The 288,358-nt window shown below is 45.2% G+C and overlaps 5 protein-coding genes across 9 annotated transcripts in view; 3 read left to right on the plus strand and 2 right to left on the minus strand.

Annotated features, from left to right (window-relative positions):
• Window positions 1-9,979: 9,979 nt before the first annotated feature.
• LOC130297932 (oocyte zinc finger protein XlCOF8.4-like) lies at window positions 9,980-180,727 on the plus strand. Its single transcript, XM_056550779.1, is given in 14 exon segments — window positions 9,980-10,089; window positions 11,064-11,183; window positions 132,047-132,173; window positions 132,271-132,362; window positions 132,473-132,596; window positions 136,415-136,506; window positions 136,625-136,748; window positions 137,455-138,559; window positions 138,561-138,832; window positions 164,425-164,459; window positions 171,371-171,497; window positions 171,595-171,686; window positions 171,802-171,925; window positions 179,293-180,727. Coding segments are annotated over 14 exon segments (3,480 nt in total). The 5' UTR covers window positions 9,980-10,011; the 3' UTR covers window positions 180,261-180,727.
• On the plus strand, window positions 19,366-24,047 carry LOC130297939 (oocyte zinc finger protein XlCOF6.1-like). Its single transcript, XM_056550794.1, has 3 exons — window positions 19,366-19,542; window positions 19,672-19,780; window positions 22,523-24,047. Exons 2-3 carry the CDS (start codon window positions 19,717-19,719, stop codon window positions 23,656-23,658), a joined length of 1,200 nt encoding a protein of 399 aa, XP_056406769.1. The 5' UTR covers window positions 19,366-19,542; window positions 19,672-19,716; the 3' UTR covers window positions 23,659-24,047.
• Window positions 51,806-61,668, minus strand: LOC130297937 (zinc finger protein OZF-like). Of its 3 annotated transcripts, XM_056550790.1 has the most exons (6): window positions 61,442-61,668; window positions 58,305-58,484; window positions 56,256-56,382; window positions 56,067-56,158; window positions 55,829-55,937; window positions 51,806-53,991 (listed from the first exon to the last, which is right to left on the minus strand). In XM_056550790.1, the coding sequence occupies exons 1-6, from the start codon at window positions 61,517-61,519 to the stop codon at window positions 52,922-52,924; spliced, it is 1,656 nt and encodes a 551-aa protein (XP_056406765.1). In that variant the 5' UTR covers window positions 61,520-61,668; the 3' UTR covers window positions 51,806-52,921. The 3 variants fall into 3 exon arrangements, with proteins under 3 accessions (XP_056406765.1, XP_056406766.1, XP_056406767.1); XM_056550791.1 differs by lacking the exon at window positions 58,305-58,484; XM_056550792.1 differs by lacking the exons at window positions 55,829-55,937; window positions 56,067-56,158.
• LOC130297938 (oocyte zinc finger protein XlCOF8.4-like) lies at window positions 114,394-126,125 on the minus strand. Its single transcript, XM_056550793.1, has 5 exons — window positions 125,928-126,125; window positions 125,250-125,369; window positions 123,300-123,479; window positions 119,380-119,506; window positions 114,394-115,418 (listed from the first exon to the last, which is right to left on the minus strand). The coding sequence occupies exons 1-5, from the start codon at window positions 126,090-126,092 to the stop codon at window positions 114,613-114,615; spliced, it is 1,398 nt and encodes a 465-aa protein (XP_056406768.1). The 5' UTR covers window positions 126,093-126,125; the 3' UTR covers window positions 114,394-114,612.
• A 103,353-nt stretch (window positions 180,728-284,080) lies between the features above and the next one.
• LOC130297935 (zinc finger protein OZF-like) overlaps window positions 284,081-288,358 on the plus strand; it is an 18,985-nt gene continuing 14,707 nt past the window's right edge. The window contains exons 1-2 of one of the 3 annotated variants that reach the window (XM_056550783.1): window positions 284,081-284,250; window positions 284,429-284,540. In XM_056550783.1, the coding sequence (XP_056406758.1) occupies window positions 284,083-284,250; window positions 284,429-284,540 (280 nt within the window). In that variant the 5' untranslated portion in view covers window positions 284,081-284,082. The remainder of the gene's footprint in view (window positions 284,251-284,428; window positions 284,541-288,358) is intronic. The other 2 variants (XM_056550784.1, XM_056550785.1) reach the window with 2 other exon arrangements.

Genomic DNA, 288,358 nt, shown 5'->3' on the forward strand with positions numbered 1-288,358 from the left:
GACAACTATGCTGCCTAATCTGGGGGACAACTATGCTGCCTAATCTGGGGGACAACTATGCTGCCTAATCTGGGGGACAACTATGCTGCCTAATCTGGGGGAAAAGTATGCTAAACTAGGGGACAACTATGCTCCTAATCTGGGGGACAACTATGCTCCTAATCTGGAGGACAACTATGCTCCTAATCTGGAGGACATCTATGCTCCTAATCTGGAGGACAACTATGCTCCTAATCTGGAGGACAACTATGCTCCTAATCTGGAGGACAACTATGCTCCTAATCTGGAGGACAACTATGCTGCCTAATCTGGGGGACAACTATGCTGCCTAATCTGGGGGACAACTATGCTCCTAATCTGGGGGACAACTATGCTGCCTAATCTGGGGGACAACTATGCTCCTAATCTGGGGGACAACTATACTGATCTGGGGGTACAACTATGCTCCTAATCTGGGGGACAACTATGCTCCTAATCTGGGGGACAACTATGCTCCTAATCTGGGGGACAACTATGGTCCTAATCTGGGGGAAAAGTATGCTAAACTAGGGGACAACTATGCTCCTAATCTGGGGGACAACTATGCTCCTAATCTGGGGGACAACTATGCTCCTAATCTGGGGGACAACTATGCTCCTAATCTGGGGGACAACTATGCTGCCTAATCTGGGGGACAACTATGCTGCCTAATCTGGGGGACAACTATGCTGCCTAATCTGGGGGACAACTATGCTGCCTAATCTGGGGGAAAAGTATGCTAAACTAGGGGACAACTATGCTCCTAATCTGGGGGACAACTATGCTCCTAATCTGGCAGGACAACTATGCTCCTAATCTGGAGGACAACTATGCTCCTAATCTGGAGGACAACTATGCTCCTAATCTGGAGGACAACTATGCTCCTAATCTGGAGGACAACTATGCTCCTAATCTGGAGGACAACTATGCTCCTAATCTGGAGGACAACTATGCTCCTAATCTGGAGGACAACTATGCTCCTAATCTGGAGGACAACTATGCTCCTAATCTGGAGGACAACTATGCTCCTAATCTGGAGGACAACTATGCTCCTAATCTGGAGGACAACTATGCTGCCTAATCTGGGGGACATCTATGCTCCTAATCTGGGGGACAACTATGCTCCTAATCTGGGGAACAACTATGCTCCTAATCTGGGGGACAACTATGCTCCTAATCTGGGGGACAACTATGCTCCTAATCTGGGGGACAACTATGCTCCTAATCTGGGGGACAACTATGCTCCTAATCTGGGGGAAAAGTATGCTCCTAATCTGGGGGACAACTATGCTCCTAATCTGGGGAACAAATATGCTCCTAATCTGGGGAACAACTATGCTCCTAATCTGGGGGACAACTATGCTCCTAATCTGGAGGACAACTATGCTCCTAATCTGGAGGACAACTATGCTCCTAATCTGGAGGACAACTATGCTCCTAATCTGGGGAACAACTATGCTCCTAATCTGGGGAACAACTATGCTCCTAATCTGGGGAACAACTATGCTCCTAATCTGGGGGACAACTATGCTCCTAATCTGGGGGACAACTATGCTGCTAATCTGGGGGACAACTATGGTCCTAATCTGGGCGAAAAGTATGCTCCTAATCTGGGGGACAACTATGCTCCTAATCTGGGGAACAACTATGCTCCTAATCTGGGGGACAACTATGCTCCTAATCTGGGGGACAACTATGCTCCTAATCTGGGGGACAACTATGCTCCTAATCTGGGGGACAACTATGCTCCTAATCTGGGGGACAACTATGCTCCTAATCTGGGGGACAACTATGCTGCCTAATCTGGGGGACAACTATGCTCCTAATCTGGGGGACAACTATACTGATCTGGGGGTACAACTATGCTCCTAATCTGGGGGACAACTATGCTCCTAATCTGGGGGACAACTATGGTCCTAATCTGGGGGAAAAGTATGCTAAACTAGGGGACAACTATGCTCCTAATCTGGGGGACAACTATGCTCCTAATCTGGGGGACAACTATGCTCCTAATCTGGGGGACAACTATGCTCCTAATCTGGGGGACAACTATGCTCCTAATCTGGGGGACAACTATGCTCCTAATCTGGGGGACAACTATGCTCCTAATCTGGGGGACAACTATGCTGCCTAATCTGGGGGACAACTATGCTGCCTAATCTGGGGGAAAAGTATGCTAAACTAGGGGACAACTATGCTCCTAATCTGGGGGACAACTATGCTCCTAATCTGGAGGACAACTATGCTCCTAATCTGGAGGACAACTATGCTCCTAATCTGGAGGACAACTATGCTCCTAATCTGGAGGACAACTATGCTCCTAATCTGGAGGACAACTATGCTCCTAATCTGGAAGACAACTATGCTCCTAATCTGGAGGACAACTATGCTCCTAATCTGGAGGACAACTATGCTCCTAATCTGGAGGACAACTATGCTCCTAATCTGGAGGACAACTATGCTGCCTAATCTGGGGGACATCTATGGTCCTAATCTGGGGGACAACTATGCTCCTAATCTGGGGAACAACTATGCTCCTAATCTGGGGGACAACTATGCTCCTAATCTGGGGGACAACTATGCTCCTAATCTGGGGGACAACTATGGTCCTAATCTGGGGGAAAAGTATGCTCCTAATCTGGGGGACAACTATGCTCCTAATCTGGGGAACAACTATGCTCCTAATCTGGGGAACAACTATGCTCCTAATCTGGGGGACAACTATGCTCCTAATCTGGAGGACAACTATGCTCCTAATCTGGAGGACAACTATGCTCCTAATCTGGAGGACAACTATGCTCCTAATCTGGGGGACAACTATGCTCCTAATCTGGGGGACAACTATGCTCCTAATCTGGGGGACAACTATGCTGCCTAATCTGGGGGACAACTATGCTCCTAATCTGGGGGAAAAGTATGCTAAACTAGGGGACAACTATGCTCCTAATCTGGGGGACAACTACCCGGCCCTCCACAATATTTTTGTTTGTTTCTCATGTGGCCCCATGGGATAAATAATTGCCCACCCCATTCCTCCTCAGCCCCGGACATTCCTTAACCTGGAGCCGCCCGGGGAAAGGAGAAAGTGAAGACAAGAGACTGGTGAGACCTCTCTGCAAAATTGTGTATTTAATGCAGTGTTTCCCAACCAGGGTGCCTCCAGTTGTTGCAAAACTATTACTCCCAGCATGCCCAGACAGCCTTTGGCTGTCCGGGCATGCTGGGAGTTGTAGTTTTGCAATAGCTGGAGGCACCCTGGTTGGGAAACACTGATTTAATGTTTTAATGTGTGAAACTATCTGCTGCGCTCTGTATCTAATCCTGTCATGTGTGATACTGTCTGCTGAGCCTGTATATCCAAATCTGTCATGTGGGATATGAGCCTGTGTATCTAATCCTGTCATGTGTGATACTGTGAGCTGAGCCTCTGTATCTAATCCTGTCATGTGTGATACTGTCTGCTGAGCCTGTATATCCAAATCTGTCATGTGGGATATGAGCCTGTGTATCTAATCCTGTCATGTGCGATACTGTCTGCTGAGCCTGTATATCCAAATCTGTCATGTGGGATATGAGCCTGTGTATCTAATCCTGTCATGTGTGATACTGTGAGCTGAGCCTGTGTATCTAATCCTGTCATGTGTGATACTGTCTGCTGAGCCTGTATATCCAAATCTGTCATGTGGGATATGAGCCTGTGTATCTAATCCTGTCATGTGCGATACTGTCTGCTGAGCCTGTATATCCAAATCTGTCATGTGGGATATGAGCCTGTGTATCTAATCCTGTCATGTGTGATACTGTGAGCTGAGCCTGTGTATCTAATCCTGTCATGTGTGATACTGTCTGCTGAGCCTGTATATCCAAATCTGTCATGTGGGATATGAGCCTGTGTATCTAATCCTGTCATGTGCGATACTGTCTGCTGAGCCTGTGTATCTAATCCTGTCATGTGTGATACTGTGAGCTGAGCCTGTGTATCTAATCCTGTCATGTGTGATACTGTCTGCTGAGCCTGTATATCCAAATCTGTCATGTGGGATACTATCTGCTGAGCCTGTGTATCTAATCCTGTCATGTGGGATACTATCTGCTGAGCCTGTGTATCTAATCCTGTCATGTGGGATACTATCTGCTGAGCCTGTGTATCTAATCCTGTCATGTGGGATACTATCTGCTGAGCCTGTGCATCTAATCCTGTCATGTGGGATACTGTCTGATTAGCCTGTGTATCTAATCCTGTCATGTGTGATACTGTCTGCTGAGCCTGTGTATCTAATCCTGTCATGTGTGATACTGTCTGATTAGCCTGTGTATCTAATCCTGTCATGTGGTATACTGTCTGATTAGCCTGTGTATCTAATCCTGTCATGTGTGATACTATCTGCTGAGCCTGTGTATCTAATCCTGTCATGTGGGATACTATCTGCTGAGCCTGTGTATCTAATCCTGTCATGTGGGATACTATCTGCTGAGCCTGTGCATCTAATCCTGTCATGTGGGATACTGTCTGATTAGCCTGTGTATCTAATCCTGTCATGTGGGATACTATCTGCTGAGCCTGTGTATCTAATCCTGTCATGTGGGATACTGTCTGCTGAGCCTGTGTATCTAATCCTGTCATGTGGGATACTGTCTGCTGAGCCTGTGTATCTAATCCTGTCATGTGTGATACTGTCTGCTGAGCCTGGGTATCTAAATCTGTCATGTGTGATACTGTCTGCTGAGCCTGTATCTAAATCTGTCATGTGTGATACTGTCTGATTAGCCTGTGTATCTAATCCTGTCATGTGTGATACTGTCTGCTGAGCCTGTGTATCTAATCCTGTCATGTGTGATACTGTCTGCTGAGCCTGTGTATCTAATCCTGTCATGTGTGATACTGTCTGCTGAGCCTGTGTATCTAATCCTGTCATGTGTGATACTGTCTGATTAGCCTGTGTATCTAATCCTGTCATGTGTGATACTGTCTGCTGAGCCTGTGTATCTAATCCTGTCATGTGTGATACTGTCTGATTAGCCTGTGTATCTAATCCTGTCATGTGTGATACTGTCTGCTGAGCCTGTGTATCTAATCCTGTCATGTGTGATACTGTCTGCTGAGCCTGTGTATCTAATCCTGTCATGTGTGATACTGTCTGCTGAGCCTGTGTATCTAATCCTGTCATGTGTGATACTGTCTGCTGAGCCTGTGTATCTAATCCTGTCATGTGTGATACTGTCTGCTGAGCCTGTGTATCTAATCCTGTCATGTGTGATACTGTCTGATTAGCCTGTGTATCTAATCCTGTCATGTGTGATACTGTCTGCTGAGCCTGTGTATCTAATCCTGTCATGTGTGATACTGTCTGATTAGCCTGTGTATCTAATCCTGTCATGTGTGATACTGTCTGATTAGCCTGTGTATCTAATCCTGTCATGTGTGATACTGTCTGCTGAGCATGTGTATCTAATCCTGTCATGTGTGATACTGTCTGCTGAGCCTGTGTATCTAATCCTGTCATGTGTGATACTGTCTGATTAGCCTGTGTATCTAATCCTGTCATGTGTGATACTGTCTGCTGAGCATGTGTATCTAATCCTGTCATGTGTGATACTGTCTGCTGAGCCTGTGTATCTAATCCTGTCATGTGTGATATTGTCTGATTAGCCTGTGTATCTAATCCTGTCATGTGTGATACTGTCTGATTAGCCTGTGTATCTAATCCTGTCATGTGTGATACTGTCTGCTGAGCATGTGTATCTAATCCTGTCATGTGTGATACTGTCTGCTGAGCCTGTGTATCTAATCCTGTCATGTGTGATACTGTCTGATTAGCCTGTGTATCTAATCCTGTCATGTGTGATACTGTCTGATTAGCCTGTGTATCTAATCCTGTCATGTGTGATACTGTCTGCTGAGCCTGTGTATCTAATCCTGTCATGTGTGATACTGTCTGATTAGCCTGTGTATCTAATCCTGTCATGTGTGATACTGTCTGATTAGCCTGTGTATCTAATCCTGTCATGTGGGATACTATCTGCTGAGCCTGTGTATCTAATCCTGTCATGTGTGATACTGTCTGATTAGCCTGTGTATCTAATCCTGTCATGTGTGATACTGTCTGCTGAGCCTGTGTATCTAATCCTGTCATGTGTGATACTGTCTGCTGAGCCTGTGTATCTAATCCTGTCATGTGTGATACTGTCTGCTGAGCCTGTGTATCTAATCCTGTCATGTGTGATACTGTCTGCTGAGCCTGTGTATCTAATCCTGTCATGTGTGATACTGTCTGCTGAGCCTGTGTATCTAATCCTGTCATGTGTGATACTGTCTGATTAGCCTGTGTATCTAATCCTGTCATGTGTGATACTGTCTGCTGAGCCTGTGTATCTAATCCTGTCATGTGTGATACTGTCTGATTAGCCTGTGTATCTAATCCTGTCATGTGTGATACTGTCTGATTAGCCTGTGTATCTAATCCTGTCATGTGTGATACTGTCTGCTGAGCATGTGTATCTAATCCTGTCATGTGTGATACTGTCTGCTGAGCCTGTGTATCTAATCCTGTCATGTGTGATACTGTCTGATTAGCCTGTGTATCTAATCCTGTCATGTGTGATACTGTCTGCTGAGCATGTGTATCTAATCCTGTCATGTGTGATACTGTCTGCTGAGCCTGTGTATCTAATCCTGTCATGTGTGATATTGTCTGATTAGCCTGTGTATCTAATCCTGTCATGTGTGATACTGTCTGATTAGCCTGTGTATCTAATCCTGTCATGTGTGATACTGTCTGCTGAGCATGTGTATCTAATCCTGTCATGTGTGATACTGTCTGCTGAGCCTGTGTATCTAATCCTGTCATGTGTGATACTGTCTGATTAGCCTGTGTATCTAATCCTGTCATGTGTGATACTGTCTGATTAGCCTGTGTATCTAATCCTGTCATGTGTGATACTGTCTGCTGAGCCTGTGTATCTAATCCTGTCATGTGTGATACTGTCTGATTAGCCTGTGTATCTAATCCTGTCATGTGTGATACTGTCTGATTAGCCTGTGTATCTAATCCTGTCATGTGGGATACTATCTGCTGAGCCTGTGTATCTAATCCTGTCATGTGTGATACTGTCTGATTAGCCTGTGTATCTAATCCTGTCATGTGTGATACTGTCTGCTGAGCCTGTGTATCTAATCCTGTCATGTGTGATACTGTCTGCTGAGCCTGTGTATCTAATCCTGTCATGTGTGATACTGTCTGCTGAGCCTGTGTATCTAATCCTGTCATGTGTGATACTGTCTGCTGAGCCTGTGTATCTAATCCTGTCATGTGTGATACTGTCTGCTGAGCCTGTGTATCTAATCCTGTCATGTGTGATACTGTCTGATTAGCCTGTGTATCTAATCCTGTCATGTGTGATACTGTCTGCTGAGCCTGTGTATCTAATCCTGTCATGTGTGATACTGTCTGATTAGCCTGTGTATCTAATCCTGTCATGTGTGATACTGTCTGATTAGCCTGTGTATCTAATCCTGTCATGTGTGATACTGTCTGCTGAGCATGTGTATCTAATCCTGTCATGTGTGATACTGTCTGCTGAGCCTGTGTATCTAATCCTGTCATGTGTGATACTGTCTGATTAGCCTGTGTATCTAATCCTGTCATGTGTGATACTGTCTGCTGAGCATGTGTATCTAATCCTGTCATGTGTGATACTGTCTGCTGAGCCTGTGTATCTAATCCTGTCATGTGTGATATTGTCTGATTAGCCTGTGTATCTAATCCTGTCATGTGTGATACTGTCTGATTAGCCTGTGTATCTAATCCTGTCATGTGTGATACTGTCTGCTGAGCATGTGTATCTAATCCTGTCATGTGTGATACTGTCTGCTGAGCCTGTGTATCTAATCCTGTCATGTGTGATACTGTCTGATTAGCCTGTGTATCTAATCCTGTCATGTGTGATACTGTCTGATTAGCCTGTGTATCTAATCCTGTCATGTGTGATACTGTCTGCTGAGCCTGTGTATCTAATCCTGTCATGTGTGATACTGTCTGATTAGCCTGTGTATCTAATCCTGTCATGTGTGATACTGTCTGATTAGCCTGTGTATCTAATCCTGTCATGTGGGATACTATCTGCTGAGCCTGTGTATCTAATCCTGTCATGTGTGATACTGTCTGCTGAGCCTGTGTATCTAATCCTGTCATGTGGGATACTGTCTGATTAGCCTGTGTATCTAATCCTGTCATGTGTGATACTGTCTGATTAGCCTGTGTATCTAATCCTGTCATGTGTGATACTGTCTGCTGAGCCTGTGTATCTAATCCTGTCATGTGTGATACTGTCTGATTAGCCTGTGTATCTAATCCTGTCATGTGTGATACTGTCTGATTAGCCTGTGTATCTAATCCTGTCATGTGGGATACTATCTGCTGAGCCTGTGTATCTAATCCTGTCATGTGTGATACTGTCTGATTAGCCTGTGTATCTAATCCTGTCATGTGTGATACTGTGAGCTGAGCCTGTGTATCTAATCCTGTCATGTGTGATACTGTCTGATTAGCCTGTGTATCTAATCCTGTCATGTGTGATACTGTCTGCTGAGCCTGTGTATCTAATCCTGTCATGTGTGATACTGTCTGATTAGCCTGTTTATCTGACGTTGCGCAGGGGGACGTCACTCGTCATCACAGAGAGCCGCGTTGCTGTCGCGCACCAACACTACCGCCGCCGCTGGTATAAATAGGGTTTTGGTAGGAATTCTCTAAATGTACATTTTTTGTGCGATATAGGAAAATTCCCCCCACATATATATTGTATCCATCCCATCCCCCATGCCATTTCTTAAACCCCCCTCCCATCCCCCATGCCATTTCTAAAACCCCCCTCCCATCCCCCGTGCCATTTCTTAAACCCCCCTCCCATCCCCCGTGCCATTTCTTAAACCCCCCTCCCATCCCCCGTGCCATTTCTTAAACCCCCCTCCCATCCCCCGTGCCATTTCTTAAACCCCCCTCCCATCCCCCATGCCATTTCTTAAACCCCTGATCCCTCAGCCCCTGTGCAATTGGCCTCTCCCCTTTTGTAGCTCCACCCCCACATAGCCACACCCATGACCGGTATTTTTCTGAGGGAAAGGTGGCAACCCTACTGGCGGGCACTATATAAAGCTGGGTGGCGGGCACTATATAAAGCTGGGTGGCGGGCAGTATATAAAGCTGGGTGGCGGGCGGTATATAAAGCTGGGTGGCGGGCAGTATATAAAGCTGGGTGGCGGGCAGTATATAAAGCTGGGTGGCAGGCGGTATATAAAGCTGGGTGGCAGGCGGTATATAAAGCTGGGTGGCGGGCAGTATATAGAGCTGGGTGGCGGGCGGTATGTAAAGCTGGGTGGCGGGCAGTATATAAAGCTGGGTGGCAGGCAGTATATAAAGCTGGGTGGCGGGCAGTATATAAAGCTGGGTGGCAGGCGGTATATAAAGCTGGGTGGCGGGTGGTATATAAAGCTGGGTGGTGGGCAGTATATAAAGCTGGGTGGCGGGCAGTATATAAAGCTGGGTGGCGGGCAGTATATAAAGCTGGGTGGCGGGCGGTATATAAAGCTGGGTGGCGGGCGGTATATAAAGCTGGGTGGCGGGCAGTATATAAAGCTGGGTGACACATAGTTATTATATCTCTTTATTTATTACAGTAAGAACCAGTGTGAACTATTACATTGTGACAGGAGGAACAAGAGAGGAACAACACAATGTAACAAACCCTCTGCATAGAAACTCACCTCACACCACGTCTCCTCTTCACTGAGCTCCTCCCCTTCTGGTCACATGTCATCTACTACTGCTGAGCCCCGCCCACTCCTATCACATGACCTTCCTCACAGGTCCTTCATCCACAATCTCCTCTATCCTGCAGAGCCCCGCCCACTACTGTCACATGACCATCCTCACAGGTCCTTCATCCACAATCTCTCCTATCCTGCTGAGCTCCGCCCCCACATGTACTGGTCACATGATTGTGACATCATCACAGGTCCTACACCTCCAGCATCCGGCGGTAAAAGAGCAGGTCCTGTACGAGCACATCGTGGTAAGGAGATTACATGAGGAGGAGGTTTGTTACAGTGTGTCACCCCAGTAGTAAGGAGATTACATGAGGAGGAGGTCTGTTACAGTGTATCACCCCAGTAGTAAGGAGATTACATGAGGAGGAGGTCTGTTACAGTGTGTCACCCCAGTAGTAAGGAGATTACATGAGGAGGAGGTTTGTTACAGTGTGTCACCCCAGTAGTAAGGAGATTACATGAGGAGGAGGTTTGTTACAGTGTATCACCCCAGTAGTAAGGAGATTACATGAGGAGGAGGTTTGTTATAGTGTGTCACCCCAGTAGTAAGATTATATGAGGAGGTGGTTTGTTACAGTGTGTCACCCCAGTAGTAAGGTGATTACATGAGGAGGAGGTTTGTTACAGTGTGTCACCCCAGTAGTAAGGAGATTACATGAGGAGGAGGTTTGTTACAGTGTGTCACCCCAGTAGTAAGGAGATTACATGAGGAGGAGGTTTGTTACAGTGTGTCACCCCAGTAGTAAGGAGATTACATGAGGAGGAGGTTTGTTACAGTGTGTCACCCCAGTAGTAAGGAGATTACATGAGGAGGAGGTTTGTTACAGTGTGTCACCCCAGTAGTAAGGAGATTACATGAGGAGGAGGTTTGTTACAGTGTGTCACCCCAGTAGTAAGGAGATTACATGAGGAGGAGGATTGTTACAGTGTGTCACCCCAGTAGTAAGGAGATTACACCAGGATGGGGTTTGTTACAGTGTGTCACCCCAGTAGTGAGTTTACATGAGGAGGAGGTTTGTTACAGTGTGTCACCCCAGTAGTAAGGAGATTACATGAGGAGGAGGTTTGTTACAGTGTGTCACCCCAGTAGTAAGGAGATTACATGAGGAGGAGGTTTGTTACAGTGTGTCACCCCAGTAGTAAGGAGATTACATGAGGAGGGGGTTTGTTACATTGTGTCGCTGGTTCTGTGATTCAGGCTCCTCCTCTTCCCCTCCAGCTGACCCAGTTGTCTCCTCTTCTCCTGAATGATCCCCCAAGGATGGACAAGGACAGGAATGAGATGACTAAGAGAATATTACACTTCACCTTGGAGATCCTCCACCTGCTGACCGGAGAGGTGAGGTGACCCATCTACATTTCCACCATTGTTGTCCCCATCTACATTTCCACCATTGTTGTCCCCATCTACATTTCCACCATTGTTGTCCCCATCTACATTTCCACCATTGTTGTCCCCATCTACATTTCCACCATTGTTGTCCCCATCTACATTTCCACCATTGTTGTCCCCATCTACATTTCCACCATTGTTGTCCCCCCATCTACATTTCCACCATTGTTGTCCCCCATCTACATTTCCACCATTGTTGTCCCCCCATCTACATTTCCACCATTGTTGTCCCCCATCTACATTTCCACCATTGTTGTCCCCATCTACATTTCCACCATTGTTGTCCCCCCATCTACATTTCCACCATTGTTGTCCCCCATCTACATTTCCACCATTGTTGTCCCCCATCTACATTTCCACCATTGTTGTCCCCCCATCTACATTTCCACCATTGTTGTCCCCCCATCTACATTTCCACCATTGTTGTCCCCCATCTACATTTCCACCATTGTTGTCCCCCCATCTACATTTCCACCATTGTTGTCCCCCCATCTACATTTCCACCATTGTTGTCCCCCATCTACATTTCCACCATTGTTGTCCCCCCATCTACATTTCCACCATTGTTGTCCCCCCATCTACATTTCCACCATTGTTGTCCCCCCATCTACATTTCCACCATTGTTGTCCCCCCATCTACATTTCCACCATTGTTGTCCCCCCATCTACATTTCCACCATTGTTGTCCCCCCATCTACATTTCCACCATTGTTGTCCCCCCATCTACATTTCCACCATTGTTGTCCCCCCATCTACATTTCCACCATTGTTGTCCCCCCATCTACATTTCCACCATTGTTGTCCCCCCATCTACATTTCCACCATTGTTGTCCCCCCATCTACATTTCCACCATTGTTGTCCCCCCATCTACGTTTCCACCATTGTTGTCCCCCCATCTACGTTTCCACCATTGTTGTCCCCCCCATCTACGTTTCCACCATTGTTGTCCCCCCCCATCTACGTTTCCACCATTGTTGTCCCCCCCATCTACGTTTCCACCATTGTTGTCCCCCCCATCTACGTTTCCACCATTGTTGTCCCCCCATCTACGTTTCCACCATTGTTGTCCCCCCCATCTACGTTTCCACCATTGTTGTCCCCCCCATCTACGTTTCCACCATTGTTGTCCCCCCCCATCTACGTTTCCACCATTGTTGTCCCCCCCCATCTACGTTTCCACCATTGTTGTCCCCCATCTACGTTTCCACCATTGTTGTCCCCCATCTACGTTTCCACCATTGTTGTCCCCCATCTACGTTTCCACCATTGTTGTCCCCCATCTACGTTTCCACCATTGTTGTCCCCCATCTACGTTTCCACCATTGTTGTCCCCCATCTACGTTTCCACCATTGTTGTCCCCCATCTACGTTTCCACCATTGTTGTCCCCCATCTACGTTTCCACCATTGTTGTCCCCCATCTACGTTTCCACCATTGTTGTCCCCCATCTACGTTTCCACCATTGTTGTCCCCATCTACGTTTCCACCATTGTTGTCCCCATCTACGTTTCCACCATTGTTGTCCCCATCTACGTTTCCACCATTGTTGTCCCCATCTACGTTTCCACCATTGTTGTCCCCATCTACGTTTCCACCATTGTTGTCCCCATCTACGTTTCCACCATTGTTGTCCCCATCTACGTTTCCACCATTGTTGTCCCCATCTACGTTTCCACCATTGTTGTCCCCATCTACGTTTCCACCATTGTTGTCCCCATCTACGTTTCCACCATTGTTGTCCCCATCTACGTTTCCACCATTGTTGTCCCCATCTACGTTTCCACCATTGTTGTCCCCATCTACGTTTCCACCATTGTTGTCCCCATCTACGTTTCCACCATTGTTGTCCCCATCTACGTTTCCACCATTGTTGTCCCCATCTACGTTTCCACCATTGTTGTCCCCATCTACGTTTCCACCATTGTTGTCCCCATCTACGTTTCCACCATTGTTGTCCCCATCTACGTTTCCACCATTGTTGTCCCCATCTACGTTTCCACCATTGTTGTCCCCATCTACGTTTCCACCATTGTTGTCCCCATCTACGTTTCCACCATTGTTGTCCCCATCTACGTTTCCACCATTGTTGTCCCCATCTACGTTTCCACCATTGTTGTCCCCATCTACGTTTCCACCATTGTTGTCCCCATCTACGTTTCCACCATTGTTGTCCCCATCTACGTTTCCACCATTGTTGTCCCCATCTACGTTTCCACCATTGTTGTCACCATCTACGTTTCCACCATTGTTGTCACCATCTACGTTTCCACCATTGTTGTCCCCCCCATCTACGTTTCCACCATTGTTGTCCCCCCCATCTACGTTTCCACCATTGTTGTCCCCCCCCCATCTACGTTTCCACCATTGTTGTCCCCCCCCATCTACGTTTCCACCATTGTTGTCCCCCCCCATCTACGTTTCCACCATTGTTGTCCCCCCCATCTACGTTTCCACCATTGTTGTCCCCCCCCATCTACGTTTCCACCATTGTTGTCCCCCCCCATCTACGTTTCCACCATTGTTGTCCCCCCCCCCATCTACGTTTCCACCATTGTTGTCCCCCCCCATCTACGTTTCCACCATTGTTGTCCCCCCCCCATCTACGTTTCCACCATTGTTGTCCCCCCCCCCATCTACGTTTCCACCATTGTTGTCCCCCCCCCCATCTACGTTTCCACCATTGTTGTCCCCCCCCCCATCTACGTTTCCACCATTGTTGTCTCCCCCCCATCTACGTTTCCACCATTGTTGTCTCCCCCCCCATCTACGTTTCCACCATTGTTGTCTCCCCCCCATCTACGTTTCCACCATTGTTGCCCCCCCCCCATCTACGTTTCCACCATTGTTGCCCCCCCCCCATCTACGTTTCCACCATTGTTGTCCCCCCCCATCTACGTTTCCACCATTGTTGTCCCCCCCCATCTACGTTTCCACCATTGTTGTCCCCCCCCATCTACGTTTCCACCATTGTTGTCCCCATCTACGTTTCCACCATTGTTGTCCCCATCTACGTTTCCACCATTGTTGTCCCCATCTACGTTTCCACCATTGTTGTCCCCATCTACGTTTCCACCATTGTTGTCCCCATCTACGTTTCCACCATTGTTGTCCCCATCTACGTTTCCACCATTGTTGTCCCCATCTACGTTTCCACCATTGTTGTCCCCATCTACGTTTCCACCATTGTTGTCCCCATCTACGTTTCCACCATTGTTGTCCCCATCTACGTTTCCACCATTGTTGTCCCCATCTACGTTTCCACCATTGTTGTCCCCATCTACGTTTCCACCATTGTTGTCCCCATCTACGTTTCCACCATTGTTGTCCCCATCTACGTTTCCACCATTGTTGTCACCATCTACGTTTCCACCATTGTTGTCACCATCTACGTTTCCACCATTGTTGTCACCATCTACGTTTCCACCATTGTTGTCCCCCCCATCTACGTTTCCACCATTGTTGTCCCCCCCCATCTACGTTTCCACCATTGTTGTCCCCCCCCATCTACGTTTCCACCATTGTTGTCCCCCCCCCATCTACGTTTCCACCATTGTTGTCCCCCCCATCTACGTTTCCACCATTGTTGTCCCCCCCCATCTACGTTTCCACCATTGTTGCCCCCCCCCATCTACGTTTCCACCATTGTTGTCCCCCCCCCATCTACGTTTCCACCATTGTTGTCCCCCCCCCATCTACGTTTCCACCATTGTTGTCCCCCCCCCCATCTACGTTTCCACCATTGTTGTCCCCCCCCATCTACGTTTCCACCATTGTTGTCCCCCCCCCATCTACGTTTCCACCATTGTTGTCTCCCCCCCCATCTACGTTTCCACCATTGTTGTCTCCCCCCCCATCTACGTTTCCACCATTGTTGTCTCCCCCCCCATCTACGTTTCCACCATTGTTGCCCCCCCCCCATCTACGTTTCCACCATTGTTGTCCCCCCCCATCTACGTTTCCACCATTGTTGTCCCCCCCCATCTACGTTTCCACCATTGTTGTCCCCCCCCATCTACGTTTCCACCATTGTTGTCCCCCCCCATCTACGTTTCCACCATTGTTGTCCCCCCCATCTACGTTTCCACCATTGTTGTCCCCCCCCATCTACGTTTCCACCATTGTTGTCCCCCCCCATCTACGTTTCCACCATTGTTGTCCCCCCCCATCTACGTTTCCACCATTGTTGTCCCCCCCCCATCTACGTTTCCACCATTGTTGTCCCCCCCCCATCTACGTTTCCACCATTGTTGTCCCCCCCCATCTACGTTTCCACCATTGTTGTCCCCCCCCATCTACGTTTCCACCATTGTTGTGTCCCCCCCCATCTACGTTTCCACCATTGTTGTGTCCCCCCCCATCTACGTTTCCACCATTGTTGTCCCCCCCCATCTACGTTTCCACCATTGTTGTGTCCCCCCCCATCTACGTTTCCACCATTGTTGTCCCCCCCCATCTACGTTTCCACCATTGTTGTCCCCCCCCCATCTACGTTTCCACCATTGTTGTCTCCCCCCCCCCATCTACGTTTCCACCATTGTTGTCTCCCCCCCCATCTACGTTTCCACCATTGTTGTCTCCCCCCCCATCTACGTTTCCACCATTGTTGTCTCCCCCCCCATCTACGTTTCCACCATTGTTGTCCCCCCCCCCATCTACGTTTCCACCATTGTTGTCCCCCCCCATCTACGTTTCCACCATTGTTGTCCCCCCCCATCTACGTTTCCACCATTGTTGTCCCCCCCCATCTACGTTTCCACCATTGTTGTCCCCCCCATCTACGTTTCCACCATTGTTGTCCCCCCCCATCTACGTTTCCACCATTGTTGTCCCCCCCATCTACGTTTCCACCATTGTTGTCCCCCCCCATCTACGTTTCCACCATTGTTGTCGTCCCCCCATCTACGTTTCCACCATTGTTGTCGTCCCCCCATCTACGTTTCCACCATTGTTGTCGTCCCCCCATCTACGTTTCCACCATTGTTGTCGTCCCCCCATCTACGTTTCCACCATTGTTGTCGTCCCCCCCATCTACGTTTCCACCATTGTTGTCCGTCCCCCATCTACGTTTCCACCATTGTTGTCGTCCCCCCCATCTACGTTTCCACCATTGTTGTCCGTCCCCCATCTACGTTTCCACCATTGTTGTCCGTCCCCCATCTACGTTTCCACCATTGTCCGTCCCCATTTACGTTTCCACCATTGTTGTCCCCCCCCCCCCCCCCATCTACGTTTCCACCATTGTTGTCCCCCCCCCCCCAATCTACATTTCCACCATTGTTGTCCCCATCTTTGGCCCCGCCCTATGTTCTGGATATCTCTTTGTAGGTGAGGTCTCCAGAACTGACCCCAGTATTCCAGATGTGCTCACTAGAGCTCTATACAGGGGGCACAATCTCCTCTTTGTAGTGAGGGAGGAATACTGGGGTCAGTCCCCTCATTGTCTCTCTCCATACACAGGATTACACCATAGTGAAGAAGACATGGGGGGAGTGTGTGGCCCCCAGCAGCCATCTCCATGAGTCAGAAGGACGGAGCAGGGCCCGGGGCCCCATCACGAAGCCTCCACCCCACTCACTGATACATGAGAAGAAGATCCTAGAACTCATCCACAGGATCACTGAGCTGCTGACTGGAGAGGTGACACTGCTGGGGCATTATACAGTAATGGAGGGGTCTGGTGATGATTAGAGAGGTGACACTGCTGAGACATTATACAGTAATGGAGGGGTCTGGTGATGACTGAAGAGGTGACACTGCTGGGACATTATACAGTAATGGAGGAGTCTGGTGATGACTGGAGAGGTGACACTGCTGGGACATTATACAGTAATGGAGGGGTCTGGTGATGACTGGAGAGGTGACACTGCTGGGACATTATACAGTAATGGAGGGGTCTGGTGATGACTGGAGAGGTGACACTGCTGGGACATTATACAGTAATGGAGGGGTCTGGTGATGACTGGAGAGGTGACACTGCTGGGACATTATATAGTAATGGAGGGGTCTGGTGATGACTGGAGAGGTGACACTGCTGGGACATTATACAGTAATGGAGGGGTCTGGTGATGACTGGAGAGGTGACACTGCTGGGACATTATACAGTAATGGAGGGGTCTGGTGATGACTGGAGAGGTGACACTGCTGGGACATTATACAGTAATGGAGGGGTCTGGTGATGATAAGACAGGTGACCCTGCTGGGACATTATACAGTAATGGAGGTGTCTGGAGATGACTGGAGAGGTGACACTGCTGGGACATTATACAGTAATGGAGGGGTCTGGTGATGACTGGAGAGGTGACACTGCTGGGACATTATACAGTAATGGAGGGGTCTGGTGATGATTAGAGAGGTGACACTGCTGGGACATTATACAGTAATGGAGGGGTCTGGTGATGACTGGAGAGGTGACCCTGCTGGGACATTATACAGTAATGGAGGGGTCTGGGGATGACTGGAGAGGTGACACTGCTGGGACATTATACTGTAATGGAGGGGTCTGGTGATGACTGGAGAGGTGACACTGCTGGGACATTATACAGTAATGGAGGGGTCTGGTGGTGACTGGAGAGGTGACACTGCTGGGACATTATACAGTAATGGAGGGGTCTGGTGATGATTAGAGAGGTGACACTGCAGGGACATTATACAGTAATGGAGGGGTCTGGTGATGATTAGAGAGGTGACACTGCTGGGACATTATACAGTAATGGAGGGGTTCTGGGGATGACTGGAGAGGTGACACTGCTGGGACATTATACAGTAATGGAGGGGTCTGGGGATGACTGGAGAGGTGACACTGCTGGGACATTATACAGTAATGGAGGGGTCTGGGGATGACTGGAGAGGTGACACTGCTGGGACATTATACAGTAATGGAGGGGTCTGGTGATGACTGGAGAGGTGACACTGCTGGGACATTATACAGTAATGGAGGGGTCTGGTGATTAGAGAGGTGACAGTGCAGGGACATTATACAGTAATGGAGGGGTCTGGTGATGACTGGAGAGGTGACACTGCTGGGACATACAGTAATGGAGGGGTCTGGTGATGACTGGAGAGGTGACCCTGCTGGGACATTATACAGTAATGGAGGGGTCTGGTGATGATTAGAGAGATGACACTGCTGGGACATTATACAGTAATGGAGGGGTCTGGTGATGACTGGAGAGGTGACCCTGCTGGGACATTATACAGTAATGGAGGGGTCTGGGGATGACTGGAGAGGTGACACTGCTGGGACATTATACAGTAATGGAGGGGTCTGGTGATGACTGTAGAGGTGACACTGCTGGGACATTATACAGTAATGGAGGGGTCTGGTGATGACTGGAGAGGTGACACTGCTGGGACATTATACAGTAATGGAGGGGTCTGGTGATGACTGGAGAGGTGACACTGCTGGGACACTATACAGTAATGGAGGGATCTGGTGATGACTGGAGAGGTGACACTGCTGGGACATTATACAGTAATGGAGGGTTCTGGTGATGATTAGAGAGGTGACACTGCTGGGACATTATGCAGTAATGGAGGGGTCTGGTGATGATTAGAGAGGTGACACTGCTGGGACATTATACAGTAATGGAGGGGTCTGGTGATGACTGTATCATTGTGTGTCAGGTTCCTATAAGGTGTCAGGATGTGGCGGTCTATTTCTCCATGGAGGAGTGGGAGTATGTAGAAGGACACAAGGATCTGTACCAGGACATAGTCATGATGGAGGACCACCGGCCCCTCACATCACAAGGTAAGAAGAGACATATATATATAGATATCACTCTCACTACCTAATAACATAGAAATATATCCAGCACTGATGTATTCATTCCCTGTGTGTTCCCTACAGATGAAGTCATTGATAGAAATCCACCCGAGAGGTGTCCCCGTCCTCTGTATTCCCAGGACTGTTCAGAGCGAAATGTCCCAGAGAACCATCAGGTAGGTGATTTCAAAGTCCCCCAAAAATATGACCATAAAGTGTTTGACCCCAAGATCAACTTACATTTCCTTCCTATCTTATTAGGGTGAAGATCTGATGGATATTAAGGCTGACGTTAAAATTGAACCAGAAGAGGAGACGGATTTCGGGGCCGATCAGCAGTGTAAGGAGGGGGAGACTTTTATTGGTGGAGGGTCTCCTAGATACTACTACACCCATCATCTGATCATCACATGGAATAATCTATTCATCACTGTGTGTTCCCTACAGATGGAGTCATTGATAGAAATCCACCCGAGAGGTGTCCCCGCCCTCTGTATTCTCAGGACTGTCCAGAGGGAAATGTCCCAGAGAAGCATCAGGTAGATGAGGCTGATCCTATATCTCTATAGGGGGGTCCTGCAGTCATAGATGTGGGGATAGATTTTGGGGGTCTCTGTTGCTCCTCCTGTCTGCTGTATTGTAGTGAATTGTTCTGTATGTCACATCAGGGGGGAGATCTGACTAATAATAAAGTGGAGGATGAAGAAGAGAGGATGAGGGGCCATCACCCGTGTATGAGGGAAGTGAAGGAGGAAATTCCAGGAGGTGTTACCCCAGGTATGTAATAATTCCAGGAGGTGTTACCCCAGGTATGGAATAATTCCAGGAGGTGTTGTCCCGGGTATGGAATAATGGCAGGAGGTGTTGTCCCGGCTATGGAATAATGGCAGGAAGTGTTGTCCCGGCTATGGAATAATGGCAGGAGGTGTTGTCCCGGCTATGGAATAATGCCAGGAGGTGTTGTCCCGGCTATGGAATAATGCCAAGAGGTGTTGTCCCGGCTATGGAATAATGCCAGGAGGTGTTGTCCCGGCTATGGAATAATGCCAGGAGGTGTTGTCCCGGCTATGGAATAATGCCAGGAGGTGTTGTCCCGGCTATGGAATAATGCCAGGAGGTGTTGTCTCGGCTATGGAATAATGCCAGGAGGTGTTGTCCCGGCTATGGAATAATGCCAGGAGGTGTTGTCCCGGCTATGGAATAATGCCAGGAGGTGTTGTCCCGGCTATGGAATAATGCCAGGAGGTGTTGTCCCGGCTATGGAATAATGCCAGGAGGTGTTGTCCCGGCTATGGAATAATGCCAGGAGGTGTTGTCCCGGCTATGGAATAATGCCAGGAGGTGTTGTCCCGGCTATGGAATAATGCCAGGAGGTGTTGTCCCGGCTATGGAATAATGCCAGGAGGTGTTGTCCCGGCTATGGAATAATGCCAGGAGGTGTTGTCCCGGCTATGGAATATTTCCAGGAGGTGTTTTCCCGGCTATGGAATATTTCCAGGAGGTGTTGTCCCGGCTATGGAATATTTCCAGGAGGTGTTGTCCCGGCTATGGAATATTTCCAGGAGGTGTTGTCCCGGGTATGTAATAATTCCAGGAGGTGTTGTCCCGGGTATGTAATAATTCCAGGAGGTGTTGTCCCGGGTATGTAATAATTCCAGGAGGTGTTGTCCCGGGTATGTAATAATTCCAGGAGGTGTTGTCCCGGGTATGTAATAATTCCAGGAGGTGTTGTCCCGGGTATGTAATGTTTCCAGGAGGTGTTGTCCCAGGTATGTAATGTTTCCAGGAGGTGTTGTCCCGGGTATGTAATATTTCCAGGAGGTGTTGTCCCGGGTATGTAATATTTCCAGGAGGTGTTGTCCCAGGTATGTAATAATTCCAGGAGGTGTTGTCCCGGGTATGTAATAATTCCAGGAGGTGTTGTCCCGGGTATGTAATGTTTCCAGGAGGTGTTGTCCCAGGTATGTAATAATTCCAGGAGGTGTTGTCCCAGGTATGTAATAATTCCAGGAGGTGTTGTGCCAGGTATGTAATAATTCCAGGAGGTGTTGTCCCAGGTATGTAATAATTCCAGGAGGTGTTGTGCCAGGTATGTAATAATTCCAGGAGGTGTTGTGCCAGGTATGTAATATTTCCAGGAGGTGTTGTCCCGGGTATGTAATAATTCCAGGAGGTGTTGTCCCAGGTATGTAATAATGCCAGGAGGTGTTGTCCCAGGTGTGTAATAATTCCAGGAGGTGTTGTCCCAGGTATGTAATATTTCCAGGAGGTGTTGTCCCAGGTATGTAGTAATGGATTACAGAGGGAATTCCGAGGTTTCTTCAGGGGAGGCTCCACCTTAGATCTACATGACATTAACCCTTCAGGCCCCAGTGATCCCCTGTGTTATGTATAGTCAGGACCTGAGGGAGGTGACTATATAGAGATCCTCTCCAAGGTCATCTATGGGTCCTGTCATGCTCCAGGTAGAACACTAGGGGCAGCATCAGGATTTGAATAAGACGTCCACATCATCTGTACCGGACAAGGAGGAGGAGTCAGACACCGACATAGAACCCACCAAAGAGATTGGGGGGGGGGTTATTAGTAGAAATGACACTGATCAGGACCCGGCGCCATTATTCTGTCTGCTCCTCTGTAATACAAAGCGTTATTTCCGTTATTACATGTGACGTACGCGTCGCTCCGCTTCCTCCATAGCATTACACTGTAATCAAGCAATAGGCGCAGCGGAGGAGGCGGAGTTACACACATGTCACATGTTTCTTCATAAGACGCCATCTTCTGGACAGACGAGGTTGGGTAACGATGTGACTCCTGAATACTTGTTTCGGCATTATACACCACTTGATATGGCGGTAATATTCATTCACATGGGCAGTGACTCCTAATGCATAAGGGGCAGTAAGACTAAACCGTAGGTACTGCTATAGAGCACACGCACATCCTGAAGTATCATTGCGGGGCCCCATTACTTTTATATGTAAATGTCACCTTAAAGGGGTATTCCAGGCAAAAACTTGTTTTTATATATCAACTGGCTCCGGAAAGTTAAACGGATTTGTAAATTACTTCTATTAAAATATCTTGATCCTTCCAATAGTTATTAGCTTCTGAAGTTAAGTTGCTGTTTTCTGTCTAACTGCTCTCTGATGACTCACGTCCCGGGAGCTGTGCAGTTCCTATGGGGATATTCTCCCATCCTGCACAGCTCCCGAGACGTGACATCATCATTGAGCAGTTAGACAGAAAACTTCAGAAGCTAATAACTATTGGAAGGATTAAGATTTTTTAATAGAAGTAATTTACAAATCTGTTTAACTTTCCGGAGCCAGTTGATATCTAAATAAAAGTTTTTGCCTGGAATACCCCTTTAATGTCCTGAAAGTAGGAGGAGTCTACTCCATAAACTGCATGGAAAAAAAAACTGCGTGTGTGTTTCCTGCCCAATAGGAATGTCCTACATTACTGTACTGTGCGGTATTAATACTAATAACAAAATCCTTTTATATCCTACAGGAAATCCCAGTAAGAATTCTGAGGGAAACTTCATGTTATCCCTGAATGATAAAGGAGAAGATGAAGATATGATGGAGCGCTCCTCAGGAGAAGACCTCTTTACCCCTAATGTCCATCCAGATCTATCCTATAATAATCCATCTGATCATGAGGAACCTTCTCCTGACCAACCACACATTGTTACCACAAGGACAGATCAGGAACATGGGAAAGGTTTTTATTGTGAGGAATGTGGGAAACAATTTACAAGAAGATCATCTCTTGTTATACACAGAAAAAGTCACACAAAAAAGAAGCTGTATTCATGTTCAGAATGTGGGAAACACTTTAAACAGAAATCAGATCTTATAATACATGAGAGAAGACATACAGGAGAGAAGCCATATTCATGTTCAGAATGTGGGAAATGTTTCTTACAAAAATCAGATCTTGTTATACACGAAAGGAGTCACACAGGACAGAAGCCATTTTCATGTTTGGAATGTGGGAGATGTTTTAGTACTAAATCTGCGTTAAGGAATCATTATAGAGCTCACACAGGAGAGAAGCCACATTCATGTTCAGGATGTAGGAAAGGTTTTATAACTAAAGCAAATCTTGTTAGACATGAGAGACTTCACACAGGAGAGAAGCCATTTTCATGTTTAGAATGTGGGAAATGCTTTACAGCTAAATCAGGGCTTGTTAGACATGAGAGAAGACACACAGTAGAGAAGCCATATTCATGTTCAGAATGTAGGAAAGGTTTTATAACTAAACAAGAGCTTTTTACACATGAAATAAGTCACACAGGAGCAAAGCCATTTTCATGTTCAGAATGTGGGAAATGTTTCTCAAGTAAAGCATATTATGTTGCACATGAGAGAATTCACACAGGAGAGAAACCGTATTCATGTTTAGAATGTGGGAAATGTTTTACACATAAATCACATCTTGTGCGACACGAGAGAAATCACACGGGAGAAAAGCCATATTCATGTTCAGAATGTGGGAAATGTTTTGCACATAAATCGCATCTTGTGCGACACGAGAAAAGTCACACGGGAGAAAAGCCGTATTCATGTTCAGGATGTGGGAAATGTTTTACAGAAAAAGCAAAACTTGTTAGACATGAGAGAATTCACACAGGGTGCTGAAAATATTCTTAAAAAGAAAAAAAAATGTTTGAAACTCACAGGAGAATTCAAATTAAGAAACCACCTTCTTATTTGGAATGTGAAAAATGCTATAAATGGGGAAAAATATTTTAACCCATTGGGTTCTTCAGACGGTTAACATATAGGATAGGGTTTAAAGGGATACTCCGCCCCTAGACATCCAAAGGATAGGGGATAAGATGTCTGATCGCGCGGGGGGGCCTGCTGCTGGGGACCCCCGCGATCCCCCCCCCCCCCCCCTGCAGCAGTCCGGTACCTCGGCATTGAGGGTGGGCGGACGTGACGGTAGGAGGGGGCGAGGCCATGACGTCAAGATGCTCGTCCCCCCCGCACCGCCCGTCATCAGCCTCGGAGAAAACTTAGCTCCGGGCTGCTGCCTGGTGGATCGTGGGGGTCTCCAGCAGTAGGCCCCCCCCCCCCCCCCCCGCGATCAGACATCCTTTGGATAGGGGATAAGATGTCGAAGGGCAGAGTACCCCGTAAGGCCCGGGCCAATTTTCATTTTTGTTTTTCCCTCCTTTCTTTTAACCCCTTAAGGACAGACCTATTTTTTTTTTACCTTAAAGGGGTACTCCGGCGCTTAGACATCTTATCCCCTATCCAAAGGATAGGGAATAAGATGCCAGATCGCGGGGGTCCTGCCGCTGGGGACCCCGGGATTTCGGCTGCAGCACCCACCTTAACAGCTTCCGGCAACGCGAGCGAAAGAGCGTGACATCACGACTCCGCCCCCGTGTGACATCATGCCCCGCCCCTCAATGCAAGCCTATGGGAGGGGGCGTCACGCCCCCTCCCATAGGCTTGCATTGAGGGGGCGGAGCGTGATGTCACATGGGGCGGAGTCGTGACGTCACAACGCTCCGGCTCCGTGATCGCCAGTAATCAGACCCGGAGCGAGCACGCTCCGGGGGCTGATTCTAATGGGGTGCGACGTGGAAGATCAAGGGGGTCCCCAGCGGCGGGACCCCCCCCCCTGCGATCAGGCATCTTATCCCCTATCCTTTGGATAAGGGATAAGATGTCTAAGCACCGGAGTACCCCTTTAATGACCAGGCTCTTCTTTTTTTTTTTTTTTTAAATGTGTTGCGTCTCTTTAAATGGTAATAACATTAGAACCCTTTTTCTGTGCGGAACAATTCTGAACTTATTATTTTGTGGCATATTGTACTTTATTTTATTGTTTTATTTTTTTTGCTGACTCGTGAAGCATTTTTTTTGTAAAAAAAAAAAAAAAAAACTGGAAAATTTCTAGCTTTTTTAAATAATTTTTTTTATGATGTTCACTGTGCGTTAAAAGTGATTTTAGATTTATTCTGTGGGTCGGTACGATTATGGCGATACCCATTTTTATTGCTTTTTGTTTTTTCATTTTTCTGAGCAAAATTATTTAGTTAGAGCCGTAACTTTTTTTAACTTTTCGTCCGACACAATTTTTTCAATACGTGCTACCTTTTTGATCTTTTTTTTATTCCGCTATTTTGTTTTGTGGTGCTCACCGTGCGGAATAATTTACATTATAGCTTTATAGTACGTATTTTACCGTAAAGTACAAATTTTACCATAAAATGTACAACGCATCAAAAAATACATAATTGTTTGCGGTTGGAAATTTATAAGAAAACTGCAATTTTCTGACCCCTATAACTTTTTAATTTTTCCGTATACATGAGGGATATTTTTTGCGCCGTGATCTGTAGCTTTTATCGGGACCATTTTTGTTTTGTTGGGACTTTTTGATCACTTTTTCTTAAATTTTTATTTTTTTTTTCTTACATTATTTGATGTGATCAAAAATCAGTATTTTTAGTGTTTGGTATTTTTTTAAGCCGTTTACCTTGCGGGATCATAACCATTTTATTTTAATAGTTTGGACATTTACATTGTATAATGATGGGCCTATGACATAGCATTATACAGCGTGATTGGCTAAGCCCAGGCTACATCATTGAATCGGTGACCGGGTGGCAGGAAGCAGGTAAGGGGGATCCTCTGTGCCATTTTGACTCACAAAACCATAAGCTTCCCAGGTTCCGTGAGCTGCCAGCATCTTTCACTGGTCTGATCATTGGTATTGATCACGGTGTCTAAAGGGGTTATCCAGGAAAAAACTTTTTTTTTTTTTTTTTTTTTTAACATATCAACTGGCTCCAGAAAGTTAAACAGATTTGTAAATTACTTCTATAAAAAAAATCTTAATCCTTTCAGTACTTATGAGCTTCTGAAGTTAAGGTTGTTCTTTTCTGTCTAAGTGCTCTCTGTTGACACGTGTCTCGGGAACCGCCCAGTTTAGAAGCAAATCCCCATAGCAAACCTCTTCTAAACTGGGTGTTTCCCGAGACAAGTGTGATCAGAGAACACTTAGACAGAAAAGAACAACCTTAACTTCAGAAGCTCATAAGTACTGAAAGGATTAAGATTTTTTTAATAGAAATAATTTACAAATCTGTTTACATTTCTGGAGCCAGTAGATATAAAAAAATAAAGTTTTTTTTCCTGGATAACCCCTTTAAGGATTCAGGGTGTACAGAACGCAAGGGTGTACCTGTAACCTGTTCAGGACGAAGGGTATAAAGGGAACCTGTCCGCGCTAGTTTCCTCTTTGGACCCAACACATAATCGGTTCTTTGATGTTTCCTCCCATGGGGCTGAGAACATCGTCCGATCCCGATATCTTAAGGGCATTAAACATGGAGTTTTGTGTGCACCGTAGTCACATGGGCCACAAGTAGTCATGTGGGCGGGACCTCCTGAGAACTAGTCACCTAGTCATGGCTGTGATAACACCTACTGAGGTGTGACTGATCCAGAGCGCACACTCATCTCCACTGTTCTGCCCTATGATGTAGGGTTCTCTCTGCATTCTCATTCACCTCTCATTATTACAGCCATGACCAGGTGACTAGTTCTCAGGAGGTCCCGCCCACATGACTACTTGGGCTCATTTGAATATAGTACACAGACCCTAAGGACGTCCCATGGAAAGTTTAGTTTTTTTTATGTAGAAATATCTGATGTTTGTTCATGTGATGGAACCAATAAAAATCTACAACAAGTGATATTTCCTTCTGGGTCTTACAGAGATGGATTCTGAAAGGGGTGCGCCAAGGGTTATGCGGGGGTACGGCATTTCGCTAAAAATACCAACCATGCAATGTCATGTATTTTTTCAGTGCAGAACAGGGACTGGACGCGACTTTAAGTGAGCTGCGGTGGCTGCTGGGCCTGACCTGTGACGTCCCTGACATTGCATGGAGGTGCCGCACAGCGCAGGAGGACATCACCCGTCAGTGCCGCCCTCCACCTCCCGCCAAACGGGAATGCACCTACCTGCACTTGGGCCTGCTCAAGACACAGGCCAGATAAGAAGGTTAAAGTGTAACACCGCAGTATGGGAGGGTGTTATTGTATCTCATATATTGGCCCAGGGGGATCGGGGGGTGGAAATAATGGCACAAAGGGATCAAGATGGGGGGGGGGGGGGGTAATGGCAAACGGGGATTAAGATGGAGGAGGGGGGGGAGATAATGGCATAAGGGGATTAAAACTAAAGAACGAAAGCGACGTCAGCCTGAAGGTTATACTAGCCATCGGCAAATATTTGATGGCCCAGAAACAAGCCGCCCAAGTATCGCATCATAAAGGTAAGCGAACTCCGTTATTTTTATGACTTATTTTATCCGCGGGATCAAATGATCTTTATAAAAAAAAATTTTTTTGCATTGTTATAGTCCCCATTGGGGACTATAACATTGCACACACTGATTTCCTACACTGATCACTGCTATGCCATAGCATAGCATTGATCAGTGTTATCACCGCTTGACTGCTCCTGCCTGGATCTCAGTCACCACGGTGCAGTCCTTCGGTGATTGGACGCTTAGGAGGCAGGTAAGGGACCCTCCTCGTGCGCCCAAGAGGGTCACCGCAGTGGTCCCGTTCTGCCCCACTGAGCTGCCAGGAAGCATATATTTTAACTTTAGACGTGGCGATCAACTTTGATTGCCTAATCTATAAAGGGTTAATAGCGTTCGTCACCACGATCGGTGGAGCGCACTATTAGGCACGGGCCGGGCCCGGCTCGCAATGGTTCGGGGGTCACGGCGTGACCCCTTGATATAGAAAGGGAGTGGGCTTAACACGTACAGGTACGCCCTTCATCCCCAAAAGGTTAGAAAGAAGGAACGCAGCAGTGAGATCAGCGACACCAAAAATCCCAGAAGACCAAGGAAAACAACTGTGGTGCGTGACCGAAGAATTCCTTCCCTGGTGATAAAAACCCTTCACATGAGTTGTCCAGATGAAGAACACTCTCCAGGAGGTAGGTGGATGTGTGTCAGAGTCATCAAGAGAAGACGTCACCAGATGGAATACAGAGGGTTAACCACAAGATGGAAACCATTGGGAGCCTCAAAAACACAAAGGACAAAATTTAAGGTTGGGATATGAGGTTGGAATTTAAGGACGTGTCATAAGTTCAGTATATGAGGCCCGAATATAAGGACATGATATGAGGTCAGGATATAAGGACATGATATGAGGCCCGAATATAAGGACATGATATGAGGCCCGAATATAAGGACATGATATGAGGCCCGAATATAAGGACATGATATGAGGCCCGGATATAAGGACATGATATGAGGTCAGGATATAAGGACATGATATGAGGCCCGAATATGAGGTCAGGATATAAGGACATGATATGAGGTCAGGATATAAGGACATGATATGAGGTCATGATATGAGGTCAGGATATAAGGACATGATATGAGGTCAGGATATAAGGACATGATATGAGGCCCGAATATGAGGTCAGGATATAAGGACATGATATGAGGTCAGGATATAAGGACATGATATGAGGCCCGAATATGAGGTCAGGATATAAGGACATGATATGAGGTCAGGATATAAGGACATGATATGAGGTCAGGATATAAGGACATGATATGAGGCCCGAATATAAGGACATGATATGAGGCCCGAATATAAGGACATGATATGAGGTCAGGATATAAGGACATGATATGAGGTCAGGATATAAGGACATGATATGAGGCCCGAATATAAGGACATGATATGAGGCCAGGATATAAGGACATGATATGAGGTCAGGATATGAGGTCAGGATATAAGGACATGATATGAGGTCAGGATATAAGGACATGATATGAGGTCAGGATATAAGGACATGATATGAGGTCAGGATATAAGGACATGATATGAGGCCCGAATATAAGGACATGATATGAGGCCCGAATATAAGGACATGATATGAGGTCAGGATATAAGGACATGATATGAGGTCAGGATATAAGGACATGATATGAGGTCAGGATATAAGGACATGATATGAGGCCCGAATATAAGGACATGATATGAGGTCAGGATATAAGGACATGATATGAGGTCAGGATATAAGGACATGATATGAGGCCCGAATATAAGGACATGATATGAGGTCAGGATATAAGGACATGATATGAGGCCCGAATATGAGGTCAGGATATAAGGACATGATATGAGGTCAGGATATAAGGACATGATATGAGGTCAGGATATAAGGACATGATATGAGGCCCGAATATAAGGACATGTATGAGGCCCGAATATAAGGACATGATATGAGGCCCGAATATAAGGACATGATATGAGGTCAGGATATAAGGACATGATATGAGGTCAGGATATAAGGACATGATATGAGGTCAGGATATAAGGACATGATATGAGGTCAGGATATAAGGACATGATATGAGGTCAGGATATAAGGACATGATATGAGGTCAGGATATAAGGACATGATATGAGGTCAGGATATAAGGACATGATATGAGGTCAGGATATAAGGACATGATATGAGGTCAGGATATAAGGACATGATATGAGGTCAGGATATAAGGACATGATATGAGGTCAGGATATGAGGCCCGAATATAAGGACATGATATGAGGCCCAAATATAAGGACATGATGTGAAGTCAGGATATGAGGAAGAAATATGAGGTTGGGATATGAAGATGGGATTTAAGGACGGGATAAAAGGACGAGGTATGAGGACGGGATATGAAGATGGGATTTAAAGGGGTATTCCAGGCAAAAACTTTTTTTTATATATATATATATCGACTGGCTCCGGAAAGTTAAACAGATTTGTAAATTACTTCTATTAAAAAATCTTTATCCTTCCAATAGTTATTAGCTTCTGAAGTTGAGTTGTTGTTTTCTTTTTAACTGCTCTCTGATGACTCACGTCCCGGGAGCTGTGCAGTTCCTATGGGGATATTCTCCCATCCTGCACAGCTCCCGGGACGTGACATCATCATTGAGCAGTTAGACAGAAAACTTCAGAAGCTAATAACTATTGGAAGGATTAAGATTTTTTAATAGAAGTAATTTACAAATCTGTTTAACTTTCCGGAGCCAGTTGATATATATATATATATATATATATATATATATATATATATAAAAGGTTTTGTCTGGAATACCCCTTTAAGGACAGATTGTGAGGACGGGATATGAGGACAAGATATGAGGTTGGGATATGGAGATGGGATTTAAGGACGGGAGATGATGTTGGGAGATGAGGATGAAACATAAGGATCAGATATAAGGACATGGTATAAGGCTGAAATGTGAGGACAGGATATGAGGATGAGATATGAGGTGGCGAGCGCCATTGTTGGTCTTCCTCTCCCACAAGGTGGTTAAGTAGGAAGACTGGTCAACGCCGGGTACGTAGCTGTTATATAGGCGCCCAGCGCACCGAGGAGACAGCGCCGAGAAGCTGCAGTCTGTAATGCGCTCTGCAGGAATCGGAGGCCTGAATGGAGAATTACAGAACACAGACCAGTCCGACTTGTGACAAATCTAATCGCACTTAAAGGGGTACTCCACTGCCCCAGTGTTCGGAACATTGTGTTCCGAACGCTAGGTGTGGGCTGCGGGGTCGTGACATCATAGCCACGCTCCTCATGACGTCACACCACGCCCCCTCAATGTAAGTCTGTGGGAGGGGGCGTGGCGAATGCCACGCCCCCTCCCATAGACTTACATTGAGGGGGCGTAGTGTGACATCACGAGGGGCATGGCCGTGACGTTACGACCCCCTCACCCGGCGTTCGGCACACAATGTTCCAAACACTGGGGCAGTGGAGTAGCCCTTTAAGGCAGGGAAAAAGCTCGGAGCGTCCTATAGATGTCGGCATTGATGTCTGCAAGGGCTTCTACATTGTTAAAGGGGTACTCCGGTGAAAAAAAACTGGTGCCAAAAAGTTAAACAGATTTGTAAATTACTTCTATAAAAAAAAATCTTACTCCTTCCAGTACTTATTAGCTGCTGAATACTACAGTGGAAATTATTTTCCGTTTGAAACACAGAGCTCTCTGCTGACATCACGAGCACAGTGCTCTCTGCTGACATCTCTGTCCATTTTAGGAACTGTCCAGAGTAAAAGGAAATTATCCCCATAGCAAACATATGCTTTTTTGGGCAGTTCCTAAAATGGACAGAGATGTCAGCAGAGAGCACTGTGCTCGTGATGTCAGCAGAGAGCTCTCTGTGTTTCAAACGGAAAAGAATTTCCACTGTAGTATTCAGCAGCTAATAAGTACTGTAAGGATTAAGATTTTTTTAATAGAAGTAATTTACATGTTCACAAGGTACATGACAAATGAAATCCATTTCCATAAGATATACATAGTCACATATACTTCTCTCTGTCCTTTACAGGACCTGGCATTTCCCACTAACAAAGCAAAGGCAAAATAATACATGGATTTTATTTAAAGGGGAACTCCAGTGGAAAACTTTTTTTTTTTAATCAACTGGTGCCAGAAAGTTGAACAGATTTGTAAATTACTTCTATTAAAAAATCTTAATCCTTCCAGCAGTGGCGCAGCGTGGGTTGTCAGCACCCGGGGCAAGGCAAGTTATTTGCGCCCCCTAACCCGTGGATTTTAGCACTCGAGTCTCTTCCACTAGATTAGTTAAAGAAACCCTCACCCCCTAAGCACATATATGTACATGTATTGCTCCCCTCCACCATATTAGGCAGCTCCCCCACAATAGTAGCAGCTCCCCCACAATAGTAGGCAGCTCCCCCACATTAGGTAAGCATTTCCCCCACAATATTAGGCAGCTCCCCCCAACAATATTAGGCAGCTCCCCCCACATTTGTAGGCAGCTCCCCCCCCCCCCACATTAGGTCAGCAGTTCCCCCACAATAGTAGGCAGTTCCCCCACATTAGGTCAGCAGTTCCCCCACAATATTAGGCAGCTCCCCCCCACAATAGTAGCAGTTCCCCCACAATAGTAGGCAGCTCCCCCACATTAGGTCAGCATTTCCCCCACAATAGTAGGCAGTTCCCCCACAATATTAGGCAGCTCCCCCCAACAATATTAGGCAGCTCCCCCCACATTTGTAGGCAGCTCCCCCCCCCACATTAGGTCAGCAGTTCCCCGACAATAGTAGGCAGCTCCCCCACATTAGGTCAGCAGTTCCCCCACATTAGGTCAGCAGTTCCCCCACATTAGGTCAGCAGTTCCCTCACAATATTAGGCAGCTCCCCCACATTAGGTCAGCATTTCCCCCACAATATTAGGCAGTTCCCCCACAATATTAGGCAGCTCCCCCCCAACAATATTAGGCAGCTCCCCCCCCCCACATTAGGTCAGCAGTTCCCCCACAATATTAGGCAGCTCCCCCACATTAGGTCAGCAGTTCCCCCACATTAGGTCAGCAGTTCCCTCACAATATTAGGCAGCTCCCCCCCCCCCCACAATATTAGGCAGCTCCCCCCACAATAGTAGGCAGTTCCCCCACAATAGTAGGCAGTTCCCCCACAATATTAGGCAGCTCCCCCCCAACAATAGTAGGCAGCTCCCCCCACATTTGTAGGCAGCTCCCCCCACATTAGGTCAGCAGTTCCCCCACAATAGTAGGCAGCTTCCCCCCACCCCACAGACATACAGACATATACAGTGTATGGCTGGAGGCTGTATGTCTGTACTGCGGCCCCCACAGTGATCCGGTCACCGCTCCTCCGGCCCGGGGTCACATCTACTGCTATGGCTTATGGACCATAGCAGTAGGGACCGGGGGAGCGGTGACCGGAACACTGAAGAAGATGACGCGGTCACTTACCAGGCCCCGGCCAGCGCGTCCTCCTGCAACGATCCTGCGGTCCTCCTGCGTCTCTATGGTTGTCAGTGACGTCCCGTGCGTACGACCATAGAGGCGGAGAAGCGAGGGACCGAAGGAGGATCGCGGGAGGACGCCGGGGAATGGTGAGTGACAGGCGGACATCCTTATGTCACGAAAAGATTTTTCGGGACACAGGGATGTCCGGGATAGGATTAGGAATACTTCTTTTTATGTGCCCGGGCCGGCTCCCGTGTGTGGCTGCAGGCGGGGGCCGGCCAGAGCATATAAAAACTAATATACTGTATACTAAAAACCAGGGGGCCTCCAGCTGTTGTGAAACTACAACTCCCAGCATGCCCGCACAGCCTTTGCCGGTCCGGGCATGCTGGGAGTTGTAGTTTCACAACAGCTGGAGGCCCCCTGGTTTTTAGTATACAGTATTCGTTTTTATATGCTCTGGTCGGCCCCCGCCTGCAGCCACACACGGGAGCCGGCCCGGGCACATAAAAAGAAGTATTCCTATCCCGGAGAGCGCGCCCCCCAGATGTTGCACCCGGTGCGGCCGCCCCCCCCCCCCCCCTTCACCCCCCACGCTACGCCTCTGCCTTCCAGTACTTTTTAGGGGCTGTATACTAAAGAGAAATCCAAAAAGAAATGCATTTCCTCAGATGTCCTGACCACAGTGCTCTCTGCTGACCTCTGCTGTCCATTTTAGGAACTGTCCAGAGAAGAAGAAAATCCCCATAGCAAACATATGCTTCTCTGGACAGTTCCTAAAATGGACAGCAGAGGTCAGCAGAGAGCACTGTGGTCAGGACATCACAGGAAATGCATTTCTTTTTGGATTTCTCTTTAGTATACAGCCCCTAAAAAGTACTGGAAGGATTAAGATTTTTTAATAGAAGTAATTTACAAATATGTTTAACTTTCTGGCACCAGTTGATTTAAAAAAAAAAAAAAAAAAAAAAAGTTTTCCACGGGAGTACCCCTTTAACCTCTTCAGGACGCAGGGCGTATCCATACGCCCGTGGGAATTCCGGCCCCCACCGCTAGCCGGTTGGGGACCGGAGCCGGATGCCTGCTGAAATCGTTCAGCAGGCATCCCGGCATATCGCCCAGGGGGGTCATTATGCAATTCAGTCCAGCGATCTGCTGTGATTCCGGGTCAATCGGGTCTCCAGTGACCCGATGACCCGGAATTACTGGCTGTTCGGGGCCGTCTCTGATGGCCCCGAACAGCCAGAGCCTGCAGGGGTGAGGTGGCACTGGTGCCACCTCACGATTGCCCTGATTCGTCGGCCGGTTTACCGGCCGACCAATCAGGGCGCCTGCTGCGGGTGTCACTCCCACAACCCGCTCCGACCCTCTTCCGGAGGAGGTGAGCGGATGCGGGAAGAAGACCCCGTGTGCTGGGGACCCCGATCCCCGGCGTCCCTGTTGGGATCGGGGCCCCAGGAGCGGCCGCGGCAAGGGACTGACCTGCAGCGGAGCAGCAGCAGGAGGTGAGTGACAGCCTCCTGCTGTTGCTTAGCAACAGCTCCCAGCATGCAAAAAGGGCATGCTGGGAGCTGTAGTTATGCAACAGCAGGAGGCAGACCACCACAACTCCCAGCATTCCCTTATGGGCATGCTGGGACTTCTAGTTTTGCAACTGCTGGTTGCATAACTACAACTCCCAGCATGCCCATTGGCTGTCGGTGACTGCTGAGAGTTGTAGTTTTGCAACAGCTGAAGGCACACTGGTTGTGAAACCAGAGTTTTTTTTAACCTAACTCAGTGTTTCACGACCGGTGTGCCTCCAGCTGTTGCAAACTACAACTCCCAGCATGCACCGTATATGCTGGGAGTTGTAGTTTTGCAACAGCTGGAGGCACACTGGTTGTGAAACACTGAGTAAGGTCACAAACTCAGTGATACATAACCAGTGTGCCTACAGCTGTTGCAAAACTAAAACTCTCAGCATGTACAGTCTGTCAGCGCATGCTGGGAGTTGTAGTTTTGCAACAGCTGGATGCCCCCCCCCCCCCCAATGTGAATGTACAGGGTTCACTCACATGGGCGGAGGTTTACAGTAAGTATCCGGCTGCAAGTTTGAGCTGCGGCAAATTTTCTGCCGCAGCTCAAACTGCCAGCGAGAAACTACTGTGATCCCCCGCCCGTGCGACTGTACCCTAAAAACACTACACTACACTAACACAAAATAAAATAAAAAGTAAAAAAACACTACATATACACATACCCCTACACAGCCCCCCTCCCCTCCCCAATAAAAATGAAAAATGTCTGGTACTTCACTGTTTCCAAAATGGAGCCTCCGGCTGTTGCAAAACAACTACTCCCAGTATTGCCGGACAGCCGTTGACTGTCCAAGCATGCTGGGAGTTTTACAACAGCTGGAGGCACCCTGTTTGGGAATCACTGGCGTAGAATACCCCTATGTCCACCCCTATGCAATCCCTAATTTAGTCCTCAAATGCGCATGGCGCTCTCACTTTGGAGCCCTGTCGTATTTCAAGGTAACAGTTTAGGGCCACATATGGGGTATCGTCGCTGTACTCGGGAGAAATTGTGTTACAAATTTTTGGGGGTATTTTCTGCTTTTACCCTTTTTAAAAATGTAAAATTTTTGGGAAAACAAGCATTTTAGGTAAAAAAAAATTATTTTTTTTTACATATGCAAAAGTCGTGAAACACCTGTGGGGTATAAAGGTTCACTTAACCCCTTGTTACGCTCACCGAGGGGTCTAGTTTCCAAAATGGTATTGTCACGATGCCGGCTGGCAGGAGGTGGATCCTCTGTGCCAGAGAGGGATTGGCGTGGACCGTGCTAGTGGACCGGTTCTAAGTCACTACTGGTATTCACCAGAGCCCGCCGCAAAGCGGGATGGTCTTGCTGCGGCGGTAGTGACCAGGTCGTATCCACTAGCAACGGCTCAACCTCTCTGACTGCTGAAGATAGGCGCGGTACAAGGGAGTAGACAGAAGCAAGGTCGGACGTAGCAGAAGGTCGGGGCAGGCAGCAAGGATCGTAGTCAGGGGCAACGGCAGGAGGTCTGGAACACAGGCTAGGAACACACAAGGAAACGCTTTCACTGGCACAATGGCAACAAGATCCGGCAAGGGAGTGCAGGGGAAGTGAGGTATACATAGGGAGTGCACAGGTGAACACACTAATTAGAACCACTTGCGCCAATCAGCGGCGCAGTGGCCCTTTAAATCGCAGAGACCCGGCGCGCGCGCGCGCCCTAGGGAGCGGGGCCGCGCGCGCCGTGACAGGACCGACGGAGAGCGAGTCAGGTACGGGAGCCGGGGTGCGCATCGCGAGCGGGCGCCACCCGCATCGCGAATCGCATCCCGGCTGGAGGCGGAATCGCAGCGCACCGGGTCAGTGGATCTGACCGGAGCGCTGCAGTAGCGAGAGTGTAGCGAGCGCTCCGGGGAGGAGCGGGGACCCGGAGCGCTCGGCGTAACAGTACCCCCCCCCCCTTGGGTCTCCCCCTCTTCTTAGAGCCTGAGAACCTGAGGAGCAGACTTTTGTCTAGGATATTGTCCTCAGGTTCCCAGGATCTCTCTTCAGGACCACAGCCCTCCCAATCGACCAAAAAAAAGGTTTTCCCTCTGACCTTCTTGGAGGCCAGTATCTCCTTTACGGAGAAGATGTCCGAGGAGCCGGAAACAGGAGTGGGAGGAACAGATTTGGGAGAGAAACGGTTGATGATGAGTGGTTTAAGAAGAGAAACGTGAAAGGCATTAGGAATACGAAGAGAAGGAGGAAGAAGAAGTTTGTAAGAGACAGGATTAATCTGGCACAAAATTTTGAAAGGACCAAGATAGCGTGGTCCCAATTTGTAGCTAGGAACACGGAAGCGGACATATTTAGCGGAGAGCCATACCTTGTCTCCTGGAGAAAAAATGGGGGGAGCTCTTCTTTTCTTATCAGCAAACTTCTTCATGCGTGATGAAGCCTGTAAGAGAGAATTTTGGGTCTCTTTCCATATGGTGGAAAGATCACGAGTTATTTCATCCACAGCGGGCAAACCAGAGGGCAAGGGAGTAGGGAGGGGGGGAAGAGGGTGACGGCCGTACACCACGAAAAATGGGGATTTGGAAGAAGATTCAGAAACTCTGAAGTTATACGAGAATTCGGCCCATGGTAGAAGATCTGCCCAGTCATCCTGGCGGGAGGAAACAAAATGCTGTAAATAATCACCCAGGACCTGGTTAATTCTTTCTACTTGCCCATTGGATTGAGGATGATAAGCAGAAGAAAAGTTTAATTTAATCTTGAGTTGTTTACAGAGAGCCCTCCAGAATTTTGACACGAATTGGACGCCTCTATCCGAGACGATCTGCGTGGGCAACCCGTGAAGACGAAAAATGTGTACAAAAAATTGTTTTGCCAACTGAGGCGCAGAAGGAAGACCAGGAAGAGGGATAAAATGTGCCATCTTGGAGAATCGATCAACGACCACCCAAACAACAGTGTTGCCACGGGATGGGGGTAAGTCTGTAATAAAGTCCATACCAATCAGAGACCAAGGCTGTTCGGGGACAGGCAGAGGATGAAGAAGACCAGCGGGCTTCTGGCGAGGAGTCTTAACCCGGGCACAGACAGTGCAGGCTCGCACAAAATCCACAACATCCGTCTCCAGAGTCGGCCACCAATAGAAACGAGAGATGAGTTGCACAGATTTCTTGATGCCCACATGACCTGCGAGATGGGAGGAGTGACCCCATTTGAGGATTCCGAGGCGTTGGCGTGGAGTGACGAAGGTCTTCCCTGGAGGAGTTTGCCTGATGGAGGCTGGAGAAGTGGAGATCAGGCAGTCAGGAGGAATGATGTGTTGCGGAGAGAGCTCTACTTCCGAGACATCCGAGGAACGAGAGAGAGCATCGGCCCTAATGTTCTTATCGGCAGGCCGAAAGTGAATTTCAAAATTAAATCGGGCAAAGAACAGAGACCACCTGGCCTGGCGAGGATTCAGCCGTTGGGCAGACTGGAGATAGGAGAGATTCTTGTGATCGGTGTAAATAATAACTGGAAATCTTGATCCCTCCAGCAGATACCTCCATTCCTCAAGTGCTAATTTAATGGCTAGTAGCTCTCGATCCCCGATGGAGTAGTTCCTCTCCGCCGGAGAGAAGGTCCTAGAAAAAAAACCACAAGTAACAGCATGCCCGGAAGAATTTTTTTGTAGAAGGACCGCTCCCGCTCCTACTGAGGAGGCATCTACCTCCAATAGGAAGGGTTTAGATGGGTCAGGTCTGGAGAGCACGGGAGCCGAAGAAAAGGCAGACTTGAGATGTTTAAAGGCGTCTTCCGCTTGAGGAGGCCATGACTTAGGATTGGCATTCTTTTTGGTTAAAGCCACGATAGGAGCCACAATGGTGGAAAAATGTGGAATAAATTGTCTGTAATAATTGGCGAACCCCAAAAAACGTTGGATAGCACGGAGTCCGGAGGGGCGTGGCCAATCTAAGACGGCAGAGAGTTTGTCTGGATCCATTTGTAGTCCCTGGCCAGAGACCAAGTATCCTAGGAAAGGAAGAGATTGACATTCAAATAGACATTTCTCCATCTTGGCATAAAGTTGATTGTCACGAAGTCTCTGAAGAACCATGCGGACATGCTGGCGGTGTTCTTCTAGGTTGGCAGAAAAAATCAGGATATCGTCCAGATACACAACAACACAGGAATATAAGAGATCACGAAAAATTTCATTAACAAAGTCTTGGAAGACGGCAGGGGCGTTGCACAGGCCAAAGGGCATGACCAGATACTCAAAGTGTCCATCTCTAGTGTTAAATGCCGTTTTCCATTCATCCCCCTCTCTGATGCGGATGAGATTATAAGCACCTCTTAAGTCCAGTTTGGTAAAGATGTGGGCACCTTGGAGGCGATCAAAGAGTTCAGAGATAAGAGGTAGAGGGTAGCGGTTCTTTACCGTGATTTTATTAAGACCGCGGTAGTCAATGCAAGGACGTAGGGAGCCATCTTTTTTGGACACAAAGAAAAATCCAGCTCCGGCAGGAGAGGAGGATTTGTGGATAAAGCCCTTTTTTAAATTTTCCTGGATGTACTCAGACATAGCAAGAGTCTCTGGGGCGGAGAGAGGATAAATTCTGCCCCGGGGTGGAGTAGTGCCCGGGAGGAGGTCAATAGGACAGTCATAAGGCCTGTGAGGAGGTAGAGTCTCAGCTTGTTTTTTGCAAAATACATCCGCAAAGTCCAGATAGGCCTTAGGGAGACCGGTTACAGGGGGAACCACAGGGTCACGGCAGGGAGTACTGGGAACCGGTTTAAGACAGTCCTTGAAACAAGAGGTACCCCAACTCTTGATCTCCCCAGTGGACCAATCCAGGGTTGGGGAATGGTGTTGAAGCCAGGGTAGTCCAAGGAGAATTTCGGAAGTACAATTGGGGAGGACCAAAAATTCAATTTTTTCGTGATGAGGTCCGATGCACATTAGGAGGGGCTCCGTGCGGAAACGTATGGTACAGTCCAATCTTTCATTGTTAACACAATTGATGTAGAGGGGTCTGGCGAGACTGGTCACCGGGATGTTGAACCTGTTGATGAGAGAGGCCAAAATAAAATTTCCTGCAGATCCGGAATCCAAGAAGGCCATAGTAGAGAAGGAGAAGGTAGAGGCAGATATCCGCACAGGCACAGTAAGACGTGGAGATTCTCCATGCGGCGTCGTGTCCTCTCTTGAGGTGTTAGGCGAGACCGGTCAACCTGCATAGCCTCCACGGCGGGAGGCACAGGAACGGATTGCAGGGGACCAGAGGAGAGAGGAGCCGGGGAGAAAAAACGCCTCGTGCGAACAAAGTCCATATCCTGGCGGAGCTCCTGACGCCTTTCGGAAAAACGCATGTCAATGCGAGTGGCTAGATGAATGAGTTCATGTAGGTTAGCAGGGATTTCTCGTGCGGCCAGAACATCTTTAATGTTGCTGGATAGGCCTTTTTTAAAGGTCGCGCAGAGGGCCTCATTATTCCAGGATAGTTCTGAAGCAAGAGTACGGAATTGTACGGCATACTCGCCAACGGAAGAATTACCCTGGACCAGGTTCAACAGGGCAGTCTCAGCAGAAGAGGCTCGGGCAGGTTCCTCAAAGACACTTCGAATTTCCGAGAAGAAGGAGTGTACAGAGGCAGTGACGGGGTCATTGCGGTCCCAGAGCGGTGTGGCCCATGACAGAGCTTTTCCAGACAGAAGGCTGACTACGAAAGCCACCTTAGACCTTTCAGTAGGAAACTGGTCCGACATCATCTCCAAGTGCAGGGAACATTGAGAAAGAAAGCCTCGGCAAAATTTAGAGTCCCCATCAAATTTATCCGGCAAGGATAGTCGTAGGCCTGAAGCGGCCACTCGCTGCGGAGGAGGTGCAGGAGCTGGCGGAGGAGATGATTGCTGAAGCTGTGGTAGTAGCTGCTGTAGCATCACGGTCAGTTGAGACAGCTGGTGGCCTTGTTGCGCTATCTGTTGTGACTGCTGGGCGACCACCGTGGTGAGGTCGGCGACAACTGGCAGAGGAACTTCAGCGGGATCCATGGCCGGATCTACTGTCACGATGCCGGCTGGCAGGAGGTGGATCCTCTGTGCCAGAGAGGGATTGGCGTGGACCGTGCTAGTGGACCGGTTCTAAGTCACTACTGGTATTCACCAGAGCCCGCCGCAAAGCGGGATGGTCTTGCTGCGGCGGTAGTGACCAGGTCGTATCCACTAGCAACGGCTCAACCTCTCTGACTGCTGAAGATAGGCGCGGTACAAGGGAGTAGACAGAAGCAAGGTCGGACGTAGCAGAAGGTCGGGGCAGGCAGCAAGGATCGTAGTCAAGGGCAACGGCAGGAGGTCTGGAACACAGGCTAGGAACACACAAGGAAACGCTTTCACTGGCACAATGGCAACAAGATCCGGCGAGGGAGTGCAGGGGAAGTGAGGTATACATAGGGAGTGCACAGGTGAACACACTAATTAGAACCACTTGCGCCAATCAGCGGCGCAGTGGCCCTTTAAATCGCAGAGACCCGGCGCGCGCGCGCCCTAGGGAGCGGGGCCGCGCGCGCCGGGACAGGACCGACGGAGAGCGAGTCAGGTACGGGAGCCGGGGTGCGCATCGCGAGCGGGCGCCACCTACATCGCGAATCGCATCCCGACTGGAGGCGGAATCGCAGCGCACCGGGTCAGTGGATCTGACCGGAGCGCTGCAGTAGCGAGAGTGTAGCGAGCGCTCCGGGGAGGAGCGGGGACCCGGAGCGCTCGGCGTAACAGGTATGCCATGTGTTTTTTTTTTTTTTTTTGCTGTCCTGGCACCATAGCGGCTTCCTAAATGCGACTTGCCCCCAGAGCAAAATTTGGTCTCAAAAAGCCAAATATGACTCCTTCTCTTCTGAGCATTGTAGTTCGCCCGTAGTGCACTTCAGGCCAACTTATGGGGTACCTCCATACTCAGAAGAGATGGGGTTACAAATTTTGGGGGGTATTTTCTGCTATAAACCCTTGCAAAAATTTGAAATTTGGGGGGAAACACATTATTGTGAAAAAATTTTATTTATTTTTTTACGTATGCAAAAGTTGTGAAACACCTGTGGGGTATTAAGGCTCACTTTATTCCTTGTTACGTTCCTCAAGGGGTCTAGTTTCCAAAATGGTATTCCATGTGTTTTTTTTTTCTGTTCTGGCACCATAGGGGCTTCCTAAATGCAACATGCCCCCCAAAAACCATTTCAGAAAAACGTACTCTCCAAAATCCCCTTGTCGCTCCTTCGCTTCTGAGCCCTCTACTGCGCCCGCCGAACACTTTACATAGACATATGGGGTATGTGCTTACTCGAGAGAAATTGGGCTACAAATATAAGTATACATTTTCTCCTTTTACCCCTTGTAAAAATTCGAAAATTGGGTCTACAAGAACATGCGAGTGTAAAAAATGAAGATTGTGAATTTTCTCCTTCACTTTGCTGCTATTCCTGTGAAACACCTAAAGGGTTAAAACGCTGACTGAATGTCATTTTGAATACTTTGGGGGGTGTAGTTTTTATAATGGGGTAATTTGTGGGATATTTCTAAGATAACTGGTCCCTGAAAAAAAGCGAGTTTAAAAATTTTGTGAAAAATTGGAAAATTGCTGCTGAACTTTGAAGCCTCTGGTGTCTTCCAAAAGTAAAAACTTGTCAATTTTCTGATGCAAACATAAAGGAGACATATTGTATATATGAATAAAAAAAAATATTTGGAATATCCATTTTTCTTACAAGCAGAGAGCTTCAAAGTTCGAAAAATGCTAAATTTTCAAATTTTTCATCAAATTTTGGGATTTTTCACCAATAAACGATTCAAGTTACCACCAAATGTTACCACTATGTTAAAGTAGAATATGTCACGAATACACAGTCTCGGAATCAGAATGATAACTAAAAGCATCAGAGTTACTAATGTTTAAAGTGACAGTGGTCAGAATTGCAAAAAACGTCCGAGTCCTTAAGGTGAAAAAGGGCTAAGTCCTTAAGGGGTTAATTATTAAGGTGCATTTCATTTTTATGGTTACAGAGAGGAGGTTGTTATGGTTCCTCCCCAATAGAGCTGGATTTCATTTACGCTTAGGCTATGTTCACACTGCAACGTCTGCATGGAAAATCTCATAACATGCATGGCGCTAAGACTGCCCGGGAATACGCCATCCCTTGGACAGCAATTAAAGAATGGACGTGTATTTTGTTTCTGCAGACAACGGATGTGATATCTGGTCCTGCCAGAACCCGTAGGGTAAAATCTTTCTAGCTCTGAAAGTTCTTTTGTTTGGTTTTGTTGCTACGACTACGTCTAGCTGACTGGTGGGTCAGCTGACCTTGTTGGGATTGCACATGTCTAGCTGCCTATTTAAACCTGCAGTGTGCTTTCAGACTTTGCCTGTGAAAGAGGTTTACTCCAGTAACTAGCCTTATATCCTGTGACTACAGATATTTGGTTATTTGATTTTGGCTTTACTTCCTGACCCTTCTCCTGTATTAGCGACTTGGTACCTGCATTATTTCCTGTTACTTGGCTAGTGGACTCTGACTTATTGTGTGTGTGTTTGTTTAGTATTATTTCTGTTAGTTTGTGTTTTTCCCGAACTGAGTCTGTTTTTTATAGTCTGTAGATTATTTTGTTGACAGTGACTCCTATCACTTACTTAGGAAGGGACCAGCACTGTGGTTGTCGATCCGCTGTTTAGAGCGGATAGGCAAGTAGGCAGGGTCAGAGGGAGTGGGTGAGATCAGGGCTGCATGTGACATCGGAATTTGAATTTTCGCACCAGAAACATCTGGAAAATCTGCTATGTGAACAGCGCAGCAGAATCTGATTGAAATCAATGGGACTGCCGTGGAATCTCCATGCGGAATTCCAAATCGGAAATTCTGCCATGTGAACATTGTCAGGTGACCCAGTGTGAAGGTTTGTTGGATGTGACTTACGTATTTCAGGTGCTAGAGAACAAGGCAACTTTATTTCCCGTATTCCATTGTCATTTTATACATACACTGAGGTTACCAAAGGGTTAAAGGGGTACTCCACTGGAAAACATATTTTTTAAATCAACTGGTGCCAAAAAATTAAACAGATTTGTAAATTACTTCTATTAAAAAATCTTAATCCTTCCAGTACTTATCAGCTGCTGCATGATCCACAGGAAGTGCTTTTCTTTTTTAATTTCCTTTGTGCCTGACCACATTGCTCTCTGCTGACACCTCTGTCCATATCAGGAACTGTCCAGAGTAGGAGAGGTTTGCTATGGGGATTTGATTCTACTCTGGACAGTTCCTGATATGGACAGAGGTATCAGCAGAGAGCACTGTGGTCAGACAGAATGGAAATTCAAAAAGAAAAGAACTTCCCGTGGAGCATAGAACAGCTGATAAGTACTGGAAGGATTACAATTTCTAAATAGAAGTAATTTACAAATCTGTTTACATTTCTGGCACAGTTGATTTAGAAAAACATTTTTCCAGGGGAGTACTCCTTTAATGTTTTAACATGTCTTTCATTTCACTATAAAGCTGAATGGTTGATTTGGTCACATGTAGTCTCCTAGCCAATTAATGCAGGAGCCAAAGTTCAACCCACCTGTACTGAGGGAAAAAGGGTGGACCCTAATTCTGTTTTAGGTCATTTTGGCCTGGCCTTTACCCTGCTATTCCTGAGGAGACATATCTGATAGATAGGTCACCTGTAACCTGCTAACAAGTTTCTGTTCCTACCCTGATTCCAACCCCGGCCACACTTGCCACATCAGCTAAACCAGGTAGGCATAAGGCATACACAAGAACCTCTACATTATTCTCCAATAATAGTCTCTGCTGTACTATAGAAGCAAAACAAAAGTGCTTCTTTAATTCAAAATTTCCTAATAGAATACTTAAAGTGCATAGGCTGGATTGAGTGTTCACCCAGCTTCTCAGACTCCTGAATGGCGTCATCTCTCAAGTGCTGGGATTGTTTGCTGCGCTGCAGGACTTAAAGGGGTATTCCAGGAAAAATCTTTTTTTTATTTTTTTATATCAACTGGGTCCAGAAAGTTAAACAAATTTGTAAATTACTTCTATTAAAAAATCTTAATCCTTTCAATAATTATCAGCTGCTGAAGTTGAGTTGTTCTTTTCTGTCTGACAACAGTGCTCTCTGCTGACATCTTTGCTTGTCTCGGGAACTGCACAGAGTAGAAGAGGTTTGCTATGGGGATTTGCTTCTAAGCTGGGCGGTTCCCGAGACAGGTGTCATCAGAGAGCACTTAGACAGACAATAACAACTCAACTTCAGCAGCTTATAAGTACTGAAAGGATTAAGATTTTTTTTAAATAGAAGTAATTTACAAATCTTCAAAGCATGTAGATACATAAATGAAAGTCCGGCACAGCACTGGCGAGCAAAGGGTATGCAGTGATATGATTGGATCCGTACGTAGGAGTGCAGTGAGATCACTGAAGGTGCAAAACGGGGTGCTGGTAAGGAAAGGCACAAGTCGCTGTGTAATCAAAGCAGTAGAAGAAAACCGCACTCACCCGTCAGTAGTGCACCGGTGCTTTATTACAAAAGAACCGTAGACATGAACACAAGACAGCAGGATACCGGCAGGAACGCCAGGGCACACACACGTGTAGTTACAGCTGTTTCACGGGACTCAGCCCGCTTCGTCAGACTCCGGCTTGCAGGTTAAATACCAAGCTACGTTGCCGTCATCAGATGGGCGGTTACACACAGGTAAGAGATATCTAAAATCAAAAGATCAAGTTAAAAACAACACTCTATGCATAGAAAAATATTCATATAGTAAAAATGGAGACCCGCCAGCTTATCGTTCAGCGCTGTCCTTGGGCATCCGTCCGTAAGATAAACTCCGCCTCTGCCCGCAACAACATTTTCTTTCTGTCACAGCCCTCTCTGGGTAACTCCGCCCACAGTCACAAAACATACAGTAGACGATAAAACTCATGTTGCAGTTGATGAAGTCTTTCACTCTAATCTGTACACCCCCTATGCCAAAGGCTTTTCCTGTTTTCATTTGGGGACGCCATTTGTCAATTACCGCATGGGAAATTACCATTGACCGCAGAATTGCTGAGCCGGCTCGTATTTTCTTTCGCAGAGTATCTACTGCTGGTTAGCAAGTCTCCCAAATTAGGAACTCTCTTATAAGCGATGAGGGGTTTACTTTTAAAGTGTTGGGATAACGCAGGGTCATCTTGACTTAAAGGGGTTATCCAGGAAAAAAAACTTTTTTTTTTTAAATCAACTGGCTCCAGAAAATTAAACAGATTTGTAAATTACTTCTATTAAAAAATCTTAATCCTTTCAGTAATTTTGAGCTTCTGAAGTTAAGGTTGTTCTTTTCTGTCTAAATCCTCTCTGATGACACGTGTCTCGGGAACCGCACAGTTTAGAAGCAAATCCCCATAGCAAACCTCTTCTAAACTGGGCGTTTCCCGAGACACGTGTCATCAGAGAGGACTTAGACAGAAAAGAACAACCATAACTTCAGAAGCTCATAAGTACTGAAAGGATTAAGATTTTTTAATAGAAGTAATTTGCAAATCTGTTTAACTTTCTGGAGCCAGTTGATATATAAAAATCCCAATGCCAATTCTTATGGATACTTTGCTTAATTCTTTCCACCATAGGACTATGGGTAAAAGTGAAACAGAATCTGTGACCTTCACTTTTTCCCCCTCTGTCTTTTTCTTTTTTAGATGTAACCACTGTTCTGTAACAAGACACTTCTCTCTTGTCTGTTTGCCCTATCATAGGCTGTCTTCAAGACCGAGGGGGGGTACCCTCTCTCCAGAAGACGCAAGGTGAGTTCTTGTGCCTGTTTATCAAAACTGTCCTGTGTGTCGTTAATTCTTCGCAAGTAGAGATGAGCGAACTTACAGTAAATTCGATTCGTCACGAACTTCTCGGCTCGGCAGTTGATAACTTATCCTGCATAAATTAGTTCAGCTTTCAGGTGCTCCCGATGGGCTGGAAAAGGTGGATACAGTCCTAGGAGACTCTTTCCTGGGACTGTATCCACCTTTTCCAGCCCACAGGAGCACCGGAAAGCTGAACTAATTTATGCAGGAAAAGTCATCAACTGCCGAGCCGAGAAGTCCGTGACGAATCAAATTTACTGTAAGTTTGCTCATCGCTAGAACTGACCATACGGGAAGGCAGTTTTCACATGATGTCGATGATAGGTGCTATAGTGTAACAGAGAGTCACCCGCAGTGGGTTTGCGGTAACGCTCTGTACACTATCTTCCGTTATTGATTTTTACCAAGACATCCAAGAACTCTATTTTCTCGTCACTGATTTTGCTGGTAAATTGTAACCCCATGTTGTTATGTGTATTCATATTACAGTAACCCCCCCGACATGCGATGGCCCCGACATATGATCAAATCGACATACAATGCTTTTATATGTCGGGGCCATCGCATTAACTGCTATCTGACAGCGCAAAATGCTTAAGCTGCTGTCGGATAGCAGTGTAATTTGCCCCAGCAGGTTCACTTACCTATTCCCGCTGCTCCTGGTCCACTTCGCGATCCTCCGGTGTCTTCCGCATCTTCTCCGGGGTCCGGGCCTCGCTTTCTGGCGTCGTTATTACGTCACTACGCACGCTGTCCAGGCACCGCAACGTAATAACGTCACCAGAAAGCGAAGCCCGGACCCTGCAGAAGATGCGGAAGAAGCCGGAGGATCGCGAAGAAGACACCGGAGCAGCGGGACAGCATCGGGAGCCCCTGGGACAGCATCGGGAGCCCCTGGGACAGCATCGGGAGCCCCTGGGACAGCATCAGGAGCCCCTGGGACAGCAGCGGGAGCGGTGAGGACCTGGTCCGGAGCGGCGGGGACAGGTGAGTATAACTTCCTATACTTTACATTGCACGGATCCCTCAACATACGATGGATTCGACAAACGTTGGGTCGTTTGAAACGAATTACCATCGTATGTTGAGGGACCACTGTGTATAGAAAGGATAATATGCACTCACCGCTAATCTATGGCTGTTAATCCTAGGAGTCCGGGGACACGAGTGGAGTCGGCGTCTACATGGAGCGCTCGGAGGCTACACCGGATGTTTCGCGGGAACAACCCACATCTTCCGGCCTCTCAGAGGCAGGAAGAAGTGGGTTGATCCCGCGAAACAGCCATAGCCTATTGACAGCCATAGCCTATCGGTGAGTGCATATTATCCTTTCTATATAATGTTACTACGATACCGCAGCTTTTCTAATAAGCACCCCGCAGGTGGCGTTTTCACGGGAGTACAGTGGTCCCTCAACATACGATGGTAATTCGTTCCAAACGACCCATCGTTTGTCGAATCCATCGTATGTTGAGGGATCCGTGCAATGTAAAGTATAGGAAGCTGTACTCACCTGTCCCCGCCGCTCCGGACCAGGTCCTCACCGCTCCCGATGCTGTCCCAGGGGCTCCCGATGCTGTCCCAGGGGCTCCCGATGCTGTCCCAGGGGCTCCGGATGCTGTCCCAGGGGCTCCCGATGCTGTCCCAGGGGCTCCCGATGCTGTCCCGCTGCTCCGGTGTCTTCTTCGCGATCCTCCGGCTTCTTCCGCATCTTCTCCGGGGTCCGGGCCTCGCTTTCTGGTGACTTTATTACGCTGCTGCGCCGGCGCGGCGTGCGTAGTGACGTAATAACGACGCCGGAAAGCGAGGCCCGGACCCTGGAGAAGATGCGGAAGAAGCCGGAGGATCGCGAAGAAGACACCGGAGCAGCGGGAATAGGTAAGCGAACCTGTCCGGGATGCTTACACTGCTATCCGACAGCAGCTTAAGCATTTTGCGCAGTGGGATAGCCGTTTATGCGATGGCCCCGACATATAAAAGCATCGTATGTCGATTTTATCATATGTCGGGGCCATCGCATGTCGGGGGGGTTACTGTACTCCGGGCCGTCATATCTGTATATACGATCCATAAGGAGCCATAGAACAGGCTTAGATGACATTGCACACCTTGAGAGTGCCCCCATCTGCCATTTCTTTTGTATATTCATTACGTGTATTCAACCAGGCCATGAAATTCGTGAACTCCGCCCTCGAGCCCTTCCAGGTTACCAGCACATCGTCCACGAATCTAACCTAGCTAACAAGGGACTTTCCGAAAGGGTTAATTTCTGAGAAGATAAATCTTTTTTTTTCAAGAAAGGCAACATAAATGTTAGCCAGGGTGCACGCGACCGGCGTGCCCATGGCTACACCACTCTTTTGTGTGTAAAAAACGTTGTTAACCCCTTAATGACCAAGCCCATTTTCACCTCAAGGACCAGGCCAATTTTATTTTTGCGTTTTAATTTTTTTCCTCCTCGCCTTCTAAAATCCATAACTCCTTTATATTTCCATGTACAGACCCATATAAGGGATTGTTTTTTGCGTGACCAATTGTACTTTGTAATGAAACCTCTCATTTTACCATCAAATGTACGGCGAACCCCCCCCCAAAAAAATTTTAGGGAGGAAATTTAAATGAAAACCAAAATTTTGCACATTTTGGAGGGTTTTGTTTTCACACTGTACACTTTACGGTATTAACCCCTTAAGGACTCAGCCCATTTTGGCCTTAAGGACTCAGACAATTAAATTTTTACGTTTTCATTTTTTCCTCCTCGCCTTCTAAAAATCATAACTCTTTTATATTTTCATCCACAGAATAGTATGAGGGCTTGTTTTTTGCGCGACCAGTTGTCCTTTGTAATGAAATCACTCATTATATCATAAAATGTATGGCGCAACCAAAAAACACTATTTTTGTGGGGAAATTAAAACGAAAAACGCAATTTTGCTAATTTTGGAAGGTTTTGTTTTCACGCCGTACAATTTATGGTAAAAATGACATGTGTTCTTTATTCTGAGGGTCAATACGATTAAAATGATACCCATTATTACATACTTTTATATTATTGTTGCGCTTAAAAAAAATCACAAACTTTTTAACCAAATTAGTACGTTTATAATCCCTTTATTTTGATGACCTCTAACTTTTTTATTTTTCCGTATAAGCGGCGGTATGGGGGCTCATTTTTTGCGCCATGATCTGTACTTTTTTTTGATACCACATTTGCATATAAAAAACTTTTAATACATTTTTTATAATTTTTTTTTTATAAAATGTATTAAAAAAGTAGGAATTTTGGACTTTTTTTTATTTTTTTTCGTTCACGCCGTTCACCGTACGGGATCATTAACATTTTATTTTAATAGTTCGGACATTTACGCACACGGCGATACCAAATATGTCTATAAAAAATGTTTTTTACGCTTTTTGGGGGTAAAATAGGAAAAAACGGACGTTTTACTTTTTTATTGGGGGAGGGGATTTTTCACTTTTTTTTTTACTTTGACTTTTACATTTTTTTTTTACACTTGAATAGTCCCCATAGGGGACTATTCATAGCAATACCATGATTGCTAATACTGATCTGTTCTATGTATAGGACATAGAACAGATCAGTATTATCGGTCATCTCCTGCTCTGGTCTGCTCGATCACAGACCAGAGCAGGAGACGCCGGGAGCCGGAAGGAAGAAGGTGAGGGGACCTCCGTGCGGCGTTATGAATGATCGGATCCCCGCAGCAGCGCTGCGGGCGATCCGATCGTTCATTTAAATCGCGAACTGCCGCAGATGCCGGGATCTGTATTGATCCCGGCACCTGAGGGGTTAATGGCGGACGCCCGCGAGATCGCGGGCGTCGGCCATTGCCGGCGGGTCCCTGGCTGCGATCAGCAGCCGGGATCAGCCGCGCATGACACGGGCATCGCTCCGATGCCCGCGGTTATGCTTAGGACGTAAATGAACGTCCTGGTGCGTTAAGTACCACCTCACCAGGACGTACATTTACGTCCTGCGTCCTTAAGGGGTTAATGACATGTGTTCTTTATGCTGTGGGTCAATACAATTAAAATGATACCCATGGCTAGATACTTTTATATTTTTGTACCACTTAAAAAAAATCAAAAAACTTTTTGTACAAAATCAGTAATCTAAAATCACCCTATTTTGACCACCTATAACTTTTTCATTTTTCCGTATATAGGGTGGTATGAGGGCTAATTTTTTGCGCCGTCATCTGTACTTATTTTAGATACCACAGTTGCATATATAAAACTTTTAGATCATTTTTTATAATTTTATTTATTTTTTTTATAAAATGTGACAAAAAAGCAGGATTTGTGGAATTTTTTTATTTTTTACCTTTACACCATTCACCGTACGGGATCATTAACATTATATTTTGATAGTTCGGACATTTACGCACGCAACAATACCAAATACCAAAATTACGCTTTTTGGGAGTAAAATGGGAAAAACTGACTATTTTCATTTTTATTGGGGGAGGGGATTTTTCACATTTTTTTTTTACTTTTTATTTTTACATTTTAACTTTTTTTTTTTTTTAAACACTTTTTATGTCCCCATAGGGGACTATCTATAGCAATCATTTGATTGCTAATACTGTGCAGTGCTATGCACAGGACACAGCACTGATCAGTATTATCGGTGATCTTCTGCTCTGGTCTGCTCGATCTCAGACCAGAGCAGAAGACCCCGGGAGACGGCCGGAGCCAGGTAAGGGGACCTCTGGCTGTCATGCTGGATGATCGGATCATCCAATCAAAGTGCCGCAATGCCGTGATCTGTATTGATCACGGCATCGGAGGGGTTAATGGCGGACATCCGCGCGATCGCGGATGTCGGCCATTACCGGCAGGTCCCCGGCTGCTGCTAGCAGCCGGAACCTACCGTGTATGACGTGAGCACCCTTCCGATGCTCGCGGTCATACACAGGACGTAAGTGTACGTCCTGGTGCGGGATGTCCCGCCAAACCAGGACGTACATTTACGTCCGTGGTCGTTAAGGGGTTAAACTGGAACACATTGTTGGTAAGAATTAGCGCATCACACACAAAGGAAATAAACAGCTCACTCTTCATCGAGGACACTAACAATTCCCTGACACCCTGCTATACTCTGGTCGATGTTGGTGTACAGACTTTCGATGTCAATGGCACCCAGTAAAAATTCCGGGTGCCATTCAACATCTTTGATGGTTTCCAGGAAATGGTTGGTGTCCTTGACCATATGTGGGATTTCTTTAAAGGGGACCTTTCATCAATAAAACTTGTGATATATTATAGATTAATGTATGCAGAATAACTTTCCAATAGCATGTTATTAAAAAATATGCTTCTTTCTATTGAATTTTCCACTTTGAAAAAATGACCACTAGGGGTCTCCCTACCAGTCCTTTTTTTAGATTTCAGACTCGTGCTGGAGTCCTAAATCTCAGACTGCAGCCGGAACACAGACAATTTCAGCACTGCTCACTGCCAGGGAGTGAGTGTGTGTGTATTTCGAAAGGGGTTCCATTAGAGACCCCACACCGGAGACGATCCGGGGTCTCTAATGTTTTGTGGAAAAATCTGTAACTTTCTGGAGCCAGTTGATATATAAAAAAAAAATAATAATAATTTTGTGGATAACCTCTTTAATATAACAATATTGTTTTTTATTTCCACGCTAGAGCGTCTTAACACAGCGCGCGCAGTTTGGTCATATAGCAGAGATGAGTTTGTTGAGAGGCTGCTACAGTACATGAGGTTCCGCTATGAATAGGTTGTAATAGGGTAAGAAATCTTAAAGGGATACAATTAAAATGTATCACTGCAAAATTACACAATTTTCTAATGTATCTTCTGTATCACTTTTTTCTTTAAATCATTTTCAAGATCACTGCATGCTGTCAATGAATGGGAACCTTCATTGTTCACTTCTGGAGGATGAAAATCAGTTCTGGCCCTGTAAGGCTTGTTAGGGTAAGGCTATGTTCACACGCTGGAATGTCTACATGGAGAATCTTTGTGCGGACATCCCGGAGAGTGCGGACGCCGGCGCTAGGACCGCACAGGAATGTGCTGCTCATAGACTGCTACGCATTCTGTGCGGACTCCGCACAACGAATGAACGCGGACACGGAAATCAGAATTTCTGTGCGTAAACAAGTGGAGGAATCCATCACGGAAATTATGACATGTGAACATGGCCGAAGTCAGTGTTTCCCCATCATGGTGCCTCCAGCTGTTGCAAAACTACAACTCCCAGCATGCCTGGACAGCCTTGCAAACAGGGCGGGCGGGGCATGATTGGTGCACTGCTGCTGCCTGCTATGGCGGATACTGCTGGCCTAATATGGCCCATATTATGGCAGCAGTGTCCCCCATAATAGGTAGCAGTGTCCCCCATAATAGGCAGCAGTGTCCCCCATAATAGGCAGCAGTGTCCCCCATAATAGGGGACACTGCTGCCCCTCAAAAAAAGTCCCCAAACCACCAGTAGTAATAATTTTTTCATTTAAATGCCATGAACAGTATTGATCACAGAATTTCAAGGATTAAATGGCCTAAATTATGTCCATCATTAACGGTGAGTGCCAGCCACTAACAGGACCCGACGCTCAGCAGCTATGGAGCGACCTCAGCTCATATATATATATATAAGCATCAAATTTTATTACAATACCCGAGTTCTCATATTTCCGTTCCATGTATTATATTTTTATGTTTTCTATGTCTCTTGTGTGAATTCTCATATGTTGAACAAGATGTGATTTTTCTCCAAAAGATTTCCCACATTCTGAACATGAAAATGGCTTCTCTCCTGTGTGAATTCTCTCATGAATTATAAGATTCGTTTTACTTATGAAACATTTCCCACATTCTGAACATGAATACGGCTTCTCTCCTGTGTGAATTCTCTCATGTATTATAAGATTTGATTTATTTACAAAACATTTCCCACATTCTGAACATGAATATGGTTTCTCTCCTGTGTGACTTCTCTCATGTATAATAAGATCCGATTTCTGTGTAAAACATTTCCCACATTCTGAACATGAATATGGCTTCTCTCCTGTGTGTATTCTCTCATGTTTAACACACTGTGCTTTAGTTTTAAAACATTTCTCACATTCTGAACAGGAATATGGCATCTCTCCTGTGTGACTTCTCTCATGTATAACAAGATTTGACTTAATTGTAAAACATTTCCCACATTCTGAACATGAATATGGCTTCTCTCCTGTGTGACTTCTCTCATGTATAACAAGATTTGATTTCCCTGTAAAACATTTTCCACATTCTGAACATGAATATGGATTCAACCCTTTGTGACTTTTCTCATGAACAACAAAATCTGATTTACGTGTAAAACATTTCCCACATTCTGAACATGAATATGGCCTCTCCCCTGTATGTCTTCTCTCATGTTGAACATGCTCTGCTTTAGTTTTAAAACATTTTCCACATTCTGAACATGAATACAGCTTCTTTCTTGTGTGACTTTTTCTGTGTGTAACAAGTTCTGATCTTTTTGTAAATTGTTTCCCACATTCCTCACAATATAAACCTTTCCCATGTTCCTGATCAGTCCTTGTGGTAAGAATGTGTGGTTGGTCAGGAGAAGGTTCCTCATGATCAGGTGGATTATTATAGGATAGATCTGGATGGACATTAGGGGTAAGGAGGTCTTCTCCTGAGGAGCGCTCCATCATATCTTCATCTTCTCCTTTATCATTCAGGGATAACATGAAGTTTCCCTCAGAATTCTTACTGGGATTTTCTGTTGGGATAAAAATGGATTATGGGAAATGTATAAAATATTATTAGGTTGGAAACACACATGAAGTTTTGCTGCAGTTTTTGACTCTAGGGAATGTTCACCAGAGACTGTTCTGCTTATAAATCTTCCCCCTCCCCCGTGATCATAGGAAACAATAGACTGGAAGGGACCCTAGTGACTCCTTTTCTGGGCATGCTCTGTGACCTGTGCAGATGTCATTGTACAGGGAGGAGGAGGTAACATTGTCCCCGAATTCTTATCACTAGTCCAACTTCTATATCCAGAACTGAGAACTAGAGTTAGATGTAATTTAGATGTCTCCCCTCCCCCAACCATTACACCCCCTACACTACAGGACTGTTCACACCTGACAGGAAGGGCTCATCCATTCATGCTGCTTGTGACAATTATACCCCCCCCCCCACATCAGCACGGGGCCCCAGAGATCTGGATCCATCTGATCTGGTGAGGTTTGTGCTCAGTGAGACCATTTTTGGCCCTTTTGCCTCCATATATTGTGAGGCCATATACTGTATATACAACCTCCACATATTGTGGGGCCATATACTGTATATATACAACCTCCATATATTGTGGGGCCATATACTGTATCTATACAACCTCCATATATTGTGGGGCCATATACTGTATATACAACCTCCATATATTGTGGGGCCATATACTGTATAAACACAACCTCCATATATTGTGGGGCCATATACTGTATATACAACCTCCATATATTGTGGGGCCATATACTGTATATACAACCTCCATATATTGTTGGGCCATATACTGTATATACAACCTCCACATATTGTAGGGCCATATACTGTATATATACAACCTCCATATATTGTGGGGCCATATACTGTATATACACAACCTCCATATATTGTGGGGCCATATACTGTATATATACAACCTCCATATATTGTGGGGCCATGTACTGTATATATACAACCTCCATATATTGTGGGGCCATATACTGTATATACAACCTCCATATATTGTGGGGCCATATACTGTATATATACAACCTCCATATATTGTGGGGCCATATACTGTATATACAACCTCCATATATTGTGGGGCCATATACTGTATATACAACCTCCATATATTGTGGGGCCATATACTGTATATACAACCTCCATATATTGTGGAGCCATATACTGTATATATACAACCTCCATATATTGTGGGGCCATATACTGTATATATACACAACCTCCATATATTGTGGGGCCATATACTGTATATATACAACCTCCATATATTGTGGGGCCATATACTGTATATACAACCTCCATATATTGTGGGGCCATATACTGTATATACAACCTCCATATATTGTGGGGCCATATACTGTATATACAACCTCCATATATTGTGGAGCCATATACTGTATATATACAACCTCCATATATTGTGGGGCCATATACTGTATATATACACAACCTCCATATATTGTGGGGCCATATACTGTATATATACAACCTCCATATATTGTGGGGCCATATACTGTATATACAACCTCCATATATTGTGGGGCCATATACTGTATATATACAACCTCCATATATTGTGGGGCCATATACTTTATATACAACCTCCATATATTGTGGGGCCATATACTGTATATATACAACCTCCATATATTGTGGGGCCATATACTGTATATATACAACCTCCATATATTGTGGGGCCATATACTGTATATACACAACCTCCATATATTGTGGGACAACAGCTCCTGGAATTATTATATACCTGGGACAACAGCTCCTGGAATTATTACATACCTGGGACAACACCTCCTGGAATTATTACATACCTGGGGTAACACCTCCTGGAATTTCCTCCTTCACTTCCCTCATACACGGGTGATGGCCTCTCATCCTCTCTTCTTCATCCTCCACTTTATTATTAGTCAGATCTCCCCCCTGATGTGACATATAGAACAATTCACTACAATACAGCAGTCAGGAGGAGCAACAGAGACCCCCAAAATCTACCCCCACATCTATGACTGCAGGACCCCCCTATAGAGATATAGGATCAGCCTCATCTACCTGATGCTTCTCTGGGACATTTCCCTCTGGACAGTCCTGGGAATACAGAGGGCAGGGACACCTCTCGGGTGGATTTCTATCAATGACTCCATCTGTAGGGAACACACAGGGAATGAATACATCAGTGCTGGATAGATTTCTATGTTACTAAGTAGTGAGAGTGATATCTATATATATGTCTCTTCTTACCTTGTGATGTGAGGGGCCGGTGATCCTCCATCATGACTATGTCCTGGTACAGATCCTTGTGTCCTTCTACATACTCCCACTCCTCCATGGAGAAAAAGACCGCCACATCCTGACACCTTGTAGGAACCTGACACACAATGATACCGTCATCACCAGACCCCTCCATTACTGTATAATGTCCCAGCAGTGTCACCTCTCTAATCATCACCAGACCCCTCCATTACTGTATAATGTCCCAGCAGTGTCACCTCTCTAATCATCACCAGACCCCTCCATTACTGTATAATGTCCCAGCAGTGTCACCTCTCCAGTCATCACCAGACCCCTCCATTACTGTATAATGCCCCAGCAGTGTCACCTCTCCAGTCATCACCGGACCCCTCCATTACTGTATAATGTCCCAGCAGTGTCACCTCTCCAGTCATCACCGGACCCCTCCATTACTGTATAATGTCCCAGCAGTGTCACCTCTCCAGTCATCACCAGACCCCTCCATTACTGTATAATGTCCCAGCAGTGTCACCTCTCCAGTCATCACCAGACCCCTCCATTACTGTATAATGTCCCAGCAGTGTCACCTCTCCAGTCATCACCAGACCCCTCCATTACTGTATAATGTCCCAGCAGTGTCACCTCTCCAGTCATCACCAGACCCCTCCATTACTGTATAATGCCCCAGCAGTGTCACCTCTCCAGTCATCACCGGACCCCTCCATTACTGTATAATGTCCCAGCAGTGTCACCTCTCTAATCACCAGACCCCTCCATTACTATATAATGTCCCAGCAGTGTCACCTCTCCAGTCATCACCAGACCCCTCCATTACTGTATAATGTCCCAGCAGTGTCACCTCTCCAGTCATCACCAGACCCCTCCATTACTGTATTATGTCCCAGCAGTGTCACCTCTCTAATCATCACCAGACCCCTCCATTACTGTATAACGTCCCAGCAGTGTCACCTCTCCAGTCATCACCAGACCCCTCCATTACTGTATAATGTCCCAGCAGTGTCACCTCTCCAGTCATCACCAGACCCCTCCATTACTGTATAATGTCCCAGCAGGGTCACCTCTCCAGTCATCACCAGACCCCTCCATTACTGTATAATGTCCCAGCAGCGTCACCTCTCCAGTCATCACCAGACCCCTCCATTACTGTATAATGTCCCAGCAGGGTCACCTCTCCAGTCATCACCAGACCCCTCCATTACTGTATAATGTCCCAGCAGTGTCACCTCTCCAGTCATCACCAGACCCCTCCATTACTGTATAATGTCCCAGCAGTGTCACCTCTCTAATCACCAGACCCCTCCATTACTATATAATGTCCCAGCAGTGTCACCTCTCCAGTCATCACCAGACCCCTCCATTACTGTATAATGTCCCAGCAGTGTCACCTCTCTAATCATCACCAGACCCCTCCATTACTGTATAATGTCCCAGCAGTGTCACCTCTCTAATCACCAGACCCCTCCATTACTATATAATGTCCCAGCAGTGTCACCTCTCCAGTCATCACCAGACCCCTCCATTACTGTATAATGTCCCAGCAGTGTCACCTCTCTAATCATCACCAGACCCCTCCATTACTGTATAATGTCCCAGCAGTGTCACCTCTCCAGTCATCACCAGACCCCTCCATTACTATATAATGCCCCAGCAAGGTCACCTCTCTAGTCACCAGACCCCTCCATTACTGTATAATGTCCCAGCAGTGTCACCTCTCCAGTCATCACCAGACCCCTCCATTACTGTATAATGTCCCAGCAGTGTCACCTCTCCAGTCATTACCAGACCCCTCCATTACTGTATAATGTCCCAGCAGTGTCACCTCTCTAATCATCACCAGACCCCTCCATTACTGTATAATGTCCAGCAGTGTCACCTCTCTAATCATCACCAGACCCCTCCATTACTGTATAATGTCCAGCAGTGTCACCTCTCTAATCATCACCAGACCCCTCCATTACTGTATAATATCCCAGCAGTGTCACCTCTCCAGTCATCACCAGACCCCTCTATTACTGTATAATGTCCCAGCAGGGTCACCTCTCCAGTCAGCAGCTCAGTGATCCTGTGGATGAGTTCTAGGATCTTCTCCTCATGTATCAGTGAGTGAGGTGGAGGCTCTGTGATGGGGCCCCGGGCCCTGCTCTGTCCTCCTAACTCATGGAGATGGCTGCTGGGGGCCACACACTCCCCCCATGTCTTCTTCACTATGGTGTAATCCTGTGTATGGAGAGAGACAATGAGGGGACTGACCCCAGTATTCCTCCCTCACTACAAAGAGGAGATTGTGCCCCCTGTATAGAGCTCTAGTAAGCACATCTGGAATACTGGGGTCAGTTCTGGAGACCTCACCTACAAAGAGACATCCAGAACATAGAGCGGCTCCAAAGATGGGGACAACAATGGTGGAAATGTAGATGGGGGGACAACAATGGTGGAAATGTAGATGGGGGGGACAACAATGGTGGAAATGTAGATGGGGGGGGACAACAATGGTGGAAATGTAGATGGGGGGGGACAACAATGGTGGAAATGTAGATGGGGGGACAACAATGGTGGAAATGTAGATGGGGGGGACAACAATGGTGGAAATGTAGATGGGGGGAACAACAATGGTGGAAATGTAGATGGGGGGAACAACAATGGTGGAAATGTAGATGGGGGGACAACAATGGTGGAAATGTAGATGGGGACAACAATGGTGGAAATGTAGATGGGGACAACAATGGTGGAAATGTAGATGGGGACAACAATGGTGGAAATGTAGATGGGGACAACAATGGTGGAAATGTAGATGGGGACAACAATGGTGGAAATGTAGATGGGGGGACAACAATAGTGGAAATGTAGATGGGGGGACAACAATGGTGGAAATGTAGATGGAGACAACAATGGTGGAAATGTAGATGGGGACAACAATGGAGGAAATGTAGATGGGGACAACAATGGTGGAAATGTAGATGGGGGACAACAATGGTGGAAATGTAGATGGGGGACAACACTGGTGGAAATGTAGATGGGGAGACAACAATGGAGGAAATGTAGATGGGGGGACAACAATGGTGGAAATGTAGATGGGGACAACAATGGTGGAAATGTAGATGGAGACAACAATGGAGGAAATGTAGATGGGGACAACAATGGTGGAAATGTAGATGGGGGACAACAATGGTGGAAATGTAGATGGGGGACAACGATGGTGGAAATGTAGATGGGGACAACAATGGTGGAAATGTAGATGGGGTCAACAATGGTGGAAATGTAGATGGGGACAACAATGGTGGAAATGTAGATGGGGACAACAATGGTGGAAATGTAGATGGGGACAACAATGGTGGAAATGTAGATGGGGGACAACAATGGAGGAAATGTAGATGACACAACAATGGTGGAAATGTAGATGGGGGACAACAATGGTGGAAATGTAGATGGGGACAACAATGGTGGAAATGTAGATGGGGACAACAATGGTGGAAATGTAGATGGGGACAACAATGGTGGAAATGTAGATGGGGACAACAATGGTGGAAATGTAGATGGGGGACAACAATGGAGGAAATGTAGATGACACAACAATGGTGGAAATGTAGATGGGAGACAACAATGGAAGAAAATGTGGATGACACAACAATGGTGGAAATGTAGATGGGGTCAACAATGGTGGAAATGTAGATGGGGACAACAATGGTGGAAATGTAGATGGGGACAACAATGGTGGAAATGTAGATGGGGACAACAATGGTGGAAATGTAGATGGGGACAACAATGGTGGAAATGTAGATGGGGGACAACAATGGAGGAAATGTAGATGACACAACAATGGTGGAAATGTAGATGGGGGACAACAATGGTGGAAATGTAGATGGGGACAACAATGGTGGAAATGTAGATGGGGACAACAATGGTGGAAATGTAGATGGGGGACAACAATGGTGGAAATGTAGATGGGGACAACAATGGTGGAAATGTAGATGGGGACAACAATGGTGGAAATGTAGATGGGGACAACAATGGTGGAAATGTAGATGGGGGACAACAATGGTGGAAATGTAGATGGGGACAACAATGGTGGAAATGTAGATGGGGGACAACAATGGTGGAAATGTAGATGGGGGACAACAATGGTGGAAATGTAGATGGGGGACAACAATGGTGGAAATGTAGATGGGGGACAACAATAGTGGAAATGTAGATGGGGCCAACAATGGTGGAAATGTAGATGGGGGGGACAACAATGGTGGAAATGTAGATGGGGGACAACAATGGTGGAAATGTAGATGGGGGACAACAATGGTGGAAATGTAGATGGGGGACAACAATGGTGGAAATGTAGATGGGGACAACAATGGTGGAAATGTAGATGGGGACAACAATGGTGGAAATGTAGATGGGGACAACAATGGTGGAAATGTAGATGGGGACAACAATGGTGGAAATGTAGATGGGGGACAACAATGGTGGAAATGTAGATGGGGGACAACAATGGTGGAAATGTAGATGGGGGACAACAATGGTGGAAATGTAGATGGGGGGACAACAATGGTGGAAATGTAGATGGGGGACAACAATGGTGGAAATGTAGATGGGGGACAACAATGGTGGAAATGTAGATGGGGGACAACAATGGTGGAAATGTAGATGGGGACAACAATGGTGGAAATGTAGATGAGGACAACAATGGTGGAAATGTAGATGGGGACAACAATGGTGGAAATGTAGATGGGGACAACAATGGTGGAAATGTAGATGGAGGACAACAATGGTGGAAATGTAGATGGGGGACAACAATGGTGGAAATGTAGATGGGGACAACAATGGTGGAAATGTAGATGGGGACAATAATGGTGGAAATGTAGATGGGACAACAATGGTGGAAATGTTGATGGGGGGACAACAATGGTGGAAATGTAAATGGGGGACAACAATGGTGGAAATGTAGATGGTGACAACAATGGTGGAAATGTAGATGGAGGGGACAACAATGGTGGAAATGTAGATGGGGGGACAACAATGGTAGAAATGTAGATGGGGGGACAACAATGGTGGAAATGTAGATGGGGACAACAATGGTGGAAATGTAGATGGGGGGACAACAATGGTGGAAATGTAGATGGGGACAACAATGGTGGAAATGTAGATTAGACAACAATGGTGGAAATGTAGATGGGTCACCTCACCTCTCCGGTCAGCAGGTGGAGGATCTCCAAGGTGAAGTGTAATATTCTCTTAGTCATCTCATTCCTGTCCTTGTCCATCCTTGGGGGATCATTCAGGAGAAGGAGATGATGGTTTCACCTATAAAGCTGACACAATGTAACAAACCTCATATAATCTTTCCTCAGACATTATGACACTTTTTCTAATGCTGAGCTCTTCCTGTCACATGACCATCCTCACAGGTCCTTTATCCACAGTTTCTTCTATCCTGCTGAGCTCCGCCCCCACATGTCCTGGTCACATGATTGTGATATCATCACAGGTCCTGGAGTGAGTTGTGGAGAAGGTTTTCTGTCTTTATTTGTGTAGATTTTGGCTCCTGTAGTAAAAAATCTTATATATAAAAGAAGACCTGACTCATCATCGCCCGGACTAAACACAGGTGTTGTTTTTAAGACATAGACAAGGAATAAGAAAGGATTTCCCGAAATTCCACCCGGAGCGGAGCCGGAGCCGGATGCCTGCTGAAATCGTTCAGCAGGCATCCCGACATATCGCCCAGGGGGGTCATTATGCAATTCAGTCCAGCGATCTGCTGTGATTCCGGGTCATTCGGGTCTCCAGTGACCCGATGACCCGGAATTACTGGCTGATCGGGGCCGTCTCAGTCATAGCCAGCAGGGGTGAGGTGGCACTGGTGCCACCTCACGATCGCCCTGATTCGTCGGCCGGATTACCGGCCGACCAATCAGGGCGCCTGCTGCGGGTGTCACTCCCGCACCCGCTCCGCCCCTCTTCCGGAGGACGTGAGCGGGTGCGGGAAGACGATCCCCGGCGTCCCTGTTGGGATCGGGGCCCCAGGAGCGGCGGCAGCGAGGGACAGTCCTGTGTGGATCGTTGGGGGTGAGTGACAGCCTCCTGCTGTTGCTTAGCAACAGCTCCCAGCATGCAACAAGGGCATGCTGGGAGCTGTAGTTATGCAACAGCAGGAGGCAGACCACCACAACTCCCAGCATGCCCTTATGGGCATGCTGGGACTTGTAGTTTTGCAACAGCTGGAGGCACATTCTTTCTATGTAAAAGTGTACCTTCAGCTGTTGTGTAACTACAACTCCCAGCTTGCACAATCAGCTAAAGTGCATGCTGGGAGTTGTAGTGGTGCATCTGGTGGTTGCATAACTACAACTCCCAGCATGCCCGTTGGCTGTCGGTGACTGCTGAGAGTTGTAGTTTTGCAACAGCTGAAGGCACACTGAGTTAAGTAGTAAACCAGTGTGTATCCAGCTGTTGCATAACTACAATCCCCAGCATCCCCAGCCAATGTAGTATGCCTCCAGCTGTTGCATAACTACAAGACCCAGCATGCCCTTCCGCTGTCCGTACATGCTGGGGGTTGTAGCTTTTGCAACAGCTGAAGGCACACTGGTTGCAAAACACTGAGTTTGTTACCAAACTCGGTGTTTCACAACCTGTGTGTCTCCAGCTGTTGCAAAACTACAACTCCCAGCATGCACTGATAGACCGGAGCTGTACCCTAAAAACACTACACTACCAAAAAATAAAATAAAAAGTAAAAAACACTACATATACACATACCCCTACACAGCCCCCTCCCCTCCCCTATAAAAATGAAAAACATCTGGTACGCCACTGTTTCCAAAACGGAGCCTCCAGCTGTTGCAAAACAACTACTCCCAGTATTGCCAGATAGCCGTTGACTGTCTAGGCATGCTGGGAGTTTTACAACAGCTGGAGGCACCCTGTTTGGGAATCACTGGCGTAGAATACCCCTATGTCCACCCCTATGCAATTCCTAATTTAGGCCTCAAATGCGCATGGCGCTCTCACTTTGGAGCCCTGTCGTATTTCAAGGCAACAGTTTAGGGGCACATATGGGGTATCGCTGTACTCGGGAGAAATTGGGCTTCAAATTTTGTGGGTATTTTCTGCTATTACCCTTTTTAAAAATGTAAAATTTTAGGTAAAAAAAAAATTATTTTTTTTACATATACAAAAGTCATGAAACACCTGTGGGGTATAAAGGTTCACTTAACCCCTTGTTACGTTCCCCGAGGGGTCTAGTTCCCAAAATGGTATGCCATGTGTTTTTTTTTTTTGCTGTCCTGGCACCATAGGGGCTTCCTAAATGCGGCATGCCCCCAGAGCAAAATTTGCTTTCAAAAAGCCAAATGTGACTCCTTCTCTTCTGAGACCTGTAGTGCGCCAGCAGAGCACTTTTTACCCCCATATGGGGTGTTTTCTGAATCGGGAGAAATTGGGCTTCAAATTTTGGGGGGTATTTCCTGCTATTACCCTTTTTAAAAATGTAAAAATTTTGGGAAACCAAGCATTTAGGTAAAAAATAAAAAAAATGTTTTACATATGCAAAAGTCATGAAACACCTGTAGGGTATTAAGGTTCACATTACCCCTTGTTACGTTCCCCGAGGGGTCTAGTTCCCAAAATGGTATGCCATGTGTTTTTTTTTTTGCTGTCCTGGCACCATAGGGGCTTCCTAAATGCGGCATGCCCCCAGAGCAAAATTTGCTTTCAAAAAGCCAAATGTGACTCCTTCTCTTCTGAGACCTGTAGTGCGCCAGCAGAGCAATTTTCACCCCCATATGGGGTGTTTTCTGAATCGGGAGAAATTGGGTTTCAAATTTTGGGGGGGATTTTCTGCTATTACACTTTTTAAAAATGTCTAATTTTTGGGAAACCAAGCATTTTAGGTAAAAATGTTTTTATTTTTTTTACATATGCAAAAGTCGTGAATCACCTGTGGGGTATTAAGGTTCACTTTACCCCTTGTTACGTTCCCCAAGGGGTCTAGTTTCCAAAATGGTATGCCATGTGGTTTTTTTACTGTTCTGGCACCATAGGGGCTTCCTAAAGGTGACATGCCCCCCAAAAACCATTTGACCCTCCTTCCCTTCTGAGCCCTCTACTGCGCCCGCCGAACAATTAACATAGACATATGAGGTATGTGCTTACTCGAGAAAAATTGGGTTTCAAATGCAAGTAAAAATTTTCTCCTTTTTACCCCTTGCAAAAATTCAAAAATTTGGTCTACAAGAACATGCGAGTGTAAAAAATGAAGATTTTGAATTTTCTCCTTCACTTTGCTGCTATTCCTGTGAAACACCTAAAGGGTTAACACACTTACTGATTGTCATTTTGAATACTTTGAGGGGTGCAGTTTTTATAATGGGGTCATTTATCGGGTATTTCTAATATGAAGACCCTTCAAATCCACTTCAAATGTGAACTGGTCCATGAAAAATAGCGAGTTTGAAAATTTTGTGAAAAATTTCAAAATTGCTGCTGAACTTTGAAGCCCTCTGGTGTCTCCAAAAGTAAAAACTCATCAATTTTATGATGCAAACATAAAGTAGACATATTGGAAATGTGAACCCAAAAAAATAATATTTTGAATATCCATTTTCCTTACAAGCAGAGAGCTTCAAAGTTGGAAAAATGCAAAATTTTCATTTTTTTCATAAAATTTTGGGATTTTTCAAGAAAGGATGCAAGTTACCATAAAATGTTACCACTAAGTTAAAGTAGAATATGTCACGAAAAAACAATCTCGGAATCAGAATGAAAGGTAAAAGCATCAGAGTTATTAATGTTTAGTGACAGTGGTCAGATGTGCAAAAAACGCTCCGGTCCTTAAGGTGAAAAAGGGCTCGGTCCTTAAGGGGTTAAAGGGGTACTCCGGTGCTAAGATATCTTTTCCCCTATCCAAAGGATAATAGATAAGATGCCTGATCACAGGGGTCCCGCCGCTGGGGACCCCCGTGATCTTGCACGGCGCCCCCGTTACAATCTGTCCCCGAAGCGTGTTCGCTCCAGGTCTGATTACTGTCGATCACGGGAACGGAAGATCGTGACTTCACGACTCCGCCCCCGTGTGATGTCACACCCCGCCCCCTCAATGCAAGCCTATGGGAGGGGGCGTGGCAGCTGTCACGCCCCCTCCCATAGACTCGCATTGAGGGGGCGGGGCGTGACATCACACTGGGTAGAGTCGTGATGTCACGATCTTCCGTTCCCGTGGTCGGGAGCCAGACCCTCCAGCGCTGCTGGAAGCAGATACAGGTGGGTGCTGCATGCTATATTGCGGGGGGGGGGGGGGGTCCCCAGTGGCGGGACCCCCTGCGATCAGACATCTTATCCCCTATCCAAAGGATGAGATGTCTATTGGTGGAGTACCCCTTTAATCCCTTATTCAGCCCTACTTGGAGGAAATCTAATATTCTAGGAATGTTAGGAGGGCTGTTAGGTGAAAAAGGTTGATTAAGAAATGATAAAAAGACCTTCCCAATTCTAAAATAAATTCTGTAGGGCAGTGGTCTTCAACCTGTGGACCTCCAGATGTTGCAAAACTACAACTCCCAGCATGCCCGGACAGCCAGGCCTGGCGGGGCCAGAATGGAGCTATCAGGATTACTCTCGATTTGTCCATTCTGAATTTCTTGATTATTTTCGGGATTATTTGGAGAGGTGTAAAGGCCAAGTCCAAGGCTGTGTTAGGCATCTACGGCACACGGCTTTCCTGACAGATTTAGAGAATAAAACCTTTTTACTTGCCGGTTTTCCTTTGTAGCGGAAATGTCTATTTGAGGAGTACCCCATAGCTGCCAAATCTGAAAAACTTGAGGATCCAATCTCCACTCGCCCTGCCATAGCTTGTGCCTGATAAGAAAGTCCGCTCTTGTATTTCCGTTTTTGCACTTTAGTTTTTTCCTCTTCCTACCTTAACTTAAAAACCGTAACTCTTTCAATTTTGCACCTAAAATTCCATATGATGCTTATTTTTTGCGCTACCAATTCTACTTTATAATGACATCAGTCATTTTACCCAAACATTTACGGCGCAATGGGAAAATAAATCACTGTGCGACAAAGTTGAAGAAAAAACACAATTTTTTAAATTTTGGGGGCTTCCGTTTCTACGCAGTGCATATTTCGGTAAAAATGACCCCTTATCATTATTCTGTAGGTCCATACGATTAAAATGATCCCCGACTTATATAGGTGATTTTGTCGCACTTCTGTAAAAAATCATAACTACATGCAGGAAAATGTATACGTTTAAAATTGTCATCTTCTGACCCCTATAACTTTATTTTCCGTATACGGGGCGGTATGAGGGCTCATTTTTTGCGCCGTGTTCTGAAGTTTTTATCGGTACCATTTTTGTATTGATAGGACTTATTGATAGCTTTTTATAAATTTTTTCATGATATAAAAAGTGACCAAAAATACTCTAATTTGGACTTTGGAATTTTTTTGCACGTACGCCACTGACCGTGCGGATTAATTAATAATATATTTTTCGGACATTTATGCAGGCGGTGATACCATATATGTTTATATTTATTTACACAGTTTATTATTATTTTTTTTTTTAAATGGGAAAAGGGGGGTGATTCAAACTTTTATTACGGAAGGGGTTAAATGATCTTTATTAACTTTCCCCCCCCCCCACTTTTTTAATGCAGTGTTATAGGTCCCATAGGGACCTATAACACTGCACACACTGATCTCTTATACTGATCATTGTTATCCCATAGGGACCTATAACACTGCACACACTGATCTCTTATACTGATCATTGTTATCCCATAGGGACCTATAACACTGCACACGCTGATCTCTTATACTGATCATTGTTATCCCATAGGGACCTATAACACTGCACACACTGATCTCTTATACTGATCATTGTTATCCCATAGGGACCTATAACACTGCACACACTGATCTCTTATACTGATCATTGTTATCCCATAGGGACCTATAACACTGCACACACTGATCTCTTATACTGATCATTGTTATCCCATAGGGACCTATAACACTGCACACGCTGATCTCTTATACTGATCATTGTTATCCCATAGGGACCTATAACACTGCACACACTGATCTCTTATACTGATCATTGTTATCCCATAGGGACCTATAACACTGCACACACTGATCTCTTATACTGATCATTGTTATCCCATAGGGACCTATAACACTGCACACACTGATCTCTTATACTGATCATTGTTATCCCATAGGGACCTATAACACTGCACACACTGATCTCTTATACTGATCATTATTATCCCATAGGAGACTATAACACTGCACACACTGATCTCTTATACTGATCATTGTTATCCCATAGGGACCTAGTGAGCAGTTCTGAGTTTGTCTGTGTCCCGGCTGCAGTCTGAGATTTAGGACTTCTGCATGAGTCTGAAATCTATAAAAAAAGGACTGGTAGGGAGACCCCTAGTGGTCATTTTTTCAAAGTGGAAAATTAAATAGAAAGAAGCATATTTTTTAATAATCCGTAGAAAAGAGAAAAGAAAACCAGGGCAACTCACCAAATACGTAAACTTCAAGCTTCTTTATTGATCCATGAAGGGTATAAACAGTGCAAGACACGGGTGGACAAACAACAGGGGGACGTTCGTTCGGGGCTACGGTGCCGTTTCGCAAGATATGCTTCAACTGGCCCACCTTCGTGGGCAAGTTGAAGCATATCTTGCGAAACGGCACCGTAGCCCCGAACGAACGTCCCCCTGTTGTTTGTCCACCCGTGTCTTGCACTGTTTATACCCTTCATGGATCAATAAAGAAGCTTGAAGTTTACGTATTTGGTGAGTTGCCCTGGTTTTCTTTTCTCTTTTCTACGGATTGTTTGCATTGGACTTTGCTATTACCAGTGAGCACCATCAGACGTGGTTGAGCCAGCAGAGGCATTGGATGTCAGGTGCTAATAATTAAGGAAGCAGTGCCGAGTTTGTTCTTTTCTACTACTTAATATATTTTTTAATAACATGCTATTGGAAAGTTATTCTGCATACATTAATCTATAATATATCAAAAGTTTTTTTGATGAAAGGTCCCCTTTAAGTGGTCACATTTTTTATATTTTAATATCTGTATATTTTACATTTACTATTTTACTTATTGTTATACTAGTTGGAGCGGCGTCATCACAAGGGCCCTGTGGGACACCTATCTCCACTAGTTCTATATACACATATTAATAAACAGTTATTTTATTTAAATCTATATCATATGGCCATTTGTTCAAGACCTTGAGCCCCAATTTACTTTTTATTAAGATTGAACTATTTCCATCACCTTGGGTATAGGTGATATAATTGGGTAGCCCCGGTCGTATGGTTATTTGATTGACAAGAGCCTCTCCAAACCTACATTGTAAAATTTACAAATCTGTTTAACTTTCTGGAGCCAGTTGATTTATAAAAAAAATTTTTTCCTGGATAATCCCTTTAAAAAAAGCTTTCTCCTGGAAGGAAGGATGAAAGATTTTGCCCAATTTACTATCCAACCCAATTTGTGAAGAATTTTTTAGGTATGATCCAGAAAATTTTGCACTTCTTGCACTTGACCCACTAAAAGGAAATCATCGATATATGGAACAAACGTACCTCTTCCTTCTCTTATGGGAGCGGCCATTTCTGATACAATCTTCGTAAAGACTCTGGAAGCAACTGCTAACCCGAATGGCAGAGCTTTGGACTGTATAGATGGACTAAATCTGGACGGAGACGGAGGCTTTCCTTAGGTACTTTTGATATACAAGATAGCGATTTAAAGGTTTTTAATTTATGATTGTACGGAAAGTACCATCCGTTTTTTTTTTTTTTTTTTACTAAGAAAAGGGTAGAGTAGAAACCTAGACCTATTTATTCTTGGGGGTACAGGGGTTAACACATCCTTTTCTAGAAGAGATAGAACCTCTTTTTGAAGAGTTAATAAGTCTAAAGAACCTGAGTGACTCACAGTGACCTTTAGTCGAGTCGGAGAAATTCCAGGGTTAATCCATTTTTTAGGGTATTTAGAACCCAGGAGCTATTGGAGATCTGCTCCTAAGAGGAAATTAAATTTCTCAGTCTGCCGCCGACACTGTTGATCTGTTTTTTTGGCGACAGAAGATGATCGGTTAACCCTTTAACGACACAGGACGTAAATGTACGTCCTGGTGAGCTGGTACTTAACGCACCAGGACGTACATTTACGTCCTATGCATAACCGCGAGCATCGCTCCGATGCGTGGCAGGTCCCGGCTGCTGATAGCAGCCAGGGACCCGCCCGTAATGGCGGACATCCGTGATCACACGGATGTTCGCCATTAACCCCTCAGATGCCGTGATCAATACAGATCACGGCATCTGCAGCATCGCGGTACTTTAAATGGATGGTCGGATCGCCCGCAGCAATCCGATCATCCAGCATGGCGGCCTGAGGTCCCCTCACCTCTCCCGCCGTCTCCTGGGGTCTTCTGCTCTGGTCTGAGATCGAGCCGACCAAAGCAGAAGATGACCAATAACCCTGATCAGTGCTATGTCCTATACATAGCACTGAACAGCATTAGCAATCGAATGATTGCTATGGGGACTATTAAAGTGTAAAAATAAAAGTAAAAAAAGTAAAAAAAAATTGAAAAACCCCCTCCCCCAATAAAAACATAAATTGTCCCATTTTCCCTATTTCCCCCCCCAAAAAGTGTGAAAAAAAATATTTATATACATATTTGGCATCGGCGCGTGAGTAAATACGCCAACTATAGTGTTTCTGGATTTTGCCAAAGCGTTTGATACTGTCCCTCATAGACGTCTGACAGGTAAGTTAAGGTCTTTGGGTTTGGAAACTTTAGTTTGTAACTGGATTGAACACTGATCATGGATCGTACCCAGAGAGTGGGGGGTCAATGATTCGTACTCTGGTCCCCGGTTATTAGTGGTGACCCCAAGGTTCTGTACTGGGCCCGCTGCTGTTTAATTTATTTATCAATGATATAGAGGATGGTAATAACAGCTCTGTATATAGAGGGGGGCTGTGTATATAGAGGGGGGCTGTGTATATAGAGGGGGGCTGTGTATATAGAGGGGGGGCTGTGTATATAGAGGGGGCTGTGTATATATAGAGGGGGGCTGTGTATATAGAGGGGGGGCTGTGTATATAGAGGGGGGGGCTGTGTATATAGAGGGGGGCTGTATATATAGAGGGGGGCTGTGTATATAGAGGGGGGCTGTGTATATAGAGGGGGGCTCTGTATATAGAGGGGGGGCTGTGTATATAGAGGGGGGCTGTGTATATAGAGGGGTGCTGTGTATATAGAGGGGGGCTGTGTATATAGTGGGGGGGCTGTGTATATAGAGGGGGGCTGTGTATATAGAGGGGGGGCTGTGTATATAGTGGGGGCTGTGTATATAGAGGGGGGCTGTGTATATAGAGGGGGGCTGTGTATATAGAGGGGGGCTGTGTATATAGAGGGGGGCTGTGTATATAGAGGGGGGGCTGTGTATATAGAGGGGGGCTGTGTATATAGAGGGGGGCTCTGTATATAGAGGGGGGCTGTGTATATAGAGGGGGGCTGTGGATATAGAGGGGGGCTGTGGATATAGAGGAGGGCTGTGTATATAGAGGGGGGTCTCTGTATATAGAGGGGGGACTGTGTATATAGAGGGGGGGCTGTGGATATAGAGGGGGGCGGTGGATATAGAGGGGGGGCTGTGGATATAGAGGGGGGGCTCTGTATATAGAGGGGGGACTGTGTATATAGAGGAATGGCTGTGGATATAGGGGGGGCTGTGTATATAGAGGGGGGGCTGTGTATATAGAGGGGGGGCTCTGTATATAGAGGAATGGCTGTGAATATAGAGGGGGGGCTGTGTATATAGAGGGGGCTGTGTATATAGAGGAATGGCTGTGTATATAGAGGGGGGCTGTGTATATAGAGGGGGGCTGTGTATATAGAGGGGGCTGTGTATATAGAGGGGGGGCTGTGTATATAGAGGGGGCTGTGTATATAGAGGGGGGCTGTGTATATAGAGGGGGGCTGTGTATATAGAGGGGGGCTGTATATATAGAGGGGGGGCTGTGTATATAGAGGGGGGCTGTGTATATAGAGGGGGGGCTGTGTATATAGAGGGGGGGGCTGTGTATATAGAGGGGGGCTGTGTTTATAGAGGGGGGCTGTGTATATAGAGGGGGCTGTGTATATAGAGGGGGAGCTGTGTATATAGAGGGGGGCTGTGTTTATAGAGGGGGGCTGTGTATATAGAGGGGGCTGTGTATATAGAGGGGGGGCTGTGTATATAGAGGGGGGGCTCTGTATATAGAGGGGGCTGTGTATATAGAGGGGGGGCTGTGTATATAGAGGGGGCTGTGTATATAGAGGAATGGCTGTGTATATAGTGTTTCTGAATTTTCCTAAAGCATTTGATACTGTCCCTCATAGACGTCTGACAGGTAAGTTAAGGTCTTTGGGTTTGGAAACTTTAGTTTGTAACTGGATTGAACACTGGGTCATGGATCGTACCCAGAGAGTGGGGGGTCAATGATTCGTACTCTGATTGGTCCCCGGTTATTAGTGGTGACCCCAAGGTTCAGTACTGGGACCGCTGCTGTTTAATTTATTTATCAATGATATAGAGGATGGTAATAACAGCTCTGAATATAGAGGGGGGCTGTGTATATAGAGGGGGGCTGTGTATATAGAGGGGGGGCTGTGTATATAGAGGGGGGCTGTGTATATAGTGGGGGGGGGCTGTGTATATAGAGGGGGGCTGTGTATATAGAGGGGGGGCTGTGTATATAGAGGGGGGGCTGTGTATATAGAGGGGGGGCTGTGTATATAGAGGGGGGGCTGTGTATATAGAGGGGGGGCTGTGTATATAGAGGGGGGCTGTGGATATAGAGGGGGGCTGTGTATATAGAGGGGGGCTGTGTATATAGAGGGGGGCTGTGTATATAGAGGGGGGGGCTGTGTATATAGAGGGGGGGCTGTGTATATAGAGGGGGGCTGTGGATATAGAGGGGGGCTCTGTATATAGAGGGGGGCTGTGTATATAGAGGGGGGCTGTGGATATAGAGGGGGGCTCTGTATATAGAGGGGGGCTGTGTATATAGAGGGGGGCTGTGGATATAGAGGGGGGCTCTGTATATAGAGGGGGGCTCTGTATATAGAGGGGGGTTGTGGATATAGAGGGGGGCTGTGTATATAGAGGGGGGCTGTGGATATAGAGGGGGGCTCTGTATATAGAGGGGGGCTGTGTATATAGAGGGGGGCTGTGGATATAGAGGGGGGGCTGTGGATATAGAGGGGGGGGCTGTGTATATAGAGGAATGGCTGTGTATATAGTGTTTCTGGATTTTCCTAAAGCGTTTGATACTGTCCCTCATAGACGTCTGACAGGTAAGTTAAGGTCTTTGGGTTTGGAAATTTTAGTTTGTAACTGGATTGAACACTGATCATGGATCGTACCCAGAGAGTGGGGGTCAATGATTCGTACTCTGATTGGTCCCCGGTTATTAGTGGTGACCCCAAGGTTCTGTACTGGGCCCGCTGCTGTTTAATTTATTTATCAAGGATATAGAGGATGGTAATAACAGCTCTGTATATAGAGGGGGGCTGTGTATATAGAGGGGGGCTGTGTATATAGAGGGGGGGCTGTGTATATAGAGGGGGGGCTCTGTATATAGAGGGGGCTGTGTATATAGAGGGGGGCTGTGTATATAGAGGGGGGCTGTGTATATAGAGGGGGGGCTGTGTATATAGAGGGGGGCTGTGTATATATAGAGGGGGGCTGTGTATATAGAGGGGGGGCTGTGTATATAGAGAGGGGGGTTGTGTATATAGAGGGGGGCTGTGTATATAGAGGGGGGCTGTGTATATAGAGGGGGGGGGCTGTGTATATAGAGGGGGGGCTGTGTATATAGAGGGGGGGCTGTGTATATAGAGGGGGGCTGTGTATATAGAGGGGGGGCTGTGTATATAGAGGGGGGGTTGTGTATATAGAGGGGGGGCTGTGTATATAGAGGGGGGGCTGTGTATATAGAGGGGGGCTGTGTATATAGAGGGGAGCTGTGTATATAGAGGGGGGCTGTGTATATAGAGGGGGGCTGTGTATATAGAGGGGGGCTGTGTATATAGAGGGGGGGCTGTATATATAGAGGGGGGCTGTGTATATAGAGGGGGGGCTGTGTATATAGAGGGGGCTGTGTATATAGAGGGGGGGCTGTGTATATAGAGGGGGGCTGTGTATATAGAGGGGGGGCTGTGTATATAGTGGGGGCTGTGTATATAGAGGGGGGCTGTGTATATAGAGGGGGGCTGTGTATATAGAGGGGGGCTGTGTATATAGTGGGGGCTGTGTATATAGAGGGGGGCTGTGTATATAGAGGGGGGCTGTGTATATAGAGGGGGGGCTGTGTATATAGAGGGGGGCTGTGTATATAGAGGGGGGCTGTGTATATAGAGGGGGGCTGTGTATATAGAGGGGGGCTGTGTATATAGAGGGGGGGCTGTGTATGTAGAGGGGGGCTGTGTATATAGAGGGGGGCTCTGTATATAGAGGGGGGCTGTGTATATAGAGGGGGGCTGTGGATATAGAGGGGGGCTGTGAATATAGAGGAGGGCTGTGTATATAGAGGGGGGTCTCTGTATATAGAGGGGGGACTGTGTATATAGAGGGGGGGCTGTGGATATAGAGGGGGGCTGTGGATATAGAGGGGGGGCTGGGGATATAGAGGGGGGGCTCTGTATATAGAGGGGGGACTGTGTATATAGAGGAATGGCTGTGGATATAGAGGGGGGCTGTGTATATAGAGGGGGGGCTGTGTATATAGAGGGCGGGCTCTGTATATAGAGGAATGGCTGTGGATATAGAGGGGGGGCTGTGTATATAGAGGGGGCTGTGTATATAGAGGAATGGCTGTGTATATAGTGTTTCTGGATTTTCCTAAAGCATTTGATACTGTCCCTCATAGACGTCTGACAGGTAAGTTAAGGTCTTTGGGTTTGGAAATTTTAGTTTGTAACTGGATTGAACACTGATCATGGATCGTACCCAGAGAGTGGGGGGTCAATGATTCGTACTCTGATTGGTCCCCGGTTATTAGTGGTGTACCCCAAGGTTCAGTACTGGGCCCGCTGCTGTTTAATTTATTTATCAATGATATAGAGGATGGTAATAACAGCTCTGTATATAGAGGGGGGCTGTGTATATAGAGGGGGGCTGTGTATATAGAGGGGGGGCTGTGTATATAGGGGGGGGCTGTGTATATAGAGGGGGGCTGTGTGTATATAGAGGGGGGCTGTGTATATAGAGGGGGGCTGTGTATATAGAGGGGGGCTGTGTATATAGAGGGGGGGCTGTGTATATAGAGGGGGGGCTGTATATATAGAGGGGGGCTGTGTATATAGAGGGGGGCTGTGTATATAGAGGGGGGCTGTGTATATAGAGGGGGGCTGTGTATATAGAGGGGGGGCTGTGTATATAGAGGGGGCTGTGTATATAGTGGGAGGGGGCTGTGTATATAGAGGGGGGCTGTGTATATAGAGGGAGGGCTGTGTATATAGAGGGGGGGCTGTGTATATAGAGGGGGGGCTGTGTATATAGAGGGGGGCTGTGTATATAGAGGGGGGCTGTGTATATAGAGGGGGGGCTGTGTATATATAGGGGGGGGCTGTGTATATAGAGGGGGGGCTGTGTATATAGAGGGGGGCTGTGTATATAGAGGAGGGCTGTGTATATAGAGGGGGGGCTGTGGATATAGAGGGGGGCTGTGGATATAGAGGGGGGCTCTGTATATAGAGGGGGGGCTGTGTATATAGAGGGGGGCTGTGGATATAGAGGGGGGCTGTGTATATAGAGGGGGGCTGTGTATATAGAGGGGGGCTGTGTATATAGAGGGGGGGCTGTGTATATAGAGGGGGGGCTGTATATATAGAGGGGGGGCTGTATATATAGAGGGGGGCTGTGTATATAGAGGGGGGCTGTGTATATAGAGGGGGGCTGTGTATATAGAGGGGGGGCTGTGTATATAGAGGGGGCTGTGTATATAGAGGGGGGCTGTGTATATAGAGGGGGGCTGTGTATATAGAGGGGGGCTGTGTATATAGAGGGGGGCTGTGTGTATATAGAGGGGGGCTGTGTATATAGAGGGGGGCTGTGTATATAGAGGGGGGGCTGTGTATATATAGAGGGGGGGCTGTATATATAGAGGGGGGCTGTGTATATAGAGGGGGGCTGTGTATATAGAGGGGGGGCTGTGTATATAGAGGGGGCTGTGTATATAGTGGGAGGGGGCTGTGTATATAGAGGGGGGCTGTGTATATAGAGGGGGGGCTGTGTATATAGAGGGGGGGCTGTGTATATAGAGGGGGGCTGTGTATATAGAGGGGGGGCTGTGTATATATAGGGGGGGCTGTGTATATAGAAGGGGGGCTGTGTATATAGAGGGGGGCTGTGTATATAGAGGGGGGCTGTGTATATAGAGGGGGGCTGTGGATATAGAGGGGGGCTCTGTATATAGAGGGGGGGCTGTGTATATAGAGGGGGGCTGTGGATATAGAGGGGGGCTCTGTATATAGAGGGGGGCTGTGTATATAGAGGGGGGCTGTGGATATAGAGGGGGGGCTGTGTATATAGAGGGGGGCTGTGTATATAGAGGGGCGGGCTGTGTATATAGAGGGGGGCTGTGTATATAGAGGGGGGCTGTGTATATAGAGGGGGGGCTGTGTATATAGAGGGGGGCTCTGTATGTAGAGGGGGGCTGTGTATATAGAGGGGGGGCTGTGTATATAGAGGGGGGCTCTGTATATAGAGGGGGGCTGTGTATATAGAGGGGGGCTGTGGATATAGAGGGGGGCTGTGTATATAGAGGGGGGGCTGTGTATATAGAGGGGGCTGTGTATATAGAGGAATGGCTGTGTATATAGTGTTTCTGGATTTTCCTAAAGCGTTTGATACTGTCCCTCATAGACGTCTGACAGATAAGTTAAGGTCTTTGGGTTTGGAAATTTTAGTTTGTAACTGGATTGAACACTGATCATGGATCGTACCCAGAGAGTGGGGGGTCAATGATTCGTACTCTGATTGGTCCCCGGTTATTAGTGGTGACCCCAAGGTTCTGTACTGGGCCCGCTGCTGTTTAATTTATTTATCAATGATATAGAGGATGGTAATAACAGCTCTGTATATAGAGGGGGGCTGTGTATATAGAGGGGGGCTGTGTATATAGAGGGGGGCTGTGTATATATAGAGGGGGGCTGTGTATATAGAGGGGGGGCTGTGTATATATAGAGGGGGGCTGTGTATATAGAGGGGGGGCTGTGTATATAGAGGGGGGGGCTGTGTATATAGTGGGGGGCTGTGTATATAGAGGGGGGCTGTGTATATAGAGGGGGGGCTGTGTATATAGAGGGGGGCTGTGTATATAGAGGGGGGCTGTGTATATATAGAGGGGGGCTGTGTATATAGAGGGGGGGCTGTGTATATAGAGGGGGGGCTGTGTATATAGAGGGGGGCTGTGTATATAGAGGGGGGGCTGTGTAAATAGAGGGGGGGGCTGTGTATATATAGGGGGGGCTGTGTATATAGAGGGGGGGCTGTGTATATAGAGGGGGGCTGTGTATATAGAGGGGGGGCTGTGTATATAGAGGGGGGGCTGTGTATATAGAGGGGGGGCTGTGTATATAGAGGGGGGCTGTGTATATAGAGGGGGGCTGTGTATATAGAGGGGGGCTGTGTATATAGAGGGGGGCTGTGTATATAGAGGGGGGCTGTGTATATAGAGGGGGCTGTGTATATAGAGGGGGGCTGTGTATATAGAGGGGGGGCTGTATATATAGAGGGGGGCTGTGTATATAGAGGGGGGGCTGTGTATATAGAGGGGGGGCTGTGTATATATAGAGGGGGGCTGTGTATATAGAGGGGGGGCTGTGTATATAGAGGGGGGCTGTGTATATAGAGGGGGGGCTGTGTATATAGTGGGGGCTGTGTATATAGAGGGGGGCTGTGTATATAGAGGGGGGGCTGTGTATATAGAGGGGGGGCTGTGTATATATAGAGGGGGGCTGTGTATATAGAGGGGGGGCTGTGTGTATATAGAGGGGGGGGGCTGTGTATATAGAGGGGGGGCTGTGTATATAGAGGGGGGCTGTGTATATAGAGGGGGGGCTGTGTATATAGAGGGGGGCTGTGTATATAGAGGGGGGGCTGTGTATATAGAGGGGGGGCTGTGTATATAGAGGGGGGGCTGTGTATATAGAGGGGGGCTGTGTATATAGAGGGGGGCTGTGTATATAGAGGGGGGCTGTGTATATAGAGGGGGGCTGTGTATATAGAGGGGGGCTGTGTATATAGATGGGGGGCTGTGTATATATAGAGGGGGGCTGTGTATATAGTGGGGGGCTGTGTATATAGAGGGGGCTGTGTATATAGAGGGGGGGGCTGTGTATATAGAGGGGGGCTGTGTATATAGAGGGGGGGCTCTGTATATAGAGGAGGGCTGTGTATATAGAGGGGGCTGTGTATATAGAGGGGGGCTGTGTATATAGAGGGGGCTGTGTATATAGAGGGGGCTGTGGATATAGAGGGGGGGCTGTGTATATAGAGGGGGCTGTGTATATAGTGTTTCTGGATTTTCCTAAAGCGTTTGATACTGTCCCTCATAGACGTCTGGCAGGTAAGTTAAGGTCTTTGGGTTTGGAAACTTTAGTTTGTAACTGGATTGAACACTGATCATGGATCGTACCCAGAGAGTGGGGGTCAATGATTCGTACTCTGATTGGTCCCCGGTTATTAGTGGTGACCCCAAGGTTCAGTACTGGGACCGCTGCTGTTTAATTTATTTATCAATGATATAGAGGATGGTAATAACAGCTCTGTATATAGAGGGGGGCTGTGTATATAGAGGGGGGCTGTGTATATAGAGGGGGGCTGTGTATATAGAGGGGGGGCTGTGTATATAAAGGGGGGCTGTGTATATAGTGGGGGGGGGCTGTGTATATAGAGGGGGGCTGTGTATATAGAGGGGGGGCTGTGTATATAGAGGGGGGGCTGTGTATATAGAGGGGGGGCTGTGTATATAGAGGGGGGGCTGTGTATATAGAGGGGGGCTGTGTATATAGAGGGGGGGCTGTGTATATAGAGGGGGGCTGTGTATATAGAGGGGGGCTGTGGATATAGAGGGGGGCTGTGTATATAGAGGGGGGCTGTGGATATAGAGGGGGGCTCTGTATATAGAGGGGGGCTGTGTATGTAGAGGGGGGCTGTGGATATAGAGGGGGGCTCTGTATATAGAGGGGGCTGTGTATATAGAGGGGGGCTGTGGATATAGAGGGGGGCTCTGTATATAGAGGGGGGCTGTGTATATAGAGGGGGGCTGTGGATATAGAGGGGGGGCTGTGTATATAGAGGGGGGCTGTGTATATAGAGGGGCGGGCTGTGTATATAGAGGGGGGCTGTGTATATAGAGGGGGGCTGTGTATATAGAGGGGGGGCTGTGTATATAGAGGGGGGCTGTGTATAGAGGGGGGGCTGTGTATATAGAGGGGGGCTCTGTATATAGAGGGAGGCTGTGTATATAGAGGGGGGCTGTGGATATAGAGGGGGCTGTGTATATAGAGGGGGGGCTGTGTATATAGAGGGGGCTGTGTATATAGAGGAATGGCTGTGTATATAGTGTTTCTGGATTTTCCTAAAGCATTTGATACTGTCCCTCATAGACGTCTGACAGGTAAGTTATGGTCTTTGGGTTTGGAAATTTTAGTTTGTAACTGGATTGAACACTGGGTCATGGATCGTACCCAGAGAGTGGGGGTCAATGATTCGTACTCTGATTGGTCCCCGGTTATTAGTGGTGTACCCCAAGGTTCTGTACTGGGCCCGCTGCTGTTTAATTTATTTATCAATGATATAGCGGATGGTAATAACAGCTCTGTATATAGAGGGGGGCTGTGTATATAGAGGGGGGCTGTGTATATAGAGGGGGGGCTGTGTATATAGAGGGGGGCTGTGTATATAGAGGGGGGGCTGTGTATATAGAGGGGGGGCTGTATATAGAGGGGGGCTGTGTATATAGAGGGGGCTGTGTATATATGGAGGGGGGCTGTGTATATAGAGGGGGGGCTGTGTATATAGAGGGGGCTGTGTATATATAGAGGGGGGCTGTGTATATAGAGGGGGGGCTGTGTATATAGAGGGGGGCTGTGTATATAGAGGGGGGGCTGTGTATATAGTGGGGGCTGTGTATATAGAGGGGGGCTGTGTATATAGAGGGGGGCTCTGTATATAGAGGGGGGGCTGTGTATATAGTGGGGGCTGTGTATATAGAGGGGGGCTGTGTATATAGAGGGGGGCTGTGTATATAGAGGGGGGGCTGTGTATATAGAGGGGGGGCTGTGTATATAGAGGGGGGCTGTGTATATAGAGGGGGGGCTGTGTATGTAGAGGGGGGCTGTGTATATAGAGGGGGGCTGTGGATATAGAGGGGGGCTGTGGATATAGAGGAGGGCTGTGTATATAGAGGGGGGTCTCTGTATATAGAGGGGGGACTGTGTATATAGAGGGGGGGCTGTAGATATAGAGGGGGGCTGTGGATATAGAGGGGGGGCTGTGGATATAGAGGGGGGGCTCTGTATATAGAGGGGGGACTGTGTATATAGAGGAATGGCTGTGGATATAGAGGGGGGCTGTGTATATAGAGGGGGGGCTGTGTATATAGAGGGCGGGCTCTGTATATAGAGGAATGGCTGTGGATATAGAGGGGGGGCTGTGTATATAGAGGGGGGCTCTGTATATAGAGGGGGGCTGTGTATATAGAGGGGGGGCTGTGTATATAGAGGGGGGCTCTGTATATAGAGGGGGGCTGTGTATATAGAGGGGGGCTGTGGATATAGAGGGGGGCTGTGTATATAGAGGGGGGGCTGTGTATATAGAGGGGGCTGTGTATATAGTGGGAGGGGGCTGTGTATATAGAGGGGGGCTGTGTATATAGAGGGGGGCTGTGTATATAGAGGGGGGGCTGTGTATATAGAGGGGGGCTGTGTATATAGAGGGGGGGCTGTGTATATAGAGGGGGGCTGTGTATATAGAGGGGGGCTGTGTATATAGAGGGGGGGCTGTGTATATATAGGGGGGGCTGTGTATATAGAGGGGGGCTGTGTATATAGAGGGGGGCTGTGTATATAGAGGGGGGGCTGTGGATATAGAGGGGGGCTGTGGATATAGAGGGGGGCTGTGTATATAGAGGGGGGGCTGTGTATATAGAGGGGGGCTGTGGATATAGAGGGGGGCTCTGTATATAGAGGGGGGCTGTGTATATAGAGGGGGGCTGTGGATATAGAGGGGGGGGCTGTGTATATAGAGGGGGGCTGTGTATATAGAGGGGGGGCTGTGTATATAGAGGGGGGCTGTGTATATAGAGGGGGGCTGTGTATATAGAGGGGGGGCTGTGTATATAGAGGGGGGCTCTGTATATAGAGGGGAGCTGTGTATATAGAGGGGGGGCTGTGTATATAGAGGGGGGCTCTGTATATAGAGGGGGGCTGTGTATATAGAGGGGGGCTGTGGATATAGAGGGGGGCTGTGTATATAGAGGGGGGGCTGTGTATATAGAGGGGGCTGTGTATATAGAGGAATGGCTGTGGATATAGAGGGGGGCTGTGTATATAGAGGGGGGGCTGTGTATATAGAGGGGGGGCTCTGTATATAGAGGGGGGCTGTGTATATAGAGGGGGGGCTGTGTATATAGAGGGGGCTGTGTATATAGAGGGGGGGCTGTGTATATAGAGGGGGGCTGTGTATATAGAGGGGGGCTGTGTATATAGAGGGGGGCTGTGGATATAGAGGGGGGCTCTGTATATAGAGGGGGGCTGTGTATATAGAGGGGGGGCTGTGTATATAGAGGGGGCTGTGTATATAGAGGAATGGCTGTGTATATAGTGTTTCTGGATTTTCCTAAAGCATTTGATACTGTCCCTCATAGACGTCTGACAGGTAAGTTAAGGTCTTTGGGTTTGGAAACTTTAGTTTGTAACTGGATTGAACACTGATCATGGATCGTACCCAGAGAGTGGGGGTCAATGATTCGTACTCTGATTGGTCCCCGGTTATTAGTGGTGACCCCAAGGTTCTGTACTGGGACCGCTGCTGTTTAATTTATTTATCAATGATATAGCGGATGGTAATAACAGCTCTGTATATAGAGGGGGGATGTGTATATAGAGGGGGGCTGTGTATATAGAGGGGGGCTGTGTATATAGAGGGGGGCTGTGTATATATAGAGGGGGGCTGTGTATATAGAGGGGGGGCTGTGTATATATAGAGGGGGGCTGTGTATATAGAGGGGGGGGGCTGTGTATATAGAGGGGGGGCTGTGTATATAGAGGGGGGGCTGTGTATATATAGGGGGGGCTGTGTATATAGAGGGGGGCTGTGTATATAGAGGGGGGCTGTGTATATAGAGGGGGGGCTGTGTATATAGAGGGGGGCTGTGTATATAGAGGGGGGCTGTGTATATAGAGGGGAGCTGTGTATATAGAGGGGGGCTGTGTATATAAAGGGGGGCTGTGTATATAGAGGGGGCTGTGTATATAGAGGGGGGCTGTGTATATAGAGGGGGGGCTGTATATATAGAGGGGGGCTGTGTATATAGAGGGGGGGCTGTGTATATAGAGGGGGCTGTGTATATATAGAGGGGGGCTGTGAATATAGAGGGGGGGCTGTGTATATAGAGGGGGGCTGTGTATATAGAGGGGGGCTGTGTATATAGTGGGGGCTGTGTATATAGAGGGGGGCTGTGTATATAGAGGGGGGCTGTGTATATAGAGGGGGGGCTGTGTATATAGAGGGGGGCTGTGTATATATAGAGGGGGGCTGTGTATATAGAGGGAGGGCTGTGTATATATAGAGGGGGGCTGTGTATATAGAGGGGGGGGGCTGTGTATATAGAGGGGGGGCTGTGTATATAGAGGGGGGGCTGTGTATATAGAGGGGGGGGCTGTGTATATAGAGGGGGGGGGCTGTGTATATAGAGGGGGGCTGTGTATATAGAGGGGGGGCTGTGTATATAGAGGGGGGGCTGTGTATATAGAGGGGGGCTGTGTATATAGAGGGGGGCTGTGAGGGGGGCTGTGTATATAGAGGGGGGCTGTGTATATAGAGGGGGGCTGTGTATATAGAGGGGGGCTGTGTATATAGAGGGGGGCTGTGTATATAGATGGGGGGCTGTGTATATATAGAGGGGGGCTGTGTATATAGAGGGGGGCTGTGTATATAGAGGGGGGGGCTGTGTATATAGAGGGGGGCTGTGTATATAGAGGGGGGGCTCTGTATATAGAGGAGGGCTGTGTATATAGAGGGGGGGCTGTGTAAATAGAGGGGGGCTGTGTATATAGAGGGGGCTGTGTATATAGAGGGGGGCTGTGTATATTGTGGGGGGGCTGTGTATATAGAGGGGGGCTGTGTATATAGAGGGGGGCTGTGTATATAGAGGGGGCTGTGGATATAGAGGGGGGGCTGTGTATATAGAGGGGGGCTGTGTATATAGAGGGGGGCTGTGTATATAGAGGGGGGCTCTGTATATAGAGGGGGGGCTGTGTATATAGAGGAGGGCTGTGGATATAGAGGGGGGCTGTGGATATAGAGGAGGGCTGTGGATATAGAGGAGGGCTGTGTATATAGAGGGGGGTCTCTGTATATAGAGGGGGGCTGTGGATATAGAGGGGGGCTGTGGATATAGAGGGGGGCTGTGGATATAGAGGAGGGCTGTGTATATAGAGGGGGGTCTCTGTATATAGAGGGGGGACTGTGTATATAGAGGGGGGGTTGTGGATATAGAGGGGGTCTGTGGATATAGAGGGGGGGCTGTGTATATAGAGGGGGGCTCTGTATATAGAGGGGGGACTGTGTATATAGAGGAATGGCTGTGGATATAGAGGGGGGCTGTGTATATAGAGGGGGGGCTCTGTATATAGAGGGGGGCTGTGGATATAGAGGGGGGGCTGTGTATATAGAGGGGGGCTGTGTATATAGAGGGGGGCTGTGTATATAGAGGGGGGCTGTGGATATAGAGGGGGGCTCTGTATATAGAGGGGGCTGTGTATATAGAGGGGGGGCTGTGTATATAGAGGGGGGGCTCTGTATATAGAGGGGGGCTGTGTATATAGAGGGGGCTGTGTATATAGAGGAATGGCTGTGGATATAGAGGGGGGCTGTGTATATAGAGGGGGGGCTGTGTATATAGAGGGGGGCTCTGTATATAGAGGGGGCTGTGTATATAGAGGGGGGGCTGTGTATATAGAGGGGGGCTCTGTATATAGAGGGGGGCTGTGTATACAGAGGAATGGCTGTGGATATAGAGGGGGGCTGTGTATATAGAGGGGGGCTGTGTATATAGAGGGGGGGCTGTGTATATAGAGGGGGGCTGTGTATATAGAGGAGGGGCTGTGTATATAGAGGAATGGCTGTGTATATAGTGTTTCTGGATTTTCCTAAAGCATTTGATACTGTCCCTCATAGACGTCTGACAGGTAAGTTAAGGTCTTTGGGTTTGGAAACTTTAGTTTGTAACTGGATTGAACACTGATCATGGATCGTACCCAGAGAGTGGGGGGTCAATGATTCGTACTCTGATTGGTCCCCGGTTATTAGTGGTGACCCCAAGGTTCTGTACTGGGCCCGCTGCTGTTTAATTTATTTATCAATGATATAGAGGATGGTAATAACAGCTCTGTATATAGAGGGGGGCTGTGTATATAGAGGGGGGCTGTGTATATAGAGGGGGGCTGTGTATATAGAGGGGGGCTGTGTATATAGAGGGGGGGCTGTATATATAGAGGGGGGCTGTGTATATAGAGGGGGGGCTGTGTATATAGAGGGGGCTGTGTATATATAGAGGGGGGCTGTGTATATAGAGGGGGGGCTGTGTATATAGAGGGGGGGGCTGTGTATATAGAGGGGGGCTGTATATATAGAGGGGGGCTGTGTATATAGAGGGGGGCTGTGTATATAGAGGGGGGCTCTGTATATAGAGGGGGGGCTGTGTATATAGAGGGGGGCTGTGTATATAGAGGGGGGCTGTGTATATAGAGGGGGGGCTGTGTATATAGAGGGGGGCTGTGTATATAGAGGGGGGCTCTGTATATAGAGGGGGGCTGTGTATATAGAGGGGGCTGTGTATATAGAGGGGGGGCTGTGTATATAGAGGGGGGCTGTGTATATAGTGGGGGGGGCTGTGTATATAGAGGGGGGCTGTGTATATAGAGGGGGGCTGTGTATATAGAGGGGGGGCTGTGTATATAGAGGGGGTCTGTGTATATAGAGGGGGGCTGTGTATATAGAGGGGGGATGTGTATATAGAGGGGGGGCTGTGTATATAGAGGGGGCTGTGTATATAGAGGGGGGGCTGTGTATATAGAGGGGGGGCTGTGTATATAGAGGGGGGCTGTGTATATAGAGGGGGGCTGTGTATATAGAGGGGGGCTGTGGATATAGAGGGGGCTGTGTATATAGAGGGGGGGCTGTGTATATAGAGGGGGCTGTGTATATAGAGGAATGGCTGTGTATATAGAGGGGGGCTGTGTATATATAGTGGGGGCTGTGTATATAGAGGGGGGCTGTGTATATAGAGGGGGGCTGTGTATATAGAGGGGGGGCTGTGTATATAGAGGGGGGCTGTGTATATATAGAGGGGGGGCTGTGTATATAGAGGGGGGCTGTGTATATAGAGGGGGGCTGTGTATATAGAGGGGGGGCTGTGTATATAGAGGGGGGCTGTGTATATAGAGGGGGGCTGTGGATATAGAGGGGGGCTGTATATATAGAGGGGGGCTGTGTATATAGAGGGGGGGCTGTGTATATAGAGGGGGGGCTGTGTATATAGAGGGGGCTGTGTATATAGAGGAATGGCTGTGTATATAGTGTTTCTGGATTTTCCTAAAGCATTTGATACTGTCCCTCATAGACGTCTGACAGGTAAGTTAAGGTCTTTGGGTTTGGAAACTTTAGTTTGTAACTGGATTGAACACTGGGTCATGGATCGTACCCAGAGAGTGGGGGGTCAATGATTCGTACTCTGATTGGTCCCCGGTTATTAGTGGTGACCCCAAGGTTCAGTACTGGGCCCGCTGCTGTTTAATTTATTTATCAATGATATAGAGGATGGTAATAACAGCTCTGTATATAGAGGGGGGCTGTGTATATAGAGGGGGGCTGTGTATATAGAGGGGGGCTGTGTATATAGAGGAGGGGCTGTGTATATAGAGGGGGGCTGTGTATATATAGAGGGGGGCTGTGTATATAGAGGGGGGGCTGTGTATATATAGAGGGGGGCTATGTATATAGAGGGGGGGGCTGTGTATATAGAGGGGGGGCTTTGTATATAGAGGGGGGGCTGTGTATATAGAGGGGGGGCTGTGTATATAGAGGGGGGCTGTGTATATAGAGGGGGGGCTGTGTATATAGAGGGGGGCTGTGTATATAGAGGGGGCTGTGTATATAGAGGGGGGGCTGTGTATATAGAGGGGGGCTGTGTATATAGAGGGGAGCTGTGTATATAGAGGGGGGCTGTGTATATAGAGGGGGGCTGTGTATATAGAGGGGGGCTGTGTATATAAAGGGGGGCTGTGTATATAGAGGGGGGCTGTGTATATAGATGGGGGGCTGTGTATATATAGAGGGGGGCTGTGTATATAGAGGGGGGCTGTGTATATAGAGGGGGGGCTGTGTATATAGAGGAGGGCTGTGTATATAGAGGGGGGGCTGTGTATATAGAGGGGGGCTGTGTATATAGAGGGGGGCTGTGTATATAGAGGGGGGCTGTGTATATAGTGGGGGGGCTGTTTATATAGAGGGGGGCTGTGTATATAGAGGGGGGCTGTGTATATAGAGGGGGGCTGTGGATATAAAGGGGGGCTGTGTATATAGAGGGGGGCTGTGTATATAGAGGGGGGGCTGTGTATATAGAGGGGGGCTGTGTATATAGAGGGGGGGCTGTGTATATAGAGGGGGGCTGTGTATATAGAGGGGGGCTGTGTATATATAGAGGGGGGCTGTGTATATAGAGGGGGGCTGTGTATATAGAGGGGGGCTGTGTATATAGAGGGGGGGGGGCTGTGTATATAGAGGGGGGGGCTGTGTATATAGAGGGGGGGCTGTGTATATAGAGGGGGGGCTGTGTATATATAGGGGGGGCTGTGTATATAGAGGGGGGGCTGTGTATATAGAGGGGGGCTGTGTATATAGAGGGGGGCTGTGGATATAGAGGGGGGCTGTGTATATAGAGGGGGGCTGTGTATATAGAGGGGGGGCTGTGTATATAGAGGGGGGGCTGTGTATATAGAGGGGGGCTGTGTATATAGAGGGGGGCTGTGTATATATAGAGGGGGGCTGTGTATATAGAGGGGGGCTGTGTATATAGAGGGGGGCTGTGTATATAGAGGGGGGGGCGGTGTATATAGAGGGGGGGGCTGTGTATATAGAGGGGGGGCTGTGTATATAGAGGGGGGGCTGTGTATATATAGGGGGGGCTGTGTATATAGAGGGGGGCTGTGTATATAGAGGGGGGCTGTGTATATAGAGGGGGGGCTGTGTATATAGAGGGGGGGCTGTGTATATAGAGGGGGGCTGTGTATATAGAGGGGGGCTGTGTATATAGAGGGGAGCTGTGTATATAGAGGGGGGCTGTGTATATAGAGGGGGGCTGTGTATATAGAGGGGGGCTGTGTATATAGAGGGGGGCTGTGTATATAGAGGGGGGCTGTGTATATAGAGGGGGCTGTGTATATATAGAGGGGGGCTGTGTATATAGAGGGGGGGCTGTGTATATAGAGGGGGGCTGTGTATATAGAGGGGGGGCTGTGTATATAGTGGGGGCTGTGTATATAGAGGGGGGCTGTGTATATAGAGGGGGGCTGTGTATATAGAGGGGGGCTGTGTATATATAGAGGGGGGCTGTGTATATAGAGGGGGGCTGTGTATATAGAGGGGGGGCTGTGTATATATAGAGGGGGGCTGTGTATATAGAGGGGGGGATGTGTATATAGAGGGGGGCTGTGTATATAGAGGGGGGGCTGTGTATATAGAGGGGGGGCTGTGTATATAGAGGGGGGCTGTGTATATAGAGGGGGGCTGTGTATATAGATGGGGGGCTGTGTATATAGAGGGGGGGCTGTGTATATAGAGGGGGGCTGTGTATATAGAGGGGGGCTGTGTATATAGAGGGGGGCTGTGTATATAGAGGGGGGGCTGTGTATATAGAGGGGGGCTGTGTATATAGAGGGGGGGCTGTGTATATATAGAGGGGGGCTGTGTATATAGAGGGGGGGGGCTGTGTATATAGAGGGGGGGCTGTGTATATAGAGGGGGGGCTGTGTATATAGAGGGGGGCTGTGTATATAGAGGGGGGCTGTGTATATAGAGGGGGGCTGTGTATATAGAGGGGGGGCTGTGTATATAGAGGGGGGCTGTGTATATAGAGGGGGGCTGTGTATATAGAAGGGGGCTGTGTATATAGATGGGGGGCTGTGTATATATAGAGGGGGGCTGTGTATATATAGAGGGGGGCTGTGTATATAGTGGGGGGCTGTGTATATAGAGGGGGGCTGTGTATATAGAGGGGGGGCTGTGTATATAGAGGGGGGCTCTGTATATAGAGGAGGGCTGTGTATATAGAGGGGGGGCTGTGTATATAGAGGGGGGCTGTGTATATAGAGGGGGCTGTGTATATAGAGGGGGGCTGTGTATATTGTGGGGGGCTGTGTATATAGAGGGGGGCTGTGTATATAGAGGGGGGCTGTGTATATAGAGGGGGGCTGTGGATATAGAGGGGGGGCTGTGTATATAGAGGGGGGCTGTGTATATAGAGGGGGGGCTGTGTATATAGAGGGGGGCTCTGTATATAGAGGGGGGACTGTGTATATAGAGGAATGGCTGTGGATATAGAGGGGGCTGTGTATATAGAGGGGGGGCTGTGTATATAGAGGGGGGGCTCTGTATATAGAGGGGGGGGGGCTGTGTATATATAGAGGAATGGCTGTGGATATAGAGGGGGGCTGTGTATATAGAGGGGGGGCTGTGTATATAGAGGGGGGGCTCTGTATATAGAGGGGGCTGTGGATATAGAGGGGGGGCTGTGTATATAGAGGGGGCTGTGTATATAGAGGAATGGCTGTGTATATAGAGGGGGGCTGTGTATATAGAGGGGGCTGTGTATATAGAGGAATGGCTGTGTATATAGTGTTTCTGGATTTTCCTAAAGCATTTGATACTGTCCCTCATAGACGTCTGACAGGTAAGTTAAGGTCTTTGGGTTTGGAAACTTTAGTTTGTAACTGGATTGAACACTGATCATGGATCGTACCCAGAGAGTGGGGGGTCAATGATTCGTACTCTGATTGGTCCCCGGTTATTAGTGGTGACCCCAAGGTTCAGTACTGGGCCGCTGCTGTTTAATTTATTTATCAATGATATAGAGGATGGTATTAACAGCTCTGTATATAGAGGGGGGGCTGTGTATATAGAGGGGGGCTGTGTATATAGAGGAGGGGCTGTGTATATAGAGGGGGGCTGTGTATATATAGAGGGGGGCTGTGTATATAGAGGGGGGCTGTGTATATAGAGGGGGGCTGTGTATATAGAGGGGAGCTGTGTATATAGAGGGGGGCTGTGTATATAGAGGGGGGCTGTGTATATAGAGGGGGGGCTGTGTATATAGAGGGGGGGCTGTGTATATAGAGGGGGGCTGTGTATATAGAGGGGGGGCTGTGTATATAGAGGGGGGCTGTGTATATAGAGGGGGGCTGTGTATATAGAGGGGGGGCTGTGTATATAGAGGGGGGCTGTGTATATAGAGGGGGGGGCTGTGTATATAGAGGGGGTGCTGTGTATATCGAGGGGGGGCTGTGTATATAGAGGGGGGCTGTGTATATAGAGGGGGGCTGTGTATATAGAGGGGGGGCTGTGTATATATAGAGGGGGGCTGTGTATATAGAGGGGGGCTGTGTATATAGAGGGGGGGCTGTGTATATAGAGGGGGGGCTGTGTATATAGAGAGGGGGCTGTGTATATAGAGGGGGGCTGTGTATATAGAGGGGGGCTGTTTATATAGAGGGGGGCTGTGTATATAGAGGGGGGCTGTGTATATAGAGGGGGCTGTGTATATAGAGGGGGGGCTGTGTATATAGAGGGGGGGCTGTGTATATAGAGGGGGGCTGTGTATATAGAGGGGGGCTGTGTATATAGAGGGGGGGCTGTGTATATAGAGGGGGGCTGTGTATATAGAGGGGAGCTGTGTATATAGAGGGGGGCTGTGTATATAGAGGGGGGCTGTGTATATAGAGGGGGGCTGTGTATATAGAGGGGGGCTGTGTATATAGATGGGGGGCTGTGTATATATAGAGGGGGGCTGTGTATATAGAGGGGGCTGTGTATATAGAGGGGGGCTGTGTATATAGAGGGGGGGCTGTGTATATAGAGGGGGGCTGTGTATATAGAGGGGGGCTGTGTATATAGAGGGGGGGCTGTGTATATAGAGGGGGGCTGTGTATATAGAGGGGAGCTGTGTATATAGAGGGGGGCTGTGTATATAGAGGGGGGCTGTGTATATAGAGGGGGGCTGTGTATATAGAGGGGGGCTGTGTATATAGATGGGGGGCTGTGTATATATAGAGGGGGGCTGTGTATATAGAGGGGGGCTGTGTATATAGAGGGGGGCTGTGTATATAGAGGGGGGCTGTGTATATAGAGGGGGGCTGTGGATATAGAGGGGGGCTGTGGATATAGAGGGGGGGCTGTGGATATAGAGGGGGGCTGTGTATATAGAGGGGGGCTGTGTATATAGTGGGGGGGCTGTGTATATAGAGGGGGGCTGTGTATATAGAGGGGGGCTGTGTATATAGAGGGGGGCTGTGTATATAGAGGGGGGCTGTGGATATAGAGGGGGGCTGTGGATATAGAGGGGGGCTGTGGATATAGAGGGGGCTGTGGATATAGAGGGGGGGCTGTGTATATAGAGGGGGGCTGTGTATATAGAGGGGGGCTCTGTATATAGAGGAGGGCTGTGTATATAGAGGGGGGGCTGTGTATATAGAGGGGGGCTGTGTATATAGAGGGGGCTGTGTATATAGAGGGGGGCTGTGTATATTGTGGGGGGCTGTGTATATAGAGGGGGGCTGTGTATATAGAGGGGGGCTGTGTATATAGAGGGGGGCTGTGGATATAGAGGGGGGGCTGTGTATATAGAGGGGGGCTGTGTATATAGAGGGGGGGCTGTGTATATAGAGGGGGGCTCTGTATATAGAGGGGGGACTGTGTATATAGAGGAATGGCTGTGGATATAGAGGGGGCTGTGTATATAGAGGGGGGGCTGTGTATATAGAGGGGGGGCTCTGTATATAGAGGGGGGGGGGGCTGTGTATATATAGAGGAATGGCTGTGGATATAGAGGGGGGCTGTGTATATAGAGGGGGGGCTGTGTATATAGAGGGGGGGCTCTGTATATAGAGGGGGCTGTGGATATAGAGGGGGGGCTGTGTATATAGAGGGGGCTGTGTATATAGAGGAATGGCTGTGTATATAGAGGGGGGCTGTGTATATAGAGGGGGCTGTGTATATAGAGGAATGGCTGTGTATATAGAGGGGGGCTGTGTATATAGAGGGGGGGCTGTGTATATAGAGGGGGGCTGTGTATATATAGAGGGGGGCTGTGTATCTAGAGGGGGGCTGTGTATCTAGAGGGGGGGCTGTGTATATAGAGGGGGGCTGTGTATATAGAGGGGGCTGTGTATATAGAGGAATGGCTGTGTATATAGTGTTTCTGGATTTTCCTAAAGCATTTGATACTGTCCCTCATAGACGTCTGACAGGTAAGTTAAGGTCTTTGGGTTTGGAAACTTTAGTTTGTAACTGGATTGAACACTGGGTCATGGATCGTACCCAGAGAGTGGGGGTCAATGATTCGTACTCTGATTGGTCCCCGGTTATTAGTGGTGACCCCAAGGTTCAGTACTGGGCCCGCTGCTGTTTAATTTATTTATCAATGATATAGAGGATGGTATTAACAGCTCTGTATATAGAGGGGGGGCTGTGTATATAGAGGGGGGCTGTGTATATAGAGAGGAGGGGCTGTGTATATAGAGGGGGGCTGTGTATATATAGAGGGGGGCTGTGTATATAGAGGGGGGCTGTGTATATAGAGGGGGGCTGTGTATATAGAGGGGGGCTGTGTATATAGAGGGGGGCTGTGTATATAGAGGGGGGCTGTGTATATAGAGGGGGGGCTGTGTATATAGAGGGGGGGGCTGTGTATATAGAGGGGGGCTGTGTATATAGAGGGGGGGCTGTGTATATAGAGGGGGGCTGTGTATATAGAGGGGGGCTGTGTATATAGAGGGGGGCTGTGTATATAGAGGGGGGCTGTGTATATAGAGGGGGGGCAGTGTATATAGAGGGGGGCTGTGTATATAGAGGGGGGGCTGTGTATATAGAGGGGGGGCTGTGTATATCGAGGGGGGGCTGTGTATATAGAGGGGGACTGTGTATATAGAGGGGGGCTGTGTATATAGAGGGGGGCTGTGTATATAGAGGGGGGGCTGTGTATATATAGAGGGGGGCTGTGTATATAGAGGGGGGCTGTGTATATAGAGGGGGGGCTGTGTATATAGAGGGGGGGCTGTGTATATAGAGAGGGGGATGTGTATATAGAGGGGGGCTGTGTATATAGAGGGGGGCTGTGTATACAGAGGGGGGCTGTGTATATAGAGGGGGGCTGTGTATATAGAGGGGGCTGTGTATATAGAGGGGGGGCTGTGTATATAGAGGGGGGGCTGTGTATATAGAGGGGGGCTGTGTATATAGAGGGGGGCTGTGTATATAGAGGGGGGGCTGTGTATATAGAGGGGGGCTGTGTATATAGAGGGGAGCTGTGTATATAGAGGGGGGCTGTGTATATAGAGGGGGGCTGTGTATATAGAGGGGGGCTGTGTATATAGAGGGGGGCTGTGTATATAGATGGGGGGCTGTGTATATATAGAGGGGGGCTGTGTATATAGAGGGGGGCTGTGTATATAGTGGGGGGGCTGTGTATATAGAGGAGGGCTGTGTATATAGAGGGGGGGCTGTGTATATAGAGGGGGGCTGTGTATATAGAGGGGGGCTGTGTATATAGAGGGGGGCTGTGTATATAGTGGGGGGGCTGTGTATATAGTGGGGGGGCTGTGTATATAGAGGGGGGCTGTGTATATAGAGGGGGGCTGTGGATATAGAGGGGGGCTGTGGATATAGAGGGGGGGCTGTGGATATAGAGGGGGGCTGTGTATATAGAGGGGGGCTGTGTATATAGTGGGGGGGCTGTGTATATAGAGGGGGGCTGTGTATATAGAGGGGGGCTGTGTATATAGAGGGGGGCTGTGTATATAGAGGGGGCTGTGTATATAGAGGGGGGCTGTGTATATTGTGGGGGGCTGTGTATATAGAGGGGGGCTGTGTATATAGAGGGGGGCTGTGTATATAGAGGGGGGCTGTGGATATAGAGGGGGGGCTGTGTATATAGAGGGGGGCTGTGTATATAGAGGGGGGGCTGTGTATATAGAGGGGGGCTCTGTATATAGAGGGGGGACTGTGTATATAGAGGAATGGCTGTGGATATAGAGGGGGCTGTGTATATAGAGGGGGGGCTGTGTATATAGAGGGGGGGCTCTGTATATAGAGGGGGGGGGCTGTGTATATATAGAGGAATGGCTGTGGATATAGAGGGGGGCTGTGTATATAGAGGGGGGGCTGTGTATATAGAGGGGGGGCTCTGTATATAGAGGGGGCTGTGGATATAGAGGGGGGGCTGTGTATATAGAGGGGGCTGTGTATATAGAGGAATGGCTGTGTATATAGAGGGGGGCTGTGTATATAGAGGGGGCTGTGTATATAGAGGAATGGCTGTGTATATAGAGGGGGGCTGTGTATATAGAGGGGGGGCTGTGTATATAGAGGGGGGCTGTGTATATATAGAGGGGGGCTGTGTATCTAGAGGGGGGCTGTGTATCTAGAGGGGGGGCTGTGTATATAGAGGGGGGCTGTGTATATAGAGGGGGCTGTGTATATAGAGGAATGGCTGTGTATATAGTGTTTCTGGATTTTCCTAAAGCATTTGATACTGTCCCTCATAGACGTCTGACAGGTAAGTTAAGGTCTTTGGGTTTGGAAACTTTAGTTTGTAACTGGATTGAACACTGGGTCATGGATCGTACCCAGAGAGTGGGGGTCAATGATTCGTACTCTGATTGGTCCCCGGTTATTAGTGGTGACCCCAAGGTTCAGTACTGGGCCCGCTGCTGTTTAATTTATTTATCAATGATATAGAGGATGGTATTAACAGCTCTGTATATAGAGGGGGGGCTGTGTATATAGAGGGGGGCTGTGTATATAGAGGAGGGGCTGTGTATATAGAGGGGGGCTGTGTATATATAGAGGGGGGCTGTGTATATAGAGGGGGGCTGTGTATATAGAGGGGGGCTGTGTATATAGAGGGGGGCTGTGTATATAGAGGGGGGCTGTGTATATAGAGGGGGGCTGTGTATATAGAGGGGGGCTGTGTATATAGAGGGGGGGGCTGTGTATATAGAGGGGGGCTGTGTATATAGAGGGGGGGCTGTGTATATAGAGGGGGGCTGTGTATATAGAGGGGGGCTGTGTATATAGAGGGGGGCTGTGTATATAGAGGGGGGCTGTGTATATAGAGGGGGGGCTGTGTATATAGAGGGGGGCTGTGTATATAGAGGGGGGGCTGTGTATATAGAGGGGGGGCTGTGTATATCGAGGGGGGGCTGTGTATATAGAGGGGGACTGTGTATATAGAGGGGGGCTGTGTATATAGAGGGGGGCTGTGTATATAGAGGGGGGGCTGTGTATATATAGAGGGGGGCTGTGTATATAGAGGGGGGCTGTGTATATAGAGGGGGGGCTGTGTATATAGAGGGGGGCTGTGTATATAGAGGGGGGCTGTGGATATAGAGGGGGGCTGTATATATAGAGGGGGGCTGTGTATATAGAGGGGGGGCTGTGTATATAGAGGGGGGGCTGTGTATATAGAGGGGGCTGTGTATATAGAGGAATGGCTGTGTATATAGTGTTTCTGGATTTTCCTAAAGCATTTGATACTGTCCCTCATAGACGTCTGACAGGTAAGTTAAGGTCTTTGGGTTTGGAAACTTTAGTTTGTAACTGGATTGAACACTGGGTCATGGATCGTACCCAGAGAGTGGGGGGTCAATGATTCGTACTCTGATTGGTCCCCGGTTATTAGTGGTGACCCCAAGGTTCAGTACTGGGCCCGCTGCTGTTTAATTTATTTATCAATGATATAGAGGATGGTATTAACAGCTCTGTATATAGAGGGGGGGCTGTGTATATAGAGGGGGGCTGTGTATATAGAGGAGGGGCTGTGTATATAGAGGGGGGCTGTGTATATATAGAGGGGGGCTGTGTATATAGAGGGGGGCTGTGTATATAGAGGGGGGCTGTGTATATAGAGGGGGGCTGTGTATATAGAGGGGGGCTGTGTATATAGAGGGGGGCTGTGTATATAGAGGGGGGGGCTGTGTATATAGAGGGGGGGGCTGTGTATATAGAGGGGGGCTGTGTATATAGAGGGGGGGCTGTGTATATAGAGGGGGGCTGTGTATATAGAGGGGGGCTGTGTATATAGAGGGGGGCTGTGTATATAGAGGGGGGCTGTGTATATAGAGGGGGGGCTGTGTATATAGAGGGGGGGCTGTGTATATAGAGGGGGGGCTGTGTATATAGAGGGGGGGCTGTGTATATCGAGGGGGGGCTGTGTATATAGAGGGGGACTGTGTATATAGAGGGGGGCTGTGTATATAGAGGGGGGCTGTGTATATAGAGGGGGGGCTGTGTATATATAGAGGGGGGCTGTGTATATAGAGGGGGGCTGTGTATATAGAGGGGGGGCTGTGTATATAGAGGGGGGGCTGTGTATATAGAGAGGGGGATGTGTATATAGAGGGGGGCTGTGTATATAGAGGGGGGCTGTGTATACAGAGGGGGGCTGTGTATATAGAGGGGGGCTGTGTATATAGAGGGGGCTGTGTATATAGAGGGGGGGCTGTGTATATAGAGGGGGGGCTGTGTATATAGAGGGGGGCTGTGTATATAGAGGGGGGCTGTGTATATAGAGGGGGGGCTGTGTATATAGAGGGGGGCTGTGTATATAGAGGGGAGCTGTGTATATAGAGGGGGGCTGTGTATATAGAGGGGGGCTGTGTATATAGAGGGGGGCTGTGTATATAGAGGGGGGCTGTGTATATAGATGGGGGGCTGTGTATATATAGAGGGGGGCTGTGTATATAGAGGGGGGCTGTGTATATAGTGGGGGGGCTGTGTATATAGAGGAGGGCTGTGTATATAGAGGGGGGGCTGTGTATATAGAGGGGGGCTGTGTATATAGAGGGGGGCTGTGTATATAGTGGGGGGGCTGTGTATATAGTGGGGGGGCTGTGTATATAGTGGGGGGGCTGTGTATATAGAGGGGGGCTGTGTATATAGAGGGGGGCTGTGGATATAGAGGGGGGCTGTGGATATAGAGGGGGGGCTGTGGATATAGAGGGGGGCTGTGTATATAGAGGGGGGCTGTGTATATAGTGGGGGGGCTGTGTATATAGAGGGGGGCTGTGTATATAGAGGGGGGCTGTGTATATAGAGGGGGGCTGTGTATATAGAGGGGGGCTGTGGATATAGAGGGGGGCTGTGTATATAGAGGGGGGGCTGTGTATATAGAGGGGGCTCTGTATATAGAGGGGGGCTGTGGATATAGAGGGGGGCTGTGGATATAGAGGGGGGCTGTGGATATAGAGGGGGGGCTGTGTATATAGAGGGGGGCTGTGGATATAGAGGGGGGCTGTGGATATAGAGGGGGGCTGTGGATATAGAGGGGGGGGCTGTGTATATAGAGGGGGGCTGTGTATATAGAGGGGGGGCTGTGTATATAGAGGGGGGCTGTGTATATAGAGGGGGGCTGTGTATATAGAGGGGGGGCTGTGTATATAGAGGGGGGCTCTGTATATAGAGGGGAGCTGTGTATATAGAGGGGGGGCTGTGTATATAGAGGGGGGCTCTGTATATAGAGGGGGGCTGTGTATATAGAGGGGGGCTGTGATATAGAGGGGGGCTGTGTATATAGAGGGGGGGCTGTGTATATAGAGGGGGCTGTGTATATAGAGGAATGGCTGTGGATATAGAGGGGGGCTGTGTATATAGAGGGGGGGCTGTGTATATAGAGGGGGGGCTCTGTATATAGAGGGGGGCTGTGTATATAGAGGGGGGGCTGTGTATATAGAGGGGGCTGTGTATATAGAGGGGGGGCTGTGTATATAGAGGGGGGCTGTGTATATAGAGGGGGGCTGTGTATATAGAGGGGGGCTGTGGATATAGAGGGGGGCTCTGTATATAGAGGGGGGCTGTGTATATAGAGGGGGGGGCTGTGTATATAGAGGGGGCTGTGTATATAGAGGAATGGCTGTGTATATAGTGTTTCTGGATTTTCCTAAAGCATTTGATACTGTCCCTCATAGACGTCTGACAGGTAAGTTAAGGTCTTTGGGTTTGGAAACTTTAGTTTGTAACTGGATTGAACACTGATCATGGATCGTACCCAGAGAGTGGGGGTCAATGATTCGTACTCTGATTGGTCCCCGGTTATTAGTGGTGACCCCAAGGTTCTGTACTGGGACCGCTGCTGTTTAATTTATTTATCAATGATATAGCGGATGGTAATAACAGCTCTGTATATAGAGGGGGGATGTGTATATAGAGGGGGGCTGTGTATATAGAGGGGGGCTGTGTATATAGAGGGGGGCTGTGTATATATAGAGGGGGGCTGTGTATATAGAGGGGGGGGCTGTGTATATATAGAGGGGGGCTGTGTATATAGAGGGGGGGGGCTGTGTATATAGAGGGGGGGCTGTGTATATAGAGGGGGGGCTGTGTATATATAGGGGGGGCTGTGTATATAAAGGGGGGGCTGTGTATATAGAGGGGGGCTGTGTATATAGAGGGGGGGCTGTGTATATAGAGGGGGGCTGTGTATATAGAGGGGGGCTGTGTATATAGAGGGGAGCTGTGTATATAGAGGGGGGCTGTGTATATAGAGGGGGGCTGTGTATATAGAGGGGGCTGTGTATATAGAGGGGGGCTGTGTATATAGAGGGGGGGCTGTATATATAGAGGGGGGCTGTGTATATAGAGGGGGGGCTGTGTATATAGAGGGGGCTGTGTATATATAGAGGGGGGCTGTGTATATAGAGGGGGGGCTGTGTATATAGAGGGGGGCTGTGTATATAGAGGGGGGCTGTGTATATAGTGGGGGCTGTGTATATAGAGGGGGGCTGTGTATATAGAGGGGGGCTGTGTATATAGAGGGGGGGCTGTGTATATAGAGGGGGGCTGTGTATATATAGAGGGGGGCTGTGTATATAGAGGGAGGGCTGTGTATATATAGAGGGGGGCTGTGTATATAGAGGGGGGGGCTGTGTATATAGAGGGGGGGCTGTGTATATAGAGGGGGGGCTGTGTATATAGAGGGGGGGGGCTGTGTATATAGAGGGGGGGGGCTGTGTATATAGAGGGGGGCTGTGTATATAGAGGGGGGGCTGTGTATATAGAGGGGGGCTGTGTATATAGAGGGGGGCTGTGTATATAGAGGGGGGCTGTGAGGGGGGCTGTGTATATAGAGGGGGGCTGTGTATATAGAGGGGGGCTGTGTATATAGAGGGGGGCTGTGTATATAGATGGGGGGCTGTGTATATATAGAGGGGGGCTGTGTATATAGAGGGGGCTGTGTATATAGAGGGGGGCTGTGTATATAGAGGGGGGGGCTGTGTATATAGAGGGGGGCTGTGTATATAGAGGGGGGCTCTGTATATAGAGGAGGGCTGTGTATATAGAGGGGGGGCTGTGTAAATAGAGGGGGGCTGTGTATATAGAGGGGGCTGTGTATATAGAGGGGGGCTGTGTATATTGTGGGGGGGCTGTGTATATAGAGGGGGGCTGTGTATATAGAGGGGGGCTGTGTATATAGAGGGGGCTGTGGATATAGAGGGGGGGCTGTGTATATAGAGGGGGGCTGTGTATATAGAGGGGGGCTGTGTATATAGAGGGGGGCTCTGTATATAGAGGGGGGGCTGTGTATATAGAGGAGGGCTGTGGATATAGAGGGGGGCTGTGGATATAGAGGAGGGCTGTGGATATAGAGGAGGGCTGTGTATAGAGGGGGGTCTCTGTATATAGAGGGGGGCTGTGTATATAGAGGGGGGCTGTGGATATAGAGGGGGGCTGTGGATATAGAGGAGGGCTGTGTATATAGAGGGGGGTCTCTGTATATAGAGGGGGGACTGTGTATATAGAGGGGGGGCTGTGGATATAGAGGGGGTCTGTGGATATAGAGGGGGGGCTGTGTATATAGAGGGGGGACTGTGTATATAGAGGAATGGCTGTGGATATAGAGGGGGGCTGTGTATATAGAGGGGGGGCTCTGTATATAGAGGGGGGCTGTGGATATAGAGGGGGGGCTGTGTATATAGAGGGGGGCTGTGTATATAGAGGGGGGCTGTGTATATAGAGGGGGGCTGTGGATATAGAGGGGGGCTCTGTATATAGAGGGGGCTGTGTATATAGAGGGGGGGCTGTGTATATAGAGGGGGGGCTCTGTATATAGAGGGGGGCTGTGTATATAGAGGGGGCTGTGTATATAGAGGAATGGCTGTGGATATAGAGGGGGGCTGTGTATATAGAGGGGGGGCTGTGTATATAGAGGGGGGCTCTGTATATAGAGGGGGCTGTGTATATAGAGGGGGGGCTGTGTATATAGAGGGGGGCTCTGTATATAGAGGAATGGCTGTGTATATAGTGTTTCTGGATTTCCCTAAAGCGTTTGATACTGTCCCTCATAGACGTCTGACAGGTAAGTTAAGGTCTTTGGGTTTGGAAACTTTAGTTTGTAACTGGATTGAACACTGATCATGGATTGTACCCAGAGAGTGGGGGGTCAATGATTCGTACTCTGATTGGTCCCCGGTTATTAGTGGTGACCCCAAGGTTCTGTACTGGGCCCGCTGCTGTTTAATTTATTTATCAATGATATAGAGGATGGTAATAACAGCTCTGTATATAGAGGGGGGCTGTGTATATAGAGGGGGGCTGTGTATATAGAGGGGGGCTGTGTATATAGAGGGGGGCTGTGTATATAGAGGGGGGGCTGTATATATAGAGGGGGGCTGTGTATATAGAGGGGGGGCTGTGTATATAGAGGGGGGGGCTGTGTATATAGAGGGGGGCTGTATATATAGAGGGGGGCTGTGTATATAGAGGGGGGCTGTGTATATAGAGGGGGGCTCTGTATATAGAGGGGGGGCTGTGTATATAGAGGGGGGCTGTGTATATAGAGGGGGGCTGTGTATATAGAGGGGGGGCTGTGTATATAGAGGGGGGCTGTGTATATAGAGGGGGGCTCTGTATATAGAGGGGGGCTGTGTATATAGAGGGGGCTGTGTATATAGAGGGGGGGCTGTGTATATAGAGGGGGGCTGTGTATATAGTGGGGGGGGCTGTGTATATAGAGGGGGGCTGTGTATATAGAGGGGGGGCTGTGTATATAGAGGGGGGGCTGTGTATATAGAGGGGGTCTGTGTATATAGAGGGGGGCTGTGTATATAGAGGGGGGATGTGTATATAGAGGGGGGGCTGTGTATATAGAGGGGGCTGTGTATATAGAGGGGGGGCTGTGTATATAGAGGGGGGCTGTGTATATAGAGGGGGGCTGTGTATATAGAGGGGGGCTGTGTATATAGAGGGGGGCTGTGGATATAGAGGGGGCTGTGTATATAGAGGGGGGGCTGTGTATATAGAGGGGGCTGTGTATATAGAGGAATGGCTGTGTATATAGAGGGGGGCTGTGTATATATAGTGGGGGCTGTGTATATAGAGGGGGGCTGTGTATATAGAGGGGGGCTGTGTATATAGAGGGGGGGCTGTGTATATAGAGGGGGGCTGTGTATATATAGAGGGGGGGCTGTGTATATAGAGGGGGGCTGTGTATATAGAGGGGGGCTGTGTATATAGAGGGGGGGCTGTGTATATAGAGGGGGGCTGTGTATATAGAGGGGGGCTGTGGATATAGAGGGGGGCTGTATATATAGAGGGGGGCTGTGTATATAGAGGGGGGGCTGTGTATATAGAGGGGGGGCTGTGTATATAGAGGGGGCTGTGTATATAGAGGAATGGCTGTGTATATAGAGGAATGGCTGTGTATATAGAGGGGGCTGTGTATATAGAGGAATGGCTGTGTATATAGTGTTTCTGGATTTTCCTAAAGCATTTGATACTGTCCCTCATAGACGTCTGACAGGTAAGTTAAGGTCTTTGGGTTTGGAAACTTTAGTTTGTAACTGGATTGAACACTGATCATGGATCGTACCCAGAGAGTGGGGGTCAATGATTCGTACTCTGATTGGTCCCCGGTTATTAGTGGTGACCCCAAGGTTCAGTACTGGGCCCGCTGCTGTTTAATTTATTTATCAATGATATAGAGGATGGTAATAACAGCTCTGTATATAGAGGGGGGCTGTGTATATAGAGGGGGGCTGTGTATATAGAGGGGGGCTGTGTATATAGAGGAGGGGCTGTGTATATAGAGGGGGGCTGTGTATATATAGAGGGGGGCTGTGTATATAGAGGGGGGGCTGTGTATATATAGAGGGGGGCTATGTATATAGAGGGGGGGCTGTGTATATAGAGGGGGGGCTTTGTATATAGAGGGGGGGCTGTGTATATAGAGGGGGGGCTGTGTATATAGAGGGGGGCTGTGTATATAGAGGGGGGGCTGTGTATATAGAGGGGGGCTGTGTATATAGAGGGGGGCTGTGTATATAGAGGGGGGGCTGTGTATATAGAGGGGGGCTGTGTATATAGAGGGGAGCTGTGTATATAGAGGGGGGCTGTGTATATAGAGGGGGGCTGTGTATATAGAGGGGGGCTGTGTATATAAAGGGGGGCTGTGTATATAGAGGGGGGCTGTGTATATAGATGGGGGGCTGTGTATATATAGAGGGGGGCTGTGTATATAGAGGGGGGCTGTGTATATAGAGGGGGGGCTGTGTATATAGAGGAGGGCTGTGTATATAGAGGGGGGGCTGTGTATATAGAGGGGGGCTGTGTATATAGAGGGGGGCTGTGTATATAGAGGGGGGCTGTGTATATAGTGGGGGGGCTGTTTATATAGAGGGGGGCTGTGTATATAGAGGGGGGCTGTGTATATAGAGGGGGGCTGTGGATATAGAGGGGGGCTGTGTATATAGAGGGGGGCTGTGTATATAGAGGGGGGGCTGTGTATATAGAGGGGGGGCTGTGTATATAGAGGGGGGGCTGTGTATATAGAGGGGGGCTGTGTATATAGAGGGGGGCTGTGTATATATAGAGGGGGGCTGTGTATATAGAGGGGGGCTGTGTATATAGAGGGGGGGGGGCTGTGTATATAGAGGGGGGGGCTGTGTATATAGAGGGGGGGCTGTGTATATAGAGGGGGGGCTGTGTATATATAGGGGGGGCTGTGTATATAGAGGGGGGGCTGTGTATATAGAGGGGGGCTGTGTATATAGAGGGGGGCTGTGGATATAGAGGGGGGCTGTGTATATAGAGGGGGGCTGTGTATATAGAGGGGGGGCTGTGTATATAGAGGGGGGGCTGTGTATATAGAGGGGGGCTGTGTATATAGAGGGGGGCTGTGTATATATAGAGGGGGGCTGTGTATATAGAGGGGGGCTGTGTATATAGAGGGGGGCTGTGTATATAGAGGGGGGGGCTGTGTATATAGAGGGGGGGGCTGTGTATATAGAGGGGGGGCTGTGTATATAGAGGGGGGGCTGTGTATATAGAGGGGGGGCTGTGTATATAGAGGGGGGGGCTGTGTATATAGAGGGGGGCTGTGTATATAGAGGGGGGGCTGTGTATATAGAGGGGGGGCTGTGTATATAGAGGGGGGCTGTGTATATAGAGGGGGGCTGTGTATATAGAGGGGAGCTGTGTATATAGAGGGGGGCTGTGTATATAGAGGGGGGCTGTGTATATAGAGGGGGGCTGTGTATATAGAGGGGGGCTGTGTATATAGAGGGGGCTGTGTATATATAGAGGGGGGCTGTGTATATAGAGGGGGGGCTGTGTATATAGAGGGGGGCTGTGTATATAGAGGGGGGCTGTGTATATAGTGGGGGCTGTGTATATAGAGGGGGGCTGTGTATATAGAGGGGGGCTGTGTATATAGAGGGGGGCTGTGTATATATAGAGGGGGGCTGTGTATATAGAGGGGGGCTGTGTATATAGAGGGGGGGCTGTGTATATATAGAGGGGGGCTGTGTATATAGAGGGGGGGATGTGTATATAGAGGGGGGCTGTGTATATAGAGGGGGGGCTGTGTATATAGAGGGGGGCTGTGTATATAGAGGGGGGCTGTGTATATAGAGGGGGGCTGTGTATATAGATGGGGGGCTGTGTATATAGAGGGGGGGCTGTGTATATAGAGGGGGGCTGTGTATATAGAGGGGGGCTGTGTATATAGAGGGGGGCTGTGTATATAGAGGGGGGGCTGTGTATATAGAGGGGGGCTGTGTATATAGAGGGGGGGCTGTGTATATATAGAGGGGGGCTGTGTATATAGAGGGGGGGGGGCTGTGTATATAGAGGGGGGGCTGTGTATATAGAGGGGGGGCTGTGTATATAGAGGGGGGCTGTGTATATAGAGGGGGGCTGTGTATATAGAGGGGGGCTGTGTATATAGAGGGGGGGCTGTGTATATAGAGGGGGGCTGTGTATATAGAGGGGGGCTGTGTATATAGAAGGGGGCTGTGTATATAGATGGGGGGCTGTGTATATATAGAGGGGGGCTGTGTATATATAGAGGGGGGCTGTGTATATAGTGGGGGGCTGTGTATATAGAGGGGGGCTGTGTATATAGAGGGGGGGCTGTGTATATAGAGGGGGGGTCTGTATATAGAGGAGGGCTGTGTATATAGAGGGGGGGCTGTGTATATAGAGGGGGGCTGTGTATATAGAGGGGGCTGTGTATATAGAGGGGGGCTGTGTATATTGTGGGGGGCTGTGTATATAGAGGGGGGCTGTGTATATAGAGGGGGGCTGTGTATATAGAGGGGGGCTGTGGATATAGAGGGGGGGCTGTGTATATAGAGGGGGGCTGTGTATATAGAGGGGGGGCTGTGTATATAGAGGGGGGCTCTGTATATAGAGGGGGGACTGTGTATATAGAGGAATGGCTGTGGATATAGAGGGGGCTGTGTATATAGAGGGGGGGCTGTGTATATAGAGGGGGGGCTCTGTATATAGAGGGGGGGGGCTGTGTATATATAGAGGAATGGCTGTGGATATAGAGGGGGGCTGTGTATATAGAGGGGGGGCTGTGTATATAGAGGGGGGGCTCTGTATATAGAGGGGGCTGTGGATATAGAGGGGGGGCTGTGTATATAGAGGGGGCTGTGTATATAGAGGAATGGCTGTGTATATAGAGGGGGGCTGTGTATATAGAGGGGGCTGTGTATATAGAGGAATGGCTGTGTATATAGTGTTTCTGGATTTTCCTAAAGCATTTGATACTGTCCCTCATAGACGTCTGACAGGTAAGTTAAGGTCTTTGGGTTTGGAAACTTTAGTTTGTAACTGGATTGAACACTGATCATGGATCGTACCCAGAGAGTGGGGGGTCAATGATTCGTACTCTGATTGGTCCCCGGTTATTAGTGGTGACCCCAAGGTTCAGTACTGGGCCCGCTGCTGTTTAATTTATTTATCAATGATATAGAGGATGGTATTAACAGCTCTGTATATAGAGGGGGGGCTGTGTATATAGAGGGGGGCTGTGTATATAGAGGAGGGGCTGTGTATATAGAGGGGGGCTGTGTATATATAGAGGGGGGCTGTGTATATAGAGGGGGGCTGTGTATATAGAGGGGGGCTGTGTATATAGAGGGGAGCTGTGTATATAGAGGGGGGCTGTGTATATAGAGGGGGGCTGTGTATATAGAGGGGGGGCTGTGTATATAGAGGGGGGGCTGTGTATATAGAGGGGGGCTGTGTATATAGAGGGGGGGCTGTGTATATAGAGGGGGGCTGTGTATATAGAGGGGGGCTGTGTATATAGAGGGGGGCTGTGTATATAGAGGGGGGGCTGTGTATATAGAGGGGGGCTGTGTATATAGAGGGGGGGGCTGTGTATATAGAGGGGGGGCTGTGTATATCGAGGGGGGGCTGTGTATATAGAGGGGGGGCTGTGTATATAGAGGGGGGCTGTGTATATAGAGGGGGGCTGTGTATATAGAGGGGGGGCTGTGTATATATAGAGGGGGGCTGTGTATATAGAGGGGGGCTGTGTATATAGAGGGGGGGCTGTGTATATAGAGGGGGGGCTGTGTATATAGAGAGGGGGCTGTGTATATAGAGGGGGGCTGTGTATATAGAGGGGGGCTGTGTATATAGAGGGGGGCTGTGTATATAGAGGGGGGCTGTGTATATAGAGGGGGCTGTGTATATAGAGGGGGGGCTGTGTATATAGAGGGGGGGCTGTGTATATAGAGGGGGGCTGTGTATATAGAGGGGGGCTGTGTATATAGAGGGAGGGCTGTGTATATAGAGGGGGGCTGTGTATATAGAGGGGAGCTGTGTATATAGAGGGGGGCTGTGTATATAGAGGGGGGCTGTGTATATAGAGGGGGGCTGTGTATATAGAGGGGGGCTGTGTATATAGATGGGGGGCTGTGTATATATAGAGGGGGGCTGTGTATATAGAGGGGGGCTGTGTATATAGTGGGGGGGCTGTGTATATAGAGGAGGGCTGTGTATATAGAGGGGGGGCTGTGTATATAGAGGGGGGCTGTGTATATAGAGGGGGGCTGTGTATATAGAGGGGGGCTGTGTATATAGTGGGGGGGCTGTGTATATAGTGGGGGGGCTGTGTATATAGAGGGGGGCTGTGTATATAGAGGGGGGCTGTGGATATAGAGGGGGGCTGTGGATATAGAGGGGGGGCTGTGGATATAGAGGGGGGCTGTGTATATAGAGGGGGGCTGTGTATATAGTGGGGGGGCTGTGTATATAGAGGGGGGCTGTGTATATAGAGGGGGGCTGTGTATATAGAGGGGGGCTGTGTATATAGAGGGGGGGCTGTGTATATAGAGGGGGCTCTGTATATAGAGGGGGGCTGTGGATATAGAGGGGGGCTGTGGATATAGAGGGGGGCTGTGGATATAGAGGGGGGGCTGTGTATATAGAGGGGGGCTGTGGATATAGAGGGGGGCTGTGGATATAGAGGGGGGCTGTGGATATAGAGGGGGCTGTGGATATAGAGGGGGGGCTGTGTATATAGAGGGGGGCTGTGTATATAGAGGGGGGCTCTGTATATAGAGGAGGGCTGTGTATATAGAGGGGGGGCTGTGTATATAGAGGGGGGCTGTGTATATAGAGGGGGCTGTGTATATAGAGGGGGGCTGTGTATATTGTGGGGGGCTGTGTATATAGAGGGGGGCTGTGTATATAGAGGGGGGCTGTGTATATAGAGGGGGGCTGTGGATATAGAGGGGGGGCTGTGTATATAGAGGGGGCTGTGTATATAGAGGAATGGCTGTGTATATAGTGTTTCTGGATTTTCCTAAAGCATTTGATACTGTCCCTCATAGACGTCTGACAGGTAAGTTAAGGTCTTTGGGTTTGGAAACTTTAGTTTGTAACTGAATTGAACACTGGGTCATGGATCGTACCCAGAGAGTGGGGGGTCAATGATTCGTACTCTGATTGGTCCCCGGTTATTAGTGGTGACCCCAAGGTTCAGTACTGGGCCCGCTGCTGTTTAATTTATTTATCAATGATATAGAGGATGGTATTAACAGCTCTGTATATAGAGGGGGGGCTGTGTATATAGAGGGGGGCTGTGTATATAGAGGAGGGGCTGTGTATATAGAGGGGGGCTGTGTATATATAGAGGGGGGCTGTGTATATAGAGGGGGGCTGTGTATATAGAGGGGGGCTGTGTATATAGAGGGGAGCTGTGTATATAGAGGGGGGCTGTGTATATAGAGGGGGGCTGTGTATATAGAGGGGGGGCTGTGTATATAGAGGGGGGGCTGTGTATATAGAGGGGGGCTGTGTATATAGAGGGGGGGCTGTGTATATAGAGGGGGGCTGTGTATATAGAGGGGGGCTGTGTATATAGAGGGGGGCTGTGTATATAGAGGGGGGGCTGTGTATATAGAGGGGGGCTGTGTATATAGAGGGGGGGGCTGTGTATATAGAGGGGGGGCTGTGTATATCGAGGGGGGGCTGTGTATATAGAGGGGGGGCTGTGTATATAGAGGGGGGCTGTGTATATAGAGGGGGGCTGTGTATATAGAGGGGGGGCTGTGTATATATAGAGGGGGGCTGTGTATATAGAGGGGGGCTGTGTATATAGAGGGGGGGCTGTGTATATAGAGAGGGGGCTGTGTATATAGAGGGGGGCTGTGTATATAGAGGGGGGCTGTGTATATAGAGGGGGGCTGTGTATATAGAGGGGGCTGTGTATATAGAGGGGGGGCTGTGTATATAGAGGGGGGGCTGTGTATATAGAGGGGGGCTGTGTATATAGAGGGGGGCTGTGTATATAGAGGGGGGGCTGTGTATATAGAGGGGGGCTGTGTATATAGAGGGGAGCTGTGTATATAGAGGGGGGCTGTGTATATAGAGGGGGGCTGTGTATATAGAGGGGGGCTGTGTATATAGAGGGGGGCTGTGTATATAGATGGGGGGCTGTGTATATATAGAGGGGGGCTGTGTATATAGAGGGGGGCTGTGTATATAGTGGGGGGGCTGTGTATATAGAGGAGGGCTGTGTATATAGAGGGGGGGCTGTGTATATAGAGGGGGGCTGTGTATATAGAGGGGGGCTGTGTATATAGAGGGGGGCTGTGTATATAGTGGGGGGGCTGTGTATATAGTGGGGGGGCTGTGTATATAGAGGGGGGCTGTGTATATAGAGGGGGGCTGTGGATATAGAGGGGGGCTGTGGATATAGAGGGGGGGGGCTGTGGATATAGAGGGGGGCTGTGTATATAGAGGGGGGCTGTGTATATAGTGGGGGGGCTGTGTATATAGAGGGGGGCTGTGGATATAGAGGGGGGCTGTGTATATAGAGGGGGCTGTGTATATAGAGGGGGGCTGTGGATATAGAGGGGGGCTGTGTATATAGAGGGGGGGCTGTGTATATAGAGGGGGCTCTGTATATAGAGGGGGGCTGTGGATATAGAGGGGGGCTGTGGATATAGAGGGGGGCTGTGGATATAGAGGGGGGGCTGTGTATATAGAGGGGGGCTGTGGATATAGAGGGGGGCTGTGGATATAGAGGGGGGCTGTGGATATAGAGGGGGCTGTGGATATAGAGGGGGGGCTGTGTATATAGAGGGGGGCTGTGTATATAGAGGGGGGCTGTGTATATAGAGGGGGGCTGTGTATATAGTGGGGGGGCTGTGTATATAGAGGGGGGCTGTGTATATAGAGGGGGGCTGTGTATATAGAGGGGGGCTGTGTATATAGAGGGGGGCTGTGTATATAGAGGGGGGGCTGTGTGTATATAGAGGGGGGGCTGTGTATATAGAGGGGGGCTGTGTATATAGAGGGGGGGCTGTGTATATAGAGGGGGGGCTGTGTATATAGAGGGGGGCTGTGTATATAGAGGGGGGGCTGTGTATATAGAGGGGGGCTGTGTATACTAATAACCTGCAGCGTCGTATGTCTTCGGGGGGATTAAACTGGCAGAGCCACTGGTAGAGAAGGATCTGGGGGACTTGTAGATCACAGACTACAGAATAGCACAATGTCAGGCTGCTGCTTCCAAAGCCGGCAGGATATTGTCATGTATGAAAAGAGGCCTGGACTCCAGGGACAGGGACATAATACTCCCCCTTTATAAAGCATTGGTACAGTCTATAGTCTATAATACTCCCCCTTTATAAAGCATTGGTACAGTCTATAGTCTATAATACTCCCCCTTTATAAAGCATTGGTACAGTCTATAGTCTATAATACTCCCCCTTTATAAAGCATTGGTACAGTCTATAGTCTATAATACTCCCCCTTTATAAAGCATTGGTACAGTCTATAGTCTATAATACTCCCCTTTTATAAAGCATTGGTACAGTATATAGTCTATAATACTCCCCCTTTATAAAGCATTGGTACAGTCTATAGTGTATAATACTCCCCCTTTATAAAGCATTGGTACAGTCTATAGTGTATAATACTCCCCCTTTATAAAGCATTGGTACAGTCTATAGTGTATAATACTCCCCCTTTATAAATCATTGGTACAGTCTATAGTCTATAATACTCCCCCCTTTATAAAGCATTGGTACAGTATATAGTCTATAATAATCCCCCTTTATAAAGCATTGGTACAGTATATAGTCTATAATACTCCCCCTTTATAAAGCATTGGTACAGTCTATAGTGTATAATACTCCCCCTTTATAAAGCATTGGTACAGTCTATAGTGTATAATACCCCCCTTTATAAATCATTGGTACAGTCTATAGTGTATAATACTCCCCCTTTATAAAGCATTTGTACAGTCTATAGTCTATAATACTCCCCCTTTATAAAGCATTGGTACGGCCTCACCTGGAATATGCTGTTCAGTTTTGGTCACCTGTCCATAAAAGGGACACTGCGGAGTTGGAAAGGTGCAGAGACGCGCGACTAAACTAATATGGGGCCTGGAACATCTTAGCTATGAGGAGCGATTAAAGGAGTTACAATTGTTTAGTCTTGAGAAGAGACGTATAAGGGGGGATATGATAAACGTATATAAGTATATAAATGGCCCATACAAAAAATATGGAGAAAAACTGTTCCAGGTTAAACCTCCCCAAAGGACGAGGGGGCACTCCCTCCGTCTGGAGAAGAAAAGGTTTAGTCTAAAGGGGCGGCACGCCTTCTTTACCGTGAGGACTGTGAATTTATGGAACGGTCTACCTCAGGAACTGGTCACAGCAGGAACAATTAACAGCTTTAAAACAGGATTAGATACATTCCTGGAACAAAATAACATTAATGCTTATGCAGAATTATAAAACTACATCCCTTCCCCTTATCCCCTTACATCCTTCCCTTCAATCCCCTGGTTGGACTTGATGGACGTCTGTCTTTTTTCAGCCGTACTAACTATGTTACTATTAAAATAAAATAAAAAGTCCAAAATAGATGCTATTTTATAACATTTTATTCCAAACAAAAGTATTAAAAAAAGTATTAAAAGTTTTATATAAGCAAATGTGGTATCAATAAAAAGTACAGATCATGGCGCAAAAAATGAGCCCTTATACCGCCGCTTATACGGGAAAATGAAAAAGTTATAGGTCTTCAAAATAGGGGGATTTTAAATGTACTAATTTGGTTAAAAAGTTAGCGATTTTTTTTTTAAGCGCAACAGTAATAGAAAAATATATAATCATGGGAATCATTTTAATCGTATTGACCCAAAGAATGAAGAACACGTCATTTTTACCGTAAATTGTATGGCGTGAAAATGAAACCTTCCGAAATGAGCAAAATTGCGATTTTCTTTTTAATTTCCCCACACAAAGTCTTTTTTTTGGTTGCATATACATTTTATGGTAAAGTCAGTGATAAAATTACAACGGACAACTGGTCGCGCAAAAAACAAGCCCTCATACTAGTCTGTGGATGACAATTATGGTTATGATAGAGTTATGATTTTTTTGAAGGCGAGGAGGAAAAAACAAAAACGTAAAAATAAAATTGTCTGAGTCCTTAAGGCCCAAATGAGCTGAGTTCTTAAGGGGTTAAAGGGGTACTCCGGCGCTTAGACATCTTATCCCCTATCCAAAGATGCCTGATCGCGGGGGTCCCGCCGCCGTTAAAATCAGTCCCCCGGAGCGATTACTGTCGATCACGGGGCAGGAGTGTTGTGATGTCACGGCTCCGACCCAGTGTGACGTCACGCTCCGCCCCCTCAATGCAAGCCTATGGGAGGGGGCGTGACAGATGTCACGCCCCCTCCCATAGACTTGCATTGAGGGGGCAGGGTGTGACGTCACATGGGGGCAGAGTCAGACGTCACGATCTTCCGGGAGCCAGAACCTCCAGCGCTGCCGGAAGCAGATACAGGTGGGTGCTGCATGCTATATTGCGGGGATCCCCAGCGGCAGGACCCCCTGCGATCAGACATCTTATCCCTTATCCTTTGGATAGGGGATAAGATGTCTAGGGGTGGAGTACCCCCTTTAAAAAGGTATCCTTTCACTTTTTTGCGAAAACGCCATTGAGACGACTCTCCTGATTTATGGCCCTGACCTCAGAATTTTTTATTTGCCGAAAAGGTTCTTTTAGGTCTAAAGGGAGGAGGAGTAGGGAAACTTTTCTTTCTATCCAAACAGGAGATTAACCTCACAGGGAAGTGCACATCATGCGGATCTGGCAGAAAGCCTAAGGGCGTCTGCCAGAAAAGCTGCAGATTTTTTTTTTATTATAATGGCACAGAGTTTAACAATTGTTCATGGGGGACTTCATTTTGGATGTGGACAACTGGTCTAGCCAAAGCAAGAGAGATCTAGCTACCCAGGACGCTGCTACATTGGGCTTAACCCCTTAAAGGAGTAGTCCAGTGGTGATTCAGTGGTGAGCAACTTATCCCCTATCCTAAGGATAGGGGATAAGTTGCAGATCGCGGGGGGTCCGACCGCTGGGGCACACTGCGATCTCCTGTACGGAGTCCCGACAGCCTGCGGGAAGGGGGCGTGTCGACCTCCGCACGAGGCGGTGGCCGACACGCCCCCTCAATACAACTCTATGGCAGAGCCGAAGCGCTGCCTTCGGCAATCTCCGGCTCTGCCATAGAGATGTATTGAGGGGGCGTGTCGGCCGCCGCCTCGTGCGGGGGTCGACACCTGCTATCTCGGCGGAGAGCCGGGGCCCCGTACAGAGAGATCGCAGGGGGCCCCAGCGGTCGGACCCCCCGCGATCTCAAACTTATCCCCTATCCTTAGGATAGGGGATAAGTTTTTCACCACTGGACTACCCCTTTAAGGACCAAGCCCATTTTCACCTTAAGGACCAGGCCAATTTTATTTTTGCATTTTCGTTTTTTTCCTCCTCGCCTTCTAAAATCCATAACTCCTTTATATTTCCATCTACAGACCCATATAAGGGATTGTTTTTTGCGTGACCAATTGTACTTTGTAAAGAAACCTCTTATTTTACCATAAAATGTATGGCGAACCCCCCCAAAAAAATTTTTAGGGAGGAAATTTTAATGAAAACCACAATTTTTGCACATTTTGGAGGGTTTTGTCTTCACACTTTACGGTATTAATGACGAGTTCTTTATTCTGTGGGTCAATACAATTAAAATGATCCCCATGGATAGATACTTTTATATTTTTGTACTGCTTAAAAAAAAAAAAAAATCTAAAACTTTTTGTACAAAATCGCCCTATTTTGACCACATATAACTTTTTCATTTTTCCGTATATAGGGCGGTATGAGGGCTCATTGTTTGCGCCGTCATCTGTACTTTTTTATCGATACCACATTTGCATATATAAAACTTTTAGATCACTTTTTATAATTTTTTTTTTAAATAAAATGTGACAAAAAAGCAGCATTTTTGGACTTTATTTTTTTATGTTTACGCCATTCGCCATTCGGGATCATTAACATTATACTTTGATAGTTCGGACATTTACGCACGCGGTGATACTGTGTTTATTTTTTTTTTAAATTACGCTTTTTGGGGGTAAAATGGGAAAAACTGACAATTTTCATTTTTATTGGGGGAGGGGATTTTTCCCTTTTTTTTTTTTTTTTTTACATTTTTCAACTTTTTTTTTTTACACTTTTTATGTCCCCACAGGGAACTATCAATAGCAATCATTTGATTGCTAATACTGTGCAGTGCTATGTATAGGACATAGCACTGATCAGTATTATCGGTGATCTTCTGCTCTGGTCTACTCGATCTCAGACCAGAGCAGAAGACCCCAGGAGACGGCCGGAGCCAAGTGAGGCGACCTCCAGCCGCCATGCTGGATGATTGGATCGCCGCGGCAGCACTGCGGGCGATCCAATCATCCAATCAAAGTACCGCAGATGCCGTGATCTGTATTGATCACGGCATCGGAGGGGTTAATGGTGGACATCCGCACGATCGCGGATGTCGGCCATTACGGGCAGGTCCCCGGCTGCTGCTAGAAGCCGGAACCTGCCGTGTATGACGAGAGCACCCTTCCGATGCTCGCGGTCATACACAGGACGTAAATGTACGTCCTGGTGCCGGAAGTCCCGCCAAACCAGGAGGTATATTTACGCCCGTGGTCGTTAAGGGGTTAAAGGGGTATTCCAGGAAAAAACTTTTTTTTTTATACATCAACTGGCTCCAGAAAGTTAAACAGATTTGTATATAATGTCTATTTAAAAAAAAAAATCTTAATCCTTTCAGTACTTATGAGCTTCTGAAGTTGAGCTGTTCTTTTCTGTCTAAGTGCTCTCTGATGACACGTGTCTCGGGAACTGCACACAGTAGAAGCAAATCCCCATAGCAAACCTCTTCTACTCTGTGCAGTTCCCCAGACAAGCAAAGATGTCAGTAGAGAGCACTGTTGCCAGACAGAAAAGAACAACTCAACTTCAGCAGCTGATAATTATTGAAAGGATTAAGATTTTTTAAGAGAAGTAATTTACAAATTTGTTTAACTTTCTGGAGTTTTTTTTCCTGGAATTTTATAGTGTGAAAGCAGCCGAAGTGGATCCAGACTTCCACCTACCAAACTAGGGAGGAATTTAGGGACTACAGGATACCCCAAAACTATGGGGATTTGCACCACTGCCCTCAGCCTCTTCATCTCTCTCACTCAGTCAGGCTCAGGACAGGAAACACACTGAGGCTGGAGGGGAGGGTTCTTCTTTATATCCTCAGGTTTCCTGCCCTTATTGGCGGAGTTCCTCCCTCAGGTAGGGCTGTCATGGCGATGGGGAAAAATGGCTAAAGAACGATGGAACCTGCTTGATCCATGAGCACAAAAATGTTTCTTTATATAAAACACCCAAACTGAGAAGAGGAAAATAAAAAGCTACTAATTCCCATTTACCATCCGTCTATTTTCGGACTGCGACCCCCCCCCCCCCCCCCCATCCTCATTATAAGGACTTTAACGAGTCTGTCCCGGATCTCACCCGTGCTGGGCTCCTTGGTGCCGTGGTCACTGGGATTCAAAGGACGGGTTCAGGGGTCACCCAGTGATTCCCAGTGACTGCCGCATAGGGCTGGGCGGTATGACCAAATCTGCGGATTACGGTATTTTTGCAACTTTCGGCGGTTCCTCGGTATATAACGGTATTTCCTCCCCCCCCACCAAAATTTATTATCAGCCCAGCACTGCGCTATTCTGCCCCCCCCAACAAAAATTATCAGCCCAGCGCTGCGCTATTCTGCCCCCCCAACAAAAATTATCAGCCCAGCGCTGCGCTATTCTGCCCCCCCAACAAAAATTAATTATCAGCCCAGCGCTGCGCTATTCTGCCCCCCCCCCGCCAACAAAAATTAATTATCAGCCCAGTGCTGCGCTATTCTGCCCCCCCCGCCAACAAAAATTAATTATCAGCCCAGTGCTGCGCTATTCTGCCCCCCCCAACAAAAATTAATTATCAGCCCAGAGCTGCGCTATTCTGCCCCCCCCAACAAAAATTAATTATCAGCCCAGCACTGCGCTATTCTGCCCAACCGGCCACAACATGAGGAAGAGGAGGGCAGCGCATGCGGGTGACATATCAGTATTTACCCCGATGGGGACAGCGCAGCGCTGGGCTGATGATTAATTTGGGGGGGGGCAGAACAGCGCTCGCGGGTCACATATGATTAGTTCCCCGATGTGGGGACAGCGCAGCGCTGGGCTCATTCATTCCCAAGGGGGAGGGGCCATATCGGTATTGCGGTATGGGTTAAAATTCATATTGTACAGCACAAAAATGTCGGTATTCGGTATGAACCAGTATATACCGCCCAGACCTACTTCCGCATATAGATTAGTTTACAATTTAAATAATAGGCGTAGTTAGACATTTTATTAGGGAAGGGAAATTATATTTCCAAAACTTTTTTTTTATTTTATTTACACTTTTTAGGTCTTCTTATTCTAATATATGCATTCTACATTCTTCTATACGTTTTAGGATTTTTCTGTCTCTAGTGTAAATTCTTTCATGTTTATCACAATCTGATTTCCTTAATAAAAAAAACATTTTCCACATTCTGAACATGATTACGGCCTCTCTCCTGTGTGAATTCTTTTATGTCTAGCAAGGTTTGATTTATCTGTGAAAGATTTCCCACATTCAAAACATAAATACGGCTTCTCTCCTGTGTGAATTCTCTCATGTACAACAAGAGTTGCTTTTTGGCTAAAGCATTTCCCACATTCAGAACAAAAATATGGCTTCTCACCTGTGTGAATTCTCTCATGTTTAACAAGGTCTGGTTTACTTACAAAACATTTCCCACATTCTGAACATGAATATGGCTTCTCTCCTGTATGAATTCTCTCATGTTTAACAAGGTCTGGTTTACTTGCAAAACATTTCCCACATTCTGAACATGAATATGGCTTCTCTCCTGTGTGAACTCGCTCATGCACAACAAGATTGTGTTTACACATAAAACATTTCCCACATAATGAACATGAATACGGCTTCTCCCCTGTGTGAACTCGCTGATGTTTAACAAGATTTTGTTTACGCTTAAAACTTTTCCCACATTCTGAACACATATACTGCTTATTTCTTGTGAGACCTTTTCTGAGCATAACAAGTTCTGATCTTCTTGTAAATTGTTTCCCATCTTCCTCACAATATAAACCTTTCCCATGTTCCTGCTCTGTCCTTGTGGTAACAATGTGTGGTTGGTCAGGAGAAGGTTCCTCATGATCAGGTGGATTATTATAGGATAGATCTGGATGGACATTAGGGGTAAGGAGGTCTTCTCCTGAGGAGCGCTCCATCATATCTTCATCTTCTCCTTTATCATTCAGGGATAACATGAAGTTTCCCTCAGAATTCTTACTGGGATTTTCTGTTGGGATAAAAATGGATTATGGGAAATGTATAAAATATTATTAGGTTGGAAACACACATGAAGTTTTGCTGGTCACCTGACCCCAGAAGAGAATACAGAGGAGAGGAGATGATCCCCACTTTATAGTTTCCTTATTTTTGGGGTCACTCCGGGCACTGAATCTAGGGAATGTTCACAAGGCCATATACTGTATATATACAACCTCCATACATTGTGGGGCCATATACTGTATATATACAACCTCCATATTTTGTGGGGCCATATACTGTATATATACAACCTCCATATATTGTGGGGCCATATACTGTATATATACAACCTCCATATATTGTGGGGCCATATACTGTATATATACAACATCCATATATTGTGGGGCCATATACTGTATATACACAACCTCCATATATTGTGTGGCCATATACTGTATATATACAACCTCCATACATTGTGGGGCCATATACTGTATATATACAACCTCCATATATTGTGGGGCCATATACTGTATATATACAACCTCCATATATTGTGGGGCCATATACTGTATATATACAACCTCCATATATTGTGGGGCCATATACTGTATATACACAACATCCATATATTGTGGGGCCATATACTGTATATACACAACCTCCATATATTGTGTGGCCATATACTGTATATATACAACCTCCATATATTGTGGGGCCATATACTGTATATATACAACCTCCATATATTGTGGGGCCATATACTGTATATATAAAACCTCTATATATTGTGGGACCATATACTGTATATATACAACCTCCATATATTGTGGGGCCATATACTGTATATATACAACCTCCATATATTGTGGGACCATATACTGTATATATACAACCTCCATATATTGTGGGGCCATATACTGTATATACACAACCTCCATATATTGTGGGGCCATATACTGTATATACACAACCTCCATATATTGTGTGGCCATATACTGTATATATACAACCTCCATACATTGTGAGGCCATATACTGTATATATACAACCTCCATATATTGTGGGGCCATATACTGTATATATAAAACCTCTATATATTGTGGGACCATATACTGTATATATACAACCTCCATATATTGTGGGGCCATATACTGTATATATACAACCTCCATATATTGTGGGACCATATACTGTATATATACAACCTCCATATATTGTGGGGCCATATACTGTATATACACACAACCTCCATATATTGTGTGGCCATATACTGTATATACACAACCTCCATATATTGTGTGGCCATATACTGTATATATACAACCTCCATACATTGTGAGGCCATATACTGTATATATACAACCTCCATATATTGTGGGGCCATATACTGTATATATACAACCTCCATATATTGTGGGGCCATATACTGTATATATACAACCTCCATATATTGTGGGGCCATATACTGTATATATACAACATCCATATATTGTGGGGCCATATACTGTATATACACAACCTCCATATATTGTGTGGCCATATACTGTATATATATATATATACAACCTCCATATATTGTGGGGCCATATACTGTATATATACAACCTCCATATATTGTGGGGCCATATTCTGTATATATGCAACCTCCATATATTGTGGGGCCATATACTGTATATATATACACAACCTCCATATATTGTGGGGCCATATACTGTATATACAACCTCCATATATTGTGGGGCCATATACTGTATATATACAACCTCCATATATTGTGAGGCCATATACTGTATATATACAACCTCCATATATTGTGGGGCCATATACTGTATATACACAACCTCCATATATTGTGGGGCCATATACTGTATATACAACCTCCATATATTGTGGGGCCATATACTGTATATATACAACCTCCATATATTGTGGGGCCATATACTGTATATATACACAACCTCCATATATTGTGGGGCCATATACTGTATATATATACACAACCTCCATATATTGTGGGGCCATATACTGTATATACAACCTCCATATATTGTGGGGCCATATACTGTATATATACAACCTCCATATATTGTGGGGCCATATACTGTATATATACAACCTCCATATATTGTGGGGCCATATACTGTATATACACAACCTCCATATATTGTGGGGCCATATACTGTATATACAACCTCCATATATTGTGGGGCCATATACTATATATACAACCTCCATATATTGTGGGGCCATATACTGTATATATAAAACCTCTATATATTGTGGGACCATATACTGTATATATACAACCTCCATATATTGTGGGGACATATACTGTATATATACAACCTCCATATATTGTGGGACCATATACTGTATATATACAACCTCCATATATTGTGGGGCCATATACTGTATATACACAACCTCCATATATTGTGGGGCCATATACTGTATATACACAACCTCCATATATTGTGGGGCCATATACTGTATATACAACCTCCATACATTGTGGGGCCATATACTGTATATATACAACCTCCATATATTGTGGGGCCATATACTGTATATATACAACCTCCATATATTGTGGGGCCATATACTGTATATACAACCTCCATATATTGTGGGGCCATATACTGTATGTACACAACCTCCATATATTGTGGGGCCATATACTGTATATACACAACCTCGATATATTGTGGGGCCATATACTGTATATACAACCTCCATATATTGTGGTGCCATATACTGTATATATACAACCTCCATATATTGTGGGGCCATATAATGTATATACAACCTCCATATATTGTGGGGCCATATACTGTATATACACAACCTCCATATATTGTGAGACCATATACTGTATATATACAACCTCCAAATATTGTGGGGCCATATACTGTATATATACAACCTCCATATATTGTGGGGCCATATTCTGTATATATGCAACCTCCATATATTGTGGGGCCATATACTGTATATACAACCTCCATATATTGTGGGGCTATATACTGTATATATACAACCTCCATATATTGTGAGGCCATATACTGTATATATACAACCTCCATATATTGTGGGGCCATATACTGTATATATATACACAGCCTCCATATATTGTGGGGCCATATACTGTATATACAACCTCCATATATTGTGGGGCCATATACTGTATATATACAACCTCCATATATTGTGAGGCCATATACTGTATATATACAACCTCCATATATTGTGGGGCCATATACTGTATATATACAACCTCCATATATTGTGGGGCCATATACTGTATATATACAACCTCCATATATTGTGGGGCCATATACTGTATATACACAACCTCCATATATTGTGGGGCCATATACTGTATATACACAACCTCCATATATTGTGGGGCAATATACTGTATATACAACCTCCATACATTGTGGGGCCATATACTGTATATATATAACCTCCATATATTGTGGGGCCATATACTGTATATATACAACCTCCATATATTGTGGGGCCATATACTGTATATATACAACCTCTATATATTGTGGGACCATATACTGTATATATACACAACCTCCATATATTGTGGGGCCATATACTGTATATATACAACCTCCATATATTGTGGGGCCATATACTGTATATACACAACCTCCATATATTGTGGGGCCATATACTGTATATACAACCTCCATATATTGTGGGGCCATATACTGTATATATACAACCTCCATATATTGTGGGGCCATATACTGTATATATACAACCTCCATATATTGTGGGGCCATATAATGTATATACAACCTCCATATATTGTGGGGCCATATACTGTATATACAACCTCCATATATTGTGGGGCCATATACTGTATATATACAACCTCCATATATTGTGGGGCCATATACTGTATATATACAACCTCCATATATTGTGGGGCCATACACTGTATATATACAACCTCCATATATTCTTACCTTGTGATGTGAGGGGCCGGTGATCCTCCATCATGACTATGTCCTGGTACAGATCCTTGTGTCCTTCTACATACTCCCACTCCTCCATGGAGAAATAGACCGCCACATCCTGACACCTTATAGGAACCTACACACAATGATACCGTCACCACCAGACCCCTCCATTACTGTAAAATGTTCCAGCAGTGTCACCTCTCTAATCATCACCAGACCCCTCCATTACTGTATAATGTCCCTGCAGTGTCACCTCTCTAATCATCACCAGACCCCTCCATTACTGTATAATGTCCCAGCAGTGTCACCTCTCTGATCATCACCAGACCCCTCCATTACTGTATAATGTCCCAGCAGTGTCACCTCTCTAATCATCACCAGACCCCTCCATTACTGTATAATGTCCTAGCAGTGTCACCTCTCCAGTCATCACCAGACCCCTCCATTACTATATAATGTCTCAGCAGTGTCACCTCCAGACCCCTCCATTACTATATAATGTCCCAGCAGTGTCACCTCTCCAGTCATCACCAGACCCCTCCATTACTATATAATGTCTCAGCAGTGTCACCTCTCCAGTCACCACCAGATCCCTCCATTACTGTATAATGTCCCAGCAGTGTCACCTCTCCAGTCCTCACCAGATCCCTCCATTACTGTATAATGTCCCAGCAGTGTCACCTCTCTAATCATCACCAGACCCCTCCATTACTGTATAATGTCCCAGCAGTGTCACCTCTCTAATCATCACCAGACCCCTCCATTACTGTATAATGTCCCAGCAGTGTCACCTCTCTAATCATCACCAGACTCCTCCATTACTGTATAATGTCCCAGCAGTGTCACCTATCCAGTCATGAACAGACCCCTCCATTACTGTATAATGTCCCAGCAGTGTCACCTCTCCAGTCATCACCAGACCCCTCCATTACTGTATAATATCCCAGCAGTGTCACCTCTCCAGTCATCACCAGACCCCTCCATTACTGTATAATATCCCAGCAGTGTCACCTCTCCAGTCATCACCAGACCCCTCCATTACTGTATAATATCCCAGCAGTGTCACCTCTCCAGTCATCACCAGACCCTCCATTACTGTATAATGTCCCAGCAGTGTCACCTCTCCAGTCATCACCAGACCCCTCCATTACTGTATAATATCCCAGCAGTGTCACCTCTCCAGTCATCACCAGACCCCTCCATTACTGTATAATGTCCCAGCAGTGTCACCTCTCTAATCATCACCAGACCCCTCCATTACTGTATAATGTCCCAGCAGTGTCACCTCTCCAGTCATAACCAGACCCCTCCATTACTGTATAATGTCCCAGCAGTGTCATCTCTCTAATCATCACCAGACCCCTCCATTACTGTATAATGTCCCAGCAGTGTCACCTCTCCAGTCATCACCAGACCCCTCCATTACTGTATAATGTCCCAGCAGTGTCACCTCTCCAGTCATCACCAGACCCCTCCATTACTGTATAATGCCCCAGCAGTGTCACCTCTCCAGTCATCACCAGACCCCTCCATTACTGTATAATGTCCCAGCAGTGTCACCTCTCCAGTCATAACCAGACCCCTCCATTACTGTATAATGTCCCAGCAGGGTCACCTCTCCAGTCATCACCAGACCCCTCCATTACTGTATAATGTCCCAGCAATGTCATCTCTCTAATCATCACCAGACCCCTCCATTACTGTATAATGTCCCAGCAATGTCATCTCTCTAATCATCACCAGACCCCTCCATTACTGTATAATGTCCCAGCAGTGTCACCTCTCCAGTCATCACCAGACCCCTCCATTACTGTATAATGTCCCAGCAGTGTCACCTCTCTAGTCATCACCAGACCCCTCCATTACTGTATAATGTCCCAGCAGTGTCACCTCTCCAGTCATCACCGGACCCCTCCATTACTGTATAATGTCCCAGCAGTGTCACCTCTCTAGTCATAACCAGACCCCTCCATTACTGTATAATGTCCCAGCAGTGTCACCTCTCTAATCATCACCAGACCCCCTCCATTACTGTATAATGTCCCAGCAGTGTCACCTCTCTAATCATCACCAGACCCCCTCCATTACTTTATAATGTCCCAGCAGTGTCACCTCTCCAGTCATCCCCAGACCCCTCCATTACTGTATAATGTGCCAGCAGTGTCATCTCTCCAGTCATCACCAGACCCCTCCATTACTGTATAATGTCCCAGCAGTGTCACCTCTCTAATCATCACCAGACCCCTCCATTACTGTATAATGTCCCAGCAGTGTCACCTCTCCAGTCATCACCAGACCCCTCCATTACTGTATAATGTCCCAGCAGTGTCACCTCTCCAGTCATCACCAGACCCCTCCATTACTGTATAATGTCCCAGCAGGGTCACCTCTCCAGTCATCACCAGACCCCTCCATTACTGTATAATGTCCCAGCAGGGTCACCTCTCCAGTCATCACCAGACCCCTCCATTACTGTATAATGTCCCAGCAATGTCATCTCTCTAATCATCACCAGACCCCTCCATTACTGTATAATGTCCCAGCAATGTCATCTCTCTAATCATCACCAGACCCCTCCATTACTGTATAATGTCCCAGCAGTGTCACCTCTCCAGTCATCACCGGACCCCTCCATTACTGTATAATGTCCCAGCAGTGTCACCTCTCTAGTCATAACCAGACCCCTCCATTACTGTATAATGTCCCAGCAGTGTCACCTCTCTAATCATCACCAGACCCCCTCCATTACTGTATAATGTCCCAGCAGTGTCACCTCTCTAATCATCACCAGACCCCCTCCATTACTTTATAATGTCCCAGCAGTGTCACCTCTCCAGTCATCCCCAGACCCCTCCATTACTGTATAATGTGCCAGCAGTGTCATCTCTCCAGTCATCACCAGACCCCTCCATTACTGTATAATGTCCCAGCAGTGTCACCTCTCTAATCATCACCAGACCCCTCCATTACTGTATAATGTCCCAGCAGTGTCACCTCTCCAGTCATCACCAGACCCCTCCATTACTGTATAATGTCCCAGCAGTGTCACCTCTCCAGTCATCACCAGACCCCTCCATTACTGTATAATGTCCCAGCAGGGTCACCTCTCCAGTCATCACCAGACCCCTCCATTACTGTATAATGTCCCAGCAGTGTCACCTCTCTAATCATCACCAGACCCCTCCATTACTGTATACTGTCCCAGCAGTGTCACCTCTCCAGTCATCACCAGACCCCTCCATTACTGTATAATGTCCCAGCAGTGTCACCTCTCTAATCATCACCAGACCCCTCCATTACTGTATAATGTTCCAGCAGTGTCACCTCTCCAGTCATCAGACCCCTCCATTACTGTATAATGTCCCAGCAGTGTCACCTCTCCAGTCATTACCAGACCCCTCCATTACTGTATAATGTCCCAGCAGTGTCACCTCTCCAGTCATCACCAGACCCCTCCATTACTGTATAATGTCCCAGCAGTGTCACCTCTCCAGTCATTACCAGACCCCTCCATTACTGTATAATGTCCCAGCAGTGTCACCTCTCTAATCATCACCAGACCCCTCCATTACTGTATAATGTCCCAACAGTGTCACCTCTCCAGTCATCACCAGACCCCTCCATTACTGTATAATGTCCCAGCAGTGTCACCTCTCCAGTCATCCCCAGACCCCTCCATTACTGTATAATTTCCCAGCAGTGTCACCTCTCCAGTCATCACCAGACCCCTCCATTACTGTATAATGTCCCAGCAGTGTCACCTCTCCAGTCATCACCAGACCCCTCCATTACTGTATAATGTCCCAGCAGTGTCACCTCTCCAGTCATCACCAGACCCCTCCATTACTGTATAATGTCCCAGCAGTGTCACCTCTCCAGTCATCACCAGACCCCTCCATTACTGTATAATGTCCCAGCAGGGTCACCTGTCCAGTCAGCAGCTCAGTGATCCTGTGGGTGAGTTCTAGGATCTTCTTCTCATGTGTCAGTGAGTGAGGTGGAGGCTCTGTATTAGGGCCCGGGGCCCTGCTCCGTCCTCCTGACTCATGGAGATGGCTGCTGGGGGCCACACACTCCCCCCATGTCTTCTTCACTATGGTGTAATCCTGTGTATGGAGAGAGACAATGAGGGGACTGACCCCAGTATTCCTCCCTCACTACAAAGAGGAGATTGTGCCCCCTGTATAGAGCTCTAGTGGGCACATCTGGAATACTGGGGTAAGTTCTGGAGACCTCACCTACAAAGAAACATCCAGAACATAGAGCGGGTCCAAAGATGGGGACAACAATGGCGGAAATGTAGATGGTGGGCAACAATGGTGGAAATGTAGATGGGGGACAACAATGGTGGAAATGTAGATGGGGGGACAACAATGGTGGAAATGTAGATGGGGGGACAACAATGGTGGAAATGTAGATGGGGGGACAACAATGGTGGAAATGTAGATGGGGGACAACAATGGTGGAAATGTAGATGGGGGGACAACAATGGTGGAAATGTAGATGGGGGGACAACAATGGTGGAAATGTAGATGGGGACAACAATGGTGGAAATGTAGATGGGGGGACAACAATGGTGGAAATGTAGATGGGGGACAACAATGATGGAAATGTAGATGGGGGGACAACAATGGTGGAAATGTAGATGGGGGACAACAATGGTGGAAATGTAGATGGGGGGGACAACAATGGTGGAAATGTAGATGGGGGACAACAATAGTGTAAATGTAGATGGGGACAACAATGGTGGAAATGTAGATGGGGGGACAACAATGGTGGAAATGTAGATGGGGGGACAACAATGGTGGAAATGTAGATGACTGGGACAACAATGGTGGAAATGTAGATGGGGGGACAACAATGGTGGAAATGTAGATGGGGGGGGACAACAATGGTGGAAATGTAGATGGAGACAACAATGGTGGAAATGTAGATGGGACAACAATGGTGGAAATGTAGATGGGGACAACAATGGTGGAAATGTAGATGGGGGACAACAATGGTGGAAATGTAGATGGGGGACAACAATGGTGGAAATGTAGATGGGGACAACAATGGTGGAAATGTAGATGGGGACAACAATGGTGGAAATGTAGATGGGGACAACAATGGTGGAAATGTAGATGGGGGGACAACAATGGTGGAAATGTAGATGGGGACAACAATGGTGGAAATGTAGATGGGGACAACAATGGTGGAAATGTAGATGGGGACAACAATGGTGGAAATGTAGATGGGGACAACAATGGTGTAAATGTAGATGGGGACAACAATGGTGGAAATGTAGATGGGGACAACAATGGTGGAAATGTAGATGGAGACAACAATGGTGGAAATGTAGATGGGGACAAAAATGGTGGAAATGTAGATGGGGACAACAATGGTGGAAATGTAGATGGGGACAACAATGGTGGAAATGTAGATGGGGACAACAATGGTGGAAATGTAGATGGGGACAACAATGGTGGAAATGTAGATGGGGACAACAATGGTGGAAATGTAGATGGGGACAACAATGGTGGAAATGTAGATGGGGACAACAATGGTGGAAATGTAGATGGGGACAACAATGGTGGAAATGTAGATGGGGACAACAATGGTGGAAATGTAGATGGAGGGACAACAATGGTGGAAATGTAGATGGGGACAACAATGGTGGAAATGTAGATGGGGACAACAATGGTGGAAATGTAGATGGGGGACAACAATGGTGGAAATGTAGATGGAGGGACAACAATGGTGGAAATGTAGATGGGGGGGACAACAATGGTGGAAATGTAGATGGGGACAACAATGGTGGAAATGTAGATGGGGACAACAATGGTGGAAATGTAGATGGGGACAACAATGGTGGAAATGTAGATGGGTCACCTCACCTCTCCGGTCAGCAGGTGGAGGATCTCCAAGGTGAAGTGTAATATTCTCTTAGTCATCTCATTCCTGTCCTTGTCCATCCTTGGGGGATCATTCAGGAGAAGAGGAGACAACTGGGTCAGCTGGAGGGGAAGAGGAGGAGCCAGAATCACAGAACCAGCGACACAATGTAACAAACCCCCTCCTCATGTAATCTCCTTACTACTGGGGTGACACACTGTAAAAAAAAACCCTCCTCATGTAATCTTCTTACTACTGGGGTGACACACTGTAACAAACCTCCTCCTCATGTAATCTCCTTACTACTGGGGTGACACACTGTAAAAAAAAACCCTCCTCATGTAATCTTCTTACTACTGGGGTGACACACTGTAACAAACCTCCTCCTCATGTAATCTCCTTCCTACTGGGGTGACACACTGTAACAAACCTCCTCCTCATGTAATCTCCTTACTACTGGGGTGACACACTGTAACAAACCTCCTCCTCATGTAATCTCCTTACTACTGGGGTGACACACTGTAACAAACCTCCTCCTCATGTAATCTCCTTACTACTGGGGTGACACACTGTAACAAACCTCCTCCTCATTTAATCTCCTTCCTACTGGGGTGACACAATGTAACAAACCTCCTCCTCATTTAATCTCCTTCCTACTGGGGTGACACACTGTAACAAACCTCCTCCCCATGTAATCTATATACGACCAGGACCTTCTCTGTATCTGCTGGATGCTGGAGGAGTAGGACCTGTGATGATGTCACAATCATGTGACCAGTACATGTGGGGGCGGAGCTCAGCAGGATAGAAGAGATTTTGGATGAAGGACCTGTGGGGATGGTCATGTGACAGGAGTGGGCGGGGCTCAGCAGTAGTAGAGGACATGTGACCAGAAGGGGAGGAGCTCAGTGAAGAGGAGACGTAGTGTGAGGTGAGTTTCTATGCAGAGGGTTTGTTACATTGTGTTGTCAGTGTTCCTCTCTTCTTCCTCCTGTCACAATGTAATAGTTCACACTGCCCGCCCGCCACCCAGCTTTATTTCACTATTCGTCTTACTCTCCTGATATCACTATTCCTCCTCCTCCTCTTCTCCTGATATCACTATTCCTCCTCCTCCTCTTCTCCTGATATCACTATTCCTCCTCCTCCTCCCCTGATATCACTATTCCTCCTCCTCTTCTCCTGATATCACTATTCCCCCTCCTCCTCCTCCTGATATCACTATTCCTCCTCCTCCTCCTCCCCTGATATCACTATTCCTCCTCCTCCTCCTCCTCTCCTGATATCACTATTCCTGCTCCTCCTCTTCTTCTCCTGATATCAATATTCCTCCTCCTCTCCTGGTATCACTATTCCTCCTCCTCCTCTCCTGATATCACTATTCCTCCTCCTCCTCTTCTCCTGATATCACTATTCCTCCTCTTCTTCTCCTGATATCACTATTCCTCCTCCTCCTCTCCTGATATCACTATTCCTCCTCCTGCCCTTCTCCTGATATCACTATTCCTCCTCCTCTCCTGATATCACTATTCCTCCTCCTCCTCTCCTGATATCACTATTCCTCCTCCTCTCCTGATATCACTATTCCTCCGCCTCCTCTCCTGATATCACTATTCCTCCTCCTCCTCTCCTGATATCACTATTCCTCCTCCTCCTCTCCTGATATCACTATTCCTCCTCCTCCTCCTCTCCTGATATCACTATTCCTCCTCGTCCTCCTCTCCTGATGTCACTATTCCTCCTCCTCCTCTCCTGATGTCACTATTCCTCCTCCTCCTCTCCTGATATCACTATTCCTCCTCCTCCTCTCCTGATATCACTATTCCTCCTCCTCCTCTCCTGATATCACTATTCCTCCTCCTCCTCCTCTCCTGATATCACTATTCCTCCTCTCCTGATATCACTATTCCTCCTCCTCCTCCCCTGATATCCCTATTCGCCCTCCTCCTCTGCTGATATCACTATTCCTCCTCCTCCTCTCCTGATATCACTATTCCTCCTCTCCTGATATCACTATTCCTCCTCCTCCTCCCCTGATATCACTATTCCTCCTCCTCCTCCCCTGATATCCCTATTCGCCCTCCTCTCTTGATATCACTATTCCTCCTCTCCTGATATCACTATTCCTCCTCCTCCTCTGCTGATATCACTATTCCTCCTCCTCCTCTCCTGATATCACTATTCCTCCTCTCCTGATATCACTATTCCTCCTCCTCCTCTCCTGATATCACTATTCCTCCTCCTCCTCTCCTGATATCACAATTCCTCCTTTTTCTCCTGATATCACTATTCCTCCTCCTCCTCCTCTCCTGATATCACTATTCCTCCTCCTCCTCTCCTGATATCACAATTCCTCCTCCTCTTCTCCTGATATCACTATTCCTCCTCTCCTGATATCACTATTCCTCCTCCTCCTCTCCTGATATCACTATTCCTCCTCCTCCTCTCCTGATATCACTATTCCTCCTCCTCCTCTCCTGATATCACAATTCCTCCTTTTTCTCCTGATATCACTCCTCCTCTCCTGATATCACTATTCCTCCTCCTCCTCTCCTGATATCACAATTCCTCCTCCTCTTCTCCTGATATCACTATTCCTCCTCTCCTGATATCACTATTCCTCCTCCTCTCCTGATATCCCTATTCCTCCTCCTCTCCTGATATCACTATTCCTCCTCCTCCTCTCCTGATTTCACAATTCCTCCTCCTCCTCTCCTGATATCACTATTCCTCCTCTCCTGATATCACTATTCCTCCTCCTCCTCCCCTGATATCCCTATTCGCCCTCCTCTCCTGATATCACTATTCCTCCTCTCCTGATATCACTATTCCTCCTCTCCTGATATCACTATTCCTCCTCTCCTGATATCACTATTCCTCCTCCTCTCCTGATATCACTATTCCTCCTCCTCTTCTCCTGATATCACTATTCCTCCTCCTCCTCTCCTGATATCACTATTCCTCCTCCTCTCCTGATATCACTATTCCTCCTCTCCTGATATCACTATTCCTCCTCTCCTGATATCACTATTCCTCCTCCTCCTCCCCTGATATCCCTATTCGCCCTCCTCCTCTCCTGATATCACAATTCCTCCTCTCCTGATATCACTATTCCTCCTCCTCCTCCCCTGATATCCCTATTCGCCCTCCTCTCCTGATATCACTATTCCTCCTCCTCCTCTCCTGATATCACTATTCCTCCTCTCCTGATATCACTATTCCTCCTCTCCTGATATCACTATTCCTCCTCCTCCTCTCCTGATATCACTATTCCTCCTCCTCCTCTCCTGATATCACAAATCCTCCTTTTTCTCCTGATATCACTCCTCCTCCTCTCCTGATATCACTATTCCTCCTCCTCCTCTCCTGATATCACTATTCCTCCTCCTCCTCTCCTGATATCACTATTCCTCCTCCTCTTCTCCTGATATCACTATTCCTCCTCCTCTTCTCCTGATATCACTATTCCTCCTCCTCTTCTCCTGATATCACTATTCCTCCTCCTCTTCTCCTGATATCACCATTCCTCCTCCTCTTCTCCTGATATCACCATTCCTCCTCCTCTTCTCCTGATATCACCATTCCTCCTCCTCTTCTCCTGATATCACCATTCCTCCTCCTCTTCTCCTGATATCACTATTCCTCCTCCTCTTCTCCTGATATCACTATTCCTCCTCCTCCTCCTCTCCTGATATCACTATTCCTCCTCCTTCTCCTCTCCTGATATCACTATTCCTCCTCCTTCTCTTCTCCTGATATCACTATTCCTCCTCCTCCTCCTCTGATATCACTATTCCTCCTCCTTCTCCACTGATATCACTATTCCTCCTCCTTCTCTTCTCCTGATATCACTATTCCTCCTCCTCCTCCTCTGATATCACTATTCCTACTCCTCTGATATCACTATTCCTCCTCCTTCCCTTCTCCTGATATCACTATTCCTCCTCCTCCCCTGATATCACTATTCCTCCTTTTCTTCTCCTGATATCACTATTCCTCCTCCTCCCCTGATATCACTATTCCTCCTCCTCCTCTCCTGATATCACTATTCCTCCTCCTTCCCTTCTCCTGATATCACTATTCCTCCTCCTCCCCTGATATCACTATTCCTCCTTTTCTTCTCCTGATATCACTATTCCTCCTCCTCCCCTGATATCACTATTCCTCCTCCTCCTCCCCTGATATCACTATTCCTCCTCCTCCTCTCCTGATATCACTATTCCTCCTCCTTCTCTTCCCCTGATATCACTATTCCTCCTCCTCCTCCTCCCCTGATATCACTATTCCTACTCTTCCTCTCCTGATATCACTATTCCTCCCCTGTTATCACTATTCCTCCTCCTCCTCCTCCCCTGATATCACTATTCCTCCTCCTCCTCCTCCCCTGATATCACTATTCCTCCTCCTTTGTTGTCCTGTCGTCTTCTCTTGGTTCTTCTGTTCTCAGATTTACACCGACCTTCTAGTAAAGGTGTTGTTACACTACGTTTGTAGTGTACAGGTGCTGAATCCGGCTGGGATACGGGAGCGGATGGTTTTTGCCCCCCCGACCCGCCGCACCACCCCTGCCCGGCCCCATTGCCTCCCCCATCCCCGGTTTTATAATTACCTGTTCCCGGGGTCCACTCTACATCTGGCTCCGGTGGCGTCCTCCTGAACTGTCAACTGTGCGCACTGACGTCACGTCGCGCACGTCACTGCGCACAGCGTAACGCAGGACGCAGCAGGAGCAAGAAGAAGCGTGGGCCCCGGGAACAGGTAATTATAAAACCGGGGATGGGGGGAAGCAATGGGGCGGGGGCGGTGCGGTGGGGGGGGTGCGACGCGGTGGGGCGGGTCGGGGGGGGGGGCAATCGCGGTGCGGTGGGGGGCATTATCGGCAAGGTAATTGCCGATACCGATAATGCCCAAAATCGTGATTATCGGCCGATTAATATCGGCCATACCGATAATCGGTCGATCCCTAGTGTGAATCCACCCTAATTTATAATGTTATCTGCCTACAAAGCTCTTTATTGTGTCCTCCATTCACTTATTATTCTTATTCATCCAAATCACGTGGGGGAGGGGTTCAATAGCTAAAATATTCTGGGGGATAATGGGCAGCGCTGCCCGGGACAGGTTCAGGTCACATCTACTGGAGATTATCTCATCTCTATTCTTTATGTCTTCCCTGATGAGTTTTGTTCTTTAGACCTTTCACCATTGTTGTCCCCATCTACATTTCCACCATTGTTGTCCCCATCTACATTTCCACCATTGTTGTCCCCATCTACATTTCCACCATTGTTGTCCCCCATCTACATTTCCACCATTGTTGTCCCCCATCTACATTTCCACCATTGTTGTCCCCATCTACATTTCCACCATTGTTGTCCCCATCTACATTTCCACCATTGTTGTCCCCCATCTACATTTCCACCATTGTTGTCCCCCATCTACATTTCCACCATTGTTGTCCCCCCATCTACATTTCCACCATTGTTGTCCCCCCATCTACATTTCCACCATTGTTGTCCCCCCATCTACATTTCCACCATTGTTGTCCCCATCTACATTTCCACCATTGTTGTCCCTCCATCTACATTTCCACCATTGTTGTCCCCCATCTACATTTCCACCATTGTTGTCCCCCCATCTACATTTCCACCATTGTTGTCCCCCATCTACATTTCCACCATTGTTGTCCCACATCTACATTTCCACCATTGTTGTCCCCCATCTACATTTCCACCATTGTTGTCCCCCATCTACATTTCCACCATTGTTGTCCCCCATCTACATTTCCACCATTGTTGTCCCCCATCTACATTTCCACCATTGTTGTCCCCCATCTACATTTCCACCATTGTTGTCCCCCCCATATACATTTCCACCATTGTTGTCCCCCCCATATACATTTCCACCATTGTTGTCCCCCATCTACATTTCCACCATTGTTGTCCCCCCATCTACATTTCCACCATTGTTGTCCCGCCATCTACATTTCCACCATTGTTGTCCCCCCATCTACATTTCCACCATTGTTGTCCCCCCATCTACATTTCCACCATTGTTGTCCCCCCATCTACATTTCCACCATTGTTGTCCCCCATCTACATTTCCACCATTGTTGTCCCCCATCTACATTTCCACCATTGTTGTCCCCCCATCTACATTTCCACCATTGTTGTCCCCCCATCTACATTTCCACCATTGTTGTCCCCCCATCTACATTTCCACCATTGTTGTCCCCCCATCTACATTTCCACCATTGTTGTCCCCCCATCTACATTTCCACCATTGTTGTCCCCCATCTACATTTCCACCATTGTTGTCCCCCCCATCTACATTTCCACCATTGTTGTCCCCCCCCATCTACATTTCCACCATTGTTGTCCCCCCATCTACATTTCCACCATTGTTGTCCCCCCATCTACATTTCCACCATTGTTGTCCCCCATCTACATTTCCACCATTGTTGTCCCCCATCTACATTTCCACCATTGTTGTCCCCCCATCTACATTTCCACCATTGTTGTCCCCCCATCTACATTTCCACCATTGTTGTCCCCATCTACATTTCCACCATTGTTGTCCCCATCTACATTTCCACCATTGTTGTCCCCCCCCCATCTACATTTTCACCATTGTTGGTCCCCATCTACATTTCCACCATTGTTGTCCCCCCATCTACATTTCCACCATTGTTGTCCCCCCCCCCTACATTTCCACCATTGTTGTCCCCCCCCATCTACATTTCCGCCATTGTTGTCCCCCATCTTTGGCGCCGCTCCATGTTATCGATGTCTTTTTGTAGGTGAGGTCTCCAGAACTGACCCCATTAGGACATCGCTGTCTATTATTCAGTGGAGGAGTTGGAGGACACAAGGATCTGTACCAGGACATAGTCATGATGGAGGATCACCGGCCCCTCACATCACAAGGTAAGAGGAGACATATATATAGATATCACTCTCACTACCTAGTAACATAGAAATCTATCCAGCACTGATGTATTCATTCCCTGTGTGTTCCCTACAGATGGAGTCATTGATAGAAATCCACCCGAGAGGTGTCCCCGCCCTCTGTATTCCCAGGACTGTCCAGAGGGAAATGTCCCAGAGAACCATCAGGTAGATGAGGCCGATCCTATATCTCTATAGGGGGGTCCTTATAGTCTCCCCATAATATGACCATAAAGGGACCGAACTAAAGTAAAAAAAAAATTATTTTGTTTGTTCAGGTTGAAGATCAGATTAATATTAAGGTTGAGGTTAAAGATGAACCAGAAGAGGAGACGGGTTTCTGCGCCAATCACCCTTGTACCAGGGAAGTGAAGGAGGAAATTCCAGGAGGTGTTACCCCAGGTGTGTAATTATTCCAGGAGGTGTTGTCCCAGGTATCTAATAATTCCAGGAGGTGTTACCCCAGGTATGTAATAATTCCAGGAGGTGTTATCCCAGGTATGTAATAATTCCAGGAGGTGTTACCCCAGGTATGTAATTATTCCAGGAGGTGTTGTCCCAGGTGTGTAATAATTCCAGGAGGTGTTACCCCAGGTATGTAATAATTCCAGGAGGTGTTGTCCCAGGTATGTAATAATTCCAGGAGGTGTTGTCCCAGGTATGTAATAATTCCAGGAGGTGTTGTCCCAGGTATGTAATAATGGATTTATTATCATTATTATAAAATAATCCAGAAATCTTGCAGTTTTTAGGCCTAACACTAAGCAGAGAATTCCTGTTCTGTCCTTGATGATAAGGAGGAGACTGCTGGAAAGGGATCTGTACATTATTACTGTGAGAGATGACCCCAATAGGTAGAGAAGACAATAGGACCTCGGTATCCTTCTCCCTTTATATGGAGAACACAATAGGAGCTCAGCCTCCCTCTCCCTGTATATATAGAAGACAATAGGATCTCAGCCTCCCCCTCCCTGTAGATAGAGATGACAATAGGAGCTCAGCCTCCCCCTCCCTGTAGAATGACCTCTGCACAGAGCATTGTAGGCGACACATTTTCTTTATGGAGAAGAAACTATAAACCACAGAAGAATAAAGTCCTGTAGGGAGTGTGTCATGTGATCATGTGACGGCCGGGGAATGTTCTAGGATAAAACATTAGGAGGATCATGTACAGGAATGATGGGGGTCATTGTCCTCTGAGATGAATCTGACGCTGATTGTATGAGATGGTTTGTAGTAATGTCCGCCATGGACGTGGGGTCTAGTCAGGGCCCCGTATTATATTGTGTTGTCAGATCATAGTTTGGAGTCTGCTGTTAACCCTTTACATTCTATATAGATTGATAAATGACGATCACATAGGAGATGACCTTGTCCAGGTTATGTATACAGCAGAAGGGTGAACCCGGCCAAGAGGGAGGACAAAAAGTAACCAAAACTGAGGGAAGAAGGGAATGGAGGATAAAGAAGAGTCTGGTGTAAAGAGAGAGAAGAGAGATCGGGTCCAGACAGATCCGTCAGGACTCTACCCCCAGAATCATCAGCTAGAACAGCAAATCACTATCAGACAAGAGATAAAAGGGCGGATTACATGGAGAAGATCACCCAGTGCTTCCTTTAAGGCCATGTTCACACCGCAGAATATCTGATATTCCCCTCACATTCCGCTCAGCAAAACCAGACGCAAGATTATTCACAGTTTTGTGATTTTTGTGCTTTCATTTGAGACCTATTAACTCCAAAAACTCCATAAAATAGAAGATATTGTGTAAACAACTCGGGGTAATAGACCTGGATCACATCACAGAACAGTCATAAAATGCCCCGTATATGGTATTATATTCACAATATGTACCTCAATAATTATACAGACCCCAAAACCAAACACAGGTAATGATGGGAAATCTATCGCACTGACGTCTCTGTAGTGTAGAATTGTGTGGACAGGCCGGCTGCCATATTGCCATATCTTTTTCGACTCGGGGTGCCCCTCAGAAAATTGTTTTTTTGCAGGGCACCCCAACTGAAGAGCAAAAAAATAAAAATAAATTATATAATGTAGATCAGAGTGTAGCATCGTTCCCTTTTCTTCTCCATCTGGTTCGGGCCATCATGACTATTTCTTCCAGCCACAATTCTTCACTGTGTTAAACCTGCAAAACAAACCTATTAGGCTCCGCACTTTACCTGCATCCACCACATTCCAGCATGAAGAGGAATACAGGGGTGTAAAGGGGTAACAGGAGTGTAGAAAGGTGTCAGAGGGGTGTAGAGCAGTGTACATGGGTGTCAGAGGGGTGTACATGGGTGACAAAGGGGTGTAGAGGAGTGTACATGGGTGACAGAGGGGTGTAGAGGAGTGTACATGGATGACAGAGGGGTGTAGAGGGGTGTACATGGGTGACAAAGGGGTGTAGAGGAGTGTACATGGGTGACAGAGGGGTGTAGAGGAGTGTACATGGGTGACAGAGGGGTGTAGAGGAGTGTACATGGGTTTAGAGGTATGTACTTGGGTGACGGAGGGGTGTAGAGGAGTTTACATGAGTGACGGAGGAGTGTACATGAGTGACGGAGGGGTGTAGAGGAGTGTACATGAGTGACGGAGGGGTGTAGAGGAGTGTACACGGGTGACGGAGGGGTGTAGAGGAGTGTACATGAGTGACGGAGGGGTGTAGAGGAGTGTACACGGGTGACAGGGGGGTGTAGAGGAGTGTGCATGGGTGACAGAGGGGTGTAGAGGAGTGTACACGGGTGACGGAGGGGTGTAGAGGAGTGTACACGGGTGACGGAGGGGTGTAGAGGAGTGTACATGGGTGACAGAGGGGTGTAGAGGAGTGTACACGGGTGACGGAGGGGTGTAGAGGAGTGTACACGGGTGACGGAGGGGTGTAGAGGAGTGTACACGGGTGACGGAGGGGTGTAGAGGAGTGTACACGGGTGACGGAGGGGGTAGAGGAGTGTACACGGGTGACAGAGGGGGTAGAGGAGGGTATATGGGTGGCAGAGGGGAGTAGAGGAGTGTACATGGGTGACAGAGGGGTGTAGGGGAGTGTACATGGGTGTAGAGGAGTGTACATGGGTGGCAGAGGGGAGTAGAGGAGTGTACATGGGTGGCAGAGGGGAGTAGAGGAGTGTATATGGGTGACAGAGGGGTGTACATGGGTGACAGAGGGGTGTAGAGGAGTGTACATGGGTGACAGAGGGGTGTAGAGGAGTGTACATGGGTGACAGAGGGGTGTAGAGGAGTGTACATGGGTGACAGAGGGGTGTAGAGGAGTGTGCATGGGTGACAGAGGGGTGTAGAGGAGTGTACATGGGTGACAGAGGGGTGTAGAGGAGTGTGCATGGGTGACAGAGGGGTGTAGAGGAGTGTACATGGGTGACAGAGGAGTGTACATGGGTGACAGATGGGTGTAGAGGAGTGTGCATGGGTGACAGAGGGGTGTAGAGGAGTGTACATGGGTGACAGGGATGTGATCAGAGGGGTGAACAATGAGGGGTGAATATGGAGAACAGGAGGGTGGACATGGGAGAGGGGTGGATAGGGGGTGGCCAAATTGGATATGGGAGATGGGGGGGGTTACAAGGGGTCAGAGGGGTGAATAGGGGGTGGACATGGGTTACAGGGGGTAGACTGGGGGCTGGACAGTGGGTTGAACATGGGTGACGGGGGGAGGGGTGGACAGGGTTGAGAAGAGGTAATAGAGGGGTGGAAAGGGTACAGTACCTTAAGCAGGGGAATCCGGCGCAGTGTCGCGCATGCGTAAAGTCCATGCAGGCTTCCCTTCCCCCCTGAGGCGCCGTCACAGTCGCGCAGGCCGGCGGGAAATAAAAATTAAAAAATAAATAAGTGACAGCAAAATCCCCCGGCACCCCGATTGGGAATCACTGACACATAGAATCCTGTAATAAGGGATCAGAGACCAGATTTCTACCCCAGATGACCCATTTATTACCGAAATGTCTGTGTCTCCTCCCCCTGCTGACAATGGATTCCCCTGAGGAAGGAGTGACAGCCGAGTCTCTGTAGGGACCAGCAGCTCCGGGCCTGGGATTTCACTGCGGGTCTGACTGGATTATCTGATGTTTTATCAGAAAGTGGGGGAGGGGCAGAACATTGTTATTGAGGCCTGATAAATAACCTAGAGGTGAGAAGTGTATGATATATATAGATGGATATACAGGAGCTGATGTATTCATTCCCTGTGTGTTCCCTACAGATGGAGTCATTGATAGAAATCCACTCGAGAGGTGTCCCCGCCCTCTGTATTCCCAGGACTGTCCAGAGGGAAATGTCCCAGAGAAGCGTCAGGTAGATGAGGCTGATCCTATATCTCTATAGGGGGGTCCTTATAGTCTCCCCATAATATGACCAGAAAGGGAGCGAACTAAAGTTCTTTTTAACATTTTTTTTTTTCTTGTTCGTTCAGGTTGAAGATCAGATTAATATTAAAGTTGAGGTTAAAGATGAACCAGAAGAGGAGACGGATTGTTGGTCCGATCAGCAGTGTATGAGGGAAGTGAAGGAGGAAATTCCAGGAGGTGTTACCCCAGGTATGTAATAATTCCAGGAGGTGTTGTCCCAGGTATGTAATAATTCCAGGAGGTGTTGTCCCAGGTATGTAATAATTCCAGGAGGTGTTGTCCCAGGTATGTAATATTTCCAGGAGGTGTTGTCCCAGGTATGTAACAATTCCAGGAGGTGTTTTCCCAGCTATGTAATAATTCCAGGAGGTGTTGTCCCGGGTATGTAATAATTCCAGGAGGTGTTGTCCCGGGTATGTAATAATTCCAGGAGGTGTTGTCCCAGGTATGTAATTATGGATAATTATCTCTGAAGAAATATCACCTGATCAGATGGATCCAGATCTCTGTGGCCCCGTGCTGGGGGGGGGGGGGGGGGGGGGTATAATTGGGCACAAGCAGTATGAATGGATGAGCCCTTCCTGTCAGGTGTGAACAGTCCTGTAGTGTAGGGGGTGTAATTGTTGGGGGAGGGGAGACATCTAAATTGCGCCTAACTCTAGTTCTCAGTTCTGGATATAGAAGTTGGACTAGTGATAAGAATTCGGGGCCAATGTTACCTCCTCCTCCCTGTACAATGACCTCTACACAGGTCACAGAGCATGCCCAGAAAAGAAGTCACTAGGTATTCTCTTCTGGGGTCAGGTGACCATCAAAAACTGCAGCAAAACTTCATGTGTGTTTCCAACCTAATAATATTTTATACATTTCCCATAATCCATTTTTATCCCAACAGAAAATCCCAGTAAGAATTCTGAGGGAAACTTCATGTTATCCCTGAATGATAAAGGAGAAGATGAAGATATGATGGAGCGCTCCTCAGGAGAAGACCTCCTTACCCCTAATGTCCATCCAGATCTATCCTATAATAATCCACCTGATCATGAGGAACCTTCTCCTGACCAACCACACATTGTTACCACAAGGACAGATCATGGGAAAGGTTTATATTGTGAGGAATGTGGGAAACAATTTACAAAAAGATCAGAATTTATTAGACACAGAAAAAGTAATATAGGAAAGAAGCTGTATGTGTGTTCAGAATGTGGGAAATACTGTAAAAGTCAATCAGATCTTGTTAAACATGAGAGAATTCACACGGGAGAGAAGCCATATTCATGTCCAGAATGTGGGAAATGTTTTATACAAAAATCAAATCTTTCAAAACATGTGAGAATTCATACAGGAGAAAAGCCACATTCATGTTCAGACTGTGGGAAATGTTTTACAAATAAAGTGAATCTTTCAATACATAAAAGAATTCACACAGGAGAGAAGCCATATTCATGTTCAGAATGTGGTAACTCTTTTATAAGTAAATTACAACTTTCTAGACATAAGAGAAGTCATACAGGAGAGAAGCCATATTCATGTTTAGATTGTGGTAAATCATTTATAAGTAAATCACAACTTTCTAGACATGAGAGAAATCACACAGGAGAGAAGCCATATTCATGTTCAATATGTGATAAATGTTTTATAAGTAAGTCAGAGCTTGTGTTACATGAAAGAATTCATACGGGAGAGAAACCATACTCATGCTCAGAATGTGGTACATGTTTTGCACATAAATCACATCTTGTTATACATCAGAGAATTCACACAGGAGAGAAGCCGTATTCATGTTCAGAATGTGGGAAATGTTTTATAAATAAAACACAACTTACTGAACATGGGAGAAGTCACACAGGAGAGAAGCCATATTCATGTTCAGAATGTGGAAAATCTTTTACAAGTAAAAGAAACCTTATTAAGCATGAGAGAAGTCACACAGGAGAGAAGCCATATTCATGTTCAGAATGTGGTAAATGCTTTACAAATATATCACATCTTTCGGTACATGAGAATTCACACAGGAGAGATGTCCTATTCATGCTCAGAATGTGGGAAATGTTTTGCATATAAATCACATCTTCTAAAACATGAGGTAATTCACACAGGAGAGAAGCCATATTCATGTTCAGAATGTGGGAAATGTTTTTCGCAAAAATCAACCCTTGTTGGACATGAGAGAATTCACACAGGAGAGAAGCCATATTCATGTTCAGAATGTGGGAAATGTTTTATAAGTAAATTACAACTTTCCAGACATGAGAGAAGTCACCCTGGAGACTGATAGATGAAATAATAAATATAATAATATGGAGAATGGAAATCTGAGATCTCAGGTAACGGTAAAATGTGATGTTTCTAAGTTTTGTTGTGAGAATTAACCCTCAAATAAACTTCATAATGAAACCTAAGCAGAAGCTAAAGTTGTGTAAATAAAAAGTGATCACCCCTCCCTGCTTCCAGCTTGTGGTCCAAAGAAGGCGAATATACGAAAATTCAGGAATATCAGAGGACACTGATCCCTCCCCTTCTTTTAGCTTGTGGGCCAATGAGAAGGAAGGAAATACCGTTGTCAGAGGTTAGCAACATCCCTAGCAACCAATAGGAAAGTAGTTAGTCGAAATATATAATCGCGCGTGCGCATTTTGGGAATTTCAATATGAATTTTACTTGGGGGGGGGGAAAAAAAGGGAACGAATATGCGAAAATTGCGAATATAGGAGGAATATTCGTCCATATATTCACGAAATATCGTTAATTCAAATATGGCCGACGCCGTTCATCACTAATCAGGAGACTTCTGTATTGTCACCAATAAGTAAAATCCCGTGTGTGAACCGGTCCCCATAACAAGAGGTTGTCCCTGTGATGGGGGGGGGGGGGGGGGGGGTTATTGCTTTTATTAATTTTTTATAACAAAAAAAAAAACAGATCACATATAGTTATGTCAAAAGGTAAAACAGGGTGAGTTAAAGGGGTATTCCAGGCAAAAACTTTTTTTTTTTTAAATATATCAACTGGCTCCGGCGGAAAGTTAAACAGATTTGTAAATTACTTCTATTAAAAAAATCTTAATCCTTCCAATAGTTATTAGCTTCTGAGGTTTTCTGTCTAACTGCTCAATGATGATGTCACATCCCGGGAGCTGTGCATGATGGGAGAATATCCCCATAGGAGCTGCACAGCTCCCGGGACGTGAGTCATCAGAGAGCAGTTAGACAGAAAACAGCAACTCAACTTCAGAAGCTAATAACTATTGGAAGGATTAAGATTTTTTTAATAGAAGTAATTTACAAATCTGTTTAACTTTCCGGAGCCAGTTGATATACGATGGTAATCCGTTCCAAATGGACCATCGTTTGTTGAAACCATTGTATGTTGAGGGATCGGTGCAATGTAAAGTATAGGACAGTGGTCTACAACCTGCGGACCTCCAGATGTTGCAAAACTACAACACCCAGCATGCCCGGACAGCCAACGGCTGTCCGGGCATGCTGGGAGTTGTAGTTTTGCAACATCTGGAGGTCCGCAGGTTGAAGACCACTGTTAGAGGAAGTTGTACTCACCTGTCCTAGCCGCTCCGGACCGTCACCACTTTTTTTTTTTTTACTAAAAATCCCACAATGCCATTTTCCTCCCTCTCACACATCAGCCAGCCCACCCATTGAAACAAAAGACCTGTGGTTTTCAATCAGGGTGCCTACAGCTGTTGCATTAGTTGCAGATTGATCTCTCTCCCTCCAAGTGATTGCTCCACCCATTGAAGCAGACAGGCTCCCTGTCATCAGCTGACTAGTGATGTAATGTCTCGGCCACATTGCAACCTGGGAAAAATCTGAGACAACAGTCATTTTGTATGCTGTTAAAAATACATATTGGGGTGAAAATCACAGAAGAATTGTGAGAAAACCGTCGCACACAGGTACAGACACTATATTATGGTCTACACTAACTTTACAGCCCCTGTAGCATAGTCAAATAAAAAAAAATCCTGGAATACCCCTTTAATCTCCCTCTTAATTTAAGTGATCGATGGCACCCTTTCATATCTCCAATTTTTAGTTTATAATATGTCTGGCTGCAATCGGAGAATGCATAATAATGGTTTTATGGAAGTGAGAATAGACGTGCAGATCTATACTTAGTAGGGCTAGAGTGGGGTTAAAGGGGTACTCCGGCGCTAAGACCTCTTATCCTCTATCCAAAGGATAGGGGGATAAGATACCTGATTGCGGGGGGGCCCGCCGTTAGGGACCCCTGTGATCTTTCACACAGCACCCCATTAGAATTAGTCCCCGGAGCATGTTCGCTCCAGGTCTGATGAGTGGCGATCACGGGGACGGAGCATTGTGACGTCACAGCTCCGCCCCCTGTGTGACGTCACCCCCCCCGCCCCTGCTATGCAAGTCTATGGGAGGGGGCGTGACGGCCGTCACGCCCCCTCCCATAGACTTGCAAAGCGGGGGCGAGGGGGGTGACGTCACGCGGGGGCGGAGCAGTGACGTCACAATGCTCCGGCCTCGTGATCGGCAGTCATCAGCTGACAGCTGTTACGCCCCCTCCCATAAGCTTGCATTGAGGGGGCGGAGCGTGAAGTCAAACGGGGGCGGAGCCGTGACATCACAATGCTCCGTCTCCGTGATCGCCAGTAATCAGACCCGGAGCGAACATGTAAGGGGGTGCTGCGTGCAAGATCATGGGAATCCCTGGCATCTTATTTGGATAGGGGATAAGATGTCTAAACGCCGGAGTACCCCTTTAAGGATTATTGGGAATCCACATAAATGTGAAAGTAATCTGCCTAGTTTTCTCCAAAAGGAGAGTATTCTTTAGGGCATTCCCACCAAATATGAAGGAATGTACCAGTGTCAGGGCAACGCCAGCATTTGTCAGGTTAGTCAGAGAAATGAGCCAACCTGGAAGGGGTGAGGAACCAGTGGAAGAAAAGGTTCTTTGAGGTTTTTACGTGACTGACGCATTTAGTGAGTTTGCCAACTACTGAATGAGCTTGGTCCCATTGGTGGTCCGTAAAATTAATTTGGAGTTCAAGTTCTCACTTAGATACATGGTGGTTAGGAGCAGAGGAGGAAGAAGCTACCAGGAACGCATTATAGCTCCAAGTGATTCCTTTGTTTAAGGGGGAAAATCGGGAAAGCCAGTTCATCAACTCAGAACTAATACCAGTGTGTTTACATTTTAAGGAATCAAGGGCATGGCGGACTTGGAGGTACTAGTAAAAGTCTTAGTTACTTATAGACCTATTTTAAAGGTCCAAAATCTAGAAAAAAAAGATTCTGAACCCAACAGTGATCTTCAACCTGCGGACCTCCAGATGTTGCAAAATTACAACTCCCTGGGGGTCTGCAGGTTGAAGACCACTGGTATAGGAGGTAATACTCACGTGTCCCCACCGCTCCGGACCCGTCACCGCTGCCCTGGATGTCGCCCTCCATCGCTGTCGCCACGTCCCCGGGGTTTCCCCGACGGTCCAGACGTCTTCTTCCCCGGGATCCACGCTCTCAGTCATCACGTCGCTACACACGGCGCTCCTATTGGATGACGGGACGGCGTGCGCGACGACGTGATGACGACGAAGGAGAGCGTCGGCCATGCAGGGGATCCTTGCACGGAGCAGACACCGAGGAGGCAGGTAAGGTCCCTCCCGGTGTCCTGTAAGCTGTTCGGGACGCCGTGATTTCACCGCGGCGGTCCCGAACAGCCCGACTGAGCAGCTGGGTTAGTGTTATTTTCGCTTCAGACGCGGCGGTCAGCTTTGATCGCTGCATCTGAAGGGTTAATACAGGGCATCACAGCAATGGGTGATGTCCTGTATTAGCGGCGGGTCCCAGCCGTTGAGGCCGCAGGTATTCGCCGTATAAGACGCACCAACTTTCCCCCTCCCAGTTTTGGGGAAGAAAAAGTGCATCTTATACGGCAAAAAATACGTTACCTAGTGTGTAACTCCTCAAAAGCCAGACAAGTCTTGCCGTCCCAAAAGTCAGACAGCACAAAAATACCCCCGTCAGACCCATGAGAGATACGGAGGTCAGAAATGGAAGCCTCCATTATACAGATGGGTAATAAAGGAAGATTAATGTGGCAAAGGTTATTAGGGCAGGTATAGGAGTGCCACAAGTGAAATATCGCTTTTATCGTTGGATGGGAACTGGAAATCGCAGTATTAAATATAAAGTAAATAACAAAATATTTTTAATCGGAAAATTTTTCAAGAGAGAGGTCTCAATCGACACCCAAAGTTTGGTATCGTCTTGAATCCACAACGATCTGAGTTGATTCAGCACTACTGCTCTGTAATATTGAACAATGGAGGGGCACCCAATGCCTCCTGTGACGGATCCATCTGCTGGTTACCCTCTTGGCCCCAATTAGAACGTTGTGGATAACTGCAGACACCTCTCCATTCCATTCGTACGGGTGGTGGTCTTTCGCCGACCACGAGGCGGCGGACGTTTTTGGGACCCGAGGAAAAATCAGCAGCATTCGGTACAAATCCTATGGAACTAAAAACGGACCCTTTATCTACCAAACACCGCTGGAAGCTGCCACCCGCCTTCTATTTCGTCCTTTATATGTTTCAGTGTGTTTTCTTGTTGTGTTCTGGGATGGCGATTGTCTCTGTCCTGGGAGATAATTGGATTTCTTCGTCCTGGGAGATAATTGGATTTCTTCGTCCTGGGAGATAATTGGATTTCTTCCCAGTTGTCTGAGTTGAGAGGAGGGAGGTATGGGTAAAGTGGGAAGGGCTTATGTTGAAGCCACTGCGATTGGCCACTGTCCACTATGTTTTACAGTCTTCCATCAGGTCCCCTAGGGGAGTGTCCACCTGGTGGAGACCTGCATAAATACCAGGCAGGTAGCCCCATTAAATTCATTCCTGTTTGACCCTCAAGACGGAGCTGGTTTTGTTTGTCGGGGGTATTACTATTGGGACAGCGATTTTGTTATTTCTAGCTATGGAAGGAGTTCGACTGATTTGCTGATCGGGAGCGGCCGCTATCGTATCCTCCGGTCGGGAGTTGGACGGTCGGCTGGAACCAACCTGCGTTCCTGGAGAAGGGGATCATTCGAAGCAGCGGCTTCCTCTACCTGTCGGGGAGTGTCGTAGCAATTGGAGGCAAACGGCGGCACGAATCCCATCACCCAGAAGGCCAGCTACACATCCCAGGATGGAAATGTTTCTAGCTATGGAAGGAGTTCGACTGATTTGCTGATCGGGAGCGGCTGCGTTTGTATTCTCCGGTCGTGAGTTGGACCGTCGGCTGGAACCAACCTGCGTTCCTGGAGAAGGGGATCATTCCAAGCAGCGGCTTCCTCTACCTGTCGGGGAGTGTCGTAACACCTCCCTTTTTTAATGGTGGGAACAGAGACATTGCTTTAATTCTTGGTTTCCTATTGTTCCATATATATTTCATAATAACTGATTGCAGTTTTTGATAGGGCGGAGTGGTGGGGGTAGACGTAGAGAAGGGGAGCAGAGAGTAATGGAGAAATGAAAGGAGGAAAGAAATAAGTAGAAGAATGAGGAGGTTCAATCAGGACAACGTCTTCCCCAGAGGCAGATTACTTCCGATCAGATGAAAGTAGAGCTGAGCAGTCATCTAGAGGTATTCTAGGCCCATCAGGTCGGAGATCTTGATTGATGTTGAGATCCACTTGTACTTTGAGTGGAGGATCTTTGCAAATTGGCTCCTACAGTTGCCCATTCTTGGTGCAGGGTGGCAGGTCGTTTGTTTTTGGGTGAGTCCAGCATAGAAGACGTGACTAAGTCAGGGAACCACTTGCTGATTGCATGAAGAGCTTCTTTAGGCGTAAGAAAAGCAGGAGTGGTTCCATTTTTGGTCACTAACAATTTGACTGGAAAGCCCCATCTGTAAGGAATCCCTTCTTCTCTTAGAATTCCAGTGGATGTAGAAAATGCCTTTCGCCTCCGTAGGGTAGCAGCTGACCAGCACTCATCAGCACAGAGGGTTATGTTAGAAAACCCTTCGGGAAGCTATGGTGTTTTTTGTTTTTTTGTTGCTACTCGGAGGATGTCGTCTTTAAAGTGGTGAAAGTGAAGCCTTGCTAGGACATCTCTAGGAACCTCACAGGGGAGTTGAGATGCTTTGGGGAGTCTGTGGGCTCTGTCTATTAGCAAGTGAAGTGAAATAATCCATGAGGAACTCTCTAAGGTCTGAATTACTTACCGATTCGGGTATGCCTCTGAAACGAATGTTATTCCTTCCGGACCTCTCCTCCAGATCCGCCAGCTTCAATTGAATAGAGCACAGGTCATCAATGGTTTCATTCTGGCTGTCTACTAGAGCGTTGTGTGCCACCGTGAACTTCTCCATTTTGTCCTCTAAGTGGGCTGGTCGTTCGCCAATCTGAGTCACCTCTTTGGTTAATGCGCTCCTGGAATTGTTACATACCAGGGACAACACCTCCTGGAATTGTTACATACCTGGGACAACACCTCCTGGAATTGTTACATACCTGGGACAACACCTCCTGGAATTGTTACATACCTGGGACAACACCTCCTGGAATTGTTACATACCTGGGACAACACAACACCTCCTGGAATTGTTACATACCTGGGGTAACACCTCCTGGAATTATTACATACCTGGGGTAACACCTCCTGGAATTTCCTCCTTCAATTCCCTCATACACGGGTGATGGCCCCTCATCCTCTCTTCTTCATCCTCCACTTTATTATTAGTCAGATCTCCCCCCTGATGTGACATATAGAACAATTCACTACAATACAGCAGACAGGAGGAGCAACAGAGACCCCCAAAATCTACCCCCACATCTATGACTGCAGGACCCCCCTATAGAGATATAGGATCAGCCTCATCTACCTGATGCTTCTCTGGGACATTTCCCTCTGAACAGTCCTGGGAATACAGAGGGCGGGGACACCTCTCGGGTGGATTTCTATCAATGACTCCATCTGTAGGGAACACACAGGGAATGAATACATCCCCTCCTGTATATCCATCTATATATATATATATATATATATATATATATATATATATATATATATATATCTCATCTCTCAGCACCTTCACTTATAGGTTAGAATACAAAGATTGAAGACGTCACTCCAGAGAAACATGAAGGTGAAGAAAAAACAGTTTATTCCCCCATTCGGTACATAAAGGATGCAACATTTCAACTTCACGATGAAGTTTTTTGTCAAGCACAGTGACAATAGTGATCAGCGCACAATTCATAAGGACATCAATCAATTACATCATAGATAGGTGGAGTTTCAATTAAATCACAATTGATATATAAACAAACCAAATATACAATTTCCAGTAAGTGTCTACATAATAAAACCATGTTGTATAGTGACTAGAGGTGAACACAAGAGGTGACATCACGGCTCCGCCCCCATGTGATGTCACGCTCCGCCCCCTCAATGCAAGCCTATGGGAGGGGGCGTGACAGCTGTCACGCCCCCCCTAGGCTTGCAATGAGGGGGCGGAGCATGACATCACACAGGGGCGGGGCCGTGATGTCACAATGCTCTGGCCCCGTGATCGCCAGTCATCAGCTGACAGCTGTCACGCCCCCTTCCATAGGCTTGCATTGAGGGGGCGGAGTGTGACATTACACGGGGGCGGAGTCGTGACATCACAATGCTCCGGCCCCGTAATCAGTCCCAGAGCGAACATGCTCCGGGGGCTGATTTTAATGGGGTGCTGCGTGCAAGATCACTGGGGTCCCCAGCAGCGGGACCCCCGCGATCAGGCATCTTATGCCCTATCCTTTGGATAGGGTATAAGATGTCTAAGCACCGAAGTACCCCTTTAATAACCAAGGCAGAATATCCAAATGGAGAACTTAAATAACGCCACATTCACACGCAAAAAGGTAATGAGACACTCACATATACATAATGTGGAGAATAAATATTTAATTGACATTGGCACACCCCAATACCTGACACCGTGCAGACCCGCCGCATTACCTGAGCCTGCCGGAGCGTGGCCACTTTAAATCAGTGACCAGAACACTTATAGGCAATTCATAATCCCCGTCGCCTGGAGCTCTGATTGGTGAATAGCTATTCACCAATCAGAGCTCCAGTCTGCCGGCGGCGGGGATTATGAATAGTGAAGGCTGTATACAGTAGCCCGGAGCCGGCGGGATGCGCAGTAGTGCCGCCGGCATGTAAAGTTGATAAATGCGGATCTCTGGAGAATGACCTTCTGCGATCTGCCCCTCAGCCCCTGGACTATAACTCCCATCATGGAAGTAGTAGTCCTAAAAGTCCCAAAAGAGTCCCGCAGCCGGGGAATGTGCAAGTGCCGTCCCTCAGCAATGCGGTATTACTCTGTCTTTGTCCTATGATGGGAGTAGGAGTAGTAGTTTAGCATCCCCCGGCTGTCTTGGTAAGACCCTTTCCTACGTGTCCTTTTAGGTCGTGTATTTTTGCGCAAAAAAAAAAAAAACACTTCTAATTTTTTTGTGCAAATAATAACTAAGCTCCACTGCAAAAATTGGTATAAGCTGCACCAAACAGTAGACCACTTCGAAATATTTTCTACCAAAAAATGCACAAAATAAAATGCAGTAGAAAACGCAATTGCGTAAAATTTGCAGGGACTTTTAGAACATGAAAGAGGTGTAAAACCAATGATATATTCCCCCCAATGGCTCTATCATCAATCCATGGGACTGTTCACAATGATTCCTGGATATTACTACAGTGGGGAGAAAAAGTATTTGATACACGTCCGATTTTGTAGAGATCTGTAATTTTTATGATATTTACTTTTCAACTGTGAGAGACGGAATCTAAAACAAAAATCCAGAAAATCACATTGTAGGATTCGTACATAATAAATTAGCATTTTATTGCATGACATCAGTATTTGATACATCAGAAAAGCATAACAATATTTGGTCCACAAACCTTTGTTTGCACTTACAGAGATGAGACGTTTTTCTGTAGTTCTTGACCTGGTTTGCACACACTGCAGCAGGGATTTTGGCGCACTCCTCCATACAGACCTTCTCCAGATCCTTCAGGTTTTGGGGCTGTTGCTGGGCAATACAGACTTTCAGCTCCCTCCAAAGATTTTCTACTGGGTTCAGGTGTGGAGACTGGCTAGGCCACTCCAGGACCTTGAGATGCTTCTTACGGAGCCACTCCTTAGTTGCCCTGGCTGTGTGTTTCGGGTCGTTGTCCTGCTAGAAGACCCAGCCACAACTCTTCAATGCTCTTACTGAGGGAAGGAGGTTGTTGGCCAAGATCTCGTGATACATGGCCCCATCCATCCTCCCCTCAATACGGTGAAGTCATCCTGTCCCCTTTGCAGAAAAGAAGCCCCATAGAATGATTCAATCTCCAATGCTTCATAGTTGGGATGGTGTTCTTGGGGTTGTACTCATCCTTCTTCTTCCTTTAAACACGAGTGGAGTTTAGACCAAAAAGCCCTATTTTTGTCTCATCAGACCACATGACCTTCTTCCATTCCTCTTCTGGATCATACAGATGGTCAATGGGAAACTTCAGACAGGCCTGGACATGCGCTGGCTTGAGAAGGGGAACCTTGTGTGCATGGATTTTAATCCATGACGGTGTAGTGTGTTACTAATGGTTTTCATGGAGACAGTGGTCCCAGCTCTCTTCAGGTCACTGATCAGGTCCTGATGTGTAGTTCTGGACGGATCTCTCACCTTCCTCATGATCATTGTTGCCCCACAAGGTGAGATCTTGCATGGAGGCCCAGCACCCCGTTACAATCAGTCCCCAGAGCATGTTCGCTTTGGGTCTGATTACAGGCGATCGCAGGGCTGGAGCATTGCGACGTCACGGCTCCGACCCGTGTGGCATCACGCTTCGCCCCCTCAATGCAAGCCTATGGGAGGGGGCGTGTGTCACCAGTAATCAGACCCGGAGCGAAGATGCTCCGGGGACTGATTGTAACGGGGTGCTGCATGCAAGATCACAGGGGTCCCCAGCAGTGGGACCCACGCAATGAGGCAACTTATCCCCTATCCTTTGGATAGGGGATAAGATGTCTTAGCGCCGGAGTACCCCTTTAACCCCTTAAGGACTCAGGGTTTTTCCGTTTTTGCACTTTCGTTTTTTCCTCCTTACCTTTTAAAAATCATAACCCTTTCAATTTTCCACCTAAAAATCCATATTATGGCTTATTTTTTGCGTCGCCAATTCTACTTTGCAGTGACAGTCATTTTACCCAAAAATGCACGGCGAAACGGAAAAAAAAATCATTGTGCGACAAAATCGAAAAAAAAACGCCATTTTGTAACTTTTGGGGGCTTCCGTTTCTACGCAGTGCATATTTCGGTAAAAATGACACCTTATCATTATTCTGTAGGTCCATACGGTTAAAATGATCCCCTACTTATATAGGTTTGATTTTGTCGCACTTCTGGAAAAAATCATAACTACATGCAGGAAAATGTATACGTTTAAAAATGTCATTTCTGACCCCTATAACTTTTTTATTTTTCCACGTACAGGGCGGTATGACGACTCATTTTTTGCGGCGTGATCTGAAGTTTTTATCGGTATGATTTTTGTTTTGATCGGACTTTTTGATCACTTTTTAATGTTATAAAAAGTGACCAAAATACGCTTTTTTGGACTTTGGAATTTTTTTGCGCGTACGCCATTGACCGTACGGCTTAATTAATGATATATTTTTATAGTTCGGACATTTACGCACGCGGCGATACCACATATGTTTATTTATTTATTTTTTTTACACTGTTTTATTTTTTTTTATGGGAAAAGGGGGGTGATTCAAACTTTTATTAGGGACCTTTATTAAAACTTTTTTTTTGCAGTGTTATAGGTCCCATAGGGACCTATAACACTGCACACACTGATCTCTTATACTGATCATTATTATCCCATATAACACTGCACACACTGATCTCTCATCCTGATCACAGGCGTGTATTAACACGCCTGTGATCAGCATTATCGGCGCTTGACTGCTCCTGCCTGGATCTCAGGCACGGAGCAGTCATTCGTCGATCGGACACCGAGGAGGCAGGTAAGGTCCCTCCCGGTGTCCGGTCAGCTGTTCGGGACGCCGCGATTTCACCGCGGCGGTCCCGAACAGCCCGACTGAGCAGCCGGGATACTTTCAGTTTCACTTTAGAAGCGGCGGTCAGCTTTGACCGCCGCTTCTAAAGGGTTAATACCGCACATCGCCACGATCGGTGTGGTATTAGCCGCGGGTCCCGGCCGTTGATTAGCGTCGGGACCGACGCGATATGATGCGGGATCGCGGCGCAATCCCGCTTCATATCGCGGGAGCCGGTGCAGGACGTAAATATACGTCTTGCGTCGTTAAGGGGTTAAGTACGAAAACCTGCAAAATTGGCCGTGTGTCAAATACTTGTTCTCCCCACTGGATGTGTCACTGGTCTGATAAGATTTCTAGGGGATAATATTGGAAGAATAAATGGGGGGTCCAGTGATCACTAGACATTAGGAAGAAGCAACAATATGAGGAGAGAATAAGGGAACAATGGGGTTTATTTATCATTGTGTTCTATTGCTTTTTGTTAGTCTACATTTGCAAATTTTTGTTATTCTTGCGCTCATTACAGTTTTTTTATTTTTATTCTTAAATCCGTCATTTTGACCTTTTGATGTTGCTAGATTATTTTTTGCAGTGGTCACAAATTATCTGCGTGTTTTTGATTTTTGCACAAAAACCCCCACAAATCTAGACCACCTCCTTACCAGGTGTAAAAAAAAAAAAAAAAATTACTACTCCTGTCTTCTTATCAAAAATAAAAAAATCATCAGCCAGAGTGAAAAAGAGAGACAGAGAGAGAGAGAGACAGAGAGAGAGACAGAGAGAGAGAGAATAGGATGTTTAAATACATAAAAAGTAAAAATAAATTAAATCTGAAACAATCATATATATTTTTTAAAACTTACAAAAAAATAAATAAAAGAATGGTAAAGATGTAAGAAACAATAAGATGGTAACAATGGCCGACATCTTACAATTTCATGTGCCCAAGTTTAAAAAAAATATACGACAAAGTGATAACAAAATAAATAAATAAATAAATAAAGGTGAAAGGTAAACGGAAAAAAAAAAAAACCTGTTCAACTAAAACCTCCATCTCTTGAACAATAAAGTTTCTTTTTCCTGGCCTGCGGCAAGGTAAGCCACTATTCAAATGTGAGAGAGAATCTCTTTGCGACCTTCTTTTAGGTATTAATGTGCCTAAGAAAAAAAAAAGAGGGGTAGACGTGATCTGAAAGCGGCGGGAGAACATGATCTAGGTGCAGATCCGCGCATAATTTATCATGTTCACTGCGACAATATGATAAATTTGTAGCAACACCGCCCCCCCCCAAAAAATTAAACGCATTTCCCACATTTAGGCAATAAGAGGCGTGAGTATAGATATCCAGTAACCCCCTGATAAAGTCATGGATACTGTTCTATAGGACTTACAGTGGGGTAAAAAAGTATTTAGTCAGCCACCAATTGTACAAGTTCTCCCCCTTATAAAGATGAGGCTGTAATTATCATCATAGGTTATAACCTCAACTATGAGACAGAATGAGAAAAAATCCATAAAATCACATTGTCTGACTTTTTAAGAATTTATTTGCAAATTATGGTGGAAAATAAGTATTTGGTCACCTACAAACAAGTAAGATTTCTGCCTCTCACAGACCTGTAACTTCTTCTTTAAGAGTCTCCTCTGTCCTCCACTTGTTACCTGTATTAATGGCTCCTGTTTGAACTTGTTATCAGTATAAAAGACACCTGTCCACAACCTCAAACAGTCACACTCCAAACTCCACTATGGCGAAGACCAAAGAGCTGGCGAAGGACACCAGAAACAAAATTGTAGACCTGCACCAGGCTGGGAAGACTGAATCTGCAATAGGCAAGCAGCTTGGTGTGAAGAAATCAACTGTGGGAGCAATTATTAGAAAATGGAAGACATGAAAGACACTGATAATCTCCCTCGATCTGGGACTCCACGCAAGATCTCACCCCATGGTGTCAAAATGATCACATGAACGGAGATCAAAAATCCCAGAACCACACGGAGGACCTAGTGAATGACCTGCAGAGAGCTGGGACCAAAGTAACAAAGGCTACCATCAGTAACACACTACGCCGCCAGGGACTCAAATCATGCAGTGCCAGACATGTCCCCCTGCTTAAGCCAGTACATGTCCGGGCCTGTCTGAAGTTTGATAGAGAGCATTTGGGTGATCCAGAAGAGGACTGGGAGAATGTCATATGGTCAGATGAAACCAAAGAAACTTTTTGGTAAAAACTCAACTCGTCTTGTTTGGAGGAGAAAGAATGCCGAGTTGCATCCAAAGAACACCAGACCTACTGTGAAGCAGGGGGGTGGAAACATCAGGCTTTGGGGCTGTGTATCTGCAAAGGGACCAGGACGACTGATCTGTGTAAAGGAAGAATGAATGGGGCCATGTATCGTGAGATTTTGAGTGAAATCCTCCTTCCATCAGCAAGGGCATTGAAGATGAAACGTGGCTGGGTCTTTCAGCATGACAATGATCCCAAACACACCGCCCGGGCAACGAAGGAGTGGCTTCGTAAAAGCATTTCAAGGTCCTGGAGTAGCCTTCCCAGTCTCTAGATCTCAATCTAGAGATCTAGAGGAGATCTGCATGGAGGAATGGGCCAAAATACCAGCAACAATGTGTGAAAACCTTGTGAAGACTTACAGAAAATGTTTGACCTCTGTCATTGCCAACAAAGGGGATATAACAGAGTATTGAGATGAACTTTTGTTATTGACCAAATACTTATTATCCACCATAATTTGCAAATAAATTCTTTAAAAAAATCAGACAATGTGATTTTATAGATTTTTTTTCTCATTATGTCTCATAGTTGAGGTTATAACCTATGATGAATATTACAGCCTCTCATCTTTATAAGTGGGAGAACTTGCCCAATTGGTGGCTGACTAAATACTTTTTTGCTCCACTGCAGGTCACATTTCATTTCTATCAGGGACAATCAGGACTGACGTTTGGAGATGTTCATATTCCGCTCATTGGACTCTGTTACTATTTCGTAAATTTTTTATTTTATTTTATGTCCATTAGAATCCATTATACTCCAACAACTAACTGGAAGGTTTGACTGGTGAGACTTCTCTCTCGTGTGAATTCTATCATGACAAACAAGAGCTGATTGATTTGTAAAACATTTTCCACATTCTGAACATGAATACGGTTTCTCTCTGGTGTGAATTCTTAAATGTCTAACAAGATCTGATTTTTGTATAAAACATTTACCACATTCTGAACATAGATATGGCTTCTCTCCTGTGTGAATTCTCTCATGTCTAATAAGAGGTGATTTTCTTATAAAAGATTTCCCACATTCTGAACATGAATAGGGCTTATTTCCTGTGTGGATTCTCTCATGTATAACAAGCTGTGCTTTACTTGTATAGCGTTTCCCACATTCAGAACATGAATATGGCTTCTCTCCTGTGTAAATTACTTTATATTTAACCAGCTGTGTTTTACTTGTAAAGCATTTTCCACATTCTGAGCATGAAAATGTCTTCCCTCCTACGTGAATTCTTCTGGGAGTAAAAATATCTGATCCTCTTGTAAACTCTTTCCCACATTCATCACATTGAATCCTTTTCCCCCCTTCCTGATCTGTCCTTGTGGTAACAATGTGTGGTTGGTCAGGAGAAGGTTCCTCATGATCAGGTGGATTATTATAGGATAGATCTGGATGGACATTAGGGGTAAGGAGGTCTTCTCCTGAGGAGCGCTCCATCATATCTTCATCTTCTCCTTTATCATTCAGGGATAACATGAAGTTTCCCTCAGAATTCTTACTGGGATTTCCTATAAGGAATAAAGTCGATGTTATTGTTGTGGAGACATTTATAACATTTCTATTGGTCTGTAGTTTTGATTTGAGGGTTTTTTAGTCAGATGTGGAGCCAACAGGAAGTAGACATCTTTGTGTCCGACCATTAAGACCATTTATAAGATCACATTACACATAAAATTAGAGTAAATCCACCATCTTGTCGGTCACATAAAGGTCAGAGATTATCTTCTATCACACTTAGGGGAAAAACACCCAAAAATGTCCCACCCCACGAGGTCCTTAGGGCAGAAGAAGGGACAGGAGAGGACAGAAGTCTCTATTTACAGTCAGGGCCGGCTCCACCTATAGGCAAAATAGGCAGCTGCCTAGGGCACCCGCTTTCTATTTACAGTCCCATAGGTTATGTGGGGGACGACTACGGTCACCAGGACTGGACTCCGACTACCGACCAAATCCACATCTCTAATAAGTCAGGAGATCCCGAAACTGAGGGTCGTTCTACATTCCCACACTTGGCCCCAAACAAGGACATTGAGGGGGAACATTATCACCATTATATAATAATGAAGGTTCCACAAGGGTTCGGTGGGTTCTTCAGACCCCAGGAAACAAAATTGTCTAAGTCCAGGGAAACGTCTCGTTTCTGGGTTTTTCCCCTAAGTGCGATATGAGAATCTAATGTGGCTCCAATTCTGACAACTGAACAATGGTGTAAATGGTTCTGTCACCGAGCTCAACTTCTATACAGTATCATCGACAGGTGTCCATGTCAGGCAATTATCTGTGTATAAGGACCATTAATGTGTCCCCCCAAAATATTACTGCCTCGCCTGATCTGACTGCATGTGTGGGGCAATTCATGTGTATCCTGGGCAGTACAGTTGTCATGGCAACCATGTGACCCCCCCCATTGGGAATATTGTGATTGACTCCACATGGGACAACATATAAGTGTCTGCAGGGAGGGGGGGATGGACGGGACTTCTAGAATCTGGATTCTCCTTTAAAAATGTCATTGGTGATTTTGCGACTCTATGTTGGAGTTCCCGGCCCTGATGGTGACTCTCAGTGTTCACCGTGTCCGTCCATCTCGTGCTATCCGTCTCCGGGGTCTTTCAGAAAATGTGGTATCAGAAAGAGGGGTCCAGTTTGTAGTAAATTCCGGAGAACTTCCTGCAGCAAACTGAACATTTTCTGTCCTTCTTCTTGTCCTTCCATCCAGGGACCAACGCTCATACAGAACGTCTAAATCAGTCCCTGGAACAATACTCAAGGTGCTTCATGTCTGATCATTAACCAGACTGGGTGGATTATCAGTCCCTGAGCTCTGACCTAACATGACTCTCGTTTGTGTACTGCGCTGCTCTCTAGAGTTTGACTTTCTGACTTGTCCCTGATTAACCTCTTGTCTGCTGAGTTGTTACCTATTCTGCCCCGGTGTTCCTGACCTGGCCTGTCTGACCTCCCCTGATTCCCCATACACATAGCAAAGTGTAGGGACTATCAACGACTTGACCAGAGAATTGTATGGAGACCAGACCGCAGAGCCTATTAGGGCACAGAAGTCAATCTCCTATGAGGTTATAGGGGAGATTTATCAAAACCTGTGGAGAGGCAACGTTGCCCATAGCAACCAAACAGATCGCTTCTTTCATTTTTCATAGTCTTTGTTAAGAATGAAAGATGCGATCTGATTGGTTGCTATGGGTAAATGGGCAACTTTTCCTCTCCACAGGTTTTGATAAATATCTCCCATGGAAAACGACTAAACAAAATAGAAGAAAAATAATCCCACATACTTGGTATGGCCCAGTCTATAATGATCTAAAGTCCATTCATTATGTTTAGAGATGAGCGAACTTACAGTAAATTCGATTCGTCATGAACTTCTCGGCTCGGCAGTTGGTGACTTTTCCTGCATAAATTAGTTCAGCCTTCAGGTGCTCCTGTGGGCTGGAAAAGGTGGATACAGTCCTAAGAGAATCTTTCCTAGGACTGTATCCACCTTTTTCAGCCCACCGGAGCACCAGAAAGCTGAACTAATTTATGCAGGAAAAGTCATCAACTGCCGAGCCGAGAAGTTCGTGACGAATCGAATTTATTGTAAGTTCGCTCATCTCTAAATATGTTCTTTACCCTGGAAAAGGATAATACTGCCCGACCACTCACCATCACTAGAAAGAGTGACCCAGAGCTGCTGGATAGATTTCTATGTTACTAGGTAGTGAGAGTGATCTCTATATATATGTCTCTTCTTACCTTGTGATGTGAGGGGCCGGTGATCCTCCATCATGACTATGTCCTGGTACAGATCCTTGTGTCCTTCTACATACTCCCACTCCTCCATGGAGAAAAAGACCGCCACATCCAGACACCTTATAGGAACCTGACACACAATGATACAGTCATCACCAGATCCCTCCATTACTGTATAATGTCCCAGCAGTGTCACCTCTTTAATCATCACCAGACCCCTCCATTACTGTATAATGTCCCAGCAGTGTCACCTCTCCAGTCATCACCAGACCCCTCCATTACTGTATAATGTCCCAGCAGTATCACCTCTCCAGTCATCACCAGACCCCTCCATTACTGTATAATGTCCCAGCAGTGTCACCTCTCTAATCATCACCAGACCCCTCCATTACTGTATAATGTCCCAGCAGTGTCACCTCTCTAATCATCACCAGACCCCTCCATTACTGTATAATGTCCCAGCAGTGTCACCTCTCTAATCATCACCAGACCCCTCCATTACTGTATAATGTCCCAGCAGTGTCACCTCTCCAGTCATCACCAGACCCCTCCATTACTGTATAATGTCCCAGCAGTGTCACCTCTCTAGTCATCACCAGACCCCTCCATTACTATATAATGTCCCAGCAGTGTCACCTCTCCAGTCATCACCAGACCCCTCCATTACTGTATAATGTCCCAGCAGGGTCACCTCTCCAGTCATCACCAGACCCCTCCATTACTGTATAATGTCCCAGCAGTGTCACCTCTCCAGTCATCACCAGACCCCTCCATTACTGTATAATGTCCCAGCAGTGTCACCTCTCTAATCATCACCAGATCCCTCCATTACTGTATAATGTCCCAGCAGTGTCACCTCTCCAGTCATCACCAGACACCTCCATTACTGTATAATGTCCCAGCAGTGTCACCTCTCCAGTCATCACCAGACCCCTCCATTACTGTATAATGTCCCAGCAGTGTCACCTCTCCAGTCATCACCAGACCCCTCCATTACTGTATAATGTCCCAGCAGGGTCACCTCTCCAGTCATCACCAGACCCCTCCATTACTGTATAATGTCCCAGCAGGGTCACCTCTCCAGTCATCACCAGACCCCTCCATTACTGTATAATGTCCCAGCAGTGTCACCTCTCCAGTCATCACCAGACCCCTCCATTACTGTATAATGTCCCAGCAGTGTCACCTCTCTAATCATCACCAGACCCCTCCATTACTGTATAATGTCCCAGCAGTGTCACCTCTCCAGTCATCACCAGACCCCTCCATTACTGTATAATGTCCCAGCAGTGTCACCTCTCTAATCATCACCAGACCCCTCCATTACTGTATAATGTCCCAGCAGTGTCACCTCTCCAGTCATCACCAGACCCTCCATTACTGTATAATGTCCCAGCAGTGTCACCTCTCCAGTCATCACCAGACCCCTCCATTACTATATAATGTCCCAGCAGTGTCACCTCTCCAGTCATCACCAGACCCCTCCATTACTGTATAATGTCCCAGCAGTGTCACCTCTCCAGTCATCACCAGACCCCTCCATTACTGTATAATGTCCCAGCAGTGTCACCTCTCTAATCATCACCAGACCCCTCCATTACTGTATAATGTCCCAGCAGTGTCACCTCTCCAGTCATCACCAGACCCTCCATTACTGTATAATGTCCCAGCAGTGTCACCTCTCCAGTCATCACCAGACCCCTCCATTACTATATAATGTCCCAGCAGTGTCACCTCTCCAGTCATCACCAGACCCCTCCATTACTGTATAATGTCCCAGCAGTGTCACCTCTCTAATCATCACCAGACCCCTCCATTACTGTATAATGTCCCAGCAGTGTCACCTCTCCAGTCATCACCAGATCCCTCCATTACTGTATAATGTCCCAGCAGTGTCACCTCTCTAATCATCACCAGACCCCTCCATTACTGTATAATGTCCCAGCAGTGTCACCTCTCTAATCATCACCAGATCCCTCCATTACTGTATAATGTCCCAGCAGTGTCACCTCTCCAGTCATCACCAGACCCCTCCATTACTGTATAATGTCCCAGCAGTGTCACCTCTCCAGTCATCACCAGACCCCTCCATTACTGTATAATGTCCCAGCAGTGTCACCTCTCCAGTCATCACCAGACCCTTCTATTACTGTATAATGTCCCAGCAGTGTCACCTCTCCAGTCATCATCAGACCCCTCCATTACTGTATAATGTCCCAGCAGTGTCACCTCTCCAGTCATCACCAGACCCCTCCATTACTGTATAATGTCCCAGCAGTGTCACCTCTCCAGTCATCACCAGACCCATCCATTACTGTATAATGTCCCAGCAGGGTCACCTCTCCAATCATCACCAGACCCCTCCATTACTGTATAATGTCCCAGCAGTGTCACCTCTCCATTCATCACCAGACCCCTCCATTACTGTATAATGTCCCAGCAGTGTCACCTCTCCAGTCATCACCAGACCTCTCCATTACTGTATAATGTCCCAGCAGTGTCACCTCTCCAGTCATCACCAGACCCCTCCATTACTGTATAATGTCCCAGCAGGGTCACCTCTCCAGTCATCACCAGACCCCTCCATTACTGTATAATGTCCCAGCAGTGTCACCTCTCCAGTCATCACCAGACCCCTCCATTACTGTATAATGTCCCAGCAGTGTCACCTCTCCAGTCATCACCAGACCCCTCCATTACTGTATAATGTCCCAGCAGTGTCACCTCTCCAGTCATCACCAGACCCCTCCATTACTATATAATGTCCCAGCAGTGTCACCTCTCCAGTCATCACCAGACCCCTCCATTACTGTATAATGTCCCAGCAGTGTCACCTCTCCAGTCATCACCAGCCCCCTCCATTATTGTATAATGTCCCAGCAGTGTCACCTCTCCAGTCATCACCAGACCCCTCCATTACTGTATAATGTCCCAGCAGTGTCACCTCTCTAATCATCACCAGACCCCTCCATTACTGTATAATGTCCTGCAGTGTTACCTCTCCAGTCATCACCAGACCCCTCCATTACTGTATAATGTCCCAGCAGTGTCACCTCTCCAGTCATCACCAGACCCCTCCATTACTGTATAATGTCCCAGCAGTGTAACCTCTCCAGTCATCACCAGACCCCTCCATTACTGTATAATGTCCCAGCAGTGTCACCTCTCCAGTCATCACCAGACCCTCCATTACTGTATAATGTCCCAGCAGGGTCACCTCTCCAGTCATCACCAGACCCCTCCATTACTGTATAATGTCCCAGCAGTGTCACCTCTCCAGTCATCACCAGACACCTCCATTACTGTATAATGTCCCAGCAGGGTCACCTCTCCAGTCAGCAGCTCAGTGATCCTGTGGATGAGTTCTAGGATCTTCTTCTCATGTATCAGTGAGTGAAGTGGAGGCTCCATGATGGGGCCCCGGGCCCTGCTCTGTCCTCCTGACTCATGGAGATGGCTGCTGGGGGCCACACACTCCCCCCATGTCTTCTTCACTATGGTGTAATCCTGTGTATGGAGAGAGACAATGAGGGGACTGACCCCAGTATTCCTCCCTCACTACAAAGAGGAGATTGTGCCCCCTGTATAGAGCTCTAGTGAGCACATCTGGAATACTGGGGTCAGTTCTGGAGACCTCACCTATAAAGAGACATCCAGAACATAGAGCGGCTCCAAAGATGGGGGACAACAATGGTGGAAATGTAGATGGAGGGACAACAATGGTGGAAATGTAGATGGAGGGACAACAATGGTGGAAATGTAGATGGGGGGACAACAATGGTGGAAATGTAGATGGGGACAACAATGGTGGAAATGTAGATGGGGACAACAATGGTGGAAATGTAGATGGGGGGACAACAATGGTGGAAATGTAGATGGGGGACAACAATGGTGGAAATGTAGATGGGGGACAACAATGGTGGAAATGTAGATGGGGGACAACAATGGTGGAAATGTAGATGGGGGACAACAATGGTGGAAATGTAGATGGGGGGACAACAATGGTGGAAATGTAGATGGGGGGACAACAATGGTGGAAATGTAGATGGGGGGACAACAATGGTGGAAATGTAGATGGGGGGACAACAAATGGTGGAAATGTAGATGGGGACAACAATGGTGGAAATGTAGATGGGGGGACAACATTGGTGGAAATGTAGATGGGGGGACAACATTGGTGGAAATGTAGATTGGGGGACAACATTGGTGGAAATGTAGATGGGGGGGACAACATTGGTGGAAATGTAGATGGGGGGACAACATTGGTGGAAATGTAGATGGGGGGACAACATTGGTGGAAATGTAGATGGGGGGACAACAATGGTGGAAATGTAGATGGGGGGACAACAATGGTGGAAATGTAGATGGGGGGACAACAATGGTGGAAATGTAGATGGGGGGACAACAATGGTGGAAATGTAGATGGGGGGACAACAATGGTGGAAATGTAGATGGGGGGACAACAATGGTGGAAATGTAGATGGGGGACAACAATGGTGGAAATGTAGATGGAGGGACAACAATGGTGGAAATGTAGATGGGGGGACAACAATGGTGGAAATGTAGATGGGGACACAACAATGGTGGAAATGTAGATGGGGGGACACAACAATGGTGGAAATGTAGATGGGGGACACAACAATGGTGGAAATGTAGATGGGGGACAACAATGGTGGAAATGTAGATGGGGGACAACAATGGTGGAAATGTAGATGGGGGACAACAATGGTGGAAATGTAGATGGGGGACACAACAATGGTGGAAATGTAGATGGGGGACACAACAATGGTGGAAATGTAGATGGGGGACACAACAATGGTGGAAATGTAGATGGGGACACAACAATGGTGGAAATGTAGATGGGACAACAATGGTGGAAATGTAGATGGGACAACAATGGTGGAAATGTAGATGGGACAACAATGGTGGAAATGTAGATGGGACGACAATGGTGGAAATGTAGATGGGGGGACAACAATGGTGGAAATGTAGATGGGGGGACAACAATGGTGGAAATGTAGATGGGGGGACAACAATGGTGGAAATGTAGATGGGGGGACAACAATGGTGGAAATGCAGATGGGGACAACAATGGTGGAAATGTAGATGTGGGGACAACAATGGTGGAAATGTAGATGGGACAACAATGGTGGAAATGTAGATGGGACAACAATGGTGGAAATGTAGATGGGACAACAATGGTGGAAATGTAGATGGGACAACAATGGTGGAAATGTAGATGGGACAACAATGGTGGAAATGTAGATGGGACGACAATGGTGGAAATGTAGATGGGGGGACAACAATGGTGGAAATGTAGATGGGGGGACAACAATGGTGGAAATGTAGATGGGGGGACAACAATGGTGGAAATGTAGATGGGGGGACAACAATGGTGGAAATGTAGATGGGGGGACAACAATGGTGGAAATGTAGATGGGGGGACAACAATGGTATAAATGTAGATGTGGGGACAACAATGGTGGAAATGCAGATGGGGACAATGGTGGAAATGTAGATGGGGGACAACAATGGTGGAAATGTAGATGTGGGGACAACAATGGTGGAAATGTAGATGGGGACAACAATGGTGGAAATGTAGATGGGGACAACAATGGTGGAAATGTAGATGGAGACAACAATGGTGGAAATGTAGATGGGGACACAACAATGGTGGAAATGTAGATGGGGACACAACAATGGTGGAAATGTAGATGGGACAACAATGGTGGAAATGTAGATGGGGGGACACAACAATGGTGGAAATGTAGATGGGACAACAATGGTGGAAATGTAGATGGGACAACAATGGTGGAAATGTAGATGGGACAACAATGGTGGAAATGTAGATGGGACAACAATGGTGGAAATGTAGATGGGACAACAATGGTGGAAATGTAGATGGGACAACAATGGTGGAAATGTAGATGGGACAACAATGGTGGAAATGTAGATGGGACAACAATGGTGGAAATGTAGATGGGACAACAATGGTGGAAATGTAGATGGGACAACAATGGTGGAAATGTAGATGGGACAACAATGGTGGAAATGTAGATGGGACAACAATGGTGGAAATGTAGATGGGACAACAATGGTGGAAATGTAGATGGGACAACAATGGTGGAAATGTAGATGGGACAACAATGGTGGAAATGTAGATGGGACAACAATGGTGGAAATGTAGATGGGACAACAATGGTGGAAATGTAGATGGGACAACAATGGTGGAAATGTAGATGGGACAACAATGGTGGAAATGAAGATGGGACAACAATGGTGGAAATGTAGATGGGACAACAATGGTGGAAATGTAGATGGGACAACAATGGTGGAAATGTAGATGGGACAACAATGGTGGAAATGTAGATGGGACAACAATGGTGGAAATGTAGATGGGACAACAATGGTGGAAATTAGATGGGGACAACAATGGTGGAAATTTAGATGGGGACAACTATGGTGTAAATGTAGATGTGGGGACAACAATGGTGAAAATGTAGATGGGGGACAACAATGGTGGAAATGTAGATGGGGACAACAATGGTGGAAATGTAGATGGGGACAACAATGATGGAAATGTAGATGGGGGACAACAATGGTGGAAATGTAGATGGGGACAACAATGATGGAAATGTAGATGGGGACAACAATGGTGGAAATGTAGATGGGGACAACAATGGTGGAAATGTAGATGGGGGACAACAATGGTGGAAATGTAGATGGGGGACAACAATGGTGGAAATGTAGATGGGGGACAACAATGGTGGAAATGTAGATGGGGGACAACAATGATGGAAATGTAGATGGGGGACAACAATGGTGGAAATGTAGATGGGGGACAACAATGGTGGAAATGTAGATGGGGACAACAATGGTGGAAATGTAGACGGGGACAACAATGGTGGAAATGTAGACGGGGACAACAATGGCGGAAATGTAGATGGGGACAACAATGGTGGAAATGCAGATGAGGACAACAATGGTGGAAATGTAGATGGGGGGACAACAATGGTGGAAATGTAGACGGGGACAACAATGGTGGAAATGTAGATGGGGGACAACAATGGTGGAAATGTAGATGGGGGACAACAATGGTGGAAATGTAGATGGGGGACAACAATGGTGGAAATGTAGATGGGGACAACAATGGTGGAAATGTAGACGGGGACAACAATGGTGGAAATGTAGATGGGGGACAACAATGATGGAAATGTAGATGGGGGACAACAATGATGGAAATGTAGATGGGGGACAACAATGATGGAAATGTAGATGGGGGACAACAATGGTGGAAATGTAGATGGGGGACAACAATGGTGGAAATGTAGATGGGGACAACAATGGTGGAAATGTAGACGGGGACAACAATGGTGGAAATGTAGATGGGGACAACAATGGCGGAAATGTAGATGGGGACAACAATGGTGGAAATGCAGATGAGGACAACAATGGTGGAAATGTAGATGGGGGACAACAATGGTGGAAATGTAGATGGGGACAACAATGGTGGAAATGTAGATGGAGACAACAATGGTGGAAATGTAGATGGGGGACAACAATGGTGGAAATGTAGATGGGTCACCTCACCTCTCCGGTCAGCAGGTGGAGGATCTCCAAGGTGAAGTGTAATATTCTCTTAGTCGTCTCATTCCTGTCCTTGTCCATCCTTGGGGGATCATTCAGGAGAAGAGGAGACAACTGGGTCAGCTGGAGGGGAAGAGGAGGAGCCTGAATCACAGAACCAGCGACACAATGTAACAAACCTCCTCCTCATGTAATCTCCTTACTACTGGGGTGACACACTGTAACAAACCTCCTCCTCATGTAATCTCCTTACTACTGGGGTGACACACTGTAACAAACCTCCTCCTCATGTAATCTCCTTACTACTGGGGTGACACACTGTAACAATCCTCCTCCTTATGTAATCTCCTTACTACTGGGGTGACAAACTGTAACAAACCTCCCCCTCATGTAATCTCCTTACTACTGGGGTGACACACTGTAACAAACCTCCTCCTCATGTAATCTCCTTACTACTGGGGTGACACACTGTAACAAACCTCCTCCTCATGTAATCTCCTTACTACTGGGGTGACACACTGTAACAAACCTCCTCCTCATGTAATCTCCTTACTACTGGGGTGACACACTGTAACAAACCTCCTCCTCATGTAATCTCCTTACTACTGGGGTGACACACTGTAACAAACCTCCTCCTCATGTAATCTCCTTACTACTGGGGTGACACACTGTAACAAACCTCCTCCTCATGTAACCTCCTTACTACTGTGTGGTGACACACTGTAACAAACCTCCTCCTCATGTAACCTCCTTACTACTGTGTGGTGACACACTGTAACAAACCTCCTCCTCATGTAATCTCCTTACTACTGGGGTGACACACTGTAACAAACCTCCTCCTCATGTAATCTCCTTACTACTGGGGTGACACACTGTAACAAACATCCTCCTCATGTAATCTCCTTACTACTGGGGTGACACACTGTAACAAACCTTCTCCCTATGTAATCTCTTTACCACGATATGCTCGTCCAGGACCTGCTCTGTATCTGCTGGAGGTGTAGGACCTGTGATGATGTCACAATCATGTGACCAGTACATGTGGGGGCGGAGCTTAGCAGGATAGGAGAGATTGTGGATGAAGGACCTGTGAGGATGGTCATGTGACAGGAGTGGGCGGGGCTCAGCAGTTGTAGAGAACATGTGACCAGAAGGGGAGGAGCTCAGTGAAGAGGAGACGCGGTGTGAGGTGAGTTTCTATGCAGAGGGTTTGTTACATTGTGTTGTTCCTCTCTTCTTCCTCCTGTCACAATGTAATAGTTCACACTGGTTCTTACTGTAATAAATAAAGAGATATAATAACTATGTGCCACCCAGCTTTATATACTGCCCGCCACCCAGCTTTATACACTGCTTGCCACCCAGCTTTATATACTGCCCGCCACCCAGCTTTATATACTGCCTGCCACCCAGCTTTATATACTGCCCGCCACCCAGCTTTATATACTGCCCGCCACCCAGCTTTATATACTGCCTGCCACCCAGCTTTATTTAATGCCTGCCACCCAGCTTTATGTAATACATGCTACCCAACTTTCTCAGTGTCCTGAAGAGAATATCTCTCTGGTGTTGCAGCCATATTTGAGATATGAAGTTAAATACCAGATGTCATTCTGCTCTACAGGAATCTTAGTGCAGCTCACAGGACCTCCCCAGCTTTCTAAGACTCCTGAAGGGCAGGATACTATAGTGACATCTGGTTCTCACCTGATCTGTGGAGATAAAATAAGAATTTTGGGGGAAGTGGAGGAGGTGCAGATCTGTAGTTCATTACCTGTCACATGACTCGTGATGGATCTGCTGCTGATCACATTGTCACATGACTCGTGATGGATCTGCTGCTGATCATATTGTCACATGACACACATGATGGATCTGCTGCTGATCATATTGTCACATGACACATGACGGATCTGCTGCTGATCACATTGTCACATGACACACATGATGGATCTGCTGCTGATCATATTGTCACATGAGACGTGATGGATCTGCTGCTGATCATATTGTCACATGACACGTGATGGATCTGCTGCTGATCATATTGTCACATGACACGTGATGGATCTGCTGCTGATCACATTGTCACATGAGACGTGATGGATCTGCTGCTGATCACATTGTCACATGACACAGGTGATGGATCTGCTGCTGATCACATTGTCACATGACACACGTGATGGATCTGCTGCTGATCACATTGTCACATGACACACGTGATGGATCTGCTGCTGATCACATTGTCACATGACACACGTGATGGATCTGCTGCTGATCACATTGTCACATGACACGTGATGGATCTGCTGCTGATCACATTGTCACAACACACGTGATGGATCTGCTGCTGATCATATTGTCACATGACACGTGATGGATCTGCTGCTGATCATATTGTCACATGACACGTGATGGATCTGCTGCTGATCACATTGTCACATGACACGTGATGGATCTGCTGCTGATCATATTGTCACATGACACGTGATGGATCTGCTGCTGATCACATTGTCACATGACACGTGATGGATCTGCTGCTGATCATATTGTCACATGACACACGTGATGGATCTGCTGCTGATCACATTGTCACATGACACACGTGATGGATCTGCTGCTGATTACATTGTCACATGACACACGTGATGGATCTGCTGCTGATCACATTGTCACATGACACGTGATGGATCTGCTGCTGATCACATTGTCACATGACACGTGATGGATCTGCTGCTGATCACACTGTCACATGACACGTGATGGATCTGCTGCTGATCACATTGTCACATGACACGTGATGGATCCGCTGCTGATCACATTGTCACATGACACGTGATGGATCTGCTGCTGATCACACTGTCACATGACACGTGATGGATCTGCTGCTGATCACACTGTCACATGACACGTGATGGATCTGCTGCTGATCACATTGTCACATGACACGTGATGGATCTGCTGCTGATCACACTGTCACATGACACGTGATGGATCTGCTGCTGATCATATTGTCACATGACACGTGATGGATCTGCTGCTGATCACATTGTCACAACACACGTGATGGATCTGCTGCTGATCACATTGTCACATGACACGTGATGGATCTGCTGCTGATCACATTGTCACAACACACGTGATGGATCTGCTGCTGATCATATTGTCACATGACACGTGATGGATCTGCTGCTGATCACATTGTCAGATGACACACGTGATGGATCTGCTGCTGATCACATTGTCACATGACACGTGATGGATCTGCTGCTGATCACATTGTCACATGACACGTGATGGATCTGCTGCTGATCAAATTGTCACATGACACGTGACGGATCTGCTGCTGATCACATTGTCACATGACACATGATGGATCTGCTGCTGATCACATTGTCACATGACACATGATGGATCTGCTGCTGATCACATTGTCACATGACACACGTGATGGATCTGCTGCTGATCATATTATCACATGACACGTGATGGATCTGCTGCTGATCATATTGTCACATGACACGTGATGGATCTGCTGCTGATCATATTGTCACATGACACGTGATGGATCTGCTGCTGATCACATTGTCGCATGACACACTTGATGGATCTGCTGATCATATTGTCACATGACACGTGATGGATCTGCTGCTGATCACGTTGTCACATGACACGTGATGGATCTGCTGCTGATCACATTGTCACATGACACACGTGATGGATCTGCTGCTGATCACATTGTCACATGACACGTGATGGATCCGCTGCTGATCATATTGTCACATGACACGTGATGGATCTGATGCTGATCACATTGTCACATGACATGTGATGGATCTGCTGCTGATCACATTTCTCTGCCGCTTATAATAATGTGCACAGTCAGTGTCTAAGGCGTCAGGACTGGTGTAGAATTGCGCCTCAATAAGGGGAGTTGCACCAAATATGCGACAAACTGAAAAGTCCCAAATATCAACTGAAATCACGACCAATGTCACTTTGTCTCTAAAAGCAACTGGGCCAAAAAATGGAAACTACAGCCAAAATAATGGAGTAGATTTTATAAAGACCCCTAAATGTCTTTTAGGAAAAGAAGGAAAACGAGAACGTAAAAATGGAAATTGGCCTCAAGGGGTTAATCTTCTCACATAACGAAATATTAATATTACACAAGACTCTATGGTACAATTACACAGGAGGTCTCCTCTCTCCTCTCCTCTTCTCTCCTCTCCTCTTCTCTTCCCTCCTCTTCTCTTCTCTCCTCTCTCCTCTCCTCTTCTCTCCTCTCCTCTTCTCTTCCCTCCTCTTCTCTTCTCTCCTCTCCTCTCCTCTCTTCTCTCCTCTTCTCTCCTCTTCTCTCCTCTTCTCTCCTCTTCTCTCCTCTTCTCTCCTCTCCTCTTCTCTTCTCTCCTCTCCTCTTCTCTCCTCTTCTCTCCTCTTCTCTTCTCTCCTCTTCTCTTCTCTCCTCTCCTCTCTCCTCTCCTCTTCTCTCCTCTCTTCTCTCCTCTTCTCTCCTCTTCTCTCCTCTTCTCTCCTCTCCTCTTCTCTCCTCTTCTCTCCTCTTCTCTTCTCTCCTCTTCTCTTCTCTCCTCTCCTCTCTCCTCTCCTCTTCTCTCCTCTCTTCTCTCCTCTTCTCTCCTCTCCTCTCTTCTCTCCTCTTCTCTTCTCTCCTCTCCTCTTCTCTCCTCTTCTCTCCTCTTCTCTCCTCTCCTCTCCTCTTCTCTCCTCTCCTCTTCTCTCTTCTCTCTCTCTTCTCTCTTCTCTCCTCTTCTCTCCTCTTCTCTCCTCTTCTCTCCTCTCTCTCCTCTTCTCTCCTCTTCTTCTCTCCTCTTCTCTCTTCTCTCCTCTTCTCTCTCTCCTCTTCTCTTCCTCTTCCTCTCCCTCTCTCTCTCTCTCTTCTCTCTCTCTCCTCTCCTCTCCCTCTCTCTCTCCTCTCTCTCTCCTCTTCTCTCTCCTCTTCTCTCTCTCTCTCTCCTCTCTTCTCTCCTCTCCTTCTCTTCTCTCTCCTCTTCTCTCTCTCTTCCTCTCCTCTCTCTCTCCTCTTCTCTCTCTCTCTCTCCTCTCTCTCTCTCTTCTCTCCTCTTCTCTCCTCTTCTCTCTCCTCTTCTCTCCTCTTCTCTCTCCTCTTCTCTCTCTCTCTCTCTCTCTCCTCTTCTCTCCTCTTCTCTCCTCTTCTCTCCTCTTCTCTCCTCTTCTCTCCTCTTCTCTCCTCTTCTCTCCTCTTCTCTCCTCTTCTCTCCTCTTCTCTCCTCTTCTCTCCTCTTCTCTCCTCTTCTCTCCTCTTCTCTCCTCTCCTCTCCTCTCCTCTCCTCTTCTCTCTCCTCTTCTCTCTCCTCTTCTCCCCCCTTCTCTCTCTCTCTCTTCTCCTCTTCTCCTCTTCTCCTCTTCTCCTCTTCTCCTCTTCTCCTCTCTCCTCTTCTTCCCTCTCCTCTTCTTCTTCTCTTCTCTCCTCTTCTTATTCTCTTCTTCTCTTCTCTCCTCTTCTTCTTCTCTTCTTCTTCTTCTTCTCTTCTTCTTCTCTCCTCTTCTTCTTCTTCTCTTCTTCTTCTCTCCTCTTCTTCTTTTTCTTCTCCTCTCCTCTTTTTCTCCTCTCCTCTTCTTCTTCTCTCCTCTTCTGTCCTCTTCCCTATTGACATCTCCTCCTATCTTCTCTCCTCTCCCCTCGTCCTCCTTTGTTCTTCGGACATCTTCTCTTGGTTCTTCTGTTCCCAGATTTCCGCCGCCTTTCTAGTAAGTTCTCGTATCTGGTGAATTGGGGGAGAGGTTTATAATGTCATCGGCTACAAAGCTCATTTCTTGTGTCCACCAATCACATCCATTCCCTTATTATTCTTATTCCTCCAAATCACGTGGGGGAGGGGTTCAATAGCTACAATATTATGGGGGATAATGGGCAGCGCTGCCCGGGACAGGTTCAGGTCACATCTACTGGAGATTATCTCATCTCTATTCTTTATGTCTTTCCTAATGAGTTTTGTTCTTTAGACCTTTCACCATTGTTGTCCCCATCTACATTTCCACCATTGTTGGCCCCCCCATCTACATTTCCACCATTGTTGTTCCCCCATCTACATTTCCACCATTGTTGTCCCCCCATCTACATTTCCACCATTGTTGTCCCCCCATCTACATTTCCACCATTGTTGTTCCCCCATCTACATTTCCACCATTGTTGTTCCCCCATCTACATTTCCACCATTGTTGTCCCCATCTACATTTCCACCATTGTTGTCCCCATCTACATTTCCACCATTGTTGTCCCCCATCTACATTTCCACCATTGTTGTCCCCATCTACATTTCCACCATTGTTGTCCCCATCTACATTTCCACCATTGTTGTCCCCATCTACATTTCCACCATTGTTGTCCCCATCTACATTTCCACCATTGTTGTCCCCATCTACATTTCCACCATTGTTGTCCCCATCTACATTTCCACCATTGTTGTCCCCATCTACATTTCCACCATTGTTGTCTCCATCTACATGTCCACCATTGTTGTCCCCATCTACATGTCCACCATTGTTGTCCCCATCTACATGTCCACCATTGTTGTCCCCCCCATCTACATGTCCACCGTTGTTGTCCCCCATCTACATGTCCACCGTTGTTGTCCCCCATCTACATGTCCACCGTTGTTGTCCCCCATCTACATGTCCACCGTTGTTGTCCCCCATCTACATGTCCACCGTTGTTGTCCCCCATCTACATGTCCACCGTTGTTGTCCCCCCCATCTACATTTTCCACCATTGTTGTCCCCCCATCTACATTTCCACCATTGTTGTCCCCCCATCTACATTTCCACCATTGTTGTCCCCCCATCTACATTTCCACCATTGTTGTCCCCCCATCTACATTTCCACCATTGTTGTCCCCCCATCTACATTTCCACCATTGTTGTCCCCCCATCTACCTTTTCATCATTGTTGTCCCCCATCTACGTTTTCATCATTGTTGTCCCCCATCTACGTTTCCACCATTGTTGTCCCCATCTACGTTTCCACCATTGTTGTCCCCATCTACGTTTCCACCATTGTTGTCCCCATCTACGTTTCCACCATTGTTGTCCCCATCTACGTTTCCACCATTGTTGTCCCCATCTACGTTTCCACCATTGTTGTCCCCCATCTACATTTCCACCATTGTTGTCCCCCATCTACATTTCCCACCATTGTTGTCCCCCATCTACATTTCCACCATTGTTGTCCTTCCATCTACATTTCCACCATTGTTGTCCTTCCATCTACATTTCCACCATTGTTGTCCTTCCATCTACATTTCCACCATTGTTGTCCCCATCTACATTTCCACCATTGTTGTCCCCATCTACATTTCCACCATTGTTGTCCCCCATCTACATTTCCACCATTGTTGTCCCCATCTACATTTCCACCATTGTTGTCCCCCCATCTACATATCCACCATTGTTGTCCCCCCGTCTACATTTCCACCATTGTTGTCCCCCCCGTCTACATTTCCACCATTGTTGTCCCCCATCTACATTTCCACCATTGTTGTCCCCCATCTACATTTCCACCATTGTTGTCCCCATCTACATTTCCACCATTGTTGTCCTTCCATCTACATTTCCACCATTGTTGTCCTTCCATCTACATTTCCACCATTGTTGTCCTTCCATCTACATTTCCACCATTGTTGTCCCCATCTACATTTCCACCATTGTTGTCCCCATCTACATTTCCACCATTGTTGTCCCCCATCTACATTTCCACCATTGTTGTCCCCATCTACATTTCCACCATTGTTGTCCCCCCATCTACATATCCACCATTGTTGTCCCCCCGTCTACATTTCCACCATTGTTGTCCCCCCGTCTACATTTCCACCATTGTTGTCCCCCGTCTACATTTCCACCATTGTTGTCCCCCCGTCTACATTTCCACCATTGTTGTCCCCGTCTACATTTCCACCATTGTTGTCCCCCCGTCTACATTTCCACCATTGTTGTCCCCCCGTCTACATTTCCACCATTGTTGTCCCCCCGTCTACATTTCCACCATTGTTGTCCCCCCGTCTACATTTCCACCATTGTTGTCCCCCATCTTTGGCGCCGCTCTATGTTATCGATGTCTTTTTGTAGGTGAGGTCTCCAGAACTGACCCCATTAGGACATCGCTGTCTATTATTCAGTGGAGGAGTTGGAGGACACAAGGATCTGTACCAGGACATAGTCATGATGGAGGATCACCGGCCCCTCACATCACAAGGTAAGAAGACACATATATATAGATATCACTCTCACTACCTAGTAACCTAGAAATCTATCCAGCACTGATGTATTCATTCCCTGTGTGTTCCCTACAGATGAAGTCATTGATAGAAATCCACCCGAGAGGTGTCCCCGTCCTCTGTATTCCCAGGACTGTCCAGAGGGAAATGTCCCAGAGAAGCATCAGGTAGATGAGGCTGATCCTATATCTCTATAGGGGGGTCCTTATAGTCTCCCCATAATATGAACTTAAAGGGATCGAACTAAAGTTCTTTTCGAACATTTTTTTCTTGTTCGTTCAGGTTGAAGATCAGATTAATATTAAAGTTGAAGTTAGAGATGAACCCGAAAAGAAGGCGGATTTCTGGGCCGATCACCCGTGTATGAGGGAAGTGAAGGAGGAAATTCCAGGAGGTGTTACCCCAGGTATGTAATAATTCCAGGAGGTGTTGTCCCAGGTATGTAATAATTCCAGGAGGTGTTGTCCCAGGTATGTAATAATTCCAAGAGGTGTTGTCCCAGGTATGTAATAATTCCAGGAGATGTTACCCCAGGTATGTAATAATTCCAGGAGGTGTTGTCCCAGGTATGTAATAATTCCAGGAGGTGTTACCCCAGGTATGTAATAATTCCAGGAGGTGTTACCCCAGGTATGTAATAATTCCAGGAGGTGTTGTCCCAGGTATGTAATAATTCCAGGAGGTGTTACCCCAGGTATGTAATAATTCCAGGAGGTGTTACCCCAGGTATGTAATAATTCCAGGAGGTGTTGTCCCAGGTATGTAATCATGGATTTACTATGAATATTATAACATAATCCTGACATGTTGCCTGTTGTGTAACCAGTAATACAATGTGGGCCATTTTTGGAATGAATCTCCCTGGGCTGCGGGTGGATCTCCCTGGGCTGCGGGTGGATCTCCCTGGGCTGCGGGTGGATCTCCCTGGGCTGCGGGTGGATCTCCCTGGGCTGCGGGTGGATCTCCCTGGGCTGCGGGTGGATCTCCCTGGGCTGCGGGTGGATCTCCCTGGGCTGCGGGTGGATCTCCCTGGGCTGCGGGTGGATCTCCCTGCGGCTCTTTTAAGGCTCTAACCAACATGGAGTGTAGACGGCTCTGCTGTTGTCTTTCCTAATAGCTCAGCACACAATATGAAGTGGTAGCAGTATTCATTGAATAAATGGTGAGTGCTATTTTTTAAGGCTTTGTTCACACGTGAAATTTCTGCTATTCCACTCAAGATGAGACCTTTTTTACATTTTTTTTTTAAATTTAACCCCTTAAGGACCACAGGTTTTTCTGTTTTTGCACTTTGTTTTTTTTCCTAATCACCTTCTCAAAATCATAAAACCCTCTCAATTTTGCTCCTAAAATCCATATGATTCTTATTTTTTGTGCCTCCAATTGTACTTTGTAATGACATCAATCATTTTACCTAAAAATTTAAGACAAAACCCAGAAAAAAAATATTTGAGGGGCAAAATTGGGGAAAAAAAAAAAAAAAGTCATTTTGTAACTTCTGGGGTCTTCCGATTCTATGCAGTGCACTTTTCGTTAAAAACGACACCATATATTTATTTTTTAGGTCCATACGGTTACAATGATACCCAATTTATATAGGTTTTTCTTTATTTCACTACATTCTCCAAAATGTATAAAATTGTCCTCTTCTGACCCCTATAACTTTTTTTATTTTTCCGTATACGGGGCGGTATGAGGGCTCATTTTTAGCGCTATGATCAGAAGTTTTCATCGGTACCATTTTTGTTTTGATGGAACTTTTTGATGGGTTTTTATACATTTTTTTTTTTTTTTTAGAGTATACAAAGTTTCCAAAAATACGCAATTTTGGACTTTGGTATTTTTTTTACGTATACGCCATTGACCATGTGGTTTAATTAACGGGATTAGATTAGATTCCTCATACAGATCAATGTGGTTTCATAGAACCACAATTGATCTGTGTGATCTGCGCTCCATTGATAACTGCACCACCAGGGAGTGTTCACGGCTTCCTTTAAATGTCGCTGTCAACTTTGACAGCGGCGATCTAAAGGGTTAATAGCTGGCCGCATGTCGGCTATTAACGCCGGCCCTCAGCTACAAGAATCAGCTGAGGGTCGGCCGGTATGACGCGGGCTCGAGTCGGGAGCCTGCGCCATACTCGGTTAACAACACATGGACGATTATACACGTCCATGGTCGTTAACCAGTTAAGCGGAATGCAATCGGAATTTCTTTGTTTGCAAATTCAAAGCCCTATAAACTTCAGTGGCGCTCTGAATAGAATTCTGCAAAATTTTAAAACAGGTCTTATAATTTTGCGGAATTTCGCAGTGTGAATGGGACAGTGGAATCTCCGTTAAAGACAATGGGGGTCATTTACTAACGTGATCCCGGCTTTTATTCCTCTGTTCTTCTGCCTAAACTCTGTCGTAAACTCCTTGCACCAGAATTTGGGACCAAAATAAAATTTAAAAAAACAACCATTTGTTCTTTTTTACTGAGAGAACCCAAAGGTGCGACTGCCAGGAAAAAGGGGGTGTGGTCATCAAAAAGGGGCAGGGATTAGGTAAATTTGAACTTTTAGAAAAGCGAAGTGTAGGAATAAGTGCCAAATCAGTAAATACAATGGAAAAATACCTGTTGGGGAAGAAAACAGCAATAAAACTACCCTCCACTCTTAGTAAATCAGGGCCAATGTGCACTAAAATTTGCATGCAGAGTTTTCGGCAGAATTCTGCCATGTGAACATATCCTAATAATGACCATCTGATAAATATACGTCGGCACCATGTCCCAGTTAGTCGTGACATAAGGACAGGACCAGAGGCTGCGCCATAGATCGATGGCTGGGGCTTTACATTTGGGGTGGGGGCTGGGGCTTTACAATGGGTGTAACTGTCAGGACACAAGAGCTTCCCCCCCCCCATTGCCTCCAGAATTTTTTGCTGACTTTTTTAAGGATAAAAATGTTATTAAAGTCAGATGGGCGAGCTTCAATGTCTACATCTCTAAGGCGGCCAGTGAAAAAGAACAAACTTGCGAAAGGGATGAAAATGGCGTCACCCGGCCCATATGTAGACTTCATTTCAGAGGCAGTCACCAATGTCCTTCAGCAGGATAAGGTCACCAGTCACCGTTATACCCTCTTCTCACCAGACCTGAAATTCACAACTCCCACCCTGTCAGTAGTTAGAGTGGTCCCAGAGGGGCATTCATTTACGACCCCACCCTGTCAGTAGTTGGAGTGGTCCCAGAGGGGCATTCATTTACGACCCCACCCTGTCGGTAGTTAGAGGGGTCCCAGGGGGGCATTCATTTACGACCCCACCCTGTCAGTAGTTGGAGGGGTCCCAGGGGGGCATTCATTTACGACCCCACCCTGTCGGTAGTTAGAGGGGTCCCAGGGGGGCATTCATTTACGACCCCACCCTATCAGTAGTTAGAGTGGTCCCAGAGGGGCATTCATTTACACACCAGCACCGGACACACATGGGGGTCAGGGGGAGGTAGCACATGCTAAATACACACTGGGGTCTGGTCTGGGCCAACGCTGACATCCAGATGCCGGGTAATAATAGAAGGTTTTTGCGGGTATGTAATCGTGAGCGGATAACATCGTGATTCAATTGTTTTTGGGATAAAAGGTTTGAGCTGTAGATAAAACTGAATGGATGTCACTACTTGTCCGTCTCCTCCTCCCTGGTGACTCTTTCCTGTCCTGTAATTATATCCGGGAGTTCTGTGTCTTTATTAGATAAAACACTGATTGTCTCTTATCTGTCTCCATGTGAGAACATTACAGTGGGTGTCCAGAGAAAATGTCTTAGAATAGGAAATAAGTATCTGATCCTAAAGCTGGGCCCCCCCCCCCCCCCCCCCCCCATGATCTCCACAACGGGCCCCGACTATTAGAGAGAGCTCGTGCTGTAGACGACTTCTGCTTCATTCATTTGTATTCGACGCTGGAGAGGACTGTACTGGGGACCAACAAAGTCTTTTCTTATACACTATATGCAGTGTACAGGGAAATAACAGCGAAAAGGGAATCATTGCTTCAGACAGTCTTCTCTCGTTTCTCGGTCTTCTCTCGTTTCTCGGTCTTCTCTCGTTTCTCGGTCTTCTCTCGTTTCTCGGTCTTCTCTCGTTTCTCGGTCTTCTCTCGTTTCTCGGTCTTCTCTCGTTTCTCGGTCTTCTCTCGTTTCTCGGTCTTCTCTCGTTTCTCGGTCTTCTCTCGTTTCTCGGCCTTCTCTCGTTTCTCGGCCTTCTCTCGTTTCTCGGCCTTCTCTCGTTTCTCGGCCTTCTCTCGTTTCTCGGCCTTCTCTCGTTTCTCGGCCTTCTCTCGTTTCTCGGCCTTCTCTCGTTTCTCGGCCTTCTCTCGTTTCTCCGGCCTTCTCTCGTTTCTCCGGCCTTCTCTCGTTTCTCCGGCCTTCTCTCGTTTCTCCGGCCTTCTCTCGTTTCTCCGGCCTTCTCTCGTTTCTCCGGCCTTCTCTCGTTTCTCCGGCCTTCTCTCGTTTCTCCGGCCTTCTCTCGTTTCTCCGTCTTTTCCTCGTTTCTCCGTCTTTTCCTCGTTTCTCCGTCTTTTTCTCGTTTCTCCGTCTTTTTCTCATTTCCCAGGGCTGCCTGGAGGTAGAATTTTTTTTAAGGGAACTTTGTGAGCTCTTTTTATTTCAAATAATGGGGAAAATATTTGAGGCCGAAGGCGTCCATTAGCCTTATAATACAGGTACCTCTGATGTCACCCTTCCGAGGAGTTACTTCTCCCTGCTGTGTCCCCCGTATCTGGACCTTTATCTCTCAGAGCCCCCTATTCTTTTTGTAATCTCTCTCTTATTTACTTTTAAGCACCCCCAACTTTTTGGAGATTAGGAATCATTTCCTCCATCTCCCCCATTCCGTCACACATTTTATTGAGATCGTCGCCCATTATAATCTCCCCACATGAAGGATCAGATCTCTGGGGGATTTATTACAGGTCTTAACTTCCCTCAATATTTTCTCTAATACTTACAGATTATTAGGCCCAGTCCCCTCCTCCCCCCATTTCTACCTCTTCCTTTAGAACTGAATGGCCGGTTGTATCTGTAGTCGTGTTCTATGGTGAGGATGGGTCATGTGTCCGCCCTCCACTGGGGGGGGCTCATATATATTTCTCAATTTATTATAAAGCAAAATACGGGCAGCCGGGGTAACCTCTCCTCCAGCCTGAAGAGGCGTACATTGTCTGTCTGTGTACTGTCATGGCCCCACAGATATTTAACCCCTCATTCACCTCTGAGAGAGGAATAGTCGTCACATGACAGAAAACTTGGGGTTATATAGACATAGAGCCTTATCCCACATGGTCCCTGGTGGAGGAGACTTTGGAGCAGTCGTTTTCCTACCACAGAAAGTTTGATAGAAGACGGAGCCGCAACTGTGTGTTCCCTCTGTGGACATATAGCAGTGTTTCCCAACCTTTTTCGGCTTGGGCGCCCCTCGGAAAAATTTTTTTATTTCCCGGGCCACCCCAACCGAAGTGGACGAGCAAAAAAAAAAAAAGTAAACATTTTTTTTTTTTTTTATGTAGCTTACAGTGCTGCTAGTCACAAATGACTTCTTCTGTAATCAGCGTTGTTCCCTTTTCTTCTCCATCTGGTTCGGGCCATCATGACTATTTCTTCCAGTCACAATTCTTCACCGTTAAACCTGCAAAACAAATCTATTAGGCTCCGCACTTTTCCATCTACTTTTACAAGTGAAGGTGGAATACAGGGGCGTATAGGTGTAAAGGGGTAACAGAGGGGTGTAGAGGAGTATACATGGGTGTCAGAGGGGTGTAGAGGAGTGTACATGGGTGACAGAGGGGTGTAGAGGAGTGTACATGGGTGTCAGAGGGGTGTAGAGGAGTGTACATGGGTGACAGAGAGGTGTAGAGGAGTGTACATGGGTGACAGAGGGGTGTAGAGGAGTGTACATGGGTGACGGGTGTAGGGAAGTACACATGGGTGTCAGGGGTGTAGAGGAGTGTACATGGGTGACGGGTGTAGAGGAGTGTACATGGGTGTCAGAGGGGGGTAGAGGGGTTTACATGGGTGTCAGAGGGGTGTAGAAGAGTGTGCATAGGTGGCAGTGGGGTGTAGAGTAGTGTACATGGGTGACAGGTGTGTAAAGAAGTGTACATGGGTGACAGTGGTGTAGAGGAGTGTACATGGGTGACAGAGAGGTGTAGAGGAGTGTACATGGGTGACGGGTGTAGGGAAGTACACATGGGTGTCAGGGGTGTAGAGGAGTGTACATGGGTGACGGGTGTAGAGGAGTGTACATGGGTGTCAGAGGGGGGTAGAGGGGTTTACATGGGTGTCAGAGGGGTGTAGAAGAGTGTGCATAGGTGGCAGTGGGGTGTAGAGTAGTGTACATGGGTGACAGGTGTGTAAAGAAGTGTACATGGGTGACAGTGGTGTAGAGGAGTGTACATGGGTGACGGAGGGGTGTAGAGGAGTGTACATGGGTGACGGAGGGGTGTAGAGGAGTGTACATGGGTGACGGAGGGGTGTAGAGGAGTGTACATGGGTGACGGAGGGGTGTAGAGGAGTGTACATGGGTGACAGAGGGGTGTAGAGGAGTGTACATGGGTGACAGAGGGGTGTACATGGGTGACAGAGGGGTGTAGAGGAATGTACATGGGTGACAGAGGGGTGTACATGGGTGACAGAGGGGTGTAGAGGAGTGTACATGGGTGACAGAGGGGTGTAGAGGAGTGTACATGGGTGACGGAGGGGTGTAGAGGAGTGTATATGGGTGACAGAGGGGTGTAGAGGAGTGTACATGGGTGACAGAGGGGTACAGAGGAGTGTACATGGGTGACAGAGGGGTGTAGAGGAGTGTACATGGGTGACAGAGGGGTGTAGAGGAGTGGACAGGAGTGACAGGTAACAAAGGTACAGAAGAGTGAATAGGGGGTGGACATGGGTGACGTGCAGACTGGGGGTTGGTCAGAGTGGTGGACATGGGAGATGGGGGTGGACGGGGATGACAAAAGAGATAAAAGAGGGGTGACAAAGGGACAGAGGGGTGAATAGAGGGGTGGACATGGGTGACGGGGGGGAGGGGTGGACAGGGTTGAAAAGAGGGAACAGAGGGTGGAAATGGTACAGTACGTTAAGCAGGGGAATCCGGCGCAGCTTCTTCCTACCTCCGGTGTAGCAGGACACCATTTCCAGCCTGACTCACTCACTGGGCCGCACAGGGGGACGCTATGGATGGAGTATACACACATGCGTAAAGCGCATGCAGGCTTCCCTTCCCCCTTCAGCACCATCACAGGCGCGCAGATCCAGATCTCTGTGGCCCCGTGCTGATGTGGGGGGGGGGGGGGGGGTTAATTTGTGCACAAGCAGCATGAATTATGATCCCTTCCTGTCAGGTGTGAACAGTCCTGTAGTGTAGGGGGTGTAATGGTTGGGGGAGGGGAGACATCTAAATGACATCTAACTCTAGTTCTCAGTTCTGGATATAGAAGTTGGACTAGTGATAAGAATCAATGTTACCTCCTCCTCCCTGTACAATGACCTCTGCACAGGTCACAGAGCATGCCCAGAAAAGGAATCAATAATCTCTGGTGAACATTCCCTAGAGTCGGTGCCCGGAGTGACCCCAAAAAGAAGGAAACTATAAAGGGGGGATCATCTCCTCTCCTCTTTATTCTCTTCTGGGGTCAGGTGACCATCAAAAACTGCAGCAAAACTTCATGTGTGTTTCCAACCTAATAATATTTTATACATTTCCCATAATCCATTTTTATCCCAACAGAAAATCCCAGTAAGAATTCTGAGGGAAACTTCATGTTATCCCTGAATGATAAAGGAGAAGATGAAGATATGATGGAGCGCTCCTCAGGAGAAGACCTCCTTACCCCTAATGTCCATCCAGATCTATCCTATAATAATCCACCTGATCATGAGGAACCTTCTCCTGACCAACCACACATTGTTACCACAAGGACAGATCAGAAAGGGGGAGAAAGGATTCAGTGTGATGAATGTGGGAAAGAGTTTTCTGAAAGATCCAATCTTTTTAGACACAGGAAAATTCACACAGGGGAGAAGTTATATTCATGCTCAGAATGTGGGAAATATTTTGCACAAAAATCAAATCTTGTTATACATGAGAGAAGTCACACAGGAGAGAAGCCATATTCATGTTCAGAATGTGGTAAATCTTTTACACAAAAATCATATCTTGTTATACATCAGAGAAGTCACACAGGAGAGAAGCCATATTCATGTTCAGAATGTGGGAAATGTTTTAATCACAAATCCTATCTTTCAGAACATGAGAGAATTCACACAGAAGAGAAGCCATATTCATGTTCAGAATGTTGTAAATGTTTTGCACAAAAATCTAATCTTGTTATACATGAGAGAAGTCACACAGGAGAGAAGCCACATTCATGTTCAGAATGTGGTAAATGTTTTGCACTAAAAACAAATCTTGTTATACATGAGAGAATTCACACAGGTGAGAAGCCATATTCATGTTCAGAATGTGGGAAATGTTTTACACAAAAATCATATCTTGTTATACATGAGAGAATTCACACAGGAGAGAAGCCATATTCATGTTCAGAATGTGGGAAATGTTTTATATGTAAATCACATCTTTCTGTACATGAGAGAAGTCACACAGGAGAAAAGCCATATTCATGTTCAGAATGTGGTAAATGTTTTATTAGTAAATCACATCTTTCTGTACATGAGAGAAGTCACACTAGAGTCTGATCGATGAAATAATAAATGATAAAAATATAATAATATGGAGAATGGAAATCTGAGATCTCAGGTGACAGTAAAATGTGATGTTTCTAAGTTCTGTTGTGAGAATTAACCCTCGAATAAACTTCCTAATGAAACCTAAGCAGAAGCTAAAGCCGACATCATCTCTTGGTCATCAGCACCTGGGGTCATGTGACCTTTGTAGGTAAATAACGGTAATGAGAAATAATATGTAATGCTATTGTGTATCATTTAGTAGTGACTTGTAGCTCTACACTACAGTATGATTGGATGATTTCTATGGATGATAATGATTGGTGATTACTATGTATTACCTCGGCCTCATTTCCATTAGAAATATTACTGATTGTATCTCATGTGTCACTTCTGTCCTATCAGGATCAGGACACTTCTGTGTTGTCACCAATAAGTAAAATCCTGTGTGTGAACCGGTCCCTATAACTAGAGGTTGTCCCTGTGAGTCCTTGTGGAGATGGAGAAAGGACATTCTTGGTGTTTCTCCAGACAGGGGTGCGGAGTGCTGCTGGGGAGACAGTGGATTTGTGGGGGCCCTGGCAGGGATGGGTTATTGCTGTTATATATGACCGGGCTCTGTCCCCATTATACAGGCTCCTGTCTCTGTCATCTGAGGAAGAAGCATTTTCTCTCACATTCTGTTTGTTCCGTCTTCTGGGACATGAGAGAATTCACACAGAAGAGAAGCCATATTCATGTTCACAATATATAACTTTCTATAACTTTCTTATTTTTCCGTATTTGGGGCTGTATGAGGGTCATTTATTGCGCTGTAATCAGTTGGTTTTATTATAACTTTTTTTTTAACATTTTTGATCACTTTTATTCCATTTCTTCTGGGATGTGACTAAAATTCAGTACATTTTGATATTGTTTTACATATACGCCGTTCACCACAGGGGATCAATAATGTTTTAGATTTTAATATTTTGGACATTTCCAGACCCAGTGATGCTGAATAAAATACAGCGCGTTTCTGCATCCACTGATGCCTTCCTCAGGTCCACTTACAGTTCGAAAAAAAAAATGAATACATATAAACACATACAGAAAGTGTGTTGCTTTTGAAAGAATGGAGAAGGGTTCGTTAAAAAAAAAAATATAGAAAAGGAATGGTCACAAGGTAAGTATTTAAAAAAAATAAAATAAAATGGAAATGAGAATAAAAATGATAATGAAATCAACATTTCCACTGGGTGCTAGGGTAGGCGGTGATGCGTTCATGTCACTTAGAAGGGAAGACTGTTGTTTTAAAAACAAAATGCATGGTGGCGCCAGAAGAAATAATGTGCTATAGGCTTTTTTGCCAGGGTGCCGGGATTGGTGTGTGTGTGTGTATATATATATATATATATATATATATATATATATATATATATAATATATATAATAGGGATCGACCGATTATCACGATTTTGGGCATAATCTGTATCGGCAATTACCTTGCCGATAAGCCGATAATGCACCGCGACCGCTAACATCCCCCCCCGACCCGCCGCACCGCGACCGACCCACCGCGTCGCACCCCCATCGTAGTGCTGGGCGGTATACCGGTGTGGATTTTTGCCCATACCGTTATACCGGTCGGGCCCCTCCCACCACCCTCCGAGTCAATAAAAAAAAATAATAAACTTACCCGTAATGAGGGTGGTCCGGGCCATCCATCCTTCCTTCCTGTAGTGTCCGTCCAGCGCCATTCCGGGTGGAGGGTGCACCGGTACGGGCTGTCCTTCTCCGGGAGTCCTCTTCTCCACTCCGAGCAGGCTCCGACCTAGTACGCTGCATAGACGCCGCTACGCCGTGACGTCAGGTGCGTCGCTGCGCAGCGGCGTCTGTGCAGCGTACTAGGCCGGAGCCTGCCCGGAGTGGAGAAGAGCACCCCTGGAGAAGGACAGCCCGGACCGGTTCACCCGGAATGTCGCCGGACACTACAGGAAGGATGGATGGCCCGGACCACCCTGACAGGCAGGGGGAGAGAAGCGGGTGGTGGCGGCGGCCTATAGCACCGCAAAAGCCACTGCAGTGCATTGATTTAAAGCGCCCGCTTTAAATCAATGACCTGCAGCAGTGTCGAGGGGGGATAAATAGCCGATAACTTATACCGGAATATCGGTATAAGTTATCGGCTATCGGCCCTAAAAAAACGATATCAGTCGATCCCAAATATATATATATATATATATATATATATATATATATATATATACACACTCATGTGTACGAGTGGTAGTGAGTCCAGGTAAAATGTTTAATGTATTATAAAAAGGCATAATAGCGCCAAAGTAAACAGTATAAAATAATGTATTATGCGGAGAAAGGGCGAAATGCCATATTATGTGGAAGAAAGGTAGAGTAGCGTAAATAAATATTTTTTTTTTTTTTAAATAATGTGTTCTACAGAGAAGGGGCAGAGTATCGTATTAGATGGAGGAAAGGCAGAGTATGTATGAGAGGAGGCATGGTAAACACACACACTCTGCCTTGTCTATGCGTAGTGATGTAGAGACAGAATCATGTACTAGCATTGGGCATTTTACAAGGTATTACCGTATTTTTCGCCCTATAGGACGCACCGGCGTATAAGACGCACCCAATTTATAGGTGCAAAATCTAAAAAAAAATAAAGATTTTGAACCCAATAGTGGTCTTCAACCTGCGGACCTGAACGGAGAAGACACCCAGGAGGCAGGTAAGGTCCCCCCCGGTGTCCTGTAAGCACTAACCCGGCTATTCAGTCGGGCTGTTCGGGACCGCCGCGGTGAAATCGCGGCGGTCCCAAACAGCCCGACTGAACAGCTGGGTTAGTGTCACTTTCCCTTCAGACGCGGCGGTCAGCTTTGATCGCTGCGTCTGAAGGGTTAATACAGGGCATCACCGCGATCGGTGATGTCCTGTATTAGCCGCGGGTCCCGGCCGTTGATGGCCGCAGGGACCGCCGCAATAGGGGTGTATTCGCCTTATAAGACGCACCAAATTTTTCCCCCCAGTTTTGGGGAAGAAAAAGTGCGTTTTATACGGCGAAAAATACGGTATATACAATAAATGTGGAAATTACTGTTAGTAAAATTTGTGCATAGAGACCTAGAAAAACATTTTCTGGTATTTCTGCCAATAGGTAAGGTTGATATATAGCGTAATAGTTTGTATAAGTTGCGGTCTGTAAAAAAACAGTATTATACTTATATAGTATATGACATCATTAGGATGTGCTATATCTTACCCCAGTTCTAGTGCTTGCTATGTGCTGGGTTGCTGTGCAGAGGATATACAGGGGTTAATTGTGCGTCCTAGGGTGGCGGGGGTGAGGGAAGATAGGTTTGGGGGTAAAGTAAATACCTGTAGAGGAGTCCTGTTAGGTATCCATGCCGTCTCGGTCCGTGGGAGCGCGCGCCTTAAGGCAGTGAAGCCGCCGGTACGTCACTTCCGGCGCTTGTTGCCATGAATACCAGACACGCCGTGGGGATATGCGCATTGATTGTGCGCAGCCTGCAGGGATATGCGCATGGGTAAAGCGCAGCCCGGCATGTGTGCGCACCGGTTGTGTGTCTGAATATGCGCATGGATCATGTGTTATGTGCAGCACGGCGCGAGTGTGCGCTGGTTGAGTCCTCTGTATGAAGCCATAAGAATGAAATACTTCCAACCGACCTTCACTATCGGGAACCCACCGCCTCCTAAACACCACCTCTACAGGAGTCGGCCAAGTCTCCGGTGGTGTTTTCTCACGCTGCGAGAGATAGCCGGTGTTCAGCACACTGCGGGACAACATCGCGGAGGTGATCGCAATGCGAACCTAACATACCGGTGCCCAGGAGCGGTGAGATACAACGTATCCTGTTCTATTACATATTTGCTATGTCCGCACTTACAGTGTAAATCTGTCCAATTTGCTACTATCCTGCTGGCAGAATTATTTGAACATCAATGACTTATTGCATATAAAAATATTGACGCGAAATATTCAGGCTGGTTACCCTCTGTGCATGGTTACTATTGGTTACCAACACCTTAGATTGGATTTTGTGGAGATTAATTGGAACACATTGCTAGATTTTGGATGGTTGCTACTGGTTACTGATATCAGACTGAAACTGACTTATATTGCAATATCTTGGAGAGAAAGGATACCGTATATACTCGAGTATAAGCCGAGTTTTTCAGCACGATTTTTCGTGCTGAAAACACCCCCCTCGGCTTATACTCGAGTGAACTCTCCACCCGCAGTGGTCTTCAACCTGCGGACCTCCAGAGGTTTCAAAACTACAACTCCCAGCAAGCCCGGGCAGCCATCGGCTGTCCGGGCTTGCTGGGAGTTGTAGTTTTGAAACCTCCGGAGGTCCGCAGGTTGAAGACCACTGCGGCCTTCGACATCATCCAGCCCCCTCTCACCCCCCTTTAGTTCTGTACAGTACTCGCCTCCGCTCGGCGCTGGTCCGGTGCTGCAGGACTGTCCGGTGGGGAGGTCGTCCGGTGGGATAGTGGTTCCGGGCTGCTATCTTCACCGGGGAGGCCTCTTCCAAGCGCTTCGGGCCCGGCCTCAGAATAGTCACGTTGCCTTGACAACGACGCAGAGGTGCGTTCATTGCCAACGTACTTCTGCGTCATTGTCAAGGCAACGCCTCTATTCCGGGCCGGAAGTGTGGAGAAGAGGCGCCCCCGGTGAAGATAGCAGCCCGGAACCACTATGCCACCGGACCACCTCCTCTCCGGACAGCCCTGCAGCACCGGACCAGCGCCGAGCGGAGGTGAGTACTGTACAAAACTAAAGGGGGTGAGAGGGGGCTGGATGATGTCGAAGGCCGCAGTGGTCTTCAACCTGCGGACCTCCGGAGGTTTCAAAACTACAACTCCCAGCAAGCCCGGACAGCCGATGTCCACAGGTTGAAGACCACTGAGGGCGGATGATGAGAAGAGGATGATGAAGGGGGGGGGGTGTGGGATGATGACAAGAGGATGATGAAGGGGGGATGTGTGGGATGATGACAGGCGGTGATGATGATGAGGATGTTAATGACGGGTCTGGATGATGACGGGGGTCTGGATGATGACAGGGGGGGATGAGGTATTTCCCACCCTAGGCTTATACTTGAGTCAATAACTTTTCCTGGGATTTTGGGTTGAAATTAGGGGTCTCGGCTTATACTCGGGTCGGCTTATACTCGAGTATACACGGTAATTGAATATTCCAGATGAACTTGAATTTTTCTTACATCTAATTTTTATTGATGAATAATTATGAAGTGGTCTCATTTTTAACTTATATTTTATATTGTATTATATGAATTCATATTTTAATATTATTATATTGTAACAGTCGGAGTGGTGTTATCACAAGGGCCCTGTGAGACACTTATCTGCACTAGTTTGCCATATATCCTTATCAGTATCAATAAATTTGATTTACTTTATATTTTTTATATTTTTTGCCATTTGTTCAAGACCTTGAGCCCCAATTTATTTCTATTTATATATTTATTCATTTTGTCACCTTGGGTATAGGTGTCTTAATTGGGCAGCCCAGGTCACATGGTCGTTCGAGTGACAAGAGCCTCTCATATTTTAGGTTCCTTTTGCTTTGATTCCCGCTTTGCACATTCTTGGATTCTCTTGATGAGCTGTAGTCACCTGAAATGGTCTCCAACAGTCTTGGAGGAGTTCCCTGAGATGCTTAACACTTGTTGGCCCTTTTTTCTTCATTGGGTTCAGGTGACTGTGGAGGCCAGGTCATCTGGCGCAGCACCCATCACTCTCCTTCTTGGTCAAATACATCCTGGAGGTGCGTTTGGGGTCATTGTCCTGTTGAAAAATAAATGATGGTCCAACTAAACACAAACCGGATGGAATAGCAGATGCTGCAAGATGCTGTGGTAGCCATGCTGGGTCAGTATGCCTTCAATTTTGAATAAATCCCCAACAGTGTCACCAGCAAAGCACCCCCACACCATCACACCTCCTCCTCCACACCAGCACACCTCCTCCCCCACACCATCACACCAACTCCCCCACACCATCACACCTCCTCCCCCACACCATCACACCTCCTCCTCCACACCATCACACCAACTCCCCCACACCATCACACCTCCTCCTCCACACCATCACACCTCCTCCTCCACACCATCACACCTCCTCCTCAACACCATCACACCTCCTCCTCCACACCATCACACCTCCTCCTCCATGCTTCACGGTGGGAACCAGGCATGTAGAGTCCATCCGTTCACCTTTTCTGCGTCGCACAAAGACACGGTGGTTGGAACCAAAGATCTCAAATTTGGACTCATCAGACCAAAGCACAGATTTCCATTGGTCTAATGTCCATTCCTTGTGTTCTCTCTTCTGCTTGTTGCCTGTCCTTAGCAGTGGTTTCCTAGCAGATATTCTACCATGAAGGCCTCACACAGTCTCCTCTGTTGTTCTAGAGATGTGTCTGCTCTAGAACTCTGTGTGGCACTGACCTGCTCTCTAATCTGAGCTGCTGTTAACCTGCGATTTCTGAGATTGCTGGTGACTCGGATGAACTTATCCTCCGCAGCAGACGTGACTCTTGGTCGTCCTTTCCTGGGGCGCTTCACATGTCAGCCAGTTTCTTTGTAGCTCTTGACGTTTTTTGTGACTGCACTTGGAGACACTTTCCACCTAGAATATGACAGATTTTCAGTTGTTTCACACTTTTTTGTTATGTATAGTTTTGATGCCTTCAGTGTGAATCTACAATATTCATAGTCATGAAAATAATGAAAACTCTTTGAAGGAGAAGGTGTCCAAACTTTTGGTCTGTACTGTATATTAAAAGTGCTGTGGGGGGGGGGGGGGGGGGGTGGCAAGCTATATAGCGCTTCATGGGGGGGGGGAGACATATAGCCTATATACCTAGCCCCCCACAGGACATTAATAAAGATATGACCCCCGCCAGCGCATTTATAAATATATATCCCCGCCGGCGCAAGTAACCCCCCGCAGCGCATGTATAATGTACTGCCGCAGGCTGCCATCGATATACATATGCCGGGCTGTGCTATGAATGAAAAGCATTCTAGCATTGGGCGGCCGATGCTGCTGATAGAAATACTTTTCATTCATAGCACAGTGCCGGCATATGTATATAGAAGGGCTGTGGGGTGCAGATAACGCTATATGTCTGCACCCCCCCCCCCCCCCCAGTGCTTCTATATACATTTGCCGGCGCTGCGCTATGAATGAAAGGTATATTAAAATTAGCAGCACATATAGTGCCGGCAGCCGGGGGGTATCCATTTATTAATGCGCCGGCAGGGGATATATATTTATAAATGCACTGGCGGTGGTCATATCTTTATTAATGCGCTGTGGGAGGCTAGATATATAGGCTATATGTCTTCCCCCCCCCCCTGCAGCACTATATATCTTGCCCCCCACAGCGCTTTTAACATACATATGACCCCCCCTGCTACTCACAATTTTCATTTTTAAATCTTCCGCTGAGAGCCCTGATTGACTCCTCAGTACCGGCCATTCAGAGCTCCCCGCGGGGGATTTAAAAATGAAAGGTAAGACACATAGATACATCGCAGGGTTGCGGACCATGCCGCCCGCTCCCCTGCTTAATATCTTCTGATCACATCGGGTCTCAGAAGTGAAACCCGGTGCGATCAATCCCTCAGCCCCTGTACTACAACCCCCATCATGGAACAGACTCTGTTCCATGATGGGGGTAGTAGTACAAACACTAATGTAGTTTCCCCAGCTGTCTGCAGACTCCCGCAGCCAGGGAATTACTACTCCCATCATGGAAACAAGTCTGTTCCATAATGGGAGTAGTAGTCCCGGCTACAGGCAGAGGTGTTACGGCCATACATGAGGGATAACGGATTAATATTTTTTCACCCGTTAGCACCCATTATTTCATCCGTTATTATACATCCGTTTTCACACAGAAAACTGACATTTAATAACGGATGAATGCTCATAGTATGAAAGAAGCCTTAGATCTGCAGACCTGTCAATCATGAAGTGGGTCCATGACGTAGGTGATGACGAGTGGACACAACCAGGCTGGTATGTATCCCAGGAGGCAGTTTTTTGAGTGGCTTTTCCAGAATGAAATACTGAAAATTTTTGAATGAAAGCAATTGCAAAACCTTTTGGTTTTGCATGATTTACAACGTATCAAAAGTTTTTCTATCTGACAGTGCCCATTTAAGGACTCTGTCCTTAATTTTATTTTTACGTTTTTTCATTTTTTCCTCCTCGCCTTCTAAAAATCATAACTCTTTTATATTTTCATCCACAGACTAATATGTCACTCATTTTACCATAAAATGTTTGTGTGGGGAAATTGATAAGAAAACAGCAATTTGCACATTTTGGAAGGTTTCGTTTTTATGCTACACATTTTACGGTAAAAGATATAAACATGTTTTCTTTATTCTGTGGGTCAACACAATTAAAATGATGCCCATGATTACATACTTTTCTATTATTGTACCGCTTTTAAAAAATTGCAAACATTTTAACCAAATTAGTACGTTTAAAATCCCTCTATTTTGCTCACCTATAACGTTTTCATTTTTCCATATAAGTGTTGTTATGAGGGCTAATTTTTTGAAAAGTGATTTGTACTTTTTATTGATACCACATTTGCATATATAAAACTTTTAATACATTTTTATAAATTTTTGGGGAATAAAATGTTATCAAAGAGCAGCAATTTTGGACAGTTTTTTTTTAAAGTTCACTCCGTTCACCGTACGGGATCATTAACATTATATTTTAATAGTTGGATATTTATGTATGCGGCGATACCAAATATGTTTATTAATTTTTATTTTTATTTTACACTTTTTGGGGGTAAAATGGAGAAAAAAGGGACAATTTACATTTTTATTGGGGTGGGGATTTCACTTCATTCTCCAGTGTGACTTATCTCGTGTCTAGAAAGTTGTGATTTATTTGTAAAACATTTACCACATTCTGAACATGAAAATGGCTTCTCTCCTTTGTGAATTCTCTCATGTTTAGCCAAATTTCATTTAGTTGTAAAACATTTGCCACATTCTAAACATGAATATGGCTTCTCTCCCGTGTGACTTCTTTCATGTATCAGAAGATCTGATTGACTTATAAAACATTTCCCACAATCTGAACATGAATATGGCTTCTCTCCTGTGTGAATTCTCTTATATTTTGAAAGATGTGATATATTTCTAAAACACTTCCCACATTCTGAACATGAATACGGCTTCTCTCCAGGGAGAGTTCTCTTATGTTTTTCAAGATCTGATTTTATTCTAAACCATTTACTACATTCTGGACATGAATATGGCTCCAGAAGTGAGAAGTAGAGTTAGATGTAATTTAGATTTACAGCTTATAGGTTACCTTCTGGCAAACCAAAAAGGACCGTAAATTTCCCATATGGTGACTCTGCCTTCCCTCATATAGCCCCCCCTGGTGGCTCAGCCTTCCAGTGCATAGCTCCCCCTGGTGGCTCCATTTGAACCTTGGATGGGAGCCAAAAAAGGTCTCACTGAACAGAAACATTACCTGATCAGATGGATCCAGATCTCTGTGGCCCTGTGCTGATTGGAGGGGGGGGTGGGTATAATTGGGCACAAGCTGCATGAATGGAATAGCCCTTCCTATCAGGTGTGAACAGTCCTGTAGTGTAGGAGGTGTAATGGTTTGGGGAGGTAATCTAAATTACATCTGAAAACACCTATGAAAAATGAAAGAGAAGTATATGGAGGAGAACTTAAATTTCCTATATACCCCAAAAATCTCCCTTGTAAGCGCACGCACGTGACAGTCCTCAGCTGCTGTGCAAACCATCCTGCACTGTTAGAAGAATCACGGCGCTGCTGACCTATCCTAATCTCCGCTTCATCCACTAGAGGGGGCACATCCTGCGCTAACTCTTAGGTTATAGGGGCTTATATGGCCGCCCTAGGAGGACCCTCAGGATCGCCTGTTCATTACTGCTTATAGATTGTTACCACCTAATAGACTACACGACGGGAGGAATATGTCACATGACATCTCTCCTCCCATATACTTTCCCCCTCCCATAGACTTGCATTGAGGGGTCATGACCGTGATGGCACGAGCCTCTGTCCCACATCGCCAGTCATCTTGAGTTCATGGGGGAACCCATTGGTGGGACCCCTGTGATCAGACATCTTATCCCCCATCCTTTATAGGAAATAAGATGTCTAGGGGCAGAGTACCTCTTTAATCCCTTGGGGACCGAGCCCATTTTGATCCTAAGGACCAGAGCGTTTTTTGCAAATCTGACCACTGTCACTTTAAGCATTAATAACTCTGATGCTTTTACTTTTCATTCTGATTCCGAGATTGTTTTTTCGTGACATCTTCTACTTTATGTTAGTGGTTAATTTCCGTCGATGCTTGCATCATTTCTTGGTGAAAAATGCCAAAATTTCATGAAAAACCTTGAAGCTCTCTGCTTGTAAGGAAAATAGACATTCCAAATAAATTATATATTGATTAACATATACAATGGACCTCATTTACTAAGAGTGAAATGTAGGTTTCTTTGTGGGTTTTAATTCCCTACAATTTATTTTCCACGGTATTTACTAAGGTTTCCCTACATTTTCCCCTTTCCCTACATTTTGCTTTTTGTTACACCTGCTCTGATCTGTAAGGTTTTCTTTAGCTCAAATCCACCACAGTTTATGTGGAAACCTTAGTAAATATGTAGTTTTTTTGGTGAAAATGTCGGGAACACACCGCTTTTCAGAGACCCCTTTTCCCAATGGTCACGCTCCTTTTTCCGGTTTTCTTAGCAAAATGGAGAGTTAGTCGGGGATTTTTCAATTCTGGTGCAAAATCTGGCGCAGACAGAATTTCTGGCGCAATGCGACAGAATCTGGCGCACAACCCGACAAAACATGTCGGGTTGGCAATAGTAAATGGGGGCCAATAAGTCTACTTTATGTTGACATCATAAAGTTGAGATGTTTTTACTTTTTGAAGACATCAGAGGCTTCAAAGTTCAGCAGCAATTTTCCCATTTTTCAAGTAAATTTCTAAATCTGAATTTTTCAGGGACCAGTTCAGTTTTGAATTGAATTTGAGGGTCTTTATGTTAGAAATACCTCATAATGGACCCCATTATGGAAACTGCACCCCTCAACGTATTCAAAATGACATTCAGAAAGTTTGTTAACCCTTTAGGTGTTTCACAGGAATAGCAGAAAAATGGAGGCGAAAATTCAAAATGTTCATTTTTTACACTAACATGTTCTTGTAGACCCATATTTTTAATTTTTACAAGGGGTAAAAGGAGAAAAAGCCCCCCAAAATATGTAACCCAATTTCTCTTGAGTAAGGAAATACCTCATATGTGGATGTAAAGTGCTTTGTGGGTGCACTAGAGGGCTCAGAAGGGAAGAAGCGTCAATGGGATTTTGGAGAGCGAATTTTGCTGAAATGGTTTTTGGGGGGGGCATGTCACATTTAGGAAGCTCCTATGGTGCCAGAACAGCAGAAAACACCCCACATGGTATACTATTTGGGAAACTACATCCTTCAAGGAACTTAACAAGTGGTACAGTGAGCCTTAACAGCCAACAGGTGTTTGACGAATTTTCAATAAAGTTGGACGTGAAAATGAAAAATTAAATTTCTTTCACTAAAATTCTGATGTTACCCCAAAGTTTTCATTTTCACAAGGGGTAATAGGTGAAAATGTCCCCCAAAATTTGAAACAATGTCTCTCGAGTAAGGAAATATATCATATGTGGATGTAAAGTGATCTGCAGGTGCACTAGAGGACTCAGAAGGGAAGGAGCGACATTGGGCTTTTAAAAAGCGAATTTTGCTGAAATGGTTTTTGGGGGGCATGTCTCATTTAGGAAGCCCTGACATCAAGGGGTGGGCAGAGCAGGGGAAATTAACGTTCACAGCGGCGGGGATCAAAATTCCCACGGGCATACAGGTACGCCCTTGGTCCTTAAGTACCAGGATGCAAGGGCGTATCCATATAGGTTAACATCATTTGTGAGTATTGGCCTATACTCTTAGCAGATAGTGATGTAAAGGAGGTACTTATCCCTTATCCAGTCCTGACTTACCGACCAGGTAGGAATGTTAAAGAACATATGGTGAAGAGTCATTTTCTGGCCAGTATAGGAGGTCCCCAGCTGAGGTCTCCGCCCACAAGGTCTTATCAATAGTAACTGTAAAGGATTTACTAACCCAATTGATGGATTTTACAGAACCATTAGTTAATTAATTGTCAGACAACTGGGGTAGTATATATCAACCAGTGCGGGCGCCCAAAGATTTATGTGGGTAAGACAATCCAGCAGTTGCGCCGACGCATTTCAAAGCATTGAGCCCGAACTGCACTGAGCCCGAACTGCACTAAAGCGGATCCACCTCTTACTAGACACTTTACTGAAGATTTTAATAAACCCAGATTAGGCCCAAGATGCGGGAACTTAGATAATAGATGACTCTGCGCAGAGGACGTGTGGATTTACAGACTAAGATCACTCAGTCCGGAGGGACTACATGGAGGCTTCACCTTCACAGCATTTATTTATACATTGAATATCATAACAAATCCTGTACAAATCAATCTGTACCATTATAAAACAAAGTATGAAATAAACACACAGCCGGCAATATAGTAGGGGGGAGGGGCAGACTTTTCTATTAGAATTATGTGTATGATCTGTAAATATCATCATCTATTCTAATATTATCATCTATTCTAATATCATCATCTATTCTAATATAATCATCTATTCTAATATCATCTATTCTAATATCATCTATTCTAATATCATCATCTATTCTAATATCATCATCTATTCTAATATCATCTTCTATTCTAATATCATCATCTATTCTAATATCATCATCTATTCTAATATCATCATCTATTCTAATATCATCATCTATTCTAATATCATCATCTATTCTAATATCACCATCTATTCTAATATTATCATCTATTCTAATATCATCATCTATTCTAATATCATCATCTATTCTAATATCATCTATTCTAATATCATCTATTCTAATATCATCTATTCTAATATCACCATCTATTCTAATATCATCTATTCTAATATCATCATCTATTCTCATATCATCTATTCTAATATCATCATCTATTCTAATATCATCATCTATTCTAATATCATCATCTATTCTAATATCATCATCTATTCTAATATCATCATCTATTCTAATATTATCATCTATTCTAATATCACCATCTATTCTAATATCATCTATTCTAATATCATCATCTATTCTAATATCATCTATTCTAATATCATCATCTATTCTAATATCATCATCTATTCTAATATCATCATCTATTCTAATATCATCATCTATTCTAATATCATCTATTCTAATATCATCATCTATTCTAATATCATCATCTATTCTAATATCATCTATTCTAATATCATCTATTCTAATATCATCTATTCTAATATTATCATCTAATCTAATATCATCATCTATTCTAATATCATCATCTATTCTAATATCATCGTCTATTCTAATATTATCGTCTAATCTAATATCATCATCTATTCTAATATCATCTATTCTAATATCATCTATTCTAATATCATCTATTCTAATATCATCTATTCTAATATCATCATCTATTCTAATATCATCATCTATTCTAATATCATCATCTATTCTAATATCATCATCTATTCTAATATCATCATCTATTCTAATATCATCATCTATTCTAATATTATCATCTATTCTAATATCATCATCTATTCTAATATCATCATCTATTCTAATATCATCATCTATTCTAATATCATCATCTATTCTAATATCATCATCTATTCTAATATCATCATCTATTCTAATATCATCATCTATTCTAATATCATCATCTATTCTAATATCATCACCTATTCTAATATCATCTATTCTAATATCATCTATTCTAATATCATCTATTCTAATATCATCTATTCTAATATCATCGTCTATTCTAATATCATCGTCTATTCTAATATCACCGTCTATTCTAATATCATCGTCTATTCTAATATCATCGTCTATTCTAATATTATCATCTAATCTAATATCATCTATTCTAATATCATCTATTCTAATATCATCTATTCTAATATCATCTATTCTAATATCATCTATTCTAATATCATCTATTCTAATATCATCATCTATTCTAATATCATCTATTCTAATATCATCTATTCTAATATCATCTATTCTAATATCATCATCTATTCTAATATCATCATCTATTCTAATATCATCATCTATTCTAATATCATCTATTCTAATATCATCTATTCTAATATCATCTATTCTAATATCATCTATTCTAATATCATCTATTCTAATATCATCATCTATTCTAATATCATCATCTATTCTAATATCATCATCTATTCTAATATCATCATCTATTCTAATATCATCTATTCTAATATCATCTATTCTAATATCATCTATTCTAATATAATCATCTATTCTAATATAATCATCTATTCTAATATTATCATCTATTCTAATATTATAATCTATTCTAATATTATAATCTATTCTAATATCATCATCTATTCTAATATCATCATCTATTCTAATATCATCATCTATTCTAATATCATCATCTATTCTAATATCATCATCTATTCTAATATCATCATCTATTCTAATATCATCATCTATTCTAATATCATCATCTATTCTAATATCATCATCTATTCTAATATCATCATCTATTCTAATATCATCATCTATTCTAATATCATCATCTATTCTAATATCATCTATTCTAATATCATCATCTATTCTAATATTATCTATTCTAATATCATCATCTATTCTAATATCACCATCTATTCTAATATCATCTATTCTAATATCATCATCTATTCTAATATCATCATCTATTCTAATATCCCCATCTATTCTAATATCATCATCTATTCTAATATCATCTATTCTAATATCATCATCTATTCTAATATCATCATCTATTCTAATATCCCCATCTATTCTAATATCATCATCTATTCTAATATCATCTATTCTAATATCATCATCTATTCTAATATCATCATCTATTCTAATATCATCTATTCTAATATCCCCATCTATTCTAATATCATCATCTATTCTAATATCATCTATTCTAATATCATCTATTCTAATATCATCATCTATTCTAATATCATCATCTATTCTAATATCATCATCTATTCTAATATCATCATCTATTCTAATATCATCTATTCTAATATCATCTATTCTAATATCATCATCTATTCTAATATCATCATCTATTCTAATATCATCATCTATTCTAATATCATCATCTATTCTAATATCATCATCTATTCTAATATCATCATCTATTCTAATATCATCATCTATTCTAATATCATCATCTATTCTAATATCATCATCTATTCTAATATAATCATCTATTCTAATATCATCATCTATTCTAATATCATCATCTATTCTAATATCATCTATTCTAATATCATCTATTCTAATATCATCATCTATTCTAATATCATCATCTATTCTAATATCATCATCTATTCTAATATCATCTATTCTAATATCATCATCTATTCTAATATCATCATCTATTCTAATATCATCATCTATTCTAATATAATCATCATCTATTCTAATATAATCATCATCATCATCTATTCTAATATCATCATCTATTCTAATATCATCATCTATTCTAATATCATCTATTCTAATATCATCATCTATTCTAATATCATCATCTATTCTAATATCATCATCTATTCTAATATCATCTATTCTAATATCATCTATTCTAATATCATCTATTCTAATATCATCATCTATTCTAATATCATCATCTATTCTAATATCACCATCTATTCTAATATCATCTATTCTAATATCATCTATTCTAATATCATCATCTATTCTAATATCATCATCTATTCTAATATCATCATCTATTCTAATATCATCATCTATTCTAATATCATCATCTATTCTAATATCATCATCTATTCTAATATCATCATCTATTCTAATATCATCATCTATTCTAATATCATCATCTATTCTAATATCATCATCTATTCTAATATAATCATCTATTCTAATATCATCATCTATTCTAATATCATCATCTATTCTAATATCACCATCTATTCTAATATCATCTATTCTAATATCATCTATTCTAATATCATCATCTATTCTAATATCATCATCTATTCTAATATCATCATCTATTCTAATATCATCATCTATTCTAATATCATCATCTATTCTAATATCACCATCTATTCTAATATCATCTATTCTAATATCATCTATTCTAATATCATCATCTATTCTAATATCATCATCTATTCTAATATCATCATCTATTCTAATATCATCTATTCTAATATCATCTATTCTAATATCATCATATATTCTAATATCATCATCTATTCTAATATCATCATCTATTCTAATATCATCTATTCTAATATCATCATCTATTCTAATATCATCATCTATTCTAATATCATCATCTATTCTAATATCATCATCTATTCTAATATCATCATCTATTCTAATATCATCATCTATTCTAATATCATCATCTATTCTAATATCATCATCTATTCTAATATTACCATCTATTCTAATATCATCATCTATTCTAATACCATCTATTCTAATATCATCTATTCTAATATCATCTATTCTAATATCATCATCTATTCTAATATCATCATCTATTCTAATATCATCTATTCTAATATCATCATCTATTCTAATATCATCTATTCTAATATCATCTATTCTAATATCATCATCTATTCTAATATCATCATCTATTCTAATATCATCATCTATTCTAATATCATCATCTATTCTAATATCATCATCTATTCTAATATTATCATCTATGTTGATGGGATATGATGTCCTTGCATATTGATTTGGTTTATTGATACTAAAACTAATAAACAATTAAAAGCCGAGAATTGCTTTGAATATTTTATTAGTGTTAAACATAAGAATCAAGGGGGAGATTCATTAAAACCTGTGTAGAGGAAAAGTCGACCAGTTGCCCATAGCAACCAATCAGATTCTTTCATTTTTGAAAAGGCCTATGAAAAATTAAAGAAGCCATCTGATTGGTTACTATGGGCAACTTAGCAACTTTTCCTTACCACAGGTCTTGATAAATCTCCCTACATACGTATTAATTATGGTAAATATTTATAGAATCAGCAAGATGAAATAAACTAATATATAAGCGACTAATTGTGCTTTGTGTTTGTTTTTCACAATAGATTCATATAAATCGTCTTCTGGTAAAAAGTCGGTGATGTATTTAATTTTTATTTTTATATGAACCATTAATTTCTATTTCCATCTCTCATCTCATAGAATCACCTTAAGGCTACATTCACACCATGTTTTTGCAATACAGTTCCCATATACGTTTTCAATATGAAAACCATACGGAACCGTATTGAAAACTGTATGCATTGACTCTCCATTGAAAACCATATGCCAAATAATGCATCCGGTTGTGTACTTTTTGCATCTTGAACGGGTTTGTCCGTTTTTTTCCCGTACCCAAAACCGTAGCCTACCACGTTTTTTACTGACTGTATGTAAGGGAAGACTGAACCACCAGGGGGAGTTGCTATGAGTGTGTGAAGAGTGGGAGATGAGGGTTGCATTGACAATCCAACACAATGGGCAGCACATTGAACACATGTTATAAGTGGTCAGAAACTTGTAAATAACTCATGAAAGAATAAACTTATGTTAAAACCAAGCACATCATTGTTTTTCTTATGACATTCCCAATAAGTTTGATGTGTCACATGACCCTCTTCCTATTGAAAAAAACAAAAGTTGGATTCAAAATGGCCGCCATGGTCACCACCCATCTTGAAAATTTTCCCCCCTTACATATACTAATGTGCCACAAACAGGAAGTTAATATCACAAACCATTCCCATTTTATTAAGGTGTATCCATATAGATGGCCCCCCTGTGTATGATCTCTATAATACTATACATTATATATATGATCTCTATAATACTATACATTATATATATATGATCTCTATAATACTATACATTATGTATGATCTCTATAATACTATACATTATGTATGATCTCTATAATACTATACATTATATATATGACCTCTATAATACTATACATTATATATATATATATATGATCTCTATAATACTATACATTATATATATATGATCTCTATAATACTATACATTATATATATATGATCTCTATAATACTATACATTATATATATATGATCTCTATAATACTATACATTATATATATATGATCTCTATAATACTATACATTATATATATATGATCTCTATAATACTATACATTATATATATGATCTCTATTACACTATACATTATATATATGATCTCTATAATACTATACATTATATATATGATCTCTATAATACTATACATTATATATATGTGATCTCTATAATACTATACATTATATATATGATCTGTATAATACGATACATTATATATATGATCTCTATAATACTATACATTATATATATATGTTCTGTATAATACTATACATTATATATATGATCTCTATAATACTATACATTATATATGATCTCTATAATATACATTATATATGATCTCTATAATACTATACATTATATATATGATCTCTATAATACTATACATTATATATATGATCTCTATAATACTATACATTATATATATGATCTCTATAATACTATACATTATATATGATCTCTATAATACTATACATCATATATATGATCTCTATAATACTATACATTATATATATGATCTCTATAATACTATACATTATATATGTGATCTCTATAATACTATACATTATATATATGTGATCTCTATAATACTATACATTATATATATATGATATCTATAATACTATACATTATATATATATGATCTCTATAATACTATACATTATATATATATGATCTCTATAATACTATACATTATATATATGATCTCTATAATACTATACATTATATATATGATCTCTATAATGCTATACATTATATATATGATCTCTATAATACTATACATTATATATATGATCTCTATAATACTATACATTATATGTGATCTCTATAATACTATACATTATATATATATGATCTCTATAATACTATACATTATATATATATGATCTCTATAACACGATACATTATATATATATGATCTCTATAATACTATACATTATATATATATGATCTCTATAATACTATACATTATATATATATGATCTCTATAATACTATACATTATATATATGATCTCTATAATACTATACATTATATATATGATCTCTATACTATACATTATATATATATGATCTCTATAATACTATACATTATATATATATATATGATCTCTATAATACTATACATTATATATATATGATCTCTATAATACTATACATTATATATATATGATCTCTATAATACTATACATTATATATATATGATCTCTATAATACTATACATTATATATATATGATCTCTATAATACTATACATTATATATATGATCTCTATAATACTATACATTATATATATATGATCTCTATAATACTATACATTATATATATGATCTCTATAATACTATACATTATATATATATATGATCTCTATAATACTATACATTATATACCGTATTTATCGGGGTATACCACGCACCGGCCTATAACACGCACCCTCATTTTACCACGGATATTTGGGTAAAAAAAGTTTTTTACCCAAATATCCATGAAAAAATGAGGGTGCGTGTGTGCGCGTGTATACCCCAATATACCCCCAGGAAAGGCAGGGGGAGAGAGGCCGTCGCTGCCCGCTTCTCTCCCCCTGCCTTTCCTGGGGTCTAGAGCCCTGCTGTCGGCCCTTTTTAACCCCTGGTTATCGGCGCCGCTGCCCGTTCTGTCCCCCTGACTATCGGTGCCGGCGCCGATAGCCAGGGAGAGAGAAGCGGCGCCGACAGCCAGGGGGAGAGAAGGGGCAGCGGCACCCATTGCTGGCGCCGCTGCCCCGTTGCCTCCCCCCATCCCCGGTGGCATAATTACCTGAGTCCGGTCCGCGCTGCTCCAGGCCTCCGTCGTGCGTCCCCAGCGTCGTTGCTATGCACGGCGCGGCGCTCTGACGTCATGCGCCGCGCCGTTCAGCGCATAGCAATGACGCCGGAACGCACGACGGAGGCCTGGAGCAGCGGAGCAGCGCGGACCGGACTCAGGTAATTATGCCACCGGGGAGGCAACGGGGCAGCGGCGCCGGCAATGGGTGCCGCTGCCCCTTCTCTCCCCCTGGCTGTCGGCGCCGCTTCTCTCTCCCTGGCTATCGGCGACGGCACCGATAGTCAGGGGGACAGAACGGGCAGCGGCGCCGATAACCAGGGGGTGAGAAGGGCCGACAGCAGCGCTCTAGACCCCAGGAAAGGCAGGGGGAGAGAAGCGGGCAGCGATGGCCTCTCTCCCCCTGCCTTTCCTGGGGGGGTATCGGCGTATAACACGCACACAGACTTTAGGCTAAAAATTTTAGCCTAAAAAGTGCGTGTTATACGCCGATAAATACGGTATATGATCTCTATAATACTATACATTATATATATATGATCTCTCTAATACTATACATTATATATGATCTCTATAATACTATACATTATATATATATGATCTCTCTAATACTATACATTATATATATGATCTCTATAATACTATACATTATATATATTTGATCTCTATAATACAATACATTATATATGATCTCTATAATACTATACATTATATATATGATCTCTATAATACTATACATTATATATGTGATCTCTATAATACTATACATTATATATATATGATCTCTATAATACTATACATTATATATGATCTCTATAATACTATACATTATATATATGATCTCTATACTATACATTATATATATGATCTCTATAATACTATACATTATATATATGTGATCTCTATAATACTATACATTATATATATGATCTCTATACTATACATTATATATATGATCTCTATAATACTATACATTATATACACGATCTCTATAATACTATACATTATATATATATGATCTCTATAATACTATACATTATGTATGATCTCTATTATACTATACATTATATATATGATCTCTATAATACTATACATTATATATATATGATCTCTATAATACTATACATTATATATATGATCTCTATAATACTATACATTATATATATGATCACTATAATACTATACATTATATATATGATCTCTATAATACTATACATTATATATAATCTCTATAATACTCTACATTATATATGATCTCTATAATACTATACATTATATATATGATCTGTATAATACGATACATTATATATGATCTCTATAATACTATACATTATATATGATCTCTATAATACTATACATTATATATATGATCTCTATAATACTATACATTATATATGATCTCTATAAAACTATACATTATATATGATCTCTATAATACTATACATTATATATGATCTCTATAATACTATACATTATATATGTGATCTCTATAATACTCTACATTATATATGATCTCTATAATACTATACATCATATATATGATCTCTATAATACTATACATTATATATGATCTCTATAATACTATACATTATATATATGATCTCTATAATATACATTATATATATGATCTCTATAATACTATACATTATATATATATGATCTCTATAATACTATACATTATATATATATGATCTCTATAATACTCTACATTATATATAATCTCTATAATACTATATATTATATATGTGATCTCTATAATACTATACATTATATATATGATCTCTAATACTATACATTATATATGATCTCTATAATACTATACATTATATATAATCTCTATAATACTATACATTATATATATGATCTCTATAATACTATACATTATGTATATGATCTCTATAATACTATACATTATGTATATGATCTCTATAATACTATACATTATATATATGATCTCTATAATACTATACATTATATATATATGATCTCTATAATACTATACATTATATATGTGATCTCTATAATACTATACATTATATATATGATCTCTATAATACTATACATTATATATATGATCTCTATAATACTATACATTATGTATGATCTCTATAATACTATACATTATATATATGATCTCTATAATACTATACATTATATATGTGATCTCTATAATACTATACATTATATATATATGATCTCTATAATACTATACATTATATATATGATCTCTATAATACTATACATTATATATATATGATCTCTATAATACTATACATTATATATATATGATCTCTATAATACTATACATTATATATATATGATCTCTATAATACTATACATTATATATATGATCTCTATAATACTATACATTATATATATATGATCTCTATAATACTATACATTATATATATATGATCTCTATAATACTATACATTATATATATGATCTCTATAATACTATACATTATATATGATCTCTATAATACTATACATTATATATATGTTCTGTATAATACTATACATTATATATATGATCTCTATAATACTATACATTATGTATGATCTCTATAATACTATACATTATATATATGATCTCTATAATACTATACATTATATATATGTATGATCTCTATAATACTATACATTATATATATGATCTCTATAATACTATACATTATATATATGATCTCTATAATACTATACATTATATATATGATCTCTATAATACTATACATTATGTATGATCTCTATAATACTATACATTATATATATGATCTCTATAATACTATACATTATATATATGTATGATCTCTATAATACTATACATTATATATATGATCTCTATAATACTATACATTATATATATGATCTCTATAATACTATACATTATATATATGATCTCTATAATACTATACATTATATATATGTATGATCTCTATAATACTATACATTATATATATGATCTCTATAATACTATACATTATATATATGATCTCTATAATACTATACATTATGTATGATCTCTATAATACTATACATTATATATATGATCTCTATAATACTATACATTATATATATGATCTCTATAATACTATACATTATATATATATGATCTCTATAATACTATACATTATATATATGTATGATCTCTATAATACTATACATTATATATATGATCTCTATAATACTATACATTATATATATATGATCTCTATAATACTATACATTATATATGATCTCTATAATACTATACATTATATATATGATCTCTATAATACTATACATTATATATGATCTCTATAATACTATACATTATATATATATGATCTCTATAATACTATACATTATATATATATGATCTCTATAATACTATACATTATATATGATCTCTATAATACTATACATTATATATGATCTCTATAATACTATACATTATATATGTGATCTCTATAATACTATACATTATATATGTGATCTCTATAATACTATACATTATATATATGTGATCTCTATAATACTATACATTATATATATATGATCTCTATAATACTATACATTATATATGATCTCTATAATACTATACATTATATATATGATCTCTATAATACTATACATTATATATGATCTCTATAATACTATACATTATATATATATGATCTCTATAATACTATACATTATATATGATCTCTATAATACTATACATTATATATGATCTCTATAATACTATACATTATATATATATGATCTCTATAATACTGTACATTATATATATGATCTCTATAATACTATACATTATATATATGATCTCTATAACACTATACATTATATATGATCTCTATAATACTATACATTATATAAATGATCTCTATAATACTATACATTATATATGATCTCTATAATACTATACATTATATATGATCTCTATAATACTATACATTATATATATGATCTCTATAATACTATACATTATATATATATGATCTCTATAATACTATACATTATATATATATATGATCTCTATAATACTATACATTATATATATGATCTCTATAATACTATACATTATATATATATGATCTCCATAATACTATACATTATATATATGATCTCTATAATACTATACATTATATATATGATCTCTCTAATACTATACATTATATATGATCTCTATAATACTATACATTATATATATATTTGATCTCTATAATACAATACATTATATATGATCTCTATAATACTATACATTATATATATGCGATCTCTATAATACTATACATTATATATATGATCTCTATAATACTATACATTATATATATATGTGATCTCTATAATACTATACATTATATATATATGATCTCTATAATACTATACATTATATATGATCTCTATAATACTATACATTATATATATATGATCTCTATAATACTCTACATTATATATGATCTCTATAATACTATACATTATATATATCATCTCTATAATACTATACATTATATATGATCTCTATAATACTATACATTATATATATGATCTCTATACTATACATTATATATATGATCTCTATAATACTATACATTATATATATGATCTCTATAATACTATACATTATATATATATGATCTCTATAATACTATACATTATATATATATGATCTCTATAATACTATACATTATATATGATCTCTATAATACTATACATTATATATATATGATCTCTATAATACTATACATTATATATGATCTCTATAATACTATACATTATATATGATCTCTATAATACTATACATTATACATGTGATCTCTATAATACTCTACATTATATATGATCTCTATAATACTATACATTATATATATCATCTCTATAATACTATACATTATATATGATCTCTATAATACTATACATTATATATATGATCTCTATAATACTATACATTATATATATGATCTGTATAATACTATACATTATATATATGATCTCTATAATACTATACATTATATATATGATCTCTATAATACTATACATTATATATATGATCTCTATAATACTATACATTATATATATGATCTCTATAATACTATACATTATATATATGATCTCTATAATACTATACATTATATATATGATCTCTATAATACTATACATTATATATATATATGATCTCTATAATACTATACATTATATATATGATCTCTATAATACTATACATTATATATATGATCTCTATAATACTATACATTATATATATATGATCTCTATAATACTATACATTATATATGATCTCTATAATACTATACATTATATATATGATCTCTATAATACTATACATTATATATATATGATCTCTATAATACTATACATTATATATATATGATCTCTATAATACTATACATTATATATATGATCTCTATAATACTATACATTATATATGTATGATCTCTATAATACTATACATTATATATATGATCTCTATAATACTATACATTATATATATGATCTCTATAATACTATACATTATATATATGATCTCTATAATACTATACATTATATATAATCTCTATAATACTATACATTATATATATGATCTCTATAATACTATACATTATATATGATCTCTATAATACTATACATTATATATATGATCTCTATAATACTATACATTATATATATGATCTCTATAATACTATACATTATATATGATCTCTATAACACCATACATTATATATATGATCTCTATAATACTATACATTATATATATGATCTCTATAATACTATACATTATATATGATCTCTATAATACTATACATTATATATGATCTCTATAATACTATACATTATATATATGATCTCTATAATACTATACATTATATATGATCTCTATAATACTATACATTATATATATCATCTCTATAATACTATACATTATATATATGATCTCTATAATAATATACATTATATATGATCTCTATAATACTATACATTATATATATGTGATCTCTATAATACTATACATTATATATATGATCTCTATAATACTATACATTATATATATATGATCTCTATAATACTATACATTATATATATGATCTCTATAATACTATACATTATATATATATGATCTCTATAATACTATACATTATATATGATCTCTATAATACTATACATTATATATATGATCTCTATAATACTATACATTATATATATATGATCTCTATAATACTATACATTATATATATGATCTCTATAATACTATACATTATATATATGATCTCTATAATACTATACATTATATATATGATCTCTATAATACTATACATTATATATATATGATCTCTATAATACTATACATTATATATATGATCTCTATAATACTATACATTATATATATATGATCTCTATAATACTATACATTATATATATGATCTCTATAATACTATACATTATATATATGATCTCTATAATACTATACATTATATATATGATCTCTATAATACTATACATTATATATATGATCTCTATAATACTATACATTATATATATGATCTCTATAATACTATACATTATATATGATCTCTATAATACTATACATTATATATATGATCTCTATAATACTATACATTATATATATGATCTCTATAATACTATACATTATATATGATCTCTATAATACTATACATTATATATATGATCTCTGTAATACTACTCATTATATATATGATCTCTGTAATACTACTCATTATATATATGATCTCTATAATACTATACATTATATATATGATCTCTATAATACTATACATTATATATATGATCTCTATAATACTATACATTATATATGATCTCTATAATACTATACATTATATATATCATCTCTATAATACTATACATTATATATATCATCTCTATAATACTATACATCATGTATGACCTCTATAATACTATACATTATGTATGATCTCTATAATACTATACATTATATATGATCTCTATAATACTATACATTATGTATGATCTCTATAATACTATACATTATGTATGATCTCTATAATACTATACATTATATATGATCTCTATAATACTATACATTATATATGTGATCTCTATAATACTATTCATTATATATATATGATCTCTATAATACTATACATTATATATATGATCTCTATAATACTATACATTATGTATGATCTCTATAATACTATACATTATATATATGATCTCTATAATACTATACATTATATATGTGATCTCTATAATACTATTCATTATATATATATGATCTCTATAATACTATACATTATATATATAATCTCTATAATACTATACATTATGTATATGATCTCTATAATACTATACATTATATATATATGATCTCTATAATACTATACATTATATATATATGATCTCTATAATACTATACATTATATATATGATCTCTATAATACTATACATTATATGTGATCTCTATAATACTATACATTATATATGTGATCTCTATAATACTATACATTATATATATGATCTCTATAATACTATACATTATATATAATCTCTATAATACTATACATTATATATGATCTCTATAAAACTATACATTATATATGATCTCTATAATACTATACATTATATGTGATCTCTATAATACTATACATTATATATGACCTGACATAAAGGGCGTACCCTGGTCAGTAAGCATTTCTTTATGGATCCCTGTGCAAGAGAACGTGTAAAACAATTACCTAGCTGTCACGATTCGGCTGGCAGGAGGTGGATCCTCTGTGCCAGAGAGGGATTGGCGTGGACCGTGCTAGTGGACCGGTTCTAAGTTACTACTGGTATTCACCAGAGCCCGCCGCAAAGCGGGATGGTCTTGCAGCGGCGGTAGTAACCAGGTCGTATCCACTAGCAACGGCTCAACCTCTCTGACTGCTGAAGATAGGCGCGGTACAAGGGAGTAGACAAGAGCAAGGTCGGACGTAGCAGAAGGTCGGGGCAGGCAGCAAGGATCGTAGTCAGGGGCAACGGCAGGAGGTCTGGAACACAGGCTAGGAACACACAAGGAAACGCTTTCACTGGCACAATGGCAACAAGATCCGGCGAGGGAGTGCAGGGGAAGTGAGGTATACATAGGGAGTGCACAGGTGAACACACTAATTAGACCAACTGCGCCAATCAGTGGCGCAGTGGCCCTTTAAATCGCAGAGACCCGGCGCGCGCGCGCCCGCCCTAGGGAGCGGGGCCGCGCGCGCCGGGACAGGACCGACGGAGAGCGAGTCAGGTACGGGAGCCGGGGTGCGCATCGCGAGCGGGCGCCACCCGCATCGCGAATCGCATCCCTGCTGGGGGCGGTATCGCAGCGCACCCGGTCAGTAGATCTGACCGGGGCGCTGCAGTAGCGAGGATGTTGCGAGCGCTCCGGGGAGGAGCGGGGACCCGGAGCGCTCGGCGTAACAGTACCCCCCCCTTGGGTCTCCCCCTCTTCTTGGAGCCTGAGAACCTGAGGACCAGACTTTTGTCTAGGATGTTGTCCTCAGGTTCCCAGGATCTCTCTTCAGGACCACAGCCCTCCCAATCAACCAAAAAATTTTTTTTCCCTGACCGTCTTGGAGGCCAGTATCTCCTTCACGGAGAAGATGTCAGAAGAACCGGAAACAGGAGTGGGAGAAACAAGTTTGGGAGAGAAACGGTTGATGATGAGTGGTTTAAGGAGAGAGACATGAAAGGCATTGGGAATACGAAGAGAAGGAGGAAGAAGAAGTTTGTAAGAGACAGGATTAATTTGGCACAAGACTTTGAAAGGACCAAGATAGCGTGGTCCCAGTTTGTAACTGGGGACACGAAAGCGGACATATTTAGCGGAGAGCCATACCTTGTCTCCGGGAGCAAAAATGGGGGGAGCTCTTCTTTTCTTATCGGCAAACTTTTTCATGCGAGATGAAGCCTGTAAAAGAGAATTTTGGGTCTCTTTCCATATGGTGGAAAGATCACGAGTCACTTCATCCACAGCGGGCAAACCAGAGGGCAAGGGAATAGGGAGGGGGGGAAGAGGGTGACGGCCGTACACCACGAAAAATGGGGATTTAGCAGAAGATTCAGAGACTCTGAAGTTGTACGAGAATTCGGCCCATGGTAGAAGATCTGCCCAGTCATCCTGGCGGGAGGAAACAAAATGCCGTAAATAGTCACCCAGGACCTGGTTAATTCTTTCTACTTGCCCATTGGATTGAGGATGATAAGCAGAAGAGAAGTTTAATTTAATCTTGAGTTGTTTACAGAGAGCCCTCCAGAATTTTGACACGAATTGGACGCCTCTATCCGAGACGATCTGCGTGGGCAAACCGTGAAGACGAAAAATGTGTACAAAAAATTGTTTTGCCAACTGAGGCGCTGAAGGAAGACCAGGAAGAGGAATAAAATGTGCCATCTTGGAAAATCGATCAACGACCACCCAAACAACAGTGTTGCCACGGGATGGGGGTAGGTCTGTAATAAAGTCCATACCAATCAGAGACCAAGGCTGTTCGGGGACAGGCAGAGGATGAAGGAGACCAGCAGGCTTCTGGCGAGGAGTCTTATCCCGGGCACAGACAGTACAGGCCCGCACAAAATCAACAACATCCGTCTCCAGAGTCGGCCACCAATAGAAACGAGAGATGAGTTGCAAGGACTTTTTGATGCCCGCATGGCCTGCGAGGTGGGAGGAGTGACCCCATTTGAGAATCCCGAGACGTTGGCGTGGAGAAACGAAGGTCTTCCCTGGAGGAGTTTGCCTGATGGAGGCTGGAGAAGTGGAGATCAGACAGTCAGGAGGAATGATGTGTTGCGGAGAGACCTCTACTTCCGAGGCATCCGAGGAACGAGAGAGAGCATCGGCCCTAATGTTCTTGTCGGCAGGGCGAAAATGAATTTCAAAGTTAAAACGGGCAAAGAACAACGACCACCTGGCCTGGCGAGGATTCAGCCGTTGGGCAGACTGGAGATAGGAGAGATTCTTGTGATCGGTGTAAATGATAACTGGAAATTTTGATCCCTCCAGCAGATGCCTCCATTCCTCAAGTGCCAATTTAATGGCCAGTAGTTCTCGATCCCCGATGGAGTAGTTCCTCTCCGCCGGAGAGAAGGTCCTAGAAAAAAAAACACAAGTAACAGCATGCCCGGAAGAATTTTTTTGTAGAAGGACCGCTCCAGCTCCCACTGAGGAGGCATCAACCTCCAATAGGAAGGGTTTAGATGGGTCAGGTCTGGAGAGCACGGGAGCAGAAGAAAAGGCAGACTTGAGCCGTTTAAATGCGTCTTCCGCTTGGGGAGACCAGGACTTAGGATTGGCATTCTTCTTGGTTAAAGCCACGATAGGAGCCACAATAGTGGAAAAATGTGGAATAAATTGTCTGTAATAATTGGCGAACCCCAAAAAACGTTGGATAGCACGGAGTCTGGAGGGGCGTGGCCAATCTAAGACGGCAGAGAGTTTATCTGGGTCCATTTGTAGTCCCTGGCCAGAGACCAAGTATCCTAGGAAAGGAAGAGATTGACATTCAAAGAGACATTTCTCCATTTTGGCATAAAGTTGATTGTCTCGAAGTCTCTGAAGAACCATGCGGACATGCTGGCGATGTTCTTCTAAGTTGGCAGAAAAAATCAGAATATCGTCCAGATACACAACAACACAGGAATATAAGAGATCACGAAAAATTTCATTAACAAAGTCTTGGAAGACGGCAGGGGCGTTGCACAGGCCAAAGGACATGACCAGATACTCAAAGTGTCCATCTCTGGTGTTAAATGCAGTTTTCCATTCGTCCCCCTCCCTGATGCGGATGAGATTATAAGCACCTCTTAAGTCCAGTTTGGTAAAGATGTGGGCACCTTGAAGGCGATCAAAGAGTTCTGAGATAAGAGGTAGGGGGTAGCGGTTCTTTACCGTGATTTTATTAAGTCCGCGCTAATCAATGCAAAGACGTAGGGAGCCATCTTTTTTGGACACAAAGAAAAATCCAGCTCCGGCAGGAGAGGAGGATTTGCAGATAAACCCCTTTTTTAAATTTTCCTGGATGTATTCAGACATAGCAAGAGTCTCTGGGGCGGACAGAGGATAAATTCTGCCCCGGGGTGGAGTAGTGCCCGGGAGGAGGTCAATAGGACAGTCATAAGGCCTGTGAGGAGGTAAAGTCTCAGCTTGCTTTTTGCAAAATACGTCAGCATAGTCCATATAAGCCTTAGGGAGACCGGTTACAGGAGGAACCACAGGGTCACGGCAGGGAGTACTGGGAACCGGTTTAAGACAGTCCTTGAAACAAGAAGTACCCCAGCTCTTGATCTCTCCTGTGGACCAATCAAGGGTTGGGGAATGGCGTTGAAGCCACGGTAGTCCAAGGAGAATTTCGGAAGTGCAATTGGAGAGGACCAAAAACTCAATTTTTTCGTGATGAGGTCCGATGCACATTAGGAGGGGCTCCGTGCGGTAACGCACGGTACAGTCCAATCTTTCATTGTTAACACAATTGATGTAGAGGGGTCTGGCGAGACTGGTCACCGGGATGTTGAACTTGTTGATGAGAGAGGCCAAAATAAAATTTCCTGCAGATCCGGAATCCAAGAAGGCCATAGTAGAGAAGAAGGTAGAGGCAGATATCCGCACAGGCACAGTAAGGCGTGGAGAAGCAGAGTTGACATCAAGAACTGTCTCACCTTTGTGCGGAGTCAGCGTACGTCTTTCCAGGTGGGGAGGACGGATAGGACAATCCTTCAGGAAGTGTTCGGTACCGGCACAGTACAGGCAAAGATTCTCCATGCGGCGTCGTGTCCTCTCTTGAGGTGTCAAGCGAGACCGGTCAACTTGCATAGCCTCCACGGCGGGAGGCACAGGAACGGATTGCAGAGGACCAGAGGAGAGAGGAGCCGGAGAGAAAAAACGCCTCGTGCGAACAAAGTCCATATCCTGGCGGAGCTCCTGACGCCTTTCGGAAAAACGCATGTCAATGCGAGTGGCTAGATGAATGAGTTCATGCAGGTTAGCAGGAATTTCTCGTGCGGCCAGAACATCTTTAATGTTGCTGGATAGGCCTTTTTTAAAGGTCGCGCAGAGGGCCTCATTATTCCAGGATAATTCGGAAGCAAGAGTACGGAATTGGATGGCGTACTCGCCAACGGAAGAATTACCCTGGACCAGGTTCAGCAGGGCAGTCTCAGCAGAAGAGGCTCGGGCAGGTTCCTCAAAGACACTTCGAATTTCCGAGAAGAAGGAGTGTACAGAGGCAGTGACGGGGTCATTGCGGTCCCAGAGCGGTGTGGCCCATGACAGAGCTTTCCCAGACAGAAGGCTGACTACGAAAGCCACCTTAGACCTTTCAGTAGGAAACTGGTCCGACATCATCTCCAAGTGCAGGGAACATTGTGAAAGAAAGCCACGGCAAAACTTAGAGTCCCCATCAAATTTATCCGGCAAGGATAGTCGTAGGCCGGAAGCGGCCACTCGCTGCGGAGGAGGTGCAGGAGCTGGCGGAGGAGATGATTGCTGAAGCTGTGGTAGTAGCTGCTGTAGCATCACGGTCAGTTGAGACAGCTGATGGCCTTGTTGCGCTATCTGTTGCGACTGCTGGGCGACCACCGTGGTGAGGTCGGCGACAACTGGCAGTGGAACTTCAGCGGGATCCATGGCCGGATCTACTGTCACGATTCGGCTGGCAGGAGGTGGATCCTCTGTGCCAGAGAGGGATTGGCGTGGACCGTGCTAGTGGACCGGTTCTAAGTTACTACTGGTATTCACCAGAGCCCGCCGCAAAGCGGGATGGTCTTGCAGCGGCGGTAGTAACCAGGTCGTATCCACTAGCAACGGTTCAACCTCTCTGACTGCTGAAGATAGGCGCGGTACAAGGGAGTAGACAAGAGCAAGGTCGGACGTAGCAGAAGGTCGGGGCAGGCAGCAAGGATCGTAGTCAGGGGCAACGGCAGGAGGTCTGGAACACAGGCTAGGAACACACAAGGAAACGCTTTCACTGGCACAATGGCAACAAGATCCGGCGAGGGAGTGCAGGGGAAGTGAGTTATACATAGGGAGTGCACAGGTGAACACACTAATTAGACCAACTGCGCCAATCAGTGGCGCAGTGGCCCTTTAAATCGCAGAGACCCGGCGCGCGCGCGCCCTAGGGAGCGGGGCCGCGCGCGCCGGGACAGGACCGACGGAGAGCGAGTCAGGTACGAGAGCCGGGGTGCGCATCGCGAGCGGGCGCCACCCGCATCGCGAATCGCATCCCGGCTGGGGGCGGTATCGCAGCGCACCCGGTCAGTAGATCTGACCGGGGCGCTGCAGTAGCGAGGATGTTGCGAGCGCTCCGGGGAGGAGCGGGGACCCGGAGCGCTCGGCGTAACAGTACCCCCCCCCTTGGGTCTCCCCCTCTTCTTGGAGCCTGAGAACCTGAGGACCAGACTTTTGTCTAGGATGTTGTCCTCAGGTTCCCAGGATCTCTCTTCAGGACCACAGCCCTCCCAATCAACCCAAAAAATTTTTTTCCCTCTGACCGTCTTGGAGGCCAGTATCTCCTTCACGGAGAAGATGTCAGAAGAACCGGAAACAGGAGTGGGAGAAACAAGTTTGGGAGAGAAACGGTTGATGATGAGTGGTTTAAGGAGAGAGACATGAAAGGCATTGGGAATACGAAGAGAAGGAGGAAGAAGAAGTTTGTAAGAGACAGGATTAATTTGGCACAAGACTTTGAAAGGACCAAGATAGCGTGGTCCCAGTTTGTAACTGGGGACACGAAAGCGGACATATTTAGCGGAGAGCCATACCTTGTCTCCTGGAGGCCATGTTTCTTAAGGGTACTGCCTCCGGGTAGCATAATTCAATACCACCATTATGTTTTGGTGTCCCCTAGCAGATTTGACAATGGGCTCCACCAGATCCATGGCAATTCTCTCAAAGGGTACTTCAATAAGGGGAAGTGGCACCAAGGGGCTACGGAAGTGTGGTGTTGGGGCACTTAATTGGCATGCGGGGCATGACTCACAGTACCTTTTCACTTCTTCATACACCCCAGGCCAAAATACCTTTGGATGACTCTCTCGTGTTTTGTTAGTCCCCAAATGCCCCCAAACACATAGTTATGAGCTATGTCGAGCACCATGCGTCAGAATGCTTTAGGCACCAGAAGCTGTTCCACAATTTCATTGTTAACTTTGGTGATCAGATACACAAGATCCCCATTCATGGCAAAATGTGGACATTTTTGGTCAGCTTCTGGTTCTTGTGGTACACCATTTACTACTGTGACATTTGCCCGTGCAGTTTCCAGAGTGGGGTCTCTCAATTGCTTGGTCCCAAAGTTTCCCCAAGACAATTCTAGATCTAAGACTTGTTGGCCAGGTAGGGAAGTTTCTTCTTCTTCCCCAGCTAACACCTGCAAAGGAAAAAAGTCATCACTACACATTTCAGGTGGACCCACATTTCCATTTTGCCCCTCATTGTTACCATTGTTTTCAATAGTTATCTCACATGACCCACTATTAACAGGGAGAGGTACAGATTCTGCCAGAGTTTCTTCCCCAGCTGTAGAAGTACCACCCCTTCTCCACAACTCCCAGAACAATGGGAAATCACAGCCTAGTATAACCGCATACATTAGTCGTTTTACGACCGTGACTTCGCAAGTCACAGTTCCAGATGGAGTCACCAACTTAACAGGGACCACAGGGTAGGCTACAATATCTCTGTGGATGCATAGCACTCTTATGTGTTTATTCAGCACATAGTCCCTAGCCACAAGGCTGGCCCAAACCAAAGATACCAGGCTACCTGAGTCCAAAAGGGCCTTTATGGAGCACTAAGTTATCTTTACCATACATAGATGTGGCTCAGTCTCTGACCCTTGAACGAGCAGGTTCGGCAAACAGCGACTGTCGCCTGCTAGCGTCACAGACCATGGGCTCTTCGGAAAGAGGGCAGTAGGCGGCTCTGTGTCCCCACTCATGACACCTCAAACACTGGGGGTCCCTGGCCTCTTTAGCATGTAGTCCTTTCTAGGACTGGGAAGCCCCTGGGGTTCAGGATCAATCTTTTGCCCTCACCCAAACTCTAGAGCCCTGCTCCCTTTCACACTTTTTCACATACCTCCAGCTGGACCTCTCTTACCCACAGATGTCACAGGTTTGACGGTTCTGCAAGGTGTTGGTGCTGCAGGGACATCACGGAGGTAGTCCTCAGTTGCTATGATCCTTTCCACCATGTTGACAAGCTGCCCAGCAGTCTGGGGGTCTCCTTGAGCAACCCACCGTTGAAGCTCTGCCCGGAGGGTCCTGAAGTAATGGTCCGCTACGATCTTTTACACGATCTGGGCGGGTGTAGAGAATTCTGGTTTCAGCCACTTTTGTACTAGATGAATAAGATCATACATCTGTGACCGGGTGGGTTTGTCCTTGGCGTAGCTCCATCTGTGGACTCTCCTGGCACGAACAGCTGGCGTAACACCAAGGTGAGCAAGGATCTATATTTTTAGTTTAGCATAGTCCCAGACATCCTGCTCCCTGAGGTCATCGTAGGCTTTTTGTGGTTCACCTGTTAGAAAGGGAGCAATCACTTCTGCCCACTCAGCAACTGGCAGTTTCTCTCTCCGCCACTCTCTCAAATACGGTGAGGTAGGCCTCAACGTCATCATGAGATGTCATTTGTTTTTTTGCAAGACTCGCTGAACAGCGCTCCTCACATTCACAATCTCAGGGGGGCTTCTCTCCACTTGTGAGGTCTTAGCCAGAACAGTCTTTCTGAGCGCAGCAGTCTGCTCCATTAACAAGTGATTTGTTTCCTGCTGCTGTGCCATGGACTGCTGGTGTTGTGCCATGGCCTGTTCCTGTCTCAGATTAGCTTGTATCAGCTGCTTTATCACCTCTTCCATTGTGCTGAATGGGCCTTGCAATGCAGCAGCAGCTTTCACCCAGGACATATGCTTCTGGCCCTTTGAATGTCCACAAAATTCCAATACAGCGTTTTGTCATGCCGTTGCCTCTAGCAACAGATTGCCCGCATCCTCCACCAATTGTAGGGAACAGCTCACACGGTGGGGTATATTCTGAATGAACATTATGAGAAACTGTTTCGCTGAAGTAGTAGATTCCTTGCATGCCTCTCTCCCCTACATGTCTCCTTCAGGCCAGCGGGCTGCACAGCACCACTTGAAAGTTCTACAGGCAGAGCAGAAATTCGCCAACAAGCATGGTGAAATCTGCAGAGTGCGAGTACAAGACCTCAGGTCGGTGACCTTGCAACCTAACATGGAGACCATCATCTGGTGCTTGAGGGGAGTAAGGAACAAGGACTATCAAGCTCTGCTGGAGCCTATGCAACTGGAAGATCATCCTCTTGTCCTAGCTGCGAGAAGCCTTGTTACAGTTACCAACGGGAGAGTCCCAGTCCGGTTAGTCAATCTGTCTGATGCTGCTACTGTGTTCCCTAAATACACCACAGTCACCCAGCTGTATCTCATAGAGTCAAGGGACATCCTAACAGAATGCAAGGCGGCCCAAGTGGCTAAAGGATCCTGTGCAAGTACTCCTGAGCCCTGGTGGGCGCAACGCCAAGTAGGAGATGATACTACCCCAAGGGATCAAGTCAAGGGAGTCGTCAACATTGCCAAAAGGTACCACAAGGCTTTTAGTAAACATCCCACAGACTTTGGACATACGTCTATGATCCAACACAGAATCCTCACCGGCGACAGTCCACCTATTAAAGAAAGACACCCTCCGGTCACGCCAGGCATGTATCAGACTGTCAAGAAGATGCTGGCCGACATGAAAGAGGTGGACGTCTTTCAAGAAAGTCAGAGTCCCTGGGCAACGCCCCTTGTTCTGGTTAAGAAAAAGGTTGGAACTATCCGCTTTTGTGCTGACTACAGGATGTTGAACAATGTCACACATAAGGACGCTTGTCCTCTGCCAAGAATCGAAGAGTCACTCAACGCCCTCGGTTCGGCTGCTTACTTCTCCATCTTGGACTTAACCAGTGCGTATTGGCAAGTACCTATGGCCGTGGAGGACCGAGAGAAGACCAATTTTGTGACACCAATGGGACTTTTCGAGTTTAAGAATATGCCGTTTGAGCTATGTAATGCTCCTGCTACATTCCAGTGTCTGATGGAGCGGTGCCTGGGCCATCTGAACTTTCAAAGTGTCCTATTGTACCTGGACAATGTCAACGTGTATTCCATGTCCTACCAGGAGCACCTCAGTCATCTGTCAGATGTCTTCCAAGTCCTGATCAAGCATGGGCTGAAGATAAAGCTTTCAGCCGCAGGTACACTACCTGGGTCATGTTGTCAGCGCAGAGGGAGTCCAGCCTAATCCTGAGAAAGTGGAAGTTGTTAAGAACTGGCCTACCCCACGTATGGTGAAAGATGTCAGGAGCTTCCTGGGATTTGCTGGCTACTACCGCCGCTTCATTCACCACTTTGCTCAGATTGCAGAACCCCTCACAGCTCTCCTGCGGGGTACGGCGAAGGAGAACTACAGTGAAAGACTACCTGTTGAATGGGCCGAAGAGACAGCATTCCGAGCTCTAAAACATCTTCTGACAGAACCACCCATTCTGGCGTATCCAGACTACAGTCAACCGTTCTGGCTGTATACTGATGCCAGCTTTGAAGGTCTGGGGGCTATCCTGTCCCAAGTTCAAGAAGGGCAAGAGCGAGTGATTGCCTATGCCAGTTGTAACCTGCGAGGAGCAGAAAAAAACAATGCAAACTACAGCTCCTTCAAGCTGGAACGTCTCGCCCTTGTATGGGCCGTGGCTGAAAAGTTTAAGGACTACTTGGCCGCCATGCCATTCACTGTCTACACAGATAACAACCCGTTGGCCCATCTCAATACTGCCCAGTTGGGTGCCATCGAGCAGTGTTGGGCCTAAAGATTGGCCAATTACAGTTTCACCATCAAGTACACGAGCGGCAAGTCAAATGTCAACGCCGATGTACTGTCTCTGATGACACCCGGCGAAGAACCACTTGTCGAAGATGAGTGGAAAGACGTGGAGATGCCCCCATTTTACCATTTACCAGAATGTTGTGCTCGCCCTTGGGGATGGTGAACCCAGGTCCGAGAAGGTCCAAGAAGACCTATATACCAGGAAGACTCTACAAGACGAAAGTCAAGTCATGGGGGATCTGTTGGACTACCTTCTGATGAAAAAGGTACCAACCCGTCTACGCTGGGCCCAGTGTGACTACGAGTTGAAACGTCTGTGGCAACAGAGGAAGCGACTGTTCATGCACAAGGGACTGTTGTACCGAAATTCCTTGGATCTGGTCTCTGGTGATCGACTTCATCAGATTCTGAAGTGACGCGGCAATGGTCCTCAACGCATATCCTGATCAGTCAGGGCACTTTGGAGTCCACAAGATCGAAGTTACTGTCATGCGAAGATTCTTCTGAATTGGGATGTGGACCATGGTGCAGTGAGTGTGCAGTCTTCAACCTCACCAAGAATGTGCGCAAGGACGCAAGAGGACCCTCCATTCCATCCATAGTGAAAGGCTAGACCATGTCAAGTTGTCTCCTACCCGGTCCAGGCACACTTATGCTCTCACTATGGTGGATCACTACTCCAAGTCGGTTGTTGTAGTACCTGTTAAAGACCTCACAACCAAAACAGCCTCCAATTGGGTACAAACCCTTGGGTTGAGGAACGGCCTTCGAGGCCCAACTCTTCCAGGAGCTGTGTCAGTTCCACGCCTGTAAGAAACTTCGGACTACAGCTTACCACCCTCAAGTTAACGGGCTCTGTGAGGATCCAAGAAGCAAAAGAGATTGTTGGCAAAAAGATGGGTGAAGCTCAATGAAGACAACAGCAAGATTATAACCTTCATGCCTCTTCCAAACCCGTCCAGCTAGGTGACCTAGTCTGGCTGCGGAAGTTCCTGAGAACTCATAAACTGGACTCTATCTGGGAGACAGAACCATATACAGTGACGGCCGTACCCTATCCAGACTCTGACGTGTTTGAGGTACAAAAACTTGGGTATGAGCCACAAGTTGTTCATCGTAACAGAATCAAGCTATGTCACAAAGAAGACCTACCTGTGCTCCCCATACCTTCACCACAGTCAGACCTACGAGGGAGTATGTTCCAGGAGAAGGGATCCATCCATGCATGGATGTTCCAATGTTCTCTCCCAGCCAACCTGCAATCTTCTGTATCGCGCCAACATCGGGACCGATGCAACCAACCTTAGTCTCCACACTAGCCCCCCGTGCTCTCACTGTTGACGCCAGTCTATACTTCAGTCTTCAGACCACCTGTCTCACCAATGTATATGCCCACAAGTCCAAGTCCTCCAGTCTAGAATCATTACCTACTCCACCATTCGACGAGGGAGAGCCTGTTGCAATTCCAATCGAGTCAAGAGCTCCTGAAAAAGTAGGCATTCCTGAATCCCAAGGTGTGGTGCTGCGTAGGTCCCAACGGTCCACACAAAGTCAGATCCACGCCAGATACAAATATTAAAGTAACACAAAGTCCTGTGCTACACATAGTCCACTGACTTCATGTTCAGTCATGCACATAAGCTTCTTCCCACACTAGGGCGGTAGTGTTGCTCGCGAATATTCGCAATTCGAATATTATTCGCGAATATCGCATATTCGCGAATTCGCGAATTCCGCGAATATAGCGCTATATATTCGTAATTACGAATATTGTATTTTTTTTTTTTTTTTTTTCTTCACAGTACACATCACAGTGATCACCCCTCTCTGCTTCCAGCTTGTGTGGTGTAAAGAAGACTCTAATACTACTGTGTGAGACTGGCGTGTGAAAATTCGCATATGCGAAGATTAGCATATGCGAATTTTCGTATATGCGAATTTTACCTATGCTAATTTTGTATATGCTAATTTTCACATCTGTAAATTTTCGCATACGCGAATTTTCGCATATGCGAAAATAAAACGAGGATATAACGAATATGCGAATATTCGCGAATATATGACGAATATTCGTCCATATATTCGCGAATATTCGCGAATTCGAATATGGCCTATGCCGCTCAACACTATAGGGCGGTAACACTCGTCCTAATACCAGTCGTCATATGTCTATAATATATCTTGTCTAATGTTATCTTATGCTCACGAGCCCAGGATACTTTGCTGGCCAGAAGGTATTCCTGTTAACCCACTGCGCACGTACTAAAAAGTAAAGGTAACTAATGTCTATGTTGCATAGAGCTCTGGGAGAAGTGTGTCCACCGAGGGACCCCAGTAGCCAAGGCATTGGGTAAAAAGCCTCTGGCAGCCCAATCTGTCAGAATAGTATCTAATGTTATGTATAATGTCCTTCAGTAGTCATACAGTTAATAAATCTTTTTATAGTTCAGAGCGTGTATGAACATTCTATAATACATGGACTCTTTCTCTTCATCTGCATCAGACCTGGATATAGACGTTGTTTGAAATGCACCAGGAACTTTTTGGCCCCCCCTGGTCATTACAGTCCTCCACCCTCCAGGACTGGGCGTCAAGGACGACTTCATTAAAGTGGGGGAGTATTTGATAGCCCAGTACGGGATGGTGTTTCCCGGTATTTCTCCTGTCCTGTCAGGCAGAGTCTCTCCATGTCCCCAGGGCCCCCTTTATGTATTATTCCCTAGTGTACTTATGTTATCTATTAAAAGTGTACTGTTACTTTAATTGTCATACCATGTGATTGTTACCCAGGAGGCACTAGTGACCAGGAGACCCCCCCCCCCCCTCAAGGGACATATGAGCTCCTTGCTAAACTCCCCTATGAAACCAGGGGTGGAGCTACAATCTCTCTCTTAGTTCTTGCTGAGGTCCAGTGCAGTCAAATTGTCTGTGTGTGTCCGGAGCATTGGAGGCCTCATCTGTCAATTGCAAGTTAGCCAAAGTCATCTAATTGTCAGTTCTCAAGTCAGTCAGGTCCACTGTTAGGATTTGGCAGGCTGGATGTGGATCCTCTGTGTCAGCGAGGGATTGGCGTGGACCGTGTCGGTGGACCGGTTATAGGTTGCTACTGGTATTCACCAGAGCCCGCCGCAAAGCGGGATGGTCTTGCTGCGGCAGTAGCAACCAGGTCGTATCCACCGGCAACGGCTCAACCTCGCTGACTGCTGAGAAGGCGTGGGACAGAAGGACTAGGCAGAGGCAAGGTCAGACGTAGCAGAAGGTCGGGGCAGGCAGTAAGGTTTGTAGTCAATGGAGATAGCAAAGGTCAGGAACACTGGTAAGGCAAACACTGTAAACGCTTTCATTGGCACAAAGGCAACAAGATCCGGCAAGGAAGGGAAGGGGAAGTGAGGTTATATAGACAGGTGCACAGGTGGAAGCTAATCAGACTGATTGGGCCAGGCACCAATCATTGGTGCACTGGCCCTTTAAATCTTAGAGAGCTGGCGCGCGCGCCCTAAGGAGCGGAGCCGCGCACGCCAGGACGTGACAGCCGGGGACCGGGACAGGTGAGTGACTTGGGATGCAATTCGCGAGCGGGCACGTCCCGCTATGCGAATTGCATCCCCGCCGGCAGTGACAGTGCAGCGCTCCCGGTCAGCGGGTCTGACCGGGGCGCTGCAGAGAGAGGAACGCTGCGAGCGCTCCGGGGAGGAGCAGGGACCCGGAGCGCTTGGCGTAACAGTACCCCCCCCCCTTAGGTCTCCCCCTCTTTTTGTCCGGTTGTCGCTCCACATGGGATGAGGATATTGGGAGCGATTGTAGAGTTTCCTTCTGGAAGACAGAGAAGTCCTGGGTATACTCATCAACGGCAGGCAGTTCAGAAGGAGTGGGAATGGGGAGGGGGGGCAGAGGGTGAAGCTTGGCACGGGGCAGAGTGTTACCAGGACGGGGGCTATGAGGAGGCAAAATCTCTGCACGTTTATTGCAAAAAACCTCAGCATAGTCCTGATAGGCCTTGGGGAGACCAGGTATAGGAGGAGACACTGAGGTTTGACAGACGGGACTGGGAGCAGACGTGAGGCATTTATTTGTGGCAAGAAGCACCCCAGCTCTTGATCTCCCCGGTGGTCCAGTCAAGGGTAGGAGAGTGGCGTTGGAGCCATGGCAGACCGAGGAGGACTTCAGAGGTGCAGTTGGGCAAAACAAAAAGTTCAATTTTTTCGTGATGCAGTCCAATGCTCATGAGCAGGGGTTCTGTGCGGTAACGCACAGTGCAGTCCAATTTTACTCCGTTGACTGAGGAAATGTAGAGCGGCTTGGCGAGACGGGTCACAGGGATGTTGAACTTATTAACAAAAGAGGCCAAAATGAAATTTCCCGCAGAACCAGAGTCCAAGAAGGCCATAGCTGAGAAGGAAGAGTTGGCAGAAGGAGAAATCCGCACGGACACAGTGAGACGTGGAGAAGCAGACTTCATACCAAGAGATGCCACTCCCACGTGAGCTGGGTGCGTGCGTTTCCCAGACGTGGAGGACGAATAGGGCAATCCACCAAGAAATGTTCGGTACTAGCGCATCTGTTCGGTACTAGCGCATCTGTTCGGTACAGACATAAATTTTTATCTCTGCGGCGAGTCCTTTCTTCATGGGTCAGGCGAGACCGATCCACTTGCATAGCCTCCTCGGCAGGAGGCACAGGGGTAGATTGCAAAGGATACTGTGAGAGAGGTGCCCAGAAATCAAGGTCTTTTTCCTGGCGGAGCTCCTGGTGTCTTTCAGAAAAACGCATGTCAATGCGGGTGGCCAAATGGATAAGTTCATGCAGGTTGGCAGGAATTTCTTGTGTGGCCAGCACATCCTTGATGTTACTGGATAGGCCTTTTTTAAAGGTCACGCAGAGGTCCTCGTTGTTCCAAGATAATTCAGAGTCGAGGGTACGAAATTGGATGGCGTATTCGCCTACAGAAGAATTTCCCTGGACCAGGTTTAGCAAGGCAGTTTCGGCAGAAGAAGCTCGGGCTAGTTCCTCGAAGATACTACGAACCTCAGCGAAGAAGGACTGTACAGTGGCAGTGACAGGATCATTGCGGTCCCAGAGCGGTGTGGCCCATGACAAAGCCTTCCCAGACAGGAGACTAACCACGAAAGCCACCTTTGACCGTTCTGTAGGAAATTGGTCCGACAACATCTCCAAATGTAGGGAACATTGTGACAGGAAACCACGGCAGAGTCTAGAGTCCCCATCAAATTTGTCCGGCAGGGACAAGCGGAGGACAGGAGCAGGCACTCGCTGCGGAGGAGGTGCAGGAACTGGCGGAGGAGATGGTTGCTGCTGTAGCTGTGGCAGAAGTTGCTGTAGCATGGCGGTCAACTGCGACAGCTGCTGTCCTTGTTGGGCGAACTGTTGTCCAAGTTGCTCTATCTGTTGAGACTGCTGGGCGACCACCGTGGTAAGGTCAGCGACAACTGGCAGCGGGACCTAAGCGGGATCCATGGCTGGATCTACTGTTAGGATTCGGCAGGCTGGATGTGGATCCTCTGGGTCAGCGAGGGATTGGCGTGGACCGTGTCGGTGGACCGGTTCTAGGTTGCTACTGGTATTCACCAGAGCCCGCCGCAAAGCGGGATGGTCTTGCAGCGGCGGTAACAACCAGGTCGGATCCACCGGCAACGGCTCAACCTTGCTGACTGCTGAGAAGGCGTGGGACAGAAGGACTAGGCAGAGGCAAGGTCAGACGTAGCAGAAGGTCGGGGCAGGCGGCAAGGTTCGTAGTCAATGGAGATAGCAAAGGTCAGGAACACTGGTATGGCAAACACTGTAAACGCTTTCACTGACACAAAGGCAACAAGATCCGGCAAGGAAGGGAAGGGGAAGTGAGGTTATATAGACAGGTGCACAGGTGGAAGCTAATCAGACTGATTGGGCCAGGCACCAATCATTGGTGCACTGGCCCTTTAAATCTCAGAGAGCTGGCGCGCGCGCGCCCTAAGGAGCGATGCCGCGCGCGCCAGGACGTGACAGCCAGGGACCGGGACAGGTGAGTGACTTGGGATGCGATTCGCGAGCGGGCGCGTCCCGCTATGCGAATCGCATCCCCGCCGGCAGTGACAGTGCAGCGCTCCCGGTCAGCGGGTCTGACCGGGACGCTGCAGAGAGAGGAACGCCGCGAGCGCTCCGGGGAGGAGCAGGGACCCGGAGCGCTCGGCGTAACATCCACCTTATAGTCACCGTGGCCTGCACCAAAGTCTGTCTAACTACTGCAAGTACCAGCAAGCATATGAGGTCCCCCTGTGTCACTGGTCACCTCCTTGGGATATTGGCTGTACTGCATAGACTGTATCACCTGTCAACCCTCAGTTGTCCGTAACTTGACATCAGTGTCTTTATTGCCCCTGTGCCTAGCTCAGGACCAGCGGTATTACCTTTGGGTGGTTAAGGCTAGACCACGCCCTGGCGTCACGACAAGAAGGGGTTAATAACATTTGCCCCTTGGGTTATAACATCTACTTTGCACCTCAAATCCCGACGGCACATGAGCTCTTGTGATCAGAATCCTCACTCTTCTTGTCTCCTCATAGATTGTAAGCTCTTGTGATCAGGATCCTCACTCCTCTTGTCTCCTCCTCATTGATTGTAAGCTCTTGTGATCAGGATCCTCACTCCTCTTGTCTCCTCCTCATAGATTGTAAGCTCTTGTGATCAGGATCCTCACTCCTCTTGTCTCCTCATAGATTGTAAGCTCTTGTGATCAGGATCCTCACTCCTCTTGTCTCCTCATAGATTGTAAGCTCTTGTGATCAGGATCCTCACTCCTCTTGTCTCCTCATAGATTGTAAGCTCTTGTGATCAGAATCCTCGCTCCTCTTGTCTCCTCCTCATAGATTGTAAGCTCTTGTGATCAGGATCCTCACTCCTCTTGTCTCCTCCTCATAGATTGTAAGCTCTTGTGATCAGGACCCTCACTCCTCTTGTCTCCTCCTCCTCATAGATTGTAAGCTCTTGTGATCAGGATCCTCACTCCTCTTGTCTCCTCATAGATTGTAAGCTCTTGTGATCAGGATCCTCGCTCCTCTTGTCTCCTCATAGATTGTAAGCTCTTGTGATCAGGATCCTCACTCCTCTTGTCTCCTCCTCCTCATAGATTGTAAGCTCTTGTGATCAGGATCCTCACTCCTCTTGTCTCCTCATAGATTGTAAGCTCTTGTGATCAGGATCCTCACTCCTCTTGTCTTCTCATAGATTGTAAGCTCTTGTGATCAGGATCCTCACTCCTCTTGTCTCCTCATAGATTGTAAGCTCTTATGATCAGGATCCTCGCTCCTCTTGTCTCCTCATAGATTGTAAGCTCTTGTGATCAGGATCCTCACTCCTCTTGTCACCTCATAGATTGTAAGCTCTTGTGATCAGGATCCTCACTCCTCTTGTCTCCTCCTCATAGATTGTAAGCTCTTGTGATCAGGATCCTCACTCCTTTTGTCTCCTCATAGATTGTAAGCTCTTGTGATCAGGGTCCTCACTCCTCTTGTCTCCTCATAGATTGTAAGCTCTTGTGATCAGGGTCCTCACTCCTCTTGTCTCCTCCTCATAGATTGTAAGCTCTTGTGATCAGGATCCTCACTCCTCTTGTCTCCTCCTCATAGATTGTAAGCTCTTGTGATCAGGATCCTCACTTCTCTTGTCTCCTCATAGATTGTAAGCTCTTGTGATCAGGATCCTCACTCCTCTTGTCTCCTCATAGATTGTAAGCTCTTGTGATCAGCGTCCTCACTCCTCTTGTCTCCTCATAGATTGTAAGCTCTTGTGATCAGGATCCTCACTTCTCTTGTCTCCTCATAGATTGTAAGCTCTTGTGATCAGGATCCTCACTCCTCTTGTCTCCTCATAGATTGTAAGCTCTTGTGATCAGCGTCCTCACTCCTCTTGTCTCCTCATAGATTGTAAGCTCTTGTGATCAGGATCCTCACTCCTCTTGTCTCCTCCTCATAGATTGTAAGCTCTTGTGATCAGGATCCTCACTCCTCTTGTCTCCTCATAGATTGTAAGCTCTTGTGATCAGAATCCTCGCTCCTCTTGTCTCCTCCTCATAGATTGTAAGCTCTTGTGATCAGGATCCTCACTCCTCTTGTCTCCTCATAGATTGTAAGCTCTTGTGATCAGCGTCCTCACTCCTCTTGTCTCCTCATAGATTGTAAGCTCTTGTGATCAGGATCCTCACTCCTCTTGTCTCCTCCTCATAGATTGTAAGCTCTTGTGATCAGGGTCCTCACTCCTCTTGTCTCCTCATAGATTGTAAGCTCTTGTGATCAGGATCCTCGCTCCTCTTGTCTCCTCCTCATAGATTGTAAGCTCTTGTGATCAGGATCCTCACTCCTCTTGTCTCCTCCTCATAGATTGTAAGCTCTTGTGATCAGGATCCTCACTCCTCTTGTCTCCTCCTCCTCATAGATTGTAAGCTCTTGTGATCAGGATCCTCACTTCTCTTGTCTCCTCATAGATTGTAAGCTCTTGTGATCAGGATCCTCACTCCTCTTGTCTCCTCATAGATTGTAAGCTCTTGTGATCAGCGTCCTCACTCCTCTTGTCTCCTCATAGATTGTAAGCTCTTGTGATCAGGATCCTCACTCCTTTTGTCTCCTCATAGATTGTAAACTGTTGTGATCAGGATTCTCCTCACTCCTCTTGTCTCCTCATAGATTGTAAGCTCTTGTGATCAGGATCCTCACTCCTCTTGTCTCCTCCTCATAGATTGTAAGCTCTTGTGATCAGGATCCTCACTCCTCTTGTCTCCTCCTCATAGATTGTAAGCTCTTGTGATCAGGATCCTCACTCCTCTTGTCTCCTCATAGATTGTAAGCTCTTGTGATCAGGATCCCCACTCCTCTTGTCTCCTCCTCATAGATTGTAAGCTCTTGTGATCAGAATCCTCGCTCCTCTTGTCTCCTCCTCATAGATTGTAAGCTCTTGTGATCAGGATCCTCACTCCTCTTGTCTCCTCATAGATTGTAAGCTCTTGTGATCAGGATCCTCACTCCTCTTGTCTCCTCCTCATAGATTGTAAGCTCTTGTGATCAGGATCCTCACTCCTCTTGTCTCCTCCTCCTCCTCATAGATTGTAAGCTCTTGTGATCAGGATCCTCACTCCTCTTGTCTCCTCCTCATAGATTGTAAGCTCTTGTGATCAGGATCCTCACTCCTCTTGTCTCCTCCTCATAGATTGTAAGCTCTTGTGATCAGAATCCTCGCTCCTCTTGTCTCCTCCTCATAGATTGTAAGCTCTTGTGATCAGGATCCTCACTCCTCTTGTCTCCTCATAGATTGTAAGCTCTTGTGATCAGGATCCTCACACCTCTTGTCTCCTCATAGATTGTAAGCTCTTGTGATCAGGATCCTCACTTCTCTTGTCTCCTCATAGATTGTAAGCTCTTGTGATCAGGATCCTCACTCCTCTTGTCTCCTCCTCCTCATAGATTGTAAGCTCTTGTGATCAGGATCCTCACTCCTCTTGTCTCCTCATAGATTGTAAGCTCTTGTGATCAGGATCCTCACTCCTCTTGTCTCCTCATAGATTGTAAGCTCTTGTGATCAGGATCCTCACTCCTCTTGTCTCCTCATAGATTGTAAGCTCTTGTGATCAGGATCCTCGCTCCTCTTGTCTCCTCATAGATTGTAAGCTCTTGTGATCAGGATCCTCACTCCTCTTGTCTCCTCCTCATAGATTGTAAGCTCTTGTGATCAGGATCCTCACTCCTCTTGTCTCCTCCTCATAGATTGTAAGCTCTTGTGATCAGGATCCTCACTCCTCTTGTCTCCTCATAGATTGTAAGCTCTTGTGATCAGAATCCTCGCTCCTCTTGTCTCCTCCTCATAGATTGTAAGCTCTTGTGATCAGGATCCTCACTCCTCTTGTCTCCTCCTCATAGATTGTAAGCTCTTGTGATCAGGATCCTCACACCTCTTGTCTCCTCATAGATTGTAAGCTCTTGTGATCAGGATCCTCACTCCTCTTGTCTCCTCATAGATTGTAAGCTCTTGTGATCAGGATCCTCACTTCTCTTGTCTCCTCATAGATTGTAAGCTCTTGTGATCAGGATCCTCACTCCTCTTGTCTCCTCCTCATAGATTGTAAGCTCTTGTGATCAGGATCCTCGCTCCTCTTGTCTCCTCATAGATTGTAAGCTCTTGTGATCAGCGTCCTCACTCCTCTTGTCTCCTCATAGATTGTAAGCTCTTGTGATCAGGATCCTCACTCCTCTTGTCTCCTCCTCATAGATTGTAAGCTCTTGTGATCAGGATCCTCACTCCTCTTGTCTCCTCCTCATAGATTGTAAGCTCTTGTGATCAGGATCCTCACTCCTCTTGTCTCCTCCTCATAGATTGTAAGCTCTTGTGATCAGGATCCTCACTCCTTTTGTCTCCTCATAGATTGTAAACTGTTGTGATCAGGATTCTCCTCACTCCTCTTGTCTCCTCATAGATTGTAAGCTCTTGTGATCAGGATCCTCACTCCTCTTGTCTCCTCATAGATTGTAAGCTCTTGTGATCAGGGTCCTCACTCCTCTTGTCTCCTCCTCATAGATTGTAAGCTCTTGTGATCAGGGTCCTCACTCCTCTTGTCTCCTCCTCATAGATTGTAAGCTCTTGTGATCAGGATCCTCACTCCTCTTCTCTCCTCATAGATTGTAAGCTCTTGTGATCAGGATCCTCACTCCTCTTGTCTCCTCATAGATTGTAAGCTCTTGTGATCAGGATCCTCACTCCTCTTGTCTCCTCATAGATTGTAAGCTCTTGTGATCAGGATCCTCACTCCTCTTGTCTCCTCATAGATTGTAAGCTCTTGTGATCAGGATCCTCACTCCTCTTGTCTCCTCCTCATAGATTGTAAGCTCTTCTAATCAGGATCCTCACTTCTCTTGTCTCCTCCTCATAGATTGTAAGCTCTTGTGATCAGGATCCTCACTCCTCTTGTCTCCTCCTCATAGATTGTAAGCTCTTGTGATCAGGATCCTCACTCCTCTTGTCTCCTCCTCCTCCTCATAGATTGTAAGCTCTTGTGATCAGGATCCTCACTCCTCTTGTCTCCTCATAGATTGTAAGCTCTTCTGATCAGGATCCTCACTTCTCTTGTCTCCTCCTCATAGATTGTAAGCTCTTGTGATCAGGATCCTCACTCCTCTTGTCTCCTCATAGATTGTAAGCTCTTGTGATCAGGATCCTCACTTCTCTTGTCTCCTCCTCATAGATTGTAAGCTCTTGTGATCAGGATCCTCACTCCTCTTGTCTCTTCATAGATTGTAAGCTCTTGTGATCAGGGTCCTCACTCCTCTTGTCTCCTCATAGATTGTAAGCTCTTGTGATCAGGATCCTCACTCCTCTTGTCTCCTCCTCATAGATTGTAAGCTCTTGTGATCAGGATCCTCACTCCTCTTGTCTCCTCATAGATTGTTAGCTCTTGTGATCAGGATCCTCACTTCTCTTGTCTCCTCCTCATAGATTGTAAGCTCTTGTGATCAGGATCCTCGCTCCTCTTGTCTCCTCATAGATTGTAAGCTCTTGTGATCAGGATCCTCACTCCTCTTGTCTCCTCCTCATAGATTGTAAGCTCTTGTGATCAGGATCCTCGCTCCTCTTGTCTCCTCATAGATTGTAAGCTCTTGTGATCAGGATCCTCACTCCTCTTGCCTCCTCCTCATAGATTGTAAGCTCTTGTGATCAGGATCCTCACTCCTCTTGTCTCCTCCTCATAGATTGTAAGCTCTTGTGTCTCCTGAACACGTGTTCGGCTCTGCCATGTGGTGGTGTGGTGTCAGGTTACTACAGCTCTATGAATATCTTCTCGCTCCTGCAGCTGTTGTCACCGCTCTGAGACATCACACGGACACAGACGTTCATTCTCTCTGTGCTCTCCATACATTGTGTTATCGGGGAAGAACAGCAGTAAGGTAAAGAAATGTATAGTATTATAGAGATCATATATAATGTATAGTATTATAGAGATCATATATAATGTATAGTATTATAGAGATCATATATATAATGTATAGTATCATAGAGATCATATATATAATGTATAGTATTATAGAGATCATATATATAATGTATAGTATTATAGAGATCATATATATAATGTATAGTATTATAGAGATCATATATATAATGTATAGTATTATACAGATCATATATATAATGTATAGTATTATAGAGATCATATATAATGTATAGTATTATAGAGATCATATATATAATGTATAGTGTTATAGAGATCATATATATAATGTATAGTATTATAGAGATCATATATATAATGTATAGTATTATAGAGATCATATATATAATGTATAGTATTATAGAGATCATATATATAATGTATAGTATTATAGAGATCATATATATAATGTATAGTATTATAGAGATCATATATAATGTATAGTATTATAGAGATCATATATAATGTATAGTATTATAGAGATCATATATATAATGTATAGTATTATAGAGATCATATATAATGTATAGTATTATAGAGATCATATATATAATGTATAGTATTATAGAGATCATATATATAATGTATAGTATTATAGAGATCACATATACAATGTATAGTATTATAGAGATCATATATATAATGTATAGTATTATAGAGATCATATATAATGTATAGTATTATAGAGATCATATATATAATGTATAGTATTATAGAGATCATATATAATAGTATTATAGAGATCACATATATATTAGTATTATAGAGATCACATATATAATGTATAGTATTATAGAGATCATATATATAATGTATAGTATTATAGAAATCATATATAATGTATAGTATTATAGAGATCATATATAATGTATAGTATTATAGAGATCATATATAATGTATAGTATTATAGAGATCATATATAATGTATAGTATTATAGAGATCATATATATAATGTATAGTGTTATAGAGATCATATATATAATGTATAGTATTATAGAGATCATATATAATGTATAGTATTATAGAGATCATATATATAATGTATAGTGTTATAGAGATCATATATAATGTATAGTATTATAGAGATCATATATATAATGTAAAGTATTATAGAGATCATATATAATGTATAGTATTATAGAGATCACATATATAATGTATAGTATTATAGAGATCATATATATATAATGTATAGTATTATAGAGATCATATATATATAATGTATAGTATTATAGAGATTATATATAATGTATAGTATTATAGAGATCATATATAATGTATAGTATTATAGAGATCACATATATAATGTATAGTATTATAGAGATCATATATATAATGTATAGTATTATAGAGATCATATATATATAATGTATAGTATTATAGAGATCATATATAATGTATAGTATTATAGAGATCATATATATAATGTATAGTATTATAGAGATTATATATAATGTATAGTATTATAGAGATTATATATAATGTATAGTATTATAGAGATTATATGTATATAATGTATAGTATTATAGAGATCATATATATAATGTATAGTATTATAGAGATCATATATATAATGTATAGTATTATATAGAGATCATATATATAATGTATAGTATTATAGAGATCATATATATAATGTATAGTATTATAGAGATCATATATAATGTATAGTATTATAGAGATCATATATATAATGTATAGTATTATAGAGATTATATATAATGTATAGTATTATAGAGATTATATATAATGTATAGTATTATAGAGATTATATGTATATAATGTATAGTATTAGAGATCATATATATAATGTATAGTATTATAGAGATCATATATATAATTTATAGTATTATAGAGATCATATATATAATTTATAGTATTATAGAGATCATATATATATAATGTATAGTATTATAGAGATCATATATATATAATGTATAGTATTATAGAGATCATATATATATAATGTATAGTATTATAGAGATCACATATATATAATGTATAGTGTTATAGAGATCACATATATAATGTATAGTGTTATAGAGATCGTATATAATGTATAGTATTATAGAGATCGTATATAATGTATAGTATTATAGAGATCATATATAATGTATAGTATTATAGAGATCATATATATATATATAATGTATAGTATTATAGAGATCATATATATATAATGTATAGTATTATAGAGATTATATATAATGTATAGTATTATAGAGATGATATATATAATGTATAGTATTATAGAGATTATATATAATGTATAGTATTATAGAGATTATATATAATGTATAGTATTATAGAGATCGTATATAATGTATAGTATTATAGAGATCATATATAATGTATAGTATTATAGAGATCATATATATAATGTATAGTATTATAGAGATCATATATATAATGTATAGTATTAGAGATCACATATATAATGTATAGTATTATAGAGATCACATATATAATATATAGTATTATAGAGATCATATATATATATATATAATGTATAGTATTATAGAGATCATATATATAATGTATAGTATTATAGAGATCATATATATATAATGTATAGTATTATAGAGATCATATATATATAATGTATAGTATTATAGAGATCATATATAATGTATAGTATTATAGAGATCATATATATAATGTATAGTATTATAGAGATCATATATATAATGTATAGTATTATAGAGATCATATATATAATGTATAGTATTATAGAGATCATATATATATAATGTATAGTATTATAGAGATCATATATATAATGTATAGTATTATAGAGATCGCATATAATGTATAGTATTATAGAGATCATATATAATGTATAGTATTATAGAGATCATATAAAATGTATAGTATTATAGAGATCATATATAATGTATAGTATTATAGAGATCATATATATAATGTATAGTATTATAGAGATCACATATATAATGTATAGTATTATAGAGATCACATATAATGTATAGTATTATAGAGATCATATATATATATATAATGTATAGTATAATAGAGATCATATATATATATATAATGTATAGTATTATAGAGATCACATATATAATGTATAGTATTATAGAGATCACATATAATGTATAGTATTATAGAGATCATATATATATATATATAATGTATAGTATAATAGAGATCATATATATATATATAATGTATAGTATTATAGAGATCATATATATATATATAATGTATAGTATAATAGAGATCATATATATAATGTATAGTATAATAGAGATCATATATATAATGTATAGTATTATAGAGATCACATATAATGTATAGTATTATAGAGATCACATATATAATGCATAGTATTATAGAGATCACATATATAATGTATAGTATTATAGAGGTCATATATATAATGTATAGTATTATAGAGGTCATATATATAATGTTTAGTATTATAGAGATCACATATAATGTATAGTATTATAGAGATCATATATATAATGTATAGTATTATAGAGAACACATATAATGTATAGTATTATAGAGATCATATATATATAATGTATAGTATTATAGAGATCATACATAATGTATAGTATTATAGAGATCATATATAATGTATAGTATTATACAGAACATATATATAATGTATAGTATTATAGAGATCATATATATAATGCATAGTATTATAGAGATCATATATAATGTTTAGTATTATAGAGATCATATATAATGTATAGTATTATAGAGATCATATATATAATGTATAGTATTATAGAGATTATATATAATGTATAGTATTATAGAGATCATATATATATAATGTATAGTATTATAGAGATCATATATATAATGTATAGTATCATAGAGATCATATATATAATGTATAGTATTATAGAGATCATATATATAATGTATAGTATTATAGAGATCATATATATAATGTATAGTATTATAGAGATCATATATATAATGTATAGTATTATACAGATCATATATATAATGTATAGTATTATAGAGATCATATATAATGTATAGTATTATAGAGATCATATATATAATGTATAGTGTTATAGAGATCATATATATAATGTATAGTATTATAGAGATCATATATATAATGTATAGTATTATAGAGATCATATATATAATGTATAGTATTATAGAGATCATATATATAATGTATAGTATTATAGAGATCATATATATAATGTATAGTATTATAGAGATCATATATAATGTATAGTATTATAGAGATCATATATAATGTATAGTATTATAGAGATCATATATATAATGTATAGTATTATAGAGATCATATATAATGTATAGTATTATAGAGATCATATATATAATGTATAGTATTATAGAGATCATATATATAATGTATAGTATTATAGAGATCACATATACAATGTATAGTATTATAGAGATCATATATATAATGTATAGTATTATAGAGATCATATATAATGTATAGTATTATAGAGATCATATATATAATGTATAGTATTATAGAGATCATATATAATAGTATTATAGAGATCACATATATATTAGTATTATAGAGATCACATATATAATGTATAGTATTATAGAGATCATATATATAATGTATAGTATTATAGAAATCATATATAATGTATAGTATTATGGAGATCATATATAATGTATAGTATTATAGAGATCATATATAATGTATAGTATTATAGAGATCATATATAATGTATAGTATTATAGAGATCATATATATAATGTATAGTGTTATAGAGATCATATATATAATGTATAGTATTATAGAGATCATATATAATGTATAGTATTATAGAGATCATATATATAATGTATAGTGTTATAGAGATCATATATAATGTATAGTATTATAGAGATCATATATATAATGTAAAGTATTATAGAGATCATATATAATGTATAGTATTATAGAGATCACATATATAATGTATAGTATTATAGAGATCATATATATATAATGTATAGTATTATAGAGATCATATATATATAATGTATAGTATTATAGAGATTATATATAATGTATAGTATTATAGAGATCATATATAATGTATAGTATTATAGAGATCACATATATAATGTATAGTATTATAGAGATCATATATATAATGTATAGTATTATAGAGATCATATATATAATGTATAGTATTATAGAGATTATATATAATGTATAGTATTATAGAGATCATATATATAATGTATAGTATTATAGAGATCATATATAATGTATAGTATTATAGAGATCATATATATAATGTATAGTATTATAGAGATTATATATAATGTATAGTATTATAGAGATTATATATAATGTATAGTATTATAGAGATTATATGTATATAATGTATAGTATTATAGAGATCATATATATAATGTATAGTATTATAGAGATCATATATATAATGTATAGTATTATATAGAGATCATATATATAATGTATAGTATTATAGAGATCATATATATAATGTATAGTATTATAGAGATCATATATAATGTATAGTATTATAGAGATCATATATATAATGTATAGTATTATAGAGATTATATATAATGTATAGTATTATAGAGATTATATGTATATAATGTATAGTATTATAGAGATCATATATATAATGTATAGTATTATAGAGATCATATATATAATTTATAGTATTATAGAGATCATATATATAATTTATAGTATTATAGAGATCATATATATATAATGTATAGTATTATAGAGATCATATATATATAATGTATAGTATTATAGAGATCATATATATATAATGTATAGTATTATAGAGATCACATATATATAATGTATAGTGTTATAGAGATCACATATATAATGTATAGTGTTATAGAGATCGTATATAATGTATAGTATTATAGAGATCGTATATAATGTATAGTATTATAGAGATCATATATAATGTATAGTATTATAGAGATCATATATATATATATAATGTATAGTATTATAGAGATCATATATATATAATGTATAGTATTATAGAGATTATATATAATGTATAGTATTATAGAGATGATATATATAATGTATAGTATTATAGAGATTATATATAATGTATAGTATTATAGAGATTATATATAATGTATAGTATTATAGAGATCGTATATAATGTATAGTATTATAGAGATCATATATAATGTATAGTATTATAGAGATCATATATATAATGTATAGTATTATAGAGATCATATATATAATGTATAGTATTAGAGATCACATATATAATGTATAGTATTATAGAGATCACATATATAATATATAGTATTATAGAGATCATATATATATATATATAATGTATAGTATTATAGAGATCATATATATAATGTATAGTATTATAGAGATCATATATATATAATGTATAGTATTATAGAGATCATATATAATGTATAGTATTATAGAGATCATATATAATGTATAGTATTATAGAGATCATATATATAATGTATAGTATTATAGAGATCATATATATAATGTATAGTATTATAGAGATCATATATATATAATGTATAGTATTATAGAGATCATATATATAATGTATAGTATTATAGAGATCGCATATAATGTATAGTATTATAGAGATCATATATAATGTATAGTATTATAGAGATCATATAAAATGTATAGTATTATAGAGATCATATATAATGTATAGTATTATAGAGATCATATATATAATGTATAGTATTATAGAGATCATATATATAATGTATAGTATTATAGAGATCATATATAATGTATAGTATTATAGAGATCATATATAATGTATAGTATTATAGAGATCACATATAATGTATAGTATTATAGAGATCATATATATATATATAATGTATAGTATAATAGAGATCATATATATATATATAATGTATAGTATTATAGAGATCACATATATAATGTATAGTATTATAGAGATCACATATAATGTATAGTATTATAGAGATCATATATATATATATATAATGTATAGTATAATAGAGATCATATATATATATATAATGTATAGTATTATAGAGATCATATATATATATATAATGTATAGTATAATAGAGATCATATATATAATGTATAGTATAATAGAGATCATATATATAATGTATAGTATTATAGAGATCACATATAATGTATAGTATTATAGAGATCATATATATAATGTATAGTATAATAGAGATCATATATATAATGTATAGTATTATAGAGATCACATATAATGTATAGTATTATAGAGATCATATATATAATGTATAGTATAATAGAGATCATATATATAATGTATAGTATTATAGAGATCACATATAATGTATAGTATTATAGAGATCATATATAATGTATAGTATTATAGAGATCACATATATAATGCATAGTATTATAGAGATCACATATATAATGTATAGTATTATAGAGGTCATATATATAATGTATAGTATTATAGAGGTCATATATATAATGTTTAGTATTATAGAGATCACATATAATGTATAGTATTATAGAGATCATATATATAATGTATAGTATTATAGAGAACACATATAATGTATAGTATTATAGAGATCATATATATATAATGTATAGTATTATAGAGATCATACATAATGTATAGTATTATAGAGATCATATATAATGTATAGTATTATACAGAACATATATATAATGTATAGTATTATAGAGATCATATATATAATGCATAGTATTATAGAGATCATATATAATGTTTAGTATTATAGAGATCATATATAATGTATAGTATTATAGAGATCATATATATAATGTATAGTATTATAGAGATTATATATAATGTATAGTATTATAGAGATCATATATATATAATGTATAGTATTATAGAGATCATATATAATGTATAGTATTATAGAGATCGTATATATAATATATAGTATTATAGAGATCGTATATATAATGTATAGTATTATAGAGATCATATATATAATGTATAGTATTATAGAGATCATATATATAATGTATAGTATTATAGAGATCATATATAATGTATAGTATTATAGAGATCATATATAATTCTGGGACATTATACAGTAATGGAGGGGTCTGGGGATGACTGGAGAGGTGACACTGCTGGGACATTATACAGTAATGGAGGGGTCTGGTGATGATTAGAGAGGTGACACTGCTGGGACATTATACAGTAATGGAGGGGTCTAGGGATGACTGGAGAGGTGACACTGCTGGGACATTATACAGTAATGGAGGGGTCTGGTGATGACTGGAGAGGTGACACTGCTGGGACATTATACAGTAATGGAGGGGTCTGGTGATGATTAGAGAGGTGACACTGCTGGGACATTATACAGTAATGGAGGGGTCTGGGGATGACTGGAGAGGTGACACTGCTGGGACATTATACAGTAATGGAGGGGTCTGGTGATGACTGGAGAGGTGACACTGCTGGGACATTATACAGTAATGGAGGGGTCTGGTGATGACTGGAGAGGTGACCCTGCTGGGACATTATACAGTAATGGAGGGGTCTGGTGATGATGGGAGAAGTGACACTGCTGGGACATTATACAGTAATGGAGGGGTCTGGTAATGAATGGAGAGGTGACACTGCTGGGACATAATACAGTAATGGAGGGGTCTGGTGATGACTGGAGAGGTGACACTGCTGGGACATTATACAGTAAAGGAGGGGTCTGGTGATGAATGGAGAGGTGACACTGCTGAGACATTATACAGTAATGGAGGGGTCTGGTGATGACTGGAGAGGTGACCCTGCTGGGACATTATACAGTAATAGAGGGGTCTGGTGATGACTGGAGAGGTGACACTGCTGGGACATTATACAGTAATGGAGGGGTCTGGTGATGATTAGAGAGGTGATACTGCTGGGACATTATACAGTAATGGAGGGGTCTGGTGATGACTGGAGAGGTGACACTGCTGGGACATTATACAGTAATGGAGGGGTCTGGTGATGACTGGAGAGGTGACACTGCTGGGACATTATACAGTAATGGAGGGGTCTGGTGATGACTGGAGAGGTGACACTGCTGGGACATTATACAGTAAAGGAGGGGTCTGGTGATGAATGGAGAGGTGACACTGCTGGGACATTATACAGTAATGGAGGGGTCTGGTGATGACTGGAGAGGTGACCCTGCTGAGACATTTTACAGTAATGGAGGGGTCTGGGGATGACTGGAGAGGTGACCCTGCTGGGACATTATACAGTAATGGAGGGGTCTGGGGATGACTGGAGAGGTGACACTGGTGGGACATTATACAGTAATGGAGGGGTCTGGTGATGACTGGAGAGGTGACACTGCTGGGACATTATACAGTAATGGAGGGGTCTGGTGATGACTGGAGAGGTGACACTGCTGGGACATTATATAGTAATGGAGGGGTCTGGTGATGACTGGAGAGGTGACACTGCTGGGACATTATACAGTAAAGGAGGGGTCTGGTGATGAATGGAGAGGTGACACTGCTGGGACATTATACAGTAATGGAGAGGTCTAGTGATGACTGGAGGGGTGACACTGCTGGGACATTACACAGTAATGGAGGGGTCTGGTGATGAATGGAGAGGTGACACTGCTGGGACATTATACAGTAATTGAGGGGTCTGGTGATAACTGGAGAGGTGACCCTGCTGAGACATTATACAGTAATGGAGGGGTCTGGTGATGACTGGAGAGGTGACACTGCTGGGACATTATACAGTAATGGAGGGGTCTGGTGATGACTGGAGAGGTGACACTGCAGGGACATTATATAGGAATGGAGGGGTCTGGTGATGACTGGAGAGGTGACACTGCTGGGACATTTTACAGTAATGGAGGGGTCTGGTGATGACTGGAGAGGTGACACTGCTGGGACAATATACGGTAATGGAGGGGTCTGGTGATGACTGGAGAGGTGACACTGCTGGGACATTATACAGTAATGGAGGGGTCTGGTGATGACTGGAGAGGTGACACTGCTGGGACAATATACGGTAATGGAGGGGTCCGGTGATGATTGGAGAGGTGACACTGCTGGGACATTATATAGTAATGGAGGGGTCCGGTGATGACTGGAGAGGTGACACTGCTGGGACACTATACGGTAATGGAGGGGTCCGGTGATGATTGGAGAGGTGACAGTGCTGGGACATTATACAGTAATGGAGGGGTCCGGTGATGACTGGAGAGGTGACACTGCTGGGACATTATACAGTAATGGAGGGGTCTGGTGATGATTAGAGAGGTGACACTGCTGGGACATTATACAGTAATGGAGGGGTCTGGTGATGACTGGAGAGGTGACCCTGCTGGGACATTATACAGTAATGGAGTGTCTGGTGATGACTGGAGAGGTGACACTGCTGGGACATTATATAGTGATGGAGGGGTCTGGTGATGACTGGAGAGGTGACACTGCTGGGACATTATACAGTAATGGAGGGGTCTGGTGAATACTGGAGAGGTGACCCTGCTGGACATTATACAGTAATGGAGGGGTCTGGTGATGACTGGAGAGGTGACACTGCTGGGACATTATACAGTAATGGAGGGGTCTGGTGATGAATGGAGAGGTGACACTGCTGGGACATTATACAGTAATGGAGGGGTCTGGTGATGACTGGAGAGGTGACACTGCTGGGACATTATACAGTAAAGGAGGGGTCTGGTGATGAATGGAGAGGTGACACTGCTGGGACACTATTCGGTAATGGAGGGGTCCGGTGATGATTGGAGAGGTGACAGTGCTGGGACATTATACAGTAATGGAGGGGTCCGGTGATGACTGGAGAGGTGACACTGCTGGGACATTATACAGTAATGGAGGGGTCTGGTGATGACTGGAGAGGTGACCCTGCTGGGACATTATACAGTAATGGAGTGTCTGGTGATGACTGGAGAGGTGACACTGCTGGGACATTATATAGTGATGGAGGGGTCTGGTGATGACTGGAGAGGTGACACTGCTGGGACATTATACAGTAATTAAGGGGTCTGGTGATGACTGGAGAGGTGACACTGCTGAGACATTATACAGTAATGGAGGGGTCTGGTGATGAATGGAGAGGTGACACTGCTGGGACATTATACAGTAATGGAGGGGTCTGATGATGACTGGAGAGGTGACACTGCTGGGACATTATACAGTAAAGGAGGGGTCTGGTGATGAATGGAGAGGTGACACTGCTGGGACATTATACAGTAATGGAGGGGTCTGGTGATGACTGGAGAGGTGACACTGCTGGGACATTATACAGTAAAGGAGGGGTCCGGTGATGAATGGAGAGGTGACACTGCTGGGACATTATACAGTAATTGAGGGATCTGGTAAAGACTGGAGAGGTGACCCTGCTGAGACATTATACAGTAATGGAGGGGTCTGGTGATGACTGGAGAGGTGACACTGCAGGGACATTATATAGGAATGGAGGGGTCTGGTGATGACTGGAGAGGTGACACTGCTGGGACATTTTACAGTAATGGAGGGGTCTGGTGATGACTGGAGAGGTGACACTGCTGGGACACTATACGGTAATGGAGGGGTCCGGTGATGATTGGAGAGGTGACACTGCTGGGACATTATATAGTAATGGAGGGGTCCGGTGATGACTGGAGAGGTGACACTGCTGGGACATTATACAGTAATGGAGGGGTCTGGTGATGAATGGAGAGGTGACACTGCTGGGACACTATACGGTAATGGAGGGGTCCGTTGATGATTGGAGAGGTGACACTGCTGGGACATTATACAGTAGTGGAGGGGTCTGGTGATGACTGGAGAGGTGACGCTGCTGGGACATTATACAGTAATGGAGGGGTCTGGTGATGACTGGAGAGGTGACACTGCTGGGACATTATACAGTAATAGAGGGGTCTGGTGATGACTGGAGAGGTGACACTGCTGGGACATTATACAGTAATGGAGAGGTCTAGTGATGACTGGAGAGGTGACACTGCTGGGACATTATACAGTAATGGAGGGGTCTGGTGATGACTGGAGAGGTGACCCTGCTGAGACATTTTACAGTAATGGAGGGGTCTGGGGATGACTGGAGAGGTGACACTGCTGGGACATTATACAGTAATGGAGGGGTCTGGGGATGACTGGAGAGGTGACACTGCTGGGACATTATACAGTAATGGAGAGGTCTAGTGATGACTGGAGAGGTGACACTGCTGGGACATTATACAGTAATGGAGGGGTCTGGTGATGAATGGAGAGGTGACACTGCTGGGACATTATACAGTAATTGAGGGGTCTGGTGATAACTGGAGAGGTGACCCTGCTGAGACATTATACAGTAATGGAGGGGTCTGGTGATGACTGGAGAGGTGACACTGCTGGGACATTATACAGTAATGGAGGGGTCTGGGGATGACTGGAGAGGTGACACTGCAGGGACATTATATAGGAATGGAGGGGTCTGGTGATGACTGGAGAGGTGACACTGCTGGGACATTATACAGTAAAGGAGGGGTCTGGTGATGAATGGAGAGGTGACACTGCTGGGACATTATACAGTAATGGAGGGGTCTGGTGATGACTGGAGAGGTGACCCTGCTGAGACATTTTACAGTAATGGAGGGGTCTGGGGATGACTGGAGAGGTGACACTGCTGGGACATTATACAGTAATGGAGGGGTCTGGTGATTACTGGAGAGGTGACACTGCTGGGACATTATACAGTAATGGAGGGGTCTGGTGATGAATGGAGAGGTGACACTGCTGGGACATTATACAGTAATTGAGGGGTCTGGTGATAACTGGAGAGGTGACCCTGCTGAGACATTATACAGTAATGGAGGGGTCTGGTGATGACTGGAGAGGTGACACTGCTGGGACATTATACAGTAATGGAGGGGTCTGGTGATGACTGGAGAGGTGACACTGCTGGGACATTATACAGTAATGGAGGGGTCTGGTGATGATTAGAGAGGTGACACTGCTGGGACATTATACAGTAATGGAGGGGTCTGGTGATGACTGGAGAGGTGACACTGCTGGGACATTATACAGTAAAGGAGGGGTCTGGTGATGAATGGAGAGGTGACACTGCTGGGACATTATACAGTAATGGAGAGGTCTAGTGATGACTGGAGAGGTGACACTGCTGGGACATTATACAGTAATGGAGGGGTCTGGTGATGAATGGAGAGGTGACACTGCTGGGACATTATACAGTAATGGAGGGGTCTGGTGATGACTGGAGAGGTGACACTGCTGGGACATTATACAGTAATGGAGGGGTCTGGTGATGACTGGAGAGGTGACACTGCTGGGACATTATACAGTAAAGGAGGGATCTGGTGATGAATGGAGAGGTGACACTGCTGGGACATTATACAGTAATGGAGAGGTCTAGTGATGACTGGAGAGGTGACACTGCTGGGACATTATACAGTAATGGAGGGGTCTGGTGATGAATGGAGAGGTGACACTGCTGGGACATTATACAGTAATTGAGGGGTCTGGTGATAACTGGAGAGGTGACCCTGCTGAGACATTATACAGTAATGGAGGGGTCTGGTGATGACTGGAGAGGTGACACTGCTGGGACATTATACAGTAATGGAGGGGTCTGGTGATGACTGGAGAGGTGACACTGCAGGGACATTATATAGGAATGGAGGGGTCTGGTGATGACTGGAGAGGTGACACTGCTGGGACATTTTACAGTAATGGAGGGGTCTGGTGATGACTGGAGAGGTGACACTGCTGGGACACTATACGGTAATGGAGGGGTCCGGTGATGATTGGACAGGTGACACTGCTGGTACATTATATAGTAATGGAGGGGTCCGGTGATGACTGGAGAGGTGACACTGCTGGGACATTATACAGTAATGGAGGGGTCCGGTGATGACTGGAGAGGTGACACTGCTGGGACATTATACAGTAATGGAGGGGTCTGGTGATGAATGGAGAGGTGACACTGCTGGGACACTATACGGTAATGGAGGGGTCCGGTGATGATTGGAGAGGTGACACTGCTGGGACATTATACAGTAATGGAGGGGTCCGGTGATGACTGGAGAGGTGACACTGCTGGGACATTATACAGTAATGGAGGGGTCTGGTGATGATTAGAGAGGTGACACTGCTGGGACATTATACAGTAATGGAGGGGTCTGGTGATGACTGGAGAGGTGACCCTGCTGGGACATTTTACAGTAATGGAGGGTCTGGTGATGACTGGAGAGGTGACACTGCTGGGACATTATATAGTGATGTAGGGGTCTGATGATGACTGGAGAGGTGACCCTGCTGGGACATTATACAGTAATGGAGGAGTCTGGTGATGACTGGAGAGGTGACACTGCTCGGACATTATATAGTGATGGAGGGGTCTGGTGATGACTGGAGAGGTGACACTGCTGGGACATTATACAGTAATGGAGGGGTCTGGTGATGAATGGAGAGGTGACACTGCTGGGACATTATACAGTAATAGAGGGGTCTGGTGATGACTGGAGAGGTGACACTGCTGGGACATTATACAGTAATGGAGGGGTCTGGTGATGAATGGAGAGGTGACACTGCTGGGACATTATACAGTAATGGAGGGGTCTGGTGATGACTGGAGAGGTGACACTGCTGGGACATTATACAGTAAAGGAGGGGTCTGGTGATGAATGGAGAGGTGACACTGCTGGGACATTATACAGTAATGGAGGGGTCTGGTGATGACTGGAGAGGTGACACTGCTGGGACATTATACAGTAAAGGAGGGGTCTGGTGATGAATGGAGAGGTGACACTGCTGGGACATTATACAGTAATGGAGGGGTCTGGGGATGACTGGAGAGGTGACACTGCTGGGACATTATACAGTAATGGAGGGGTCTGGTGATGAATGGAGAGGTGACACTGCTGGGACATTATACAGTAATGGAGGGGTCTGGTGATGACTGGAGAGGTGACACTGCTGGGACATTATACAGTAAAGGAGGGGTCTGGTGATGAATGGAAAGGTGACCCTGCTGGGACATTATACAGTAATGGAGGGGTCTAGTGATGACTGGAGAGGTGACACAGCTGAGACATTATACAGTAATGGAGGGGTCTGGTGATGACTGGAGAGGTGACACTGCTGGGACATTATACAGTAATAGAGGGGTCTGGTGATGACTGGAGAGGTGACACTGCTGGGACATTATACAGTAATGGAGGGGTCTGGTGATGACTGGAGAGGTGACACTGCTGGGACATTATACAGTAAAGGAGGGGTCTGGTGATGAATGGAGAGGTGACACTGCTGGGACATTATACAGTAATGGAGGGGTCTGGTGATGACTGGAGAGGTGACCCTGCTGAGACATTTTACAGTAATGGAGGGGTCTGGGGATGACTGGAGAGGTGACACTGCTGGGACATTATACAGTAATGGAGGGGTCTGGTGATGACTGGAGAGGTGACACTGCTGGGACATTATACAGTAAAGGAGGGGTCTGGTGATGAATGGAGAGGTGACACTGCTGGGACATTATACAGTAATGGAGAGGTCTAGTGATGACTGGAGAGGTGACACTGCTGGGACATTTTACAGTAATGGAGGGGTCTGGTGATGACTGGAGAGGTGACACTGCTGGGACATTATACAGTAATGGAGAGGTCTGGTGATGATTGGAGAGGTGACACTGCTGGGACATTATATAGTAATGGAGGGGTCCGGTAATGACTGGAGAGGTGACACTGCTGGGACATTATACAGTAATGGAGGGGTCTGGTGATGAATGGAGAGGTGACACTGCTGGGACACTATACGGTAATGGAGGGGTCCGGTGATGATTGGAGAGGTGACACTGCTGGGACATTATACAGTAGTGGAGGGGTCTGGTGATGACTGGAGAGGTGACGCTGCTGGGACATTATACAGTAATGGAGGGGTCTGGTGATGACTGGAGAGGTGAGACTGCTGGGACATTATACGGTAATGGAGGGGTCTGGTGATGACTGGAGAGGTGACACTGATGGGAAATTATAAAGTAATGGAGGGGTCTGGTGGTGACTTCAGAGGTGACACTGCTGGGACATTATACAGTAATGAAGGGGTCTGGTGATGACTGGAGAGGTGACACTGCTGGGACATTATACAGTAATGGAGGGGTCTGGTGATGACTGGAGAGGTGACACTGCTGGGACATTATACAGTAATGGAAGGGTCTGGTGATGACTGGAGAGGTGACACTGCTGGGACATTATACAGTAATGGAGGGGTCTGGTGATGACTGGAGAGGTGACCCTGCTGAGACATTTTACAGTAATGGAGGGGTCTGGGGATGACTGGAGAGGTGACACTGCTGGGACATTATACAGTAATGGAGGGGTCTGGTGATGACTGGAGAGGTGACACTGCTGGGACATTATACAGTAAAGGAGGGGTCTGGTGATGAATGGAGAGGTGACACTGCTGGGACATTATACAGTAATGGAGAGGTCTAGTGATGACTGGAGAGGTGACACTGCTGGGACATTTTACAGTAATGGAGGGGTCTGGTGATGACTGGAGAGGTGACACTGCTGGGACATTATACAGTAATGGAGAGGTCTGGTGATGATTGGAGAGGTGACACTGCTGGGACATTATATAGTAATGGAGGGGTCCGGTAATGACTGGAGAGGTGACACTGCTGGGACATTATACGGTAATGGAGGGGTCTGGTGATGAATGGAGAGGTGACACTGCTGGGACACTATACGGTAATGGAGGGGTCCGGTGATGATTGGAGAGGTGACACTGCTGGGACATTATACAGTAGTGGAGGGGTCTGGTGATGACTGGAGAGGTGACGCTGCTGGGACATTATACAGTAATGGAGGGGTCTGGTGATGACTGGAGAGGTGAGACTGCTGGGACATTATACGGTAATGGAGGGGTCTGGTGATGACTGGAGAGGTGACACTGATGGGAAATTATAAAGTAATGGAGGGGTCTGGTGGTGACTTCAGAGGTGACACTGCTGGGACATTATACAGTAATGAAGGGGTCTGGTGATGACTGGAGAGGTGACACTGCTGGGACATTATACAGTAATGGAGGGGTCTGGTGATGACTGGAGAGGTGACACTGCTGGGACATTATACAGTAATGGAAGGGTCTGGTGATGACTGGAGAGGTGACACTGCTGGGACATTATACAGTAATGGAGGGGTCTGGTGATGACTGGAGAGGTGACACTGCTGGGACATTATACAGTAATGGAGGGGTCTGGTGATGACTGGAGAGGTGACACTGCTGGGACATTATACAGTAATGGAGGGGTCTGGTGATGACTGGAGAGGTGACACTGCTGGGACATTATACAGTAATGGAGGGGTCTGGTGATCACTGGAGAGGTGACCCTGCTGGGACATTATACAGTAATGGAGGAGTCTGGTGATGACTGGAGAGGTGACACTGCTGGGACATTATACAGTAATGGAGGGGTCTGGTGATGACTGGAGAGGTGACACTGCTGGGACATTATACAGTAATGGAGGGGTCTGGTGATGACTGGAGAGGTGACACTGCTGGGACATTATACAGTAAAGGAGGGGTCTGGTGATGAATGGAGAGGTGACACTGCTGGGACATTATACAGTAATGGAGGGGTCTGGTGATCACTGGAGAGGTGACACTGCTGGGACATTATATAGTAATGGAGGGGTCCAGTGATGACTGGAGAGGTGACACTGCTGGGACATTATACAGTAATGGAGGGGTCTGGTGATGACTGGAGAGGTGACACTGCTGGGACATTATACAGTAATGGAGGGGTCTGGTGATCACTGGAGAGGTGACACTGCTGGGACATTATATAGTAATGGAGGGGTCCAGTGATGACTGGAGAGGTGACACTGCTGGGACATTATACAGTAATGGAAGGGTCTGGTGATGAATGGAGAGGTGACACTGCTGGGACACTATACGGTAATGGAGGGGTCCGGTGATGATTGGAGAGGTGACACTGCTGGGACATTATACAGTAGTTGAGGGGTCTGGTGATGACTGGAGAGGTGACGCTGCTGGGACATTATACAGTAATGGAGGGGTCTGGTGATGACTGGAGAGGTGACACTGCTGGGACATTATACGGTAATGGAGGGGTCTGGTGATGACTGGAGAGGTGACACTGATGGGACATTATACAGTAATGGAGGGGTCTGGTGGTGACTGGAGAGGTGACACTGCTGGGACATTATACAGTAATGAAGGGGTCTGGTGATGACTGGAGAGGTGACACTGCTGGGACATTATACGGTAATGGAGGGGTCTGGTGATGACTGGAGAGGTGACACTGATGGGACATTATACAGTAATGGAGGGGTCTGGTGATGACTGGAGAGGTGACACTGCTGGGACATTATACAGTAATGAAGGGGTCTGGTGATGACTGGAGAGGTGACACTGCTGGGACATTATACAGTAATGGAGGGGTCTGGTGATGACTGGAGAGGTGACACTGCTGGGACATTATACAGTAATGGAGGGGTCTGGTGATGACTGGAGAGGTGACACTGCTGGGACATTATACAGTAATGGAGGGGTCTGGTGATGACTGGAGAGGTGACACTGCTGGGACATTATACAGTAATGGAGGGGTCTGGGGATCACTGGAGAGGTGACCCTGCTGGGACATTATACAGTAATGGAGGGGTCTGGTGATGACTGGAGAGGTGACACTGCTGGGACATTATACAGTAATGGTGGAGTCTGGTGATGACTGGAGAGGTGACACTGCTGGGACATTATACAGTAATGGAGGGGTGTGGTGCTGACTGGAGAGGTGACCCTGCTGGGACATTATACAGTAATGGAGGGGGTCTGGTGATGACTGGAGAGGTGACACTGCTGGGACATTATACAGTAATGGAGGGGTCTGGTGATGACTGGAGAGGTGACACTGCTGGGACATTATACAGTAATGGAGGGGTCTGGTGATGACTGGAGAGGTGACACTGCTGGGACATTATACAGTAATGGAGGGGTGTGGTGCTGACTAGAGAGGTGACCCTGCTGGGACATTATACGGTAATGGAGGGGTCTGGTGATGACTGGAGAGATGACACTGCTGGAAATGTGTGGACTTTATAAAGTAATGGAGGGGTCTACTGGTTACTTGAAAGGTGACACCGCTGGGAATGCTGGGACAATATGCAGTAAGGGAGGTGTGGTGTCCCTGCACCAATGGCTGTCCTGTGGCTTCGGACTGCTTTAGGCGTTTTGATAGCACAAGGTGTTGGGCCCTCCAAAGGCTTACTGTTAAACTATTTTAGTTTACACTTTATTGAAAAGTATAAATTTTTTCCTGATGAATTCTATTTTTATTTGTATATATGTTATTCCATTGTTACTGTACCCTTAAGAAAGAGGAGTGAACCCCATGTGTCCCTGCCTGCCAATGGGAACCCCTAAAGTCTTCCCTATGTAGTGTAGTGGGGGGGGGGGGGGATTCCACAGTGTTCAGTAGTGTGTAAGCTGAGCACAGGTCGGTTCAGATGTGTTGTTTGCTCTGAGGAGAGTCCTAGCTCAAATCTACTTATTCTGGTCATTCTGCAAGTTCATGCCCCGGAGGAGAAGGCTTCAATACCTTGACAGAACCCTTCCTATTAGGATCCATCTACCTGTCTTACAAGTCAGTATAAATCTGTTTGGTAAAAGCACCACAAGTCCCAGCAAGGCAACAGGGCTCCCAAGGGGTTAAGCTGCATCCTCTCACCACAACCAACTGTCTCCACCCTCGTGCCGTGTATACGATAATGGTGCCCTGGCGTCACAAAGTGATAAGGTAGTTCTCCTAACACCCCCGTGGCACCACAGCTCTTTATGGCGTCCACGAACAGGATTCATGTTTGTGCTTACAAAAATCCCCCAGTCTTAACTGTCTTCTGTAAGCCGGACGGAGAGTGGGACAATTTATGTGCCAGAAGTACTGTACAGGACTTTGTTTATACCGACCGGCTCTAACAAAATAGAGGGGGAGAACTTTATTCACGGCCATACAGTGTGTGAAAGTTGTATTCAGAGACTGTGGTGCGGTTATTGCTCGTTTCATGCAAGCTCCACCAGAAAGAGAAGAAAGTTCCAGCCTTGAAGGGGTTAACAGGTACCCACGATCTCCCGCACGTGCGAAAATCCAAGCTCCATCATTTGCTGACCTCCGGGAGCAACGCCTTCTCTCGAGCAGCAAGGAGGAACCAAAGTGCCGCCCGGTGTTGCACAGCGGAAGATCCTTCCGGCCGGACCGCCAGTAACTGCGAAATAGAGGGGGAGTCCCTCCAGATATTGCAATCAGAGACTTAAAGCATTATTCGAGCTGCTGCAGCACCTCTTCGCATCTTTTAAAGGGCCATGCCCACCATTTCTCTTAAAGAGACTGCGCACCCAAAAATCAGCAACATGCCTGAACTAAGTACAAGATCACTGTCTACTCTGACGACCAAAGCTATGTCCTCATTTGCTGTCAACTCTAGACAGAAGCCCTTCAGCCTACGGCATTTGAAGGACTGGGATAGTGGTCCCCTAGAAACCCAAGCTTCTACTCAGCAAGGGCAGCGATCTGCCCCATAACCAGTGCCCAGGCCTCTTACTGCTGCCACAGTGGTTTGGCCTAACCGACGGGCACCAACCATCATCAGTACTGGCCTGTCCCATTCCAACTTGTCAAGAATATCATGGACAAACACTATCAGCCCGCCAGAGGGCTCTCAAGGATGAGCAGCAAGATTCCTGTCCCAGCCAGGAAGGGGTGGCGACCACGGCCACTAAGATGGCAAATACCCTACATATTAAGCAAGTCCATCAGCGGAGGAGATGAGCCATAATAATGCTCACCCCTTCACAACCCTTTCCTGCAATTTTTGTTGTTACTCTGTTTCGGCGTCAAAGCCTAAAGTTTTGTTCATCATCACCAGCCTGTGCAGGACTTATAAATGCCCCAGGACTGCTATTTGTTCCTGTTAACCAGTTCTGCAACAAGAAAGAAATGTGCCTGACCTTTGGTCAAGAAGTAACCAATATGCTTATGTGCCCGCTATGCCGAGAACTCTCTACATAGTTGGTTGCCAAAATGCTGAAAAGTGCCTTAAAATATTCTGTCTAGTCAGGATTGTCTAGAGAAGTAACAAATGTATATCCTAGATAGTCTTGAAATGTAATTAAACAGTCTTATATTTTCTTGTCATGCTTTCTTTAAATTACTGTCGTAGTAAATGTGTAAAGCCAGACAGTAGGGAAAAAAAATGTCTCATGAAATCCAGTTTGGATATATCTCTCTCTTTATGTTTTATGTAGTATGTCTTAAGTGTCTACTGTAGTGCATGAGGACCCCAAAATTCAAGGAGGTACCTTGGAGGAAATTTAGTCTGTGTCCTTGTCTGTCCCTTGGTGTGGCCAAGGAGGAGGACTCAACTTTGTCGGGGGAGAAGATGCTAAAAGCCTACAGCAGTGCCGGCAAGCCTTCCAGAGTTTCCTTAGAAGTGTCTGCTGCAGACCAAGGTGTACGTCAAGGCGTGTAAAATGCATGTATTATCTTATATGTTTGTGAGTCTGTACGCTGCATGCAGATGCACGGTCAGTTAACCACACATTCTACTTTCAAATTGGCACAGTTTAAATCATAAAGCATTTGGTTCTACAACAGGCACCAACTGTAACCTGGAAGTGATTTTGAGGGACTTTTGCACTTTAAAGCATTCTCTCCTACCTCCAAGGACTGCACTTCATTACTCCTCAGCCACCTAGACTGGGTGTCAAGGTTGGCTACATTTTAGAGGGGGAGTTTGTGGTATCCCAGCACCAATGGCTGTCCTGTGGCTTCGGACTTCTTCAGGCAACATGGCAGCACAAGGGCCCACCAGAGACTTACTGTTGCACTAATTAAGTTAGCAATTTATTGAAAAGTAATATATTTTCCTGATTCTATTGTTATTTGTATATATGTTATTCCTGTATTACTGTAGAGAAAGAGAGCATTGAATCCCATGTGACTCTGCCTGCCAATGGGAATCCCTGAAGTCACTCCCATGTAATGTAGTGGGGAGAGGAGTTTCTCCAGTGTTCCGTAGTGTGTAAGCTGAGAAACAGTGAGGTTCAGGTGTGCTGCGTTGCTGTGTGCTCCAAGGGAAGGCCTAGCTCAAATCCACTTCTGGTCATTCTGCAAGGATCTCCCTTATGGTGGAAGTTCATGCCCTGGTGGAGAAGGCTTCAATAACATGACAGAACCCTACCTACCAGGATTCATCTACCCATCTTACAAGTCAGTATAAATCTGTTTGGTGAAGAGCACCACAAGTCCCAGCAAGGCAACAGGGCTCCCAAGGGGTTACACTGCATCCTCTCACCCACAACCAACTGTCCGTGTAATACCATCGGCACACAGCTCAGTAAAGACAGTTATCTGTAACCTGATGTCGGTGTGTTGATTTACTCCCTGTATCAGGCCCAGGAGAAGCTGTCTTCAGCCTCAGACTGTGTATAGGATAACAGTGCCCTGGTGTCGCGGAATGATAAGGTATTTCTCCTAACACCCCTGTGGCACCACAGAAGGGTCTGGTGATGACTGGGGAGGTGACACTGCTCGGAACGCTGGGACATTATACAGTAATGGAGGGGTCTGGTGATGACTGGAGAGGTGACACTGCTGAGACATTATACAGTAATGTAGGGGTCTGGTGAGGACTGGAGAGGTGACACTGCTGGGATATTATACAGTAATGGAGGGGCCTGGTAATGACTGGAGAGGTGACACTGCTGGGACATTATACAGTAATGAAGGGGTCTGGTGATGACTGGAGAGGTGACACTGCTGGGACATTATACAGTAATGGAGGGGTCTGGTGATGACTGGAGAGGTGACACTGCTGGGACATTATACAGTAATGGAGGGGTCTGGTGATGACTGGAGAGGTGACACTGCTCGGACATTATACAGTAATGGAGGGGTCTGGTGATGACTGAAGAGGTGACACTGCTGGGAAATTATACAGTAATGGAGGGGGTCTGTTGATGAATGGAGAGATGACACTGCTGGGACATTATACAGTAATGGAGGTGTCTGGTGATGACTGGAGATGTGACACTGCTGGGACATTATACAGTAATGGAGGGGTCTGGTAATGACTGAAGAGGTGACACTGCTGGGACATTATACAGTAATGGAGGGGTCTGGTGATGACTGGAGAGGTGACACTGCTGGGAAATGATACAGTAATGGAGGGGTCTGGTGATGACTGGAGAGGTGACACTGCTGGGACATTATACAGTAATGGAGGGGTCTGGTGATGACTGGAGAGGTGACACTGCTGGGACATTATACAGTAATGGAGGGGTCTGGTGATGACTGGAGAGGTGACACTGCTGGGACATTATACAGTAATGGAGGGGTCTGGTGATGACTGGAGAGGTGACACTGCTGGGACATTATACAGTAATGGAGGGGTCTGGTGATGACTGGAGAGGTGACACTGCTGGGACATTATACAGTAATGGAGGGGTCTGGTGATGACTGGAGAGGTGACACTGCTGGGACATTATACAGTAATGGAGGGGTCTGGTGATGACTGGAGAGGTGACACTGCTGGGACATTATACAGTAATGGAGGGGTCTGGAGATGACTGGAGAGGTGACACTGCTGGGACATTATATAGTAATGGAGGGGTCTGGTGGTGACTGGAGCGTGGACACTGCTGGGACATTATACAGTAATGGAGGGGTCTGGTGATGACTGGAGAGGTGACACTGCTGGGACATTATGCAGTAATGGAGGGGTCTGGTGATGACTGGAGAGGTGACACTGCTGAGACATTATACAGTAATGGAGGGGTCTGGTGATGAATCACACCAGAGGTGTAGGACCTGTGATGATGTCGCAATCATGTGAACAGTGCATGTGGTGGTGAAGCTCAGCAGAATAGAATATTATGGATGATGGGCCTGTAAGGATGGTCATGTGACAGATGTGGAAAGGACCTTTAATGTCACAATCATGTGAAGCTTAGCTGTGAGTAGGAGGTTTGTTCCATTTTGTTGCTGGTTCTGTGATCCAGGCTCCTCCTCATCTTCAGGACTATCCCCTCCAGCTGACCGAGTTGTCCCATCTTCTCCTGAATGACCCCCCCAAGGATGGACAAGGACAGGAATGAGATAACTAAGAGAATATTACACTTCACCTTGGAGATCCTCCACCTGCTGACGGGAGAGGTGAGGTGAACCATCTACATGTCCACCATTGTTGTTCCCATCTACATTTCCACCATGGTTGTCCCCCATCTACATTTCCAATATTGTTGTCCCCATCTACATGTCCACCATTGTTGTCCTCCATCTACATTTCCATCATTTTTGTCCCAATCTACATTTCTACCATTGTTGTCCCCAATCTACATTTCCACCATTTTTGTCCCCAATCTACATTTCCACCATTTTTGTCCCCAATCTACATTTCCACCATTGTTGTCCCCAATCTACATTTCCACCATTGTTGTCCCCCATCTACATTTCCACCATTGTTGTCCCCCCATCTACATTTCCACCATTGTTGTCCCCCATCTTTGGAGCCGCTCTATGTTATAGATGTCTCTTTGTAGGTGAGGTCTCCAGAACTGACCTCAGTATTCCACATGTGCTCACTAGAGCGCTATACTGGGGGCACAATTTTCTCTTTGTAGTGAGGGAGGAACACTTGGGTCAGTCCCCTCATTGTCTCTCTCCCTACACAGGATTACACCATAGTGAAGAAGACATGGGGGGAGTGTGTGGCCCTCAGTATCCGTCTCCATGAGTCAGGAGGAAAGAGCAGGGCCTGGGGCCCCATCATAGAGCCTCTACCTAATTCACTGATATATGAGGAGAAGATCCTAGACCTCACCCACAGGATCACTGAGCTGCTGACTGGAGAGGTGACACTGCTGGGACATTATACAGTAATGGAGGGGTCTGGTGATGACTGGAGAGGTGACACTGGTGGGACATTATACAGTAATGGAGGGGTCTGGTGATGACTGGAGAGGTGACACTGCTGGGACATTATACAGTAATGGAGGGGTCTGGTGATGACTGGAGAGGTGACACTGCTGGGACATTATACAGTAATGGAGGGGTCTGTTGATGACTGGAGAGGTGACACTGCTGGGACATAATAGACTAATGGGAGGGGGGCCTGGTGATTACTGGAGAGGTGACCCTGCTGAGACATTATTCAGCAATGGAGGGGTCTGATGATGACTGGAGAGGTGACACTGCTGGGACATTATACAGTAATGGATGGGTCTTGTGATGACCGGAGAGGTGAGACTGTTGGGCAAGCTGGGACAATATATAGTAATGGAGGGGTCTGGTGATGACTGGAGAGGTGACACTGCTGGGATAATAAATAGTAATGGAGAGGTCTGGTGATGACTGGAGAGGTGACACTGCTGGGACATTATACAGTATTGGAGGAGTCTGGTGATGACTGGAGAGGTGACCTTGCTGTGACATTATAGAGTAATGGAGGGGTCTGGTGATGACTGGAGAGGTGACACTGCTGGGACATTGTACAGTAATGGAGGTGTCTGGTGATGACTATTTCATTGTGTGTCAGGTTCCTATAAGGTGTCAGGATGTGGCGGTCTATTTCTCCATGGAGGAGTGGGAGTATGTAGAAGGACACAAGGATCTGTACCAGGACATAGTCATGATGGAGGATCACCGGCCCCTCACATCACAAGGTAATTAGAAACATATATATATATATATATATATAGATATCACTCTCACTACTGTAACAGAGCTGGATTTTGATCCGCTAACCTGTGTGGCTGATGACTTAGATCGTATTGGGGAGCGGAGTCTAAGGTGCCGCTGGTCTTCACAAGAGCCCACCGCAAGGCAGGATGGGCTTGCTGCGGCAGGCGACACCCAGGTCGCTACCCCCTTCATGGCTCGACCACACAGGTAGCTGGGCAAGGCGAGGTACCGAAGAATAAGGCAGTAGCTAAGTCATTAGTAGCAGAAGGTCAAGGCAGGTGGAAAAGGTGCAGAGTCAAATAACATAGCAGAAGGTCTGGATACACGGGTATGGCTAACAGGCTATAGGGACCGCTTAATCCAAGGCAAGGGGCACAGAAGATCCGGCAGGGAAATGTGGGAGGTGCATGGATTTATAGAATGGTGTCAGGTGTACACAATAATTATGGGCGTATTGGCCCTTTAAATTTATGAGCTCCGGCGAGTGCTCGGAGGCAGCAGGAGAGAAGTGAGTGACGGGCTGGGATTCGCATGCAGGCGCGTCCCGCGATGCGAATCCCAGCCCCGCCGGCAGCCGGGGACAGCGCTAGCGGCTGGTGCAGACTGCTGGAGCACAGGGCATAACAGTACCCCCTCCCCCCCCTTTGGTCTCCCCCTCTTTTTGAGGACAAGAACTTGTGGATAAGGTCATGGTCTAGAATGTTGTCCTGCGGCTTCCAAGATCTTTCCTCCGGGCCAAAGCCTTCCCATTCCACAAGGAAAAAACATTTTCCTCTGACCAACTTGGAGTCCAAAATTTCTTTGATGACAAAAACACCGGAGGTACCAGAGATGGGAGTAGGAGTGATGACTTTTTTAGAAAAGCGGTTAGGGACGACAGGTTTTAAGAGGGATACATGAAAAAAATTCTGGATCCGGAGAAAAGAGGGCAGATGGAGAGAATAAGCCACAGGGTTTAAACTTTTTTTGATCTTGTAGGGACCCAAATAGCGAGGGCCCAGTTTATAACATGGAACTTTAAAACGGAAGAACTTGGAAGACAACCACACTTTGTTCCCTGGAGAGAATTCTGGAGGAGGACATCTTTTCTTGTCCGCTTGTGATTTCATGCAAGTGGTGGTATGCTGGAAAGAGTCACGAGTCTTTTGCCAGATAGAGACGAAGTTCTGCACTTGATCATCGGCCATGGGAACTCCGGAGGAAGTGGACAAGGGTAAAGGAGGACGAGGATGAAGTCCATAGACCACAAAGAAAGGAGAAGACCCAGAGGATTTAGAATCCTTATGGCTTCATGAAAACTTGGCCCAGGGTAGAAGATCGGCCCAGTCGTCTTGGCGAGCGGAAACAAAATGGCGGAGATAGTCTTCCAAGACCTGGTTTACTCTTTCGACCTGTCCATTGGATTGAGGGTGGTAACCCGAAGAGAAATCTAATTTAACTTGAAGGCGTGAACAGAGGGCCCTCCAAAACTTAGAGACAAATTGGACTCCTCGGTCGGAGACAATATGGGAGGGCAATCCATGCAGGCAGAAGATATAGCAGAGGAACAACTTGGCAAGCTGTGGTGCAGAGGGTAATCCCGGTAAGGGAACAAAATGAGTCATTTTAGAGAATCTATCCACAACAACCCAAATGAACGTATTTCTGCCAGAAGAGGGAAGATCAGTGATAAAGTCCAATGCAATATCGGTCCAGGGTTGCTCTGGTACTGGCAAAGGATGTAATAGACCAGCAGGCTTGGAACAAGGGGTCTTGTTCCGGGCACAAACTGAACAAGCTTGGACAAAATCAACGACATCCTGTTTTAGAGTGGGCCACCAATACTGTCAGGCGATGAGCTGTATGGACTTACGAACTCCAGCATGACTGGCCAATAAAGAGGAATGACCCCATTTCAGGACTCGGAGTCTTAAACGGGGAGGTACATACGCCTTCCCTGGTGGCAAGTGCTGAAGACAGTCTGGCGCTGCTGAGATGAGACGATCAGGGGAAATAATATGTTGAGAATGGGACTCCAGGCCTTGAACATCGGAGGATCTGGATAGAGCGTCAGCACGAAGATTCTTCTCTGCAGGACAGAAGTGGATCAAGAAGTTAAATCTGGAGAAAAACAGAGACCAAAGAGCCTGTCGGGGGTTGAGCCGATGAGCAGACTGGAGATACAGTAAGTTCTTGTGGTCGGATTAGATAGTAAGCAGGTGTACAGAGCCTTCCAAGAGGTGACGCCATTCTTCTAATGCCAATTTAATGGCCAAGAGCTCGCGATCTCCAATGGTATAATTTCTATCTGCAGGGGAGAAGGTTTTGGTGAAAAATCCACAGGTTAAAAGTTCTCCCCTTAGAAGACTTCTGTGTCAACACTGCACCTGCTCCAACTGACGAAGCATCTACTTCCAAGATAAATGGCTTGCTGGGATCGGGTCTAGAAAGAACAGGAGCCGAAGAGAAGGCAGACTTTAACTGTTTGAAAGCTTCTTCAGCCTCAGGAGTCCAGACTCTTGGATTAGCAGTCTTCTTGGTCAGCAAAATGATGGGGGGCTACCAGAGTGGAGTAATGAGGAATAAATTGCCGATAGTAATTGGCAAAGCCGAGAAAGCGCTGAATTGCTTTCAAGCCCGAAGGTTGAGGCCAGTCTAGTACTGCGGATAACTTGTTTGGATCCATTTGAAGGCCTTGACTGGTAATAATATACCCCAGAAATGGAAGGCTGTTTTGTTCAAAAATATATTTCTCTAGTTTAGCATAGAGATGATTTTCTTGGAGACGCTGTAAGACTTGACATAGGTGAGAGCGATGAGACTGGACATTGGGCGAGTAGATGAATATGTCATCCAGATAAACAACAACACAGGAGTATAGGAGGTCACGAAAAATATCATTGACAAACTCCTGGAAAACTGCTGGAGCATTGCAGATTCCGAATGGCATCACCAAATACTCGAAGTGACCATCACAAGTATTAAATGCGGTCTTTCATTCTTCCCCTTCTCGTATACGAATCAAATTATAGGCCCTATGGAGATCCAATTTAGAGAAGATTTTGGCACCTCGCAGGCAGGAGAAGAGGACTTCCTGATGAATCCCTCTGAAGGTTCCCCTGGATATAATTAGACATGGCCTGAGTTTCAGGAACAGACAAAGGGTAGATTCTGCCCCTGGGAGGAGTGGTGCCACTCAGCAAGTCAATTGGACAATCATAGGGGCGATGTAGTGGTAACACTTCAAATTACTTTTCACTGAAAACATCAGCATAGTCCAGATGAAAGGAAGGCAAACCGGGCAGTGGACGAGATGATGGTTCCAATTTTGTGATACGTATGTGGATACAGTTGTTCTTGCAATGCAGACCCCAGCAAAGAACTTCTCCAGTTTTCCAATCCAGCTGTGGAGCATGGAGTTGCAACCATGGTAGGCCAAGCAAGAGAGGAGAAGTACAATGAGGGAGAACATAGGACAAGTTCTCTATACAAGACTCCGACCTGCATAGTCAATAGTTCTGTGCGATATAGCACGGTACAATCCAGTCTTTCACCATTCACCGAAGAGATGAAGAGAGGCTTTAACAGGCGGGACACCAGCAGACGATGCCTATGCACTAGGGAAGCATCAATTAAATTTCCCGTGGAGTCCAGAAAGGCAAGAACGGAGATGATCTCTTTGGAAGGTAGGAAAAGCTGGACCATCATGTTTAAGCGTGGAGAGGTGATATTCACACCTAGGGAGGCCTCTCCCATAAACCCTAGGTGCGAGCGTTTCTCTGTGGCTGAGGACACAGAGGACAGTCTTTTAGGAAGTGATCCGCATTGGCGCAGTATAGGCGGAGATTCTCAGATCGTCAGCGAGTCCTTTAATGCGGGGTCAGGCGATACCAATCCACCTGCATAGCATCCACTGCGGGAGGCAAGAAAGAAGGTTGCAGTGGTTGCTGGAAGACTGGTGCCAGACGAGGAAAGCGCCGAGGTCGTGCAGACTCCCTTTCTTGGCATAGTTTCTCACGTCGCTCTGAGATATCAGTCCGGGAGGCCAGCTGTATAAGGTCATTCAGATTAGATGGCAATTCCCGGGCAGCGAGAACATCCTTGATTTGACTTGACACTCCTCTCTTGAAGGTGGCGCAGAGAGCTTCATCATTCCATGCTAACTCCGATGCCAGGGTACGAAACCAAATGGCATACTCGCCCACAGAGGAGTTGCCCTGAGTAAGACTCAGCACTTTTGTCTCAGCGGAGGAAGCTCGAGCAGGTTCTTCGAACACACCCCGAAATTCCATCAGGAACGCCTGAAGATTAGTAGTGAGAGCATCACTGCGATCCTAAAGCGGAGTTACCCAGGCCAAAGCCCTTCCCTTTAAAAGACTGAGGATGAAGGCCACCTTTGCTCGTTCCGTAGGGAACTGATCTGCCATGAGTTCAATGTACATGGAGCACTGGGTCACAAAACCCTGACATGACTTGGGAACCCCCTCATATTTCTCGGGAAGAGACAGACGGAGTCTTGATCCGGAGATGACTGCAGGAGCAGGTGGTACCACCGGAGCAGGAGGAGGCTGTGGTTGTGGCGGTTGTTTCTGAGTGGTTAGCAACTGCTGCATCATGGCGGATAACTGGCTCAACTGCTGTGCCTGCTGTGCCAATTGCTGTGACTGGAGTGCCACGATGGAAGCGAGACTCTCAGGCAGAGGAGCCCCAGCGGGATCCATGGCCGGATCTTGCTGTAACGGAGTTGGATGTGGATCCTCTAACCTGTGTGGCTGATGACTCGGACCGTATCGGGGAGCGGAGTCTAAGGTGCCGCTGGTCTTCACCAGAGTCCGCCGCAAGGCAGGATGGGTGTGCTGCAGCAGGTGACACCCAGGTGGCTACCCCCGACACGGCTCAACCACACAAGTAGCTGGGCAAGGCGAGGTACCGAAGAATAAGGCAGTAGCGTAGTCAAACGTAGCAGAAGGTCAAGGCAGGCGGCAAAGGTGTGGAGTCAAATAACGTAACAGAAGGTCTGAATACATGGGTAAGGCTAACAGGCTATAGGGACTGCTTAATCTCAGACTAGGGGCACTGAAGATCCGGCAGGGAAGTGTGGGAGGTGCATGGATTTATAGAATGGTGTCAGGTGTACACAATAATTATGGGCGTACTGGCCCTTAAAATTTTTGAGCTCCGGCGCACGCTCGCCCTAAGGGACGGGGACTGAGACACAGCAGAGGCAGCAGGAGAGACTTGAGTGACAGGCTGGGATTCGCATGCGGGCGCGTCCCGCGATGCGAATTCCAGCCCCGCCGGCAGCCGGGGACAAGTGAACAATGCGCTCGTGGCCGGTTCAGGCGGCCAGAGGGCAGGGCATAACAACTACCTAGTAACATAGAAATCTATCCAGCAGCTCTGGGTCACTCTTTATAGCAATGGTAAATGGTCGGGCAGCACTATGCTCTTTCAGGAAAAAGAGCATAATAAATGGACTTGAGATCATTATAGACTGGGCCATACCAAGTATGTGGGATCTTTTGTCCCATCTATTATTTTTTTCATGACAGCCACACAGGAGACTGACTTCTGTTCTCTAGTAGATGCTCCGGGTCTGGTCTCCATACAATGCAGTGGTCAAGTGGGCGATAGTTTCTACACTTTGCTATTTGCATTGGGCGTGAGGGGAGGTCAGACAGGCCAGGTCAGGAACACATGGGCATAATAGTTACCAAGACAATAGGTTTATCAGTGACAAGCCAGAAAGTACAAATCTAGAGAGCAGCGCAGTACACAAAAGAGAATCACGGTTGGTCAGAACACAGTGACAGATAATCCACCCAGTCTGACTAATGATCAGACATGAAGCACCTTAGGTATTGTTCCTGTGACTGATTTATGCGTTCCATAAATGAGTATTGGTCCCTGGATGGAAGGACGACTAAAAGGACAGAGAAACATTCCGTTTTCTGCAGGAAGCTCTCTGGAATTTACTACAAACTGGACCCCTCTCTGTCTGACACCACATTTTCTGGAAGACCCCAGAGACCAATGGGGTGGCCCAGTGCAGGAGTTGCCTCCTGTACCCTTTTCTGTCCTGTGTGGCGGCCCACCTCCATTCTATGTATCCTAGACGTTTAACAGTATCCTATGTTATTTATTAATTTGCCTTTGTGATGTTAATATACCTTGTAAGCCCTGTTGCTAGGTCATGTAACCAAGGAAGGTGCCAGTGACCAGGTGACTTGTAGGTGACCTATAGGACCCTTCCAAAACACTACCTTATAAACCAAGGGAGGAGCTAGCCTAGGGAGTTGAGTCTTAGTGCATGCTGAGGTACAGTCAATACCTGAGAGTGTCTGGTGTTCTGAAGAGACCCAAGGCCTAATCACGCAGCCACGCTTCCATCACCAAGTGCCCCTTCAGGTGAATGTCAAAACCTGGTAAGCAACAAGTGAAGTCTTATCAGTCATAGTCAAGTCTGCTAAAGTCAGCGTGGGTCTGCATCATTCAGTACAAGTCCACTACAAGTCCCAGCAAGTCCTCAAGTCTCCTTAAGTCACTGGTCATCTCCTTGGGCCTAACTGAGCTGTAAAGACTATACCATCTGTCTACCTCAGTAAAGCTGCCATTGTTCCGTAACCTTGCATCGGAGTGATTATTTGCTCTGCGCCTGGCCCAGTAACCAGCGGCCATACCTCAGGTGGTGTAGCGGATAACCACACCCTGGCGTCACAAACACAAAGGGTTAATGCAATCTGCACCTAGGGTTAATACCATCTGCCCTACTATCAGACCCCTCACCATACCAATAGCGCGAGATGGTGAGCACTGAGAGTCACTATCAGGGCCAGGAACTAGTACATAGAGCTGCAAAATCACCAATGACATTTTTAAAGGAGAATCCAGATTATAGAAGTTCCCCCCCCTCCGCCTCCCTGCAGACACTTATATGTGGTCCCATGTGGAGCCAATCACAATATTCCCAATGTGGTCACATGTTTGCCATGACAATTGTACTGCCCAGGATATACATGAATTGCCCCACACCTGCAGTCAGATCAGACGGGGCCGTAACATTTCGAGGACACATTAATGGTCCTTATACACAGATAATTGCCTGACATGGACACCTGTCGATGATACTGTATAGAAGTTGAGCTTGGTGAAAGAACCATTTACATTGTTCAGTTGTCAGAATTGGAGTCACATTAGATTCTCATATCGCACGTAGGGGAAAAACCCCGGAACGAGACGTTTCCCTGGACTTAGACAATTTTGTTTCCTGGGGTCTGAAGAACCTGCCGAACCCTTGTGAAACCGTCATTATTATATAATAGTGATAATGTTCTATAGAAGTCAACATGCTTGTTTGGGGCCAAGTGTGGGAATGTAGAATGTCCTTCAGTTTCAGGATCTCCTGACTTATTAGAGATGTGGATTTGGCCGGTAGAGTCCAGTCCTGGTGACCGTAGTCGTCCCCCACATAACCTAGGGGACTGTAAATAGAAAGAGGGTGCCCTAGGCAGCTGCCTATTTTGCCTATAGGTGGAGCCGGCCCTGACTGTAAATAGAGACTTTTCTCCTCTCCTGTTCCTTCTGCCCTAAGGACCTCGTGGGGTTGGAAATTTTGGGGTGTTTTTCCCTTAAGTGTGATAGAAGATATTCTCTGACAATACCTTTATGTGACTGACAGCTAAAAGATGGTGGATTTACTCGAATTTTATGTGTAATGTGATCTTATAAATGGTCTTAATGGTCGGACACTTCCTGTTGGCTCCACATCTGACAAAAAAAAAAAAAAAACTCCTCAAACTGCACTTGTGTATACAGACCAATAGAAATGTTATAAATGTCTCCACAACAGCAACAATAACATCGACTTTATTCCTTATAGGAAATTCCAGTAAGAATTCTGAGGGAAACTTCATGTTATCCCTGAATGATAAAGGAGAAGATGAAGATATGATGGAGCGCTCCTCAGGAGAAGACCTCCTTACCCCTAATGTCCATCCAGATCTATCCTATAATAATCCACCTGATCATGAGGAACCTTCTCCTGACCAACCACACATTGTTACCACAAGGACAGATCAGAAATGGGGGAAAGGCTCGTATTGTGAGGAATGTGGGAAAGAGTTTACAAGAAGATCAGAACTTGTTAAACACAGAAGAATTTGCATAGGAGGGAAGACTGTTTCATGCTCAGAATGTGGAAAATGCTTTACAAGTAAAGTACAGCTTGTTAAATATTAAATAATTCTCACAGGAGAGAAGCCTTATTCATGTTCAGAATGTGGAAAATGTTTTACAAATCAATCTTTTGTTTGTCATGAGAGAATTCACAGAAGAGAAAAGTCTCACTGGTCAAACCTTTCAGTGAGTTGTTGAAGTATAAAGAATCCTAAGGGAATTAATGTCAATAGACGTGTATACACCTCTAGGCAGGATGCACATTCCCACAACAGGATGCATATATACATCTATGGATCTCGTAGGTACTGGCCAGTGTATCAACGAGATCACAGCAGTCTCTTTGCTGTAACACACAACCGTGACCCTGCCTCACTGCCGGGACCGAAGTAAACTTACTTTGGTCCCGGCAGTTTAACAGCCGCTGTAGGAAGTGACTGTGGGCTATAAGTGGTTTGACAGAGGGAGGGAGCTCCCTCTGTCTCTCTCCAGCAGCACCGTGCAACGATTGTGGGGTGCTGCTGCTTACCTGTGCAGTCGGAGGTCTTATAGAGACCTACTGGTCTGCCCCGGTAACTGCCTGTCTGAGTATGTGCCAGAGGCTGTGTTAAAGGGAACCAATCATCAGATTTTACCCTATATAATGCTTGGCAAAGCGTTATATAGGGTAAAATTGTTGGCCTCACCATTCCCGGGGGATGCTCCTGCCCCCAGAGATGGTGAAGATATGAAGTTATAAACTAGTCACCGCCGCCGCCGTAAGTAGTCACCTGGGCGGGGAGCTCTTCTCCCCTACTCCCGTTCTTCGGCTGGCAGCGACGCCCCCTCCGCTTGATTGATGGGCCACGTCATTGTTCCGCTCACTAAACAAAAATATATTTATTAAAAAAATAAATATAATAAAAAATTAAAATACATACTGTGTAGGGTCACACATATTACATGCTGCGGATGCTTCTCCGGCAGTCACAATAATGAGCCCCCTGCTGCGGCTAGGTAGCTCTGTGTGCCAACTCATAGCGGCGGATCTCCCGCTGGCAGTCACGAGCGGACACACTGAGCTACCCAGCCGCAACAGGGAGCTCACTATTGTGACTGCTGGTGGGACATCCGCAGTGAGCATTACGCTTCGGATGCGCTCCATGTGACCCTACCCTTATGAAATATTTTTTTTATACAAAGGCCTCATTCATACTGCGCTTCAGCAGCGCTTGAGGTATCCGTCAGCATCACGTCAAAAAAAGTGATGCTGATGTATACTGTAACAGCCCCATTCATTTCCAAATTAGACTGCTACAGTATACATTGGCATGCCTTTTCTGATTCCAACGGACACTTGTGGGTTCACTTGTGGGGGTGCAGTATATAAATGGGGGTCACTTGTGGAGGTGCAGTATATAAATGGGGTCACTTGTGGGGGTGCAGTATATAAATGGGGTCACTTGTGGGGGTGCGGTATATAAATGAGGTCACTTGTGGGGGTGCGGTATATAAATGAGGTCACTTGTGGAGGTGCGGTATATAAATGGGGTCACTTGTGGGGGTGCGGTATATAAATGAGGTCACTTGTGGGGGTGCGGTATATAAATGAGGTCACTTGTGGAGGTGCGGTATATAAATGGGGTCACTTGTGGGGGTGCGGTATATAAATGGGGTCACTTGTGGGGGTGCGGTATATAAATGGGGTCACTTGTGGGGGTGCGGTATATAAATGGGGTCACTTGTGGGGGTGCAGTATATAAATGGGGTCACTTGTGGGGGTGCAGTATATAAAGGGGGTCACTTGTGGGGGTGCGGTATATAAATGGGGTAACTTGGGGTGCAACATATAAATGGGGTCACTTGTGGGGGTGCGGTATATAATAAGGGTTACTTGCGGGGGTGCGGTATATAAATAGGGTCACTTGTGGGGGTGCAATATATAAATGGGGTCACTTGTGGAGGTTCGGTATATAAATGGGGTCACTTGTGGGGGTGCAATATATAAATGGGGTCACTTGTGGAGGTTCAGTATATAAATGGGGTCACTTGTGGAGGTTTGGTATATAAATGGGGTCACTTGTGGGGGTGCGGTATATAATAAGGGTCACTTGTGGAGGTTCAGTATATAAATGGGGTCGCTTGTGGAGGTTCGGTATATAAATGGGGTCACTTGTGGGGGTGCGGTATATAAATGGGGTCACTTGTGGGGGTGCGGTATATAAATGGGGTCACTTGTGGGGGTGCGGTATATAAATGGGGTCACTTGTGGGGGTGCAGTATATAAATGGGGTCACTTGTGGGGGTGCAGTATATAAAGGGGGTCACTTGTGGGGGTGCGGTATATAAATGGGGTCACTTGTGGGGGTGCAGTATATAAATGGGGTCACTTGTGGGGGTGCAGTATATAAATGGGGTCACTTGTGGGGGTGCGGTATATAAATGGGGTCACTTGTGGGGGTGCGGTATATAAATGAGGGTTACTTGTGGGGGTGCGGTATATAAATGGGGTCACTTGTGGGGGTGCGGTATATAAATGAGGGTTACTTGTGGGGGTGCGGTATATAAATGGGGTCACTTGTGGGGGTGCGGTATATAAATGAGGTCACTTGTGGAGGTGTGGTATATAAATGGGGTCACTTGTGGGGGTGCAGTATATAAATGGGGTCACTTGTGGGGGTGCGGTATATAAATGGGGTCACTTGTGGGGGTGTGGTATATAATAAGGGTTACTTCTTGGGGTGCGGTATATAAATGGGGTCACTTGTGGAGGTGCGGTATATAATAAGGGTTACTTCTTGGGGTGCGGTATATAAATGGGGTCACTTGTGGTGGTGCGGTATATAATAAGGGTCACTTGTGGAGGTTCGGTATATAAATGGGGTAACTTGTGGGGTGCAACATATAAATGGGGTCACTTGTGGGGGTGCAGTATATAATAAGGGTTACTTGCGGGGGTGCGGTATATAAATAGGGTCACTTGTGGGGGTGCAATATATAAATGGGGTCACTTGTGGAGGTTCGGTATATAAATGGGGTCACTTGTGGGGGTGCAATATATAAATGGGGTCACTTGTGGAGGTTCAGTATATAAATGGGGTCACTTGTGGAGGTTTGGTATATAAATGGGGTCACTTGTGGGGGTGCGGTATATAATAAGGGTCACTTGTGGGGGTGCAATATATAAATGGGGTCACTTGTGGAGGTTCAGTATATAAATGGGGTCGCTTGTGGAGGTTCGGTATATAAATGGGGTCACTTGTGGGGGTGCGGTATATAATAAGGGTCACTTGTGGGGGTGCGGTATATAAATGAGGGTTACTTCTTGGGGTGCGGTATATAAATGGGGTCACTTGTGGGGTGCAATATATAAATGGGGTCACTTGTGGGGGTGCGGTATATAATAAGGGTTACTTGTGGGGGTGCGGTATATAATAAGGGTTACTTGTGGGGGTGCCGTATTGTTCTTCCAGCTCCCATCCTTTTCAGGCAGGGAGTGGGGTCTATAATTCATATAATGGTGTCCTGAAAGCCAAAGGGGGCTCCTCTCCTTCTGGGTCTTACCAGGCAGTCAGGCAACCATATATGGCCTAAGTAGGGGTACTGCCCAGCCCGGGACATCACAAGTGACTTACCAAAATGATGTCCCACAAATAAAGCATTTGTGGGGGGAAAAAAGCAAATTTCAACTTTTTTTCACTGACTTAGAAATAATTCCAAACACACAATAAAGGCTCAACATACTCCCTACTGCCCTAGGTGAATACTTTAGGGGGTTTAGTTTCGAAAATGGGGTCATATCTGGGGGTGCGGTATTGTTCTGACAGCTGGAATGCTTTGCAAGATGAAGGGCGGCCTATAATTTGTATAATGATATCCTGAAAGCCAAATGGGGCTCCTCTCCTTCAGGGGCCCACCATGTGGCCATGTAACCAAGTATTGCCAAAGCGGGGGGTGGGGGTACTGCCTAACATGGGACAAGTAGCATAATAAAATTTGGGGCGCATTTCATTCATATCAGAGACTATTTTTGAATAATTTATCCCACAAATGATGCATATGTGCAGGGGTCAAGTCCTGGGGAAAAAGGTGTAGGAACTTACCCAAGGTTTCCACTTAAAGGGGTACTCCGCCCCAAGACGATGTCTGATCCCGGGCGTCCCTCCACTGGGGACCCCCGCTTTCTCCCTGCTGTACCCGGCGTTCCTTTAGAGCGTTGAGTGAAGCCAGAAGCTCCTGACATCAAGGCCATGCCCCCTCAATGCAAGTCTATGGGAGGGGGCGTGACAGCCGTCACGCCCCCTCCCATAGACTTGCATTGAGGGGGCATGGCCATGACATCATGAGCCTCTGCCCCTCTTCGCCAGTCATTCGGCACGGAGCGAAGTTCACTCCATGCACTGAGATCGTGGGGATCCCCAGCGGTGGGACCCCCGCGATCAGACATCTTGTCCCCTATCCTTTGGATAGGGGATGATATGTCTAGGGGCAGAGAACCCCTTTAAGGGCTGGTCCTTCAGGACTCCTGCTACTGGGAACTGTGTCCCTGCTGTGGAAAAAAGTGCTGGAACTCCGTTCCCATGAGTTCCTCCAGGACTTGAGCCCTGCATATGTGGGGGGAAAAAAAGCAAATTTCATTTTTTTTCCACTGACTTTGTAACCATTACATCCACATAAAAAAGACTCAAAGTACTCGTTTTTGGTCTAGAGGAATACTTTAGGGGGTGTAGTTTCCAAAATGGGGTCATATGTGGGGTTTCTGTATTTTTCTGGCAGCTACAAGTTCGGGACAAGCAGCTCAATAAAATATAGGGTGCATTTCTTTCAATATCAGATGCAATGTACAAAAAATATCTCCCACAAATAAAGTCAATTTTAACACTGACTTTGTAATAAATTCTGCCAAAAAACTATGGTGTTAAAATACTCACTGTACCCCCTGGTGAATGCCTTGAGGGGTCTAGTTTTTGAAATGGGGTCACTTGGGGGTGTTCCTATGTTCTACCACCTCTAAGTTTCTGCAAACCTTGCATAACACATTGAAAATAGATGTAATTTTCAACTTTCCAAAATTTTCTAAACTTCACTAAAATTGTTAGGCTTCTAATTCACTTAAGATGTTAATTTAAAAAAAAGAAAATAAATGCTGTCAAAATAAAGTAGACATCTGAAAGTATAAGTTTCATAAACTATTTGCTCAGTTAGTATAAATATATGCAAACTATTAGTGTTAAAATAGAAAAAAATGTGTGTTTTTTTGAAAATGTTATGATTTTTTGCATTGTAAAAAAAACTATGAAAAAAAAACTAAACAAATGATATCGTCTTACTTTTACTATGTACATGAAGGACAACTTGTTACAAAAAAAAACTACGTCAGAATTATCGTGAGTGGCAAAACGTTACCAGAGTTATTCTCTAATACAGTCATACATCCCTGATTTGAAAAAAAAACAGGCTTGGTCTTTAGGGGCGTACAGGCCTAATTGTATTGGTCCTTTAAGGGTTTAATACATTTTTCTATTTTTTTTCTCTTTCTCCTTTTCACAGTTAAAATGTCTGATCATCCCCAAAGTCCACCTGATAAGCGCATCCGCTTTGTAAGTATTTCCAACCATGTTTTAAAGGGGTACTCCGGCGCTAAGAGACATCTTATCCCCTACCCAAAGGATAGGGGATAAGATGCCTGATCGCGGGAGTCCTGCCGCTGGGGACCCCCATGATCTTTAACGCAGCCCCCCGTAACAATCAGTCCCCGGAGTGTGTTTGCTCCGGTTCTGATGACTGGCGGTCACGGGGTCGGAGCATTGTGACGTCACGCTCCGCCCCCTCAATGCAAGCCTATGGGAGGGGACGTGACGCGCCCCTTCCCATAGGCTTGCATTGAGGGGGCGGAGTGTGACCTCATACGGGGGCGGAGCCGTGATGTCACAATGCTCTGGCCCCGTGATCGCCAGTCACCAGAACCGGAGCGAACACGTTCCGGGGACTGATTGTAACGGAGTGCTGCGTTAAAGATCACGGGGGTCCCCAGCGGTGGGACCCCTGCGATCAGGCATCTTATCCCCTATCCCCTGTCTTAGCACCGGAGTACTCCTTTAATTTTTTTTTTTTACCACCAACGACATTCCAAGTAAATGTACGTCCTGGTGCGATGTTTAAATTTTTTTTTTTTTTTTTTTGGAACAATAGTTTTTTTTTTGTATTTTTTTTTTTAACAAGGGTGGAGACCCAGAGGATTCTGAAGAGGAGATGGAAGAATCAGCACATTTTGTAAGTATTTAAAGAGGTATTCTGGGGGAAAAAATGTTATCCAAAGGATAGGAGATAAAATGTTTTTTGCCCGGAATACCCATTTAATGTGAAATTTTCTAGAATCAAAAATGCCATTAGTGAAAGCCATTACTTTTTTATTTTTTATGCAATATAGTCGCCAACCTCTGATGAAGATGACGGACAATCCCAACAGCGAGTGTCCCAAAGAGTAAGTATTATATGTTAATAATGTGCATTTCTTTGTTTTCATACATTGCCTCCTGCTGTTGCATATCTGCAATTCACAGCATGCCCTGACAGCCGAGGGGTATGCTGGGAGTTTTAGTTTTGCAACTGTGGTAGTCACGGGGTGTTATGAGAAATACCTGATCACGTCGTGATGCCAGGGCACTGTTATTCTATACACGGTCTGAGGTTGAAGACAGCTTCTCCTGGGCCGGACACGATGAGTAAATGAACACAGCGACGTCAGGTTACGGATAACTGTCTTTACTGAGCAGATGGAGGTGGAATTGCATAGACAGCTGGCCTTTGGTGCGAGAGTTCAGCGTAACCCCTTGGGAGCCCTGTTGCCTTTCTGGGACTTGTGGTACTTGAATACATAAATTCTGATAGCTAGGGTCCTGCCATTATAATGCAAGGGCATACATTTCCCACACATGAGAATCTTCTTGCAGGATGACCAGTAGAGAGATTAGCGAATAAGTAGGCCTCACCTCAGAGCACACGACACACAGCACACCTGAGCTAGCTGTTGCTCAGCAGCACACACTAGGTAGACCTAGAGTAGACTAACTCCTCCCCTGCACCTCACTATACAGAGGAGATTTTTGGGGTCCCATTAGCTAACATGGTCACATGGGGTACACTGCAGGGTCTCATGGGTAGCACAGTCAAAGGCAAACAACACATTTCATTTAACAAAACATAAGAAAATATATATAAATTTTATAATAAAGTACAAGTTAAATTATTACAATAACAGGTCTCTAGTGGGCCCAACACCCCACCACATGAAACACTACCGTTAGGGTATGCAAATCCCTAACATAGGCCTCAAATGTGCATGGCGCTCTATCACTCCGGAGCCCTGTCGTATTTCAAGGCAACAGTTTAGGGCCACCTGTGGGGTATATTCACACTTGTAAGAAATTTTGTAACAAATTTTCGGGTGCTTTTGCTCATTTAACCACTTATGAAAAGGAAAAGTTGGGTCTACACCAGCCTGTTAGTGTAAAAAAATAAATTTTTTACACTACCATGCTGCTGTTGACTCATACTAAATACTGTTGACTCATTTAAATTTTCACAAGACGTATAAAGGAAAAGAGGACCCTCGAAATTTGTAACATAATTTCTCCCGACGGGTACGGAACGGTACCCCATATGTGGACGTAAAGTGCTCTGTGAGCGCACAACAAGGCTCAGGAGTGAAAGAGCGCCATGTACATTTGATGTCTAAATTGGTGATTTGCACAGGGGTGGCTTATAATTGCAGCGGTTCTGACATAAACGCAGAAAAAACTGTGGTGGCGGGATGTGTGGTGCAGGGCAGATGCTGTTACCCTAGGGGCAGATGGCATTAACCCCTTGTATTCGTGATGCCAGGGCGTGGTTTAGTCTATAACCACCCGAAGGTATACCGCTGGATCCTGGGCTAGGCACGGGGGCAATAAAGACTCCAACGCCAAGTTACGGATAACGGTAGCTTTACGGAGGGTAGACAAATGGTAAAGTCTATACAGGTCACCAGTGACGCAGAGACCTTAAGGGCTTGGTGGGACTTGTAGTAGGACTGGACAATTGAATGCAGACCACGTTGACTTGACAGATGACAGGGACTGACTTGACTCATAAAGCGGTGACTTTATCTTACTTGAATTGATGGCGGCTGCATGACTGGACTTTGAGGTCTTCAACACACTAGACACTCACACTAGGCGACTGCACTGGACCTCAGCAGAAGAGCAGAGCTAAAAGAGCAAAAGAGAGAGAAACTAGCTCCATCCAGTGGTTATATGGGGGGAGACTAGCAGGGGGCCCATAGGTCACTCTTGGGATCACCTGGTCACTGCTACCTCCTGGGTAACAATCACATGACATATCACATGGTATAACTCTTTAACCCCTTAAGGACGCAGGACGTAAATGTACGTCTTGGTGAGGTGGTACTTAACGCACCAGCGATGCCCGTGTCATGCGCGGCTGATCCCGGCTGCTGATAGCAGCCAGGGACCCGCCAGCAATGGCCGACGCCCGCGATCTCGCGGGCGTCCGCCATTAACCCCTCAGGTGCCGGGATCAATACAGATCCCGGCATCTGCGGCAGTTCGCGATTTAAATGAACGATCGGATCGCCCGCAGCGCTGCTGCGGGGATCCGATCATTCTTAACGCCGAACGGAGGTCCCCTCTCCTTCCTCCATGCGGCTCCCGGCGTCTCCTGCTCTGGTCTGTGATCGAGCAGACCAGAGCAGGAGATGACCGATAATACTGATCTGTTCTATGTCCTATACATAGAACAGATCAGTATTAGCAATCATGGTATTGCTATGAATAGTCCCCTATGGGGACTATTCAAGGGTAAAAAAAAATGTAAAAAAATGTTAAAGTAAAAGTTAAAAAAAAGTGAAAAATCCCCTCCCCCAATAAAAAAGTAAAACGTCTGTTTTTTCCTATTTTACCCCCAAAAAGCGTAAAAAACATTTTTTATAGACATATTTGGTATCGCCGCGTGCGTATATGTCCGAACTATTAAAATAAAATGTTAATGATCCCGTACGGTGAACGGCGTGAACGAAAGAAAATAAAAAAAAGTCCAAAATTCCTACTTTAATACATTTTATTTAAAAAAAAATTATAAAAAATATATTAAAAGTTTTTTATATGCAAATGTGGTATCAAAAAAAAGTTAAGATCATGGCGCAAAAAATGAGCCCCCATACCGCCACTTATACGGAAAAATAAAAAAGTTAGAGGTCATCAAAATAAAGGGATTATAAACGTACTAATTTGGTTAAAAAGTTTGTGATTTTTTTTAAGCGCAACAATAATATAAAAATATATAATAATGGGTATCATTTTAATCGGATTGACCCTCAGAATAAAAAACACATGTCATTTTTAACATAAATTGTACGGCGTGAAAACAAAACCTTCCAAAATTAGCAAAATTGCGTTTTTCGTTTTAATTTCCCCACAAAAATAGTGTTTTTTGGTTGCGCCATACATTTTATGATATAATGAGTGATGTCATTACAAAGGACAACTGGTCCCGCAAAAAACAAGCCCTCATACTAGTCTGTGGATGAAAATATAAAAGAGTTATGATTTTTAGAAGGCGAGGAGGAAAAAATGAAAACGTAAAAATTTAATTGTCTGAGTCCTTAAGGCCAAAATGGGCTGAGTCCTTAAGGGGTTAAGCAACATTACATTTTATAACACTTTACATGGTAAAACTTATTTACAATGGGGAAACAAGTGCCTTGGAGACACTGAAGGAGACTGCCTGACAGGACAGCAGGAGCACGGGGTAACACCTCCCGTACTGGGCCACCACAAAACACACCCACACGCGATTTGCACAGCCCACTGTTCCAAAAATGTGTCAAATGCCAGTGGGGTATAAATACTCACTGCATCCCTTGTTACCTTCCTTGAGGGGTGTAGTTTCCAAAATTGGGTCACTTGTGGCTTAAGTTTTAAATGGGTTGCATCTTAAAGGGGTCAACCTTTCAATTTTGTTTTGAGGAACAACCACAGCGTCCGACACAAGCACGCCCAAAGAAGCAGCGTCAGCCGAGAGGGCAACAAAAAACAGCAGCGAGAGGACAGGCATCCCGTGGCCAACATGGCAGTCGGGGATCTGTGAGTATCTAATCTTTAGAAAACCTGTGCAGAGGACAAGTGGTGCATTTGCCCATAGCATCTCCCCCATAAATATCCTTAAATTTTCTCCACACAGGGCAATACTGGGGACAGGAGCAAGTCATGTGACCAGCCGGAAAAGCTTGTGATCGATGCAGATCTCCTTATCAAGCTGGTCCGAGAGCGTCCTGCCTTGTGGGACGGGTCAGATCCTCAGCACACAAACCAAGCAGCCACAAGGCGATTGTGGGAGGACATCTCCTCCCAGATCGTCGAACGTGGCCCATACAGATGGGATGACCTGGAGGACTGGCAGCGGGAGAATTTTCGTAAATTTTATTTTATTTTTTTCATTCAAATGAAAGAGGTTATGTATTTTTTACTAATTTTCCATTCTTTAAAATATTTTTTAAAGGTGACCAAATACGCAAGCAGTGGACCTCATTCCGGGACAGCTTCATTAGTGACCTGGCATCAGAGAACACCATCCCCAGCGGCTCTGGAGTGGTCCCGAAGAGGCCAGATGTGCATCAACACCAATTACAGTTCCTACGAAAGTGCAGGGAGACAAGGCAGTAAGTAAATGAAAAATTTTAAACCATATATACTCGAGTATAAGCCGACCCGAATATAAGCCAAGGCCCCTAATTTCACCCCAAAAACCCAGGAAAAGTTATTGACTCGACTATAAGCCTAGGGTGAGAAATACATAAACACCCCCTGTCATCATCCAGACCCCCGTCATCATCACCCCCGTCATCATCACCCCTGTAATCATTGCCCTCGTCATCATCACCCCCGTCATCATCTCCCTCGTCATCATCACCCTCGTCATCCCCCCCTCGTCATCATCCCCCCCCCCCCTTCATCATCACCGCCTGTCAATCCCTTCTCCGGGAGGCCCTTTTCTCGGGTCCGGGCCAGCCCCGGACTAGTGACGTTGCCTTGACGACGACGCACAGGGAAGTTCATGCACAGGAACGTCTGCTGCGCAAGGACGTCCCTGTGCGTCGTCGTCAAGGCAATGTCACTAGGCCAGGGCCGTCCCGGAGCGGAGAAAAGGTAAAGATGGAAAGCCCGGAACGATTAACCCTCCCCACCGGACGGTCCCTGCAGCATAGATGGCCCGGACCAGCTCACCCTTCCTTCCCACCAAGGGGAGGTGAGTAGAAAACTAAAGGGGGGGTCCAGATGATGATGAAGGCCGCAGTGATCTTCAACCTGAGGACCTCCAGATGTTTCAAAACTACAACTCCCAGCATGCCTGGACAGCCGATGGCTGTCTGGGCATGCTGGGAGTTGTAGTTTTCCAACATCTGGAGGTCCGCAGGTTGAAGACCACTGAGAAGGTATTGATAGGCGGAGAGTTCACTCGAGTATACGCCGAGGGAGGCATTTTCAGTATGAAAAATCGTACTGAAAAACTCGGCTTATACTCGAGTATATACGGTTTTTGTACCAACTTTTGTCGTTCTTAAAGTTATGTCAGCTTATTGTAATAATCATATTCTTAATGTTTTTTTTTTCTCTTTCTTTTAGAACATCTTCAAACGTAACTCAACCCCCCCTGGACTCCGGTGAATTGCCTACTAGGACAGGTGAGGATATTGCTGAGGAATTGGAAAATGCTCCCCTACCAATACCCTCACCTGTGGAACCATCACCCACAACTATTTCACCTAGTTATGGGTCGACGGTTCGGCAGGTGAGATTGGGTAGGAGACATATTGGGGACATGGAGGATCTTATAACTGTGTCGCAAGATGCCCTGATGAGATTAGATGGACAAATGACAGGGTTGAGGGATGAGGTCACCCGGCTTGTTAGAAGGCAGGAGGGGGCGGTGACGCCTACAGCCACCCCTTCACCCTGTCGTGAGTTCCTCAGCTCTATGGTTCCCGATATGGAGCGACTTTCAATTCCGTGGCAATATGAGTTCCGCCAAACTGTAATTAACAAAATGGCAGAACTCCTCGCCCGCCTCCCACCCCAGCCCCAACCCTATTCCCAGCCCCAACCCTATTTCCAGCCCCAGTCCTATTCCCAGGGCCAGCCCTATTCCCAGCCTCAATCCTATTCCCAGCCCCAGCCCTTTTCCCAGCCCTATTCCCAGCCCCAGCCCTATGCCCAGCCCCAGCCCTATGCCCAGCCCCAGCCCTATGCCCAGCCCCAGCCCAACCCACCTCAGCCCTATTCCCATTCTACAACCCAGCCCAACCCACCTCACTAGCCCCACCCACCTCACCCACCCCCGATCCCTATTATGTCCCCTACCCCCAGCCCAATGAAATTTCCCAGCCCCCCCTCAACTGACATGCGGAATTCTGGAGGAGGTATTCAACCGCCTCCTCCACCCCCAGTCCTAGTAGTCAATCACCAGAGCCCAGGCTGCAGGGGCTTTAGCCCAGTCTCCCTCGCCCTCCCTCAAGAAGAAGATGAAGGAACTGAAACGTTTTTGTTGTTATATTTATTTATAAAAATAAAAAATAGTTTATTTTATATAATAAACATATAATAGTTAAGTAAATGTTTCTGGTTAAATTAACATTTTGTCTGTGTTTTTATTTAAAATTTTTGAAGTAATCTTTGTCTTCTTTTCCCAGGTGGGATTCCCAATACTTCCAAGTGTGCAAATCACACTGGGGGGTACAGGGATCAGAAGACAAGTCTTTGGGGGGTACCTGGCGGCCATCCCACCCCCTCCCATAAGCTTGTATTGAGGGGGTGGGGTGTGGCCGTGACTTCACGACCCCCACAGCCTGAACCCAGCATTCGGAACAAAATGTTCTGAACTGTGGGGAAGAGGAGTACCCCTTTCAACCCGATACTTTTTTACTTGTGTTTTGTTCTTCGCAGTTGTTCTCCCCAAGGAGTCCACAAGTCCAGGCAGAGAGGACTCCATGTCCTGGTGGTCCATGGGCAGAGGCTCCTTAGTCAAGATGTAGTTGTGGAGAATAACTGCAGCTTTCACTACGTCATCAATCACAACCATGGAAAGTTTGATGGGCCGGGTGAAGATCCTCCACCAAAATGTCAAAGGAACATTCCACAAAATGTCTGACATAGGTCAGAATGTAGTTGTAGATCCTTTGGCGAAAGTTCAGGCCACAGTTGGAGGTCCATCAGTTCCAGGAAGGGGCCCTGGTTCGGGAAGTCCGAGTTCCGGAATGAAGTCTCTTCCCCATGGCGGAGTTCTTGAACACCTTGGAGTCGTTGGATTTATACTGGGCATCTGCGAAGGCCATAAGGATGATAGAAGAATAATTCTTGTAGTTGTAGAACTCCGACCCGGTATTGGAAGGCTTCTGAATCCGGAAATGTTTCCATCCACGGCTCCAACACAGATGGGGAAGTTTGCAACTTCCCAGAATTTGTCTGTGATGCCCCTCCATTTCTGCAGTGAAGGAAGTGGCATGAAATCCTCTTGCAGACAGTACCACAGAGCCTTGCAGGTGTCTCACACAATGAAGGAGATGGTGGACTTCCCCAGGCAAAACTGGAAGTGGAGGGAGGCGAAGCTTTCTTCGGAGGCCAGACATCTGAAAAAAAATTGTATTAAAGAGTACCTGTCACCAAAAATACTTTTTATATTTTTTAAATCAATGTATTAGAAACAACTTTCTAATACCATGTGATTAACAAAAATGAATCTTTATATATATTTTTTTACTTTTAAAAACCGACCACTAGGGGTCTCCCTAAATGTCTCAGCTCAGTGATTTCGTACTCATAACGGGCTGGCAGCATGAGTCCGAACACTCAGTGCAGCTGGGACACTGAAAAGCACAGCGCAGCTCCCTGCCTGTCAACCAGGAATTCTAGCAGCAGCAGGATCGCAGGGCTAAAAGCATCCCCCCCCCCCCCCAGGATTATAATCACAGCAGCAGCAGGATCGTGGGGCTGAAAGCACCCCCCATGGTGAGTATAAGCACAGCAGCAGGATCGCGGACCTAAGAGCAAAACCCACCCCCTCCCCCACACCAGGAATTATAAGCACAGCAGCAGCAGGATCGCAGGGCTAACAGCACACAAGTTTGTGCCAGGAAAGTGTACAGGATTTTGTTACTGGAATGGGTTTTACTAAAGGTGCTGGTGAAATAGTGGGGTAGGTGAAAAGGAGTCCATTATCTGTTATTGAAAGTAAATTTGAAGTCGTGAACACAATGTGCAAAATCAGAACTGAAGCCATGTTACGTGCCAAAATGTCTGCCGTCGAACCTGAAAGGGTTAACCAGATGGTCAATAAGCGCGCAAAAGGTTGCTGCCAAAGCCAGCATCCCGCCCCTGGGCGTGGGGATCATGTTGCTGTGTCCAGTCCAAGGTGGAACTAGAAAGATCCGCCCCTTGTTGCTGGGGGGGGGCGGACAAAGAGGATGCACTGCTCAATCGCTTCCGGTCCAAGGCCCCACTGATGACGTCCTTCCGGCTGGCGGCCATTTTGGTGGAGACAGTATAAGAAATGATGCGGAGACGACAAATTGGCACAAGTGTTCCAGGAGTTAGCGGATTGCCTGCGCAAGCTCTCCATCGGGGTCGAAGACGTCCACCTGAAAGTGCCACTACCAGAAGACGATAGAAAGTGGGCCGCAACTCCGGCTGACGGTACGCCGAGGTCGTCACGAGAGCCGTCACCGGTGAGGCTGTCACCCCATCACCGGACCTGGGGATCCTGGGTGGAGATTGACACAGATGAGTCAGAAGTGAGTACCACGGCCGAGGCAGAGTTCTCTACCCTTCCATCTACCCCCCGTTCAGAGCCAGCACCCCAGGTCCAGCAGCCCCCAGCACGTCACCCCCATTACCTAGGTGGCTATTTGGCGACGAGCCTGACTTAATCCAATATATGAGGGAGCATCTCCTTCCCCTGCCAGGGAAGTCCCTTCCCTCAGTTCCTCCGGCCCAGTCTGAAAGGGCCAAAAGAGACGCTGAGGTTGCCGCTATCATGAAGGTACTGAGGATTCAGCAAATGGAGAGATATGGGCCGAAGTGGCTGCCGTTCGAGGTGCGACAAGAGAAGCAGCAAGATACTAAAAAGTTGGAGGCCCTGTACATAAGACAGTAAGAGCACCCCCAGGAGGGTGAGCCACCCCTGGAGTGCCGTTGAGCAACAGTAGTCAAGTTTGACAAAGTGACTATCTCCACCCAGCTATGCATACTCTTAAGAGCGGCTCTCCTACAGATGTACCCAGGCCTACCCCTGCTGTCAAGGAGGTTTGGCCTAACCAGCAGGTACCAACCAAAGTGCCTCTGCCTACTCAAACTGATGCAGAGGTTTGGCCGGACCAACAGGCATCAACAGTTCATCCCCCAGTGGCGCACGCTGCTGCTGTACAAGTGGTGGTCACTGTACGCCCGACCATCACTGAATCCCATTTTTTCCATGTCTCATGGAAAACACATGTCAACCCCATGCAGGGGGCCCAGTCTCGTGGTCCTAGGTATATGTCACCAGACCCCTCCATTACTGTATAATGTCCCAGCAGGGTCACTTCTCCAGTCATCACCAGACCCCTCCATTACTGTATAATGTCACAGCAGTGTCACCTCTCCAGTCATCACCAGACCCCTCCATTACTGTATAATGTCCCTGCAGTGTCACCTCTCCAGTCATCACCACACCCCTCCATTACTGTATGATGTCCCAGCAGTGTAACCTCTCCAGTCATCACCAGACCCTCCATTACTGTATAATGTCCCAGCAGTGTCACCTCTCCAGTCATCACCACACCCCTCCATTACTGTATGATGTCCCAGCAGTGTAACCTCTCCAGTCATCACCAGACCCTCCATTACTGTATAATGTCCCAGCAGTGTCACCTCTCCAGTCATCACCAGATCCCTCCATTACTGTATAATGTCCTAGCAGTGTCACCTCTCCAGTCATCACCAGACCCCTCCATTACTGTATAATGTCCCAGCAGTGTCACCTCTCCAGTCATCACCAGACCCCTCCATTACTGTATAATGTCCCAGCAGTGTCACCTCTCTAATCATCACCAGACCCCTCCATTACTGCATAATGTCCCAGCAGTGTCACCTCTCCAGTCATCACCAGACCCCTTCATTACTGTATAATGTCCCAGCAGTGTCACCTCTCCAGTCATCACCAGATCCCTCCATTACTGTATAATGTCCCAGCAGTGTCACCTCTCCAGTCATCACCAGACCCCTCCATTACTGTATAATGTCCCAGCAGGGTCACCTGTCCAGTCATCACCAGACCCCTCCATTACTGTATAATGTCCCAGCAGTGTCACCTCTCCCATCATCACCAGACCCCTCCATTACTGTATAATGTCCCAGCAGTGTCACCTCTCCCGTCATCACCAGACCCCTCCATTACTGTATAATGTCCCAGCAGTGTCACCTCTCCAGTCATCACCAGACCCCTCCATTAATGTATAATGTCCCAGCAGTGTCACCTCTCCAGTCATCACCAGACCCCTCCATTACTGTATAATGTCCCAGCAGTGTCACCTCTCCAGTCATCACCAGACCCCTTCATTACTTTATAATGTCCCAGCAGTGTCACCTCTCCAGTCATCCCCAGACCTCTCCATTACTGTATAATGTCCCAGCAGTGTCACCTCTCCAGTCATCACCAGACCCCTCCATTACTGTATAATGTCCCAGCAGTGTCACCTCTCCAGTCATCACCAGACCCCTCCATTACTGTATAATGTCCCAGCAGGGTCACCTCTCCAGTCATCACCAGACCCCTCCATTACTGTATAATGTCCCAGCAGTGTCACCTCTCCCGTCATCACCAGACCCCTCCATTACTGTATAATGTCCCAGCAGTGTCACCTCTCCAGTCATCACCAGACCCCTCCATTACTGTATAATATCCCAGCAGTGTCACCTCTCCAGTCATCACCAGACCCCTCCATTACTGTATAATGTCCCAGCAGTGTCACCTCTCCAGTCATCACCAGACCCCTCCATTTCTGTATAATGTTCCAGCAGTGTCACCTCTCCAGTCATCACCAGACCCCTCCATTTCTGTATAATGTTCCAGCAGTGTCACCTCTCCAGTCATCACCAGATCCCTCCATTACTGTATAATGTCCCAGCAGTGTCACCTCTCCAGTCATCACCAGACCCCTCCATTACTGTATAATGTCCCAGCAGTGTCACCTCTCCAGTCCTCACCAGACCCCTCCATTACTGTATAATGTCCCAGCAGTATCACCTCTCCAGTCATCACCAGACCCCTCCATTACTGTATAATGTCCCAGCAGTGTCACCTCTCCAGTCATCACCAGACCCCTCCATTACTGTATAATGTCTCTAGTGAGCACATCTGAAATACTGGGGTCAGTTCTACAGACGTCACCTACAAAGAGACATCCAGAACATAGAGTGGCTCCAAAGATGGGGGACAACAATGGTGGAAATGTAGATGGAGACAACAATGGTGGAAATGTAGATGGGGACAACAATGGTGGCAATGTAGATGGGGGACAACAATGGCGGAAATGTAGATGGGGACAACAATGGCGGCAATGTAGATGGGGGACAACAATGGCGGAAATGTAGATGGGGACAAGAATGGCGGCAATGTAGATGGGGGACAACAATGGCGGAAATGTAGATGGGGACAACAATGGAGGAAATGTAGATGGGGGACAACAATGGTGAAAATGTAGATGGGGACAACAATGGTGGAAATGTAGATGGGGGACAACAATGGTGGAAAAGTAGATGGGGGACAACAATGGTGGAAAAGTAGATGGGGGACAACAATGGTGGAAAGGTAGATGGGGGACAACAATGGAGGAAATGTAGATGGGGACAACAATGGAGGAAATGTAGATGGAGACAACAATGGTGGAAATGTAGATGGAGACAACAATGGTGGAAATGTAGATGGAGACAACAATGGTGGAAATGTAGATGGGGACAACAATGGTGGAAATGTAGATGGGGGACAACAATGGTGGAAAAGTAGATGGGGGACAACAATGGTGGAAATGTAGATGGGAGACAACAATGGTGGAAATGTAGATGGGGGGACAACAATGGTGGAAATGTAGATGGGGGACAACAATGGTGGAAATGTAGATGGGGACAACAATGGTGGAAATGTAGATGGGGGGACAACAATGGTGGAAATGTAGATGGGGACAACAATGGTGGAAATGTAGATGGGGACAACAATGGTGGAAATGTAGATGGGGGGACAACAATGGTGGAAATGTAGATGGGGACAACAATGGTGGAAAAGTAGATGGGGGACAACAATGGTGGAAATGTAGATGGGAGACAACAATGGTGGAAATGTAGATGGGGGGACAACAATGGTGGAAATGTAGATGGGGGGACAACAATGGTGGAAATGTAGATGGGGACAACAATGGTGGAAATGTAGATGGGGACAACAATGGTGGAAATGTAGATGGGGACAACAATGGTGGAAATGTAGATGGGACAACAATGGTGGAAATGTAGATGTACGGTGTCCATTTTAGGACAGCATCAGCCGTCAAGCTGTACCTCGCTCATCCTTCAGTCAAAACTGCGTCCCGCCTCCTCCGTCAGGCAAAACCTTTGTCCTCCTTAAGTCTGTCATACCTCAGATGAAAATGAAAGTGCTGAGTCAGCACAGCTTCGGCAGACCTGCTAGCACAGACAGTGTGTGATTGGCTGGCAGCAAAGATACTGTGATTGGTTGATGGGAGCGTAGGTGTGTGCAGTCCCGCTACACTGTTTAGACACATTTCTTTACAAACCCTAATCCTCTCATGTACCCAGCTTTCCCCTATTCCTGCAAAACAAACCTGCACTCTCCGCTTTTCCCCTATTCCTGCAAAACCTAAAGTTATGTAGTCAGCTGTAGGTTTATCAGGAATTGTTAAAAGCTGAGTACATAACTGTAGGTTTTTCAGGAATCGGGAAAAGCAGAGTACATAGCTGTAGGTTTTGCAGGAATAGGGGAAAAGCTGAGAGCGCAGGTTTGTTTTGCAGGAATAGGGGAAAGCTGGGTACATGAGAGGATTAGGGTTTGTAAAGAAATGTGTCTAAACAGTGGAGCGGGACTGCACACACCTACGCTCCCATCAACCAATCACAGTATCTTTGCTGCCAGCAGCCAATCACACACTGTCTGTGCTAGCAGGTCTGCCGAAGCTCTGCTGACTCAGCACTTTCATTTTCATCTGAGGCATGAGAGAGTTTAGGTTGACAAAGGTTTTACCTGACGGAGGAGGCGGGACGCAGTTCTGGAGGAGAGAGGAGGCGGGACGCCGTTTCGGAGGAGGCGGGATGCAGTTTTCGCTGAAGTATGAGGGAGGTACGGCTGAAAACTGACAGCGATTTGTCTGAGGGAGGAGGCGGGACGCTGTTTTGGCTGAAGGAGGAGCGAGGTACAGCGGACGGATGATGCTGTCCTAATAGGGACACCGTGTAGATGGGTCACCTCACCTCTCCGGTCAGCAGGTGGAGGATCTCCAAGGTGAAGTGTAATATTCTCTTAGTCATCTCATTCCTGTCCTTGTCCATCCTTGGGGGATCATTCAGGAGAAGGAGATGATGGTTTCACCTATAAAGCTGACACAATGTAACAAACCTCCTGTAATCTTTCCTCAGACATTACTCTATTCTACTCTACACTGCTAAGCTCCTTCCACTGCTGTCACATGACCATTCTCACAGGTCCTTTACCTCTATTTATCCTCTCCTACTGTTGAGCTCCGCCCACTGCTGTCACATGACCATCCTCACAGGTCCTTCATCAACATTCTCTTATATCCTGCGGAGCACCGCCCCCCACATGCTCTGGTCACATGATTAAGACATCATCACAGGTCCTACAGCGGGTTATGAAATCCTTGCTTCAGACTCCAGACTGGCTCCGCCTACTGGTCTGGTCACATGGCCATGACATCATCACAGGTCCTTTAGCTGGCTTGAAAATAGCATTTACAGTGAGTTGTGTAGAGATTGTGGAGAAGGTGAGTTTTGAGTGTTTATTTGTGTAGTTTTTGGCTCCTGTAGTAACAATAATAGGAATAATAATGTGCACAGGGGGCGGCCATTACTATATCCTTATAATCCCTTATAGTCCCCCCATAATATGACCATAAAGTGATTGATCCCAGGATCATTTTACACGTTTTCTTCTTTGTTTAGGGTGAAGATCTGATGGATATTAAGGTTGAGGTTAAAGATGAAGCAGAAGAGGAGACGGATTTCGGGGCCGATCCGCAGTGTAAGGAGGGGGAGACTTTCATTGGTTGTAAAGGTAAAACCTATATCCCCTTCATCTCTATGACAGCCCCCGAGGATTACACCATTGGTCCTAGAAGGGACAGGAATAAACCCTGAGAGGATAAAAGTCCCTCCTCATCCACCATCACCCGTGTTTATTCCTGACACAAGAGAAGGGAGAACCTGATGGGATCCCAAAGATAATAAAAGACTTCCCAGCAGTGGAGCGAGGGGGCTCGGGCGTCCTCCTTCCCAGGATCTTGTTGTGGATGTTTAGTTCCATGTTCTTGGGCAGAGGCCAAACTTGTAGCTTCTGGGCCCCAAAGCAAAATCTCTAATAGGGCCCATGTCTACCATGTGTCATTCATACTACTGGTGTCTTCTAGTGGGGCCCCTCAGTCACAGGGCCCCGGTGCGACTGTTACCTCTGCACCCCCTATAGTTACACCCCTGCTCCTTGGCGTCCGTCCAGGGTCTCCCTCTGGGGAGGTAATTGAGCCCACCCCCGACATCTCACCGCGACTCTGGAGTCCTGGAGCGGCGCTCGGGATGCGGTGATCTCTGGTTGGCGTCTGACGTCATGTGCACCCACAGATCTGAGGTCACCGGTGCATGGTGAGTGATACGTCTGGGATCGCGTGTACTGACCCCGAATCCGAACCTTCTATGTTGGACAAAGCAGTAATGAAAACCTCGGGTGCTGGGAGTATAATGATACATGGACATGTTATGCCGTGTTTATGCTTATGGGGGTTATTTTATGTTTTAGGTGCCCAAAAGAAACCAGTTTTAAAGGAAATGTGGCTCTGTCCCCAAAAAACATCTGTCATCATATTAAAAATGATGCCATCACCTATATAGAGAACAGCGCCCCCCCCCCCCTCCATTGTTTCAATATTCTCTGATGTTTTAATAACTTCCAAAAAAAAGCACAAAATAGTTTTATCTTCTGCGTCAGGCTCGGACTCAGAATCCAGAATAATATGGATGGTTATATAATAATGGATGAGTAGACATAATATCACTGTAGAGACAAAAAATGGTATTGTGCAGCTACACAAGTGGTTAAATGAGGGGGAATCTGAGGTTAACTGTGGCACTGAATACCCAAAAGTGCAAATAAAATACAGAATAAAGCAGGGCTGTGGAGTCTGAATCGGACGAAATTTTGGGTACCTGGAGTCAGCAAACAATGCACCGACTCCGACTCCTATTAAATTTAGATTGGAATAAAAAAAAAGCAAGTTTAAATGTCCCAATTCACAAAAAGTTATAAATAATGACTTCTCTACTTTAAGAATAAAGACCAATGCATGCAGAGCCTCACGTAACCGCAAATCGAACATGTTAAGTGACCGTGAAGAAGCTTTTCATGTGCGTCACTATATGGCACGCAACGCACAATTAGGAGCGGCAATACTTATACTTTCCATAGTGTTGTGTTCTGTTGTTACAGGGAACCCATGGGTAACCTAGCCTCTCACTGAAAAGGGGTTAAGTAAATATGTTTTTTGCAGGACTAGAGACACTTGTATAAGTGAAGGGAATGGAGGGTCAATAGTTCAAGACTGAAGCTGTAAATCATTGGAAAAACTGCTGCCATTCAGCTAAGGCTATAAAAACGTGTAAACTCTGATTGTTAACTTAAACTTTACACATGACTATGGGATTCTACTAGGGAAATCATGTTTTATAATAAATGCCCCTTCCTGGATCCTCCCACTGCCCTATCTTCAGCAGCAGATCAGCACACAGCTTCTGCCCAACTACCTCTCTCTGCTAGAAGAGCTTTAGAAGAACTTGGTGGAACAGCTTCTTGGATTCAACTGTAAGTGTTTATAAATACATTCGCATATGTACGGAACATTTATCTACCGACTCCATAGCCCTGGAATAAAGGGTACAGTCCTCAAGAGCTCCCTGTGTTGGGATAATCTGGAAGGGGGGGGGTGGAAGGAGGAGGATTAGGACATACAAAGAGTGGGAAGGCGAATTATGACCTAGTTGTAAATCAAGGATAGCATCAATAAGAAAAGAAAAAGAGGGGAGAGAAAGAAAAGTAGTTAGACTGTATGGCTAAAAATGTGATTTTAATTATGATATATAAATGCTACAAGTCATATACCCTGTAAAAAGAAGTACAGTGGTCCCTCAACATACGATGGTAATCCCTTCCAAACGGACCATCGTTTGTTGAAACCATCGCATGTTGAGGGATCCGTGCAATGTAAAGTATAGGACAGGGGTCTACCACCTGCCGACCTCCAGATGTTGCAAAACTACAACACCCAGCATGCCCGGACAGCCGGACATGCCAACACCCAGCATGCCCGGAGGTCCGCAGGTTGAAGACCACTGTTAGAGGAAGTTGTACTCACCTGTCCCTGCCGCTCTGGACTGTCACCGCTGCCCTGGATGTCACCTTCCATCGCTGTCGCCGCATCCCCGAGGTGTCCCCGACGCTCCGGCAAGGCCTCTGCTTCCCCGGCATCCTCGCTCTCCGTCGCCGCCATCACGTCGCTACGCACGCCGCTCCTATTGGATGACGGGACGGTGTGATGACAATGATGGAGAGCGCCGACCATGCAGGGGATCCCGAAGAGGACGCGCCGGAGCCCCGAGGACAGGTAAGTGATCATCAGCGGACCACACGGGGCACCGTAAACGGCTATCCGGGGGCAGCTGAAGCAGTCTGCACTGGAGGATAGCCATTTATGCGATGGCCCCGGGGCCATTGTAGGTCGGGGGGTCACTGTATATATATGGTATGTCGGGGCCATCGTAGGTCTGGGGGTCACTGTATATATATGGTATGTCGGGGGGGGTCACTGTATATATATATGGTATGTCGGGGCCATCGTAGGTCAGAGGGGTCACTGTATATATATATGGTATGTCGGGGCCATCGTAGGTCGGGGGGTCACTATATATATGGTATGTCGGGGCCATCGTCGGTCAGGGGGGTCACTGTATATATATGGTATGTCGGGGCCATCGTAGGTCAGAGGGGTCACTGTATATATATATATGGTATGTCTGGGCCATCGTAGGTCGGGGGGGTCACTGTATATATATTGTATGTCGGGGCCATCGTAGGTCGGGGGGGTCACTGTATATATATGGTATGTCGGGGCCATCGTAGGTCGGGGGGGTCACTGTATATATATGGTATGTCGGGGCCATCGTAGGTCGGGGTGGTCACTGTATATATATGGTATGTCGGGGCCATCGTAGGTCGGGGGGGTCACTGTATATATATGGTATGTCGGGGCCATCGTAGGTCGGGGGGTCACTGTATATATATATATATATGGTATGTCGGGGCCATCGTCGGTCAGGGGGGTCACTGTATATATATGGTATGTCGGGGCCATCGTAGGTCGGGGGGGTCACTGTATATATATATATGGTATGTCGGGGCTATCGTTGGTCGGGGGGGGTCACTGTATATATATGGTATGTCGGGGCCATCGCAGGTCGGGGGGGTCACTGTATATATATGGTATGTCGGGGCCATCGTAGGTCGGGGGGGTCACTGTATATATATGGTATGTCGGGGCCATCGTCGGTCAGGGGGGTCACTGTATATATATATATGGTATGTCGGGGCCATCGTAGGTCGTGGGGGGGTCACTGTATATATATGGTATGTCGGGGCCATCGTAGGTCGGGGGGGGCACTGTATATATATGGTATGTCGGGGCCATCGTAGGTCGGGGGGGGTCACTGTATATATATATATATGGTATGTCGGGGCCATCGTCGGTTGGGGGGGTCACTGTATATATATGGTATGTCGGGGCCATCGTAGGTCGGGGGAGTCACTGTATATATATGGTATGTCGGGGCCAT

Source organism: Hyla sarda, assembly GCF_029499605.1.
Source record: "Hyla sarda isolate aHylSar1 chromosome 1 unlocalized genomic scaffold, aHylSar1.hap1 SUPER_1_unloc_10, whole genome shotgun sequence".
NCBI lineage: Eukaryota > Metazoa > Chordata > Amphibia > Anura > Hylidae > Hyla > Hyla sarda.

Coding starts and splice junctions, on each gene's coding strand:
- LOC130297939 (XM_056550794.1), top strand. CDS start 19,717: ATGAGGGGCCATCACCCGTGTATGAGGGAAGTGAAGGAGGAAATTCCA. Junction 19,781..22,522: donor TCCAGGAGGTGTTACCCCAG/GTATGTAATAAT, acceptor TATATCCTACAG/GAAATCCCAGTAAGAATTCT.
- LOC130297937 (XM_056550790.1), bottom strand. CDS start 61,519: ATGGACAAGGACAGGAATGAGATGACTAAGAGAATATTACACTTCACC. Junction 58,485..61,441: donor TCCACCTGCTGACCGGAGAG/GTGAGGTGACCC, acceptor CTCCATACACAG/GATTACACCATAGTGAAGAA. Junction 56,383..58,304: donor CTGAGCTGCTGACTGGAGAG/GTGACCCTGCTG, acceptor ATTGTGTGTCAG/GTTCCTACAAGGTGTCAGGA.
- LOC130297938 (XM_056550793.1), bottom strand. CDS start 126,092: ATGACCATCCCCACAGGTCCTTCATCCAAAATCTCTTCTATCCTGCTG. Junction 125,370..125,927: donor ATAGATTACATGGGGAGGAG/GTTTGTTACAGT, acceptor CTTCCCCTCCAG/CTGACCCAGTTGTCTCCTCT. Junction 115,419..119,379: donor CCGGCCCCTCACATCACAAG/GTAAGAATATAT, acceptor TTATCCCAACAG/AAAATCCCAGTAAGAATTCT.